This window comes from Lemur catta, chromosome 7, assembly GCF_020740605.2.
Source record: "Lemur catta isolate mLemCat1 chromosome 7, mLemCat1.pri, whole genome shotgun sequence".
Taxonomy (NCBI): domain Eukaryota; kingdom Metazoa; phylum Chordata; class Mammalia; order Primates; family Lemuridae; genus Lemur; species Lemur catta.
Window position 1 is genome coordinate 105,972,146 of NC_059134.1, and position 274,123 is coordinate 106,246,268.

Genomic DNA, 274,123 nt, shown 5'->3' on the forward strand with positions numbered 1-274,123 from the left:
CAAGGGCGTTGCTGACCCCAACACGGTGCAGGTGTGGAGTGAGAAACTTGGCAGAGAACAGCCGCTCAGAGGCCAAAATTACAGGTAGGGACTTCAGCAGCCCCACAGCGCTGGGGAGAAGCAATCGAGTGGGGCCTGCGGCAGGGAGGGCCCCAACCGCAGCTGGGATGGGGATGAGGACAGACACAGGGGACCAGCCCTGGCCGAGTCACGGTGACCCGATGTACTTTTCCTGCTGCCAGAGGAACACGCTGCTGGCTCTGGAGGGAGATTACATCAGCCACGCGCCTCGCTCATGCGCGTTCCGTGTCCAGCACAGCCAGGGCCACGCAGGGCGCCAGGAGGCGGCGCGAGCCACCGGGGGGAGTTCTCACTTCTCTGGGCCTCAGTGTCTCCAACGCGAACCAGCGCACAGCGGCCGTGAGGTGCGCAGGGCACACACGGGCAGCGGCGGCTCCTTCCGCCTGCCCTGGCCGCTCTCCCTCCTGTCTTCCCACGTTAGCAGCCTGAAGGCCGAGCGAGAGTGTCCCCAGGCCGAGTGTGTCCAAGAGGGGCTCCACAGAGATGGTGCAAATTAGCGTCACCCCAGTGCAGGGTGCTGGACACCAAGTCACAGAAGGACAGGAGCCCAAAGGAGGAGGCTGAGGCCGAAGCCGTGGTCCCCGCACCCCCAGGCCCGTGGCTGCCATCCCACAAGGCCCCTGTTGGGTTTGCAGTTCGTGTTTAGCTTAGAGCAATGGAACAATGTCTTATCAGTAAGAGCAGCCAGGCCATCTGTCTTCTCAGAAATTGCTGTTTCGTCATCAAACTATAAAACTGTTATTTTAGAATCTCAATGCTGGCGACCCCTGGGAAATAACTCTCTCACGGCAGCACCGAGATTGCTGCGCCGTGCGTGGGCGCCTCAAATCCCTCCTGCGCCTCTCACGTCCTTCTGTCCCCGGGACAAACAAGTTAATCGCTTCCTGCGATAGAGTCTGAATCCGTTTTTATGATGTTTATGATGTTTGGCTGACGGCTTCAAGCCTCACCCCTGCCCCTTCCCGTTGTGCCCACCGCAGTGCAGATTCCCAGACATTCCTCCCCCGGTGCCGTGGGAGACTCAAAGCCCCCCAGCTCCTGCCCATGTGAGGGGCTCCTCATCCTGTGAGTGGCAACTCTCACCCCATCCCCTGTGTGTGTGTGGGGGGGCATCGTTCGTCCTGACGTCCAACCAGACATGGGTGGGGGTCCCCCCTTGTTCTCCAGAGCGGCCACACACTCCCCCGTTTCTGGTCAAACTGCATTTTCACGTGAAAGCCATGCCTTGGTGCTGTCTACAAGCTCTAGCGTGTGTGGACCGATGCGTCTGCAGCTACAGCTGCTGCAACATCATTGCAGCAAACCTCGCAATACTTCTCAAAGAAAAGGAGGCAGACACAGGACCCAGGCCCGTTGGCTCAATCATCTCATTTACAAGATGAGACCCAACACTCAGAGAGGCCAAGAAGCTTGTTCAAGGTCGTCCCTCTAGCAGGTGTGGAGCTAGGGTCCCACCTTGGTGACCAGCACCTCACACCTGTCAGCATGGCAACATGCGATGGCCACTCTGGTCTCAGTGTGGATTGATCAGGGCACCCTTGAAGCAATCTTGTTCACCTTGGTGTCCCCAGATATTAGCTCATTGTAAGGTCATGTTCTGGGATATGTAATTTCTGGAACCAAAAGGGTCTTGAAATTGTGTCAAGCACCTTGGATGTCACCCAGACGCTCCACGGGCCTGTGGGCTCCATTTAAAAGACTGATGGCAGCTTTGCAGAGACCAAGACCCAAGACTCGCACCGATTCCATTCCGGGCCAGAGAATATTTCTGTGTGAGGACCTGGGTCAGGGTCAGGGAACTGATTTTGCAAAGGGCCGAGTAACAGATGTTTCGCCTCGGTGGCTCCCTCCCTGCGGAAACAACCCGACGGTGCCGCGGTGGTGAGAAGGCGCCGCAGACGGCCCGCGGACGGACGGGTTTCTCCAGCTCCAGTGAAGCGTCATTGTGGGCTCTGAAGTTTGAATTTTATATAATTCTTTTGTGCCACACAGTATGATTCTTCTTTCTATTTGTATCCAACCGCTGAAAGTACGAAGGGGACTCGAAGCTTATGAGCTGCACAGAAGCAGGGGACAAGCAGGTGGCAGCTCCCACCCCAGCCGGCGAGCTCCAGGTGCTGCGGGCAGGAGTGACATTTGCCACAATCAAGTCTCTACAAGAAGGGACGGACACAGGGCACAGAAACATTGCAGAGGGTCCACCGCGTCACCTGGGAGACGGGGAGACACGCCTGACATGGAGCGAACCCCAAGACCCACCCACACCCGCCTCAGGCCGCGGGCCAGGCCCCGAGGGCAGCCGGGAAGCAGGGTCTCCAGACCAGGCGTGGGCCCGGTGGGGAGCCTGCGGCCTTCCCGTCTCAAGACTGTTGTTTCTTTTAGCACCAAAGGAGGCAAGAAAACTTCATCTTTCTCTGCTGCACACTATTATTAAAAGGATTTGTTGGCCGAGTGCGGTGGCTCACGCCTGTAATCCTTGCACTCTGGGAGGCCGAGGTGGGTGGATTGTTTGAGCTCAGGAGTTCGAGACCAGCCTGAGCAAGAGCGAGACCCTGTCTCTACTAAAAAATAGAAATAAATTATCTGGCCAACTAAAAAATATATATACAAAAAATTAGCCGGGCATGGTGGCGCATGCCTGTAGTCCCAGCTACTCGGGAGGCTGAGGCAGGAGGATTGCTTAAGCCCAGGAGTTTGAGGTTGCTGTGAGCTAGGCTGACGCCACGGCACTCACTCTAGCCCGGGCAACAGAGTGAAACTCTGTCTCAAAAAAAAAAAAAAAAAGGATTTGTTCTGTAAAATTTGGATTTGGTCAAGAGGCCACACTTAAGGACCCAGAAGGCCACACGAGGCTGCAGGTTCCCCACCCCTGGTGGATCTCAAGGGCATTGTGCTGAGTGAAGCCAACCTCACATGGGTGCTCACACATTCCATGTAAAAACATTTTTAAGATGACAAAATTATATAATAGCAATAGCAGACAGCTCAGAGGTTGTTAGGAGTTGGGGACGGCAGGGGTAAGGAGTGTCTGTAAGTGAGGTGGCCTGAGAGAGGTGGTGTTGGGGACGGAAGGCAGGAATTGACACACACTATAAAATGGCACAGACGCTCAGGCACCCAGGGCAATGGAGTGTCACCAGGGGAGACACACAGGTCAGTGGATGCAGCTCACCCACAGACCCCCACGAACGTGGCCACGCATGTTTTACAAGGACGCAAAAGCAGCTCAGTGAAGAAAGAGTAGTTTTTCCAACTAATTGTCGTGGAGCAAATGGCTATTCATAGGTTTCCTTAAAAAAACAGCCCTAGAACAAAACCTTATGCCTGACATAAAAATTAATTAAAATTAGATCAAAAACTAAAAATTAGATCTGAAACTTTTAGAAGAAAACAGGAGAAAACGCCAGGACCTGGATCTTGGCAAAGAATTCTTAGCTATAACATCAAAAGCATGATTCCTAACATTTGAAGAAATCCATGCATTAGACCTCATTGCAATTAAAAACTTTCAGTCTGCGGAAGACCCTTTGCAGAGGAGGGAAAAGATAAGCTGTGGGCTGGGAGGAAATATTTACAAAACACATGTCGGACAAGGGACTCATATCTAGAGTATGAAAAGAACTGTCCCAACTGGACAGTAAACAGGCAAACAGGCCAATTAAGTGGGGCACGAGGACACGGAGACGTGACCCACAGGACGTGGGAAAGGCGGGTGGCACAGGAAGGGTACTGGCCGTGCACGGCCGTTAGGGAGACGCAAGCAGGCACAGCACACGGTCTCTGCTGCCTCTCAGGGCAGTTAAAACAAAAAATAATGACAATACCAAAAGCTGGCAAGGACACGGGAAAACTGCATATGACATAAGCAGCTTGTGGGAATGTAAAATCGTCCATCACTCTGCAAAATGCTGTGACAGTTTCTTAAAACAGCCCACCACACACGCAGGGTCTGACGCAGCCGTAGCCCCCGCGCTCCCCAGACAAAGGCAGACACGTGCGTGACTGTCCCCAGAAGCTTTATCTGCAACAGTCAAAAGCTGGAAATGACTAAAATACCCTTCGGTAGGTGAGTGACAAACTGTGGTCCACCCAGACCACGGACAAGGAACAAGCTCAAAGGGCCACACACATTGTCCAAAGTCTAAAACATCTCCAAAATGACAAAAGTCTGGCAACAGCAGGCAGGTCAGAGGTTGCCAGGAGTGGGGGACGGCAGGGGTGAGGGGTGTCTGTAAGTGGGGTGCATGAGAGAGATGGTTTTGGGGCGGAATGCACGAGCTCACACACGCTGTGAAACGTTGCAGACCCAGAGGCAGCCACGGCAGCGGGACAGCCTGGTGGCTCAGAGGCCACACTGTGCTCCGTGAGCTGAAGCCACCGGGGAAAACTGGTTGAAGTGTGTGTGGGAAATCTCTGGACCACTTTTCAAACTTGCCGTGAATCCGTGAGGGTTTCAAAATGGAACCTGTAAAGTGTCATGAGCTTGGAAGAGCCCGTGTGGCCCGTGCCGCCTTGCGTGCCAGAGGGGAAGGAAACGGCGCGTGCGTGTAGCCAAGTTGTCTCTGCAGACAGAAGCCCAGACAGGAGACACCAGAACTAATGAGACTGGGAGGCGAGAACGGGAGGTTTTGACTTCTGGAGCCATTGAAAGTTTTACATTTTCAAGAGAAGTAAATAAAATGAGCAAGTATGAAGAACAACTGAAATGGAATCCAAACAGAAAGACGTGGCCCTCTGTGCGTTCACAGTGAGCAAGTGCGAGTGGGTGGACACTGCCCCAGTGGGACCGGGCCCTCAGGGCCCCGAGGACGGAGGACCGGGCTGGGGGCCCGGCCGGTGCCAGGGAACCGCTCGCTGGCATTTGCTGCCGGGGTGACTGACGCCCTGCCGCCCCCGCAGCCCCCAGGCCCGGTGCCAGCCCCCCAGGCCAGCTCTGCCCCTGCGGCAGCCCCCAGGCCCGCGACCAGGCCGGGCCCATCTGCCCCCACAGGAAGCTGCCGGCACCTCCCGCTGTCCCCGGCAGGCTCCTCTGGGGAGAGATAAGCCCCGGCTCAGCCAAGGTGGGTGGGAATCAGAATTACTCCCTTAATTGGTATTTTCCAGTTGAGAGAACATTCTATACCTTTTTCGCTTGTGCCATTTAATTACCAAATGTTTTCATTTTGGGGAAGACCTAAAATTGCAGAGATCTTTGGGATTTAGTGAAGGAATGCGAGGACCAATTTTGCCTAATTACGAAACGTCTCGGTGGTCACTGTGACGGGTCCCAGAGTAGGCGCTGGGGACCCCTGGGCCTCCCGGGTGGTGGGGGGCCGGGGGCTGTGACGCAGATGTTTACCTGATGTCTTGGCCGGAATCTGGTTTACGTTGGGAAATCAGACTGTTTACAGGATCCCACAGCTGTCTCTTCCTCCCACCCTTTCATGTGGCTGTAACGCTCCGCAGGTCCCTCCCAGGTCCCCGTGGGGGCATCTGCGACACCAGGCCGGCCACGCCACCGGGACGCCCCGCGAGGGGGACGCGTGCACTCGGGGCTCGGCCAGCAGGGTGGGCGGCCGGGGTCTGGGTGGGCAGTGGAGACGGGGAGGGCTGGGGACCCCAGGCGGGGAGGTGGGCCGGCGGCCGGGCCCGGGCCCCCGTGCAGGGCCCTCCTCCATGTCAGAACCAGAGCAGGGCCAGGGGACCCGTCCTCTGGCAAGTTCAGGGAGCAGAGGCTGACAGTGGACACTGGGACCTGTGATTGTCCCCAGGTGCTGAGAGGCCCGTGGCCACAGGGGACCACGTGCCCCGAGAGACAGCAGCTGCAGAGGAGAGGCCGAGGGGCGCTTCAGGGAGAGCCCCTGGGGCCCCCCCGCCGCTGCTGCGGCCTTGCCTGAGCCTGGGCAGGCTCCACCCCCGGGGTCTCCTCGGGGGCAGCATCAGGACTCACCTGATGTCCAGCCCAGGGGCCCGGGGGTCACGTGGCACCGTCCCCTCTCTCCACCCCCACGTGGAGCAGCACCCAGGCAGGCCCCGTGTGGGGGACGTCCCTATGTTTCTGTGGTGACACCCCCTCCCCTGAGTCCCTCCCTCAAGCAGGCACCTGCCTGCCTCTCGCTGCCTCTGCGGGACCCGGGCCTGAGCCTCCCGGGGCTGCCGCTGTCCTTCCCCCGCCTGCACAGCGGGACCACGGCGCCTGCCCCGCACAGTGTGTTTCCCGGCCGCGGTTGCAGGTAGCCTCAGCCACAGGCCGAGTTCTGGGGACAGGACAGGACTGGGAACACTTTGTCAAACGTCCTGGTGGGCTGGCTCTTCCTGCCTCCTTCCTTCCTTCCTTCCTTCCTCACTTCTTTCCTTCCTTCGTTTTTGTGGTAAGATATGAATAAGATGAAATTCACCATCTCGGCCTCTGTTGTGTGCACGGCTCGTTGGCATTAAGTGCACTCATGTTGCTGCACAGCCATCACCACCCCCCAGCTCTAGAACCTTCCATCGTCCCAAACTCAAACTCTGTCCCCAGTAACCACCACCTGCTGGGGTCGCTGTCCCCAGCCCGGGGCACCCACCATTCCACTTTCGTGTCTGTGGATCTGACGGCTCTAGAGGCATCACACGAGTGGAGTCGCAGTGTTTGTTCTTTCGTGTCCGGCTCATCTCACTGGACACAGTGTCCCCAGGGTCCCCACACGTGGCAGCCTGTGTCGGGGTTTCTCTCTGGTTTGAGGCTGAACAACTTTCCACTGTGCGTATGGGCCACGGACCCTCACTCTCTCACCTGCTGACGGGCACTGGGGTCAGTGCCACCTTCTGGCTACTGTGACAGTGCCACCATGGACACGGGGGCTCACCTGCCACTGTTCGTGTCACTACGTGTTTTTGAATCAAGGATTTCAATGGCTGAACGACATGCCCTCCCCGGGCTGTGCCTTTTGGGTTGTGCTTTGGGGAATCTTAACCAGCATCCCGGACACGGGTGACACTGCGTCCGTGGAACTGCCCCCGCAGGGCACAGGCGTGGCCGAGGGCTCCTGGTGGGCCTGGCCAGGCTGTTTCCAGCAACGTCCCCGCCGTCCCTCAGGCCAGCCCTGCTCAGCATTCTGAGCCAGAGAGCAGGGACCGAGGTAGCTCTCCCGGATCACCGCCACCTCGCGAGACAAAGCGGCTGTCATCTGAGTTTCCCTCGTGTGTCCTCAACTATGTAGTGGGACACTTTTCACAGGGTGTCATCATTTTATTGTGCCCATGTTTGACTTAGGTCTACTGAGGTTTTAGCTTGTGCTTCGTTTTTAAGCATTGTAGTTGTTAATGGTGTGAACTCTGTCACTGTATTTAACAGGTGTTTTGCCCCAGCTTGGATTGTTGACTGTAAGTTTATTTTCTGTTATTGTAAAAGGCTTTGTTTGTTTTTCTTAAGTACAGAAGGACTCATGCTCAGGGTGGAAACACAAACAGTGCTTCAGTGTATAAAGTAGAAGGGGAAGGTCCCGTGTCTCTTCTCGCCGGGGGTGTGGGCAGGGCAAGGACAGCACGCGTGTGCGCCGCGGGGTGCTGGAGCCGACAGCCACGAGCATTCCCAGAGTGGCCCCGTGGGACCCCCCAGGTCCTCATGGCTGGAGAGGAGACGTCTTCGTTGCCACAGAGAGTGACGCTGCCCGTGGGGCCCTCCGTTCCCAGTGGGCGTGGAAGGGCTTGTAGGACTCGGCTGACCAGGACGTGCGTGCCCGGGACCGCGGCTACTGGGGAACGAGTCTTGGTTCTAGGACACCAGCGTCTGTACAGCAGATGACGGTCGTGAGGATGAGGATTAGCTGCAGAGTGGCGAGGGCGGCTGGGCCCTGGTTCTGCAGGAGGCGGCACAGCGGGTGGCAGTCCCTGAGCTTTCCCTTCCCCTGGGAGCCGCTCCCAGCCGCGCACTGGCAGAGCGGGGCCTTCAGACCCCAGCCCACCATGCCACCCGCAGGGCTGCAGTGTCCTGGCCAGCCTTGGGAGTAGGGGACGCCTGAGACCGGGACGTTGGCAGGACACCCGAGTTTCCTACTCAGCCCACGTTAGGTTGTGGGTGGCAGACTTGCTGGTGTCGGGACGGGCAGGCAGCCACGGGCCCAGCGCCTTGCGCCCCCGAGCTGTGGGTGCCAGACACCAGTCCCGGCCCTCTCAGATGCTGGCTGTTTGCGTAGCTGGTCACAGACAAGCGAGTGGTGGGGGCGACCACAGCATAGCTCCCTGCAGCTGCCGTCCCTGGGGCAGGGGAGATGTTTTGCTCTTCGCGGCAATGTTTGTTTTCTACAGTGTTTGCCACTTGCTACAGTGTTTGCTACTTGCTACCGGCGTTCGCTGCCTGCTACTGTGTTCGCCAAGTGCTACAGTGTGTGCTGTTTGCGTGTTTGCTCCTGGCTCCTGGATTGCTGGCCATGCAAGCGTCATCTGGGCCCAAGGTCATTGTGCGTCCCCACCCCTGCCAGGGGACTTGAGGGCAAAGGGAATGCCCTCAAAGGCTGTGCCCGTGCTGAGGTTCCAGCTGCGTCACAGTAGGCTGAGCACCTGCTCTGGGTCCCAGAAAGCGGAGCCCACGGGAGGAAAACTTTAAGGATCCGTCATTTTATTTTTAAATTTTATTTTCTCCTTTTGTAAAAAGCATCAGAATCACGACTGGACAGGATGTACAAGGCTCTTTGGGGTTCCAGATGGTTTCATCTGGACATCCTGGGAGCTGAGAGACGTGACTTCTTTGGAGCCTCCAGGGGTTTCAGTGGACCCCCAGGCACCTGGCCAGCTGGGGACCCCGCCTGGTGAGAGCCCGTGGACTTCTGCAGACTCCAGACCCGGAGGTCAGCTGGCCTCCCCTTGCCAGCCCGTCCTCCGCCATGTGCTTATCCTGCCACCAGGTGGCGCCGTCATACCCCAGCTATCTCCTGCCAGCCACTGGCGCAGGTAGGAGCCAGCCAGGTGCATAGGTCTGGTCCATGCCAGCCAGGTGCGCAGGTTCCTGTGGCTGCTCCCTACCGCGGAGGGCCTGCTATTACCATTGCAAGTTTACAGTTGAGAAAAGGAGGCTCAGAGGGCAGAAGTGATGGGGCAAAGGTGATGAGGACTGGAGTCCACCCAGGACACAGACACACAGAGGGGTGAGCAGAGGGAGTCTGGCGCGGAGACCTGGAGGAACAGACGTGCCCGTGGGGAGACAAAGACTAGAGAGGCAGCAGCCACCTCCCCGGGCCCAGGAGGGAGCCCTCACCGCCCAGGGGCCGGGGCCGTGGGGGCGCAGTCTAGGGATGGGGCGGAGACCCAGAGGAGGCGCAGGTCCCCAGACAGGTCGAGGAGTCAGCTCCCTGCTCCCGAGGCCCTGGTCCATCCCTGCCGGGTCCCTTTCTGGGGAGGCTCGATGCGCAGAGCATGTCACTAGCCCAGGGCCCTGCTACGGCCAGGAAAGGGTCATGGCACGGTGGGGGCTGCTCTGAGCCCCTGGGGAGGTGACCCAGTTCCAGGTTGTCCCCTGTCAGAACCCTGAGGTCCCTGCCCTTGGCCCCTGCAAAGCCACTTCCTCCCCAACCCTTGTCCACGGACTCCAAACTTGCTGCCACCAGGGGGCGGCCAAGGACTTCTCAGCGGCATTTCTGTGGCTCTCCGGGTCCTTCCCTAGCCCTGGTGGGGTCCCAATGACCTCCCTGCAGCCCTGGGGCCCACCAGCCCACAAGGAGGGTGCCTTGCTCCTGGGAGCGAAGAGGAAGCGACGGGAGAGGCCACACTGAGAGCTCCAGGCCCAGGGAGCCCAGAGCAGCAGAGAAAATGAACGGTGCTTTAGCGGAGAGCCTGTGACATCACAGTGCAACTTCATTTTCACAGCCTGTGATCTGCAAAGCAGCTCTTTGAAGTAGTCACTACCGGCCCATCTTGCAAAGGAAAAGGCTGAGTGAGGGTCAGAGAGCATTGCCTGGCGTCACATGACCGGGGCGCTGGCACTGCCGCCCACGTTGCCGGCCTGGAGCCTGGACTTCGCGCTGTAGCTGTCCCGCAGCCCCCGGCGTCCTCAGGGCAGGTAGATGGGACCTCGCTGCAGCTCTGCATCCTGGCGGGATGCAGCGACTCCGCAGCCCAGGGAGGGGTGTTCAGGCTGAGGGAAAGCAGCGACAGGTGGAACAAGGCCCGTGCACACTCCCACCTGCAGAATTAAAAACACCTCAAAGGCCGGGCGCGGTGGCTCACGCCTGTAATCCTAGCCCTCTGGGAGGCCGAGGCGGGTGGATCGCTCAAGGTCAAGAGTTCGAGACCAGCCTGAGCGAGACCTCATCTCTACTAAAAATAGAAATAAAAATTATTTGGACAACTAAAAATATATATAGAAAAAAAATTAGCCGGGCATGGTGGCGCATGCCTGTAGTCCCAGCTACTCAGGAGGCTGAGGCAGGAGGATCGGTTAAGCCCAGGAGTTGGAGGTTGCTGTGAGCTAGGCTGATGCCACGGCACTCACTCTAGCCTGGGCAACAAAGTGAGACTCTGTCTCAAAAAAAAAAAAAAAAAAAAACACCTCAAAATAAAATATCCTCCACGAGAATGTGTGTGTGCCCACGGGCACCCGGGCACGCAGGATGGTGATGGGGTTACAGGTGCGGGGATCATCCAACCCAGGGTTACCTGGTTTATGCCCTGCTGGCCCACCCCGAATCACCGTTGCAGGTGTTCTGCGTGGCCCCAGGTCTGTGCTCTGCCCTCCCCGCCGGGACTGGCCTTCCGGACACATCACGTGGTCTCCTTGCTTCCAGCCTTCACATGGGATTCCACACGTGTCCCCTCAGCTCTCATCCCGCAGTCACCTGGGCTGACTGGAGGTTGCTGTGCAGCTCTGCGTGTGGGTGGGGGTGGGCCGTGCCCACAGCTGTGACCCACTCAGTTTCCCCTGCTGTGCCCGGCCTGTGGGCCAAGCCCAGGGTAGTGGTGGCTCCCTCTGGCTGCTGTGAGCTGTGATGTGTTTCCATGTTTCTCTAGCTCTGCCAGCCCAGCTGGGGTGCACTGCGTGTGCCCTGCAGTGTGCTAAAAAACAGGCCCTCTCTACATCCTGACAAGCAAGCTCTGACTCAGCCAGCCCTGAGAAATGACCCTGGTCCCTGTCCTGATTCTGGTCCCTGTCCTGATCCTGGGTCCTGTCCTAATCCTGGGTCCTGTCCTGATCCTGGTCCCTGTACTGATCCTGGGTCCTGCCCTGATCCTGGGTCCTGCCCTGTTCCTGGTCCCTGTCCTGATCCTGGGTCCTGCCCTGATCTTGGTCCCTGTCCTGATCCTGGGTCCTGTCCTGATCCTGGGTCCTGCCCTGATCTTGGTCCCTGTCCTGATCCTGGGTCCTGTCCTGATCCTGGGTCTGTGCCCTGATCCTGGTCCCTGTCCTGATCCTGGGTCCTGTCCTGATCCTGGGTCCTGCCCTGATCTTGATCCCGGTCCTGATCCTGGACCTGGTCCTGATTCTGGTCCCTGCCCTGATCCTGGGTCCTGCCCTGTTCCTGGTCCCTGTCCTGATCCTGGTCCCTGTACTGATCCTGGCTCCTGCCCTGATCCTGGGTCTCTGTCCTGATCCTGGTCTCTGCCCTGATCCTGGGTTCTATCCCAGTGCTGGGTCCCCTCCTTACCTTGAGTCTTATTCTGCCCACAGGTGCTGGCCCAGGGTGGGCTGCTTGTTCTCGAGTGTCTCTGTGGACTGTCTCTGTGTGCCTTCTGTGAGCATTTGCTGGGACTTCCAGAGCCAGGGCACGTCGGGGTGATGTCAGGATCAAGACGAGGCACGTGAGTGGTGCCCCCAACTCACGGCCACCTGCAGCCTCAGAACAGGACCTTATTTGGAAACAGGGTCTTTGTGGACGCGATCAAGCTAAGACGGGCTTGTGCTGACCCAGCACTGGCGTGGTTATAAGAGAAAGGAGGAGAGGTCTGAGACAGACACGCAGTGGGGACAGCCACTGAGGACAGGACAGAAACGGGGGTGATGCAGCCATGCGTAGGGGTCCCGGCACCCCCAGAAGCAGGAGGAGGCGCCGGAGGATCCTCCCACTGAGCGAGCGTGTTCTGCTGAGAACCTGATCTGGGACTTCTGTCTTCCAGAACTGGGACAGTACATTTCTGTTGTTCTAAGCTCCCCACTTTCTGGTCATTTGTCACAGTTTTCCTAGGAGATGAAAGCAGGGAGCAAAGATGAACGTGGCGGCAGAGCTGAGACCGCTGTTCCCATCACCTTCGCTGACACAGAAAGGGCGGGGGCTTCGTTGTTCCCAAGAGAGCATGCGAGGAAAGTCATGAACTAAAGAAAGAGTGCAAAACTGGGACACCACTGAGGTTATTTTAAGATTAAACAAACAAATAAGGCTTCCCTGGGAGAATGGCACAAACAGGAACCAGGAAGTGACCCTGTGCCAGCCTCATGCCTGACGCTGGGCCGGGGTATAAAGGGCCCAGGCTCAGGAGGCTCCACACCTGCACCTGCCTCTCACCTGCTCCTCCCACCTGCTCCTCCTCCACCCACCAGAACCATGGGCTGCTCTGGCTGTTCCGGGGGCTGCGGCTCCAGCTGTGGGGGCTGCGGCTCCAGCTGTGGGGGCTGTGGCTCCAGCTGCTGTGTCCCTGTCTGCTGCTGCAAGCCCGTGTGCTGCTGTGTGCCAGCCTGTTCCTGCTCCAGCTCTGGCAAAGGGGGCTGTGGGTCCTGTGGGGGCTCCAAGGGGGGCTGTGGGTCCTGTGGGGGCTCCAAGGGGAGCTGTGGGTCCTGTGGTGGCTCAAAGGGGGGCTGTGGGTCATCCTGCTGCCAGTCCAGCTGCTGCAAACCCTGCTGCTGCCAGTCTAGCTGCTGCAAACCCTGCTGCTCCCAGTCCAGCTGCTGCCAGTCCAGCTGTTGCAAACCCTGCTGCTCCCAGTCCAGCTGCTGTCAGTCCAGCTGCTGTAAACCCTGCTGCCTATCCAGCTGCTGTCAGTCCAGCTGCTGCAAACCCTGCTGCCAGTCTAGCTGCTGTCAGTCCAGCTGCTGCAAACCCTGCTGCTGCCAGTCTAGCTGCTGCCAACCCTGCTGCCCATCCAGCTGCTGTCAGTCCAGCTGCTGCAAACCCTGCTGTCAGTCCAGCTGCTGCAAACCCTGCTGCTCCCAGTCCAGCTGCTGTGTACCCATCTGCTGCCAGTGCAAGATCTGAGGCTCTGACCTCAGGTCTCAGGTGAGCACAGCATGTCCACATTCCCAGGAAGCCACCAGAGCTCCATGTCAGTTCTGGCTGTCCCACAGACCCAGGAGTAGTGTCCCCGAGTCCTGAGGAAGGTAATGGCCCCATCCAGTCCATGGCCCATCCCGTGGCTCTCTGTCCAGTCACCTCCCACAGGGACTGTCCTTCTCCCTCCTGGCACCCAACACTTTCCCAGCTCCCAGAGCCTTGAAGGCTCTGACAAGCCCCTTGCTGGGACCAGCTGGGCAGGGCTGTCCCTGTCCATGGCTTCCCCCTAGCCCCCATAGCTGGGACCAGACCTAAAGCAGCCCCAGGGGACAGCTGGGACTCCCTTGGATCTGCCCCCAACCCCATGAGTCTCTAAACCCCTCTCCTCCTCCTGGGGGGAGGTTGCCCTTGGGCCCTTGTGGGGCTTCTTCCCCTTAAGGTCCCACAGGACCTGAGACCCTTTAATAAACATGTCCCCACCCACAAGCCTCACTCGCACTGTGGTTCTTTTCCTATGGCTTTCATCTGATTAGGGAAATCTGTCCTTAGAGTCACTCATTCACGGTCTCCATCCACTGAGGTCATGTCCATTGAGCACCTGCTGCATCTCACGCATGCTGCTAAGCCCGCGGGGAAACAGAAGCCCTCGCCCTGGGGCTCGGGTCCCAGTAGAATATGACCACCCATAAAGGGAGAGAAAGAGTGGAAGAGACAATGACCTCATGGCATTGGGGTCCAGGGAAATGACAATCAGAAAGCTCAGCTTTTACTGTGAGCTCCCTAGCAGTCAGGGCAAAAAGGGAAAGAGAGGACACATAGGCTTTGTCGCCTGGAAGAGGGAGCAGAGCAGTTCACAGAAGAAATACGGTCTGTCGCATTTCAGAGTGAAGGGTCGCGTGGGGTCATGGGCTATAGCATAGAGCACATCCCCAGGCTGAGGGTCCCCACTCAGGCCTCGGAGGGCTCCAAGGACCAGTTCTCAGGCGTGATTTGGAAGTACTGCATGGCAAGTCCAAAAGCCTGATGAGTTTGTGCATCGACAATGGATTTCAAGTCCAGGTTCAACGTGGGGCAGGTGCACGACTCGCTGGCCACGATGGTGGGTTCTGGGCGTTGCCGTGCCTGGGCTGCAGTGCAGGACGCTGGTCAGAGGTGGGCTTCCATGAGGGTGCCGTCGGGGGGACTGGCATTGCGCCCAGTGGTCCTGGAATAAAGCAGGTTGTCCACCCTGGGGGCCTCGTCCCGTAGCCGCAGGTCCCAACAGGGCAAGGGCCGCCCTCCCCCACAAGGGGTTCTCCAGCGGTGGCCTCAGACTGTGTCTGGGACGGCAGCTCTTCCTGCTCCCACGGAACACCGGGAGCTGCAGCTGTTGCCCGCGTCTGCCTGCTGCTGTCCCCGTCGGATGCTGCCCCCCAGCCTCCACGCTCAGGGCAGCCGACGCCTACAGCTCCGTCCCTTCCTCTGTGTGTCTGACAGTCTGGGTGACTCAGGGGCCCATGGCCGCGCGGGCTCAGACCACAGCCACGGTCCCATCCGCAGCCGGGGCTCTGGGCCCTCCGCCGCCCGTCAGCGCAATGTCGGGTAAGACAGCCAAGGCCACAATTCAGCGAAGACCTCAATTAACCGGTCCTGGGAAAGAAACCGCCCCCCTTGGAGAGGCTCCCACAGGCATTAATTCTGAACAAGTCTGCACACAGCCCGGGACCGACGCCGGGGTTTCTGAGCCGAGCGTGGCAGGTGGCTGGGCCTGCGGGGGAGGTAATTGGTGCCCTTAAACACGGAGAGCCCACACCCAAGGCAGGGGACCTTCACATCAAAGGTGCAGGACAGCACAGGTGGGGCGTGGGAGAGGATGGCGCCGTTCTAGTCCCTGAGAGTCTGGCTTCCCCTGCACCCCCGGCCCTGCCCCTCGGCCTGGGAGGTTTGAGGGAGAGCCCCCTGCCCTGGCCTCACCAGACACCACGTGGGGCATTGCTAAAGCTGAATTCATCTGCCAACGACCTTCGGTTCCAGGAACACAAGAAGATACACAACCCGGACAGATGTAATCGTTGGGCAAAACAAGAAACATTCTAAATGCTTAGCTGACCGTTGTGGAACAAACCAAGCGGGAGCTGCACGTCGGGTGTGGAGCCCCGTGTGGCCGAGGTCACCCGGCCCCTGCTCCCCGGTGCAGCCGCCCTGGGTCCCAGAGCCCGTTTCTCGCACTGCTGTTGCCGCATCGTGTCGAAACAAAACACAGAGGCGCAGAGTGTGCGCGTGAACCTCAGCGCATTTCCCCAAGCTGAGCATCCTCCCAGAACCAGCCCTCAGATCACGAAATAGAACATTCCAGAACCCCAAAAACACCCACTTCTGGGCACCACTTCCCAAGAGTAACCACTATCTTGAATTCTCTAATCAGATGTTAGCACTTTTGCCTGTTATTGACGGTTCTATAAATGTATCGTTCGTGGCTGGCTCCTTTTGCTTGACGTTGTGCAGCTGGGATCCAGCCATGTCGTCACACGTCACTGTGATTCAGTCATTGCCTTTGCTGTGTAGCATCGTCTTGTGGGAACAGACCCCTGTACTCGCGCATTCTGAGACCCGGTCCCAAGGGCTCAGGGGAGGAGCAGTGCAGAAGGCACGTCTTGGGCAAGGGGGCAGTCGGAGCTGCGGGCTGCACAGCCTGAGCGCCCTGGAGGGCTCGGAGACAACCGCCCACTGCAGACAGCGGAAGCAAGGACACGTGCTTTCCTGAGGCCGAGACGGGTGACAAAACACCTCCTGCAAGAAGTGACAACAGCAGACCCACCTTTGCATGGGGCAAGGGCTCAAATTCACATTGCATTCGTGGTCCAGAAAACCACAGCTGAGGAAGTTGCATAAAGTGGTTGTGAACCCACAGGGCCGGAGCAGCCTGGCAGGAGTGTGGGACAACCTTGCAGGCAGGACGTGCCCTCGCCCCGAGCCTGCGGTTTCCACCTAGGAAGCCCCGGGTGGGAGCCAGCAGCAGAAACTCAGACACCAAGGAGCAGGTAAAAGCACCAGTTAGATGTTTTGAACAGCGGGGTGGTCAACCGTGCTGGGCCCACAGAGCCTGTTATCGGGAGGAAGCTGCCTTCCTCACAGTTTTAAGTGAACATACGGATAAATATGGCAGGCTATTGTCTTTGAGATGTGTTGACATTATAAAACAAATATAACATTCTCAGGCGGGTTCTCAGTGTGTGTCCTTGTAATTTATGAACCAGTGGCAACAGAAGGGGGTATGGAGGGGCCGGCACTGTGGCAGTCCCCCCGTTCCGCCGGGGTGGCCAAGTATTGATTCTGATCAGACGGTGGGGAGGTGAGCAGGCTTCGGTCCCCAGGAACCCACTGAAACGTATGTATTGATGCAAAGACAGAGGCAAGCTGATTCTTTGAAAAGATCAAAATGTTTGATAAAATTCTAGCAAGGGCGGCAAGATGACAAAGAAAGAGGACACAATGCCCAAGGCCAGGAAGGAGAGACGGGTGTCACTTCAGCCCCTGCAGACATTAGGAGGATGGTGCGGTGATTCTACAAGCACCTCTGCACACACATGAATTGGGAAACTAAGGCCAATTCCTTGAAAGACATAAACCACCGAACTCAAGAAGGGACAGAACGTCTGGATAGTCTTTTTTTTTTTTTTTATCAAAGAAATGAGATTTATAGTTAAAAGCCACAAAGAAAACTCCAGGTCCACGTGGTTTCATGGACCTTCCAGGAACACATAATAGAAAGCAAGCAGGAAAAAATGTGCAAATACATGTAGATGATGTATCTACATGTGTAAAATCAGAAAGCAATGCAATAAAAATAGAGAAACAATGGATAAAGTCGATAAAACCCAAACCTGGGTCCTTGAAAAGATCCGCATGGCGGTCAGTGAGCCCCGGGCTTGGCTGATGCGGGACAGCGGGACCAGGGACCGGCGTCAGGGCGGAAGAGAGACCGTGTCAGAGCCCGCCACGCCACAGGGCAGTGAGCTCCGGGCCCTCTCTGCACACGCCAGCTGGGCAGCAAAGACGCAGCGGCCGTGAGCCACCCGACTCCCTCAGGAGCACGTGGACAGACAACCTGAATCTCTACGTCTATTAAAGAAACTGAAATCGTGGTAAAACGAACTTCACAAAAACAAAAAACAAACAAAAAACTCCAAGTCTAGATGGTTTCCCTGGTGAATTACTCAAAACTTTTAAGAACTATCACAAGTTTGACACAATCTTTTTCCAAAAGCAGAAGAGGGGGCGTTTCCCATTGCTTTTCTCGTGGCGGTGAGAGCGTCGCCCGACACCAAACAGACGAGGCGAGGCCACGGGAAACTACAGACCGATGTCCCTGTGAACATGGGCACAGAAACCCCAACAGCGTGTGCGAACGTCTGCCCAGCTGTTGTAGCTATGGTAACACACCACGGCCCAGGGGCGGTTATCTCAGGAAGCAAGGCTGGGTAACATTTGAAAACTAAAATAATTCACTGTGTTAACAGGTAAAGCGGAAAAACTATAGGACGGTATCAACCAATACAGGGGGAAACTTGACAAAACTCAACACCTGTTCACACCAATTAGTGGGAACAGATCAGAAAGAAATTTCTTTAACCTGAATAAAGGAATCTACAAACACCCTACAGCAATGTCGTATTTAGAGGTGAAATAATGAATGCTTCCCCGAGTCAGGTGAAGACAGGAACATCCACTCTCGCCGCCCTCAGCTGGGCACGGAACAAACTAATCCGCTTGGCGGGGGTTTGGGGGGAGGCAAAAAGGAAACACAAAACCCTCCTGGCTCACAGCTAGTACCGTTATCTACATGGACACCTCAAAGCATCCTACAAAACCTCCCAAACTACTAAGTGAAATTATCAAGGTCATAGGATGTAAGGTTACCTTACAAAAATCACTCGTACTCTTATAAGATTCAATATAGCAGCAATGAATGAATGGAAACCAAATTTAAACAAAATACCATTTAAAATATCTCCAAAACAAATAAGCATGTGAAAACACTCTCATCACATGTCCTTAGGGAATTGCAATTAAGACAACAGTGAGACACCACTGCACACCCACGGAACGGTCCAGATCGGAAACGCCAATGCCACATGCTGGAGCGAGCCTGGAGCAGCAGCTCTCACCGCTCCTGGAGGGACCGCAGCAGGGTAGCCACTCAGAGGACAGCTTGGTGGCCTCTTGTAAAATCCAACAGACTCTTATCACATAGTCCAGCCATTCTATTCCTTGGCACTTACCCCAATGACTTGAAACTTATATCCACACAAACACCTGCACGCAGATGTTGGTGGCAATTTTATTTGTAATTTACCCAAACCTGAAAGCAACCAGGATGCCCTTCAGGAGGTGAGTGGATAAACTGTGCTCTGTCCGTGCAGTGGAGTACTGTTCATCACTACAAAGAAATGAACTGCAGCTCCTCAAAAATTAAACACAGAACTTCCTTATGATTTAGAATTTTTACTTCTAAGTATAAACCCAAAAGAATCAAAAACAGGATCTCAAAGAGCTACTTGTACACCCATGTTCATAGCAGTGTTATTCACAACAGCTAAAATGCAGAAGCAGACATAAGCAAAATGTGGTGTATGCACACAACGAAATATTATTCAGCCCTCAACAGGAAGGAAATCCCGTCGCGAGCCCCAACAGGGACGGCCCCTGAGGACACTGTGTCACGTGAAATAAGCCAGGCACGAAAGGACAAGTCCTGTTTGATTCCACTCATATAAGATACAGATCCCCGGAGGAATCAAATTCAGGGAGACAGAAAGTACAACGGTGGGACCTGGGTCCGGGGGAAGGGAAACGAGGGTCAGTGCTCCTTGGGGACAGAGCTTCAGTTTGGGGAGATGGAAGGTTCTGGAGGTGGGCGGTGGTGATGGCTGCACAGCAAGGTGAGCGTACCTAATGCCACTGAACTGTGCACCTAAAAACACCCAAGATGGTAAAGTCTCTGTTACATGTATTTTACCACAGTTTACAAAATTGGAAAACAAGAGTGATGGGGCCGTGGCAGGGGGTGCAGGAAGCGTGGACTCCCGTCCCCAAGTGAAAGACGCTGGTCTGAAAGACCGCACAGTGCGGAGTCCCAGCTGCCCTGCGGCTTCACTTGCCCACGGCGACCGCAGTGTGAAGTGGGTGAGCACGTCCGACAAGACACTTTGAGAAGAGACAGAGACCACAGTCGCACAACGTTTATTACAGTCTATTGTTCCAATTGTTCTGTGTTATGGCTGTTAATTTCTTACTGTGTCTGATTCATAGATTAAGCGTTACCATAGGTATGTGCATACAGGAAAAAACACAGTGTACATAGGGTTTGGTAGTATCCAGTTTCTGGCATCCGCAGGGGTCTTGGAACGTGTCCTCTGGGACAAGGGGGACTGCTGTGTGTGACAGCCTGTAAAAGGCAAAATATGGAGACAGTAAAAGGTCAGTGGCTGCCAGGGGCTGAGGGGCAGCGCACAGAGGATGTTTAGGGTGGTGAATCTGTTCTGTGTAAACTGTAGTGGTAGATACAGGACATGACACATCTATCAAAACCCACGGAATGTACAACATGGGGAATAAACTCTAATATAAACTATGGAGTTCAGGTGATGGTCACGCCAGTGTAGGTTCATCAGCCGTAACAGACGCAGCGCTTTGGTGTGGGATTCGACTGTGGGGGCTGCACACGCGTGGAGGCCGGCGGTGTATGTAACTTTCTGCATGTTCTACTCAACTTTTCTGTGATCCCAAAACTGCTCTAAAAAATAAAGTCCTATTTTTAAAAAATAGCTCCACAACATGAAATACTTAGTTATAAATCTAACAAAACGTGCACAGAATCTGTATGCTATAAACTACAAAACACCAATGAAAGAAATCAAAGAATAGCGATTAGGTCATTAAATATGAAATGTCTGATCTCGAATCCAAAGTGCGGTTTATTATCTCTCAAACAAGAAGCAGTACAATTAATCAAAGTATGCGCTAAAACTATCGACACAGTTTTGTCATCTGAACGGCAGCTTGTTTATGCCAGCAGCAAAGCAGCCTGGAGAGCAAGTGGCGGTGAAATCACGAAAGGCGTTTTCCACAGCTTGTTGAGAAGTGAATATTTTTCCTTGCAAGAAGTGGTCCAAAGCCTGGAAGAAGTGGCAGTCAGTTGGTGCAAGGTCTGTGAATACAACGGATGACAGAGAGTTTCCAAGTTCAGCCTCTGTAGTTTCAGCAGCATTTGTACAACATGTGGTCGAGCGTTGTCTTGCAAGAGGATTGGCCTGTCCTTGTTAACCAATCTCAGCTGCTTAATCGCAAACATCCTTGTCATTTCATCCAGTTGGTTGCAGTAGACATCTGCTGTAATAGACTGACCAGGTTTCATGAAGCCGAGGTGAATACCAGGGCTGGACCACCAAACACACACTAGTAGCTTTTTTTGATGAATATTCGGTTTTGGACTGTGTTTTGTCACTTCATCTTCATCCAACCATTGTGCCAAATGCTTGCAATTGTCAAAAAGAATCCATTTTTCATCACGCATAACAATATGGTGTAGAAATGGTTCACCTTTATGTCATGACAGGAAAGAAAGGCAAGCTTAGAGGTGATATCCCTTCTGATGCTCATTTAATTCATGCAGAAGCCATCTATCCAGCTTCTTTACCTTGCACATTTGTTTCAAATGGTCCAATATTTTTGGAATAGTAACATCAAACCTTGCTGCTAATTCACACGTAGGTCGAGATGGACTCGCTTCCACTACAGCTTTCAGCTCATCATTATCCACCTTGGTCTCAGGTCACCCATGTGGCTCATTTTCAAGATTAATATGACCAGAATGGAACTTCTCAAACCACCGATGCAGTGTGCATTCATTAGCCACATCCTTTCGAAACACTTCATAGATATTTCAAGCTGTCTGTGCTGCACTGGTTCCATGATGGAACTCACATTTGAAAACAACAGGAATTTTTGACTTATCCATGATTTCACAAAAATTGCTCTAAAAAATGTGAAAGATAATCACAAGCCAAAATGTGCATTTGGAAGACTGAGGATGTACTTTCACAATAGGGGAAAAAAACCAAGAAGTGTCAAAGTGAAATGTCAGAGATATCGACTGTCAAACTTGGTACTTAAGGAAATCGGACATTTCATTCTTAATGACCCGTAACTGGAGGGGAAGGGATATTGCATTCGTGCATTTGAACACTCAAAACAGAAAAGACGTCAACTCTTCCAAAATGGATTTGCAGATTTCATGGGATTCCAATGAAAATCTTGGCAGGACTTCTTTTGCAGACATAGGCTGTTTATCAAATGTATGTGGAAAGGCAAAACATTAGAGTAGCTGCAAAAATTTTGAAAAAAAATAAAGTTGGAGGAATGACATTACCCGACTTTAAGACTTTTTATGAAGTGGCAGAAATCTAGACAGTGTGGTATCGGTGCAGGGGTTGACCCACAAATTAAGAGAAAAGAATTGATTGTAGCACATTAACTGCCACTTGAGTTATATTTAATTCACACTGGTTTTGAGCCTGGGGCCTCGTGAGGCAAAACCCTGCAGCTGGTTCGTGAAACACTTACTTGTTGATGTTCTTATTGTTACAATTAATATTGACAAATTAATTCTAAAAACATGGATTTAATGACTAGAAGTCAATAAATTTCATTTTTCATTAAATTTTTCATTAAGTTAGGAAGGACCATTTTGTTTTACAAGTTTTTATTCTATTTTCGCAATAAAACACCAAGGCCCCAAGGAAAAAATTCTTTTTCTAGTGTGGCAGTCAACATGCTAGACATCAGCCTGTACAAGTGAGCCCAGCTGTTTCTGACAAATGTGCAAAGACAACTAAATGGAGAAGCATCATAGTCTGTCTGCGCTTCTCTAGCAAAATACCCAGGCCTGGGTAATTTACAGACAATAGCAATTTACATCTCACAGTTCGGGACACCTCGCAGTCCACGATGCAGGCGCTGGGGCATCTGCCAGGGCCTCTTGCCCTGTCCTCATGCAGCAGGAGGGTGCAGGGCGCGGAGGGCCTGCCCCGCTCCTCCGGCCACCTCACAAGGCACTGTGGGCGGAAAAGAACCAAACTCGGTAAAATAATTTAAAGAGGTTTATTCTGAGTCAAATTTGAGGACCATGACCCAGAGCCACACCCAAGAAGCCTTGAACAAGTGGACTGCCCGTGGCTGGGTTACAGTTTGGTCTTAGACATTGCAGGGAGACAGGGGTTACAGCTAAAGTCATAAATCAATACGTGGGAGGCAAACATTGGTTTGGCCCGAAAAGGTGGGCCATCTCGAAGGCGGGGGGCTTACAGGTGATAGGTGGGTTTAAAGACTTTGACTTGTAGTCGGTTAAAGACATGAAGCTTTGCCTAAAGGCTTGAAATGTTTTAAGATAAGGAGTTCTGTTATCAGAGACAAGCTACCGGACATACATATATTTTTTTCTTTTTCTTTCTGCCTGTGTTAGTGTAGATGCAGACACATATTTGCTGTGTAGATTGAGGACCTGCAGGTGTGTCTTGCACAGCCTTAGGCCTGTTAATGGTCACAAAGGATGTCTCCAAGAAGGGAGGGGCATGATGAGGCATGTCTGACCTCCCTCCTTGTGGCAGGTGATTTAGTTTTGGGACACCCCCTTGACCAGGAGGGGCTCCATTCAGTCAGCCGGTGGCGGGAGCCTTAAGATTTTATTTTCAACCCCAGCATGAATCCATTCATGGGCGTGCAGCCCTCACGACCCAACCACCCCCCAAAGACCCCACCTCTTCCTACCACTGCAGTAGGGAGCAAGTTTCGACACGTGGATTTTGGGGAGACATTCAGACCACTCCAAGAAGGGATTGTCTTTTTCGGCAAATGGTATTGGAACAATTGAACAGCCATATACAAAGACAAAAAGCTTTAACCTAAACCTCACACTTTATACCAAATTAACTCTAAATCAATCATAGATCTAAATGTAAAATATAAAACATTCGGAATAAAACATAGGAGAAAGTCTTTGTGATCTTGAACAACAAAAGCAAGTGTGTATAAAAAACACACAATACTCTGGGCGGAGTCTGCTACGGTTTAAATATAAAAGGTAACATAGTAAAGTCTCTTCCTTGCAAAGGAGGAAGGGCAGACGGGCCGTGGCAGTGTTGTTGGCGGTGAGTCTTTGGAAGGGACATTTGTTTCTTTTACACCATTTTCTTCACCAAATGTCTGGTCTTGGAGGCTCACGGTTACCCTGTACTCAAATTTCAGTTAATAATGACGTGGTAGGGGCGTCCCACACAGTAGGACAGCAAGCGGAGCTCAACAGATTCACTTCCACGTGAAAAATGTAAGAAACAAAAACACAAACAACCACTTAAAGCATCTGGAAATGGTCCTACAGCCATTTCAAATGAAGAAACATTTATTCAAGAAAATCCGGAAAAACTTGAGAGGGACTCCACGGGAGTCCGTGGTGTTTGAGCCCACACGTGTGCCCTGTCCCCGCCCAGTGAGACAAAGTCCACACTAGCCTGATGCGGCGGGAACACAAGGCTGTGCTCGCCCACTGCCAACTGGTGGGGCTGTCTGGTGGGCACCAGCATGTCAGCAGTTCCCACCCTGCCCCAGCTACCTGTCTCTGAGTGTGGCCGAGAGGTGGAGGTCCCTTCTCCTCAGCCCCCGCTCATGCAGCGAAGGTCTACCTGGGGCTCAGAGTCCCTGATCACCTGGCTCCAGCTCGTGGGGGGGTTTCACACTGACCGAGGAAGCTGAGGACGCCTGGGGCTGCTTCCCCCCACCCACCCAGTGCTCAGCTTCTAACTGGAGTGTGTCACTTGGCCAGCCGAAGCCCCTGCCCCCAGCGCGCCATCGCTGTGGCTCAGGGATCTTGTGCTTGCAGAGAAGCAGGTCATAGAGCAGAGACTCCAAATTCCTCCCCAAAGGAACTGCCTTTCTGTGCAGCAGAGTGTGGCCTGGAGGCCTAAGGGTGCTCTCAGAATCGGTGGGGGTTGTGGTGAAAGGTGATTCCAGACAAACTCTAAGACAGAGAGCAGTGGAGACAGAAACAGCTGGGAAGAGCCTTCCTGGGTTCCTAACAAACCTCAACCTCTGACTGTGGGGATTTTCCTTCCAAAGGAATCGGAATTTGATTGGATTAGTCTGTGAAGCAATTTATACCCTAAGGCAATATTTAAAAAATAGAGCAATTAACTGGCAATGCATGGAGTTTAACAGCTGGGTTCGGTCAGGGAGAGAGGCAGTCAAAGAGAGCCCTGCCCACGCCACTGTCACCCCAGGATGGACCTTCCCACCGCTCCTCGAGGGGAAATGGACTTCACTAAAATGTTCCAGGCAATCACTAAGCAAGTAAACAAATAGGTCGTAATAATACGCTTTGGGAGCAGGGCGAAGGGGCAGCACTTGGAGTTGTTACAATATATTGTCTAAAATGTCCAGTTTCCAAGAAAACCTTACAAGACATGTGAATAAACAGGAAAATACAACTCATATATCAGAAAAAAGCAAGTGACAGAAATTGCCTGTGACAGTGACCAGATATCAGATTTAACACACTACAAAGCAGCCACTACAAATACGCTCAGAGCAGTGAAGGAAACCATGACTGAGGAAGTAGGGGGAGGTCTGGGGACAATGACACACCTAACAGAGACTATTGATGAAGAAACAAAAACTATGAAATAGAACCACATGGAAATTCTAGAGTTGGAAAGTATAATAACAGAAATGAAAAATTCACTGGAGGGTCTCAAAAGTAGATTTGAGCTGGTGAGGAAAAAAGCAAATTTGAAGGTAGGTTATTGGACATTGTGCAGCCTGGAGAACAAAGAGAAGGAAGAATGAAGAAGAATGAAGAATGTTGGAGAATGGCGGCTGCCGCTAGGTGCAGAGACATGTGCATAACAGGGGTGCAAGGAGGGAAGAGAAAGGAGGGAAATGTTCAAAGAAACGATGGCTGAAAACTTCCCCAATTTATTAAATCACATGGACCTAAACACCCAGGAAGCTCAGTGAGCACCAAGTAGGGCGAGTGCAAAGGTGTCAGGAGCAGACGCGCGCAGTGGGGATGCTGACAGGCGAAGGCAGCACCAGCCGTGCGGCCACCACCACCTGGGGACTGCACCCCTGGGCACCCATCCCAGAGAAAGGAAGATCTATGTTCACACAGGAGCCTGTGCACAAACGCTAACAGCAGCTTTCATCTAATAGCGTTTATACGACTGCGTTGGGCTAGTCACGAAGGCCCAAACTGGAAACAACCCAGATGCCCTTCAGTGGGTGACTGGTTCAATAAACTGGTACATCCATCTGTCCCCATGGAAAACTACTTACCAACAAAATGGAATGCACTATTGATGCATGCAACAACCCAGATGACCTCAAAAGAATTATGCTGAAGGAAAAAAAAAATCCCCCAAAGTTACATACTATCTTATTTCAGTTATATAGCATTCTTGAAACGACAAAATTATAGGTATGGGCTGGGGCGGTGGCTCACGCCTGTAATCCTAGCACTTTGGGAGGCTGAGGTGGGAGGATCGCTTGAAGCCAGGAGTTCGAGACCAGCCTGAGTAAGAGCGAGACTTCATCTCTACAAAAAATAGAAAAATTAGTCAGGTGTGGTGGCCAGCACCTGTAGTCCCAGCTACTCAGGAGGCTGGAGCAGGAGGATCACTGGAGCCCAGGAGTTCAAGGCTACAGTGAGCTGTGATCACACCACGGCACTCCAGCCCAGGTGACAGAGTGAGACTCTGTCAAAAAAACCCAAAAAAGAATATAGAAGACTTGAACAACACTATAAACCAACAGGATGTGTCACGTGTATAGAACACTCTACATGACAAGGACAACAAATAAAACAATAACTATTAAAGGAATTGAAACTAAGATTAAAACCTTCCTACAAAGAAAACTCTAGGGTTACCTCGCCTCACCAGCTGCTGCACCAAATATAAAGGACAAAGACAAACACTTTCTAAATAACATGAGAATTCTGGCACCAAAACCCAACAAGAGCGTGTGAGGAAGGAACATTACTAGTCCATCACACTCCTTTGTGTCTGAAAAAAAATCACAACAAAAATAGCAGGGTTTTAAAAATGCAAACACAAAATGAACATTTTATGTTAGCCCAGGCATGCAAGGTTGTTTTAACATCAGAAAAAAATCCAATAATGTAATTTGCTACATTAACTTATTAAAGAAGAAAAATCACATCCTCAAATTAAAAGATGCAGAAACATTGTTCAATAATATTTAATAGTGATTTAGTAAAATTGGGTCATTTCTTCCGGAATGCATGCTCATAAAATGTAAACTAGCTCAAAAACCGTTGGCAAATACAGAAATATCAGTATGACTCCAGAATTATTCTCATTCAGACACATATTAATGACTTAGAGCCACTGAGGTAACCGTTTCCACAGCTAAGACTGGGTCTTGGAAAATATGGAGACCGTAAGGAAAAAGCTGAAAATCCTGTAAAAGGCGCTTCTTTTGACACAAGCAGCGGCTGGCTCAGGGTCTGTGAGGACGGAGCCGCGTCCACCCTGATGACCTCTCTGGAGAGGCTAAAACTACAAAGGAAGAAGTGAGCAGACATTGCCACCTGTGTTAAAAAAATGACGAAACGTCCGCACTCTGGAGCAATGTTTACACTTGGTGAAGTCTGAAGTGGGCGCCTTCCAGGTCCTCCTCGTCGAAATTAGAATCAAGAGCTGGGGCTGGAGACTGAGAAGGGACGGCCGCCAGGGTCCAGGCAGCAGTGACGTGGGGACCGCACCCTGCCATCCTCTCTCACTCCAGGCACGAAAGGCCACAGGCTGTGAATGAAACTGCCCCAGACCTATTTCCCGCCAGCGCTGTCATTTGCCTGTTACAGCTTAGAGAGCTGGAGTCTGTGCTCTTGCAAAATGCAAAGTCTTCCCTGTTTATGGCATGATAGCAAAAATGTCAGTATTAGCATGTTATGAATAATAGGGAAGTCCCTTCAGTTAATAAAGGATATCTACCAATACCCAGAACAAATACCACACAAAACTGTGCAACCTCCGTTTATCTTTGAGATGAGGATTATGAAACAGTCTCTAGTTTACACTGTAATTAACGTCCTAGAAAATGTGGCAAATCAGGAAAAACAAACAAAATGTATATGGATTAGAAAGGAAGAAATAAAACTCTAATCAGTCATAGGATAAAACACTATGATTGTGTATGCAGAAAATCCAGATGAGGTTACAAGAATTGCTAACATAAGAAACACATTCAGTGGGATTCCAGACACTCTTTAGTCGTCAACTATTTCTTCACATCAGTAACAAACACTTAGAAAAGAAAATATTTCAAACTGTGACATTTACAGTAGCATAAAAATCAAATATCTAGAAATACGTCTAACAAACTCTGAGTAAGACTCTACCCTGAAAACTCTACAAGGCGTTTTTGGGAGAAATTGGAGACGGGTTAAATAAATGGAGGGAAAGGATGTGCTTAGAGCTTTGCAAAACTCAATGTTATGAAAATGTAAATTCTCCCCAGAGGTATCTACAGATTTAATCAAAATCCCAATAGGCTTCTTCTTTACCTTGACAAATTGATTCTAAAATTCAGTGAAAATCACAAGTAGAATAGTGGAGAAATTCTTAAAGAAGCGCGCGTGGGTTAGCAGACACCGGACTTAGCGAAGCTGCCATAAGCAAGCGTCTGTGTCACCGGTGCGAGGACAGACGCAAGAGCCAGCAGAGCCTGGAAGCAGCCCGCGCCGTGAGCACTGGCCGTTCCGCCAGGAGCCCACCGGGAAGCAACGAGGAACCGGCGGCTTTTCCACACACGGACAGGTGAGAGCTGCCTCTGCCTCTCCGTACGCGGGCGGGCGCACAGCTACCGTGAAACGCAAGGTAGCAAAGGCCCTGGAAGGCGGTGAAGGACAGCAGCCTCAAGTGCAGGTAAACCGAGAGCTGTTGATGAAGAAATGACACCACTGAAGACGCCTGCTGCCATGAGATGTATTAACAGAACGTCCCCTTAGGCAGCAATGCCACGGCCCCCATAGGAAGTGCAGATCACACACACACACACACACACACACACACACACGTGGCCTTGCAGAGCCTACAGCCAAGGAAGACCAGAGAAGCTCAAATTCCAAAGAGAATAACCTTCCCCAGGGAGTTGATGGAGGTGGCTGATTTCCTTCGGGGGTCCGTCCTGGAGAGGGGCCGGGGCTACGTGGGGCCGGGGCTGCGGGGACGGAGAAACCAGGGGGGTTTTGCGGAGTCTCAGGGCGAGCTGGGGAGTGGAGCGTGGGGACCCCAGTGCGGGGCTGGAGTTGCCGCGTGACGCTATGTCCGGGGGGCTGGGGGGCCCCTTGCAGTCTTGTGGTGCTTGCGGACTTCCACAGGGTCTCCACCTGGACCAGAGAGCCAAGTTCACAGCCTCTGATGGGAAAAACGGAATCTGCCACACTCCTTCAAGGCTTAGGAGAAACAGCTACCAGACTCCCGAGGGAAGCCTTAGGAGGCCCTGCCCCAAACCGGGACAAAGTAAAAGTGGACTGACTCTTACAAAAACTGACACCAAACCCTGAACAAACTCTGATTCCTCAAACAACCTGACTGGGTTGAAATTGTCAACTTCTCCCACACTATCCACCCGACCGGAGAAGGACAACATCCTTTGTAAGAGAAAATAATTATTAATCAATTAATAAATAATGTTTAGCCTCTATAGTTATTTTATGCATAATGTATGGAATGCAAAAAATAAATAAACCCAGAGACATGGAAAGAAGCAGAGAAATACATCCAACATCAAGAAAATAAAGCCAGACTGTGGGAGCCGACCCGCTGATGAGCTGTGTGCTGGGGATAGCAGGCCTATGTCAACAGAAGTATTATAAATGTGCTTTAAAAACAGGGGAAAAGATGAACAGAACAGATGAGAAGGTGAAAAATTTCACCAGAAAATTGGAATCCAAAAAAATCAAATAAATATTATTAAACTAAAAGTTATGATATCTAAAATTTAAGAATGCACCGCATGAACAAAGAAAGAACATAGCTGTGCTATTTGCAAACGTGCTGAGAGCAGGTCCTGAGATATTCACAGAAATTATATTCTAAGGCAGGATTTCTTAAAGTATTTGGAAATGATCAAGGCCTACTTAGATTTTGCTTAAGATGTAGAATGTTTACAAAACGTGTTTAGAAAATGTTGGATTAAGCAACACTTCATAGGTTTCCAGGTCAGGCGCAGTGGCTCACGCCTGTAATCCCAGCACTTTGAGAGGCCAAGGTGGGAGGATCACTTGAGGCCAGGAGTTTGAGACCAGCCTGGGCAACATAGCAAGACCCCGTCTCTACAAAAAATGAAGAAATTAGCTAGGAGTGGTAGCTCATGCCTGTGGTCCCAGCTACTTGGGAGGCCAAGACAGGAGGATTGTGTGAGCCCCAGAATTTGAGGTTAGTGTGAGCTATGATCACACCATTGCACTCCAGCCTGGGTGACAGAGCAAGACCCCATCTCTAAAAAAAATAAATAAAATAAAAATAGTAGGTTTCTAAACAATATGCCTTTTTACATTTCAGATACAGTCACCTGAAATAAAAAGATAAAAAGAAAGAAAAGATAAAAATTTTAAAATAAACCATATGCCTTAAGAATTTTATCAGAAATGTGCATTGTGAATCTTCAGAGAAGCGTTCCGAATATACTCTTTTTTCCCTTGATGTAGCCAGGAGTCCTAATCAAGATTTTCTGCGATAAACTATAATTTCTCTAATTATGTTCAACTATAGGCAGAACACCACAGAAACGGGATTCATAAATTAGTAAATTCAAGGAAAGATGAATAGAAAATATAAAAATTAAAGTGCAGAGGAAAAAAAGCAAATATCAGAAAAGAGCAGAGTACAGAAGTGGAAATAAAAAGATGTTTAACACAAATATAATTAAAGTCCTGGGAAAGGAGTGAGTGAGAGTGTGGCAGAAGCAATATTCAAAGAAAATAACCAAGTATTTTCTAAAACTGATGAAAAATATCAAACTACAGATTCAAAAATTTAAGGGAAACCAATGAGTGTGAATCTAAAACACCAACAACCAAAATCCAGATATGTCAGTGTCAAAGTAGCCAGAAAAAAAGACATTCTTTCAAGCGAACATCAATCAAACTGACCAGTTTTACAAACCAGCGGATTTCTCGTCAGAAAATGGAAGCCACAAAATAATAGAATGACATCTTCAAATTGTTTTAGGAAAAGAGATTGCCAACCGAGAACTCTACAGTCATTGGCAATATCGCTCAAAAATAACAGTGAAATAAAGACAATTTCAGACCAGCAGGCCTGCTGCTGCAAGGGACACTTTAAGAAGTTCTTTGGGCGAAAAGGGTTATCCCAGAGAGAATCAGAAGTTCAAAAAAGGATGCAGAGCATTGGGAAGGGTAATTATGTAGTTAAATACATGTAAAAATAGAGAGAGAGATTGGGTGTTTAAAACATAAGATTGCAGGTGTTTGCAACATATACAGAAGTATAACATACGATAACAGCACACAAAAGGCAGGGGGTAGCTGTGGCTAAATTGCTGCCCGGTGTTTGTGTTGGTTGGGAAGCGGCAAACCTGCTGTTTAATTTAGGCTGTAACGAGTCAGGAATGCGTGTGGTCCTATTACAACTGCTAAAAGATTAAAACAAAAGTGTATAAAAATCTAATAGGGGAGATAAAAATGAAATAAAAGCATCCGATTAATCCAACAAAAGTCAGAAAAGGAATAATAAAGAGAAAAAACAGGTGATTTGAATAAAAAACAAATTGCAAACCAAAGGTAGGTTTAAATCCAACTATAATACATCAGCAACTGTAGTTAAGTGTTAAGACGATTAATCACTGCAGATAAATGTCAAATATAGTCAATACAGATCTTTTTTTTTTTTTTTTTTGAGACAGAGTGTCACTTTGTTGCCCTGGCTAGAGTGAGTGCCATGGCGTCAGCCTAGCTCACAGCAACCTCAAACTCCTGGGCTTAAGCAATCCTTACAGCTTCAGCCTCCCCAGTAGCTGGGACTACAGGCATGCGCCACCATGCCCGCCTAATTTTTTTAATATATATTTTTAGTTGTCCAGATAATTTCTTTCTATTTTTAGTAGAGACGGGGTCTCGCTCTTGCTCAGGCTGGTCTCGAACTCCTGAGCTCAAGCGATCCACCCGCCTCGGTCTCCCAGAGTGCTGGGATTACAGGCGTGAGCCACCGCCCCCGGCCCAGATCTTTTTTTTTTTTTAAAAAAGTTGTTTATAAAAGATATAATTAAAGGATATTGACAGGTTGGATTGGAAAGATGATATAGCTCGCAAACATTAACCAAAAGGAAGCAGGGGTCACTCAATAAATATTGGGAAAAAGTAGACTTAATAAAAGAAATATTGCTAGCTATAAAATGAATCGTTTGATAATATTAAAAGGAACAAATCAAGAAGTCACAACAATCCTAAATTTGTAATCATCTACCAATACAGGTTTAAACTGCAGAAAGCAAAGCTTGACAGCTAAAAGGAGACATCCACGAGTCTGCTGTCAGACTTGGAGGTTTCAATCCACCTCCATCAGTAACTGCTGGAACAACTAGACCAAAACACAGTCAATGAAATGAGAGATTGCAACAATGTAATTAGCCACTGGACATAATTGAAATTTACAGGACACTACAGCCAATAACTGGAAAATATGTTTTTTTCATATGTACATAGAAACAGTTACAAAAACAGAACAAATTCTAGTCCAAAAAGAAGTCTCACAAATTGTTAGAGGATTGAAATCGTATCGGGGGTGTCCCCTGACAATAGTAAAATAAAACCAGATATTAAGAACAGAAAAATAACTAGAAAACATCCCGATGTCTGCAAATTAACCACAAGGTTTCTGTAAAGTCCAAGAGTCAAAGAAGAAATCATGGTAGAAATAAGAAACTATATTGAAACAAATTATCAGAAAACAATCAAAACTTGTAGGATATTTATAGCTTTAAATGCATAATATTAAGAAAGAAGAAAAGTTGAAAATTATTGACCCAAGGGCTGGGGGAAACAGCAATATATACGCAAAGAAACTACAAGGAAACAATGAAGCTAGGAACAGAAATGAACGAAACAGCAAGCGGACACACAGCAGACAGATCCAAGGGACAATTTTTTCTCTTTGAAAAAATTAAGAATATTGATAATTCTCTACAAGACGGACCAAGAATAAAGAGCATGGAAATTTGTCAAGAACACAAATCATGATCAGAAATGAAAAGGTGGGCATTACTTCAGACCCTACAGACGTCCCGAATGTAATAAAAGATGCTGGGAAAATCTTTAGGCCAGTAAGTTTGACACCTTCGACAAAGAGGAAAGATTGCTTGAAAAACATACCAGCTGTGACGACTCACTGCGCACGAAGCCACGGTAACGAGGACAGCAGGATGTCGCTGGACCAATGGCACAGACTGAAGCCCAGGAACAGACCCACCGCGTCTGCTGTCACTCAACTAGTGACAGAGGGGCCCCACGGCAATGGGGCAGGAGGGTCTGCTCAACGAACATGGCCACGTGTGGAGCCTGCGTGGAAGAAACGTTAACTTCGCCCCGCGTGGGCTCAGGCTGTCCGGAAGCGGAAGCTGAAAGGAGAAGGCCCACGTGCGTGTGTTGTCATCGACTGGGGACGAGCTCCCGGGGGGACGCGGGGAGGGGCGGGATCTCCGGGGCAGGGGTTTCAGTGAAGGCCCAGCTTCGGCCTTATCACCGGGAACTGCTGGGCAGAAGCCGACACAGGCCCCGACACAGGTCTGGGGAGGACGCACACGCCAGACGCAGCGGGGTCTTCACCTGGCGGAGCGGCCCGAGGGTCTCCCACGGGACCGTCTCGGCTGCTCTGAGGGACACGTGGAAGCCGGGCACAGGGCGTGACTGAGCGGGGAGGTGGCTGGAGGGGACCTGGGTGAGGACCTGCAGTGTCCCCCGTCGCCCCACCTCACGTCACGACAAAAATGGATTTGAGACGGGCCACAGACCTAAACCTGCAAGGCAGGACCGTAACGCTTTGAGAAGAAAACTAGGAGAAAAACAGTCATGACCTTGAAGTGAGTCAAAAAATGAAATAAAAAATTTGCAGGGCGTGAAAAACATCAATCATACAAGAAAGAATTAAATCGGCCTCCACTGAAAATAACCTGTCTGTCAGAAGGTGACACTGAGGGAGCGAGAAGGCAAACCACGGAGGAGAATATATTGGTATGTGTAATTCTTTAGTCATCCTGCTTTTTAGTCTGGGACAGTCCTGCCATCGTCCCTTGACTTTCACAACCTTGACAGTTCCGGAGGTTGCAGGCCAGATCTAGCTCTGTGAGCCCTCAGTCCGGGTCTGCCTGGTGTTTGGTTACGCATTTTGGCAGCGTATGTGGCAGCTCACGGCCACAGTGCAACACTGCGGACGGCGTGGCCGCGGCAGACCCGGCTCCTCGCGGCTCTGGAGGCTGCAAGTCCAGGACCGAGGTGCTGGCGGACCCGCTCCTGGTGCGGACCCTCTCCCTGGCTGCAGACAGCAGCTGTGTCCTCGCGGGAGGGGAGAGAGCCAGCTGTCTAGTGTCCCTTCCATACGGACCAGCCCCACGCTGCGGCCCCACCCTCACGACCTCATCTAACCCTAATCACCTCCCAGCCCCCACCTCAAACACCGCCTCACTGGTGGTCAGGGCTCCGACATGTAAGTCGGGGGACACAAACATTGTCCTTAACAGGCAGGACTGTCACAGACACGACACTGTTCTCAGTGCACCCGGCAGGTGGCAGGTAACCTTGATTGACCCCATGATTGGTGACGTTCACTCTGACCCTTTGGTCTGGGTGGTGCCAGCCGGGCTTCTCCGCCTGTAAAATTGCTTTGGAAGCTGTAAGGCAGTCAAGTTTCCCTGCGTGATTATAACTATTCTTCAGGATGGAGCTTTGGAACTCAACACGCCTGTTAAACTTCTGCTCATTTATGCATTTATTACCCTCAGTGTGGACTTTGTTCAATGGACTGCAGTCCTTATCAGCACATTTAGCACCACCAACTTGGTCAGGGGAGGCTCATCCTGCGCTAGGCGGCATGACGGGTGGTCCAGGCTGGTCTTGCACCTCCCCTGTCCCGCCTGGGGCAGCCACTTCCCGGGGTGGGTGGGGTTCCCAGCAGTGTCTGTTGCAGGCGGGCTCCTTGCTCCTGGGGTGTGGCTGCTTCCGGGCACCCCCAGTGCAGACCCAGGGGGGCCCCGGCCCTCAGTTCACCAGCACTGCAGGGCAGGTCGCGGTTTGTTATCCGTCTCCATTGCTGTTGCTCTCTGCACCAGCAGCGAGAAACCGGACTCCCGTCCCTGCAGTGTGTTCACCCATGTGACCCATCCTGCGTGTAACCAGCCCCTCCAGTCCTGCTGCCCCTCCCAGGCAGACGGCCCTCACACTGCACGCGGGCCCCCCACCCTCGAGGGCCCCCGCCCCTGCTCAGGCCCATCAGTCCCGGGGGTCCTGCCCGCACAGGGACCCCCTTCGCCGCTGTCCTCTGTGTGCATTTTGGTTCACAATGAAAATTAATAATCTACCGCCCACTGTTTCCCTTACCGGACCCAGTTTTTTCCCCCGGAGATATTCTATTCTACGCCCTGGAATTATTTATGAATAAACATAAGGATAATTTCCCTCACGGAAATTACTCGAACCCCAACAAAGATGTGCACATTTATTCATTTTATCTTCAAATGTAGGTGGAAATATATCAATAGCTGCTTGAGTTATTTCCTGTCCGCGGCGTGTGTAACGCCGCTCTCTATATAAATGCGTGTATATCAGATAGAAAAGGGACGTAAAGCAGAAATGTGCAGCCTGATGACTTTGTGAGGCCGTCACTCATGTGAGCACCACCAGCATCAGGAAATGGAAGCTTCCGGCAGCGCACAGTCCTCCATCTGTGCCTTGATTGCAGCGAGCCGAGGTTTTTCTCTCTGATGACTTCTATTTGTGTCCTGCAGAGAAAAGCAGGAGCCAACGGAAGATGTTAATGTGAGGACATTAAAATTGGAAACTTCAGTTTATAAAAAGAAGCCACTGAGAGAGAAGGAAGAGTAAGTCTCCCAGTGGAGAAGTCGTCCGCGGCGCTCGAGCCGGCGAAGGGCATGCGCTGTCCTCAAGGGACTCCTGGACCAGTGGGCCAGGCCAGCCCCGCAGGAGGGGACGTCAAGGCCCCAGGTGGGCATCACGCAAGGAGGACACCCAAGTGGCCGGTAAACGTAGGACACGGACGTTCGACTTCACTGCCGTCAGGGAAGCGCGAACTGAAACCAGCGTGAGATGCTGCTCCGACGTCGCGAGTGGCTAAAATAAAAAAGGCTGACAACGGGCGCCCTGGGGTGAGGAGGAAGCGCTGGGAACACGCTGGTGGGGTGACGGCACGGCCACCGCAGGAAGCTGGCGTCCCCTGCCAAGGCAGAAGACCTGCGAGCCTCAAGAGCCCACAGCCCCTCTCCGGAGCATGTCCCGGGAGGTGCCCCGGGGGCAGGCACACGAGCGCGCCCAGCAGGGGTGCCCACGATGCCCTGCGGTCTGCTGGCTGTAAAATGGACAAATGGTGGCTTAGCCAGCGGTGGGAATGGGTGAGCCGTGCTCACAGCACCACGGGAGACCACAGCCCGTGGGTACCAGGCACAAAGGATGATAACACGTTTGGTTTCATTTATAAAAATTCCAGAAATAGGAGCTTGTGTAGCAGGTGTGGTGCTAAGCGGTGCACACTTAGGTCCATAAAAACATAGAATCGACTGCCGCGTGCGCCGTCGGCGGGGGTTGCAGGACGCTTTTTCTTGACGTTGGTGGCTGGCGCTGTGGGTGACTGCTACCTGAAAATTCATAGGGCTGCACATTTAAAAAATTTTTATTTTTAATTGAGTTTGTGCACTTTTCTGTGTGTTATATTTCACATTTAAGATGCTTTCATTTAAGCCGGGCGTGGTGGCTCCCGCCTGTAATCCTAGCACTCTGGGAGGCCGGGGAGGGAGGATCGCTGGAGCCCAGGAGTTGGAGGCTGCAGTGAGCTGTGATGACACCACTGTACTCTACCCAGGGCGACAGAGCGAGGCCCTGTCTCAAAAGAAAAAAAAAAAGATGTTTTTGTTTAAAACAATATTTTCTTTCCCACAGGTCATGAATGAATATGCTGTTATTTTTGGTGAAAAGTCATCTGCTGCTTTGAAAATAATCTTTTTTCTCTGGCTGCTCAAAAGTTATTTTCTCTTTGTCTTTGGTGTTTTGTGGTTTGCTGTGCTGTGTCTACCTGGGATTTGTTGCTATTTCTATTGCCTGGGCTCCGCTGGCCTTGCCTCTGTGCACTGATGTCGTCCAGCAACAGTGGGAACTTGCAGACTTTCTACAACTGCTACTTCTGACTCCTCTGTTGTCATAGCCGGTGTCCCAGGGGTGCACCTCTGCTGTCCTGGTCATGAGCCACTCGTTGCCACCCCTCTGGAGTCTCCAGCTCAGTAGGTGGACGTGGAGTGGGGCGGGAGGAGATTCCTGTCCCATCTCTGCCTCAGAATGCCCCTCCCTGCCCCCCAGTACTGGTCACAGAGGCCCTGGGGTCCGGGGCGATCAGAGACCCCCCACCTGCCCAAGCTGGTCATCTCTATTCTGTGGGAGCAGGAGGACCCCGGGGAGTGCACATGCCTGCTCTCAAGCCCCCTGTGCTACGGCTGAGAGCACACAGTTAAGAAAGAACATTCTGTGGATTCCAGCATCTGGAGAAGAGACGTCAGGCTCCGCTCCCTGGCTGGAATGGGCAGTGGGTTTGGCAAATGCGTGGGGGCCTGGGAAACTCCCGGGCCACCATGGTCAAGGTGAGAGGGGCTGGGGGGTAGCTCTACGGTGCCTCCTCCCCAGTACACACATATGCAACATGCTTGCACACACATGCTCACAGCCACACACAGTCCACACATGCACCCATGCACATATGCACACAGTCCATACATGCACACGTACACACATACACAGAGTCCACACATGCACACGGTCACACATAGGCCACACATTATGCATGCACACAATGCCACACAAGCACAGACATGTACACAGTCACACATACACACATGCACACAGTTACACACATGCACACAGTCACACATAGGCCACACATTATGCATGCACATGCACACACATGCACACAATGCTACACAAGCACAGACATGTACACAGTCACACACACACACGCACACGGTCACACACAAGCACACACATGCACACAGTCACACATGCACATACATGCATGCAGCTACATATGAGCACACATGTGCATACACACGAGCACACATGCACATGGACACAGTCACACACATGCACACAGGAGCACACACACAGATGCACAGCCAGGCTCGGCCTTTCAGCCTCCTCCCCATTAGGCCACTTGGTCCTGGTCCTTTTAGACGGGGCTGTGGGCTGGGGGGAAGGGAGTCAGGGAAAGTCACCCGACCCCCCTAAAGGTCACAAAAGACCACAGTGGCAGGGAGGGGTAGGGAGGGGCAGGGAGGGCAGGAAGAGGGTGAGAGGGAGGGAGACCCATTCTTTCACTCATGTGAGTGTTTGATGAATGTCAAACCTGTGCCAGGGGCTGCACAAAATCCAGTAATGGTGGGGTGGGAGCACGGTGGGTGGGGGGCCGGCAGGGCAGGGGTGGGCCCAGGGAGGCAGAGACGTGGACAGCAGCCCCAGGGCCCATGCGGAGCCAGTGCTGCCTGCTGAGGGCGTGGGACGCACCTGCTGCAGAGGTGCTGAGTCTGACCTCTCCGTGGAGCGTCGTGGGAGCGCCGGCCCTCCCTGGCCCTGGGGGTGCAAGCCAGAGCCTCTGTGGCCCCCTGCCCAGGGTGGACACCAGCATCCTGCAACCAGGACACCTCGATGTCCCATTTCTCCAGCAAGGACCCAGAAAGCCTCAGCCGGGCCGGGGCACGTCCCAGGGAAAGCTGTGGGCCTCCCTAGTGCGGGCGCAGTTCCTCCCGGTAGCGGCCCGGGCAGCAAGCCGGCGCTGGCGTCCAAGGCGTAAGGAAAACGGCGAAGAAAACGTTCCCTCTGCTTCCTTCCCTCCCAGGCTTAGCAAACAAGCCGCTTGGATGCTTGGACACATGGCCCAGGACCCCATCTTCCCTGAGTGTCAGAGCCCTGGCAGCTAGGACCTCCTCTGAGGCCCAGCAGCCTCTCCCGGCACATCCCAGGTGACTCCCCAGGAAGGGCAGGGCCACCTGTGCCCAATAGCGGAAGCACTGGATGCGCCCACGCCCGGTCAGACTCCCCCAGCCCTCCACCTCCCATCTGGAGTCAGGGGCCAGCACCTGGAGGGTCCTGCCCAGTCCCCACGTGTGCCCTTTCTGACCCCAGCAACCTCTCCTTGGCACCCAGGCCGCATGCTCCCTCCACCCTTCCTGCAGAGCCCACCACCTGCCCGGGCTGGAACCCCGCAGTGGGCGCTGACCACCCTGCCTCTCCCTTGCAGGTTCCCTGGGTCAGGCCTGTGACACTGCGTCCTGCTGCAGCTGTGTCCCCACCCTGCACCTGTCCCACCTGCTGCAACCTCTGGCCCCCAGCTCAGGGTCCTCCCTTCCGAGCCCTCCATGTGGGTGGCAACAGGCGTGTGACATTCCCACTGGGATCGTGATTGTCCAGACCAGGGTCGATGATCCCCCAGAGCTGCTGCTACCTGGAGGTCCCTGCCCCGCCTGTCCTCCCTGGCACTGTGTCCCCAGACCCTCCGCCTCGGCCTGCGAGGCCTGAGCAGCCAGCAGTGTGTCCTCGTCCTCCGCAGCAGCCACATGCTCACTGGCCTGCACAGCTCTGCTCTGGCCCCACAGCTGCCCTCTGCTTGGCGCGGCACAGCGGGCATCTTCCTCCCCGGTTTGCTCCCGGTACAGGGCCCTGCGCACCCTTGCTGTCCCTCCCACGCCTTACCCCCCCCAGCACCCTCCCGCTCAGACTCAGCCCCCACCGCAGCCTCTGCCCACTCCCATCCTCTGTAAGCCGGTCCTGACACCCCAGAGGGCACGATCCTCATAGATGGCAGAGCGATCCTGCCTCCGCTCTGACAAAGCTCACCTGCCCGCTGTGGGCACCGGGTCCCTCCGGCTGCTCCGCTCCCGGGCTGCACAAACCCCGCGGCTCCCCAGCCCGGCCAGACCCAGGCACCCGCCTCTGCGCAGCCGCTGCTTCCTTCGCCTGACCCCGACTCCTCTGTCAGCCCCGCACTGTCCCATCTCAGCTCCTCAGACTCGGCTTCAGGGACCGACCGGCCCCCACCGTGGGACCAGTGGCCGCCCCTGCTGCAGCACCTTGGCTCTGGCCCGCGTGGCGTGGCCTGCAGTGGCCGGGGGATCTTCACAGCGGCTGTGAGGAGGGAGGGCCGTCCCCCACCTCACAGGCAGGAGCCAGACGCGAGCCAGGCAGAGGGCCCCACCGGGCCCCCAGAGCCGGCCGGGATGGGCAGCAGGCGGCCAGGGCTCTGCCACTGCCCGGTGCTCCGACTCCCAGCCAGCGTGGGCACCGCGTGCTGCTCCCCACGCCCCCCCTGCATGGGGTGCTCCATCCTCTGGGCGACCCATGTTCGGGGCACCCTCCACCAAAAGCCCCGTCGGTCCCCTGCCAGAAGATCGCTTGGCTACAGGCAAATCTCTCCGGCAAAGCCAGCCGAGACGCAACCCGGGGCCTGGAGCGCCAGGTGGTGCCCAAAGGAGGCTCCCAAGGCCCACGTTTCCCTCTGTGTCCTGCCGGGCGTGGGACAGAAGGTGGGCGGGCGCTGCACAGGGCTTTTATTGGAAGTTCACAGACACAGAGCTGAGCAGGGTCACAGCAGCAGGAGGAGGGGGCGGGGGAGAGCACGAGTCCCCGATGCTGGCAGCCCCCCATCCTGGGCGGCCCCCACATAAGCCCTTCTTGCTGGGTGTCAGGTCGGGGGGCCCCGGGGCCTGGGAAGGGGCACAGGAGGGCGGGGACGGCAGCACTGGAAGCCGGGGTGCAGCGGCACAGGGAGAAGCCCACGGGCCCCAGGAACAGGCGGAGGTGGGGGGGACCCAGCTTGCGGCCCCCTCGCCGTGCTCAGCTCCTGACGGCCTCACTGCGGGGGTCCCGGCTCAAGGGGCCCCAGGGCAGAAGCCCTGCTCTGCCGGACCTCGCAGGGGCCCGTGTCTCAGCGACCATGGAAGTGACATGTCTCCGCGTGGGCGCCTGGCGGGCCTCAGTAGTCGGTGAGCGGGTACCGCAGGAAGATGAAGATGAGGATGATGCAGGAGGCTGCCAGGGCGGAGCTGGTGATGTTGAACAGCCGGGCCGTCTTGGCGTCCTCCACCGCCCCGTTCAGGTCGTTGAGCAGCTTCTTGTCCCGGACCTGCGGGCGTCAGAGCACAGTGTGACGGAGCGTGGGCGGTTTTGCGCCCACCCCCTACTTTCGGGCAGTGCTGCTGTGGCTCTGCGGGCAGTGTCACTGCTGCGGCGTCACACGCTGCGGGACGCAGGGCGTGGCCACCGGGCCTGGAGCCTACGCACAAACAGCTGGCAAAGTGAGTGGCGTGCAGCCGGAGGGAGGAGGAAGTGAGAACACGGTAGAAGGTTAACGCTGGGGACATCTGGGTGAAAGTATCAAGGATTCTTTCCCTTTTTTGTAACTTTTTGGTAAGTCTAAAATTATTTAAAATAAAAGAAGTTGGCCTCAGAGAGGGTAATGTGGTCGGAGGATGGGGCCACATGGGTCCTGGTTTGATGGCTCCTGCCCGAGGTACCACGGGCCGGGAGGACGGAGAGTGGCACAGGTGGTGACCCTGGCTCTGGGAATGGACATGGAGTCCCAGGAGACGTGGGACTGGGCCGACCCATTTCTGAGACGCCACCTCACCCAGGCCCAGTCTCGGGATCCCCTTTCTTCCCACAGAGTCCAGATAAGAGCCGCAGCCAAGGCCTGGGGGCTGGAGGGAGGGGGCAGAAGGTCATCCCCCAGGGGGCTGCGCCGGGCTGTGGAAATACCTGGGCAGGTGGATGCTCGGATGCATCGGGCCTGCGTCGCCAGTGAGTGGGTGGGGCAGGCGGGGGACAGGGGGGTGCACGGACAGCAGAGGGATGGAACCAGGTGGGTGTGGATTGTCTTGTGGGTGGGTGGGGGAGGGGATGGTGGGAGGGACAAAGGGAGGGGAGAGAAAAAGGAAGATGAAGAGACCAGTGTGCAGCAGGGGGTGGGGGAGTAAGGAAGGGGCAGAGAGAACAGAGCCGCAGGGGCGGACGGGGCGGAGGGGCAGGGACGGAGAAGAGTCTACGTTCTTGGGAAGTTTCTATCCTAGCTATTCTGGAGGGAGCCAACATCTCACTGAGTTCTGTCTTCCTTCCTAAGCACAGAACACATCACCCACCTATTTGGGTCTAATCTGATGTCTTTGTTAAAATAAAGTTTCATACTTTTCTCCAGAAAGAGCTATTATATCTTTTGTTAGGTTAAGTCTTTGTCTATTTACTTTTTAGCATAAGTTAAAATTACATTTAGAAAGCACGTTTCTAACTGACTTTGGCTGCTGTCTGAACGTGCCCGTCTCTTGTGCAGACTGATGCTGTACATTCCGCGAACTGTGGGACCGTGACAAGGACCAGGTTTTCTCCTCAGTGAACCTCACCTGCAACCAGCCGCTGTTCTCCTCGTCCGCCCGCGGCCTGCGGGTAAGAGCTCAGGCGCTGGGACGCTGGCTGGACGAGCCCTGACTGCCGGTCGCCAACTCTGCCGTGCCAGGCTAGTGCACCGCCTGCCGCCCCCCGGCCTGGCCTCTGCGGCAGGAGGGCAACGGCAGCGCCTGCCTCCCGGGCCGTGCACGGTGGCCGTGGGTCTGGCCCAGAGCGGGCTCGTGCCACGTCCTGAGCCACACTGGGCCGCAGGGGGCACAGCAGCCCGGTCTCGTTCTTGGTCCTAACCTTCACTGCCAAGGACACTGTTCATCATTATTAGAGGTCTGTGGTCCTACAAAATTTCCATAAGACGAACATATTGTTTTCTCCTCCAATTCATTAACCTGTCGGGTTGTATTCATTGATCTTATTAACCTAAAGCAACTCTGAGCTGCGATCTCGTTGCTGGGTCCTTGCAATGAGTGGCTGGTGGGGGTGTCCACCGTGGATGGCCCTGGAGGGCAGCTGGGGTACGGGAGGGACGGGAAAGAGGGGACCGACCCCCCACCTTCATGTCTCACTGGATGCAGCTTCCCCACCTGGACTCCTGTCCTCTCATGCTCCACCGAGCCCCACGGAAAGGCCACCTCCTCCCAGAGTCCCCACCAGAGACCAGCCTCACCCCACGCTGGGAGTGACATATTTCTTCTCTGAAACGTCACGCTGCATAGTCCCTCCTGTCCCACGTCCTCTGTCCATCCCCCCGTTCAGTCAACATTCCTTGACCCCCAAATTGGTCAGCCCTGCCTTGGGAAGTGACAGGACACCAGAGGGTCGGGTCTGGCGGGGTGAGCAGACGTGTCCGGGCAGCAGGGTCTCGGGGGCTTCCCAGGAGAGAGACCTGTGCTCTCAGAAACTCTCTGGGCCGCGGGAAGAGCTCGTGCGAGCCGAGGGTGCACATGGCCCGTGGCGCCTTCATGGGAGGACGGGGCAGGGGTGTGGGGAAGCCAGGAGAAGGGTGGAGAACTGGTCTTCAAGGGTCTTGAACGCCAAGATGGGAAGCTTGGACGTGGTCCAGCCGACAGCGGGAGCCAGCGGCCACGGAGAAGTATGAATGGAGAATTGGCTTTTTGTGTCTCTGCCTCCCCCGACACCAGGCTGCGCGAACACAGACTCGGTCTCTGCAGTCAGTCCAGCCGCGTGGAGCTGAACTGCCTATGGGTGGGGGTGGACAGGTGGCTGGAGGGTGGATGGACACGTGGGGCTGGGCAAGGACACGGCGTCTGTTTTACACCCACCACATGCCAGCCTCCACCCTGCTCCCAGTGCCAGCTCCAGGGCTGTTTGGTTTCCATTTGTTGTGTGAGCAGATGAGGGAGCCGGGCTCAGTGAGGTGCAATGGCTTGTCTGTCCCCACAGCTTGGATTTTAGCCAAGACCTTCTGACCCCAAGTCTGCCTGGTGCCCTTGGAAGTGCCGTGACTGGCTGCCTGTGGTCTGGGGTGCAGCAGGCCAGGAGACCTGCAGCTGGATGGACAGATGGACGCATTCCCAAGCATGGGGCCAGGCTGGCCGGTCTTGTCCTCCCCCCGTCCCAGGACGGAGGCAGCTCACCTTGCACCCCCTCCTGGGAGGCCCCGAAGCCTTTCCACACTCATGGCCTCCAGGGAAAGAGAGGAAAAGCAGTCCCCGTGTGAGGTGGGGTGGGGACTCTCTGCCCCTCAGAAGGACAACCTCACACCACCCCCCACCCCAGCTCCAATCTGGCACCATCCAGAAAGCCTGACCTACCTACAACCTGTGCCAGATGGGCCTGCCCCATGCCAGCCAGCCGGCCACAGCCCGAGCCAAGGGGAGGAGGGGACGGCTTCCGGACAGGAGCCCGGGCAGCCAGGCCGTGTCCGCAGGCTGCTGGCAGGGCACAGCGAGAGGGCACCAGGAGGCAGAGCTCCGCAGCTGCGGCTTCCGCTCCCTGGCAGCCCTGCCCTCTGCTCGGCACGGCCTGGGGAGCAGAGCTGAGGCTGGTCTGGAGGCTGCACCCCTCACCCCAGGGACTCCTCCACTTTTCTGCCCTCAGCACATGCACACACTCACACACATTCATACACGTACACACACGCAATTACACTCACGCTTACATACTCATATGTGTGCACATGCGCTCATGCACAGTTGCACACATGCACATAATATATGAATGCACACTCATGCACACAGAATACATTCCCATGCACACACAATTATGCTGACATCTGCACACACATGCACACTCACACACATTTGGTTATGCTCACACAAAATACGCTCACCTGTATGCAATTACACACACGCATACACGTCTACACATTCATGTGCACTGACATTCACATGCACATGTGCAATTATACTGACACTTGCACACACACATTTGGTTACACTCACCTTTATGCAATTACACACACGCATACACATGGGCACACACATGCACACTCACACATTCACATGCACACAGGCAGTTGTACACTCACACACATGTACACATATGAACACTCACGTGCAACACACTGATACACACTGGTACATGCTCCCTCACACACAGGTCCCACGTGGTTGTGCCCGGGGCCGGGGACAGGCCTCAGGATGAGTGCACCGGTGACGGCAGGTGAGTGGGGCCAGGGCTGAGTCAGGAGCGGGACAGGAGGCCAGGTGGCCGGCGTGTGACGCCAGGGGAGGACTCAGAGCTGGATCGAGGTAGAGCTGTCCAAGTGACCTACCTGCCAGCCCGGCCTCTGCCCCAGCCCCTGCTTGCCTGCAGCCCCCGGCCCCGCCCCTCACTGGGCAGCTGCAGGCACCGTAGTGCCCCTGGCTCGGCCACTCGAGTCTGCACCGGGAAAGTGATGATTTGGCTAAATGTGAGCTGCGCTTCCTTCCGGAGTGTCACCTCCACCTCCTCCTGCCGGTGGGTCTCCAGCCCAGGACAGGATGGGCCCCCACAGCAGGTCCCTCACAGCCTCCTCTGGAAGCCTCCGTCTGAGTTTCTCTGGTTTGCCCTTGGGGCATGAGGGTCCCGTCACCCAGCACCCAGCTCTGCTACCAGCCAGCTCCTCTCACAGTGCCTAGGAGCTTCCAGAAGTTGAGCCCACTCAGGGTGTGGGGTGAGGAGGCGTGCAGGACATGTTTACACCTCTCTTCCCTGGGCTGCCTGGCCACCCAGGACTGGGTCCCCACTAAACGCCTGGCATCGGGCTCCCTGATGAGGGGCTTAGGTAAGGTCTCCAGCCACCCTCTTTCCAACCAGAGAACGAAGCCAAGCCCCCTTCGGCTCCACGCCGGCTCCATCCCTGGATACCGAGGGCTGCTGCGGTCCGGGTCTGGTTCCCACATCCCCAGTCACTGGACAGGACTCTGAACCCACCCCACCCCCACGGCCCCTCCTGCAGGCTCTGCTGAGCCGCTGCACAGACAGTCTGTCCTTGACGGCCAGAGAAGACCCCCAAGAAGCTCTCTCAGCTCAGGCAGGGGAACGGCAGACCCCTGCAGATCAGATTTGGCCAACACCCCCCCGGACCCCATAAACAAGACCCCTCACTCTTCGTACACCTCTTGGACCCGACTTTGCCAGCTCCACCGGGGGGCTCCTCTGAGAGGGAGGGGCAGAGTGGAGGAGGCCGGGGTGTCCTGCCAGCACCGCCGCCCAGGGCCCTGCCCCGCCGCCAGGCTCACCTTGAGGGAGTAGGCCAAGGCGATGAAGCCCAGGCAGCAGAAGTTGAGGTAGACAAAGTTGAAGATGGACCACAGGTAGTAGTCGTTCACCTCGCTGCTGTCGGGGTAGACCTCAACCACCGTCGCGGGGTTCGCCATTGTCTTCTTCTCAGCTAGGTGCTTGCAGGCCTGGGGGGCGCCGGTGGCCCGCACGCTGTCCGTCTTGCTGCTCTTGGACTCCATGGGGAACAGCGTGGGCGCCATGGGGGGAGAGGCGGAGGGCTCCGGCGCAGGGGCCGCGGGAGCTTGCAGGGCGGGGGGCTTGGACACGCAGGCAAAGCAGCCCTTGGGGGACCCTGCCGGGGGCCTCGGGATCCAGAAGGCCCCGTCCAGGGAGACTCGGGCTTCCTGGGTGCCGTCCGTGGTGCTGCCGGGGCTCCCAGCGGGGCTGGGCACTGGCCGGGGCCCTGGGCCTGGAGGGGAGGGAGAAAGGAAGACTGCGATGGACTCTGCCCGCCTGGCGGCACCCACCGTCTTGCCCTGCAGCCCCGTGAACAGCTCCAGCGGAGATGGGAATCCGCACCCCCCCTGCCAGCCAGCTGCCAGCCTGCCACCTGCCTCCCCCGCCCGGCTGTGGCCACTGCGCTGCCAAAGCCCTTTGCAGCAGCCTTGGCGGGGACACGGGGCTTTCACCACTTTGCCATCTGCGCACAAACACGCGCCCACTGACACACAACAGCACCCACAAACGCACACCCACACGGACTGACACGCTGCAACAGACAGCACCCCGGCACCCCAAACCACCTAGTGCCGGCCCAAGGCTCCAGACCCCCACGCTGCCCAAGCCGGTAACGTCAGAAGGAGCAGAGCTGCGGCACCTGCACACAGACGCGCCGACACATGGGACACAGACACCAGCACCGCCCGCGGGCTCTCCAGACCCGGGCGCACCCGCAGGCGCCAGACGCCGCCAGGTAAACAAGTCCCCACGCACGCGACACCGGCTCAGCCGGGGACTGACGCAGGTGCGGGGCCTCCAAACTCGCGCGCATCGCCCCCGACCCCTCCAACCTGAAGACCCCAGGCGCGCACATTCGCACGGAGCCACCCATCCCCGAGGCCGCAGACAGACGCACAAGGACACGCCGCAAAACGAACACTCCAGCCAGGCAGCGAGTCGCCCCGCCGAGCGGCGCGCGCCGGGGGTCTGCGGCAAGGCCCCCGCCCGGCCCCTCTGCCCTGCTCTGCCGCAGCCGCCCGGACGGCGCGTCCTCACCTACTGGCGACTCTTCGGCGGGCGGCCAGACCGGAGCCTCCGAGAGCGCGTCCTTCCGCCGTCCCGCGGGCCGCTGTCTGTCCACCAGCCGCGTCCCAGCGGCCCAACCTTGGGGGCGGGGAGCGCGCGGGGCTCGCGGCGGCGCCGCTGCCTCCCCCGCTGCCCGCGCTCCCTCCGCTGCGCCAGGCGGCCGCGCCGCTGCAGCCAGAGCCTGACTCACGCGGCGGCCGCCGCCTCCCGCGGGAGGGGGGCCGGCCCCCCGCTGGACCGAGCCCGCCCCTGCCCCGCCCCCTCGCAGGCCCCCAGACTCCAGGCCCTCCCCATCTGCCTCCCCGGGAGACAGCACCCGCTCTTCCTCCTTCCCCCTCGCTGGGCCAGCTGAGCCCCTGCCCCGGGCCTGTTGGATCTCACTTCCCCACCGGCTGTGTGCGCAGCACTCAGAGTCCTTGCCCCCTGCCCCAAGAAGCGCCAGTCCCTGGGGGGGTCTGAGCCTCACCAAGCCCCGACCTGAGCACCCATGTCTGCACAATCCTGTCCCTAACCCAGCCCCCACCCCAGACAGCTCTCCGGCCCCTCCCCACTTAGCCCACCACGTCCAGGCCCCCCACTAAGTTTCAGTGATGCCCCCCCACTCTCCCCTCCTCTCTGGGCCCACCCTGGTCAGAGCTCCTGCCCCCCCATCAGACCCCCGTTAGACCCCACCGAGCCTAGGCCCCACCCTTGCCAGTGCAGCTCACTCCCGAAGTCTGGGAGCATGTGGCCCCTCCCCGGACAGCTGTCCCTGAACAAGCACCCTGGAGGGCTCCCCTTTGCCTGCAGAGCCGAGGGTCCTGCTTGCTGAGGTCCTGGCCACTAGTGACACTTGTGTCCTTGGAGCTGGGTCCACCACCTGCCCACAGCCTCTCTCTGAATGCTACCTGTCCCATCTAGGCCTTGGGCCCCCCCACATCGCTTCTCAGAACTGACGTCTGTCCTCCCAGCCTTGGTCCCTCCCAGCCCTCATCTGCCCCACCACACTCTCATTCTCTCTTGGACACTTGTCCCCAACTGATCTCCCAGCTCCACAAAAGTCCCAATGAGGAAGCCCCTTCCCCGTGGAGAAAGCGCCAGCCCCCCCCACCCTCCTGCACCGCCCACCTCGGAGCTGGGTCCTCGTCACCAATCTGCTGGCCCCCACCCAGCCCCGACCCTCCTCCAAAGGGACACTGCGCTGTGGCAGTTCCTCCTCTCCAAGCCCCGTCCTGGCCCTGAGCCCCCTGTCCCCCCATCCTATGGTCCTATGAGCCACGAACCTCCCTCCCACCGCCCTCTGGCTCTACAAGCTGGTCCTTCTCGGGCCGCCCCTGACTCCCAGCGTGCACCTGCCCATGCCCGACACCCTGTTCCTGTCTGAACCCCTTCTCTCCCCAACCTCCGTGCTCTGAGCCCGCAGCCCTGCTCTGAACCCATGTCCCCTGGACAACCCCAGCCCTCTGCAAGCCCTTCCCCTTCCCAACCCCTCCCCGGGCCGACCAGCGCAGCCTCAGCCACGGTTCGGTCAGAACACGTAGTGCAAAGCTGATCTTCAATGATGTTAAAACCTTCCCTGGGCCGGCCAGCGGGAGAAAGTGCAGGAACCTCCCCCTGCCCCGCCCCTTGCTCCGGGGACACCCTGGCCACACCTCTGTGGAGCCCTGTGGGCAGGTGGGGCCTGCCAGGGAGCTAGGGCTGCGTCCCCCTGTGCCCACCTCCACCGCCCGCCCTCCCCCAGGGCCTGGCCAGAGGATCCCAGGCCTCAGTTGCCCTCCCCAGGCTGCGTGTGGCCGGTGTGCCATGCCACCCCCATGCCTGGGTCTGAGCTGAGCGGGAAGCTTTTGGGGGCAGGCAAGGGGCCTGGTCTGCACACAGGTCCAGAGGGCCCTTAGGCAGCAGGGAGGAGGGGGTGCCAGGGCCTGCTCAGGTCACTGGGCAAGGCGAGGGCAGGGCCAGGCCACCTCCCTGCTCCAGACCACCTCTCTCCAAGGCCCCCAGAGCCCCCACCATCCTCCCCTCTGAGTGGGTGATTGGAGGGGCTGGACTCCGGTAGACTCCTGAGAGCTTGCCCTGGGACGGAGCAAGGGCGTGGCCGGGAAACACCCACTGAGGGGCACAGGGGTGGGGGGTGCAAGGCCCAGCCAGCCAGGCAAGGGCCAGTGCTCTGGCCACAGTGACAGGGCGCCCCATGGGCACTGGTTAGTCGCAGCATTCTCTGTGAGCAGGGTCTTGCTGCTGCCCAGTCTGGAGACAGGACTCCAGGCTCAGGGCCAGCCCCCCCAAGCCAGAAAGCCAAGGAGGCTGGATTTGAACCTGGAGTCAGATGCCAGGGCCCTGAGGCTCCCAACCGGCTGAGGGGAGCCCTCCTCGGGGCACCCACCCCGGCCCTGGGCCCCAGGCAGAAGCAGCAGTGCACACGGAACCTACAAGGTGCGGCCCATAGTGGGGGGGAGATGAGGGGGCTGCTCCTGCCCCGCTGCCCTCCCTGGCCTCAGTGCACTCTGCAAAAGTGTCTGGTCACCCCTGCCCCGGAGCCCTGCCGGGCTCTCTGCTCAGGTTTCCGGTGTGTGTGAACTGGGCAGGTTACGAGCCTCCTTGCAACCCTGGGTAAGTGTCCCCAGAGAAGGTGTCCGATGGGGCTCAGCTCCGGGGTGCAATCCCCAGAGCCCCTGGGAGTGGGAGGCCAATGACAGCCACCATCTCACAGAGAAGGCACCAGGACGATGATGAATGTCACGTTTGCCCCATGTCCTATACCTGCTGGTAAGAGGCAGGGGGGAGTTCCAAGAAACACTTCAGAGCTACTGATCCCAAAGGAACCCTGTCCCTACCATCGAGGGCTCACAAACTCCTGCCTATCCCTTAAAACCCCACTGGCTGCTGCCGCTGCCACATCTGGGCACATGCCCCCAGTGGAGGGCCACCCCGGCCATCAGTGGCTGCAGCAGCTGTGGCTGCCACAGCACTGGCTCTGCTCACGGCAGGAGGCTGCATCCAGGGCCAGGCAAGGGGCAGCCCCCACCCACCCACTCGCCCTGTGCAGGTGTGTTCTCTTTTCAGGTCCAAAGAGGGTGCAGAGGGCCATCGGAGGTCCCGCTGGGGCCCTGCTGCTGCCCCGTCTCCTCCAAGAGCAGAAACGCTCTCTGGAAGAGCACAGCCGGCACTCGCCTCGCCTGGACCACTTGAAAACCACACCTGGACGCCGGAACCTCTGGCCAAGGCCACGTCCTGCTGCTCACTGCTCCAGGCCTCAGAACGAGCCAGTCCCTGTCCAGAGACCAGGCAGGACAGCTAGCTATGGCCACAGGGTCCCACATGCAGAGAAGGGCAGGGGCACCGGAGTCTGACACCAGGCACAGGGCACCCAGACACTCGCCCTGAGCCTGGCCCTGCGTCAGCCCTGCCAGTCCCTTCCCCATCCTGACTTAGAACCACCCTCCCTTGGCCAGGCGTGGCAGCTCACGCCTGTAATCCTAGCACTCCGGGAGGCCGAGGCAGGAGGATTGCCTGCGGTCAGGTCAGGAGTTCGACACCAGCCTCAGCAAGAGCGAGACCCCCGTCTCAATAAAAAGAACCACCCTCCCGCCAAGCACAAAGCACGCAGACACGGAGAGGCTGCACGGCTGTATTGTCACGTCAACTCTGTCCTTCAGCCACCTGAAAAGGCAGCAGAAGTCAGCCCGTCGGGCTCCCCACCGGGTCCACGAGTGCCCACGCAGCTGATTCCTCCTTCCAGTCCCCGCCTGCTCACCCTCGGCCTCAGCCCTCCCTCAGTGGGCCCAGTACACACGGACGGGGGTCGGCAGAGCCCAGCTGTGGGTGGCCGGTGGCTGGGGGGGGTCCTTGGACAGGGCCGGTTTCCGAAGAAGGATCCGTGAGGACTTTGTGAGGACGGCCTGGGGCCGGCGGGAGCTGGCCAGCTTGGGGAGGGACTCCCGGGCGGAGGGGCTATGGGGCACACGAACACGCTGCCTACCGAGTGACACGTGTGCTGGGCCGGTGCCCGCCCTCCATCAGACAGGCAGCCTTTCTGAACCCGGGGCGGGGCAACCCCGGGCAAAACGGCAAGCCCAGCCGGCGGGGCCCCCAGAGAGCCGGCGGGGCGGGTGAGTGTGCGAGTGTGTGTGAGAGGGGAGGGGCGGGGAGGGCTGGGGACGCCGGCCTCCCCCTGCAGCCTCCTGCTAGCGGCTACTCTCCTTTCTCTGCCGGCGGCGGGGGCGGGCCGGGGAGCTACAGCTTGGCGGCCTCTGCGAAGCCCACCCTGTTGTTGTCGCGGTCGAACACTGAGTAGTAGCGGCCGATGAAGACGTCGCCCAGAATCCAGAGTGGCCCGCTGGGCGGGGGGATGTCCATGCCCATGAAGCCGCTCAGGCAGATGGTCTTCCCGGCCTGGGACACCTGGGCAGCCATGGGGGTCACCACTGGCCCGTCACCACCCGGGCCGCCCTCTCCCCGGGGCGTCCAGGCCACAGCCCTACCGCGCCCGCTCACCTTGAGTGTGTAGTCCTCCGAGGACAGCACGTAGTCTTTGCCTCCCAGCTTCAGGGTGACCGAGGGCAGGCTGGACACCTTCTCACAGGGGATCATGTACTGCGGGCGAGAGCGGCGTGTGGGGGCACCACCCTTGGGGGCACCACCCTCGGGCCCCCGCCCACCTGCCGGCCAGCCCCGGCGCTCACCTCGCCCTGGATCAGCGGCACGGCCCCGATGGCCTTCTGCAGCGCACGCACCTCGTCCACGGGGCCCACCACAAGGGAGGTGCCCGTGTCCACGATGGCCTCGCAGCCCTCCTTGCACAGGGTCAGCCCGCTGGCCACCTCGACCCTGGGGGGCAGGGAGGGCGTGAGTCCCCCACCTAGGCTGGGGGAGGGCCCTGCCGGGCGCAGTCCTCAGAGCCCCTGCCCGGCCCGCATCTTCTGCAGGATGTGAGCCGGGCGTGGCAGCGGCAGACACTTCCTCCTCCTCCTCCCTCGGGGTGACCGAGAGTGCTCTGGGCAAGGGGTGGGGGAGCGGAGACTTGGGGTGGCAGAGAGTGAGCGGGACACCCACAGGTGGTGGCAGAAGGCATGGGGTCCGGTGGGGCACAGGGTCCAGCACGACTCCCACCACGTCCCCCACCATGTCCCCATGTGCCACACCCACCAGCAGGACCGAGGGGCGACTGCCCGCTACTCACTGATCCAGATGGATCTGCCAGTAGGCCTTGCGGGTGACGTTCAGGTAGGACAGGGAGCCCGTGTAGTACTTGGAGTCTATGCCGCCCAGCATCAGCTCACCTCCGGGCTGCGCGGTTGGGTCCCTGGGAGGAAAGGGAAGGAGTCAGCTGCCTCCCTGTCCCCCAGAGTGAGAGGGCCAGGAGACCACCGAGGACTAGGCCCAGGAGGGCAGATGTAAGGGGCTGGTGGGGTTACCAGGGAGAACTTCCTGGAGGAGGGGCCTTCCTGGACCTGCCAGGACAGAAAGACCCAGAAGGGAGAGGAGGGAGGGGCCTCTGACCCCACACCCGCGTGGGCAGATCTGCACTGGCCCAACCCATCCCAGGCAGAATACATCTTGCTCAACCCTCAGGTTCTCCTGCTCTGCTGGCCGGATGGCCAGGAGCAAGGCTGCAGGGCAGAAGGGAGACAGAGGACCAGATACTTAAGCAGGGGGACCCTGTCTGTCTGGGAGAAAGACCAAAGAAGGCCTCTAGGAGGAGGTGACAGCGTGACCCTGAGAAGCTGAGGCAGCTAGCTCCTGCCCCACGGCCTTTGCACTTGCTGTTCCCAGAAACTCCCTGCGCTCACGCCCTCCTGAGCCTCACTGGCTCTTCCTTCAGATCTCAGCCTGTCCCTCCCTAAGCCAGACTGCCACAGACGACAGCCACCGCTCTGGGCGGGAACAGGGATGTTATCTTTTCTGTTGAGGTTTTTTTTTAAGTGATGCTCAAGTATGAGCTTGAACAGGCAGCGAACCCACCGGTCCCGACAGGGAGGTCGCCCTGGTGGGGGTTCTGCTGTCTTGCCAGGACGTCTCCAGCTGAGCCTGCCAGTGTCCTGCTGGCCCATCCCCCACCCATGTCCCCCCCCACCACCCAGGGGGGCCTCCTCGCGGCACCTGCCAGCCCCTTGGCAGCCCCAGGCACAGACGCTCCGCCCTTCACCCCTGCCCGAGACCCCCTCCCCGGCAGTCGCATCACCGCCTCGGACCCGGCCAACCTCCCGGGTCCCCCTCCTGCACGCTCTTCACCTCACCAAGGGCTCCAGGGGGGTGACTCGGCCGGCCCCTAGCGAGCGGCGCTGCCCAGGAGAATCCACTGCCCCAGCAGAGGACAGAGGACAGGGGCAGGGCCGGGGCAGGGCTGGAATTCTGCCCGAAGGGCCCCGGGGTCAGGGCTGAGGCCTGGAGACCCCACGTGCTGGTGGGCGTGTGAGGCGTGTCAGCTCGGCTGACCAGGTGACCAGGCTCGGCTCAGGGCAGGAGGCCGCCTGCTGACGCCCTGCGCACACCCCACGGCCAAGGGCAGATGGCTGGGAGCCCGGCGGCACCCGGCACCCCTTGCGTCTGACGCTCCCGCAAGGCCGGCCTGAGAGGAGGAAGCTGAGGTCGCCTGACCGTGGTCACCCATGCTGGCGTAGCGACTGCTGGCAGGGCGGGGGGCCCACCTCCCCCACAGGAAGGGCCCTGCATCCATTAGAAGGCAGCCGGCACCTGCCAGGGAGGCCCAAGGGACTGTGCACGCCCCCTCCAGTGTTCCTGCCCCGTATCGGAGCTCAGGGCCCAGCCCCCAGGCCAGGACCACGTGAGCCTCTGACCCCTCCTCCCAGCGGACAGAGGCCGCAGCCACCGAGGTCCTGGTGCCCACGGCACATCCTGAGCCCCTCCCCACTGGGAGCCCCAGGCAAGACACGGCCTCTCTGCCATCTGCAGAAAGGTGGCCACCCCCGCCTCCCGGGATGGCCCAAGGTCAGAGGTCAGGAGCTGTGGCCACACGCCCGGAGGGCAGACACGGGGCGGGGGCAGGGGGGGCAGCCTCTTGAGCACCACAGCCCCGCATTCCAGCAAAGCTGGGCCCCGATCGCCGGGGGGACGAGGAGGGAGAAAGGAACCTGCCCCTCCCATCCCACCTGTTCAGGTAGAAGGAGAAGACGTTCTTGTCCACCAGCTTCTGCTTCATCAGGTTGTCGAAGACGGGCAGCACGTTGTCGACGGAGATGCGGGGGAAGGCCAGGCCCAGGATGCCGTCGAACTTGGCCGCGATGAAGGTGATGCCGGGCTGCTTGGTGGCCTCCCCGAAGACCTGCTTCTCCACTTTGACACCGACGGAGGCCTTCATGGCTGAAGAGCAGGGCACCTGCGGGCCGGGGCAGGGGTCAGCGGGCCACACGCGCCCACCGAGCCCGACATCAGCCCTGGGCGTGGGTGGCTACGGCTGCAAATCCAGCCCCATCAATACCCCTCATCTGCCAGGATGGGGTGCAGAGGGCACAGGAGGGAGGGCTATGAACGGGGCTGGGGACGCAGATGGGGGCTGGGGGTGGGGGCAGCCTGCGCAGGAGCTGTTGGGACCTGGTGGGAACACAGAGGGCAGAGGGCACGCTCCTTGCTCTGCTCCCACCTCCTGCCTGCCCCCTCCCCTCCCTCTGCCAGGCAGGGCTCACTCCTGCCCTCGGGTGTGGGGACGAGGGCCTGGATCCTGGGAGACGGAACTTCAGACCCCACCCCAGCAGCCCTGTTCCAGCCAGGCCGCCCTCCCCGGGCCCTGGGCTGCGCAGAGATGGGTGGCAGGGCAGGATGTGGGAAGCAACGGCTGAGCTGTTGGACAACATCCTGTGCAGGCTGAACACAGCAGAGCAGACAGCGAGACCCCAAGGAGCCCTGCACGTCACTCGGCAGGACGCAAAGGGAGACAGGTGGCCCCGTGGGGTGGCCCCTCGCTGTCCTCATTCTGGCACCATGGGCATGAGGTGCTGCGGCAGAGTCCTCGGAGCCCACCCCACCCCTCTGGACCCCCCAGCAGAGACTGTTAGAACAGGCCTGGCTGGCGGAAGGGGCCTCTCCCGGACCCCTGGCCCTCCCGCCCTAGGGCTGGGGTCTGCATCGGCTCTAGAACCCTGGGCCCCCTGTGGCCTGGAGCCCCCAGCAGCAGGCAGCTGTGTGATGGGAACACACTCGAGGCATACTGGGGGTCGGGGCGGCTCTCTCCCCCCTCAGGCCAGGAAACAGCCACCCTGCTCGGGCCCCTTGGGCTTCTCTGCAGGTGCCTCCCGCCAGCTGCCTGGACAGCGGGCTCCCGGCACAGCCCCGCACCCCTCCCGAGCCTCCAAACCCCTTGGCTGGCTGCAGGGACCCCACCCACCCCCTTGCCTGTCCCTGAACACCTGCTGGCACCTCAAACCCACCCCGTCCAAAGTGAAGCTTAATCCTTAATCCCCCGCCAGCTCGCACCCGGAGCCTGAGAAGAGAGGCTCACTCACCAGGGCTGCCCACGGAGCCACGTGCCTGCTGGGCGCTGAGGTCCCCCCTCTGGCACGTGGGCCTGACTCAAGGGGCTCCTGGCCATCCCCGGCCTGTACCCCAGGCCCCGCCTCCTCGCCCAGGGACTGCCGCCAGCCACCCACACTCGTGCGTAATCCCCGGGAGGGACTCACCGACACCGTGTCTTGGCTCAGGTACCCGGAGAGGCTGCCTGAGCCGTAGTGGATGTCGAAGGAGGTGCCGTTCTTCACGTAGCTGCTAGACTTGCTGCTGTCGTACTTGTGGTGCACCCCTGCCAAGCGGGGTGGTCAGCCGCAGTCCCTCCAAGTGGCCTCGCACCTCCGGCCCTGGGCGGCCCCCTCAGAGCCCCCTTCCCAAGCTGCCTCCCAGGGTGGGTCTGGCTGTGACACGAGGCCCACCGTGCCAGGGGTCCCAGAACCATGGGGCTGTGACACCCAGCCTTGCTCTCTGCCTGGCGGGTGGTCCAGCCCACCGCCTGCTCCATCCTTGGACACCATGGTTCCCAGCCCCGGTGAGAGCAAGGCTGGGGCCGCTATGAACAGGCTGAGCCAGAACGCAGGCATCCCGGGGCAGGGTGGAGGGAGGGCCGGCCTGTCTCCTGGGCCAAGAGGCGGGAGCGGCGCACGGCCTAAGACAGTTCCCGAGGCAGGGCCGCCTGAAGGCCCCAGCCCTGCCCCTGCCTTCCTGGTAGGGCCCCAGTGACATCCCAGGAGGGCCACACTCGGGGGAGACCCAGGACCCCGGAGGGAGGGCGTGTGGACATGCAGGTCAAGTGGACAGATCCCCACTCGGGCCAGCCACTCTCCACCCGTTACCCACCCTCAGGCCCTGATGGTGACCGGCCACCCTGAGGCAAGTGGCATCTTGAAGGGACAGGGCTGGACAGTGGGCGGCGAGTGTGACTCACAGCAGGCGATGTCCAACACCTTGCAGTGGACCGAGGGGACCCACAGGTTGGAGGAGCCGGTGTCGAAGATGACGGTGAAGCACTGTGGAGGGGTCCCGATGCCGATCTCGCCGTAGTACTGGGCCTGGGCGGGTGGGGGTGGCAGTCAGGGCTGTGGTGGGGGTACTCACTTCCCCTGGGCCCGATGAGGCCCCGCTGTCCCTGGAGCCAGGCCTCCAAGGCCCAAGCTGGAGGGAGCGGGGGCCTACTCCCACCTGCCAAGCCTGGGTTTGACCCCTCCCCAGGAAACAGGCTCCCGCAGGGAGGCCGGGGCCAGGCCCCCAGCGCTGGGTCCCCAAGCCCATGGGCACCTGGGGCCTCCAGGTCCCTTGGTCAAGCCACCAGCCCTGCCTGTGTGGGGATGTTGGGGAAGGACCCAAAGAAAGGGGAGGCCAGCGGTGAAGCCAGCGTGGGGACAGGCATGGCCCTAGCCTAAGCACTGGGGATGACACAGGCCTACCTGGAAGAGCCTCTGCCATTGAGGGCTCCAAGGCCTAAGAAGGGGAGCGAACTCCACCCCAGCGTGGGCCACGTCAGGGCCTGGGGTCCGCAGGCACGAGGGTCACGTGCCCCTCTGAGTCTCGGGAGGAAGGCCACCCTTGGCCCTGTCAGAGGGCAGAGGTGTGGAGGTCCTGGAGCTCGGGGTCATCCAGGCCCTGCCTGCCTGAGTACCCCTTCCCTGGGTGGGAGCCAGGGCCACTGCTGGCCACAGGATTTCTGGCTCTGATTCTGCCTGGTGTCTCTCTGGCCACTTGGCCCCAGGGTGCAGCAGCTGCTAACTCATGACCCAGCAGAAGTGTCCCCGCTGGTGGGGGGTGGGGGTGACTCAGCAAATCTCCCTCTGTGTTGGGGGAATCTGGAACTGGCCTGTCGTGCCCCAGGCGGATAGTTCCCTCTACCCCTGAGCAAAGTCACATGCCTGTGAGTCTCCAGAGCTTCCTGCCTTGACCAGGGCTTGGGCCAAGGCGGGCAGAGGGCACAGCCACCCACCCCACCCGTGGGCCAGGGCGAGGCTGGACAGCAGTGAGGGACTCGACTTTGGGGTTCGGGGGCACCAGCTGGGCCCTGGGCAGCTGTGGAGGTGCCAGGCCCTGGCCCAGAACCTGTCCTCACAGGGCTGGGACAAGCCTGACCAAGGCCCAGCCTGTTGTGAGGCTTCCAGAATGTTCTACTCTGAGCTGGTTTCCCCTCCAGGAGCAGTGGGCACAGCAGGGGCTGCCGCCCAAGAGGACAGTGAGGAACTGGGCACAGGGTGACCCCAGGCCTGCCAGCAGGATGGGCACGACAGAGGCTGCTGGGCAGTGGCCACACCCAGGCAGGCAGGCCCAGAGAGCCCCAGGGTCCCCCACCCCGCAGCCTCGGGGCCGGCTCAGGAGCTGGGCCTGGGTTTGACTCTGGGCCAGGGGAGCTCCGAGCTGCCCGTCAGTGCTCAGGACACTGGGGAGATGTCACCAAGGTGCCAAGGCCACCCCCATGCACCCCTGGCCCTGAGAAGACCAGCACCCTGCTCGGGGGTGCAGCAGGGGCACTGAGCCTGGAAGCCCCCCCAGCTCACTGATCAGCCCAATCACGCCAAACCACCGGCTGCTGTGTGAGCGCACGGGAGCAGCACACACGCTCCTGCGGAACTTTCCTGAAGGCCTCCAGCAAGGCCCCCCACCAGGCCCTCATACTCACGTCCATGTAGTTCCTGAGCATCTCGGGGATGGGCCCCTTGGTCCCAGTGGCCATTGAGTATTTCGTGACGGGGCCCTTGGCGATCAGATCTTCCACGGGGCCCCCCACCTCCGACATGGTCCGGCGTATGGACTTGAACTTGTGCAGTGGTATTCTGTCAACGTGGGGTCAGGGCATGTCAGGGTGGGGCAAGGGCAGCCCTCTTGTGTGCCAGCTGATGCCACCCATCTGTGAGCCACCAGGCGCCCCCAACAGCCACGTCCACTGCACGTCCACCCGACGCCCCCAGCATCTCAAACCCAGCAGGGCCCAAAACACGGGAAGCCCACTGGCCCAGCCTCCCCCAAATCAGTGAACAGCAACCTGTCACCACCCCAGGTTGCCAGGCCAAAGTCCTGGCAGGCCTTGGTCACCCACCCGCCGCCCCCCACATCCAAGCTGGGGCCAGCGTGCCACTGCCCTCCTCGGCCGCTCCAAAGACTCCGAAAGCTGGTCTCCTGTCCTCCCTCTGCACATGGCTGTTCTTTCCCGGAAGGTGGCCAGTGGGGATCCCCAGGGTGTTGGTGGCACCTGCCACCTCTGTCCAAAGCACTCGAAGGCTCCTGGCCACTGGCCCCATCTGCCTCCACCTGGACCTTGCACCAAGGTGGTCCCACGGCCAGGCTGGCACTGGTGGCTCTGTCTGCCTGACCTCCTAGCAGCCTCCTGCTGGCCACCAGACGGGCCTTCAACGCCACCCCAAGAAGCCTTCCTTGACTACCTGTCGCCCTTCCTGCCACTGTGTTGGGGCCCAGAGCCCTGGCCCCACATTGCACTTCTGTGCATGGGCCCCATGAGGCTGAGGACTGCACCTCGGGCTCTAGAGGCGTCTGTGCTTCCTCCAAACGTGCTGCTCTGCACCCCCACTTGGGGCATCCCCCAGCACTGCGCCCAGCCTGGGGCCTCGAGGTCTGGCCTGTGCCGGAGGGAGCTGAGACTGCAGCCAGGGGCCTGACTTCTGTTACACACAGAGCCGTGCTGCAGGGGAGGGTCCCGGCACCTCCTCCGGGCTCTGGGGCTGAGCCTGCTCCTGTTCCAAGGAGGGCTTATCCGAGTTTTTAATCACTTGGATGAAACTCTGTCCTGCCCTAGGGATTTGGAAGTCCAAGGTCACAGCCGGTTGTGGCTGGCAAGCCAAGGGCGTGCTCCAGGAAGACGGGATTCTTGTCTAAGAGCTGGTGGGCTGGAAGAGCCCCAGGTTCCGGCCTGGGGGAGGCACATGCCCCCCAGGGGTCCCAGAAGCAGGTACCACCAGTCCCATAGGACCTGGGACTAGGTGAGGGGTTTGGTCAGATGCCCGGCCCCCAGGAAGTCCCAGGCTCCCTTCCTCGCTGCCAGCTGCCTGAGAGGGGAGGCAGGTGGGCGGGGCTGGTCAGGGCAGGCTCAGGCCTGTAGCTGCTCCCCAACAATGGCTCTGTCTGGGGCTAGCACCCCGGGGCCACTGCTCGGGGCCTGTGGAGAGGCTCAGTCCCACCCTGTCCCCAGCCCCCGAAGCCCTATGACCTCCCTCACCTGCCCAGGGCAGCAGGCCCACAGCAGAGCCCCAGAGCAAGGGCGGGGGCAGGTGCACACAGGGTTGGCCCCCTGTGCCCCTCCCTCCTGGGAGAGTAGGCTGCCTTGCAAGGGCAGGGGCGGGGGTCCAGGGAGCAGACCTCAGCCCTGCCCTCTGCCTGGCTGGCACGGCCTGGCCCAGCCGGGGTCCAGGCCAACTGTGGGTGGCTCACCTGGTACAGGACTGAAGGTCCTAGGCCTGAGGAGGGTGTAGGATGGGCAAGCTGGACGCTGCCCTGTGCCTGCTCCCCGAATGACCTCTCTTAGGACTTGCCTGACTCCTAGGGCCTCCAGGGCCTCCCCACCCCCGGCCTGTGTTAGGGCTCCTGGAGCAAACTTTTAATAAACCACACCCCAGTTCACGGCTGGCAAAGGGGTCTCCAGATGGAAAATGTGGGGTCCAGCTCAAGAAGGCTCCAGGGCCTACGCCTAGGTCTGGCGACTTCCCTAGTAGGACTCTGCGCAGTAGCACACCTGTCCCGAATCAGCACTACCTCCTCCCCACCCTGCACCTGGGGAGGCTGGGGTCCTCACGCCTCCTCCTGTCCCCTCGAGGCCGGCCCCCGGTGGCATGGGGGCGAGGTGCTGGCGAGGGCCCGTGGGAACCCCGCACCCCCAGAGCTCCCACGCCCGGGGGCGGTGGGCGCTGCAGCAGCCGCGCAGGACACAGGTGCACAGCGCGGGCGGGGCGCGCAGGGGACACCGCGGGCGCAGGTCCCTCGGCGCGGAGCACCGCCCGGCGGGGCCTCACCTGACGAGCGCGGAGGTGGACGCGATCAGCAGGCCGAGCGCGAACAGCAGCAGGCTGGGGGGCTGCATGGCGGCGGCGGCGGCGCGGTCGGACCCGAGCGTGGAGGTCGCGCGCTTATAGCCGGGATGACTGCGCAGTCGGGCCGGGTCAGCTGACCGGCTTGTTTGCGCCCGGGCCGGTCACGTGGGCGCGGCAGCCGTGCGCGGGAGGCGGGACCGGGGCGGGGCGACCGGGCCCCCGTGCAGACGCGCGCTCCCGCCCGGGCCCGCGCACGGCGCTCCAAGCGCGTCCCCCAGCCCGCGCCCGCCCTGCAGCTCGGGCGTGCCTGGGTGGGGGGCGCGGCTGAGCGAGGCGGGGACCCTGGCCCCCTCCCGGGGCCTCCAGATGAGCCAGCCCACGGCCGCCGCTCCTGTCCCCGCTCGCCGGCCGAAGCGGGGTGCGCCGGGCCCCCCAGTGGTCGCTGAGGCTGAGGCGCGCGGGCACCTTCCCAGGGCCGAGGTCGAAGCTCCGGGCTCCCCTGCGCCCTGGCCCCACCTGCCCGCCTCTGTCTCTAACACCTCCTGTCCACTCCTGTCGCTCCCTCGGGGCCCTCATCTCAAAGGTGAGCGGGAACGGAGTAGCCATGTCTCCTGAGCCTCAGCCCTGCGGAGGCCACGGGAGGCCACCCCCAGGACCTCACCCTTCACGTGTTGGCTCCTGCCTGGGTGGGGACCTGACTTAGGAGCTGTCCCTGGACTCCCTGGACCCTGTGGAGCTCAGGGCCAGGGCGGGGCAGGCCTTAGGTAGGCAGGGGTGTTCGCACAGCTCATTTCAGAGATGGTCCACGTCAAGAAGGAAATATATCAGGGAAGGTGCTAGAAAGTGCGATCTGGAGGGGGTACCTCCGAGGAGCTGATGTTTGAGCAGTGGCCTGGTGACTCTGGGAGCCCGGTGACGGAGGCCGGCCCCCACCCCGCCTTAGAGAGGGGCAGGGGGTTCTGCCCGCTGTAACCAGATAAAACAGGACCCTGGCGGGGGCTGAACCTCCTGCAACCCTGGTCGGCCTGGTGGCCGTAGGCGCGTGGCCGCTGCCTCGGTCACCTCCACTCCCCGCCTCTCCGTAAATAGTTACTGGGGTCATCTGATACGGTTCTAAACACGAGTACAGACGCCCGAGCAAAGCAGAGGACATCTGCCCTGGGACTCTGCCCCAGCTGCCCGGGGCCCGGGGCTGTCCTCAGGGCAGGCCCAGAGCCCAGTGCCTGCTGTTGTCACCTGCCTCTCAGCGAGCTGGGATCTCACAGATGTCGGCTGGCCCTGAGTGGGCTGGACTCAGGAGAAAGGTGGTCCCCACCAGTGTCTCCTGCATCAGCATCAGGGTCCCTGGGCCCAGTGCTGGACAAAGTGTCATCCCAAGTTGCGGAGAGACACACCTGTAAGGGTGGGCACCAGGCGTGCTTCCCAAGGGGGCCCTGACATGGTGACAGGCCTCTGAAGTGAGTGTGCGGTGCAGACGACCAGCGGGAACAGAGGCATAACATGGCGGTCCACTGCAGGGCGTATGTGAGACCGATGCAGGCCCGGCTAGGAGCCTTGGACTGTCCCCTGCAGATGACAGGCAGTACTGAGAAGGGACCCTCTGGGGGCCCCAAGGGTAGAGAGGCCCCACTTCCCTGCAGAGGCCGTCTGCTCTTCCCTTTATCACAGAGTGGAGACATTCTGCCTGTGTTGTGCCTCGGTTTCACCACACCAGGGGTAGAGCCTGGCACGTGGTGGGTGCTGACAGTTCCGTGTGGGATGAATACTGGGTGTTGGGGTCCCACAGGGACCAACCCGAGAGGCAGGGCAGGACCCTGGGAGGCATACTGGGTGGAGGTTGAGGGGAGTGGCTCCTAATCCCCTCACCTCTTACCTGCCCAGGTAAGACCCTCCTGGTCTGGGCCCGGTGCTCCCAGGCCGAGAGCCAAGGGTGGGGCTGACAGCCTTGACTGTCCTCTAGGGGCCGGAGCTGCAGGGCGTGGCCTGGCCTCCTGGCCCAGCTTGGACTCCCAGGACTCCTGCACCTGCCAAGCTGACTCGGGAGCCCCTGTCCCACTAAGCCTGTCTTCGGGCACCTTCGGCCGGCGGACTGCTGAGCATGTCCAGGCCCTGCACTTGGCAGGACACAGGGGACAGGGCCCTCTTTAGGACCTGGGCACAGATCCCACCATGAGTTGACTCTGGTGGAGTTACTGACTTGGAGGGGCCCTTTGGCCCCCAGCACAGCAGAGCCCCCCGAGGTGCCCATCTGGAGCTGAGGGGGTTCTCAGGGGGCCCAGGATCCCAGGCCAGAGCGGCTGCCTGTGACAGGGATGTGGGCTCTGCCTGGTGCACACAGAGTGGGGGCAGGCGGTGGGGACCTGGCCCAGGCTCAATCCCAGCCGCTGGTGTCATGGGCCACTGAGCTGCCCGCCAGGGAGGCCCCTGAGCTCCTTTCTGGGGAGCAGCTGCAGGGCCCAGGACAGTCGGGGAATCGCAGATGCTGGAGTGCCTGAGAGGGGAGGGGCAGAGAAGGGAGCGGGAACTAAGCACCCACTGTGTGCCAACACCCCTAGGAGGGCGGGCAAGGGCCGAGTGGAGGGTCCAGGCCCAGACCGGGAGGGTCCGCCTGGGCGGGTGAGGTGAGGGGCAATCCACTCCCCCGACGTCCCCAGTGTACCTTCCAGGGTCCCACCTCCAGGGTCGGTCACTTTGGGCCCCTGAGCATCTGTGCATTGATCCCACACAGAATCATCACGCACCTGACTCTGCCAGGCCCGGCTCCACGTGCTGGGGAAATCGAGGGAACGGCACAACTTCCGGCCGACGTGGAGTCTACATTCCAGACGGAGAGGCCAGGTGTGTGACAAAGCAGGCACCTGACACCGGACCTTGGGAGGTGGTACGTTTCAGGGAGGAACTGGTGCAGGGCACAGGGGTGACAGGGAGGAGGGTGCTGCTTCAGAGAGGCCTGCTCTGATCAGACTCCAGGGAGGTGGGGACCCAAGCAGGCTGGCCTGGAACAACAGCAGAGGCCCTGTTGGGGGACTCGGGCCTGGGGGAGGGGAGGAGGGAGCGGCCGGGGCAGAGGGCAGAGGGCAGAGGAGCGTCCTTCCAGGGAGCCAGGCGTCCACCCGCTGGGAGGCCCCTGCTGTGTCTCCCACTCAGAACAGAGGTGAGGGGACAGCCTTTAACTGCCTGTGGGGAGGGGAGCCATCGTCCCGGGGAAGGCAGCAGGGCCTGGACCAGGGCGGCGTGACAGAGCCGTTCATACTGACATACCGGGGTCTACCCAGCAGCCGGGAGGAGGGCGCGTTGCTGGCTGGGATGAGAAGGGGTGCGGGACGAGGGCCTTGGGGAGGAAGACCAGGATGTTTCAAGTTGCAATGACGGACGGGAGGGTGATTTTGCTGGGTGGCAGCAGTTGTCTGAGTCGGGGGTGCAGGCGGGGTGGACGTCACACTCAAGAGTGCCGTCGTAGAAGACTGGGTGAGATGTCCGGGGACTGAGTCCTGGGGCCGTGCGACTTTAAGAGGCCAGAGAAGCCAGGGGTCCCAAGGGGGAGACTGGAGCCGCTGGAGACAGCAGAGGCCAAGGGGGGAGGACCAGGAAAGTGCTTTGGGGCGGGGGTGGCCGCTGTGTCAGAGCCTCTGCTGCTGGATGGGGGGAGGGGAGTGGGCACCAGCCCCGGGTCTGGCAGTTTGACCCTGACTGAGCTGTTCCAGTGAGGGGGGCTGGGCAGGAGTGAATGTGACATTCAGTAATCGATGCAACAGGCTGACGGTGGCAGCCAGGGGCTTGAGCCAGGGGAAGGGTGGTGCCAGGCCATGGAGTGGAGGGAGCTGATCCCGCCCTCACACCGTACATAGAAACCGGTTTTAGCTGGATTAGAGATGCCAGTGTGAGTGGCAGTGTGGTGGGGGGTGGGCAGAGGAGACCATCTACATGACCTTGGGTCAGCACAGACTTGTTCAGTGGGACACGCACACGCCAACACCAGACCTTGTCAGAATGAAGGGATTTGTATCCAGAGTACACAAAGAACTCTGAAAGCTCAACAATAAGAAAACAAAGAGCCAAATTTTAAACATAGCAAGTGGTTTGAGCTGACGTTTCAACAGCGCAGAAATGCACAAGTACGTGAAGAGGTGCCCCACGTCACGTGTCATTAGGGAATGCACATCACCACGACGAGACACGCCTGTTAGAATGGCCAAACCCAAAACACCGACGACACTGGTTGCTGGTGAGGACCTGGGGCAGCAGGAAGTCTGTGCCGCTGGTGGGAGGACAGTTCTTACGAAACTCCTCGTCCCTTGCCGTGCGGTCGGGGAGTCTCGCCCAGACCTGAAGACTCAAGTCCACACCGACACCTGCGCTCATGCTGACAACAGCTTTGTTCATAATCACCCAGACCGGAAGCAGCCACGGCGCCCCCAGGAGGTGCGTCCAGACGGGCGGGGGCTCCCTGGCGAAGAGGAGAGAGCCGGAAGACGTGGCGGAGCCTTAGGGCCGCACTGCCGAGTGGAGGAGCCAGCCTGAGAGGGCTGCACCCCACGTGACCCCGACTCTTACCTTCTAGAAAGCAGCACTATGGAGACAATAGAAAGAACGGTGGTTGATGGGGCTGGGGGGGGCGGGGCGTTGATGATGGCACACACATGGTTTTTATGGCAGTGAGATTGTCCTGTGGGACTCTCTACTGGGGCACACAGGACCCCAGGCATTTGTCAAAACCCACAAAATTTACAGCACAACCTCAGAGCGACCTAATGTAAACTCTGGACTTGAGTCAGCAGTCAGCTGTCACTTGTAACACATGTCCCACCCTAAGGCAAGGTGCGAATCGTGGGGACCTGCATGTTGTGGGGGAGGTGGGAGAGTCTGCACTGTCTCCTTGACTTTTCTGGATGTAAAAACTGTTCTAAAAAGTAAAGTCTATTAATAGTGAAAAAAACGGCATTAACTTCTTTTGGGGAAAATGATACATTGGATTGTAAGATTAACAACTTCTATTCCTCAGTGCACCGTGAAGACAGTGAGAAAGCCACCCACAGAGAGGAGACAAGTTGTATTACATTTGAAATAAAATCTTAAGCCCCCAGCTGCCTGAATGGACCCCCTCTTGGCCAAGGGGACCCCAGAAGTACCCTACAGGTGCTGACCACGAGAATGGGGGTCAGACACGCCTCGTCATGCCCCCCTCCCTTCTTGGAGATGTCTTTTGTGACTCATTACCAGGCCAAAGTCTACGCAAGACAGAGCTTAAACCACCTCTGCAGGTCCTCCGTTCACTCAACAGATCCCTTGAGTCGGGTGTCTGTCCAGTGTATGTCCGGTGGCTTGTTTTTACTGCAGTGGTCCCCAGCCTCTTTGGCACCAGGGACAGGTTTCATGGAAGACAATTTTTCCACGGATGGGGGGCAGGGCGGGGGGTGTGGTTTGGGGATGATTCAAGTGCATCACATTTATTGTGCAGTTGAGCTTCTCTGCTAGTGACAATCTGCATGTGCAGCCGCTCCCCAGTGCTGGCACCATCAGCTCCACCCCAGATCACCAGGCACCAGATTCCCATGAGGAACCACCGCCTAGATCCCTCACATGTGCAGTTTACAGTGGAGTTCACGCTCCTGGGACAATCTAATGCCACCGCTGATCTGACAGGAGGCGGAGCTCGGGCGGTGATGCCAGTGACGGGGAGCAGTTGCACATACAGATGAAGGGTCCATGGCCTGGAGGTTGGGGACCGCAGCTCTAAATAACAGAGCTCCTTATCTTAAAACGTTCCAAGCCTGTAGACAAAACTTCATTTCTTTAACCAATTACAAATCAAAGAATCTTCAAACCCACCTGTAACCTGTAATTTCCTGCTTCAGGATGTCTTGCCTTTTCCGGCCAAACCAATGCACGCCTTCCGTGTGTTGATTTGTGACTTTATGTGTAATTCCTGTCTCCCTGAAATGTGTAAAACCAAACTGTGACCCCACCACGGCGGGACCACTTTCTCAAGGCTTCCTGGGTGTGGCTCTGGGCCATGGTCGCGTATATTCAGACTCAGAATAAACCTCTTTAAATTTCTGTGCAGAGTCTGGGTTCTTTGCCTGGACAATTACATCTACCTGACAAAGAACTAGTATCTGAAATACGAGGACTCCTGCAAGTCAATGAAAAGACAGACAACCAGTAGGAAAACAGGGGCAGATGATTTGACAGACATTTTACATCCGAAAAAAGAAATCCAAATGTCTAATAAACATTGACACTTGTTCCCATTAGTCATCAGGAAAGTGCACTTAAAACCCCAGGCCGACATCCCACACGCCCACCAGAACGGCCACGCGGAAACAAGACCATGGAAGCGCTGGGATTTGGCGAGGACGTGAGGCTGGGACTGGGGGTTGCACAGGCCCCCGTGGCCCTGTCCCCCACAGTGGGTCCTGCGCTGTCCTTGGCCAGTGGTGCCACGTCCGGCTCACAACCAACCGACGTGCACGGCTGGCCCCAAGTCAGGTACAAGAAGGCGCACAGAGCGCCGGCACCGCTGGCCATAGGCCCAAATCGGAAAGCTCCCAGAGCCCACGGACTCCACAGACAGATGACTGTGGTGCGGCCTGGGAAGGAACACACGGCAACTCCACGCAAAACAAGGCGAACCCCACGAGCATCATGTTGAGTGGAAGTGATCCGGCATGAACGTGTTCTGCGTAGTTCCGTCTACCCAAGGCCAAACGGACCCCCGTGGGAAGCCGCTGGGTAACTGCCCCGGGGTATGGGGGGGGTTCGTGCCTGGGGCAGGGGCAGGTGGTGCAGGGACACTGCGTTTGCACTTCGTGGAGTGGAGCTGGGCAGGAGGCCGCACTTCTGCATCAGATGTTAGGATCCGTGAGGGGGGTTAAAAGAGAGAGCAGGGGAGGACCTGGGCCAGCAAGGGATCCTTCCAGAAATAGTGCCCAGCGGGGACACAGCCTGTGGGGAGAGTAGGGTCCACCGCACTGTTTGCCTTTTTTTAATTTTTTGAGACAGAGTCTCGCTCTGTTGCCCAGGTAGAGTGAGTGCCGTCGTGTCAGCCTAGCTCACAGCAACCTCAAACTCCTGGGCTCAAGTGATCCTCCTGCCTCAGCCTCCTGAGTAGCTGGGACTACAGGCATGTGCCACCACGCCTGGCTAATTTTTTCTATTTTTAGTAGAGACAGGGTCTCGCTCTTGCTCAGGCTGGTCTTGAACGCCTGACCTCAAGTGATCCTCCTGCCTCGGCCTCCCAGAGTGCTGGGAATCACAGGCGTGAGCCACTGCATGTGGCCTGCTTACTTTTTGAGATGGAGAAAGAACTTAACTTGCAGGCAGACCGAGTGACTGGCAGAGAGGAAGAGATGGAGGGGCCCTGGTCTCAGGGACGGGTCGCTGGGCAGGGATGGCCACAGGGCCTGCTCTCCTCCCCCTCCTTCCCTCAGTTACAGAGCAGGCCTGGTGGGGGGGGTTGGGGGCCCCGAAAGAAGAGGCTGTGGTGCTGGCGAGCAGTCCTCGCACCCCCTTCTCTCCCCACTGGCCCCACACCCTCCCTTGTTGGGGGGCAGGAAAGGCCTTGTCATTCCTGTCCGCAGAGCGGAAGCCAGGGGAGGCACCTGTTGCCCGAGGCCCTGGAGCCAGGCCCAGCGCTAGCCCTGTCCTCCTGCCTGGGACGCAGTGTGTGGGGGACCCCTCACTCGGCCTGGGTTCTGCTCCTCCGTCCCTGAACAGAGCTGTGGGCCCAGGGCGGAGCTCACTGCGCTCTCCGGGGACACCCCTGGGGCCTCAGCCTCCTCCGCGTCCTCCCTGAGAAGGCGCCCCGAGGACAGGGGACGCCGAGGGCTGTGGGAGCCCACACAGATTCTGTGCTCAGACAAACCACGCAGGCTTCCGACCCCGCTGCCCGCCGAGCTGTGCGCGTCCCTGTGAAACCCAGCTTGCCGAGGAGCCCCGCCGTGTCTGATCAGGAACCCTCCTGAACCGTTCCCCACTGACCCCCACCCCACTGCGTGGCTCTAAGTCCCCCTGGCCTGAGCTGTGTGCAGAGTTGAGCCCTGTCCGTGTCCTGCGAGACCCCGTGGGGGGTCCTCACGGCCGTGGTGTTGGATGAATTGCCTGACCCGGAGCTCTAGCAGGGTCACGGCATCATTTCTTCTGCAACAGGGAGAGACCCCAGCCTCCCCCAGAGGACCCCGGGCCCGCCCTGGCCACACCCCAGGCCTTGCCCTCCTCACTGGGAGGCCCTGAGCCCACCCCCTCGGCCCCAGTGCGATGCCCTCCCCACTCCTGTGCTCCTGCTCTGAACCCCTGGACCCACCCACTGGCTTTTCTGGGCGTCCGGAGGGAAATGAGGGGGTCTGGGCCCCCCCACAACCTGGAGCTCAGGGCATGGGCTCAGGGTCAGGCTGGGGGTGCGGCAGGCTGCTTGGTCTGAGCAGGGAAGTGGTTTCTAACCCCCACGAGGTGGGTGGGGAGCAGCTGAAATGCTGAGTCATCCCGCTGGGCCTGCCCTCCCTCCTGTAGGCCTGACTCACCCATTCTGAGAGCCGGCCACCCAGCCTCTGAGGGAGGGGGAGCGGCTCCCTGGGGCCCCCCCACGGGCCCAGCTGCTAGTTCTGCAAGAGCAGCTGCGGAGGCTGGGGAGGGAATTAGCTTTGCATCAGCTGACCTTGGATAGGACTGGAGCTGGTGGGGGAGGGGTGGTGTGAATGGCTGGCACAGTTATGGGAGGGGTAGGGGTGCCAGACACAGGTGGAGGGAGAGGAGGGGTGCCAGGCCCAGGTGGGGACAGGGAGAGGGGTGCCAGACCCAGGTGGGGACAGGGGGAGGGGTGCCAGGCCCAGGTGGGGACAGGGGGAGGGGTGCCAGGCCCAGGTGGGGACAGGGGGAGGGGTGCCGGCACAGGTTGGGGAGGCAGAGGGGTGCCCAGACACTGCTGTTCCAGGTTCCCTCCAGGCCCAGGGCATGGGGTTTCTGGGTGCCCTGCAGGGCAGAGACCTGGCTTGGCTGAAGGTGCACCGTGCCGTTAGCCTCCCCTTAGGTCCTCCACCACGACCACAGGACAGGGCCATCCGGGCCTCCCACCCTGGCCACTGTCCCGTGGACCTTCGCCCAGTTTTCTGCACAAGGGGGAGAAACAGCATCTAGGGCCGGAGCCGGTGGGAGGCCCATCCTGTGTGTCCTTCTGTCTGGGGCCCCAGCATCCCCCAGTTTGGTGCCTAGTATGGGGCGCGGTTCTGGACTGGCTGCCTGGGTGGGTATCTTTGGGTGCACTCCTGGGGCTGGGTGGGCCCAGGTACCGTACAGGAAAGTCACATGCGTCAGTCATCAGCCTGGTGGGCGAACTGGATGATCTCTTAAGCTAACCTTCTCTATATACATATACTGCTTGGGTGCCCTCAGCTCCTGGGAATTCTGAGATGTAGACAAAACTCAGAGTCCTTAGGAGTACAGCAGTCTCTCAGGGCTAAGTGCAGGCACTGTTAAAAAGGAGTTCAGGGTCCCAGTGGCCCACAAGCCCTCTGGAGTAGGTGCTCTAGCCCCAAGGGTTGAGCCCTGAGCTGTAGCCTTCATCCCTCATGGCTGCCCTGGGAGAGCAGAGACCTGGCAGCCACATGAGGGCCTTGGGGGGCCCCAGGAGCCCCCAGGTCTGGGACCTGCCTCAGCAGGCCCTGCAGAGTCCACGGGCCCCAGCTCTTAGAATGACTGAATATGTGACTCGCTGTCCCCAAGCTTGGTCAGGAACTCCTTCATGCTTTGACAAAATGCGCTGCAGCCATGGGGGGCCAGTCGCTGTGCGCACTAGGGGTGAACAAGACAGACAGACCCGCCTTCCTGGGGCTTGGCCGGGCTGCCTCAGAGGAGGTCGGGGTGTCCACGGTGACAACTAAAGACTGTCCTGAGCGACAAACAGGAGGCAGCCCAAGAACGGAGGGATGGGGATGGCAGGGGGTGCCTTCTGGGCTTGGGGGAGCTGCGTGTGCAGACCCTGCGCTTGGACGGGCTGCCACGAGCTCAAGGGTGGTGGGCAAGGCTGTGGGGTGGCAGTCGGAGGGATGCCGGGGGCCCGCGCGGCCAGAGGGTGCACTGGTGTGGGTGTGGCTTGGCCGGGATGTGGGAGGCCCGGGGAGGGCAGAGCTGCCCTCGCTTAGTGGGAGACAAGCCGGCTCCCGTGGAGTGATGCTTCTGTGAAGGCGTTTTCCAGTGAGATTAACATTTAAATCAGTAGCGCAGATGCCCCTCCGCGTGGGTGGGCCTCGTCCAATCAGCTGAAGGCCCTGAGGGAAAAGACTGCAGTCCCCGAGGAAGAAGGGGCTTTGCCAGAGGTGGCCTCGAGCTGCGGCACCCACTCTCCCCGGGCTCCAGGCCGCCCTGCAGGTCTCAGGCCTGCCACCCCCACAGCTGCAGGGCGAATTCTTCAAACAAATCTTCCTCTCCGTGCGTCCGCATCCCACGGGTCTGTCTCTTTGAAGACCCTGGCTACTAGGGTCAGGAAAGTGTCCTTGGGGAGGTGCCCTTGGGCAGGGTGGAAAGCCAGGCAGCCGCACTGGACGGGCCCCCAGTGGTGCCAGGCTGGGCCGGATGTGCGGGGAGGAGGGTCAGGCAGGGGGTTCTGAGAGGGGGCTCCTGGCCCCACGTGCTGTGAGGGAGGTCGGGTGAGGGTCCAGCCGGAGCAGTGGGCAGCTAGCGGGGGAGTGGTCAGGCCTGAGCCTGCAGTGGTCACGGCCCCCAGTGTGACCTGAGGCCCCGGGGGCTCTCCGGGTGGGAGGGAGGTGAACCCAGAGGGTGACGTTGAGAACAGGCAGGGGCAGGCGGGGGGTGCTGGGGAGAGGCGGGTGGCGAGGGAGGAAGAGGGGGAGGCGGCATCGCCTCTGCTTCGAGACATGAGGGTGTCACCTGGCTCCGGCATCGGCCACTCTAGGAACAGAGCCGCCTGCTCTAGTCCTGTCGTGCCGTGACAAATGCCCACAAACTGGGTGGCTTCAAACCACAGTCGTTCTCAGTTCTGGGGGCCAGAAGTGCACAGTCAGCCTCGCTGGGCCGCAGCTGGGCGTTAGCGGGGTGAGCCTGCTCCCCGGCTGGGGCCGCCACTCTGACCCGTGCCCGTTGTGTCGCCACCCTCTCCCCGGCGCTGACCCCCGGCCTCCCCCTCACACAGGGGCCAGCCCCGGTAGTCCAGGGTCATCTCCATCTCAGGGTCTCGTATCTGGTCACGTTGTCAGGGTCCCCATTGCCGGGGAAGGGCACGCTCACAGGTGCCGGGGGTCAGGATGCGGGTGTCTGGGGAGGGCAGGTTCTGCCCCCAACACTGCCGTTTGTTGAAATGGACAATGCCAGGCGAGGAAGAGGAGTTCAGTCTGGGGCCCAGACAGTGCGTGTGACTGTGGGCTGGGCCTGCCAGCAGCGGTGTCCCGAGTGCCTTGGAGATGCAGAGTGAGGTCAGAGCACGCCTGGGAGACTTCACCGGAACTCTGGAAGTCACCACTGGTCTAGGCATTCGTGGGAGATCTAGGGAAGGGGAGGATAGGAGGAGGGAGGGGCTGAATCCTGAAGCCCCACCAGCCTGACGCTGGGGTGTCCTGCGAGGAAGCTTGGGGCAGGGGGGCACAGTGAGAAAGGCTGAGTGGAGGACCTGGGTTGAGTTGGGGGATGGGGCCATCAGGATGAGTTGGGGGGATGGGGTCATCAGGGTGATTGGGGGATGGGGCCATTGGGGTGACTGGGGGGGGGATGGGGTCATCAGGGTGATTGGGGGATGGGGTCATCAGGGTGATTGGGGGATGGGGCCATTGGGGTGACGGGGGGGATGGGGCCATCAGGGTGATTGGGGGATGGGGCCATTGGGGTGACGGGGGGGGATGGGGCCATCAGGGTGATTGGGGGATGGGGCCATTGGGGTGACAGGGGGATGGGGCCATCAGGGTGATTGGGAGATGGGGCCATTGGGGTGACGGGGGGGGATGGGGCCATCAGGGTGATTGGGAGATGGGGCCATTGGGGTGACAGGGGGGGATGGGGCCATCAGGGTGATTGGGAGATGGGGCCATTGGGGTGACGGGGGATGGGCAGGCGAGTTTAGCCAGGGGCGGTGGTGGTGATTGGATTGTTCTGCCCCGAGTTCAGCGAGGCTGGGCTGGCCTGAGTGGCTTGTTTTCCATGTTGGCTGGTGAGTGTCGGGAAGAATTGGGCAATGCCTGTGGCTTTCCCCTAAGTGCTCTTGGGCCATCCACGTTCTCCATGGAACAAAGGCAGGACTTGTGCCTGGGCACCTGGAGGCTGACGAGGTGGGGGCTCCTCCCTCGCCCCCAGCGGCCTCAGACACCATCCACACACCTGCATTCACAGCCACCTGGCTGGCCTCCCCCACCAGCCTCGCCCTGGGCCAGCTCCTCTCCGGGGACCCTGACTTGCCCCGATAAGGGGACCAGGCCACCTGTCCTCCACGCTGCCTCTGTCCACCACGGCAGTCCTTGCGGCGTGGCCACGGGGCAGGGGCTGCCCACGTCCCTCCCCTTCATCTCGGGTCCAGCCCTAGCCTGAGGCCAGGGCCACGTGGACCCCGTGGTGACCTTGCAGGGGTGGGTGGGCAGGGAGAAGGGAGCCGGGTCCCCACGAGCCCAGGCATGGCTCGCCCGCCGCTCCTGGGAGTACCTGTTCTGCTGTGGCCCCGTCTGGTCCCACTGCAGGGAGAGACCTTATCACCTCCCACGACCCTGGCCCAGCCTCTGCCCACAGCCGGGCCTGTTCCCCAGGGTGGGCCAGTGGTGGCTGTCAGCACCCAGCTGCCCCTGGGGATGCCAGCTCCGCAGTGGCACCCTGTCCCGCCCAGGCAGCTGGATAAACGGGTCTGGGGCTGCAGCACCCCCTTTCTCTGGAGCGGTGACTCAGAAGGGCGGGGAGCCCCGGGTGAGCACAGGCGGCCCCGTGTGCCCTGCACGTTGCCCGAGTCTCCCAGCCTGGACTAGGGGGGCCGTTTGGGGCTACCCTGGTGCACCGAGGGGGGCAGGGCCGAGCTGGGGGGATGGGCCCAGCCCCGCCCGAGACAAATCTGCGGCCTCCACTCTCATCCTGCAGGGACTCCAAGCCAGGGACGCAGATCCGGGGTCACGCACTGTCCTCCCCTCCTCACAGCTAGCAGGAAGCAGGGCTCTGGAGATAGGCGGGCGTCCCCAGCTGTGTGACTTCGGTGGGTTACTCGTCCCCTCTAAGCCTTAGTCTGTCACTGTGGGATGGGATGGTGACCTGGGCTCTCCATGCGGGGAGGAGCCCACAGCGGGGCTCGCGGTGTGGCCGCCCTTCTCTGTCCCCTCTTTTGCTTGGTGGCTGCGGCAGGAAGCTGAGGGGCCTTTGCCTCCTCGGGCCCGAGGGGACACCCAGGTGGTGGGAGAGGCCTGGGGACCAGGCTGGGGCACTCGGGCGGTGCCAGGGAGGACAGCCTCCAGGGGAGGCCACCTGGGGGTCCCGTCAGCCCAGACGGGCGGCAGGAACCCACGAGGGTGATGGTGGACAGAGGGCCAAGGGAGGGCAGGGAGGGGGACAGCTGGAGACGGAGCGTGTGGGGAGAAGAGAGCAGGGGTTCTGGGGCCACACGCTGGGGGGCCACAGGAGAGTGGCCGGCAGTGCCAAGAGCAGCTGTGGGGAGGGGCTGCCGTGGCTGGGAGGGGCACAGAAGAGTGTGAAGCTGCTGGAAGCATCCAGAAGGAGCGCCTGCAGGTGAGAGGGGACAGCTGTGGCACCGGCGGGGTGTGGCAGAAGCAACGTTGCAGGGACCACTGAGCACGTCTGCAGCGTCACCTGACCCCAGGCCCCTGGCATGCGGGAGAGGCCTCTGCTTCCCCGAGTGACTGAGTCCCAGGTCCTGACCTTTGAGCGCATGACAGGAGGCCCTTTCTGCAGTCCCCAGGCCAGCCAGCGACTTCCTTCCCCTTCCCCGGCGGTTCTTGCTGTCCCCACGTGGGCTGTCATGTGAGGCCGGCCTTGGCTCCCAGGCTGCCAGGTTCCACCGCCGGGCCCCCCTCCCCTGTCCCTGCGAGGCAGCCCCTCTTCTCGACAGCCGCCCTCCCTGCGCACACAGGCCTGCGTGTCCCCGCGGGGGGAGCCCCTTCCAGGCCCTTCGTAAGTGGTCCCGGATCCACCGTCCCGCCCTGGCCCCACACACAGGTTCTGCCTGGGCGGGCAGCACCCTGGGCCCTGGGCCGGGCTGAGCGTGTCCTTCCATCTGCTGGGACCACGACAAGGGTGTTCCCCTCAGCCAGGAGCGGTCTCCCCTCCTGGGGTGCAGACAGCATCCGGGAACCCAGACGCAGCGTGCCCCACCCTGGGGCTGGTAACTAACGTGGGGGCTGCGGCTGGGGACTCGTGCAGAGAGTGAGGGAGGTCTGGGGTGGGGACAACGTTCCGGAGCCTAGGGCCAGGCTGGAGACCAAGGTGAGGTCGCAGTGAAGCCCTGGCACCAAGTGGGGGAAAGTGCTGAGGGGGGCGGTGGCCCCAGACAGCTGCCTGCAGGTGGTGGCCACAGCCCCGACCACAGCCGTGGAGTTGGCCGCAGCCCTGCAGCCCTTCCTTACCCGCTGTCTTGTCTCATCCCCCAGGTCCCGGTCGGGGGACAGGGGCTTGTTCCCCTGTCCCCGATGAAGAGACTCAGGCCACCCATGGAGGAAATTGCTCAAGGACACACACAGCACCTCCTGATCTTGCTTTTTGCAAGTTATGCAGAAGTCACATCCCTTTTGGGGTGATGATCCCAGTCCCTGCTGCCTTCCTCCCACCTAAGGGCAAGGCTTCCCCCTCCTCTGTGGCCTGGACAGAGTCCCAGTGGGCAGGGGACCCTCCCTGAGCTTCCAGATCCTGAGCTGGAGAAGCAGCCTTCCGCGGCCTTCCCTGTCCTTCCGGGCCCCGATCCACTCTGTTGTTGCACCGGACAGAGACGTTCACATCCTGATCCCCACAACCTGTGTGGCACACGGCCCCCCAACGTGACTGAGGCAGTGAGCTTGGGGGGAGATTGTTCTGGACTTCCCAGGGGCCGCTGGTCAGAGCAGAGAGTGGACGGTGCTGCCCTGCCGGACTGCAGATGGGAGATAACGCCGGAGAGGACTGCTGGTGGCCTCTTGGCACTGCAGACAAACAAGGACCAAGCAGGCGGATCCACCCGCAGGGCCCCAGCCCTGCCCTGCAGATGCCGTGGTACTCACCCTGTGAAACCGTGTGCAACCTCTGACTCCCAAACCGTAAAATAATAAGTCTGCATCGTTCTAAGCCGCTACATTTGCGGTCACTCATCAGGGCTAAAGCAGTCCTTGTGTGGGGGTGACACACAAGGTGTCTATTTGCTGCTGAAACAAATTGCCACGCACTCAGTGGCTTAAAACAACGCAAAGCTGTAATTTTACAGTTCTGGAGGCCAGAGCTCCAAAACGGGTCTCACTGGGCCAAAACCCAGGCGGGCAGGATTGTGCTCCCTCTGGGGGCTCCGGGGACAGCCCTTCCCTCTGCCCCTCAGCTTCACTGCCACCAGCGTCCTCCCCCGTGGCCGGTCCCCTCGCGGAAGCCGGCCCCAGCGGCTGAGCGCTCCTCACAGCCCCGCACTCTGCTCCTGCTTTCCCTTCTCAGAGCCCCGTGACCACGTTGCTGGCGCAGATAATCCGGGACAATCTCCCGGTGTTAAAGTCAGCTGTTCAGCAGCCATGATTCCTTCTGCCACCTGACACCGTGTGTTCCCGTGTCCGGGGGGCCAGGGCGTGGCCGTCTCCCGGGAGGCTGCCGCCCACAGTCGATGTTCCACTGTTTTTACTGGTGAGTAGTTTTCCTTCGTAGGCACACTGCACAGTTTATTCATCCGTTCAACTGGCGATGGTCCTTTGGGCTGTTACAAGTGAAGCTGCTGGAAACATCTATGTGTAACACAAGTCTCCGTGTTGACTCTCATGGTCAATATATAGGGAATTTTAAAAATTTATTTTATCTAATTAATTAATTTTGTAGAAACAGGGTCTCTCTGTGTTGCCTGGGCTGGACTCGAACTCCTGAGCTCAAGTGATCCTCCTGCCTCAGCCTCCCTAGTAGCTGGGACTACAGGCTTGCGCCACCACACCCAGCTTTACGTGGGCAATTTTAAAAGAAATATTCCATGTTTGCAAAGTGCTGGTAGCATGTTCCATTCCCACAGCCGTGCTCCACGCCCTCACCCACACTTAGTATGCTCAGCGGTTTTAATTTAGCCCTTCGCAGAGATGTGCAGGGGAATCTCACTCCAGTATTAATTTGCATTTCCCTAATGACGTATAAACGTGGCCGTTTTTTCATGTATTTGTCAGTCGTTTGTATATCTTCTTTGTGAGGTAGTCCTTTTTATTCTTTTGACAGTGTCTTTCAAAGAGCAGAATTTTTTTCTTCTAACGAAGTCCAATTTACTGATTTTTTTCTTTAATACTTTTTAATGCTGCATTTAATAAATCTTTGCTAAACTCAAGGTTAGTGAGATTTTCACCTGTGTTTTAGAGGTTTTATAGTTTTATTTCTTACATTAGGTTTATAGTCCATTTTGAATTACTTTTTGTATATGATGTGAGTTAAGGGTTGGAGTTTCATTTGTACGACTATCTAGTTGTTCCGACACTATTTGTTTAAAAGATAATCCTGTCTTGGCAGCTTGGCTGAAGACCGGTTGACCGTGTGTGGGTCTCTTCCAGGCGCCCTGTTCTGACGCATCTGCCTACTCCTGTGTCTACACACCATTGCCGCCGTCGGGACTGTAGCCTTATAAAAAAATCTTAAGTCAAGTAGGGTAAGTCATCCAACGTTGTTCCTTTTCAAAGGTATTTCAGTGACTTGAGGTCCTTTGTATTTTCACATGAATTTTTAAATCAGCTTGTACATTTCTATGAACAATCCTCCTGAGGTTTTGATTCAGATCGGGTTCATCTATAGATTAATTTGGAAGGAACTGACATCTTCACAACATTGGTTTTTTTCTGTCCATGAACGCGGCGCGTCTCTCTCACAGGCTCGGCTTCTTACTCTCTCTTGTGTGTTTTAGAGGTTTCCGAGTACAGGTCTTGGACGTCTTTTGTCAAATTTATCTCCAAATATCTCCTATTTTAAATTCTCTTGTAAATGGTCATTTTAAACTCCAGTTTCAAATGTTCATTACCAGTGTGTGCAAATAGCGTCGATTTTTGTCTATTGACCTTCTATCCTGCAACCCTGCTAAACTCATTTATCAGTTTTAGGAACTTTTTCATGGATTTTGTGGGATTTTCTTCAAAGATGAGCTTGCCTTCCTCAAACAAAGACAGTTGTGCTTCCTTTGCAGTCTGGACACATTTTCTTCCTTCCTTCCCTCATTGCCCCGGCTCAAGCCAGGACCACGCTGGGTCGGGGTGGGAGGACGGGGTCCAAGCCTTGCTGCTCACCGTGTAGAGAAGCATCGGTTTCCGTCGTTACGGACAAGGTGAGCTTCGTTCTCTGCTTGCTGGGAGCTCTTATCTGTGCCCGCGGAGATGTTCACGTGGTTTTTCTTTTTCAGTCTGTTCAGACGGTGAATTAAATTCATCGATTTCTAAATGTTAAAATAACCCGGGATCCCTGGGATGCCCCCTGCTCTGTCATGACTGTTGTCCTTTTATGTATTTTGGGACTGGATTTGCTAAACTTCTGCTAACAATTTCCGGAAGTTTAGCAGATCCTTCCGGTGAGGCATCAGTTCACGCCTTTTTACATTTCTAGGTTGGATTTTCAAATTGTTGAGTTGTTAGTGTTCTTTGCATATTTTAGATTCAAGTCCGTTAGCAGATACGTGTGTGGTGAAAACGTCCCCCGCCCCCAGTCTGTGGCTTCTCCTCATCCTCTGAGCAGCGTCTCGCACGGAGCAGAAGTTTTTAATTGTCGTCAAGTCCAGCGTGTCAATTATTGTCAATTATTTCTTTCCTGGACTGTCTTTGGTGCTGCTTCTAAAAAGCCGTCACCATACCCAAAGTGCACTGAACGTTCTCCTGTGTCATCTTCCAGGAGTTTTGTAGTTTTGCGTTACATTTAGGTCTTTGGTCCATTTTGGGTTAATCTTTGTGAAGGTGTAAAGTCCATGCCTAGATTCTCTGACCTATTTATCTCTGCATATCCAATCGTGCCAGCATCGTTTGTTGGAAGGACTTTCTTTTCTCCATGGAATCGTCTTTGCTTCTTTGTCCAAGTCCGGTTGGTTTTATTTACAAGAGTCTGTTTCTGGGCTTTGATTTCTGCCCACGATCTGTGTATTCTTTTGCCAGCACCACGTGGCTTTGGTTACTGTAGCTCTGAGCACACCTCGAGGGCAGGAGCGTCAGTCCTCGGCTTTGATCTTCTCCTTCAACATTGCCTTGACTACACCGGGTCTTTTGTCGTTCCTTATAAACTTTGAAGTGTGTTTGTCTATAGTCACAAAATAACTTGCTGGGATTGTGGTTGGGATTGCCTCGGATCTGTAGACGGAGAGCTGGTGTGCTGACCGGGGGTGTCCTGTCCACGCACGTGCAATACCTCTGCATTTATTTACGTCTCCTGTGATTTCCTTCATCAGGGTTTTGCAGTTTTTCTCATACAGATTGTGTACGTATTGTGTTAGATTTACACCCAAGTATTTCATTTCTGGGGTGCTAGTGAAAGTGGTCATGTGTTTTTAATTTCAAATTTCACTTGCTCATTGCTGTTCCATCTATGTTTAGTCTATTTGTGTCTTTTTATAGGTAGCATAAAGTTGGGTCATACTTTTCTTTTTTAAAATCCAATTTGACTAGTTCTGCCTTTTAATTGGGATTTTTAGACCGTTAGGCCAGGGCCCCGCCTGTGGTGAGGTGTGTGACTGTGCCTATTTGCATTCCTGCAATTGCCCCCTCACCTCCTCCAGGGCGTTTCCTTCCCCAGTGTTTGTCCTTTCCGCGGACACAGGCATTGGTCCTAGCTGAGGGGACCCTGTGCAAATCTCCACGCCCCTCCCCCACGGCACTTTGCCACGCAGACTCCAGCCACCTTGTCCTCTCTTGCCTCGCTGGGCAGCAGGTGGGGACAGAAAGCCCAGGGGTGTCCCATGCCAGGACGGTGAACCGGTTTGTGATGGAGACATGAAGTAAGTCTACGGACAAAGCAGTGCCCTTCAGTAAACGGTGCGGGAACCACCAGATGCTGTCCGCAAGCAAAGCAGATAAAGAACCTCAAAACATTCCTCACACTGAAGCAAAATTTCATAGACCTAAATGTAAAATGTAGCACAAAAAACTCTTTACAAAAGCATAGAAGAACAGTCCGCATGCACTTGGGCGAGGCAGAGATCTTGGACCATAGGACATCGAAGGACAACTTGTCAGGGGGAAGACTGAGGAGTCGGGCGTCATCAAAACTGAAAACTTTTGCTCTTCCAAAGATGCTGCTCAGGAAACGAAAGGACGAGCTGTGAGCCTGGAGGAGATATTTGCAGATGGCCTACCCATGGCGAGTTTGCACGCAGCTGCATGACGCACTCTCAAAACTTAACAAAAGAAAACAGGGGACCCAACGAGACAGTGGACAGAAGACGTGAGAGGCTGCACCAGAGCTGCACAGACGGCTGACGAGCGCCGGAAAACGTGCTCAACACCACGGTGTCACGGACATCCGAGTCAAACCCGCAGCGGGTGACCACTGCACACCCAGTGACATGGCTGCAATAGAACAACCGCTAAACAGGCCGAGTGTGGGTGCGGACGGGCGCAGCTGGGACCTCACCCACTGCCGCGGGAGCGTCCACGGGCTGTATCTTAGGAAGTTTAACACGCACTCACAGACGGTCCAGCCTTCGCAGTCCACGGTACTTAGAGGGAAGTGAGAGTTCGTGTTCACACAAGCACCCGTGCGTAAATGTTTAAAATAGCAGTATTGTCATCACGAAAGCCTGCGAACGGCCCCCGTGTCCTTCACCCTGTGACTGGGTAAACCTCGCGGAACCCCCCAAAGCAATGAAAGGAAGAGCTGCGGGTGGCCCTCAGGTCACTGCGCTGTGAGAGAAGCCAGGCGAGGAGGCTGCACACTGTGCAATCTCACTCCTGTGACATTCTGGAAGTGACACAAACAATAGGGAACAGAAGTGGATCAGTGGCTGCCCAGGGTCAAGGGTGGGAGGGTTGACCGCAGAAAGGAAGCTCGAGGGACAGTTTTGTGGTGGCAGTATTGTACTATATCCTGATACTGGTGGCAATTATGTAACTTTATGTATTCTTCAAAGCTCACAGAACTGAATGTACGAAAACAGTGAACTTCCCTATGTGAAATAAAAACACATTTAAAATACAATCTGCATCTTGATGAAGGCTGTCGTCTGTCACTCTCCTCCTCCTCCTCAGCCGCCTGGCTCCAGCCTGTCTCTTCCGCTTATGTCTCAGGCACTATCAGCAGGTACTTTATCTCTACTTGTGTTTTATTAACCTCTATAAATTAGTTATTTTATCATCTTTAAGTTAACATATTTTTAGTTGTACTTACGTATTTACCAGTTAACTAACTCCCCATTTCTTGCTGAGTTTTACCTTCTTTCTGGCTATAATGTTTTTCTTCCCGAAATTTCTTTTCTTTCTTTTTTTTGAGACAGGGTCTCGCTATGTCGCCTGGGCTATAATGCAGTGGTGTCATCATAGCTCACAGCAGCCTCGAACTCCTGGGCTCACACAATCCTGCCGTTTCAGCCTCCTGAGTAGCTGGCACTACAGGTGCACACCAGCCCGGCTAATTTTGGTATTTTTGTAGAGATGGGGTCTCACAGTTGCTCAGGCTGGGCTCGAACTCCTGGGTTCAAGTGATCCTCCTGCCTCAGCCTCCCAGAGTGCTGGGATTACAGGCCTGAGTCCCGGGCCCGGCACCTTTCTCATCGTTGCTCCTTGTGAGGGTGTCCCTACACCGTCCCATTCCATGCTCCTGTTTTTCAGCTGTGTAAAGGGCAGCGTGTCGGGTGCGTTGCTTTCCCTCGGCCTCCTCAGCTGTCTGCAGTGGCCGTGGGCTCTCCAGTGCCGGGTCCTCTGTGGCTGGCCCGTACCTGTGTGGTCTGTGTCCTGCTGTGGGTCACCTCACGTGGGCGCTGGCCTCATCCCCAGTCAGGGGCGGCCAGAAACACCCCGGCAAAGGGCCCTCAGGGACATGCTCGTTACGTGGCTCCTCCAGGCTGTTGCACCCGGGAGTGACATTACAAGGGAGGCACAAGAAACAGGTATCTTTCAGATTTCCCAGGCAGTACCAAACTGTTCTGAAGGTGTCGTGCCAGCTTCCACTGCACCTGCACGGAATGAGACATCTCGACATCCTACATCCCTGCCAACGCCTGGGTCTGCCAGGCGTTTCAGTGTCTGCCTATCCTAAATCAGTGTGATTCTTTAAAAGCAGCTTTATTGAGACATAATGCACATATCATGCAATGTACAATGGCTTTTAGTGTATGCCCAAAGTTGTGCAACTATCACAACTATGTAATTCCAGAACATTCTCTGCATCCCATAAAGAAACCCTGTACCCAGTAGCCATTATCCACCAATATCCCCACCCCCCTGCCTCCTGGTAACCACGAATCTACTTTCTGTTCCTCTATCTGCTCATTGGGACACTTCATACACACGGAATCACAGAATATGAGGTCTCTTGTGACTGGCATCTTTCACGTGGCATGTTTTCCGGACTCACCCGTGTTGTGGCACATATTAGTAACTGATTACGTTTTGTTGCCAAATAGTATTCCATTGCATGGGTAGACCGCATTTTGTTTATCCGTTCCTCCATTGCTGGACATTTGGAATGTTTCTTCTTTGTGTCGATTTTGAGTGATGTTGCTGTACACATCCGTGCACAGATTTCTGAGTGGTGCACAGTTTCCTGGCTGTACATCTGAGAGTGGAGCTGCTGGGTCATATGGTAACACATGCTGAACCTTTGCAGGAACCGCCAGATTGTTTTCCAGAGTGGCTGCGCCATCTCACATTCCCGATGGCAGTGTACGAGGTTCCAGTCTCGCCCCATCCTCAACAATACTTGTTATTTTGTCTTTTTCATTGTAGCCATCCCAGTGGTTATGAAGTGCTATGTCCTTGTGGTTTGGATCTGAGTTTCCCGATAGCTAGTGATGTCGAGCATCTTTTCGTGAGCTTGTTGGACACTTGTGCATCTTTGGAGAGCTGTCTGTCAATTAGTGCAGTTTAAATCTGCATGCCCTGATTATAGACGAGCTGAAATATCTTTTTAAGTGTTTCTTGGTTGTTTGAGTTTCCATGCCTGTGAAATGACTATTTAAATGTTTTGTCCATTTCTCTGTTGCATTTCCTGTTTTATTTTCTTAATGATTTGCAGAGGTGATCACTTGTTCTGTATACTACCCCTTCGTTTTTTACGTGTGTTCGAAACGTAGCCTCCCACCTTGCGACTTTTCCTGTAACTGTGTTTCTGGCGTCTTTCCATGAACAGGACTTGCAGAGTTAAATCTAGTCAAACATGTCAATGCCATTTTCTTTCAAATGTGGTTCAGCTAATATTTTCCTACCTCAGATCATGAAAATACTCTCTTTTAGTCTCTTCTGAATGTTTTAGGATGTGAATCTACAGAGCTCATTTTGTGTATTCCTTTTTGTATCGACATGGGTATCTTATTGTTCTGAAATGACTGTGCTTTGGTGCCAGCTGTGCCCTGTGCCCATTGTCCAAACACGCGCAGGTCGCTCTCCGGGGTTGGCTTCCATTCTGTTCGCAGGAGCTATCAATTACCACTTAGGAAAACAGCGTACACCTTGCCTGCAGTGGCTGTACAGTGTCTTGGTATCTGACTGGGAAAGTCCTCTGGACTTGCCGTGCAGAAGCGCCTTGCTCCCTTCGTCCCGCGCATTTGCATAAATGTTTAGAGTCAGTTTGCCAATGTCCACAAAACACCAGTGAGAATTTTGATCGAGATCTCATATAATCTATACATCATTTTGGGAATAATGGACATCTTCAGAATATTGAGGGTGTGAAACTGTACCTTTATTCAACCACTTATTGATTTATTTATTTTGAAATGTACCAAGGAATGCATAAAGCATATATGCATTAATTACTGTAAAGCAAACATCCATGTAACCCCCACTCAGGTAAAAATAGTATTGACACTCCAGAGAGTGTCAAAAGAATAGTATTGACACTCCAGAGATCTCTCATATGTCCCTGCTCACCTGGTAACCACTAGCCATTGCTGGGCACTGGTTTTGATATCACGTCAACACTGTATGTGCCAAAATCTTAGTAAACAATCCAGATATCCATCATGGTAGCATAGATAAATAAATGTGGATATTACTTCAACAGAATATTATATGGCAGTGCAAATCAATGAATTGCAGAAACACACAACATTATGAAGGATGCAAACAAACATGCATATATCCAGGATGTGTGGTGTGTATGCATGTATGTATATGCATGTATAAGATATGCATGTGTGTGCACATATATTCATGTACATGAAACTATTGGTATTTGACCACGTTTGAGCTGCACACATGGCAATTTCGTCAAGCCACGGTATTTTCCACGGCGGTTGCACAAGCAAACACACGCCCAGCCATGTGTGAGGGTCTAGGCTCACCTCCTTCTCAACCTTGGAATTATTTTCAGACCTTAAAATTATTGCCATAAAATTATCATTGTTGTTGTAATTTGCATTTCTCCAGCTACACATGAGCACCTGATCAAATGTTACTTGGAAATTTGGATATGCTATTTTGTGAAGTGCTCGTCTGGGTCATTTTTCCATTTCTGGTCAAATTGTCTGCCGTTTCCTCACTGGTTTTCAGAGCCCTGGAGTGAACACAGAACTCGCTGCACGAGCGTCTCCTCTTGGGGACCACAGTCGGCTGATGCCACTGTCTGACGCCTGAAGACAGTTGTCTTCTCTTGACAAATTCTGTCTGTTGTTTGTCAAAAATGTCTATATTTTTCTTTTAGATTTGAAGAGTATTTTCAGCGAGCATAGAATTCTAGGTCGGTAGATGGCGTTTCAGTCTTTGATGCCTCGTTCCATTTCTTCCGACCACGATTTGCCTCACAGCTCATCTGCCACTTCCGTTCGGGTCACTTGTCTGTCTTCTCGGCTCCTACGAAGATTTCCTCATTGTCATTGGTCACTGTGATTTGTCCAGCCATCAGTTTTTTAAACTTCATGCTGTTTGGAGTTTGTAATGGTGCTTTAATCCATGGCTTCGTGCTTTAGTTGGTTTTGCAAAACTCTCAGCTCGATAGACTGTCCAGGCTCCGCGCTCTCCCCTCTGGGACTCCGGTCACAGTCTGGACGTTTCCCTGTGCCGCACATGTCACCTACGCTCCTTCCTGCATTTCTCATCCTTCTGTCTTTCTTCCAGGTCACGAATTCTCTTTCACGTGGTGCCTAATTTGCTATCAGGTTCATCTTAACCAGAATTGAGGTTTTTGTATTTTTTTAATTCTGGAATTTCTGTTCGATTCTTTTTCATAATCTCTAGTTTTGTGTCAGATTTCTCTGTCTGTTATCTAATTTCTTGAACGTAACAATCAGAGTTATATTCAAGAGGAGATGAATCTTTTCTTGGTCTCTCCCTGTGTTTGTTACGTTCTCGTGTTTTGATGAGCGCGCTCACTCCTCAAGGGCCGGAGCCGACGCAGGTGCTCGGCTGAGGCTCTGCTGACCCAGTCGCCCTGCAGAGAGGCTTGGGCGTGAGCTGCTACAGAGCTGTCAGGGACTGGGGGGACGCAGGGCTGGCGTCAGTCCCGCTAAGGACACGTCCCCTCGGCTCTCCCCTCCTCCTGAGGGCAGCGTTGCGGGTCCCAACCAAACCTGGGGCCCCGTCAGGACCTCTCCCACACGTCCCCCATGCGAGCACCATGTCTTGTCCCTGCAGCCAGGAGGGACGGCAGAAAGTTCTGCCCAGGGTCTCCCACTTTCAGCAAGTGACAAGGAAGGCGTGGTCTGCCCAGGTTCCGGGCTCCCCTGTCTTGCTTCCCCTCCTCTGCTGTGTCTCCGACAGACGCAGTCTCCGCCCTGCTAAGCCCTCCAGTGTCTTCAAAAGGTTTTCCTTTCTGTCTTTCTTTTTTAAAAAATTTCCCCTGGTTTTTCTGGTTGTTCTCGGGAGGAGAGTTGAGTCAGCAGAGTTTCCGCCTCCCTTTTTGAGCCTCCCGGGGCTGCTATTGTTTTCTGGAATCTCAGCCACAATTTCTAAAAGGACCGCTGTTATCGGGAGGATGGTTAAGATTTCTCCGTAAATAGATGTCTCTGCTTAATTTCACGGCTGCTTCCCAGAGTGCAGGAAAGACATCTGTAAGTGCCGGTCCTCTAGGGGAGCAGCAATCAAGGCGGGGCTGTCGGGGGCCCGAACCCCTCTTGGTAAGGGGAGCACCGAGGCCTGGTGCTCCCAGGCACTAACAGAATAGGCCGCTTGACTGACCGGCCGACAGCCGCCCTCTCTGCTGGGCTCTGGGGGAAACACGTTCCACACCCAGGAGTTCTGCTCTGGCCCATCAGGTGACGCCGAAGGCTGCCAGCTCTGAGCGGGGTGGGCGTGTGGAGGGTGCAGGTGCGGTGTCCCCGGCGGGGAAGAAGCCGTGCGCAGTTCACGGCAGCCTCAGCGGTGAATCGCGGTGCAATTTCCTGGGGTCCTGGAGCAAGGCCTTGCACCCCGCAGCAGAGAATTTCATGCCTATTGAGAGACAGCTCCTCTTCAGCCGGGTGCGGTGGCTCACGCCTGTAATCCCAGCACTCTGGGAGGCTGAGGCAGGAGGATCGCTCGAGGTCAGGAGTTCCAGACCAGCCTGAGCAAGAGCAAGACCCCGTCTCTACTAAAAATAGAAAGAAATTAGCTGGACAACTAAAAATATATAGAAAAAATTAGCCAGGCATGGTGGTGCACGCCTGTAGTCCCAGCTACTTGGGAGGCTGAGGCAGGAGGATCACTTGAGCCCAGGAGTTTGAGGTTGCTGTGAGCGAGGCTGATGCCACGGCACTCACTCTAGCCCAGGCAACAGAGTGAGACTCTGTCTCAAAAAAAAAAAAAAAAAAAAAAAAAGAGAGACAGCTCCTGGCATGTCACCAAGCCCTGAGAGAGATAGAACTACCCATGGGGGTTCTGTTGGACTCATCAAATCACAAAGCTGGACAAGCCCAGCAGCAGCCGGTAGCAACCTGGGTCGGGCCCAGGCGGGACCAGAGGGCACAGGTGGCTGCAGCAACAACTACCTGCCTGGAACTGCCAAGCAACCGCCTAGACCTTGTGTCACTGGCCCTGGGCCCCTCCCCCAGCTGCGCCTGTGGCCGTAGGGTGTCCCTTGTGAGCGGATGAAAGAGGGGCGACAAGCCAAGCTTAGCCTCCTGGCGGATTGGCTCCATCCTTGGGAGTGTGTTGAAGGAGGGTGGCAGCCGCATGGCCTCCGCAGCCAGGTGGCCTCGCGGGGCATCGGGGGACCTCGACCATCCCCCTGGGAGCTGAGAGCCGACTCTCACTTTGGAAGGAGACGTGGCCAAGGTGAGGATATATACGGATTCCTGGGCAAGGCCCCGTGAGCTGCTTATCTCGGCCGGGGCCTGGAGGAAGGTCAGAGGCCTGTGGAGGGGCCAGCATGAGTGGCACGACGTGTTGAAGACCTCTCTCTGTGTCACACATTAATGCCCGCCAGAGACCCACAAGCCGCCACACGGACCAAGTGGCTTGGCCGGTGTCTGCCCTGCCATTGGCTGCCCAGGCCCCGCCAGGTGCGCAGGCCACAGCGGCCCGGACGGAGCTGCGTGTGGCCCCAGCGCACGGCCCCCACTTAGCAGGGCCACGCTGGCCGCTGCTGCCTCCGAAGGCCGAACTCCCAGCAAGGAAGGGCTGAAGCCCCCAGGAGGGTTCTGTTCCCTGGGGTGGTTGGGGGGGGGGCAGCTGCTTGGTGGCCGGACTGAGTCTGGGTCGGGGGCCGTCAGCCAGTGCACTGGGCTTTGGGATTCCTCCTCCCTCCCTCCTGCTGACGCTTGGGGCGGGAACCGGCACCTCCAGAGAGACCCTCTACCAATGTCGTCAAGCTGCTGTGGTGCCGCCTCCTTCCTGCCTAACCCTAAACCACGACTGCATCCTGGGGGCAGCCGGCTCGGTGCCTGCCAATGGCCCTGCAGCTGGAAGCAAGGAAGCCCCGTGTCCCCGCACGGTGGCTCCCCCCACTGGGCATCAGCCTGGTGGCCGGGGTCCCCAGGGGGCCTGAAGCCACCAGGAGAGCCCCGACCCCAGCAAACGCTGTGTTACGTCCTGTGTGTACTCACCTGTGATAAAGTTTAGTTTATGAATTAGGCACATTCATAGAGATTAACAGCAATAACTAACAACAAAATAGAACAATTATAAAAATATATTGTTGTTAATGGGGAAAAACCCAAACTCTGTGCAATAATTTAAAGAGGTTTATTCGCGAGGTCCTGAGGAAGGTGCCGCGGTGCAGTTGGGTTTCCGACACCTGTGGTTCTGACACGGATGACGTGTGGTGTCCCAGGTCGGCGCGTGGGCAGCGTGTGTCGCTGTGGCCCGAGGAAGCAGGACGTCTTGAAGGGAGGCCTGCGGTCACAGGTGGCTTTAAAGATTCTTTGGTTTGATTTGGTTGGAGACCTGAAGCTTTGCCTACAGGGTTGGAATGTTTTAGATGAGGGTAAGGATGTCTGTTGATCGGAGAAGAGGCCCGGGACGTTCAAAACAGTCACCAACGCGCGGGAGACCTGCTCAGGGCACCGCCTGCAGGTGTGGCCCCTGCTGCGCCCCGCACGGCCTGGGGCCTGGGGATGATTTAGTGTCTTGTTGTTGCAAGAGGCAGGGGCACAGGACTGAACTCTCCCCTTTTCCTTTTGCCCAGATTCCTTCCTGAGGTCCCTGGTGATTCACCTGCAAATGATAACAACTCACTAAACAGGTCTTGTTAACCCGACATGACGCCGTTCACTTCCCGACCGCATTCCCGGACAGCGTCACAGGAGAGGCGGAAGACCCTTATCTCAGCTCATGCATTCCTGCCCGCCGACTGCTGGGCCTTCAGACCCAGCCGCGCTCTTTCAGCCAGTTGTCAACTAAAGGGTCCCTGACCCCACCTGTGACTTGCAAGCCCCCGCTTCGAGATGGCCAAACCAATGTACTGTACTGGTTTATGGCTTTACCTGTAACCCCTGTCTCCCTGCAGTGTGTGAAACCAAACCGTTCCCGGCCACAGCGAGTCCACCCAAGGCTTCCTGGGTGTAGCTCGGGCTGGGGTCCTCAAAGCTGGCTCAGAATAAATCTCTTTAAAATTATTTTACAGAGTGTGGCTTCTTTTCCGTTGACAGTCATGACTGGGGCGTCTGACCTTCCTTCTCCTCCTGGCCAGCAACTTTAAGGTCTTTCTGGGGTCCCCCTGGCCCAGTGGGGTCCGGTCAGTGGGTGGGGGGCTTAGGATTGTTTTAGTTCACACTGTAACAAATGGTGCGCGATGTGGTCTCTCTCTCAAAACATCTCGTTGTCCTCACCCTTCTCGTGGTGAGAGTATGACGGTGTGAGGTTTCATCATGATATTCAGAACAGTGCGCAACTGAAAAACTTAGGAACTGTTTATTTCTGGAATTTTCTATCTGATATTTTCGGACCACGGTTGGCCGTGGGCAGTGGGAGCGGGAAGCGTGGACAGTGAGCCTTTGTGTGAGCAGTGACCACTGCACCACACATGGGGGCTCACAGGCCTTTGTTGTCCCTCGGTCTGGCAGCCGGAGTCTGCGATCGGGGTGGCGCACGGCGTGTTCCTCCCAGGCCTCCCCGAGGCTTGCACACACACGGCGCCTTCTCCTCGTGTCCTCGCGTCCCTGTGTGGCGTCTGTGTCCTGATCTCTTGCTAGAAGGACATAGCTCTGTTGAATTAGGGCCTACCCTGCTGACCTCGTTTTGACTTGACTGCCTCTCTAAAGATGCTACCTTTAACTGCAATTGCATTCGCAGGTGCTGAGAGTTCAGACTTCAGCATGTGACTCTGGATGGGTCAGCCCCTACCATGGCTGCGGATGGGAGGGACTCCTGTACCCCCGATTGGGGCCTGCAGGGGGGGAGAGCTGAGGTCAGGAAGCTAAAGCTCACCCCAAGACGGCCCAGACCTCCTGGGGTCCCGGCCACCCGGCCTCGTCTCCGAGGGCGGCAGCAGGGCTGGTCAGACGGGCCCCAGTTCAGGCTTCTGCACAGACCAGGCTGCCAGGACGCAGACTTTTATCCAGAAAGAGGGTCCCCGTCGGTGGTGGGGGCCCAGGAGGAAAGCTCTGGACAGTCAGGGGTCCCAGGACACCCCGGGAGGACGAGGCTGAGCTGCTGCCTGGATGAGGGGCCAGCGAGAGGCCTGCACACGGGAGGGGGTGCCTGAGCACCTGCCAGGGCCGTTGGGCTGGGCACACGTGGGCGGAGCCAGGTCTGGGTGGGAGCAGGGGTCTGCAGAGCCCAGGTCAGGCCACCTCTGGAGCTGTGGCCTGGAGCCCGGCTGATCTGACCTCTGCCCAGCCTGCTCCCGACCCCGGGCAGAGCTCCCTGACCACTGGCCAGCCCTTGCCGGGCCGGTGGTGCCCTTGGGGAGGACCCGGGAGGCTGTGGCAGGCCCTGTGGGCGGTGGCAGGGACCCCAGCTGCCCTGCACTCCCTCTGGGGAGCCGGGCTCAGCCACCTGAGGCCCCCTGGGCAGGGCCGGAGGGCCACCCGCAGACCACCAGGTCTGAGCGAGGGACGGGGCGGGGGCAGCCCTCGGGGCCCAGACGCTCAGGCCTGGGGCGGGGCCCTCTGGAGCTGGAGCCGCGGGGGACCCTCTGTGGCGTGGGCCCTCGCGCCCTCCTCGTTCTCTGAGCCCAGCCGCCACTCGACTGGGCTGCTGTAAGTCATCACGGCCTTTGCCCGGGGTCCCTGAACAAGGGGTCCCCGCAGAGCGGGGCTTTGCACAGCGGAGGCAGCGCCCACAGTGCTCGGTCCAGCCTGTCCGACTGGTGTGGGGAGCCTCAGCTGTCCCCAAAGCCCCCAACCTGTTTTAAGGGGCTCCTTGTGGGTCTCACCGCAAGCCCAGGTGCGCTCGGCAGGCCAAATCGCTCGGGACTGCCCCGATCTGGGGGCCTAGGGGGCCTGACAGCGTGGGTGGCACTGCGGTCCCCAGTGGGCCAAGGCTCTCCAACCTTGGGGTGACCTGGAGTTCCACGTCTGAAGAGGGGGGTCCCGCAGGGTGGGGCCCAGTGCCCTGCCCCCCAGAGACACCCAGAGACATGCGACACACAGAGGCCGAGCCAGTCCTCCGCACCTCGCAGGGGGCCGGCACAGCCCCTCTCGCCCGACCGCCTGGGCCTGGGGTGTGGGGCCGGCTCCTCACTCACACAGGTGTTTCTGGAAAGCTAGGGGCCCCCGCGTGACCCCCCCCAGGGAGCACGTGGCCAGGCGAGAGCCGGAGTGGGCAGGGGTGCAGGCGCCAGAGGCCTGTCTCCCCGAGGGCTCTCACAGCGCCACAGGCCTGGCCAGGCCGGGCAGAGGCCTGTGGCACCCCGAGGGGGCGCCCGCAGCTCTGGCCTGGACCCTGCCCCGAGCTGATGCTGAGTCTGACAGCCGGGGGCCCACCCTCCCCAGCCGGGGGCCAGCGGGTGGGTGGCTGGGAAGCCTGGGCAGGAAATGGCAGTGCTGGAGGGGTCTGGAACATTCCTCCCACCCTGCACCCGCAGTCGGTCCTGCTGGCAGCCCGTCCAGGACACACCTCTGTCGGGCGCTGGGTCCCGCACCCCCACATCCCCCACTCCAGGACACTGTGTGCACAGGGAAGGCTTTGATCGCACACCCTGAAACGGAGGGTCCCCCCCTCCCCTCCACACTGCCTCGCCTCGGTCAGCCCCTGGGTCTGCCCACCTTGGCGCTAGCACCAGCAACGCGAGGGTTTGCCTTGGCTGCGGGCCAAACCCCGGAATGCGCTGCTGGCTGCACAGCAGCCGTTGCTGGCTCAGGGCGACAATGCGCGGCCTGTCTCCGCGACGTGGGCGGATGGGTGCAGGCTGCCCAGAGCCACACGTGACTGGGCACGGAGGCCCCGACAAGGGGGAAGGGGCTCGGGCGCCCAGACGCGGTGGAACTTGGAGCTGGCCACCCGGGGGCCCCCGACCCGGGACGCGGGCCTATGTGAGGCGTGGGGTGCAGGCAGCTAGGGGCACACCCTGTAAGGGACCCTGATGAGTGGGGAGCAGGACACCCCGACACTCAGACTCAGGGGGACCTGTGGTTCCGCACAGAGGAGAGAGCACAAGCTGGGGGCCCTGACTTCAGACGAACGTCTGGGCGTTCAGGCAGAGCACACGTTGCCCGGGTACCTGGCCACGTGGGGTCAGGGCGCTCGGCCGTGTGCAGTCATGCAGACACAGGGACCCCGGTTCTCGGCCAGTGGGGTTCACACTGCAAGGCGGGAGATGGACCCTGAGATGCGTGGGAGGTGGGCGGCATCCCTCCTGGCACCACACGAGTGGGCCACACGTTTGGAGTGAGGACGTGTGTCCAGAAACCCAGGTGAACAAGGGTCCGACTGTCCACCCGCAGGACCAGGGTGCACCTCTGCAGGCACACGCAGCGTTGCCCAGGCCCCCTGAGGAGTCGGGACAGGCATCACCCAGAAACCTGTGTGGTGGCCCAGCCGCCCCCATGCTGAGAGCACTGGAGACCAGGCAGCCGGCCCTCCGGAAGCAGGACAGGAGCCACCGAGTCCCGCAGGGCCAGGGATTCCGATCCTGGGTGCCCGGGTCCGTGTCACCCCGGTACTCATACGGGGGGGGCACCACGTGCCCAGTTTCTCCACCATCCGGGCATTCCCGTGAGTTGAGTTCGGGCTACAGCAATGCCAAGCTAGGATAGAAGCCACCCGGATCCTCCGAGCAATGGGGTGCAGGACCCAGAGCCCCAAAAACAGTCTGCAAGCGCTCAGAGGATGGAGGGTACCCAGGCTGGAGACCCTAAGGTGACGGTGGGTACAGGACCGGAGACTCAGGCTAGTGGGGTGCAGTCACCCAGATGCTCAGACTAGTCGGGTTCAGGGACTCACACACTTGGACAAACGGGGTGAGGGATCCAGACATTGGATGAGCGGGGTGGGGGCCCAGCGCAGAGCCCCGGTTGCCTGGGCAGCGCAGGGTGGGTGACAGGAACGAAAGACACAGGGTGAGACGCCTGGAGATGCCGCAGGGACAGGGAACGCGGCCTGCGTGCGACATGTCGGGGGGCTCAGAGGGTCCAACAAGTGGGGTGTGGGTGTCCAGGCACCCTGGTGACGACAGAACGGAGCCCCAGGATGCAGACTAAGGGGAGCGGACTCCCAGGCTTGGCGTGTGGGGAGGAGGCTGCTCAGGTGCTCTGGGCGTGGGGCAAGGACGCTGCCACCGGGCGGGTGCAGCGGCCAGGTCAGCGGGGGCGGGGAGAGCACATGGTGACCCCGCACGTCTCCCGTGTGTGCCAGCAGCTCACGGCTCCCCGAGCCGGCGTTTGCCGCGCGGTCCAACCTCAAACATGCCCCGGGCGGCCTCAGAGGAAGCTTCCCCGTCCAGGGGCCCCACCAGGGTCTCTGTGGGGGTGGCGGCTGCCAAGCCGCCGTCTTGGGGCCCAAGCGGCTGGCCTCGGGCTGCCAGCTCTGTTTGGTTTTCTCCTTCCTGCCCGGGAACCTCAGACACCGTCTCGCCATGGAGACGCCCACGTCCCGGGGAGGCACAAAGCCCCACACAGCCGCGGGGAGAGCGCACGGGGCACAGAGCCCCCACCACGTGTTCCTGCTCGCCTACACGCCCTGGCAGCCCCCCGCCACCCTCCCTCTGTTGCCCCCAGACTGTGCCAGGGCAGGTCCTGCCCATGGAACACACCGGAAGGAGCCCTTGGTGACCAGCACGGCACACACATGCACATGCATGCCCACTTGTCCCCTGCTGGGCACGAAGACATCCTGGTGCCTGGGCTGTGTCTCCCGGCAGTCCTGCCTGGCCAGCCCTGTGGCCGGGCCCTGGTGGGACAGGTTCTCCTGTTAAGCATTAACCAGCCCACGTCTGACCAACCGGTGCAGATAAGGGGTTAGGGGACACCCTGGCACGGAAAGGCTGCTCGGAATCAGGCCCAGAGGAGGGACTTGACCAGGGCGATTGGACCAGAGTGACTGGCCAGAGCAGCGCGAGGGAGCTACGATTACAGGCCCTGCTCCGGGTCCAGTTAAAGCAAGAGACGCTGAAGTGAGACTGCAGTGAGGACTTCCGGGCCGCCGGATGAGCACTGAGGGACGGGTCAGCCCAGCAGGAGGCCAAGGCCCAGGTGTGAGGGCCTGAGGAGGTTCTCTGTGCCCTGCGAGCAGAGGTGGGCCCCGCGAGAGCCCCCAGCGCCTCTGGGGCAGGTCGGGCCAGCAGCTGCCTGCAGCGGCCACTCGGTCCCTCCTGCTCGTGCTGGGTTGCGCTGGAGCCAGCAGCCCCGGAAGCTGCTGTCCTCCAAACCCTCCCAGGGGTGCCCGACCCACTCAAACCCTGGCCAGTCTGGCCGCCCACACAACAAAGGCCGGCCCGAAAGGGCCCACCCTCTCCTTACAGAGCTCAGTAGGGCGAAGACACCCCCACCCGAGAGAACCCTGGAGGTGGGCCGAGCCGGACACCAGCCCTGGCCCTCGGGGGAACTTCTTTGCCAGGGGAGTGCCCTGCCCTCGAGGGCCTGCGGTTCCGCCCGAGGTGGGGCTCCCCGAAGCCCCGCCCCCACACCCCGGCCCCACGGAGAACGTCCCAGTCCCCAGAGGCAGAGCTGTCCTCTGGGCTCCAGGGTCTGAGAGGAGGGCCTGGTGGTGGCCACACCCAGTGTGGGCATCAGGTGAGCGTGCTGCACCCCAAATCCTTGGGGGAGCCTTGCTTTTCCAGAGGGAGGGGCCACGGAAACTCGCTCCCATTGAAGCACGGAGAATCCCGGGGAGACGGACGAGGAGGGAGCGAGCCCCCAGCCCGCGAGACGTGCCAGGCGTGGGCTCCAGGAAGCCCGAGGGGGGGAGCTGGGCTCGGACTGGGGGGTTAACCAGGCTGGAATTCGGCACACGTGTCACAGCAGGCATGGGGCTTGGATGAGGGGGGCCCCTGGAGAAGGTGGGGCTCACACAGGTCTTGAAGGGCGAGCAGGCTGGGGACACAGAGGGACATTCTAGGTGGGAGGAACGGCTGGAGCAAAGCTTGCCTGTGGCCCGGCCGCCCTGCCGGGAGGGGAGAGGTAACTGGATTTGAGAAGCCGCAGGGTGGCTGGCCGGGGGCATGAGTCAGCAAGGACGCTGTCTCCTTTCCCTGGGAGACAACAGTGCTAACCCCTCAAGCGGGTTTCCCAGCACGGCCACGGGAGACACAACCAAAGCTAGACAGCAGGAGGGACTGCCTGCTTCCCCAGGGGTGGCAGCTGCCGAGGCTGTCCGGGCAGGAGGGCTGAGCGCCCCTGGGGTGGGCAGGAATCCAGAGCCTCTCCGGGCCTGAGTGCTGTGTCTCGGTGTCTGCTCTGCCCGGGTCACCAGGGCACCCTCCCGGCACCCTCCCGGCACCCTCCCCGAACCGCAGGCTGGAGGCGGGACTCACCTGCTGGTAAGTCCCGCGGAGCAGATGGCGCCACCTGGTGGCCGCATGCCTGCCGAGCTTTACCTGGAAGTCCTGAGGCACCGGCACCTCCCCAGGCCTGGCATTCCCAGGGCCAGCGTCCAGCGTCCCCAAGGTCCTGGGACCCTCCAGGACCAGCTTCCAAGGCCCCCGTGGTCCCCTGGGGACTGCCCACCAGGCTGGCTCAGGAGTCCCACTGACCGGCAGTGCCGCGCAGCGGTCCCCTCTCCTCCCTGCCCTGTTAGCCTGCAGGAGCGGAGGGCACAGCACGCTTGCTTGCACACGCACAGGCACGCTTGCACACACACAGACGGAGCTTCTGCATGGAAAACTGACCCCGAGTTCTCGACCATAAAAATCTCGAATGAAGCTACTTAGTCCCAGGACACAGGCAGGCTCTGGCATTTCAGAAAGGAAAAGCTGACTTTAAATCCCATGGGGGGAGCCGTGGCCTGTTTGAATCTGGCCCCAGGGACCCTGCGGGACCTTCAGAGGTCCCACCGGCCTGTTCTGTCACCCGCCACGAGGGGCGCTCTGCCAGCCACGGTGGGGTGCCAGCCCCCTGGGAGCGTCCCCAGTGGGCAGGGGCTGCCTGGGGCATCCAGCTTTGCTGACACCCACCCTCCCTCTGCAGGGGTCTCACCCAAGGGGGCCCCTGACCAGGAGCAGCTACGTGATTTGCGGGGCCCCGTGCAGAATGACAGTGCGCAGCCTCTGAGCGGGGGCCCTGCACACAGGCTGCAGCCTGGGTAGCCGGCTCTGCCCTCCGCATCCCTTTTGTACCTGTGGCACCGCCAGGCCTGGCCCGTCTGCCCCGGGGACAGGCTGGGCTCCTGGCCATGCGGCCTCAGGAGCCCCATCACGGGGCTGCCAGGCTCGGTCTGCTTACCACGAACAGGGACTGCCGTGCTACCTCGGCACAACGTGCACGGTGCCCCTCGCGGGGTGGGCGGGCTGGTCTGCAGGTTTGCTGGGACCTGGGCACCCCCTCCCCCCTGCGCTGCAGCCCCCTCCCCCCCTGCGCTGCAGCCCCCCTCCGCTGAGCCCTGGGGATGGGTTGGCTCTGGGGCTGCAGCTGCCTCCCCCGCCCACGGGGGTGAGGGGCAGTGATGCTGTGTGGGGGAGGGGTCCCTTTCTCTCTCTCCGTGCTCTGCCCCACACTGGGGGCTCGGGGGTGAGGGGATGTGGCCCTGGTCTGGGCTCCCAAGACCCCAGACGTGGCAAGAAGGATCGCAGGTTCTCGGGGGCAGAGCGGGGAGACCCCCAGTTGGAGGAATGGGGACTCCTGGCCGCTACTCCTGGAGTAGGAGGCAGAGAAGAGGGTCCGTGCGCCCCGTGTGGCACCAGCCCCGGTAGGCACCTGGCCTCCAGCCTGCGGGTGGGAGGAGCCAGCCCGGCCAGGTGAGCTCCTGTCCCAGGACCCAGGAAGGAAGGGTGTGAGTCTCCCGCCCTCTCCCCGCCTGTATGTCAAAGGGTGGCCCAGCAGGCAGGTAGCAAGTCTGGGCGGCCCTGAGTCAGTCTGGAGGAATGTTCTGGGTGCTCCTGGCTCTACCCTGCCCTGCCTGCCCCCACCTGGCCCTGGTACCCAGGTGCTGCTGACCTTGCGCCCCGGCCAGGAACGTATCTTCAGCTGGGCCTGGGCTTGCTTAGAGGCGCTGCCACCCGGCCCCGTAGCCGTAGCCGCCCCACCTGCGCACCCCCCACCCCCACAGAGCCCAGCCTCACGCTCCCACGCGGTGCCTGGGCTGGGCCCTCCGCGAACACGCTGCACCTGTGCGGCTAACGGTGGTGGGCCTGGGGTGTGGCGGGGATGTGATGTGATGGAACCCCAATGAGAGGAGACCCCCAGCGATGAGGTGGGACCCCCAGGTCCCTGCCCCAGGAGAGAGGGGCAGGGAGGGAGGGGCTTCCTGAAGAAGGGGGCTTCCCGCAACGAGGGAGGGGTGCTCCGCGTGCAGCGAGGGCCTGGCTGCTGGGCTGCTGCTTCGGCCCAGGCCTGGTGCCTCCTCCCGCCGGCTTCCTGCCACTCTGAATGTGCACCCCGGCCACCCCTGGCCACCCCAGGCTGCCTCCTGCCCGGCAGATGGGGCAGCGGGCAGGACCCTGGGGTCGTCCCCTCAGGTGACCCAGCCTCCCTGGCCATCTCCTCCAAGCCAGCAGGGGAAGATGGGGCGCCCACCAGACGCCCACAGCACCCTGGCCCCAGCTGGCACCACGGGGGTGCCTGGGCTCATTCCGGACCTAGTTGCCAGGACACCCTGTGAGTTTCGGGACCCCTGGGGAGCCAGGGGGGCACGGCCAAGCAGGGGCTCCATCCACAGATGCATCTCAGCCCCTGTCCCCAGGGCCCCACTGGGCACTGGCTATCGTCACTCTTGCTGCTGCCGTCCTCATTGCCTCCTGCCTCCTCTGTGCCATCTGCCGCCCCCGCCGCAGGAAGGAGCCCAGAGACAAGGAGGCCGTGGGCCTGGGCCCCACCCGGTGAGGAGCAGGCACAGGCGCCTCCAGGGCCGAGCTTGCGGGCAGCTCAAGGCCCAGACTCGGGAGCTCAGGGCAGCTTAGGGTGGTCGGGGCGAGCTCAGCCCAGGGGCAGCCAGACCTCCCCAGAGGCAGGCACAGGAGGGGCCTTCCTGGCAGGGGAAGCAGGCAGGGGGAGGGGAGGCAGCAAAGACACAGAGGTTTGTCCGTGGGGAGCCACAGCAGGTTCTTGAGAAGTAGTGGTATAAGAGACACCATGCTTGGGGCAGATCTGGCCGGTCTCACAGAGCTAAGCTGAGGCTGTGAGCCCTTTGGTGGCCTGGCACTTCATGGAGCTGCCAACCCAGGCTCTGAAGGGGACATGGAGCCAGCAGCACCTGTCACCCATGTCCCCACCCACCCCAGGTGCAGCCGGATGTGGATGACCTGGGGTCCAGTCCCGGGGAGCCCCAGCAGTGGGGGCACCTACAGCTGTCTCTGGAGTACGACTGTGGAGGCCAGGAGGTGAGGGGCCCACCGCGCAGGCCCAGCGGTTCCTCGGGTTTCCGGAGGGGTGACCGGTGAAGGGCAAGTGCTGTGCCCTGGGTGTCGGGGGGCTGCCGGGGAAGAGCCCCTGGTCTGAGCCCACCCACTGGCTCCCAGATCAGGGTGTGCCTGAAGCAGGCGGCTGACCTGAAGGCGGCGGGCACGGCAGACCCCTATGCCCGTGCAGCATCTCCACCCAGGCTGGGCGCTGGCACGAGACGAAAGTGCACCGAGGCGTCCTCTGCCCCATGTTCAATGAAACCTGCTGCTTCCACGTGAGTCTGGGCTGGGCTGCTGGCAGGGCCGGGGCCGAGGCGTGCGCCCGGCTCACACGCTGCCCTCAGGTAGAGCTGCCCGGGGCCACCCTGCAGGTGCAGCTGCTGGACTTCAAGCGCTTCTCTGGGCACCAGCCCCTGGGCGCGCTCAGCCTGCCCCTAGGCGCCGTGGACCTGCAGCACGTCCTGGAGCGCTGGTACCAGCTGGGCCCGCCCGGCACCACCGAGGTGAGCTGCTGACTGCCAGGCCCAGCCCAGCCTGCAGCCCTGAGGTGGGGCCCGCAGGGACCCTGCCCCACGTGCCACCGGGGAGGCCGAGGCCTGACGTCCCGCTTGGCAGACACGGCCCCTGCTGGGCTGAGCCCCCCCTGCCGCCCGCAGCCCGAGCCTCTGGGGGAGCTGTGCCTGCCTCTGCAGTACGTGCCCGGCGCCGGCCGGCTGTCCGTGGTGGTGCTGGAGGCCCGGGGCCTGCGTCCGGGGCTGACAGGTGAGACCCGCCCCTGCCCAGCCGGGGGACAGAGGGCCAGGGCCCCTGCTCGGCCCTCGGGCCTGGAACATCCTCCGTCCCGCCTCACCTGCCCAGAGCCCTATGTGAAGGTCCAGCTCATGTTGGAGCAGAGGAAGTGGAAGAAGAGGAGGACGTCTGCCAGGAAGGGCTCTGCCAGCCCCTACTTCAACGAGGCCTTCACCTTCCTCCTGCCCGTCAGCCAGGTCCAGGTGGGCACTGGGAGCAGGGCAGCGGGGGGGGCCCTGTCGGCCCGAACTGACCACAGCCTTCCTCTCCCGCCCGGCCTGCCCGCCTGCCCCTGCCCAGAGCATGCACCTGGTGCTGACCATCTGGGCCCTCGGCCCGCAGCTCTGGGCCGAGCCCGTGGGCAAGGTGCTGCTCGGTGCCCGCGCCTCGGGCCAGCCCCTGCAGCACTGGGCAGACATGCTGGCCCACGCCCGGCGGCCCGTGGCCCAATGGCACCGCCTGCAGCCCGCCAGGGAGGTGGACTGTGCTGGCCCCGCAGCCCCGCCCGCGCCTGCCCTTGCTTCACTCCTGAAAGCACCCTGTGCCTCAGTCTCCCCAGGCTGAGCCGTGGGCGCTGTCCATGCTGCCCTGGGGAACCCGCTGCAATAAACGCCTTCTCCTGCCGTGCGTGTCCCGCTCCAGCCCCGTGGGGACATGGTGGCAGGGCCGGGGCTCCGTCCTCCGCATGACAGCCCCTGTCCAGACCCAGGTTACCCGGTGTCTGACCGGTGCTGGCCCCTGGGTGGAGGGGGACCCCGCAGGAGTCCTAACCCCTCCGGCCCCCACGGGAGAGGCGGGAGGTGGGCTGCAGCAGGGCACAGTGTGGGGGAGGGACCCTAGCAGCTTCGGATGCCACTGCGGGGCCTCCCCTGTGTGGACAGCAGGGGGCACTGCACACCTTCGGAAGCGGCTCAGGGCCTTGGGGGGTGCAGCCCTGGCCGGATGTGCCTCCCCGTCCCCACACATCTGGGCTCCCGCACCGCGTGTCTCCTCTGATCTGCCCCATGGCCTCGGAGCAGGCAGGGCTGGGGCCAAGAGCCCCGGGAGAAGGCGCCAAGTCACAGCCCGATGCCTCTCCAGGGTGGGCACCCGTGGGGGTGGGCCCGCCCTGGCAGCCAGGCGCCCGAGCCCCAGCGGGTCAGAGCGAGGTTCCCGGGCCGGCGGTGCCGCTGTCCCTGGGTGCGAGGACGTGTGTCCGAGCTGCCCAGGTGAGGGGTCTCGGGGCAGGCCGGCCCCACCCCCGATCCTGCTCCCAGGGGTGGGGGAAGACAGGTTCACGCTGTGCAGGCCGGGGAGGCCGTGTTTGGGGGGTCTGGGCCTGACCCGAGAGGGGCTTGCTGACAGGAGGACAGTCGATAGCAGGGCCCAGCAGGGAGAGCCTGCTGCCGTGCCCAGGGACAGCGAGGCTCGGTAGCCAAGGCAGGAGACAGGCTGGACACCAACTTGGACGGGCCTCGAGGAGTGACCTCTGAGCCCCGAGCCGTGAGCCTCCTTGGGGCCAGGACCGGAGCCTCACAGCTGTCCTCGGGCTCCTTGCAAGGACCAGGGAGGCATCTCGGACGCGTCACCGGTCTCTAAATAGAGCAACCCAACCGCGCCCCCCCCAAGACTTCTTGGCCTGGACGGCGGCACGCGGCCGGGCAGGTGGGGAGGCCTCTCGGCTGTCTGTGCCCCCATTGGTCTGAGGAGGGCTCCATGCCCTTTCTGAGCAGGGGCCCAGCCTGGGGGAGGCCATTTATACCCCTCCCTGGGCCCACCCGGCCATCTCGCCTCTGCCGACCGACCCTGCGCCCAGCACTGCCGCCCGGGCTCTAGGTGAGGCCAGCCCGGCCGCCGAGGCCGGGGACGGGCTGTGCTCCACTCGCTCGCAGGGGGCTTCCCACAGCAAGGGGTCTGGGGGCCTGGGGGCTGCTGCCAGAGCCCTCTCTGGGGGCCTCTTTGGGCTGGAGAGAAAAGTGGGCGCAGGGGCGGCTGGGGGCACAGGGTCCTGGCGAGCACCTTACGGCCAGGCCTCACCTTTGGGGACCCTGGAAGGAGTTTTCGGGCCGAGCAACCCTAGGACCTGAGCCCCCAGGCCAAACTGGGGAGTGATGTTCTTACTGGACTTAGGCCCGAAGCCAAAGGAGCAGAGATAAAAATAACAGCGTCGCTGCGGCCACCTGCCCTGGCCGGTCCCTCCCTCCCCTGGGGACAGCTGCAGCTCCTCAGGCCCCGCCTGGGACATTTTGGGAACACTTTCTCCTCTTACTTCTCACCCCGGGGAATTCCAAGACATCGAGTGCCCTTGAGGAGGTCGGAGGTGGGGGCAGGGCAGGGCTGGTTGCCCTCTCGCCACCCGGGGTGGCATCCACGCCCAGCGCCCGACGCCTCTGCCTTTCTCCCCGCAGGCTCTCAGCTCAGGACCTCAGGATGGGAGAGTAAGTGGTCCCTGGCGGGGTCCCCGCGGCCCCTCCCCCAGCAGCCCCCCACACAGCCCATCTGTCCCTCGGCCATGGCGCTTACCTCTCTCTTCTCTCTCCCCCCTGCCCTGTCCTCCCTCCCGGGACAGTGATGAGGTGAGTACCTGCTTGGGGGGCAGGAGACAGAGTGGGGATGCGTAGGTCAGAGGTCAGAGCCTCAAAGCCCTGAGGCCCAGAAAAGATGGCCCAGCCCCCACCATGAAAGTGTCCCACCCGTCTGCCAAGACAGGCTGAAAGAGGAAGTGGCCGTCTGGGGCCTGGTCACAGCGAGTGGCTTCTTCTTTCTGATTTCTGCGTCCCCAGCCCTCACCCCACAGTCCCCACCCACTGCCCCTGTGGCCCCAGACTCAGTCCTTTCACCTCACTGCGTCACCTGGGCAAAGTGCCACCCACCAGGAAGCACCGTGTCTGCAGCGAGGCCTGGCGGGCAGGGGCCCGGCCTGTGGGGGCATGGAGGGTGCGGGGCGGGCGGCGTCCAGGCCGGGCCCTGACTCTGCCCTCTCCCCGCCCTGCAGAAGCGCAACAGGGCCATCACGGCCCGGAGACAGCACCTGAAGGTAGGCGTGGGCTCCGGGGGCTGCGGGCGGGTCTGCAGGGGCGGCGCGGCCCCTCACCACCCTCGCCCCGCAGAGCGTGATGCTGCAGATTGCAGCCACGGAGCTGGAGAAGGAGGAGGGCCGCCGCGAGGCAGAGAAGCAGAACTACCTGTCGGAGCACTGCCCCCCGCTGCACATCCCCGGCTCCATGGCCGAGGTGCAGGTACACCCACCCCGCCACTCCGCAGCCCGGCCTGCTGCTGCTGTCTCCCCACTTGGCGAGAGGCATGCCGGGGTCAGGGCAGGGTGGGCGACCGTGGCTGTCCGGTGTGGGGACAGCCGCCCACCCACTGTGCCCGCCCCCAGGAGCTCTGCAAACAGCTGCACGCCAAGATCGATGCAGCCGAGGAGGAGAAGTACGACATGGAGGTGAAAGTGCAGAAGAGCGGCAAGGAGGTGAGGGCGTGGGGAGGAGGAGGTGAGGGCGTGGGGAGGAGGAGGTGAGGGCGTGGGGAGGAGGAGGTGAGGGCGTGGGGAGGAGGTGAGGGCGTGGGGAGGAGGAGGTGAGGGTGTGGGGAGGAGGTGAGGGTGTGGGGAGGAGGAGGTGAGGGGCGTGGGGAGGAGGAGGTGAGGGGCGTGGGGAGGAGGAGGTGGGGGGCGTGGGGAGGAGGAGGTGAGGGTGTGGGGAGGAGGTGAGGGTGTGGGGAGGAGGAGGTGAGGGGCGTGGGGAGGAGGAGGTGAGGGCGTGGGGAGGAGGAGGTGAGGGTGTGAGGAGGAGGTGAGGGTGTGGGGAGGAGGTGAGGGGCGTGGGGAGGAGGAGGTGAGGGGCGTGGGGAGGAGGAGGTGAGGGGCGTGGGGAGGAGGAGGTGGGGGGCATGGGGAGGAGGTGAGGGCGTGAGGAGGAGGTGAGGGGCGTGGGGAGGAGGTGAGGGGCGTGGGGAGGAGGTGAGGGGCGTGGGGAGGAGGAGGTGAGGGGCGTGGGGAGGAGGTGAGGGGCGTGGGGAGGAGGAGGTGAGGGGCGTGGGGAGGAGGAGGTGAGGGGCGTGGGGAGGAGGAGGTGAGGGGCGTGGGGAGGAGGTGAGGGCCCAGAGCCGGGTGCCCACGGCTTCCCCCCTGCAGCTGGAGGACATGAACCAGAAGCTGTTCGACCTGCGGGGCAAGTTCAAGCGGCCGCCGCTGCGGAGGGTGCGCATGTCCGCGGACGCCATGCTCAAGGCCCTGCTGGGCTCCAAGCACAAGGTGTGCATGGACCTACGGGCCAACCTGAAGCAGGTCAAGAAGGAGGACACGGAGAAGGTGCGCCCGCGGCAGGACCCCGTGCCCCCATGGCCCGGCGGGTTGGTGGGGGGACTCCGTGGCCCGTGTCTGGGGGACACTGAGGCTGCGGGGGGCCGGCCCCGGGGTGTGGCGTGGGTGGGCTGAGCCCTCTGCGGCCCCCAGGAGCGGGACCTGCGCGACGTGGGTGACTGGAGGAAGAACATCGAGGAGAAGTCCGGCATGGAGGGCAGGAAGAAGATGTTCGAGACCGAGTCCTAGGCCATCCGCCCCGCGCCCCGCGCCCCGTGCCCCCCGCAGAACAGGCGGGGAGGGGGAGGCCCGGCCCCCCCACTGTCAATAAAGATTCGAACCCCTGTGACTGGTCTGGTTCTGCCAGTGCCTCCCAGGCCACCTCCCCGCTGCCACGCTCTGGGCTCGCAGCCGGCGGCGTGGTCAGCAGCTGGGGAGCCGGGGGGGGGGCCTGGGGCTGGGGACTGAGGGGAGCCCAGGAAGCCCCACAGTGGCTGCTATGTCAGGGGTCAGGCCCAGCTGCCCCAGCTGCCCCAGCTGCCCCAGGGTCACCTGGGCCCACGCACCCAGCACCGCAGGCCCGGGAGGCAGACGGCGCTGGGCTGGTCAGGCCTGAGGGACGGCCCCCCGAGACGAGCTCCTTGCTCCCCCTGCACAGGGGTCCAGAGAGACCCGCGCCGTGGGACACAAGTCCAGCCCCTGCTCCTGCCAGGCTGCCCCTCCACAGAAACCCAGCCTGAGGCTGGAAGTCGGAGCCCAGCTGGCTGCACAGTCCCAGGCTGCGGTGCCATGTGCCACTCCCGGGCTCCCCTGCACCCTGGGTCACCTGGCATTTCCACATCTGCCCCTGCCCTGGGCACTGAGGCCCAAGTCGGGGAAGGGCCTGGCTGGCAGTGCCAGGCTGGGGGCCAGCATGGAGCTTGGGGCTGGCACGCCTCCAGTCCTCACTGCCACCACAGTGGGGACGCAGAGCACTGGGCAGGCTCAGGCCCTTGGCCTCAGAGCCAGACTCCAGACCTCCCAGCGGCCTCAGACCCCAGACCCCCCATGGGGCCCACAGGGGTCCTCCCAGGGGCATCTGTGCCCACCGGGCAGTGGCTGGGGTTCATGTTCCCAGGCAGGACTGGTGCCAGGCCCAACCTGGCCCCAAACTGGGCCCTGTGGGGTCTATGAGTTTCATTTCTGGTCGGCCCAAGACCCCAGCCTCACTGCACCATCAAAGACCTGTCCCAGCAGGCCCGGATGAAGCCTGTCACAGCAAGGCCGGGCTATCGGCCCCTCCGTGAAGGATGACGCAGGGGCCGCCAAGGCTGCGTGGCTCAGATCTGTGGCGGGGAAGCCGCCAGCACTGTCCTTGCTCTCCGGAGGTCCCAGCGATTGATCTTCGGGGCCAGAGGCAGGAAGAGCAGCTGCAGTTCAGCCTTGGGCTGCCTGCAGGGACTGATGGCCTCCGGTGCTCAGCACGGCCTTCACCGTGTGCCGAGGCCCCCCCGCTCTGGATCCAGCCTGCTCCTTCCCACAGCTCGGGGGTCTGCAGCTGGAGCCCCCCGACTGGCCTTTCTGCCATGTGCCCGGCTGCCTGCTCCGGCTGCCGCAGGGAAGGCCTGGCCGCGTGCGCGGGGCAGGGCTGGGGAGACACGGGGAAGTGGGGCCCACGACTGGCCTGGGTCGGGTACTGAGGGTCCAGGGAGCTGGAGTGCGAGGGACGGGCATGCTCCAGGCCTGGCTGCGTCCCGTGCAGAGCTGAGCCGGCGGCATGGATGGTGCCATCAAGGAGCAGCCCGTGGTTTGGCCTGAGTGCCAGCCAGCAGCAGGGGACCTCGCTGTGGGCCCAGCGAGGAGAACCGGCGGCTCTCCAGGGACCGTGCCCACCAGGACAGGGACCGGACTCTAACCCGGGGGCACGAGGGCAGCAGAGGTGGGCGGGCAGGGACGCCAGGCCTGGCTCCGCTCTGCCAGGGTTAGCCAGACCCAGGCCGGGGGAAAGCTGCCTTTTGTTTTTTTCAAGCAAAGAAATGTCACCGCAGAATCCAGACTGTGGTTCTGGGGTGGCAGGGACGGAATGGGCAGAGGCAGGTGTGGGGGAGGGTCACAGCTCTCAGGCTCGGGAGTGGAGGTCTGGGGCTTTGTCGCCTCTTCCGGTGAATGAATGAATGAAGCAAAAGAGGCAGTGAGGGCTGGACAGCCACTTCCTGATGGGGCAGCCAGTGCCCAGCACGGGGCGCCCTGGCCAGCTCTGCATTCTAGAAAGGCCCAGCAGGGTGGAGCCAGGCAGGCGGCTGGAGAGGGGATGGCTGGAGAGGGGATGGGGTGGAAGCGTGGTCACAGTGGGGGGAGATACTGGACGGCAGGTCCCAGGCCTTGGTGGCTGAGGGGACAGGGAGCCTGAGCAGGCCCTGCAAGGGGCAGGTGCCCGCAGGGGTGTGGGTACCCTGTGGACCTTGCAGAGCTGGCCGGGGAGCAACCAAGCCCCAGGTCACCTGTCCCGGCTGTGGCAGAGGGGGCTGGGGAAGGGCAGACGTGGTGGCTGAGGAGGGAGGACATGGAAGAAACTCTTGGGGGCTCTTTTGTGGCTGCTGGAGACCCGGGTTGGGGCTGGGGCGAGGCGGGGGCTGGGCGCAGCAGTGCTGCCCGCTCTGAGAAGCGGAGACCCCAGCAGGGAGGGGCTCACCGGCGCCCACCTGCGCCCACCGGCCCGTCTCCTCTGGGGGGGAGCAGGGCTCCTGGGACAGCACGGATGGCGGGCGGGGGTGGGGGCACTAGGAGAGCCCTTGACACGTCTTGTTATGCCGGAAAGTGCATGAGTGGTCAGAACAAAAATAAAGTAATAAATAAAGTAATGGGAGCAGCCTCAAGGACAGGGACTGGTAGATTAGATAAAAGCGTTTGGAGGCTGACGTGCTGAAGTTGACGTGTGGCCTTGGGCAGGAGGGCAGCTGCGTCTTTAGGAAACAGACCATGAAGGCTGCGAGGGAAGGAGGGAGGAGGGGAGAGGGAAGAGACAGAGAGACAGAGACAAAGAGAGACAGAGAGACAGGGCGAGCCTTGAGGTGGCTGCCCGCGGGGCGAGGCGCGTGCCGCGGACGCCATACTATTCCTATTCTTGAAACTTTTCTGTAAGCTTGAAATCATTTCCCCCAAAGTTAAACTTTTCTCCCAATGTTAAAACAATAAAATTCTTAAGCAAAAATAGATGACGTGAAAAAACAACAGAAGCTGCCGGGGAGGATGTCAGGGGCTGACAGGGCAGAAAGGCGCCAGGAGCGTGGGGGAGACCAGGGTGGGCGGCGGGCGCCCCTGCAGCGTCGGGGGGGCTGGCCCCGGGGCAGCTCCAGAGGTCGCAGAGACGCCACTCTGCCGCCCGGATCCTGGCGGGCGGGTGCGGGGCAGGCCTGCCCACCTCCACCCAGCCGCGGGAGTGGGGCCCCAGGGGACCGAGCCTCACTCGGTGCCTGTCCAGCTCTGGTCCTCTTGGATCCCCAAGCGCCCGCTCTGTCTGCACCCAGACCCGCCTTGGCCGGTCGCTGTCTGCCCCTCAGCAGCCCCCGCTCACCCTTCCTCCCGCCTCCCCTTCTCGCCAGCAGCCCCGGAGCCCCAGCTCCGCTCCAGCCCGGTGGCCGTGGGAGGGCCAGGGCGTGGGCTGCTCCCCCACCGGACCACCAGAGCAGGGCCCACTGGCCCCCGGACCACCCAGCCACCGGAAGTCAGCCCCAGGCCGCCAAAGTCCTCCAGGCTGCCCACGCGGCGGCCCCCTGCTCACCCTTCAGGGGCCAAGGCAGTCCCCTCCCCTGGGAGGCCTTGCGAGAGCCCCTCGTCCCTCACGAGCCACCGTCTCGGTGGCTCTCCCGTTATGTCCTGGCATTGCCACTGGCTGGTCTGTTCGTTGGTTTGCTGCCCACCCCCACCCGCCACGGGTAGGGAAGCACCGCGGAGTCCGGCCTGGTGTGCAGGGCGAGGACAGGGCCTGCGTGCTCTGCCACCACTCACCGCGTGCGCCCTTCTCACTCCCAGGGCCGTGTCCTGCCCTCCCACAAGCACCTTGGCCCCTGCATGACCACAGGTGGCCGCGGGGGCTGAGCCGTCCTGGTCTCTGTCACGGCCCTCGTCTCTCAGCGCCGACGCCCCTGCCCTGACTCTGTGTGAGCCGGTCCCACCAGGGCCCCGGGAGAGCCCGCCCTCGGAAGGGCAGCTGCTCCCTGACCTGTCACCCACCTGGGACCTTATGCCCCTCTGGGGCCCTGCCTGTACCCCTGGGCTTCTGCCATCAGCCTGGCCCCACCCCGCCCGGCTCCGTGGGACTGTCTGGGCCCTCGGGCTGGGCTCACGAGCGGCCCCAGCCGGCTGCTGAGCGCCGGGAAAGAGCCAGGCTGGGCAGACAGGCATCAGCCCGGTCCTGCCACCCGGTGCCCCCTCCACCAGGCCCCCAAATCTCTCCCCTCACACCCCAAACAACACGGGCTCCCCCACCTCAAACCAGAGGTCATCGGGTGAACCCAACAACAGGACCCCTCCTCCCAGAGTGGCCCACACCCCTGGCCCGCGTCCTCCTGGCCTCCACGCAGGTCACTCTGACCCCACCAAGAAGCCGGAACGATATACCCAGGCTCTCTGACCCCACCGCTGTACCCTTGGCCTGTCCTCTCCTCGGGGAAACTTCCAGACTGAGCGTCTTCCCACACGGCCCCTTTGTCCCCCAAGTGCCCTCACTTGTCCCAGAATCTGTGGCTCCCTCTGCCCTCCACTTGCCAACCTCTCACCCTGCGTGGGAGGCGCCCGAACGTCGAACATCGAGCTCGGCCCTCCCCTGGCATCTGTCCGACCCGCGTCTCTGTCCCGGCCCCATTGGTGTTCTTCTCTTCCTCATGCTCTCTGCTCTCGTGGCAGGGCCCAGGCCGGATCCCCAGCTTGCCGGCAGCCCGTGGCCCGTGGGGGGCAGGCTGAGCAGCACCGGGTCGCGTGCAGGGAGCGTGCACCACCCCAGGGCCTTGCCCCCCGTGGCAAACCCACCAAGCCTCTGTGCGCCCACGGGAGTGATTCCAGCAGGAGCAGCCCCTGTGCGGGGCCCGTGCAGCCCCATGTGCCGCTGCCAGCGCCTCCTGCCCGGGACTCTGTTTGCAACAGCACCCGGCTTTGCTCCCCCGCACTGCGGGTCTCCTAGGCCGCTCTCACGCTGCTTCCTTTGGCACTGGGGCACACACCTGGCAGACAGGTGCACAGACGTGTGCATCTGTGCACTCAGGCCTGGCCCCGCAACCCCCCTGCCGTCCTCGTGGTCTGCCTCTCCCCCTGCCAGCTGGACACAGAGGACCAGCTGGGACTCAGGTGCTCAGGGAGGAGGAGCCTGGGGTCCCAGGATGTCCCCGTACCCAGCCCCCCAGCCTCAGAATTGGACTGCAGTGAGAACAAGGCCACTTCAACAACAGGTTGGTTCTCTCCATCCTGGGGCTGGAAGGCAGAGGTCAAGGGTCGCAGGGCGGGCTCCTCCTGTGGCCTCTCTCCCTGGCTGCCAGGTGGTCACCTTTCTCCCCTTGTCCCAGGTCCTGTGTGTGCCCGTGTCCTGATCGCTCCCTGGTGACTTCGTTTTAACCTAATTACTTCTTTGAAGGCTGTATCCCCAGATACAGTCACATGCCCAGGGCTCCAGCGTGTGCGTGTTTAAACTACAGACTCAGCACACCGCGGTCCCAAGGCCGTCCGTCTCTCTCCAGCGCCGGGGACCCTCAGTTCACCCTTCCCTCGGTCCTCCCACCACGCCCGCCCTCCCCCTGCAGGCCTGGGCTGCGCCCACCCTTCCTGGGGCCACCCCCGCCCAGCGCCGGGCCCATCACGCTCCCCTGGAAGAGCCACACCACTGACGCCCGATGGCCTGGCCAGTGGTGACCCTGCCTCTGTGCCACGGCTGGGGCCCTGCTCAGACCTCTGCAGGCTGGCTTTGGCCCCGGGGCTGCTCCAGCCGAGGTTCCGGAGGATGCCGTGGCGACATCGGACATACTGCGTCCGTTCCAGGAGCCCCTGTGCAGCCTGCAGGCCGTCCCCTTCCGAAGCCCAGCCTCACCCTGCTCCTGCCCAGCCACGCCGGCCCCACACCGCCTTCCCTGGGGGCCCATCCTGACTTTGAGGCCACCAAGGTGCACCCCTCGACCTCAGGGGTGTCCTCTCCAGGCGCTGGGCCCTCACTGGCCTGTGGACAGCCCCGTGTCCCTCGGGTGGGGTGGAGCCACCGCATCCAGAAGAGGCCTGGTTTCCACCGCGACGAAACACCCGAGACTGGGAATTTATAAAGAACAAATTTATTTCCCGCAGTTCTAGAGGCTGGAAGTCCACGGTCAATGTGTGCAGCCTCGGTGTCTGGCGAGGGCCTCTGTCCCCCCAGGGTCCCGGCTGCTGTGTCCGCACAGAGGTGGGAGCCCGGGGAGGCCCAGCAGGTCCCTCGAGCCTGTTGAGGAGGTCACGTCCCCAGTCCCCGGGGGTGAGGCGGAGCCCTCCAATGTGGTCACCTCCCAGCGCCCTGCTTGTTTGCACCATCACGCCGGGCTGAAGTGCCAACAGCTGGATTTTGGGGAACAGATGTTCAAACCACAGCACGGCAGCCTGCTTCCGCTCTGCTCTGCTTCCGCGGGGGTGGCCCCGCCTGGCTCCCTGGTGGGACCTGGACCCCTGGCCTGTGGGGGCCGCTCTGTCTCCCCCTGGGCTCCCAGAGCTCCCCACCTCCCCAGCCCACTCCCGGCCCTCACCTCTGCACCTGGCACAGCCCACCCTCCGCTCAGCGCCGGGAGTCGGAGACCCCAGAGATGGCAGCACCCGGGGAGACCCCCTGCGGCCCCTCGGCCCCACCCACCTGGCACAGGCCCCTCGGCTCGGTCCTCCGGCAGAACCCGGGGCCTCTGCACCCAGCTAACTCACTGCGTGACTCGGTGGGTCACTTGTCCCTGCACTGCTTGCTGGACCCTGTGCCAGATTTGGAGACAGATGACGGGCAGGACACGGCCCGTGTTCCATGCACTTCCCTTAGCGTGTCAGGAGCAAACGACACCAGGCGAGCAAAGGGTCACGCGCCTGACTGTTGGTGACTCTCAGCTCCCCAGACAAACGGCCTGTTCCCAGCCAACCTGCTGCCCGGCGGGGGCCACACGCTCTCAGATGCGTGGAGGCTGCCCATGGTCCCCTCAGAACGCTGCCACTGCCCACGCCGGCCGGGCCAGGCAGGAGCGGAGCTCGGCCCAGGTGGGGGGTGAGGCGGGGGGTGAGGCGGGGCAGCGCCAGGAGTCTGAGCACTGCACGGCAGGATGGACGCGTGGCGGGAGGAGGCAGTGCCCAGGGAGGGCGCTCAGGCAGAGCCCGGCGCGTGCCTCGCCCTGGCTCCACTTCCCTAGGTGGCGCCGGAGGGAGGGCACTGCTCTGCCATCTGCCGGGGACGTGGAGGGGCCCGGGGAGGGGCAGCTGCGTCCTGGCCCCCAGCACCCCCTCCGTAGGGCCCCCAGAGCCCTCAGAGCCTTGAGTGTGGGCTGCTCCATAACACCTGGCTCTCCTGGAGGCCGGGAGGGGCTCTCCCCACTCGGGGGCCCCGGAAGGAGCTGGGGCCCGTTTGCCGTGTTGCTGTCCTGTGGGGCCGTAGCAAGGAGCCACGCCCTGGGCGGATGAACAGCACACGTTCACCCCACACCTCTGGGGGCCACGTGTGGGCAGGGCTGGCTCCTTCCGAGGCCCTAAGGAAGAGCCTGTCCCAGGCCTCCCCAGCACCGGGCCTCGCTGGCCATCTCTGGGGTCCCCCAACCTCTGCCTTCATCGTCATGTGTGTCCTTCCTGTGTGCACGTATCCACATTTCCTCTTTTTGTAAGGACACCAGCTGTGCCCCGCCCCCACCCCGGCACCATGACCTCACCCCTAACCAATGCCGTCTGAAACAGCCCTGTTTCCAAATACGGTCACATTCTGAGGTCCTGGGGGTTAGGGCTTCAAGACGGGAAATTTGGGGCAGCAACCCGGCCACAACAGGGGCCCAGGCCCTGCCCCGGCCGTGGAGGATGGGGACAGGCAGAGGGCAGGGACACACCCTCCGAGGGCCCTGGGGTAGGTCACACCTTGACCCCAGGCCTGTGGATTGGATTTTATCTCCGGGCAGACCCAGTGCCGTGGGCCTGGAGGGCCCGAGTTTGGTTTCATGCCCCATCTTTCCCTCCTGAAATTCTTATATTTTGAACCAGAGAGTCTTGCATTTTCATTTTGCTTTGTCCCCTGAAAACGAGGCAGCTGGTCCAGCCTTTGGGCAGTGACTTTTGGGACTTTCAGGACAGGGTAGGACGCCAGGGTAGGACCCCATGCCTCCCTCTTCCTGGCGTGGCCCTGAGCTTCCCAGCCAGGAGGGCGGGACCTTCTTCCTGCTGGAGGAAGGACCCGAGGGTGGTCGCCCGGGCATGACAATCGCCGAGGAGGCCTCTGGAGCTGGAGGGTGCAGGGGCGTGGCTCTCCCCGGTGCGGATGCTCCTGGCCCGGTGGTGAGACCCCAGGGTGGTCTCAGACGCAAGCTGAGGGCCACCAGACTTGCCCGTGCCTCTGCTCTGCCCGCCAGGCCCCGAGGGGCTCCTGGGGAGGGGACACAGGAGGAGGCAGGAGGCCCAGGCCAGGATGCCCCACACTTGCTGGGGTGGGACCCTCCTCCCTCCGTCTTTGCTCACTGCTCTCAGCGAGTGAGGGCAGGGTGGGCTTTGCTGCCTCCCAGGTGGCAGGGTCCTGATGGAAGACACCCCTGGGACCTGCAGCCTTCCCTGCCCCTGGGCTCTCTCCCCTGCTCTTTGCCTGGGGACCCCTACAAGTCCTTCCCAGTTGCATTCCCCAGGTCTACCCACTGGCCAGGGCATGGCAAGATGGCGCCGGGGCCTGCTGCTTCCCGCCCCCCGGGCAGAGGGACTCGGCCAGAGCAGCCTCTATCACCTCCGGGGCTGCCCCTGTGACACCATAGCCCCAGCTCCCCGGCTTTGGGGTCTGGGCCCATAGCCGCCATCTCTCCTTATGATGCCAGCGCACCTGTCTGGCCACCCCTATAGCGAGGGGACAGCAAAGGGTCCCAATCCAGCCCTGCATCTGCCAACGCCGGCTGGGAGAGCCCCCCAGAGACGAGGCAGCTGCCCAGCCGCGTGGAATGGGAAAAGGGCGCCGGACAGCGCAGGGAAGACACCAGATGTGTAGGACGCGGGAGCATTTCATGGAGTGCCCAAGGCCGTGGCCCCCAGGCTCTGAGTGGAGGTCCCGCCAGGTTCTGGGAGCGCGTGCAGAAGACGGGCCTCGGGGGACTCCCTCCGAAGAGGCCCGAACACTCCACGCGGATGCTGCCGGGAGAGCCCCCCGTGCACAAGTGAGCCTGGCCACCAGCGCTGCCCGCAGGGGCCCAGGAGGAGCGTCGTGGGGTCCCCCCAGAGCCGAGCGGAGCTGCCTGACCCCTCCTCTGCCCTGGCCCCTGCCCTGTCACCCCAGGCCCTGAGACTTGCTTAACGCTTCCTGATGGGTGGTTTGGTGTTTCGGTTCTTTCCTCTCCTCTTGCAGCAACAGATTCAAAAACAACACCCAGCCCGAGTCCCGTAGGTTCCAAACCTCAACCTGCAGCCGGAAGGGGAAGTGAAACCCGGCGGGAGGTGGGGGCCCGGCCGGCCACCCCAGGAAGCACCGACAGCCGCGCAGCCACACCGGAACCGGCCCAGCACCCTGTGGGGCCCAGACGCACGCAGGCTGATGGCGGAGGCTCCGAACGACCCCGGCTCTGAGGAGCAGGAGGAGTTGCTGGGGTAAGGGTCCGCGGCGACACCTGGCACCTGCGCCTCTTCCGGAGTGCGCGCGAGGGCAGTTCTTACCACGGAGACTGGCTACCCAGTGGGACAGGTGGCTGGGGGTCTTCCTGGGCCCCGCTCCCCACGGTGGGGTCCTAAGCCCAGGACACGGCCGGACAGCTGCGGGGAAAAGTGGGGGCCACACGCTAAGGGGGCCAAGGGAAGAGGTGAGGTGGACTGGGGAGGTGGCCCCTGGCCACCCCACAAGCCTGGCTCACAGGGGCTGCTGGGCCTTAGACCCCACAGCCTGCGGTGATGGAGACCACCGGGATCCCAGCAGACGCCGTGCTGGGTGCCAGGCCCTGCGCTGCCAGTCGAGGGGGCGTGAGGAGGGTGGGGGCAGAGGCCGTGTGGGGCTGTCTGCAAAGGGGCCACAGACTGCCCGGCCAGAGCCTGGCTGGAGGCCTTCTCAGGAGGCAGCTGTGCGCCATGGAGCCACGGGCACCCACGCCTGGGCTAGGGTCGTGGCAGAGGGTCCCCCACGGGGAGAGCCCTCCCGGGCAGGCACTCAGGCTGAGCCACGCCACGAGGGCGAGCTGCCCCAGGAGAGATGGGCGTGGTCGGAGCTTGGGGCCAGGCAGGGCTCTGAGGGGCGAGGGGGATGTGTTGGCGGTTGGGGTGGAGGAGCCTGGGGTGGGGACGGAGACCCAGGACAGGACAGGGGGCTGCTGCCGGGTGTAGGGGAGGGAAGGCGCCCAGAGCCACGCTGGCCGCGCGAGCAGAGAGGCTCAGAGCAAAGGCTCGGCCGCCTGGGGGAAGGTGACCTCCAGGCTCTGCGCTGGGGCTCAGGCTCGGTGCGGGCCCTGCCTGAGCAGCCACTGGGCTGTCTTGCACAGGCGGTTCTGGCGGTGGCTCTCGTGCTGGCAGCTGGTGGCCACGATGCCCCACGGAGCCCATGATGAAGTCCTCGGGGCTAGCACAGATGGCAGAGGCGTCGGGACTCGCGTGTGGGGCGGAGGGGAAGGCCGGCTGCACCTCGGCCTTCCCGGGGCCAAGTCCCCTTTGGGTGCTCGTGCCAGGGGTGCTGCTGTGGGGACCCGCATGTGGGTGGAGCACAGGCTAAGCAGGGGCCACTGCGGCAGGGCCGGGTCAGCGTGCGTGTGCCTGGCTGGGCCGTGGGGCCACATTGCCCCTCGGAGAGGCTCCCTGGGGCCTGTCCCCTGGGAGGGGTCGGAGGATGCCCCACTCCGGGTGTGCGCCCCATCCTTCACGGGGAGATGGGCCACGGGGTGGACCAGCAGGTGATCGGGCAACAGCTGCGCCCGGCTCAGAATCGGCCCCTCCCGCCGTGCTGCCTCCAGCCCCGGACTCCGTGCGCCTCCCGGCCACCTCATGCCCATAGAAGGGCACGGCGTGGGCAGCCTGGCGGGCACCCGCCTTCCTCCTCGGCCCCATCCTTAGCCACCCTGCCCAGCTGTCCACACGGGCGGCAGGAGGGGCACAGCCAAGGCTGCCTGTGGCAGACACAGCTGACCCTGCTGACCCTGCGGCGTCTTCGTGCAGATCTGGGGTCTGCGGCTGCTCCTGCCCCGGGTCTTGGGGGGGCTCCAGCCGGAGAGCTGGGGGCTGCTCCTCGGCCCTCGGACAGCCCCACCCCCGCTGCGTGCAGAGGAAGAGGCGGCTGACCTTTCAGAGTGAAACCGAGACCCGGAGGGCGGGCAGGCTCTCATTTCACAGGGTGACTCAGGGAACGGGGTCTTCCATCTGCGGGGAGAGAAGTCCCCAGCGCCAGGCAGGGGACGTGTGCCTGGGAAGCCCCTGCCCGGGGATCCCCAGGAAGGCTGTGCAAGGTCAACCGGGGCTGCAGGGGGCAGATGAGACCCCCACGCTGCCCACAAGGGCCAGGACACGAGCCTGTAGGGGGCTCAGGACAGCGTCTCACTCCAGGCTGAGGGTGGGCTGCCACCCCCCCGCATAGGACCGGCCCCTCCCACTGGGCAGGTCTCTGCTGCCCTCCTGGGCCCAACAGGTGGCCGCGGCTCCTTCCCTGGGGCGCTGGCTCCCTGCCCCGGCTGCCCAGCCTATGGGTCACTAGTGTGTCCTGGACCCTGGGGGCCGCGGCACGGCATTTCCACAGGGCTGCCTGTGGCTTTGCAGGGACTCTCTGGAGTTGCTAAGGGAACCCCGGGAGCAGGACTCACCCCACACTGCGGGGTGAGGACGGAGCTGTAACCCAGTTCACCGTGGGGTTGACTCGGGACGCCCCCATGGGCCTGTCAGCCAGCAAGTCCAACCCGGTACCCCCGGCTCTGCCCAGGCCCCTCCCTGGGGCCAGCCCCCGCTGCCTCAGCCCCTGCCCCATGCCCACACCCAGAAAGTAGGAGCCCTGCCCCCCAGACAAGCTGGCTGCCCGCTCAGGCTGTCCCCGTCTACCTGGACAACCTGGAACCTGCACCTGCAGTCTGTTCCCCCCACACAAGGAACCATTCACATGTAGGCAAAGTCGGCACCCCGTGGGGGCCCAGGCCCTTCTGCCTCCTGGAACTCCCTTCCTTCCCTGCCTGGCATTCCCACCCCTGGCCCGTTCTGGAAGGTGCCAGAACCAAGGCAGACGTGGGTCTTCTGCATGTGCCCTGCCATCTCCCCCTCGAGCTGAGCCCCTGCCCCCCCACACCTCCCACGGCACCATATGCTGGGCTGAGTCTGGAAGGGCAGGGATGGCCTAGGGGGTGCCTGGCAGGGCCCTTTCTGGGCCACCTGTCCCTGGAGGCCCTCTGAGCTCCAGGTGCTGCAGGAGGGCGGGGCTGAGTCCGTGGGGAGAGCGGGCAGCCCCTGGGGAGCCTTCCTCTGGGGCTGGGAGCCCACGGGATGGAAGCCGCAGCCCCAGGCCCGCGGGCAGCCCTCCCACACACCTGTCCTCCGCGCAGGCAGCTCTCCCAGGAGGAGGTGCAGTGCTCCAAGCCGGGACCACTCAGGAGGGAGGTTGGAGCTGGGAGAGTCCGGGGGAGCCCCCCAGGCCCAGCCCCGGCCCTGGCAGGGGGCTGGGAGGCAGAGTTGGGGGCAAGCCTTGTGGCCCCTCCCCAGGCCTGCCTGGGCTCCAGATCTGAAGGGCAGCAGCCGGAGCTAGCTCAGGCCTGGGGTCCGGGGTGGGCCTCCTTCCTCCTTACCCCGGGCCAGGGGTCTTCAGTGCCCAGAAATTTTCCAGGGCATGGGGAGGCGGGGGGCGAGCCTGGCCCGGATGATGGATGTCTTCCTCCTGCGCCAGGGCTGGTGGGGGCTGCTGTCTCTCCCTCCCATCTGGACCCCTCCATGTCCCCTCCTTGGGTGGGGCAGGGGAACGGGCACCTCATACACACGGGGGCCCCGTCCCTGCTGATCCTGGAACCAGAAATCCTTCCCGCCGTCTCTGCCCCATCCTGGTCCCTCAAGTCTCCTTATAGCACAGTCCTGGAGCCACACAGGGCAGTCCTGGGGGCCTCGGGGACAGACGGTCCAGAATGGGGCGGGCCCTGGCTAGGTGGCACCTTAGGTCAGCACAGAGGCTGCCCTCCCCTGCACTACCCCACCGGCCAGCCTGCCTCTGCCTCGGTTTCCCTGAGAGTGTGCCAGAGGGATGGCTGGGTCTCCATAGCAGAAAGGGCCTGGGTGGTGGTGCCTGTGGCCTTCCCCGAGTGCTGCCGCTGGCGAGGGTGGGGCTGTCACTCTGCTTTGCTCTCTCAGCCCCCGAGATCCCACCGCTGCTGCGGTATGTGCGCAGCAGCCCCCAGGCACAGCCCGCCCGGCCACTGCAGCCCTGCCTGCGACATCCTGGGCGGGAGGCCTCAGTTGGCGTGTGTGGTGCGCTGGCTGGGCACCCCCCGTGGGTGCTGGGTAAGCCCACATGCCCGCTCGCTGCCCTGCACTCAGGGGCTGCTGGCACCAGGGTGGGGGTCTCAGGGCATGGCTCAGCCAGCACCCCAGGGAGTTCCTGCTGAGCAGAAATGGCCCCGGTGCTGCCAGGATCAGCAGGGCCCTGGGCTTCCCTCCTAGCCCAGCCCCGCCCAAATCCCAGCCCCAGCCTCTTTTCAGGGGCTTCTGAAGACCTTCCTGGAGGGGGCGGCCTGGGACCACCAGGCAGCCAGCAAGAGGGGTCCCAGTGCCCCTGAGGCCGATGGAGTCAGGCCCCCTCTTGGCAGCAATGCCTGAGACCAAGACGGGAGGCAGGCTGCGGGCTGGCCGCCCCGCCAGGCTCTCTCCAGCCAGCCCAGCCCCCACCCCAGTACCGTGAGCCTGGAGAAAGGGGCTGAGGGGCTGCGTGGGCTGTGGGGTTTACAGGAGAATAGGGAATTGAGACAATCAGTCCTCCCCACCCTGCCCAGCCCAGGACGGCCCTGCTGGTGCCAGACACAGGCAGATAAGAGGGGGCGGCAGCGCTGAGGGTGGGTGGAGGAGGAAAACCCCTGGCCGTCTTGGGCCCGGGCCAGTCCTGTCCAAACTCCGTCTGCTAACTGCCTCCAAGTTGGAAATGTGTCAGCTGGTGGGGGAGGGGGTTGTCTGATCCCGCTGGTGGCGGGGAGGGGCTGTCTGGGAACCCGGGAACTGCCTTTGCCCCCCTTGGAGCCACCCACCTCCCCGAGCAGGAGTGGGAAGGCACTTGGAACCTGTGCCTGAGCCTGGAGCCTGGAGCAGGGCAGCTCTGGGGCGGCCTGCGAGGGTCAACGCCCCACACGCACAGCACGACACCACAGCCCTTCGGGGCCCAGGCTCCTGGTTGCAGGGAGCACCTACCCACATGGGAGTGTCAGTGTCTGGGAGACCCTGTCTGCCTGGGGGAGGGGTGGCGCGGGTGCTACCCCCAGTGCCCCTCCCAGAGTCGCCCCTTCCCCAGCTGCCACATGGGCTGCGCAGAGAGGGTCACTACCCTGCTCCGTCCAGATATGGCTCCTTCCTGCTACCAGGGCAGGGCATAGCCCCTCATCCCAAAGGTGTCTGTGCCCCTCTTTCCTGGATGTAACCTACACTGTTGACGGTTTGGCTTCTGCAGTAAGCCAAGGTTGCCTCCTCCTCCTCCTCCTCCTCTTCCTCCTCTCCCAGGTACCCCCCTCAAGAGAGCAATGGGCTTGGGACAGATGAATCTAGCCAGTTCATCCAGAGGAATCTAAGAAGCTTTAGCCTTTCTCCTAGCCCCAGCTCCAACCAAAGTCCAAGCTTCACCACCACCACCCATCACCCAACACCCTGGCCCCTGCCCATGGCTCTGGTCCACTCTCCCATTGGCAGAGGTGCTTGTTTGGACAGAGGGACACATCAAATAGATGAGTGTGGAGGCATTTGGAGGCTGCCCCCTCAGCAAATCAGAGATGTTTCTCTAGCAGGGATTAGCCAGGAGCCATGGAGGCCACCGCCCGACCTCCCCCACCTCCATGGACTCTCTCATTGCACACCGCACCTTTCACTGGGATACCGCTCTGTGAACATGTATTTGGTGGGGTCTGTGTGTCAGGGATGATGAGAATGTGTGAACAAGAGGACAGATCCCTACCCTCCAGCCCCTGCTTAGGTTCCATTCTGGCACTCAGCCTCCCGGACCATGACCATCTTGCTGTATCCTTGGGCTGCGAGCTTATGAACCATGCTTAGTCACAGAAGAAAGGAAAAACGAAAATAAAGGAAGAATCAATTATGAAGAAAAGTATGAATAAATGGAAAGATGGCTGAAGAAAAGCAGGATGTAGTAACAACTGGGTGGATGAATGGATGGATGAGTGAGTGGATGGAAGGATGGACTGATGTATGGACAGACATGTGATAGAAGGACAGGAAGAAAGAATATGTGAACTGATACATGGGCAACATATGGATATCTAAACAAAGGCCATATGGAGGGAGGGAGGGGTAGGTGGGTGGGTGGATAGAAGGGTAGATGGGTGGGCTGATAGATGAATAGATGGGTGGGTGGAGAGATGGGTGGATGGGTAGATGGATGTGTGGGTAGATGGATGGATGGGTGGATGGATGGATGGACAGATAGGTAGATGGATGGGTGGGTGGGTGGATGGACTAATGTATAAATAGAAAGACAAGTGAATGAATAATTTGGTAATTGATGGATGAATGGATGAATAAAGACTAGATGCATGGACAGAAGAACAAATGTAAGTCTATATGTATGTATGTATGTTTAGATGGACATATGGATAGTTGGATGGATAAATTCAAATGTGATATTTAGAATATTTAACAACGAATATGGTACAAATATCAATCTACCAGAATGAGTGCTGACTTCAGTTGAATATATGAATATATATATATTCATATACTGAATTCATATCATTCAGATACTGTGCTGTATCTGTGTATATCAGCTAATGATCAGCTTAATCGATGAATGAGTAGGTGTACCAAAAGGTGGATGGAAGGATGGATGGTTGGGTTGGTGGATGGACACATGGGATGAAGGTATGGATGGGTGGATGAGTAGATGGGTGGAATGTGGACAGATACTGACTGGACAGATTCACAGAAGGATATCAGGAGACATAGACATGGATGGATGTGGATGACGGATAGATGAAGAGATGGACAGAGGTGAATTTAGCAAGAGATGAATATAAAGGTAAATGGATAATGAGTCAGTAGGCAGATGACTCAGTGATGGATGAACTGTTGAAAAGGCAGATGGGTAAACAGACACCCCCTAAGTCAGGAATTTTGCGCTCTGTTCCTGCAACATTTCTCCCCACTGGATTACAGCTCTCAAGTCTCTTTTCACACAAGAAAAGACTGACTTCTTCCCCTGAGTCTTTCCTTGACTGTCACATATAAAATATGAATCTCCTCCAAAATTCCACATTTCCTTACCCTAACTTATGTTTTCTGCAGCATTTGCCATTATCTGGTACATTACAGTATACATATACACTGTGGGGATATACATATATTCTCACTAAAATGTCATCCTCATGAGAGAAGAGGCTTTGTTAATGCTGAATGCCCACCTTAAAAGTGCCTGAATTCAATACAAATCTGTTGAATAAATATATAGATAGATGGACAAATATATGAATAGATAAATGGAGGGATCAATGCATGGATGGTTGGTTGGAGGAAAGAACAGATGCATGGAACATAAGTGGCATTGACTGAGGTTTGTCTATGTCCCAGCGGCTGTCGTAAGCATGAACTCATCTGGATGACCTAATAGACAAGCTTCCGGGCGAGCGTGCGTGTGGAGGCAGCTACACTGTAAGTGTGTACACAATTGCATGTGTGGCTGCTAGGTGGAAAGATGCATGGCATGGGTGTGGACAGATGCATGAGTGAATGTGCCAGTCGTGTGGATAAATAGAATACTCAGACAGGTAACTGAACATGAGAACAGACGAACACTTGGAGATAGAAAGATGTATTAAAGAAAGGACGGGTCACTCACTGGTTGGCTAGCTGGGCAAATGGACATACAAATTGGTGGGTGAACATCCCAGTAATAGTAATTAGCATGTAATGAGGGATTATTATGTTCTAAATGGATGAATGTTTGCTGAATGCTTCTTCTAAGTGTTTTCCATGTATTAAGCCATTTAGATGGATGGATGGATACTTGCTCAATGGAGAAATGTGAAGAGAGATGGATGTACAAGGGTATATATGTATTGATAGGGGCTTGAATGAATTAAATAGAAGGAAATATTATATTTATACAGATAAGTGAATGGATAGATATGTGGAGAAAGTGATGGATTGATAGATGACAGGCATTTGTATATAAAGGATGGGTGGGTGGATGGATGTGTGGATGGATAGATGGAGGGATGGACAGATGGATAGGTGAGTAGATGGATGGATGAATGGATGGATGGGTGGATAGGTAGATGGATGGATGGATGAATGGGTGGATAGGTAGATGGATGGATGGATGGATGGATGGGTGGATAGGTAGATGGATGGATGGATGGATGGGTGGCTGGGTGGATGGAAGATGTGTGGACAAATAATGGTAGAGCTGACATCAAATACTCTGTAGTTTTGTCTGTATTAGGACATGCTCTAGTTGTAAAACTAAGATTCTTGGCCACCGCATTCTAAGATCTGGTCCTGCCGCCTCCCACCCGCCAACATTTCTGACAGATGACCCTTCTCTGGTGACGGGAAACTTCTGCCATTCCAAGGCAGCCCTTTCCCCTGTGGGAACATTTTTCCTTCTTTTGAACCAACATATGCCTTGGCCACATTTCACACCCGGCTGTCTGTGGCTGGGACTCCAGAGCCGAGGATGGGAGGCAACGAGAAGCGGGCAGGTTGAGAGGCCAGCAAAGCGCCAGCCTGCTCTCCTGGGTGCCCTCATCCCCGGGAGACCTGCTAAGCGTTTGCCCAACCTGAGGTCCAGCCTCCTCCTTCCTCCCTCCTCCCTCCTCCCTCTTCCTCCTCATTCTGGCAGAGAACCCTGGGGTCTCTGCCACTGTGTGGATGCTGGGGAGAGGCAGTGGGCACAGGGGTCTCTGTTGTCCACGCGACATCCTCTGGCATCCTGGGTTGTGCTGGGGAGGGGAGATGGTGCAGGCTCCCCTCCAGAACCGGGCCTGGCACCCAGCCTGGTGTGTGCCTGGGGGTGGGGGGTCCAGCCTTCCTGACCCCGCGGTCCCCCACCAGCCCACCACCTGAGTCCCTGCTGACCTGAGCTGTGGCCCCATGCGGGGTTTTCTGGCTGCTGCTGCCACCCCGGCACCCACTGCCCTCACGCGGGGTTCACCTCAGACCACTTGGCACCCCGGGTGTCGCGGCCTGGCTGCCTGCCAGCCTGGGTTCCCACTAGCTGGGGAGGCGAGAGGGGACAGGGCGGCAGGGCAGGCGGGCTGCACACGCAGAGAGGATGGCCTGGGGCGGTACCGGGTGGCTGGCCATTGGCAAACCCGGCTCTGTGACTCTGGTTCCGGCTGTGCCAGGCCCTGGCTCTGTGACCTTGGACACCAGTGCTGCTGGCTGGGCCTTGGTTTCCCCATCTGGGACGTGGGTGCAGAGGCGCCTGCCCCTCCGGGTGGCTGCGACGTTGGTGAGCTGGGCAAGCTGGCGGGTGTGAGCCTGCGCCACAGCGCTGGCCATGGCGACACCCACCAGGGCGAGTGCAGCCCTCCCTCGCCCGGCCACTAGCCGCCGGCTCCAGTGAGTCACAGCGCCTGAGCCCAACCAGAGAAACGGCGGGCTGGGCTGCGGCTCCCTGGGCCTGGGCCAGGGACTGGTAGGGCCCAGCTGGCGAGGGCACCGGGCCCACCTTGTGCCCACCGGGCACCCTCGGGACCACGGTTTCCCGTGGAGATGCCACGTTAGTGGACGCCCTGCCTCCCCGGGTATCGCCACAGCGGGTCGGGGTGCTGGGAAGGGAGCAGCCTCCTCTCCTGGGGACCAGAGAGGGTTCCGGGGGTGCCCCGGCCTCCCCCAGGTGATAACAAGAGCTCGGGGCTGGGAATAAACAGGGGAAATGGAGAACCAGGAAGAAGGGGAGAGGAGGGAGGGGAGGAGGGTGGGGAGGAGGGAGGGGAGAGGAAGGCAGTGGGGGAGGGAAGGAGGGAGGGAGGCAGAGATAGGGTCAGAGACACCAGAGGGAACACAGAGGAGAGGGGCTGAGTGCGGAAGGAGGGGACAGAGCAGAGGAGCTTGCAGGGCCCAGGCCTGGGGCGGGGCATGCTGGAGGAAACGCTGGACCAAGAGGAGGATGAGGGGGAAAGAGGGGGCTGGGGGGAGGGAGGGGCTGGCGCCAGGGGAGAGGGCACGAGGCCCAGGGCTGGGCGGCAGCAGTGGGCAGGCCAGGTCCCCGGGCCGGGGGTGCAGGGCCAGGGGGCAGCTGTCCAGGTGGCCGAAGGGGCAGGCAGGGGAGGAAGGGGAAGAGGAGGACAGGAGAAGGGAGGGAGAGGGAGGGAGAGGGAGGGAGAGGGAGGGAGGGAGGCAGCACCTCTGCCCATCAGCAGGCGGCAGAGGGGCGGCTGAGCCCCCGGGCTGCTGGGCTGGGAGGGTTTCTCTCTGACATTTTTACTAGTCTCAGAAGGAGGAGGAGGTGGAGGTGGAGGAGCGAGGGGCGGGGAAGGGGCTGGGGGGACAAAAAGGAAGCAGCTGCTGACGTCCTGGGGAGGAGAGGGCAGTGGGGCCCACGAGTCAGTGGGACCCGCAGGCGGGGCACGGGACAGGGCTGCCTGAAGGGAGCCAGCCCGAGACCCCCACCGGGCCAGAGGGTCACAGGGACAGACAGACGACCAGGCAGAGAGGGGACAGGGCAGGGGGTGCCAGAGCCAGCCTGAGGCCGGACTGCCAGGCACAGAGGTGGAGTGTGCGGGCAGGAGAGCCCAGGGCCTGGGGACAGACAGAGGGGCCCAGGGGACAGGGCAGCCGCAGGGGAGGCAGCAGCACAGGAGCCCTTGGAGAAGCTGCTGTGGCATCCCCGGGCCAGGGTCGGGCCAGGTCACAGCGCAGGTGGACGCTGCAGCCTGCGCGGCTCCGTGCTCCCGAGGAGGAATTCTAGCAAACAGGGCCCGGAGACCCTCTTGAGGTAGGTCCCTCCCGGCCCAGGCTGGGGCACGGAGGGCGGGACAGGGTGCCCGTGCCAGTGCCAGCCTCGTGCGCTGGGCACCTGCTGTGCCCGGTGCACGGCCGGCCGGGGGCGTGGGGCTCCCTGTGCCTTCTGCCAGCCCGCGGGCTCTGCCACCCAAGCGCCGGGCAGGGTGAGGGTGTGCCCGCTGGCTGCGCGTGCACGTGGAGCCTGGGGAGGCCAGCTCGAGGCCGCGCCCCTCCCCTGAGCCCTGGCAGCCGCCAGCGCATCCTCCTCCTCCCCTCCCACCTGCACCGCCGTCTCCCGGGCTCCAGGCCAGGCAGGGATGAGAAGCGCGTCTTCAGCCTGGCTCCTCAGGCCTCCCCTGGGGTCCTGCTGGCCCCTGGGACCATCCAGCCACTCCGTGCCCTCCAGGTGATGAAATCGGACATTCGCCGGGCCTGGCCCTGGCACGCCGACCCTGCGTGGGAGGCACGTGGGGCCAGGGAGAGAGCTTGGGCCATCTGCCGGGGCTTGGGCCAGCGTGGCAGCCTCCCTCAGCCTCAGTTTCCTCCTCTGTAAAGTAGCGGTGTGGTGCCTATGGGTCCTGGTGAGAGGGCAAAGTGCATAGGGCCCTCCTCACGGCTCAGCCACAGTGCGCCAGAGCCACCACCCTGTGCCACTGGCTGCTCACTGCCTCCCTCTGAGCCACCTGCAGTGGCCTTCCTCCTCCTCAACTCTTCCAGGCTTTCAGGGCCCAGCTGAGATGCCACCTCCTCCATGAAGCCTGCCTTGGCTTCTCCCGAGGTGGGAGGCCTGCCCTCCCTGACACCCTCCCATGGCATGGTCACTCTGGCCAGACCTTGAGCTCCTGAGAGGCAGGGCTGGCATCACTCAGTGCCCTCCACGCCCCACCCCCTGGCACGCAGTGCTGAGGCTCTGGGAGGGAGGGGGGTGGGCTCAGCAGTGTCTGCAGAGCTCAGGGCAGCCCCAGGCCCCGTCTGCTCCTTGTGCGGCTCCCTCCTGGCCCTCACCCCGCCCCCAGGCTGCAGGGAGGCACCTCCTCCTGGGCTTCACACCTGCCCTGGTGCTGCCAGCCTGGCCCTCCCCTGCCGGGGCCACGTTCTCAGGCCAGATGTCCCTTCCCGGCCTGGCTGGGATGTGTCCTCCCAGGGGTCTGTGCCTGGGGATGGAGAGCCTGGGGGCCACGGCCCAGGCTCTGCAGCAACACTTAAATGGGGAAACTGAGGCCCAGGAGGAGGGAGCACAGCACCCTGGGGAGTGACAAAGAGCCCAGGCCCGGTTATGCCTGCGCACACCCCCTTGTCACAGGGCGCCTGGCCACAGCATCCGTCCAGCTGTGGCCCAGGGCCAGGCTGGGTGAGCGAGGGGCATCCAGAGGGCACGGACGCACAGCTGGGGAGGGGGCCGGGCTGGCGCAAGCCCCCAGGACCTGGGCAGGAGGCAGGTGGGAGGGGCCCGAGGCCAGGGCCAGGGGGTGACTGGCCAGTGGGGCGGGGGCAAAGGCAGGGTCCCTTTGAACCCGTGGGAACTGCCCCTGTGGGCAGGGCGGGCCCTTGCGAAGAGCAACAGACGAGTTTGCGCAGCCACTGCGAGCAGGTCCGGGTGAGGCTCACGGCTGCGCACGAGCCTGCACACCTCGAGGACCCGACCCCCGCGGCGGGCCAGGGGCCCCCCCCACGCAGGCTCCCCCACGTGTGCACACACACAGGCACACACACGCTACCACCTGGGACAGTGACACCCCCGCTGCTGTTACCACAGCTGGCATCTCTACAGAAACCAACAGTTTTTACTGCCCCGACCCCCAGTCCTCACCGGCAGATAGCTCCCCTACCTGTCCCTGTTGGATAGATGAGAAAACCAGGCTCAGAGAGGTTAATTGACTTGCCCCAGGGCACCCAGCAGGGCAGGGTGAGCCCATCTCCCTCTTCTACCCGCTTCACAGCAGTCTTTCTCTGCGGACCCGCTGGGCTCTCCCGCCAGGCCTGGGCACAGGGCCGGGAAGGGGCCACCATGTCTTCTGTGTGACAAGCTTTGCAGGGCCCTGCTGGGCGCCCACGGCAGCCGGGTGCAACTGGAACCCAGTTCAAACTCATCAAAAACGATGCCACAGGGCGTTGGAAATGGCTCTCTTGGCCAAACCTAGGTGTCAGTCCAGGGGCCCGGCAAGTGGCCACCCGGACACCTTCCCTCCAGGCCTGACTGTCCCAGCCCGTGCCAGCACCAGGCTTCAGGCTGGCAGAGTCAGACTCGGGGTGACACCCGCCAATGCTTCTATGCCAGGCTCTGGCCCTTCTGGTGTCTGGGAGTCGCCCGCACCCTCCTGCCTGCCTCCAAATGACGCGAGTGTCTCCTCAGGCCAGACCAGTGACAGGGACGGTCAGGGACCTCAGAAGGAAGTGCCAGCTCCCTGCCAGAGGTCACCCAGACTCTCAGCCGCCTGCCTGGTGCCACGGCCCCAGGGCACCTGGCTTCGTGAGGCACAGGCTGCCCGGGAGTGCCTTGCAGCCTGGCACGGAGTAAAGAGGCCGGGCGGAGGGTCACCGTGGCTGATGTCCTTATTGGGCGCTCAGGCCCCCTGGCTGGTCCGACCTGAGGCTTCGTGGGGGGGGTAGAGTCCCTGCCCCATCACTCTCAGGCACACAGCTGCCCATGGCCCACCCAGAGCTTGACTCTCCTGGGGCTGTGAGGCCCTCGGGTGGGCACCACCCTGAGCCGTCTGGCCCGAGGCCTCTGGGGACCCCAGTGTGGCCAGCAGGACAAGGGATGGGGCAGTTGGCCTGCTGGGCTGGCCCCGAGGGAGGCCGGGGTAGCCGGGCCTCGAAACCACAGTGTCCAAAGGGGTGTGGCTGCCTTGGGCCCATTCAAGGCCCGGCTCCTGAGGGTGGGGCGGCCCCCGCCCTGGCAGGGCCGGGAGTCTGCTGGGCGGCACTGCCACAGGCCCGGGTGGTCTGTGGGCCAGAACCCGTCCTGCCCCGGAAGCCCGGCTGAGCCAGCAGCCGGGGTACAGGGACCAAGTGGCCCAGCCCCCTGGGCAGGGTGTCAGGGCTGGAGCCCAGAGGACGGAGGTTCAGGCTCCAGTCCCAGCCGGCGCACAAGAGCTGGGCAGAGCAGCCAGTGAGCAGCAGCCAGGGTGCCCCAGGCACCTGGGGACTTGCCCGCCCGGTGCCCCTGCCTGAGCCATGGGGGCACCCAGAGGCTCCTGCACCCCTCGGGATGGCCGGAGGATGCACAGCCCCCAGGGACGCTGCGCCAGGCCCAGAGCAGCTCAGCAAAGGTGGGTGGCCGGGGGCTGACCACGGAGGTCTCTGGTGAGCCATTGTAGGGGTGAGTTTGTGGCACTGGTGGCCCTGGGTGGGGTGGGGGCAGTCAGGGGGAGGGTGGGGTGCTCCAGCTCCACCTGGGCTCAGAGTGGGATCGGACCCCAGCCCACTGCTGGGCGGGGCCAGGTGTGCAGGCTCTGAGGGCGAGCGTGGCTGCCAGGGTGGCTGCTGCCCATGGTGGGCAGGGGTGGTCCTGAGGCGTGAGGTGCCTCGTGCAGAAGTGAGACTGGGGCCGGGACCCGGTGGGGGACATTGCCGGGGGCTGCCCCACGGGAGGAAGGACAGGGGTGGTGAGAGAGCAGGGGGAGGGCGTGCGGACGATGGCGGGGAGAGGGGCCAGAGAGGAGGTGGGCACGGAGACGCAGGATGCCTGGGGCTCGGCGCTGCCCTGCGCCACGTCCCAGGTGTGGCAGGAGGGGTCCCTCCCACGGGACCCATGTGGCAGGCCCGGGGCTGCCCGGTGCTGCCCAGAGAAGGGAGAGGGAGGGAAGGTAGGAGGAGGGAAGGGAAGGGGCGGGGGAAGGGGAGCTAGAGGCAGGACAGGTTGGGGGGAGGGTGGGATCCTGTACCTGAGCTGGGGCCTGTCGGGACTCTGCCCTCGACTCTCTCAGGGGGCAAAGGCTTTCCCACTTCTGTGCTGCCAGGTCCCCCGCAGCCAGCGCACAGGGCTGGGGGCGGGACCCCGGCTGTGCCGTTGGTGGGGCGCTGCCCAGGCCCGTCCGTGTGGGGTGACGGGATAGCCCCCGGGAGCAGCGTGTGGCCAGGGGCCGGCCGTGCAGGTGTTCGCCTCGCCCCTGTCAGTGCGGCCGTCCCAGCTGAGCCCCTGGGCCCTGGCCAGGGCCACAGCACAGAGGACCAGGGCAGGTCCCCTTGGCCTCAGCTGTGGTGACATCCAGAGTGCCTGGGAGTCTCCCACGCCCACAAGGCTGGCCCTGCGTCCCCACTGGCACAGATAGGCACCCCGAGACTGAGGGAGGCCCAGCGACCAGCCCGGTGCCTGGGGGGCATCAGAGGACACCTGGCCCAGAGGCCTCGCGCTGGGGAAAAGGGCAGGGCCGGCCTGGGGCGAAGCCCCACTCTGCTCCCCAGGCCTCCCCACACCCCAGGAACGTCCTCTCCACAGGGGACTGGGCGTCCCTGAGAGCTTCCGAGGAGGGGCCAGTGCCAGGCAGGGCACCCGCCACTCCAAAGGGCAGAAGTGGTGTGGAGGCTTCAGGCAAGGGGCCGGCTGCTAAGAGCTGGAGGCAGGAGCATCACAGTGCGTGGGGGGCCCTGGGGCTCCCCGGAGGGCAGAGCGGGACAGGCAGCCATGTGCCAGGTTGATGTGGCCGTACTATCTTGGCTCTGGCTGCAGCTCCTGCCCAGGTGGGCAGCTGGGTCGGAACAGCACCTGTGCCCTCTGGGCAGTGTCTGTGGGCAGAGCCGAGAGCTGGGCCTTCAGGGATGCGAAGGACATTGAGCACGGCCGGCCAGGAAGGAAGGAGGAGCGGGATGGCAGGGCCTCGAGCCGGTGCCAGCGCCCAGGCGCGTGTCCCGGAACGTGCCAAAATGTTGCCTCGTGGGCACAGCAAGAGCGCTGCCAGGGCAGTCCCAGCCGGCATGGGCGCCACGGCTCCCCTGGAAGGCCACCCAGCACCAGGAGGGACAGCAGTAGCCAGGGCGGCCACCGGTGGGGCCCATGGGCAACCTGACCCCTGGTCCCACCCCGGGAGACCGGGCGCCGAGCGGCTTGCGTGCAGATGCACAGGGCCACTGGGAAGGGTGCTGACCTTGGAGCTCGGGTGTGGGTGCCGGAAAGTTCTCCTGGGCCGCCTTGCGCTTGGCCCAGGCCCCAGCACGCAGGCTGGCCTGAGCAGAGAGGGGCAGAAGTAGAAGAGCCACCAGGCCAGGGTAGGGTGCTGCCGGCACGAGGCTGACCACAAGCACATCACAAGAGGTAGGGCACCCGGCCCGAGGGAGGTGATGGGCTAGTCAGCGGGGCATCAGGCTCAGTTCTGGGCCCCACTCTGAGGGCAGAGGTGGAGGGTCCCCGGTCCAGTGTCTGAGGACCCATGGGAAGCCAGGGGGAGAGGGGCTCAGGGAGGCCGCGGCTCAGGGCCCTGTGGCTTTCTAGGGTCACAGCCATGCTGAGGTCCACGCTGTCTGCTGGCACATGGTGGGAGTGGGGGTCTGCCCGGCAGCCTGGGCACCTTTGGGGCCAGGTGGTGTGGTGAGCAGGCCTGGCTGCGGCAGCCTGACCGGCACTCACAGTCTGGTCACCCTGTCCCCTGTCTGGGTGAGGTCGTGCAGCAGCTCGAGGGCCTGGTGCGGCGCGGGGTGTGTCACGGGGGCTCAAGGGGCATCAGCTTTCTAGGGACTGTGCCCCCTCCCAGGGGGAGCAGACCCCAGGGAGGGCCTGGGGCTGGCCGGAGAGCAGCCCCAGGTGGGGGTGGGAGCTGGTTTGCACAGGTTTGGTGGGTGGGGCCGAAGGAAGGCAGAGCAGGGGGATAGACCGCCTCCCATACACCTCTCCCAGAGGTGGGGACAAGCCAGCGTGGCGTGTGCTGTGAGCATGTGCCACGGCACAGGAGGGCGGTGGGGCTGCTCTGCCTGCTGGGCCCCTGCCCTCCATCCCCCCTCACGCTGCACAGCCTGCCGCCCACCCTCTCCGCAGTGGCCTCACCCACCCTCCGTGCCCTCCCCTGAGGCACTGCCTGCCGGGCCCCTCCCCCAGAGAAAGGTGAGAATAGTGGCCTCCTCGGGGGTCCTTGGTCCCTGCCATGGGGGGTCCTGGTTTCTTAGCAACCTCTAAGATTCACAAAGGCAGGAGGAGACCTCACTGGGCTGATTTGGGTCCCTGGCACCTGGCAAAATACAGTGCCGGTGCAGGAGGGAGGGGAGGGAGGGGAGGAGGAAGAAGAAAGGGAGAAGGGAGGGAGGAGGGAGGGGAGGAGGGACGAGGGGCACTGGACCCAGGCTGTGGCCGTGGAACCGTGCGTGGCCACGGCAGCAGGCTGAGCAGGGCAGCCGGACCACACCTGGCTGGCATGGCGGTCGTGGGGTGGGTGGTAGAGATCAGGTGTCGCCGAGGGGCAGAGGAAGGCGGTTGCTGTGGTGATGGGGGCTCTGGTTTCCCGACTCCCCTTCCCAGTGGCGCGACCGCAGGCCCGGCCTGGCCTCCCCGGCCTCCACCCTCAGCTGGGAGACAGGTGAGGAGTGAGGAGCAGCCCCGGCAGGGCCACCGGGGCCGAGCTCGGATGCGGGTCAATGGCCAAAGGCCAAGGAGCAGGTGGGGGCTGGGACCCATGGGTCCTGGTGACCAGAGCACGTGTCCTGGGCCAGCGTGGGACGGCAGTGGGCCTGGCAGCGGCAGCCCTGCATCTGTCGTGCCCTTGGCCGTGGAGCCCCAGGCAGGACGGAGGAGTGGCAGTTCCGTGGCTGCGGGGTTCTGGGTGGAAGCCCAGCGGGGCCCCCAGCAGGAGGCAGCTCGGGGAGCAGAGGCCTGCAGGGAGCCTGCAGGTCACAAAGGCTATGGCTGGGAGACGGGGGGGGGGGGGGGGGGGGGGGGATGCCCGGGGACACAGGCAGCCCGGCCCCGTTGGCGCTCTGTGCACGTGGACAGCCCCCGTGGCGGCTGTCTGGCCTTCTCCCACACGAATGGCCCAGAGGGGTGCAGCTGCCTGCCCCGGTGGCCCAGCACCTCCTCCCTGTGTGAGGGGGCCGGAGTCCTAATTTCGGCAGGGTTCTCCCACAGCCCCCTCTCTGGGGGCCGTCCTGGGATGTCCTGGTCACCCCCAGCTTGGCGACGGGGTCCTCAGCATGCAGAGCACATTGCAGGGCTGGGCCCTGCGGCTTTGGGCTCCCTGGGCCGTGGCTGTGTCCTTTCGTGTGGCGCCCAGCATGGGCCTGGGTGCTCTGGCGCTGCAGCCCCGCGGGCCTCCCTCCCCTCTGCCACGAGGAGCCCCAGTCTGCACCCTTCGTAGCTTCAGCCCCTGTGGTTGCAAGGGAAGCCAGCTCTGCAGGCAGACGTCCAAACCCAGTGCTCCTCCTCCAGGGAGGCCTCCCAGATGTGCTCTGCCCCACCAGAGGCCAAGACAGACGTGGGTGTAGGGACCCTCGGCAGCCTCCCTGGGCCCTGCCCCTGCCTGTGGCTCAGCCTCCGTCTCAGCACAGCTAGGGCTTCAGGGGAGAATCTCCCAGCAGCGCCAGCCTTGGGGAGCAGGTGCCCACTCAGAGGGGCCCTCGGTGCACACCCTGCTGTGTGGGGCCTTGGCTCCTTTTCCCAGCTAAGCAGTCGAGGCTGGGGAGGCCAAGGCTGGGCCTGAGGTCTTGCCACCGGGAAGGGGATTCAGGGGACTAAGGCCACACAATGCCACCACCCCAGCCCCCCTCCTCCAGCAGGGCCCCTCCAGGCACTGGCCCACAGGTTCCCTGGGCCACCCTGCTGCCTCCTCCCGCCTTGGTCCCTCCCTTCCCCTGGGTGCGTGTCCAACCCTGCACGGGTCCCCGGTCGCTGTCCTGGGCACCCAGCTCATCGGCCCCCTGCAGGGCAGCTGGAGGCTCTGGGCCCCTCTGAGCCTTCCCTCCCTGCTTAAAGCCACCTGCGGTGCCGTGGCCCCAGCGTAGCCGCTCGCGCACTGGTGGTCTCCCAAAGATCCTCAGGCCGGGGTGTGCGGCCCTCCGACGCCATCCCGTCTAGAATAACGGCAACAAGGGTCGCAAGCAAGGACGGCCAGCCCTTGTGCGTCGTGTGGCGCCGCCTGCACACTGAGGCAGAGCTGAGCTGGGGGGAGCACTCAGCACTGAGCCCCGTGGCCCCGGCCTGCTGGCTGTCCCAGCCGCGCCTCCCACCTGGACGCGCTGGGACCAGCCCCAGGAGGCCGAGTGGGGCCGCACTGGCCCAGGGCAGACCAGAAGGGGCCTCGCACTGGGGCGGGGCTGGGTGGGGCTCGGGCTCTTCCTGCACCCGCAGGCTTAGCTGCCCCAGGCCGTGGCCACGCCCTGCTCCTGGGCACCTCTGACCTGCCCTCGGGGCCCACCCTACTGTCTCTGGGTGGTCTGGGCCCCTCCTCAACAGCACACCCCCTGCTGGCCGTCACCTGGGGGGTTCCCGTGCACCCCACATTGCACGCTCATGCTCAGCTGTGTCCCCCAAACCAAACCCCACCAGCGCTGTCCACCTCATGCAGAAGGGACACCCTGGCAAGTCCCAAGCTGCCTGTCCTGCCCTTCCCCCCAGACCCCTGCATCTGCACCTCCTCCCTGTCCCACGCCCAGCCCGGCCCAGGCAGTGCTGTCCTCCTGCCATCACTGCCACCCTGTCGGCTTCCCCTGCCCTGGCCTCCCCAATACACCGGGGCTCCCGATAGGAGGCCGCACCCAGTACTGCCGCTCCTGCTGGGGGCCACACCTGTGGGCCTCGGGGACCCCGTCCCTGGGCTCCAACCACACTGTACTGTCCCTCCAGGTCTCTGGCTCTTAGACCTCAGCCCTGCCTGGCTCGAGAGATCAAGGTCACCTTCCCCAGGAAGCTCATGGCTGACTTTTCTGGGCAGGGGGGGCCAGAGGCTTGCGGGGGGCAGGGGGGGCTGTCTACCTTGCCCACTGGCCTGTGACTACAGGAAAGGGGTCACCTCCACTCCCCTGCCCAGCAGGGTGAGACATTCCCTGAAAGGGGCAGGATGGGGGGCCCAGCCAGGGCCAGGCATGAGGGGCAGGTTCCCGTGCCCCCACCCAGCCCTGGGCGGCAGCGTGTGCCCCTCCCACCTACCCCGGCCCCCACCCACTCGCTGTCTGGGGGCTGTCCTCCTGCTCCCAGCTCCTGCACGGCCACGCCCCCAGCTGCCTCTCCGGGCTTGAGTGACAGCGGCAGCATCACACCCCTGGACCCCTCCCTGGGCAACTCCGCCCTGGGGCAGGAACCCCGTGTTGCACAACCAAGGGGACATGTGGGAGGGGCCCTGTGGCCTGGGGGAAGGGTCCCCGCGACATCCTCCCTTTGGACCCGACCTTCTGCTGAGCCCCCGGGCCCTTCCTCAGGACCAGGGGGGCAAACCCTCTGCCCGACCTCTGGGCTGGGACAGCTGGGGGCGGCCACACGAGCTGCCTGCAGGGGGCAGAGTTGGGACGGGGACGGGGCCTGACAGCCCTTCTGGAACCGTCCATGAGGCACGAGGGGTGTGGGCATCGCTGGACCCTCGGTGGGGACCGGGGGGCAGGGCCGGGGGGCCGTGGAGGAAGGAGGGGCCTGGCGTCCTGATCGGGGCCGTGAGCAGTGGCCGGGGTGGCCCTGAGCGCGGGGCCCACTCAGGATGGGGACGGGGAGGCCACGAGCACCTGGGCGGAGACCAGGCCCGTGGTGGAGCCTGGGGCCGTGAGGGTGGGGGCAGAGCCCCGCTCCGGGCCCCTTGGGCTGAACCGTGGGCCTCGCGGAGCCAGAACAGACACAGGAAATGGCCTAATTGCATTTGTGCAGGAACACCAAATCCCTTGCAGCTGCGCTCGCTGAGCCGGGGCCACGGGCGGGGTCGCCATCGCCAGAGTCCTGACAGCTCCGCCGAGCGTGCCAAGGGTCTGGGCTGCGGGCCGGGGGCGCCTTTCCCAGGCCAGAGGCCCCCACCCCAGCCCGGGAGAGCCGCCCCCTCTCAGTTCCCAGAACGGGGCCCAGCTGCGGGGTGGGGGGAGGCCACGGGAGGGCCGCATTACTCACATCCTGGGGCCGCGGGCGGGATGGGGAAGGGGCCCGGGCCCCCTCGTGTGCAGGCTACTCGAGGGGTGCACTGGGGACTCAGGCTGCAGCCCACACCGTCCCCCAGCCCCGGCCAGGGCCCGGCTCCACAGGGCTGGTGTCCCCAGAACCCGCGCCCTGGTGTCCCGCCATACCGTGCCGTTGGGGACAGTGCAAGAGCAGTACATGTGTGCAGTGAGGTGGGGGCACCCCCGAGGGACCCCTGGAGCAGGAGCGGGACCTGCCATGTGGTGGTCCCCTGGTTCCCAAGTCTAAGTGCACATGGATGTCCTTGGGTTCACACGTGTCAGCACACGTGTGCAGAGCATGGGCGTGTGTGCCCGTGTGGGCCTGGGTATGGGGCTCACGGAGAATTCGTGTGAGCCGGGTGTACATCCGCATGTGCCCGAGCGCGCAGGCAGCCCATTGCCCACGGTGGCTTTGTGTGTCAGGCGTGACCATGCAGGGACCTGGAAACACTGCGCGTGGGGGTGGGCCCAGGGGGTTTGCACACACTAGTGTCATGTGGGCTTCCCAAGGCCCCCCAGGGCTTGGTGGAGGGGCCTGGAGAGAGCCCCACAGACAGGCCCTGGAACAAGGCCCAAGGAGCTGGGCTCTACCCCAGGCCGGGTGCACACAGCCCACCTGGGCACACGCACACATGCACACACGCAGACGCGGATGGGGAACAAGGCAGCAATGTGGCCAGGCTCCCCCTCCCTGGGGCTGCCCAGGAGTGGGCCGGGGGCACCTTCTCTGCGCACGGCCCTGCCCTGCGCCACCCTCCTCTGGGGGGCCTGCACCTAGCCTGCCTCCCCAGCTAGAACATGGGCCCGGCAGCCCCCACCCGCCGAAGGCCGGGGGCAGGAAGTGCTTCATCTGCGGCGTGATGGGAGCCAGGTGTGGGGAATTAAGTGGCTTCCTCGGGCCGGGGTTGAAGGCACTTCTGAGAACTCGCGGGCGGACGGGCTGGGGGTGCGGAGGTTGGGTTTGCGTGGCTGGGGTCCCATGTGGCTGTGGTGGGGGAGCAGGCCTTGAACCCGGGCCTGTGGAAGTGCCTGGCTTTCGTCTGAGAGGCTTAGGGGAGACCTGGGGGAGATTAGCTCATGTGCTGGCCGCGCTGCCTGGCAGGGGCTGCGGCCCAGCGGCGAGTGGACTGCGGGGTCAGGCAGCGGACACCGTCCGGGAAGAACGGAGACCCCGGCCCTGCACCCAGCTCTGGGGCCTGGGGTAGTCAGCTACAGAGACACACAGAGACCCTGGACCCCCGTCGGGCTCCACATCCCTGGGCCGGCCAACACGTGTCCCCTGCTCTGGCTGCACCTGGCCCTGGAGTGAGGGGCTCCGAGAAGCTGTGGTATCAGGGTGCTCTGAGGGCAGAAGCCGTCCCTTGCCTCAGTTCCCCATCTTTGGAACGGCGCAGAGAGACTGGCCAGAGGGCTCTGACAGAACGGTGGATGGGTGCTGAGTGAGCTGACCCCGCAGGGCCCCCAGCCGTGGAGTCGGGCCCAGGCCTGAGACCACAGGGCTTCTCCTCCGGACAGGGCTGGTGGCGGGACGGGGGCATTGGGCCTGGCTAGCCAGGGCAGGCTCCTTCCTCAGCCTAGGACCCTGTGCAGGGCACCTTCTCCCAACACAATTGCCCTTGGGGTGCAGAGGGGTGGCTGCCTAGCTGGGTCACCTACCGGGCCCTGCAGTGCTTCGTGGACTCAGGTGCCGTGGCCGGTCTCTCTCTGCACCCGCCATCCCCTTCCGGATCCTCCCGGGGCAGAGCCCACACTGCTCTCGGTCCTCGCCCTGATCAGGGCCAGGCAGGCGGTCGGTGGAAGCGGGTGGAGGGTCTTATGTCCTGTCCTTGGGTTCCTGCCGGCCTGTCAGGAAGTTGGAGGAGCCGCCACCCCTGTGGTGCCCTGGGACCTCCAGCTGGGCAAGAGGCTCTTGGGTGACTGCTCGCCGGCCTCTGTGTTAAGGACGGGTGAACTGAGGCCTGGAGCTGGGCTGGGGGCTGGCCCTAGTCGACCGGGCTTGCCCACCCAGCAAGGGCCCAGCAAGGCCTGCCTGGACGGGAGGAGCAGAGTGGCACTCTGTCTTGGTGGCAGTGTGACTGTCCCTGTGTCCCCCACCCCAGGCTCACCACCCAGTTGAGTGTGGAGGATGCGGACGAGGCCGCCTGTGAGCAACGCCGGCATGAGCAAGACAGGCAGCTGCGGGCCCAGGACGAGGACGGAGGTGGCCAGTCCCTGGAGCGGCCAGAGCAGGAGACGCTGTGAGCTACCCTCGCCGGCATGTCTGGGCCCCGACCCTGTTTCCTGCAGCCCCAGGCCTGGGCAGGGGGTGCTAGTGGCCAGGCCCTGCGCCTGGGGGTCCCAGTGCAGGATGGGGCCGGGGCGGTCTCCATCCCGGGAACACGAGCAGGGTGGCCAGCCTGCCCCACGCCTGACCGGCTGAGGGGAGTGGGGACCAGCGAGGCCACCCCTTCCCGGCCGGACCCCTGGGGCTCTGCCTCGGGCCCTTGCTTGGACCGACTCTGACCCCAGCTGTGCAGCCCTGGCCCTTGAGCCCCCCACCCAAGCTCCCTGCTGCCGGTGACTCACAGAGGCCACGTCCAACTTGGCGGGCCACAGGCCGGCTCGTTTCCTCCCTGGGCCCAGGAGGCCTCCGCGGCTGGGCTGGGCTGTTTTCCCAATAACGCTCCCCTTCCTCCTGGCGCTGTTGTGTTCCATTTTCTCCGAGTCAGCAGCTTTGGGTGGAGTGGGGTGCTGCAGCGGTCACGGCCCCTCGGCCAGGTCCTCGGTCACCCCTGGGCCTGAGAGCCCTGTCCAGCCCCCAGCCCCAGCACCCCGGTTAGATCACCCTGCGATGCCTCACCCTGTGAGGACGGGTGGGCAGGGGCCTGGGGGCCAGAGCCTGTGAGAGAGCCCCGGGCTGATGGGGGAGGCATAGCCCTGCCCTTGGGGAGCCCTGGGCTGATGGGGGAGCCCCAGGCTGATGGGGGAGACATAGCCCTGCACTCAGGGAGTCCCAGGCTGATGGGGGAGCCCTGGGCTGATGGGGGAGACACAGCCCTGCCTTCGGGGAGCCCTGGGCTGATGGGGGAGGCACAGCCCTGCCATTGGGGAGCCCCAGGCTGATGGGGGAGACATAGCCCTGCACTCAGGGAGTCCCAGGCTGATGGGGGAGCCCCAGGCTGATGGGGGAGACACAGCCCTGTACTCAGGTAGTCCCAGGCTGATGGGTGAGCCCTGGGTTGATGGGGGAGACACAGCCCTGCTTTCTGGGAGCTCCGGGCTGATGGGGGAGACACAGCCCTGCCTTCGGGGAGCTCCGGACTGATGGGGGAGGCACAGCCCTGCCCTGGGAACTTCTCTGTCCAAAGGGGAGACAGCCTAGTCTGGAGTTGCCACCTCTGGCAGTGGGGGTCTCCCACACGTGGGGCCCAGGGTCTGAGGGGCTGTGGGCTGGGGCGTGGGCCAGGCTAAGGACCGTAGCTGCAGGCCCAGCCCGACTCCCCTTCTGCTCCACAGCCTCGGCCTGGAGCCCTCAGAGGTCCCTGAACTGGACGAGGACGAGGGTTTTGGTGACTGGTCCCAGAAGCCAGAGCAGCGGCCTGGCTGCGGGGCCGGGGGGAACCCGGGCAGTGGAGAGCCCCCTCGGTGTGAGAGTCCGGAGGGCAAGCCGGAAGCACAAAGGCAAGTGAGGGGCGCTGGGCTCACGGGCTGCCTCCAGCCCCCCAACTTGCACCTGAGCAATGGCCTTTGCCCGCTTCCCAACCAGCCCCCCAAGTGCCCCCCGCCTGGGAAGGGGAGGGAGGGAGGAAGGGCGCGAGACAGCGTGGCGGCTGGCGGGGGGCTGTGGGGAGGGGGCCGAGGAAACTTCATCCCTGGGCTCCCCAGGGCCCCTGGGCCCCTCCAGCCCAGCTGCGAGGCCGGGGTGTTGCCGCGTCAGCAGCAGCTGCAGCCCGCTGACGCAATGGAGGCCCCGCGCCCGCCGCCCCTTCCTCCCCGGGGGCTGGCGGATCTCCATTCCCACGGAGGGGAGCAGGTATTTCCAGATGTGCACGCCTGAGCATCAGCCAGATGTGTGGACGTGTGTGCCTGTCTGAACGGAGGCGGGGAGGGGGCCCGGGGAGGGGGCTGCCCCCAGAGCCTCACCTCACCTCCCCCCGCCCTGCGGCCGCGGCCGAGGCCTAGGCCATGCGGGTGCCCAGCCCTGCCCGGGGGCTCCAAGCTTGGGGGTCAGGCCCCCGTTGCCTTGAACGGGTCGGAGCCTGTGGCCGGGATGCCTGACCGGGTCCCTCCCTGCCCCCAGCCCTGCCCCAGCCTGGAGCTCCAGCTAGGACGGCTCCGTTCCTCCTACGACAGGGCTCCCACACCCCGAGAGCCACCGCCACCTGGGGCCCCGGTCCTGGCCTGGCCCGCTGCCCACTATTCCTCTCCCCCGGCCTCAGTTTCCCCGTCTGCCCCCGGGAGTCAGGGCACTCTGCAGTTCTGAGCTGGGGCGGCTCGGCCTGCGTGAGGCTCCGCCGCCGCGTCCCGACAGCAGGGGGCACTTTGACTCTTCTGCTGCAGGCTGCGCGGCCTGCGCCCCACCCCCGCACCTGCCCGCGCGGCAGCTCCTGAATGGCCCCTCTGTGTGGCTGCTGGCTCCGCCGCCCACCTTAGGCGGGTGGGTCTGGGTCTCGGCTGGCACGTACACCAAGGGCCTGAAATCATGGAAAATGCTAGATTTCCCATCTCCTCCAGGTTCCATCCCGCTCAAACGCAGAGCCGCGCCAGGGCCAGCTGGCCGGCCCCCACCCCCCGCGCCCCCTCCTCAGGGAGGCAGCCGGCCCTTGTGGCACCACGGACCCTTCTCCCCGACCCGCTCACCCTCACGCGCAGCAGGGCAGCGGCAGGCGGCCGGGCAGGGGGGACCCAGGGGCACAGCCAGACCCACAGGGTGGTCCCGGGCAAGGAGGCCAGCAGCCCGGGCCTGTCCAGGAAGCCTGGGGGCCGGGCCCAGGGGAGAGGCCCGCCTGGCGGGGGCTGGGCAGTCACCGAGGGGCCTCAGGCCTCAACACAGAGGCCCGAGGCTGGCTCTGGGGGCTCTGGGCCTCCTTTCCCCAAGAGGCCCAGGTCTCAGGATTGCTCAGCACTCACAGGTGGGGAAACTGAGGCTGGAACTGGGATGGGACCGGAACCAAGCAGTCACATGGCCGTGGGTCAGCTGCCTCCCTCCCACCCCAGGCCCTGCCCGCACACCTGTGGGAGTGAGGATGGGGACCTGTGCCCGGATGAGGTCCCCTTGGAGGAGCCGGGTCTGAGCCAGGAGAGGCCCGGCCCACGCGAGGCTGTCCAGGACACGCTGGGTGCGGCGGAGGCTGAGGAGGCAGAGGAGGAGGTGACAGTCCCCCACGGGGCACCTCGGCACACCCAAGCCCTGGCTGGGCCGTCTTTGCTGCCTTCCGGGGGCCTTGCGGGCCGGGCCTGGGAGCCAGCACCCCACCCTGGGGCCCACATTCCCAGAAGGGGTGAGGCTGGGGACCCTCTGGACAAGTTCTTCCTACATGACGAGGGGACAGGTCCCTGGACCCATCGGTCCCAGAGCTGGAGCCTGTTGCCTGTTGGGGCCAGAGAGTGCTGTGGGCCCTGGGAGGGACAGTGTCTGCCCCACAAGGTGCTGGGCGGGGCAGGAGGGTGCGAGCAGGGGGTCACCAGGGGCATCTGGCTTCTCTCTTCCCAGCACCAGACAGGCCGGCCGCACAGGACACCCAGCCCCCTGGGCTCCCCTCCCCTGAGCCCCACGACCAAAGTAGGTCAAGCTCCAGAGCTGTCCTCTTTGTCCCCCTCCGAGCCTTGTGGCCCAAAGGAGGGCTGCACATCAGCCCGGGAAGACAGGGTGCAGACCCAGCCAGTGCGGGTGGCCCCCGCGCCAGCGCTCGGAGAGTCCTGGCGCACAGACGGGGTGGGACGGGCAGGGGGAGACTCGGGGGCCTGGAGCTCGAGCATGGCCGCCGCTGCCCCAGGCCCACGCGTCTGCCCACCCCGCAGCTCGCCGACAGGACGGAGTCCCTGAACCGCTCCATAGGGAAGAGGTGTGTGTCGGGCCCTGTCCCGGGGCCCAGGTGTCTCCAGAGGAGGCTGGAGATGGTGGCTGAGGGGTAGAGACCTGGAGGCCTGGGGGGCGCTGGGAGGGGCTGGGCTGGCAGAAGCCGGGTGGGGGACAAAGGGCCTGACCCCACTCCCTTCCATCCTCCAGCAACAGCGTGAAGAAATCCCAGCCTGCCCTGCCCATCGCCAAGATCGACGAGCGGCTGGAGCAGTACACGCAGGCCATCGAGGTACGCCCGCCCGCCTGTGCCGCGGGCCCCGCCTCTACCCAGGCACCACCCTGCCATCCAGCCAGTGCCCCTGTGCCCAGTCAGTGCCCTTCCATCCAGTCCACGCCGCTCCACCCCACCCGTACGCCTCCTTCCAGCCAACACTCCTCCATCCAACCAGCAGCCTTCTGTTTAACCAACGCCCGCACGCCCCCCACGCCCCGCCCACGCGCAGGCAGGTGCGCCTCTCTGTGCCACCACACCGTGCGCTCTCCAGAGCAAGGGGCGTCTCACACGTGCACCACACCTTTGCAGAGAGCCTCTCTCCGGCCTGCACCGGGGAGCACGCCCAGGGAAGATGCAGAGACAGAGGGGGGGCTCCCGGTGGGACCTCCGACGTGGCCCATCGTGGCTGTCCACTGTAGAGTGTGGGGCTCTCTCTCCTCCGCAGAGTGCCGGCCGGACCCCCAGGCTGGCCCGCCAGGCCTCTGTGGAGCTTCCCAGCATGGCCGTCGCCAGTACCAAGAGTCGGTGGGAGATGGGAGAGGTGCAGGCTCAGTCCGCGGCCAAGACCCCTTCCTGCAAGGTAGGACCCCCTGGCCAGGCTGTGCTGGGCCGTCAGAGCCTGGGAGGTCAGCCGCGGGCTGGGTTCCCCCGGGTAGGCAAGTGTGGGTGGGACCGTCCAGCACGAAGTGAATTGCGCATAGACAGGGCACCGGCGCCCGGAGGGCGAGGCGGATCCTTCCCCGCCTCCAGGCCGTGTTGGCGGGGCGAAGCGGGTGTTCTTCCTCACCTTGCGCTGCCTCTGCTGGGGTCTCACACGCAGGTGAGGTGGGCGGATCCCGGGCTCCTGGTAGGTAAGACCAGGCAGGAGAGCAGGGCCAGGGGTCTGTACCTGGGACCTGTCCTTTTACCCTCAGGACATTGTAGCTGGAGACATGAGCAAGAAGAGCCTCTGGGAGCAAAAGGGAGGCTCCAAGACCTCGTCCACAGTGAAGGTAGAGTCCGGGTGCAGCTGGCGTGAGGCGGGCAGTATGGCAGGGAAGGGTGGAGAGGGGCTATCTGCTGTGCATCCGAGAGGGCTTCCTGGAGGCAGCTATCACTCTTCTGCCAGTCTCACCTTTATTCTTGATGTACTTCCCCAACAGAGCACCCCGTCTGGGAAGAGGTATAAGTTTGTGGCCACTGGACACGGGAAGTACGAGAAGGTGCTGGTGGACGGGGGCTCGGCGCCCTAGGCCTGCCGGTGAGTCTGGGGCAGCCACCAGAGCGTACCATTCTGGGGAGGTGACGGCATGAGCAGGGCCTGTTTGTCCCTGCTACTGGCTCCGAGCCAGCCAGACCCCAGGGTCTGCTCAGTGTCCCAGCCCCATGCAGACTTGACCACCCTCTCTTACGCGGGATTCAAACTCTGCTCCTCCCACCAGGATCAGCACGGCTCAGCCTCCACCCGCCAGGGCAGGGTGGTGCTCCCTATGGGGCTCCCGACAAGTCCCAAGGGGGCTCACTGGGGAAATGAGGGCAGCCCAGCCACCGTGGGGCTGGCACTGAGAGAGGCAGGTGGGACTCAGCTCCCGGGACCTGGGCTCCCCACCCGGCAGTCTCACTTCCTGTCCCAGCCGAGGGCCACTCGGGGGTTCTGCTACCTCCCCTACCCCTTGACAAAGACAGAGAGGTGACACCCATGCCGTGGTTGACACACGTTTATTAGTAGCCTGGCCCCAGCTCCGTGGACAGCACCTGTGACATCCCAGGTGGGGCAGCAGCTCTACCGCCCGCTTCCTTCCCCTCCTGAATCCCGAACAGGCCTCTCTTGGTACCTGTGTCCCTGTCCCCGTGGCTGACTGCAGCCTGAGGGGTGTTCTGTGGCCCCTGCCCAGGCTCAGCCGGGCTGATTTCCCAGCCCCAGGGCTGAGCACACCCTGCCCGCCCAGCGTGGAGGCCTGGGTGGTGGCTGGGTAAGGCCTGGGCCTGGCTGAGACCCTGGCCCTCTCCCTCCCGTGAGCAAGCCCCCCGGGCCCTGCCCTCAGGCTGCCAGCCCAGGTGGGGGAAGCAGAGGTGGCCGTGAAGGGGTCACAGCCTGGCCTCCTAACCAGCACCCACACCTGTGCCAGCTGGCCCCGGCCTGGGGTCTGGCTCCGTCCCCGGGAAGCGCAGGGGCCAGACTGCTGCCACAGCCCCCGTGCCCACAACCACCCCGAGTGCCCCCACTGCCCACAGCAGCAGCCCCCAGGCCCCCGGTCCTGGAGGGCAGACGGGGAGGCCTGCAGCGCTGGCCTGGGGGGAGGCTTGGGCCGCCTGCCTGGCGAGACCTGGGGGTCCCGCCCTCTGCTTCGTCATAGACTTGTGTGTCCTCTGTCTGACCAGGTTTCACCCCACGAGCCCCGACACTGCACCCCAGCACAGACCCCTCCACACGCCTTGTCCACACTCCAGCCCGTCCCTCCTGCTCCATCCCCGGCCTCCTCTCCCGACCTCCCTCAGCACCCGCTCACCCTTCCCCACCTGCACCTCGTGCCCCTCCACCTCTGTGCCCCTCCACCTCTATACTCCCTCCACCTCTGCGCCCCTCCACCTCGCGCCCCTCCACCTCTATACTCCCTCCACTTCTGTGCCCCTCCACCTCGCGCCCCTCCACCTTGCGCCCCTCTCACGGTGGCGTGGCCCCAGCTAAAGCCTCAGCCCTCTCCATCCACCCCACAGTCCTGGGCCTGGGGCCGCTCTGCTCCTTCACTGGAGCCTCCAGCCGGCCGCTGTCCGGTTGAAGTTCCTGGGTTGGGGACTCAGCTCCGGGAGGGAGTAAACCATGGGAGGGGGCCGGGCAGCCTCTTGCAGCTTCCGGGCGTTGAAGCGAGGCCGGCACAGAAAGGGCAGGCGGGTGAGGCCAGCCAGGGTGTGCTCCCCATCCCTGGGCCCCGCTGGGCGGCCGCGGGACTCTGCCACCGACATGCGGTACAGCACTGCGTCCCACATCCTGGAGGCCCGGGAGGCAGGGGGCCGGGGGTTGGCGGTGGGCCGGGGGTTGGCGGGGGCGGGCGCCTCCTGCTTCTCGGGCTCCGGGCTCTGCCTCTGCTCTGGGAGCTGGGGCTCCTGTGCCTCTTCCATCAGCTGCTTCTTGAGACGCGTCCAGCCGCTGAGCCGGGGCTTCGGTGCAACTCTGGGGACAGGGCACGGGTGGGGGCCTGACGGTAGGACAGGGGACGGGGCCCCTGCGGGGCTGGAGGTCTGCTCCACCTCAGCGGCAGGGCCAGCCGTGGCAGCCTTCTCCAGGTGCTCAGCTTCTGGGGCCACAGGGGCTGGGCTGTGGGGCGAGGGGCCCAGCGAGCGGCGGGTAGGGGCCACGGGCACCACCACCCTGATGCTGGCCTCTCTGGGCACCGAAGCCTGGAAGCCAGGCGGTGGCCTTGGTGCAGGGGGCTCCCTGGGAGAGGGACTGGCAGCCTGGGCCCCGGCAGGCAGTGGGTGGATGTGAGCCACCAGGGCCAGGGGCTGGGCCCGGCTGGGGCCCGGGGCTGCATCTTGGTCCTGGCTGCTGGGTCCCCCTTCTGGGGCTGCTCTGGGGGGCTCAGGGGTCCCAGCAAGTGGGGACGGTGCCATACGGATGTGCACCTGGGTGACGTGAGTGCCTCCTGCCGCTGGGGCCGAGACAGGGACGAAACCACCGGGAGGCTGAGCAGGTTCCAGGGCTGGGGCTGTGGGCTGGGACCCAGTGGCCTTGACGTGAGTGGCCACAATCCTGCGCTGGGCCAAGCCGAGGGAGAGCGTGGACTTCTGCAGGGGTGACGCCACGTGGTGGATGACAGGGGTGTGCAGGGAACAGGGTAGGGTGGTCACCGTGTGGGGGACCTCCGCGGGGTGTGGGGCCATGGTGTCCTGGTCGTGGCTGGCCTCACTCACGGGGGACAGGGAGGTGCGGAAGGCCCCGGGTAGGGCGGGGGGCCCAGTCCGCTTCGTCTTCTTCCAGGCTGCCTTCCTCAGAAGCTTCTGCAGACGCAGGTTGTCCTTCCCGGGCTTGGGCAGCAGGGGTGGGGGGGGCCCAGCTGGTCCCTGGAGTCTTAGGCCAGCTGCCTCAGGGGGCGCCGACACGGCTGAGACGAGCATCCCTGTGTCCTGGGGAGGGAGGCAGGACGGTCAGGCCGGCCCTCGCCCTCCCTGTGAACGCGGGCTGCTGTCTCCCGTGGTGTGGGAGGACCGTGGGCCCGGGGCGTGGGGCCCTGGCCGCCCAGAGCCTGCCCAGGGCATTCTAAGCTTGTGTGTATGTTGGCGACTCTATGGGGCGGCTACTCTGTCACCTGAGTGTAGAAATGAGACCACGGAGGCCCAGGGTCACTCGGCGGGTGACAAGGGCTGGGGCCTGCCTCCAGGGCTGCGTCCCCGATGCTGCCCTGGCACAGAGCAGGGTGCGGCATGGCACAGGAGACCCCGAGGAGCTCCAAGTGGGAGGCGTGCGCCTGGTCGGCTGCCGGCCACGGCGGGGCAGGAAGAGCGGGCTGCCCGCAGACACGTGAGGGGCGCCGCGCCGTCGCCGGCTGACCACAGGCGCGTCCGCTGCAAGCCAGCGGTGAGGAGTGGCGGCCAGCAGGCTCAGGAAAGCTGAGGCTGCATCATCAGAGGTAGATTGGCCGGAAGGTGGGAGCAATTTTCGCTGAGCTACGCTGAATGGGATATTCCCGCAGACCTCCTGGCTGGGGTGGTCCCAGCCAAGCCGCCCGCCCTGGTTTCTGGGCGCCACGTGTTTGCAAGGACATTGACAAATGGCGTCTGGGCTGAGCCAGAGGCTGTCTGGTTTCGGGGGAGGAGGCCAGGGGGCTGCCGCTGTGGGGGCTGGTCTGCCAAGGCAGGAGCGGATCTGCCTGGGGAGCGGCCAGGAGGAGTCTGCCCAGGGCTCCCTCCCAGCTGTGGGCCTTCTCTGGGGGGCAGGGGCCGCAGGAGCCGCAGGAACCCCAGATCTAGCTCCAGGGGCTGCCCGGCTGGGGGTGGGCAGGCAGCATTCCCTGCACCCGGAGACCCAGGCATGAGCACATGCTGGGAAGCAGGTATCCGAGGCGGAGGCTGGAGCAGGAGCCTTCTGCAGTGCAAAGCAGGTGTGGGCAGGGCCCTGGCGGCCACCAGAGAGAGTCCCCTGGCCTGGGGGAGCGGGGGGGCTCTGAGCTTGCAAGAGGCAGGCTGTGGCCCCTCCTGGACCCCAGCCTCACACTCCCTGCACCCCACACTGTGTTTCAGCACCCTCCATGTTCCCAGGGGAGACTCCGGCCAGACACCTGCCCCTAGCCCTCGCTAAGAAGTTGCTTCCTGTCACCAGCCTGGCCCACTCTCCTTTGACACCCCCACACCCGCCTTGGCCCACCCGCCTTTGTCACCCCCCACTACCTCCTTTTGCTCCTGGACCCTCCAAGCCTCTCTCCCCTCCCACTCTCTGACCCCAGCTCTGCCTCTGACTGCTTGGGGGAGGAGAGAGACTCCTGATCATAGACCAAAGGGACTGCCCCCCAGAGAGGCCAAGAGCTCTCGGGAAAGGCAGAAGAACAAGGTGCCACCTGTGCAGAGAGGGGGCCGGTCACCCCACCAGATCTGAGGGGTACCTGCAGGGTGATCTCCAGGCCAAGAGCCACTGACACCTGCACTGGATGCTCAGGACTCTGTGCCCCTCCTGCCCCCTGCTTGCACCGCTGCCCTCCCCACATCATGCAATAAAGCTCCTTGTGTCCCCATGCGCTGACTCGCCATGCTCACTGAGGGGGGCGAGGGAGTGGGGCTGGCTGGGAGACACAGCCTCACACCATGCAATGTCCTTCTGCCCTGTCCTCTGGCCTTCCACAGTGGTAGGCACCAGGACATGAAGTCTGTGGTGGTCTAAGTCAGTGCCCATGCAACGAGTGGGGTCCAGCCTTCCTTTTCCAGAATGTCATGACATCTCTCTCTTGACTGGCCCACTATAAGCGTGTACTCTGACTGTGTGCCTGCTGAGGGCAAGACCCACCTCAGGGTCATTGTCCATCCCAGCACCTAAGCAGTGCTCAGTGAAGGTTTGCTGGATGGACAGATGGATGGGTGGATGAGTGGGTGGATAGTGGATGGATGGCAAATAGATGGGTGGATGGTGGATGAATGGATGGGTGGTGGATGGATGAATGGTGGATGGATGAATGGGTAGATGCATGAATGAATGGATGGATGGTGGATGGATGAATGGATGGTGGTTGGGTGGTGGATGGATGGATGGGTGGATGCTGGCTGGATGCTGGCTGGATGGGTGCTGGATGGATGAATGGATGGATGGTGGATGGATGGGTGGTGAATGGATGGATGGTAGATAGATGCATGGTGGTGGATGGCTGGATGGATGGTAGATGGATGGTGGATAGATGGTGGATGGATGGATAGATGGTGGATGGATGGTAGATGGATGGTGGTGGATGGATGGTGATTGATGGATGGATGGGTGGATGGTGGGTGGTGCATGGTGGTGGATTGGTGGATGGTGGTGGATGGATGGTGGATGGGTGGATGAATGACGGTGGAAGGAGAGAAGGGAGGAAGGAAAAAAGGGATGGAGAATGAAAAGAGGAAAGAGTGTAGGACATATGAGATGGCTACATGAGAATGACTCAACCAGTGGGTGAAGGAACAAGTGTGTAACATGGGAACGGGGGAATGTCCTCCCCAGCTCTCCCTCCTCCCCTGGGCCCACACTTGGGCTCATGCTCAGCCCTGCTGCCCTGGGGAGCCCCTTTGAACAGCAGGTCCCCCTGGACCTCTGACGCTCTAGGCTGGACCTTGCCATCCCCTGGTCCCTGGGAGCCTCCATATTCTGAAGAACCCACGGTCACATTCTGCCTGCCTCATGCGCATGGAATGGCTGAAACTGCACAGGGCACAGCCACCACAGCCCTGGCTAAGAACCCGCCTCCCATCACCAGCCTGGCCTCCCTCATGCCTTTGACACCCCCCCTCGCCTTTTGCTCCTGGAGCCTCTGGCCTCTCCCCTCCCACTCTCTGCCCAGCTCTGCCCCTGACTGCCTGGGTGAGGAAAGAGGCTCCTGACCGCTGGCCAAAGTGACTGCCCCTCAGAGAGGCCAAGACTCCCCATCCTCTCTGCCCATGGCCTGGCCTAAGAGAGAGCGTGAGGGCCATGCCCTGTCCAGCCAGAGACCCTCTCCCAGGTGACAGGGGCTCCCTCCCTTCCCATCTAGTCTGGAAGGGACGGTAACCAGGGGCAGCTGGCAGAGGCAGCCCCAGGGACACAGTGGCAGTGAGCTGGGCCCAGCCCTGGGGTCCAGAGTGGACGGCACCAAGGGCCAAGAGCAGCCAGCACTCCCCAACCCCTATCCCGGGCCCTGTTGGATTCTCCGGCCCTTGACTTGGCCTTGGGGATGAGGACCCAGGGTCTGTCTCTCTGAGAAGCTCAGCCTCAGCCTTGCAGTGTTTCTGACACAGCCTCCATCATGGCCACGGTGGCCCCAGTCCCGCTGCCTGGAACCTGGGGGTCAGACCCTGCCTGCTGCAGAGTCACGGATGCTGCCCCTCCACCATCCATCCTGCTTGCCAGGGGGCCCATTTGTCCCCCAGCTGCCACCCCTGCAGGCCCCCGACATCAGCCCCACACAGGGACATCCCTTAGTATCTGCAGAACACATTGACAAATCTGCAAAGTCCGGAGAAGTACCCGGGCGTGCAGGGCGGCAGCCACCTGGGGCTGGAGCAGCTCAGGCCCAAAGTGCTGTGTCAGCTGCTCCTGTCCCCGGCCTGGCAGTTCCCGAGCCCGTGGCTGGGCCGACTTGCCACAGGCTGGGACTGGCTTGGGCGCCTGGGTCAGCTCAGGGCACTCTGGAGAGGCTCAGCGTCCCTTGGGCTCTGCTACCCCCAACCATGCACACTGGGGGCTGGGAGCTGGGTGGAGGGGCGATGCCACCCCCTGCCATCCTGGGGTCCCCCATGCAGGCCGCTGGTGCCAAGACACTCTGGAGGTTGGGCCTGTCTCCCGCGGCCTCCTCCTTGCCCCGGGTTCGTCTTGGCACCTGCTGAGTTCGGAAGCCCCTCCCGCCGCCCTGGCAAAGGCCCTGCAGTGAGTTTGCAGACCTCCCGGGCTGGAGATCGGCTCCCACCGACCCTTCGTCCCTCACCTCCGCCCCGGTCTACGGCCCCCACCTGCCCCTGCCCTGCCCCCTCTCCTCCCACCCAACCCCGGCCAGGCCAGGCGGCACCACGGTGTGGGTTACCTGCCGCCGACGCTCGGTGGGCAGCGGATGATGCCTGCTCTGAGCCATCTGCGGCAGCTTGGGCCGGGTGTCCTGAGGGGAGGTCGCTGACACCCGAAATAAAACCTGCTTCTCCCTCTGACCTCAGCCGGCTCTCAGGAGAGCGCCTGGCATGGCCAAGTCCCGCTGAGCGGGCAGCCACCCTCCCCTGCTGGCCAGGCAGGGCCACTGCAGGGCCCACGGCGTGCCCACCTGCAGGGAGCCCCTGACGATCCCGGCCCAGCACACAGGCCCCTGTGCCCGCAACTGTCAGCAGAGCCGGAGGAGCCGGCCCCACCACGGGAGAGGACAGGGCTCCGTGTGGCGGCCCCCAGGAGCCGGCACAGGTGCCTCTGCAGAGGTGGCTCTGCAGGTGACCCCAAGAGGCAGGAAGACAGTCAGGCTTGTCCAGCACTCGAGGCTGTGTGTGGCCACCAAACCCTCGCCCGTCTGAGGGTGTGGGCAGAGGAAGGGAAGGCGTGCAGGGCTGGAGGACTCCAGGTTCTGACCAGAAGGGCAGGGACGTCCCCAGCCACCCAGCTGGAGGGTCTTCCCGTGTCAGGAGCTTGTGGGCTGAGGAGCTGTGTGGCCTCAACATGCCTGGCCTCTGTGGCCTCTTCTCCACCACAGCCTTCCGGAAGGCATGTGAAGACCCAGTCCCGGCACAGAGCTGGGGTGGGCCTGGGCCAGGTCACCCTGACGTCCCTGACTCCCCCTGGCCTGGGCACTGGCCGCTGTAGGCACCGGCTTTTGCCCTGACTTGGGCAGTGCCACGGGCTCCACTGTCAGTGCTCAGCCCGTGGGGCCCAGAGGGAGTGAGGGGCAGGGGCAGGTGCCTCCATTTCCCCAATCCAAGGGGCAGGGCCATCTGGGCTCGAGGCCTCACTGGCCAGCATGTCCAGTGGCGGCCAGGGCGTGGTGACTCTTGGTGGTTGGTGCCACCTGGAGTCCTGAGGACAGGAAGGCCAGGCTCCACGGCCCGCTTGGAGATGGAGACACAGATGTGACACCAGACCCCCCGGGGAGAGAGGGTCTGGGGGGGGCGGATCTCGACCCCCAGACAGCGAGGTCCCAGGCACAGCCGCTGGCCTTGGGAGGCACCAGTTCAGCACAGGAGATGCCACAGACACGGAGCGGCAGCCTGGCCTGGGGACTTCTCGTGCCCATTTATTCTGCGTGCCCCAACCGTGACCACTCAGGGGACAGGCCTGGCCTCTCGGGGGCTCAGAGGTGACAAGCCTGTCTGAGGACTCAGCCTCCTCAGTCTGAGGTGCCCGGCAGGACCTCAGGCAGCTCCCCATGGTAGGGGCAGGGTGGGCCTGGGGCACTGTGCCAGGTGGGTGAGGGGACCCTGGCTGTGCAGACCCCTTTCCTGGGTGAAAGGTCGGCTCCCATGGGACACCTCAGAGGGAAGGGGAGGGCACTGGGGAGCCTGGGCCCAGCTCTGGGGACCCCACGTCAACCTGGCCCAAGGAGAACGGGGACGCCTCCCCCAGGACACCCTCCCTCAGGGCCACCCGTCTTGCTCCCCTCCTCGGCGCGTCAGGAATGTGCCCACTGCCGGCGTAAAAATAGAAGCTGACACCTCCTGGGGAGGAGGGAGGACCTGCCCCCTTCTCCAGGCACGTCCCTCCGTCCTGGCTCCTTCGGCCTCCTCCGCGGGCCATTCCTATACTTGGTAAGGGGCCTGCGTGCCACAGCCCCCGACGCCCGGGCCACCCAGCCGCTGGCCAATGGGCTGCTGGGAAAGATCGAGTGTCACTATAACACGAGGGTGCGCGGAGGGTGGGCAGCGCTGCCCCGGTGCTGTCCACAGGGAGCTCCAGCCCTTCTCGGTCTTCGCCCGCAGGTTGGTACAGACAAGAGCAGCTGCTGGGGCGGACAGGCTCCGGCCTCGCTGGCCAGCCCTGCATCCCCGGCCCACGCGGGTCCTGGGCACGAGGTCCTGGCTCAGCGCAAGTGCTCGGGTACCCAGGCGGCCTCCCCAGAGCCCGGGAGTCAGGGATGCGACACCGTGCCATGACGTTCTCTGAGCATCCACAGGGCGCGGAAGAGATGGCTCCAAACCAGGATGCAGGCGTGGGAGGCCAGGGAGGGAGGAAGCTGGGGTCCCTGCGGAAGCCCTAGGGATGAGGGCTCACCCCGCCCCAAGGCAGGAGCCAGCAGGGGTGAGGAGGGTGAGAGAGAAGACCACCCAGAGCGCTGAGGGCCACCCGCCATGACATGGCACCATGAGGGTCCTTGGCCCGCCTGGCCTTTCCGCAGCTCCTGCGGTTTGGGACCTGGGCCTGGGAGGCTGACGGTGCCTCCAATACTGGCCTTCTGTGGAGGCAAGAACTGAGGCGGAGGGGCGGGGGCTGGTCTAAGGTCACCCCTGGAGTGAATCTGTCGGGGGCTGTCTGTAGCCCAGGCAGCCTTGGGGTCCCTCGTCCAGAGCTCCCGGACAGGAGTGCACAGGGGGGCTGGGGGTGCAGCCGGCACAGTCCTCCTGGCCCCGCCTGGACACCATCCCCCTGCCGGGTGCCGTCTGGCTGCGGCTCAGCGCCCTCCTGCAGCCACGGGACCCATGGAGGACGTGAGGCAAGGCAGAGCAGGGCCCCCATGGGTGGGCGCAGGGCCCCCCACTGCACCCCCGGGCCTCACCCCTTCGTGAGAGGGCAGGAGGGCGTGTGCCCAGGAAGCTGACTTCACGGGGTATTTGCATGCCCCTCTGCGGGCAGAACATTAAACTGGACACCTGTTTCCTTCTCAGCTGTTGCAGTGCCCACCCCGGGCCCTGGCACACCCTACCACCAGCCCTGCCCCAGCTACAGGGACCTAACCCAGACCCCACTGTGAGGGGAACAGAGCAGCCCTGTGCTGCCTTCAGGCACTCAGCAGAGGAGCTGGTGCCTCAGTTTCCCCACTTAGAAGTGAACTTTTGCTGCTTCAAGTGGGGGGCCTCGAGGGTCACCCTGCCTGGCATGGTGCCCATTTGGACTCTGGCCCAGGGGCGGGAGGGAAGATGGAAGAGCCGGGGCGGGCCTGGGTGCCTGAGGAGAGGCAAGGGGCCCGGGAGGGCCTGCTGCCCCCACAGCCCCCACACCTGCCGTCTTGAGTTTCTGGGCAGAGGTGTCTTGCTAATTTTGGTGCCTATTTCTGGACGTCTCAGCTGCCACTGGCTCCTTATAAATAACCCACCCTGGGTGCGTGCCATGCTACCCCGTCCTGCACAGCTAACAGGTGTTGGCCCTGCCGAGGTCGGGGTGGGCGGAGCGGGGCAGGCGGGGTGCCCACCGGACAGAGGGCGGCCCTGAAGGAGGCCACGGGGTTCGGGGGGCGGCCCCCACGGGCAGAGAAGGACCCGCAGAGCTGGGGGCCCGGGCGCAGGCGCAGCCGGGCTTGGGCAGCGGCGGACTGTGCACTGAGCCCCCCACGCTGCCGGGCTGAGTAGAGGCTGCGACTTGAGGGGGCGGTAGAGCCCCGGGGAGAGGCTCTGGGATGCGAGAGCCGCACGTCCCTGGAAGAGGATTCGCAGATATCTGCTGGTTAATTTTGCATGGCGCTTAAGTTGCTCTGGGAAAATTAACATTTTTGACAGAGGGTTTGGAAAACAGTTCCCACCTTAGCAATGGGATGCAAACGCATTTTTAGCTGATGAACGTTTGTTTTTCTTATACGAAGCTCCCTGGGGAGACCGTAACTATTGTCTTCAAGTGAGCTGCAGTGTGTTGTAATGGTCTTTGTTTTTTGAAACCCTGGGCCAACATGCTGATGCAGCTGTGAGCATTCCCAGGCCCCGCGGCCCCCAGCATGTGCAGCAGCCAGCTCACGGAGACGGTCCCCAAGCACACTGGCCCAATGCCGCCGCACCTGGACGTGGGCAGCCAGCCCCAGGCACAGAACGGACAGTGACAAATTCAAGCACATCCACGGGGCCTGGGAAAGCAGGAGGAACACGGGGCTGTCCCCGGGGCTCACACAGCACACGTGCAAGCCACGCAGGCACGGGGCGGGGGGCGCACAGAGAAACAGCCGCCCTCGGCCCCAGCGAGCTCAGGGGAAGGGAGATACAATGGCCCCTGCTCCGGGGTTTGGAAGAGGGCTCCTCAGAGGGCCGTGGGGGACACACAGGAGATGCTGGGGCACCCACAAAAACAGGCGGCCCTCGAAGGAAGCCAGGAGGTGCAGGAGGACTTAGAGGGGCTCCCACAGGGCCTGGTGGGGCAGGCAGGGAGAGACGGTCCGGTCACCCATCTGTGGAAGCCCGGCTCGGTCAGCGAGGGGCTCCCAGGGAGCGCCCCAGCCTAGGCCCACTGAGCAGAGACCACCAAGAGGCTGGTTCTAGCTCAGATCAGCAGGACTTTGCCAGAGTCGGGCGTCAGGGCCTGGACAGGCACTCTGCACTCGGGGTCCCTCCTCATATGCCACAGAGGGGACGTCTGCCCCGGTGGGGGTGGACACCGTGGCTGTCCGGCATTCTGTGCAGCTCCCTCTGGAGCCAGGCAGGGGGGCCAGAGTGTGGGGCGAAGAGGGCTGGGTGGGGGCCGTGAGGAGGCCTCGAGTGCGTGAGGTAGACACGCCCGAGGCGGAAGAGCTGGCCCCGACCCCGTGCGTGGATGTCCCCTTACAGCCCACCCCCCACCCGTCCCAGCACTTCTAAACCCAGGCAACTCCAGCGTCCTCTCGGCCCTTTCTCTCCGCAGAGACAACCCAGCCCCACCATGTCTGACGAGGAAGTGTGAGTACCAGTCTGAGTGCCGCCTCCTCGCCCAGCCCAGGGACCCGACCCCTGGCTTGTGTGCAGAGTCTGGGGGACACGCTGACGTTTGCTGCACAGCTGCCCCTGCAAAGCCACCTCACTCTTCTCTCTCTCCCCCTCCCCGCCCCCCCACCCCTCGGCGCACAGTGAGCAGGTCGAGGGTGAGTGTCCCACCTGTTCTCTTCTGACTTGCACCACTAGGCGGGAAGGCCACACTGGCGCAGGGGTGTGGGTGTGGGTGGCCGGCCCTGCCCTGGGCCCCTGGCCTGGGAGCCCTAGATGTGCGACATTCCATGGGTGAGCTCTGGGGCGACCCCCCTGGAAATGGCCCGGCGCCTGAGATGGGGCCACACCTCAGGCCCGCCCTGTGCACCCCCGGCTCACAGCGCAAAGCTGTCAGCGAGGGCTGGTGGCCCCGAGGGGCCTCCCCGTCCTGTCCCTCTCTGCATCCTTTGTGCCTGAGGTAGGATGAGGGCACCCAGCGCGCACAACCCCTTCCCCAAAGCCACCACTATCGCCAGAGGCTTGGTCCCCTCCAGTGCCAGCAGCCCCTTTGGGTCCGAGGACCCCCGGTGCCCCCCTGGCTGGGGGAAGCCGCTGGCCGGTGCAAGCGTGGGCACCCTGGCTCCCCCACCGCCCCCTGACGCGGCCCCTCTCTCTGTTCTATCTGACACAGAGCCCTACGAGGAGGAAGGTAATCTTGGCGCCCCGAGGTCCCCAGACCTCCCGCCTCTGAACCCTACCCCTCCCCTGCTTGGTGCCTGCAGCCCCACCCAGGCCTTCTCCGCCCCCCGGTTTGGCCTTAACTCCCCTCTTCCTCACCATTACTTCATCCTAACAGCCAGCACCAACCAGCGATCTGATTAACAATTAGTGACACACTTGTTTTGTTGGTGATTAATGACTAACCTCTCATCTCTGTAATCAATTCGTGTGCACTCGTTGACTGTTCTCTAACACTTCACCAGCCGGCGTCCACGGCTAGCCCTCACTCGGGCTAACGTCTAGTGCCTCGTGTGCACGGCCTTCCGTCTCCTCAACGCCCGTCTCTGCCTGTCTGCGTGTCTCTCAGTGTCTCTGTCCCTGTCTCTCTGCGTGTCTCTCAGTATCTCTGTGTGTCTCTCAGTATCTCTGCACGTCTCTGCCCCTGTCTCTCTGCATGTCTCTCAGTGTCTCAGCCTCTCTCTGTCTCTGTCTCCTGGTCTCTCCATGTCTGTGTCTCTCAGCCTCTCTCCACGCCACCCAAGCCCAAGCGGCAAGCGCGGGTGGAGTCCGGAGAGCCCCTTGCGCAGGCCGGGTGTGGTCTGCGGGCACCGGGGCGTGCCGGGCAGGCACGGGTGGGCGGGAACGCCGGGCACAGGTGCACCTGGGAACGGTGCGGAGCTGCGGTTCTCGGGCCCCACGGGCACCACTGCGGAGCCCCTGGCACTCGCTCCACTTGGGCGTGCGGAGTTCTGGGTGCTGTTTTGAAAATATTTTGAAAACACATGGGTACCTAACAATGGGAGCAAAACCTTTCTTTTTTCTGCCGAAAAGGTGGAAAGACGCATTCCTGAGTGGCCCTGGGGCGGCCGTGGCGAGAGCCTTTGCTCCCAGGCTGGCTGTGGTGGGCCAGCCCCCTGTCCTCGCCACCCCAGTGCACCCCTCTAACGACTGTCCTTCTTCCCTCTCTGTGCACCCGCCGCCTCCTGCTTCTGGCTTCTCCCACCCACAGAGGAGGCCCAGGAGGAAGGTAAGTGGGGTCCAGGACCCCGGCCCCCACGGCCCCCAGGCCTCCTGGCCCCGCTGACCTCCACCCCACCGCGACACTCCACCGGGTCGTTGCCCCAGCCCCCGCCCCGCCTCTAAGGACGTGCCGTGTGCTCCTGTCTAACCCTCTCTCTCTCCTCTCTGCGGCCCTCAAACCCTGGCTCCTTCGCTGCAGAAGTCCATGAGGAAGGTACGAGGACACAGGACTTCTGGTCCCCATGTGGGGCCCGGGGCCTGGCTGGAGCCCGTGTGGGGTGGGGGAGGGGCAGGGAAGCCACGAGGCACCAGTCAGCCAAGGGGCCCCCACATGTGGCCCCCGAGTAACCCACTAACCATGGCAATGCTTGACCAGGGAGGGCCCGGGCCCCCGAGGGTGGGACCCTTTCCCACACGTCCACGGAGCACAGCCAGGGCCCCTACCAGGAACATGCACTTCCCGGGCTGGAGGGGGCTGGGCTCCAGGTTGGGAGGGTGCCCCGAGCACAGGGGCAGTGGGGAGACTGCAGGACCAGACAGAGGCCAGCCTGGCCCCTGCCCCAGGTGGGGAACCGAGAGCCCGGGGTGGCGTCTGACCCTGGGCTGGGCCAGATCTCGGGGAGAGGAGGCAGACGGAGCCCCGCACCTGGCCGTGGGGCCAGCACACCAGCCCAGCCAGCCAGCCTCCCTCGAGCATCCCCCTGTACCCCCAGCAGGGCCTGCCACAGCCCTCTGTCGTGGGACTCCTCAGGGCACGGCCAGGCGAGGGGCGGGGCACAGGCTGGGGTCCCGTGCTCAGGACAGTGGATGAGCCGCCACCCGTGCCCCGGGCTGCCAGCACCTCTGGAGGCTGGAAACCACCCCATGATGGAAGGGAAGGGAATGGGTGCTCCTCTCTTGGGGCGCAGGAAATGGGGCTGTCCTGGGCGTGCCACCCCAGCCCTCTGTGGCTCTGCTTCCCTGGGCCACAGGCCCTGCCCTCCCGTCCTGGCGCCAGTCCCCCAGGCTGCAGCTGGACGCGTGGGCCTCGCAGCCCCAGCGGAGGCAAGCCGGTCCTTCTGGGGCCCCAGGACGGACAGGAGGTCGGGGGAGCAAGGACCAGGTCCCCATAACCAGAGCGGTCATGAGGCATCACCACAGTGGCAAAAGCCAGCATCCCAGACTAGCCCCTGGGCCTCAGTTTCCCCATCTGTGGGACAGAACATGCTGGGGGTGGACTCAGGTCTCTGAGCCCCTCCTGCCCCGAGATTCCGAGAGCAGGTGGCGGGACGTGGAGACGTGGGGACGTGGGGACGTGGGCCCGGGCGGGGGCGGCACCTGGGCTAACTCTGTCCCGCTTGCTTCCCGCATGCCCCCTCCTTGGCCTCGAGTGGCGATGGGCTGTTTTTCCATTAACCTCGGATTCCTTTCTCCTTTGACCTCTGACCCTCGGTTTTGCCTCTTGTTCCATGGCCCTCCTTAGTCCATGAAGTTCATGAACCAGGTATGTGACATGACTTCAATGCCACATGGGCACATGTGGTCAGTGTGGGTGTGCCAGGAGCCGAGAAGGAACAAGAGGGCCGCGTAACCCACTCACCCTGGTTCTGCTCAGACCCCGCTACCCCAGCCCGACCTCCTCTGCCCCTCAACTCACGCTGGTTCTCCTGGTTCTCTCTCCCTCCCGCCCCTCTCCCCCCACGGTGCTGCCCTGCAGAGGAAGTCCAAGAAGGTACGCCAGCGCCCCTGTCCTCCAGGCCGGAGCCCCCCTTCCCCCCTTCTGTCCTTCCTTCCTCTCTCTCTCCCACCTTCCCTTCATGACTGACGTTCACCACCACTGACTAACCCTGTTCTTGCCCCTGGGTGGGGACAGAGTGGGGACCCTGGCTCAGATGGGACTGGCTGGCGGGGGGCAGGCCTGCTCCTGGTCTCCCTGGCAGAGAGCAGTCAGGGGCTTGTGGTCAATGAGGTCGCTTTGGGGCCACCAGAAGGAGGGTGAAGCACGGGGTGTGGCCAGCCTGGAGGTTGTGTGCAGAGCAGGCTTTGGGAAGGTGATGCTGGGTCCACTGGGACCCTCCGGATCCACTAGGGTGGAGTGGCAGAGGCAGGGAGGCAGGCCCTGCCCCAGTTATCCAGCCAGAGCAGGGAAGTGGAGGGAGGGGTGAGGCTGCAGGGAGGGGGAGGGGCGAGTGGGTGAAGCTGAGGCCCAAGGCAGGGACGTGGGGACGGGAACAGCCGGGGGCCATGCGTGCAAAGGAGCAGTCAGTCAGGGCCCAGCATCCCACCGGCGCCCGAGCCAGAGCCAGACACGCCCGGGAGCGGGTCGGCCCTGGGTGGGCCCTGGGTGGGCCTGCCCTCCCCGTGCCCCTGGGTGGGGGTGCGGGAGCTGCACACTGAGGTCAGGGGTCCGGGTCGGGGAGCTCTTCCAGCCCCTCACTCACAGCCCTGGTGGGCTGCGGGGCTCCCCCCGCCGGGCCTGGCCCCTGCAAGTCCTCCTTCCCCGGCCCGTGCGGAAGAGGAGAGCCAGCCGAGGGTGGGGTGACTCCCGGGCCCCGCAGGTGGGAGGTGTCCAGGAGACAGCCCGTGGGCTCACGGGGCACCAGGCCTCCCTGGAGCCAGCACCGAGGCCAGACAGTGGGGGACAGACCCAACGGACAGACGGATGGATGGGGTGCTGGGGGCCGGAGCAGGGAGGCAGGCCCCGGGGCCGCTGTGTCGCTTGGCTGCATGGCTGTCTTCCCCACCCCCTCCGTCGCCCTGGCCCCACCCCACGGGGCCTCGGTCAGGGGCTGCTTTCAGCAAAGTCCGCGGCAGGGAGGGGTCTGGGCTCCCGAGGACCCCCCGGGGCAAGGGCACAGTCGCTGCAGGTCAGGAGTGCCTGTGGGTGGTCGGGCCTGGGCTCCCGCCCGCTGAGGGGGCCACAGTGGACGTTCTCGACTCCAGTGGGGGCTCCGTGGGCTGGGGCTGGCAGGGGCTGGGCGTGAGGCCATGGACAGAGGCTGTCACAGGCTGAGGGGCCGAGAGGCTCGATGAACATAACCGTCTGGGACTCACGGGGTTCAGCTGGACCCTGAAGCCCCGAGCCAGGAACTGCCCAAGGGCAGAGGCTGCACCCACCGCAGCCAGAAAGCTCCAGGTCAGGGAGGGTCTCGGATTCCAAAGTCAGCCCTGCCAGACCCATGGGACAGACCAGAGGCGCAGATGCAGGGGACAGCCAAGGGACAGCACCCCTGGCCCTTCTGGGTGAGGTCCTGTGTCCCTCCCACGCTTCACTACGCCTTCCTGGCAGGGGTCCCCTGGGTGCCACTGGCCACCCGTCCACAGACAGCAATTCTCTGGCCCCAGCTGGGGGCGCTCCTGGGGTCCAGGCAGAGGTGCCCGCAGGCAAGAAAGGGTCCAGGAGACAGGGCCCCTGCCCACTGGCCTGCCCCCCTGCAGCTGCGCGGCTTTTCTCTTGCACGTGCGCTTGTGCCGCAGAGGAGCCATAGAAGGACCTGGAAGGTTGGGCCCCGGCTCTGCCCGCAAGGGTCAGAGAGGACCTGCTGGGCCTCTCTCCGCCTGGCACGGGCTTGGGTGCCTCGCCGCTGCACAAGGAGGGCAGACGGGGGGCCCTGGCACCTGTCGGGGTGACTTCTCCTAAGCCCCTTCTTTCCCCGTTGCCCTGACCCCCTGTCCCCGGAGTCTCCTCCTCCCTCCCTCCCCCCTTCCCGCCTTCTGAAGTGCTGCACCCTCATTTCTCTTCTTCCTCCCCTCCCTTCCTCCTGGCCCCACGTCCTGAGCCCTCCTGGGGAACACCAGGGGCTGTCACAGGCCTGGATGCAGACAAGACCCTCTTGTTTTGGGGGGTGTGGGGGGAGGGGGACAGTGAGTTCAGCCGGAGACGCAGGCGGCCCCAGACAGGGCCCAGGGAGCCCCCAGCAAGGTGGTCCCGGGCCCCGGTTGAGGTGCTGTCTGGCGGCTGCAGTGCCCGGTCCACTCTCACCGTCTCTCTCTCCTCCCCATGCTGTGCGGTGGTGACCAGAAGAGAAGCCGAGACCCAAGTGAGTGTGGCGCCCGGGCAGAGCTGGACGCTGAGTGTGTGCGGGGCGGGTGACTGGGGCAGGCCGGGCGCAGGCCCGGAGCCAAGCTTGGAGGAGAAGCCCAAGCGTGTGGCCCGACAGGCCCAGGGTCGCCCAAGAAATGGACTCCAGGAGTGCAGGAGGGTGTCTGCCGGGGTCCTCCAGCGTAGGCAAGGAGGGCTTCCTGCAGGAGGAGGCCACCGACCAAGGAAGGAGGGGGTGCTGCAGGGTGGGGAAGAGTCAGGCAGGGAAGGGGAGGCGGGGGTTGGGGGGGACGGGCTCCTCATGACCCCGCCGAGCCCAGCCACACTGTGGGGTCTCCCAGGACCACAGATGTGAAAATAGACAGGAAGTGGGTGGTGGGAGGGAGAGGGGGTCTCGCCCAGAGCCCCCTTCGGAACGGCGCCTTCGCAGTGCCCCACGTAGTCGGCCGCGCAGGGGCTGCTGGGCCCCTTTGGGCAGCGGTTCTCCCGATGACAGCCTTGCCCGGCTTGCGAGGGTTTCGGGGACACTCGTTCAGTGTGGCTCTGCCACGTTCCTGCTCCCACGTGGGAGCCGCAGCCCCTCGAGGGAGGAGCGGGACTGTGCCCGGGGCCGGCGCGTCTCTGTGCTCTGCACTTGGCTCTCTGCAACTCTGAGCAAAGCAGCGCACGGTCACGAGATACTCTCTCGTTTTAGAAAAATTGTTTGTATTTTCATTATGAAAATAAAACACCCCATTAAAGGAAATTTGGAAAATACGTAAAAGTCAAACGAAGAAAAAAAAATAATCTCTAACTCCCCCGCCCGGCCGGCCAGACCGGGAAGGAGCAGGAAGAGGCGGAAGGCCCTATTTCTTCCTACTCTTTTTCCACGCAGAGGGCTCGGAAAAAAAGATTTAAACTCTGTGCTGTTTTTCAAACATCATACTGTCTATACGACCTTGAATTCTGCCTTTTTAAGATTTAGCACTATTCATAAGTATTTTTCCATGTTTTTACATCGTCTTTTCAAATATTTTGAATGGCCACATAATATTCCATCAATTGGACAAACCATAATTTTCCTACCCGCTCCCCCGTCGCCGGCTTCCCCGGTGTTTGACCGTCATAAATAACGCTGGGTGGGAGCGCCGTCCGTCTCCAGGGTTATTTCCCTGGGCAGGCGCCCAGCGCTGGAATTACTGGGTCAGAGAGGACGAATGTTCTTACGACTCCGGCACCGCTGCCAAATTGCTTTCCACAAGGGCCTGGCCAAGGCCGGCTCCTACGTGGGCCGTGCGGGGCCTGCGCCCCACACCCCTCAGCGAGGACAGAAGCCTGCTTTGACGTCGGCCCCTGATGGATGAGCAACGGCCTCGCACGGTCGCTGCACCCCACATTCCGCCGCGGCCGCGCTCACTGCCGCCTTTCTTCCCCAGAACGGGCGGCTTGTGCGCCGCGCTCATTTATCTCTGGCGGAGGCGTCTCTGTGTTTTCTTAATCATCAGTTTGCATAAGGATATAAGTCTCCTCTGTATTTGCTGAAAATATTTTTTTAGACTGCTTTTTTTGGGTGAGTTTTTTTTTTTTTTTTTTTTTTTGCCTCTCAATTTTTGGTTTTCTCACAGGCATGAGTTTTTCATTTGCACGGAGTCATCTGGCTGTCTTTCCCGCACAGGGACCTGGTGCTTGGAGCTTAGAAAATCCTTTCCCACTCCAGTTTTTGATCAATATTCCGTTCCACGTTCTTCTATGGCTTGTTTTAAAAAATTGCTGTTGTTTTAACTATTTGCTCCGTCTGGAATGTATTGGTGGGAGGAGGGGTCGTACCCCAGCCGGATGGGGGCCCCACTTCCTCTTCCAAGAGCTTTCTTCCCAGCCCCCTCCCCCTTCCTCCGGCCCCCCAGAAAGAAAGATTAAAGAGCGGCCAGAGAAACTCGAAGGGTCGTGCAGCCCACCCTGGCCACGGGGCCTCCAATCTGGCTGGGCCAGCTGTGTCTGTCCCTGTGTGTGGGAGAGAAACCGAGTGCCCCTGGGCAGGTGCGGGGAAGCAGCACTGGAGCGTCCAGGGGCTGCAGAGTGGGTGGCAGTGAAAGGTGGACCCTTCTCGAAGGGGCCAAGCACTGCCGGGAGGGCAGGTTGTAAATCTGACAAGAAGTTCAGGCCAGGTGCCCTCAGCTGGTGCGGGGCCTGCAGCTGCAGCCCGGGGGGCCAGACCACCCCTCCAGGAACGTCTCCAGTGGTCCCTGCTCACCAGCCTCTCTCTCTCCCCCTCAGACTCCCGACTGCTCCTAAGATCCCAGAAGGGGAGAAAGTAGACTTCGATGTAAGTTTGTGAAACTCAGATTGACACAGCTACCACCCCCACACCCCAGCCCTCTGGCTCCAGGTTGGGGCTCAGAAGTTCATCTCTTCCGAGTAGACAGAGTGGGGCTTCCTGGTTCCAGGCAATGCTACCATAATTCACCCCTGGACCAGAGGATTCTCCCCTAAGAATAGACATCTGTCTTCCCTTCTCTCCCATCTATTCTTCTATCCATTCACCCACCCACTCATCCATCCACCCACCCGCCCAGTCACTCATCCATCCACCCACCCACCCATCCACTCATTCATCCACCCACCCATCCACTCACCTACTCACCCACTCATCTATCCATCCACCTATCTACCCATCTACCCACTTATCCACTCACCCAGCCACTCATCCATCCACCCATCTACCCATCTACCCACTCATCCACCTACCCAGCCACTCATCCATCCACCCACCCACCCATCCACTCACCTACTCACCCACTCATCTATCCATCCACCTATCTACCCATCTACCCACTTATCCACTCACCCAGCCACTCATCCATCCACCCATCGACCCATCTACCCACTCATCCACCTACCCAGCCACTCATCCATCTACCCACCCACCCATCCACTCACCCAGTCACTCATCCATCCACCTATCCACCCATCCACTCACCTACTCACCCACTCATCCATCCATCCATCCACTCACCCATCCATCCATCTACCCATCCATCCACCAACTCATCCATCCATCCATCCATCCATCCACCCATCCAACCACCTACCCATCCATCCACACACCCACTCTTTCATCCTCCCACCCCTCCATCCACTCATCCACACTCTCACCCATCCATTCATCCACCTACCCATTTCTCCAACCCACCCCTACATCCACCCTCCCATGCATCCACCCACACATCCATCTCTTCCTCCATCCATCTGTTCACACACCCACCCATCTCTTCATCTAAAACACCTGTCTCACTGCAGTCTTCCCTCTGCCAGGCCACGCAGGGCCCCTGGGAAGATGGGCAGAGCTGAGGCAAAGCCAGCCCGTGCCAGGGGTGGCAACAGCCTCTTGTCTGGGCAGAGCCTGGGCTTCCCCACAGGAAGGGCACCGTCCCTGCCTGTGCCAGGCCCCTGGGAGGACAGCAGCCATGAGGGTGTGGGGAGGATGGAAGGCCCCTTGCCACTCTCAGCTTGCATGGTGGGCACAGATCCTCTCCCACCCACAGGATATCCAGAAGAAACGCCAGAACAAGGACCTCATGGAGCTCCAGGCTCTCATTGACAGCCACTTCGAGGCCCGGAAGAAGGAGGAGGAGGAGCTGATAGCTCTCAAGGAGAGAATCGTGCGTGTGGGAGGCTCCGCTGCAGGGGGTGCTGGGCACCTCAGGGACCGGGGTGGGCCCGGCTGGGCTGACCACGCCTCTGGCCACAGGAGAAGCGTCGTGCGGAGAGAGCTGAGCAGCAGAGGATTCGCGCGGAGAAGGAGCGGGAGCGCCAGAACCGGCTGGCGGTGAGGACGGTGCCCGCCCCTGACGCTGAGCCCCGGGCCCTGAGGAATGCAGGGTCTCGGCCCCTCCTCTCCTGGGGAGTCCCACCACCAGTGGCCAGTGATCAGAGCTGCTGGCCAAAGCCCTGCCCCACGGACCCCTTGCAAGACCCTGGCCAGGACGCAGAGCTCCCTTCCGGTGCATTCTAGGCCAGGGTGGGTCCTTGACCCCTGCCCAGAGCGCCTGCCCTCGCCCCACCCTGAGGGCTCGGGGACGGGTCTCCGCAGGAGGAAAAGGCCAGGCGGGAGGAGGAGGACGCCAAGAGGAGAGCCGAGGACGACCTGAAGAAGAAGAAGGCTCTGTCCTCCATGGGAGCCAACTATAGCAGCTACCTGGCCAAGGTGCGCGCGGGCACAGGGCGGGAGCTGGGGGCCGCCGCCGTCCGCCGCCCCTCCTGAGGCCAGGCTGCCCCGACCTGTCCCGGCCAGGCCGACCAGAAGAGAGGCAAGAAGCAGACGGCCCGAGAGATGAAGAAGAAGATTCTTGCTGAGAGACGGAAGCCGCTGAACATCGACCACCTCAGCGACGACAAACTGAGGTGAGGGAGGCTGCCCCGGCGACGCGGCATGGCGGCCGGGTGGTCCGGGGCTGTGTGGCCATTCCCGTGGCCGCAGGAGGACAGCAGGGGCCTGGACGTGGCCTGTGTGGCTTCTGCAGCCAGGCCTCACCTCGTCCACCTCCCCAGGGACAAGGCCAAGGAGCTCTGGGACACCCTGTACAAACTTGAGACCGACAAGTTCGAATACGGGGAGAAGCTGAAACGCCAGAGATATGACGTGAGTGCAGGCACCGCCGCCAGGGGGCACCTCCCTGTGTCCGCGTCGTCACCCCTGCCCGCCTGGCGCCCTGGGGCTGAGAAGCCTGTGCGGCCATCACCACTGTCCCCACAGTCCCCACTGTCCTCACTGTTCCCAGTGTCCCCACTGTCCCCAGTGGTCCCATTGTCCCCACTGTCCCCATTGTCCCGTGGCCCCACTGTCCCCACTGTCCTTACTGTTCCCAGTGTCCCCACTGTCCCCAGTGGTCCCATTGTCCCCACTGTCCCCATTGTCCCCCGTGGCCCCACTGTCCCCACTGTCCTTACTGTTCCCGGTGTCCCCACTGTCCCCAGTGGTCCCATTGTCCCCACTGTCCCCATTGTCCCCCGTGGCCCCACTGTCCCCACTGTCCTTACTGTTCCCGGTGTCCCCACTGTCCCCAGTGGTCTCAGTGTCCCCACTGTCCCCATTGTCCCCTGTGGCCCCACTGTCCCCACTGTCCTTACTGTTCCCAGTGGCTCCACTGTCCTTACTGTTCCCAGTGGCCCCACTGTCCCCACTGTCCCCAGTGGCCCTACTGTCCCCACTGTCCCCGCTGGCCCCAGCCGTGGCCCCTGTCCTGCTGGGGCCTGTCCTCCACCCTGCAGTGGGGCCGCCAGGAGGGAGCGAGCTGCAGAGTGGCATCAGGGCCCGTTTCCAGAAGCCCCGGCTCTCAGGAAGCCCCAGGTGGCCGAGCTCACCTCTGGGGCACCAAGTCCCTCTGCTGCAGGGGCGTCCCTCCCTTGCAGCCTCTGCCACCAAGACGTCTACTTCCCCAGCGCAGGCGAGAGGGCGACACCCTCCTCTACCCTCGCTGGGAAGGGGGCTGCCCCCCTGGGGCGGCCTGGGGGGCTTAGGAAGGGGAGAAACCTTCCCGGTGGGCTCTGCGGGGGGCAGAGTTGGGGCCAGGGAGGCCTGCGGGGCACTCTGTGCAGCCGGGGGCCATCAGGGCATCTCCCACTCTCTGAAGCCCCACGTGGGCCCGCGGTGGGGTGCCAGTCTCGAGTGACAGTGCGCTTGGTGCAGACACAGACACCTCCAGCTTCGCCATCAAAGCCGCGTTGCCCACCCCTCACGCCCGCAGGGTCGCTGGGGAGGCAGTTCATGCTCACGGGCCTCCTAAACTCCCACAGGCACATCCCAGTGCCTCAGGTGCTCAGGGCAGACCATCATCCATCTGTGCCTCGGTTTTCTCACCTCTAGCAGAGGCAGGGCGTGCCCCTCCCAGAACTATCCCAGGAGGAGATGCGCCCCTGCAGGCCGGCATGGCCCAGGCACTGGGGACAAGTCCTGAAGGGGCTGGCCCTGGGATGGGCCTCACCACACCGTCCCAGAGTGAGCCAGGGACCCTCCACCTCCGGGTGCACTCAGTCCACGTTGGTCCCAGGGGCTCAGAGAGCCTGGAGGGCCATGGCCAGGCTAGGCCAGTGCCCAGCGGGGCCTAGAGGCCATGCTGCCCATCCAGCCACATAACCGTCTTGGTCTCTCTAGATCATGAATGTCCGGGCCAGGGTGCAGATGCTGGCCAAGTTGTAAGTAGCGGAGCCCCGTGGCCAGGCTCATGTGTGCAGTGCACGGCCAGCCTCTCGCATGGCAAGACCTGGGTGGCCCAGGATGCTGGCGGCAGGGGGCCCAGCGCCTCCTTCCTGCCCCTCCTCCCTCGGCCTGTGGCCTGGTGGCTTCTGAGCCACCCTTGTTGGCAGGTGAGGAAGGGCTCCACCCCTAGCCAGGCGCAGCAGGAGGGCTGCCACCACGAGGCCTGGAGCTCCGTGGCCAGGAGGGAGCTGGGGGCTGGGAAGGAGGGGCCTGCGGGCCTCCCCCACCGGCCACGCCACGCCCCTGCCCCGCATCCCGCGCGGGCTGGAAGGTAAGTGGCCGGCTCCAGAGCTGCGTGTGTGGGAGCCCAGGCCAGGCCAGTGCAGGCGGCCAGAGTGAGTCCGAGCCACGCGCCCGAGGGCCACGGAACCAGGACACAGTAAGGGAGTCGAGCGCCCTGCGGCGGCACAGGAGGCCTGGGGCAGCAGGTCCAGCTCGCACCACGGCGAAGCAGGGCGCCCGCCCGCCGGCCCCGGGCGCCGCAGTGAGTGGCTGTGTCCTTGCAGATCACCAACCTCAGGAGCCGCATCGACCAGGCCCAGAAGCAGTGAGTAGCCTCGGCCGGTGCCCGCTCGGCCGTTCCAGCCGACCCCCGAACCGGGCTGGCGGCGGCCTCGGGCCAGCATGTGCAGGGCCCACGGCCCCTTCTCACCCGCACCGGCCGCCAGGAGGAGGGAGCCGGGTGGGGCCTCCGGGACACCCTCCCCGGGTCCGCACTGGCTGCAGGGAGCGGCCTGGCCCAGCCAGCCTGGCCGTCCCACAGCCACTCAACCTCGAGGGTGACCAGGCAGGGAGTCGAGAGGCTGGGCCCTGTCAGCAGCCCTCTGTGACACTTAGCCAAACCACCAATTCCTCAGGGTGGTGACCCCTCTGCCCATGACACTGTGTCCCCATGGGCAGTGGATCCTCTAGGACAGCTGCCCACCACGTGGGCCTGTACCCAGTGTCCAAGGTGACCTAGTGCTGGTGCCCACCGTGTAGCCAGTTCACGTGCCCCCAGGACCCCACGTTCTGGGGGCTCCTTGGAGGTTCAGTGTTTCCTGGGATTCCCTCCCTCCTCCCGCGAGCCGGCTGGCTTGCGCACCAGGGTGGGCTCCTTGTCCACGAAGTGTGGCTGGGGGGGCAGGCACACCGCCCTGTCCCTGTAGTGAGGTCCCGGCTCATCGCAGCCCCTTCGAAAGCCAGCGGTGCAGTGCTGTGTGTGTGCGCGTGTGCATGTGCATGTGCATGCGTGTGAGGTGCTCAGGAACGCATGTAAGGGCACAGCCCTCACCAGCCAGGGCTCTGCGCGGGGCGGCCCCCAGGGCTCAGGTGCTCTCGTCCCCCCACCTGCCGTGCACCTGACCAGCACACAGCTCCCTCCTGGCCCGTGCAAAGGGCCGCAGACAGGCGGGTCGGCCCCTGGGGACCACTGCCCCCAGGCTGCTGTCCAGAGGGGCACAGACTCTTCTCGGGTGAAGCAGCTGGGAAGGTGACAGTCACCTGCTGTGACAGCCTTCCCCCCGGGGGCCTGTCTGCAGGGAGGATGAGGGGCTGGGCAGGTGTAGAGGGTCCTGGCTCGCCGTGGCAGCCCCTCCTAACACGCTAACCGCCCAGGCTGTGGCGAGGCCCGGCACAGGTGAGTGGGCACTGCTGCACTGAAGCTGGGTGTGTGTGCCAGGGAAGTCGGGGACGGGCCGTCCCCCCAGCAGTCAGGTGGGCAGAGTGGTCGGGCTGGGGTCTGCCCTGGCCAGCCCAAGGCTGTGGGCCAGAGGGGGCCTGGCCTCGCAGGGCTGCCCTCCACGGCTCGGCCGGACACTCACCAGCAATCTGCTTCCCGTTTGCAGCAGCAAGAAGGCCGGAACCCCGGCCAAAGGCAAGGTCGGTGGGCGCTGGAAGTAAGGGGGCGGAAGAAGCCCCCCGAGGCAGAGACCCTGGGCCCTCACTCCCTCCCAGGCCCACGCGCGGCACTCCTCATCCTCCAGCCCCTGCGCCGAGGCCCCCTCTGTGGCTCTGTGAGAATCCTGGGGACGCAGGGGCCATCCCGGAGTGCCCCCTGCATCTCTGTCCTCGCTGTCCCTGTCCCCTGGGGTCTGTGAATAAAGCCAGCAGACTCCCCTCCTCCGGCGTGTGCTTGCTCACAAATGGGGCCCTCGGGGAGACTGCTGAGTGGGGAGGGGCTGCCTGTGGGCAGAAGCGTCCCGGTGGGTGCCCCCCTCAGGGGCCAGCTCAGGAGAGGACTGGTCACATACGTCACCTGCCACCATGGCCATGCCGGACGGTGCCACAAGCATGGGGCCCAGACGCCCCACCTGCACTCTGCCCGCGGCTTTCACTCCAGAATGCCCCCCGTGTCCCCTGCCCCAGCCCACATGCCCCTCCACTCTCCAATTCAGGGGGCTCTTTGCTTGGCCCGAGAAGCCCCCGCCCACTGGCAGCAGTGGGGGCAGCGCGGGCAGCGCCATGGGACACCGCAGGCTCCCCCAGCAAGGGGGCAGACGCTGCGCGAGCCCCTCACACAGGTTGCGCCCCGCGCTCGCGGAGCCCGCCGCATGGCAGGGTGAGGAATGCAGACAGCACATTTCCCACCAGACAGCGAGCACGGCAGACACAGATGGCTTTTTCTATAGCACAGAGAGCACAGTGCACAACTGTGTAATAAATGCGCAAATCCTGACCAAACAGAATTATGGAAAATATAAATCACAGAAATTGGATCAAGACGCAGGGCCTCGCACAGCAGAGCATTCATGGAGGAGCGTTGTGAGCCCAGAGCCGCCTCCCCAGCCAGGCTCCGGCCAGGTGGTCACGTCTGGGAGGCTGCTGTGGGGGTCGGGAGGGGCGGGGGAGGGGGCCGGGGCGGACGGGGCTGGCTGGGGCCCTGCGGACACAGTGGAAGCCCCGGATAGCACACGCACACGGACGTGCATGCCACACACCCGCCCACGACCCTCTCACAAACACGACTTGTACCTGCGTGGCCACCCTTGAGCACACATGCGTGACCACCGGCAAGCACACGCAGGCCGTCTCTCCTGCAGAGGCGACACACACCCCACATGCCCGCAAGCGCTCGCTCCTCCACACGCACGGCAACACCCCCAACCAACACACGCACACCTCCTTGCACCCCAAGGCAGGTGTATACAGCAGGTTTAAGTGCGCTGCGCGTGCCCATGCTCTGCTCCAGCAATGCAAAGGTGGACACTGCAGTGTGCTGAGCCACGGGGCCCAGCCACCCGGCGTCACCAGCCTGGCTGCACAGCCTTGCTCTGAAAGGCACCCGCGTGCCACAGGGGCAACACTCATGCTGGTGACAGTGACAGGGCTTGGGTCTCCGGCAGCCGGTGATGCACAGCACTCATGAGGTCACAGCAGATGTGTTATCTCAGGGCAGCGAGCGAATCCGCGAGTGGAGCACACGTCCCAGGTAACCGGTAGACCGGGGAGGCCCAGCACGGGGTGGAAGGATGTCCACGATTTGGACGGACGCTGCCGGGGTGCCAGGCCTCCAGCCTCAAGGACACGTGGGAAGGCTGATAGAGGCTGGCCACAGGCGAGGACGTAAGCACGCTTGGCTGGGATGTCTGGCCGCTGTCAGCCCTCTGTGGCCCAGTCAGAGCCACCTGGAAGGTGCCTCTTGTCACAGGTGTTCAGAGACATGCAAACACTCCCACGGCTCAGGGGCCAAACAGGACGTCACGATGGCAGGAGGCAGGTGGGGCTGGGCGAGAGGGGACAAGCCACAGGTTGACCCTCTGGGATGCCGAGGGGACAGGGCCAGGCCCCAAGTGCTTGTGTTAGAAAAGGAGGAAAATCTGAATCTGAATAAACTATATATCTGATTTAAGAAGTTAGAAAATGAACAAAAAACTAAAATTAAGAAAAAGAGAGGTGTGCAAATAACAGTAAACAAAGAAGTTAACCAAAGCCCAAAATTAAGGGAGAAGAGAACTCCCCGGGAAAGGCAGACGCCGTGGCCCGTGCCGGGCGTGGGGACGAGGTGGAGGGGAAGGCACAAACAGCGTTAGCAGGAAGAGAATACTGCAAACAACTTTATGAAAATATACTTGAAAACTGGAAAAAATGGCCAATTCCCAGGAGAACTGTAACTTACGGAGTTGACTCGAGGTGAAGCACAAACCTTGAATGGACTGATTCATGCTAAAGACGTCGAACCCGTCGTTAAACATCTCCCACCAAAAGGCACTGCGAATTTTTTTAAATTACACTTTGACCAAGGTGGTCTTTTTTAATGTGAAGATCGTTTTACACCAGCAAGCTGAGTGATGTAGTGACACGCGCCCACAGCACACACAGGCTCGCGGACCACACAAGGCACTGGAGAAAGCACCGCTCACGGCAGCTCGGGGCCAGCGCGGAGTGGGGGCTCGTCCGCAGCCGGCACAGACGGCCCCCTTCCTGCTCAGGGCCGAGGGACGAACGTCGGCCTCCGGCCGCCGCTGCAGACCGCGCCTGTGCTCAGCCAGAGCCGTAGGACCAGAGACCTGCGGGCCGGGAGACAGCTATCAGCTCCCACCATGGGACCGTCTTGAAGGGGGCCCGCGGGAAGCTGCAATCCTAGTTGTCGGACTCGAGCAGATACAAAACTCGACGCCTCCCATACACTTGCGACACAGAGTGAGGAAAGGCCACGTTTAAAGACACCGTTTACGACGGAAATTTTAAAAACATACGCTAACATATCTAACAAAAGATGTGCAAGACAATTACAGAGAAAGTAAACAAAGTAAAACGTTATTGAGAGACTTTACAGAAAACCCTGATAACTGCAGGTTGTCACTGTGTTCCGGGAGTGCGTGAAAGAAAGAATCGTCCAGTGACGCCGGCCAGCGCCAAGTGAGGCAGACGCCACCCAGGGCCCTCAAAGCAGGCGCAGGAGCCGCTGCGACGGGGTGTCGCAGAGGGGGACAGGGACGGGGCTCAGTTCTGCACACGCACTCATGGCTAACGGGCACGCAGGGCCCAGGGGTGCGGTGGGCAACCCCGGGGTCGGGGGTTCTTGCCGAATGAACTTGAATGGTCAGGCCAGGGTGACCAGATGTCCCCCTCGGGCCGTGGAGGATGCCGAGGTTTCGGGGCGGGGGGGGCTCTTGCCACGCTGAGTGACGGGGGTTGCTGAAACTGACGTGGCTGGGAAGGGCATGGTGGGCCTGGGGGAAGTCTCAGGAGACGGACCAAATTCTAGTTGAGCAGAGAATTTGTCAAGAGAAAGATGCACTATCTTATGAATGTTAATTCTTCCTAAATTAATCTATGAACTCAGGGCAATTCAGCCACATGTCCACAGGGCTCCCTACAGAAATAGACAAACTGGCTCTGGAAGTAACATGGGAGGGAGGGGGCGGGGTGTGTGAAGTGCGGATGGTTTGAAGAGCGATCGAGGTTGGGGTCCTTCAGCACATCGAGGTGGGGGTGCCGGCTCCCAGACGGCACAGGGGCCTCGGTGGGGGGGCCACGGGGACCTGCGGAGAGACGGTGCCCAGACAGCTACATGTTCGGAGAGAATGCGTCAAATGAAGGTGCCGCCCTGCCTCACACCATCCCCTCAAAGATCCATTCCTGGTCACTTAAAGGCCACGTATGACAAAGGAAACATTCCAACTTAAAAAACAAAATAAAACAAAACACAATGGGAGAGTCAGAAAGCTCTTCTACCCGAGAGAATTTCTTAAACAAGACATAACCACAAAGCATAAAGTCGGGGACTGACACAGCCAATAAGGAAAAGTCAGGTTTTGGTGAGTGAACGTCCACCAGCTGTGTGGAAAGACAAGCCCCCTCTTGTAGCACGTTTCACAACGAAGCCTCAGTGGTCCCCACTGTACAGGACTTGAGGCCCCGTGAGGAGAAAGGCAAGTGGCTGGCAGAAAACGGGGCAAAGGCAGCGCTTGGAGACGAGAACCTGAGTGGTCGGCCCCTGTGAGAAAGGTATTCAGTAGGAGTCAGATGAAAAGCACACACCAGGTGGCCGAAATACAAGCATCAGTCGGAGGAGGAGAAGCTCCCTTCTGCAAAAGCACGGACACAGAGCAGTGGAATTCGGAAAGCGCCATCTGCAACCACCGATGTGGTGGCGCAGCGAGGCAAGGTCGTCCTCGGACGCCAAGGTCGCCGGGGGAGGAGCCACGGCGGTTAGAACATCCCGCCTCAAAGCACCTCTCAGAGAACCAGCGGGCACCACCTCAGCTGGATTTAGCATCACCCACGGGCAACACGTTGGCTGCTCGGCCTCCCTGAGACGCGCCGGGAATGCAATGTCCCCTGAGCGACACTCTCGTCAACAGCTGAGTCTAACCACGAAGAAACAACAAATCCAGACGGCGGGACCCTCTTCGAGATCCCTGGCCAAGGTGCTTCAAAACTGTCCGTGCCCTAAAAGTATAGAAAGTGCTGGGTGGTTCTGGATGAAAGGAGACATGACAATGAAATAAAATGCGTGAGCTTGACTGGACGCGACATCAAAACACAAGCTGTCAGCAGCATTTTGAGACACTTGTATCCGTGGTGCGGTGACAGCAGCGGGTTATCGAGGAGGTTCTTGTTCCTCGAAGGCTCGTGCCTGTGACTTAGTTTCCAACAGCTCAGGAACGCCCGAGGCGGACAGCAGAGTAAGAAACTGAGTCTAACGGTGGCGAGTGCTGGAGCCCGCTGCTCCAGCGCTGATGGCGAGGAGATGCCAGGGCTGCTGGCCACGCCCGCCCGGCTTGAAGCGAGCATCCCTCAGTCCGGCAGTTCCTGGGCTGGGCACAGATTACTGTTGGTAATTGCAAAAAGCTAGAAAACCCCCAAACACTCACCAAGAGGAGCATGCAAGGTGAGCGGTGGGCACCCATAGATAGATCCTGCACGGCAACAGCAGCTGTGGACGGCCATGGCGACCACCGGCCGTGTCTGGGGGACAACGTGTTGTGTGGCAGTAAGCTGCAAAACGAAAATTACTTACATAGAATTTTAAAAATATTTTTATATTAAAAGATAAATCATATGTGCTTGGCTATGTGGTTCGGACGCACAGTCCCCAGGCAGCAGGGGCGGGGGGGGGGCCTCTGTTGTGAAGGGTCGGCACAGAGCACGGGGACAGGCTCGTCACGTCTCATCTCTTGCGCTGAGAGCTGGGTGGTGGACCAAGGGTCTTCCTATTTTTACTTCTGCCTTCTGGGATGTCTTAAATAGTCCATCGTTGTTAACCACAGGGGGAAGGGCATTTGCTAAAAGTCAACCCTTATTTCTGAAAACAAAACAAAACAAAACAAAAGCTCAAGAAACTATAGAAAGCTATAATAAGCACTTCCTCTATCTGTGCTTGCTGGGGACGCGAGGGGCGCGGGCCGAGGCGGGAACCAGCAAGGACGCCTGCTTTTGCCATTACTGCGCGGCCGCTCTGGGAACCCTGCACAATACAAAGATGTTGAACGGAAACAAGATGTATAACTTCTGGAAAGGAGGAGACCAAAATACCACATTCCTGGGAGCCCCGAGAGAGTCAACGGAAGAGCTTTCAGAATGAATGAGGGAATTCAGGAAAGGGGCCAGATGCGAAATACATATTTTAAATCAATAGTTTTTTTTTTTTTTGAAACTTTCCACCAACAACTAGCTACAAAATATAACAGAATAAAAAAAAAATTCTAAAAAGAAAAACCCCAAAACCAAAAAAGCCCAGCAACCACAATGAGGAGCATTAAAAGACTTAGCAATAACCCTCTTAAGAAAGGTTCAGGGTCTGCAGGAAGAAAATGACAAAATGGAATGAGAAATCTAAGAACAAAATTGGGGGGAAAAAAGAAAAACACATCATGTTCTTAGGAAGTTTGACTCTTAGAAAGATCATTTCTTCTCAAATTGATGTGTGGTTTACCAGACTTTTCAACCAGAATTCTAATTTTGGGGGAGAATGTATTTGGGGGTGATGGGTGGGCCGGAGTGGGGGATATTCAGCAGGATGAATCTAAAATTCATACACAACAAGAAAGAGGCAGGAATAGCAGAGAAACCTTTGAGAGTCACGAGCACTTCTGAAAGTGAAGGGATACAGCTAATTCAATCTGAGTGTTCCCAGCGGATCAGCCCTCCGACAAGGCGCCTTTGGCCGTCCCCGGTAACCCTCATGGCAGCCAAGGAGGTAGATACTTTCCTCCTCCGGGTTTCCAGAAGAGCACAATGAAGCTCAGAGAGGGTTAAGCAAAGTCCCAAAATCACACAGCTACTAAGTGGTGGGCTCAATTGAGGGGCAGGACTCATAAGCCCCACACCCTCTAGTTTGTGGGCAGTAAACGTTACTCCATAGGGTTTCCCAACGTGACCCTCTGTCTGCACAAGCCCAGGGGCGCCACAGTCAAGGAAGCAGGGCAGGGACACTTAACAAAGCAGTTCGAGGGGACCAGGCAAGCATTTGGGAGGAAAGAAAGGCCGTGAGATTTTCACTCCACACCAAATACCAGAATACATTCCAGGAGAATTACAGAGTCCCACGTGAAAAAAACATAGTTAAAAATAAAAATAGATATTTAGATGCATAGGTATTTGCTTTCGTGCTGGGAAACAATTTTCTAAGCTTAAAAACAATGAAAATGCCGTGAAGCAAAAGGAAGCAGTAAATTCCTCTTCTTAAAACATTCACATTTCTGTATCTTGAAAAACGTCCATCAAACTTTAAAAGGCAGATTTCCACTTCTGGCCCAGATGAAGTAACAGAGACAAGATTTATTTTCCTGTCTGAAACCACCAAAACCCCAAAACAGAACAGACACAAATACTTGAAACAATGGCTTTCAGGACACTGGACGCAGCAGCGCGGCGAGGATCCCCAAGCGCCGGGAAACAATCGAGAGCCCTCTGGCTGCCCGCGCACTTCCTGGAGAGGTTTCCAGGCTGAGGCGCAGGAAGGGGGTGAGGGGGGGCCCACAGAGCCCCTGAGCTGATGAGACCGGGCTGGGGGTCGAGGAGACCAAGGCCACTGAAGTTCACCAGGCAGAGGCTCTGCGAGGAGAGCACGGCTCCGAGACAGCCCCCTACCTGTGAGGGCCCCTCAGGTATTCAGCACACACCCCGCTGGGCACCCTCTGAAGGGAGTGGAGGGCACAATGCCTGACGCTCAGGCAGGGCCAGGGCCAGGTCTGTTCCCACCAGCCAGAGTGGGAAACCCAGTAACTCACAGGCACTGGATGCTCACAGATGTTTCGCCTCAGGGGTGGGAAGCGCTTAGCCCTGGACCGCATGTGCTTCCCAACCTGCCGTAAAACCGTAACAGTAACACCCAAACCGTTTGCAGGTAAATAACTACATCCCAGAACAAACTCTGAATATTTACAGAATATAAAAAATATAAAAATATCTGGCGCCCACTAAGGTAAAACTCACAATGTCTGGCATCCAGGGAGAAGTTAGGACAAAGGCAGAGCACCAGGGAAGGTGGCCCGTAAGTGTGTGTGGGGGGTCAGTCAATCAAAACCAACTGTGACAAGTGCCAGCTATAAACCTCAGAGATGTTCAGGGGCATTCGTATCTGCTTTCATGCGGGGGAATGATTTTTTTAAGCTTAAAAACCATGAAAATATCATGAAGAAAAAGGAAAAGTTCAGCAAATTTCACTACCTAAACTTTTAAAGTTTCTGTATATCAAAAAATGTCCATCAAACTTAAAAGGCAGATTTTAAAATAACCCTAAAGCAACCATTCAAATAACAAAACAAAGCGTTGTAGCTGAAAAGCCAACAAAGAAGATAAACGAAATGAATAAAACTCCTGGTAAGAGCAAAAGGAGGCAGAGAAAGAGGAGAGGGCAGAAGACCAGCTTACACACAGAAAGCAGCTAGCGAGGCGGAAGGAAGACTCACACCGACCAAACCAGCAAGCACCTTGAATGTAAATCAAGACGCAGACGTTGTCAGATTGGATTAAAAAAAGCAAGGTCCGACTATGTGCTGCTTACAAGAAACACGCTTTAAATAGAAAGACACAAACAGGTTAAACAAAAACCCCAACAGACCTTCGAAATATACACAAAGCAAAAACTGGCAGCACTGAAAGGAGAAATAGGTAAATCCACAATCACAATCAGAAATTTCAAATCTTCTCTCAATAATTAATAGGCCAGGCAGGCAGAAAATCGGCAAGGATATAGTAAACTTGATCAATACTTTCAGCTGACTTGACCTGAGTGACATTTTAGCACATTCCACTCAAATACGCATTCTTTCCAAACACACATGGAACATTTACCAACACAGACCATATTCTGGGCCTTCAAACAAGCCTTAATACGCTGAGAAGGATTCAAGTCATATAAATTATATTCTTTGGCCATAATGGAATTAAATTATAAATCAATAACAGAAAGATCATTGGAAAATCTCCAAGCAGTTGGAAACTAAATAACACACTTTAAAATAACCCATGAGCCAAGGGAAAATTGGAAAGGAAATGAGGCAGTATTCTCAACAGAGTGGACATGAACATGCACGTGAGAGAGTCCAGGGAAGGCACCACGGCAGCACCAGGGGGACGTTTGTGTCACCAAATGCCTCTACTGGGAAATCAGGAAAAAGACTCCAATCAATGACCTCAGCTTTCACCCGAAGGAAAAGAGAAAAAGAAAAGTAAATTCAACCCGAAGTAAGCAGAAGAAAGGAAATAGCAATAGTAAAAATCAAGCGGAAGTTGATAAAATAGAAAGCAGAAAAACAACAGGAATAAAACAAGAAAACCAAAACCTGGTTCTTCGAGAATATCAATAGTATTGATAAACCTTTAACCAATCTGATTGGGAAGGGGGAGAGAGAGATAGAAATTGCCAATATCAGGAATGAGGGAGATGGTATCACTACAGAATATAAGAAAATATTATAGACAATGTATGCCAATAAATTTGAAAAGTTAGATGAAATGGACTAATTTATTGAAAAGCTCAAAATACTGAGGCTCACTCAGGAAGAAACAGCTAATCTGAGTGATCCTGTATCTATTAAAGAATTGAAGAGTAGTTAAAAACCTTCCACACAGAAAATTCTAGCCCCACATGGCTTCACGGGTAGATGCTACTAAACACATAAAGAAAAAATAATAGCAATTATATACAAATTCTTCACAAAAATGAACAGGAAAGAATACTTTCCATCTCATTCTGTGAAGCCAGAATTACTCTAGTACCAAAACCAAAGACTTTACGAGGAGGACAAGCCAATATCCACCATAAACACAAAACAAAAGATTCCGTTGCCTCTGGATTAGGCAAAGATTTGTCAATATTAGATAACGATACCAAAAACACAATCCCTAAAAGAACAAATTGACGGATTGGAATTTATCAAAAATGTTTAAAATTTGCTCTTCAAACGAGGACTGCAAACAGAATGGGAAGGCAGGTTGCCGACGGGGAGAGAAGCTTTGCAAAGCACACGTTTCATCAAGGGCTGATCCAGGACGTAGGAAGGAAGAACTTTCAAAACTCAACAGCAAGAAAACAAACCGCCCAATTTAAAACCAGTGGGCAAGAGATCCGAACAGACCGGTCACCACAAGAGACGAGCGACCGGCAGACAGGCCGCCCAGCGCCTCCAGGAGAGCGGCCGAGGATGAGACCCGCCACCAGGTGGTGGCCAGCGTGGGAGGAAGCCCACCCCGGTGGGAGCGCCAAGCGACTGTCTGGCAGTTTCTGGAAAAGTTGCGAAGGTTCGTCGCCTCCCGTGGGATCTGGTCATCTCCTTTCTAGGTCCCGCCCCAAGAGAAAAAAGGAAACGTATATCCTTTCAAAGACTTGGACGTAAATTTAAGTAGCAGCGTTATTTTTAATCAACAGAAACTGGAAACAGCCCCAGTGTCCATCAGCAGACGAGGGATAAACAGATCGTGGCGTGTCCCTGCTGCGGCCCCAGATGCGTGTCCCACTGACACACGCCGCGGCGTGGCCGAACTGCAGGGCAGTTACGCTAAGTGCGAGAACCCGCGTAGACAGAGCGCGTACCGGACGGTCTCACGCACCCAACGCTCTGACCAAACACAAACTGACCGGGCCACTGGCGACTTGGGATGGGGCACCCGGGGGCGGGTGCGAGGGTGCCGTGGGGCGACAGGCGTTTGTGCCCAATGGGGATGGCTTCGTGGTGTCCACGTAGGTCGAGATGATCAAATCGTACACTTTAAATATGTGCAACTGTGTGTGTCAACTATACCTCGATAAAGCTGCTTTTAAAGATTAGAAGGCAATGACACCTGGGAAAATGTGTCGAGTCGAATAGGAAGACAAGGGACGTGCAGTTAACACACCCACGGCACTTGGATGAGCACAAGGAAACAGCCCCAGTGAGTTTGCCTGGGCTGCTGGGCCGCCACGACCAAGCACGGCGGCGCGGCTTAAACAGCAGACGCTATTCTCTCTCGGGGAGGCGTCTCTGACCGCCTGTTTTAGATTGCTGCCACACCCCACCTCCTGACACCCTTCCTCAGATTATTTTTCCATCTTTTCTAAGCATGTGTCTCCACGAACATGCAAGATATCCCACATTTACTGGGGTACCGTCTGTGTCCCTCACAGAGACAAGGGATCCGTCGCCTCAGTTCTTCATGCTCGCCCACCAAGCCCCAGAAGGCAGCCACCACACACAGAGCCGGTCCCCACTCAATACTGGCAGGATGAATGAATGGTGCATGAATGAATGAATGAGTGCACGCGTGAACTCCCCCTGCCCCCAACCTTCTCACCTGCTCCTCACCCGCAGCACAAAGGCACTTCCCCAGATGAAATTGTCCCTCTCCTTAAAACGCTTCGGGCCCCCCACTCTTAAAAAGCTCACCAGCCCGACTGGCAGGGCTCCGCCCGTGAGCTGCCCGTGCTGGAGGCTCCTGCGACAGACCCAGCGATCAAACACGTGTGTAGAAATGGAAAAGTGTGTCCCCACACGCTGGTTCCTGACACCGCCAAATGCCGGCGAGGACGCGGAGGGCAGGAATCTCAGCACTGCTGGCAGGAACGCAGTGGCGCAGCCAGTTTGGAAGTCAGTGTGGCCGTTTCTTACCTGCAGTCTAGCGACGCGCCCCCAGGTCTTTTCCCAGACGAGGGGAAAACGTGTCCATACCAAAACCTGCGCATAGATGTTCACTGTAGTTTTATTCATGATTACTAAACTTGGAAGCCACCAAGATGTCCTTCAGCAGGTGAGGGGATACACTGAGGTACACCCAGCCCGGGGAATGTCACCCAGCCCCAGATGGAAGTGCACTATGAAACCACGAGTGGACAAAGGGGACCGCTACGCACATGTTACTAATTGCAAGAAACCCGTCTGCGAAGGCTGCACACTGGGATTCCAACAACGTGACATTCTGGATGCGGCAAAACAGTGGAGACAGTCAGAAGTTCAGGTGCCAGGGCGGGGCAGGGAGGAGGAGGTGGTCCAGGGGGCTTTTGGGGCAGCGTGCTCTTCCGCACGGTTCGGCAGTGGTGGGCACCGGGCAGGAGCGAACCCTCGAGCGCTCTGGACTTGAGCTCATGGCAACGCACCACGGTCACCAGCCATCACAGATGCACCTCACAGTGCTAGCAGGGGACGCTGGGGGGACAGTTCTGTGGGAACTCTACGCTTCTGCACAGTTTTTCTGTAAACCTAAAATCTCTCTAAGAAATAGTCTATTAAAAAAAAAGAAAAAGCCAAAAATTATTATTTGTTTAGCTGAACTTCAAATTGGACTGGGCATCCTGTCTTTGCTCCGGCAACCGCAGCCTGGTGCAGCCATGCTGTTGCTCTCAGAAAGGGGGCGAGCAGAGAGGGGACGTGATTTGTGTCTGATGACATCGGGGAAGGAGGGAGAGAGGACCCCAGTGGTCCCCCAGGCATCTCAGAGCCCCTCACATGTTGGGGGAAGTCTTGGCTTCTGGGCTCAGAAATTCCAAGCCTCCCCCCAGAGGATGCAGGTGGCGGATAATGCGAGAAGCCGGGGCTAAGCACTAGGGGTCTGCCCCTGAGACCCCACGCCTGCCACACCCTCACCAACGCCCAGGCCCAGCACCCACTGATTGGAGCAGTGCCCACCAACCCAAACACAGTCCGGCACCCGGCCACCCGCCTCTCCCATGAGCCACGCACAACTTTGAGCCCAACTTCTGGCCACATAGCGGAGCAGAAATCACAGTTTTGTTAGGGTGTGGCCACCAACAGAGTCAGCACTTTATAAGAAAAGGGAAGCCTCTGGCCCCCTTGGCCCGCTCCATCCTTGCACCCTCTCCCCTGCAGCTCATCTCCTTGGGTGCGGCCAAGGCCACCATGGCTGGGCAAGGGCCTGTCTATTCACCTGCCACTGGGTCCCTGGCATGGTGGCCATGTGCAGCTCAGGCCCCCACTGGCACGGACCCTGCACACGGAGCCTGAACTTCCTCTGACCCACCCAGGCCTGGACACTAGCAGAGGGCAGCTGCCACGCCTTCCCCCACTGAGTGCCCGGCCTTAGGTACCTCTGTCCTAGATAAACCCAGCTAAGTCACTTCCATCATCAAACACACCAGTCAGGAGGGAGCTCCAGCCTCCGCCCCACGCCTACCCTCCGAGGAGAGTCCCCTGTTCTTCTGAATGCCTGCTCTCTGCTCCCAGCTCCCAGCCTGGCAGCCACCAGCGCCAGCCTCCACACCTGCCTGGTGGGCCCCAGTGCCACTCGCCCCACCTGGAGGCCCAGTGTCCCTGCGCCCTGCTTCCCTGGGCCCTGCCGGTTGCTTCTTGCTGGGCGCCCCCCCAGCCCTCCCTGCTCTGAAGAACACGTAAGGCCCAGGGTGCAGAGAGGAACCAGCGGTCTGGGGACAGGGGTGGCCCAGGCCAGTGGCAGAGACAGGAAGCTGAGAGAGGGGCTGGGGCGGGGAGGGAGGGAGGCCGCTGCCCTGTCCTCTCTGAGGGGCAGCGGGAGCTCGGGGTCAGCACAGCAGCCAGCCAGAGCGGGGAGAGTGGCCCCAGCCGGCCCTGAGGCCCCTGCCGCCCGCAGCGAGGGCGGTGCCAGAGGCTGGAGGGGCCCAGCGGGGGCGGGGGTGGACCTCTGGGCCTGGGGAGCCCGGTGGCCTCGGAGGTGTGGCTGGGGAGGGGAGCAGCCAGGTGGAGACAGGGGCCTCAGACCCGGGACAGCCGCCGTCCTTGCCCAGCTCCAGTCCCCGCCCAGGGCCGCCCGCAGCTGCAAGGCTGGGGATGCGGGCCAGGCTGTGACCGCGTTGTCACGGGCTCGAGGACCTGGGCGGGACCCAGACACAAAGTGCGGGTGGGGCGGAGGTGGGCTGCTGCTGCGGGAGGCGTTTGGGACTTGGGGGAGGGGCCGCGGGGTGGGCGGTGGCGTGAGCGGGAGTGCGGAGCGGGCCCTTGCGACCGGGTTGCAGCGTTTCGGGGGCGGGGCGTGAGCGGCGGGAGCAGGGTGCGGGAACGAGGGGAGGGCGGGTGCCCTGCTTGGGGGCTGGGAGTGCAGAGTGTGGGGCTTCGCAGGGCGGGGCGGGAGGCGGGGTGTGGAGTGGGGCGGGGCTGCGGGTGCGGGGCGCCAGGTGTGCAGGTGCGGGCTGCGGGTGCGGGGCGCCAGGTGTGCAGGTGCGGGCGGCGGGGCGGGGCGCCAGGTGTGCAGGTGCGGGCTGCGGGTGCGGGGCGCCAGGTGTGCAGGTGCGGGCGGCGGGTGCGGGGCGCCAGGTGTGCAGGTGCGGGCGGCGGTGCGGGGCGCCAGGTGTGCAGGTGCGGGCGGCGGGTGCGGGGCGCCAGGTGTGCAGGTGCGGGCGGCGGGGCGGGGCCCCAGGTGTGCAGGTGCGGGCGGTGGTGCGGGGCGCCAGGTGTGCAGGTGCGGGCGGCTGTGCGGGGCGCCAGGTGTGCAGGTGCGGGCGGCGGGTGCGGGACGCCAGGTGTGCAGGTGCGGGCGGCTGTGCGGGGCGCCAGGTGTGCAGGTGCGGGCGGCGGGTGCGGGGCGCCAGGTGTGCAGGTGCGGGCGGCTGTGCGGGGCGCCAGGTGTGCAGGTGCGGGCGGCGGGTGCGGGACGCCAGGTGTGCAGGTGCGGCGGCGGGGCGGGGTCGGGGTGGGGGTGCGGGCGGCGGTGCGGGGCGCCAGGTGTGCGGTGCGGGCGGCGGTGCGGGCGCGGCCTCCGGAAGCGAGGGGGCGCTGTGCCAGCCGGCGGCCGTGCGGGACGCGCGCGCTGCTCCTTCCGCCGTGCGCGCTCCGGAAGGGCGTCGCCGCTATGGCGCGGAACGTGTTGTGAGTAGGGGTCGCCGCCCCGCCGCCGGGTGCCCCGAGTATCACAAGCAGACGGCCCCACACGGGGGGTGGGCCGGGTTCACGCTCAGCGCTCGGGCAGCCCTGGGGGTGGGGCCCTGGGCGGGCTCGCTGGGCGAGGGTCCCCGTCGGGTCCTCGGGCGACGTGCGGACCCGGCTTTGGTTGTCACCGTGGGACGCTGCCGGCGTCCGGTTCCCCCGGGGCCCGGTCCTGCCCGACTTCTCGCCCAGAGTTTAAGCAGGAAACTGCGTGTTTCTGGGTGAAGGAATGGTTCGGCCAATGAGTGGAGGGATGTTGCTTCCTCGTGGGTTTGGGGGACAGTAATACGTGTTCGCACGTGACGGTGGAGACTGTGGCCCGAGGGGCCGGTGTGGCCTGGGCCCCTGCCCACGGCTGGACAGAGGAGAGAGGGCCGGGGGTGTCCCTGGTGGCCGTGGCTCCCTCAGTAGACAGACGCCTGGGTGGGTGCGGGAGCCGGGGCCAGGTGCAGGCCGGGCAGGGCCAGGCCCACTCACGTGCTCCCCCGATTGCCAAGGCGGCTTTGGAGGGAGAGCTGATGGGACTTGCCGTGGATGGGATGCGGCAGGGGTGGGGGCGCAGCAGAGGGTGGGATCCCGGGTGAGTCACCCGCAGGGCTGTGGGGAGACAGGCAGTGGCAGCCAGCCAGGTTTCTGTGTTTGAGGAGGAAGGAGAAATTACGAGTCCACTTGAGAGATGTCAGGTTTGAGGTGCTTATGAGATGCCGGGGGCAGCGGTCAGGGAGGCTCACTGGGGAGCTGGGCCTGGCGGGCGTGCACCACTCCAGGGGCACGGGGGTCTCAGGCGGCTGGAGAGGCCGGGAGTGTGCGTCCTGGGGCTCAGGGAGAAGCTGTCAGCCTTCTGGGTTGTTCCAGATCTGCAGGCCTTGGGCCACAGATGGCCTGGGGATGGGGCCTGGTGTCAGCGTGGGGCGAACCCGGCATGGACTGGGAGCCTGGCACCCTCCCACCGCAGGCTGCTCACTGGGCCTTCCTCAGGCAGCCTCTGCCCCAGGCCCCCAGCCACGTGCGCCCCTCAGGCCCAAACCTGGAGGTTTGAAGATTGAGGGGTCTGCGATCCGCTGCTCCCCCTTTTTCACTGTTATGGAATGTGTCCCCAAACCTTGTCTCCCCATCCGCAGTGCTACAGTTGTTCACCAGGGGGAATGTGTGAACCCCTGGGTGGCCGCGGGTTGGCCTGAACGTGTGGGTGAAACGAGGCAGGCCCCTGTTCCCATGGGGCCTCTGGGCAGGCAGGCCTCCCACTCTTGGGGGCCCCCATTTCCTTCTCCACCTCCCTGCAGCCTGCTCCCTGAGGTATGGAGAGGTCAAGGCCAGACCCAGAAGGTTCTGTGGGCTGGTGGCTCCTCCACGATGGAGAGGCTCTTAGCAGTCCAGCGAGCACGGGCTGCACTGTGGGCACCCGGCCTCCCGGAGCCCCACAGCTTCCGGCCCTGGGGCTCGGCCCTGTCGCCCACCCTTGTCCCTTCAGAAGCAGTCACCCGGTCCTCCAGCCCTTGCACTCCCCTCACCTTCCTTGGACTGAGGTCAGGGCTAGCGTGGAGCGCACCTTGAGCCCCTCTCCCACGGTGCTGGGCACACCCCAAAACCAAGGGCATGTGCAGCGCCTTCGATTGGCACCAGAGACCCCCACACACAGCCCCTGTGTCTGTGCCCACCTCCACCGAGACCTGCCCGCGGGCTCCCACGTACGGCTCCCCATCCCTGAGGCCAGCGGGGCTCTGCTGGACCAGAGGGGGACGCTCGAGACCCCTAGGTGGAGACTCTGCTTGACTGTCACCCTGCTGCCAGCTCAACGTAGTGCTAGTCCAGACGGTCGTGTCCCCACACCTCCAAAGCTGATTTCTGGCTTTGAGGGTTTGGGGTGGGGATGTGGTATGATAGCTGTAGTTGGTAAACCGAGTCACAGATAATCTAAAGCACCAACTTTGGAAGCCCAAGCCACGGTAGCCTGTATTCTCCATCCTTGGGGACCTCCCACCCGCAGGGAGGGTGTAGAACTGGCCTTTCTGTCCCTGTGCTGTGGCAGTCCTTTCTGGCCCCGCCTCACCTGAGCCTCAGGGGAGTGGGCAGGCCTGTGCCATGTGGGGTCCGCTCCCCTGGGAGGGATTGGTGGCCTCAACATGTGTCTTTGAGCCTTGCTGCCAGTCTGTCTGGGGGGAACGCTCCCCGACGGCCTATTTCTTGACTTGTTCGTTGGCCCTTCCAGAGCCTGGCCCTGGGGGTCAACAGCCCACGCTCCCCTGCGTTGACACTAGGGACCAGGGCACTGGCTGCCCACCCTGGGCAGACCCACGCCGTCTGTGGGGACCTCTGTGTCCTTGGGGTGGTGACCTGCAGGGTCAGCCTCTCTGGGACTGCCGTGTCCTGAGTGTGTGACGTGGACCCGAATCTCTCCTGGGCAGGTACCCTCTGTACCAGCTGGGCGGCCCACAGCTGCGGGTGTTCCGAACCAACTTCTTCATTCAGCTGGTGCGGCCTGGCACGGCCCAGCCCGAAGACACCGTGCAGTTCCGGATCCCCATGGAGTAAGTCCAGAAGGAGTTCCGGCTGGGGGGCGCCACGGGGCTCTGGGTCCTGGTGTGTTACCTGACTCAGCTTACAAGTTGGGGTTCTTCCCGCTGTGAGGTCACCTCAGGCAGCTCTGCCCAGGGAGCACTGATGGCTCCTGGCGTGTGCAGAGCCCTGGCGAGGGCAGGTGTGCGCGTGGCGGGCGGCCTGCACTTGCTCACCTGGGAGAGTGGAATCAAGAGCCCGAGGCTGGGCCTTGCTCCCCTGCTCGGTCGTTTGCCGAATCCTTGCCCAGCCCTCTTCCCGGAGAGGGTCCCAGAAGGCTGGTTGGAGTGTGCTGTGGTTCCCAGAGCTGCTCACAGTGGCTTCGGGGGTGTTAGTCCTCGAGGTCCTTGCCTTGGACTGCCAGGTGCAGTGTGCCTGTCACCTTCAGGGAGACGCACAGTGCCATGACCAAAATTGGGGTGCTGCTCTGAAGTCGGGATCACAGGTCCCCAGCTCAGGATTAAGGTGGGACGGTCCTGGACCAAGGTGGCGGCAGCATTTGCCGTTGTGGAAACTGAGGCTTGGCTCTGTACAGCCTTTGCAGATGGGGCAGGGCACACCTAGAACCCGAGTCTACCATGACCCTGAAGTGTCTGCAGAAAAGGAACGTGGCCTTGACCCAGCGAGTCCTCGGTGATCCTCCGCCAACGGTGCTGGCCTTTCTGGGGTCCACCTGGCCCCACCCAGTGCATCGGACAGGGGTGCACCTCCCCACCCTGTGCTGCAGCCTCTGTCCGGGGCCTCCCTTCCGGCAGCGGTGCGCCTGGCGAGGTGCTCTTCATTGTAGCCTGGTTCAGGCCCCTCTTCTTTCTCCTTTGCCTCCAGGATGACCAGGGTGGACCTCAAGAACTATCTCGAGAGCATTTACAACGTGCCTGTGGCTGCCGTGCGGACGCGTGTGCAGCACGGTGAGTGGCCACAGGGGCTGCTGCCCGTGCCCCGTGCGTGGGCCCCTGCCCGGACTCACACCCACGCGGCCACGCCGCACAGCCACTCGATGGGGGTCTCGCTCTGACTCTGCACGTGGGGAAAGTGAGGCACAGGGACATGGGTGACTTGCTAGGGTCACACAGTGCTTACATTGTAGAACTGGCAGCAGAACTCGGGTTGGCTGGCCCCAGGTGGGCTCTGGGCACTGCCCCCACAGCCTGTCACATGTCCACTTCCCCGTCAGCCGTCCGCGTGGGGTCCCGCTGCAGGGCTGGGCAGCAGGGTGCTCTGTCTGTCCCTAAACCTCTTTCTCGCTCCCCTGCTGGTGCCCGAGTTCCACACTGTGAGCCTGCCGTGCCAGGCCGCTTGAGTGCAGCGCCCACTTCCCCCCACAAACGGCCTCTGTGAGTTTTTTAAGACGCATTTGTGTTTCTAACAGAGCAAAGAGGTTCCTCTCGGAGGCTGTAACTGGTTAATTTGAAAGAGTCACGGTCAGTGTTTGCCGTGCCCTAATCTGTGGAGTACTAACTACTCCCGCGTTTTGCCTGTTTCTAGAAAGTGGTTCCTGGACTAATTGGACTGAATGTTTTATGCTGAGAGCTGGCAGTGAAGGTTTTTCTTTTTTTACCCCCTTCCAACAGGCTGTAGCAGGAAAAGGGATCACAGAAATGTCAGGATAAAGAAGCCAGATTACAAGGTCGCCTACGTGCAGCTGGTGAGTGAGCGCGGCCAGAACAGGCTGGGGCCTCTGAGGGGCCCCGCACAGCCGTGTCCTTGAAGGGGGTGTTTGTGCCGCTGCGCTGGGGCCCGGGGAGGCTCGGGAGGCAGGATCCCAGAGCTCACAGCGCGGGGGCAGGCCCCTCACAAGGTCAGGCCCGGCCATGGGCCTCGGGGGTGTCAGCAGAGCAGAGGCAGCCATTTCATGATTCTGAAGTTAGAATGCGCTCTGGACGAAGGCAGTCCCACCCCGGGCCTGGTGGGTTTTGACTCCGACACAAACTGGAATGTTGGACCCTTGAAGGCCACCTGCCTCTGGAGAGCCTGTCCTTGGACGGGTGCCAGGCTTGGAGGGGCAGAAGCTGTGCAAGGGGGGCCTGGGTCCCAGAGCCCAGGCAGGTTTGGGGTGTCCGGGGGTCCAGCCTGAGTTCTGTCCCCCTGCTCTGCGGGCCGGCACACCCCAGGCTCCCCAGGGTTCACCTCTGCCAGGCTGGTGTGTGAGCCTGTGCTTCCCAGAGATTCTGGCCAGGGACTCTGGGGAGGAAGGGTCCCCTGCACCCCACGCCGCCTGGCCTGTGCAACCTGGGCTGGTCTGAGCGAGACCCCCACATTCAGAGCCTCCCTTGGGCTCTTCACCGTGCGTCCGGGGTGAACGGGATGTGCTTTCTTTCTGGACAGAGAAGTCTAGTAGGTAGCGCCCTGCGGACTGCGTCCCCATGCTCCTTCTCCAGGCAGAATCCCTCTGACCTTGGGCAGCGGCCCGGAATGGCATCACCTTTGTGGGACTCTTCCCGGGAGAGCTCCCTCGGCAGGGTCCGTTAACTGGCCCCAAGTTTGAAAGCCAGGCCGGGGTGAGGGGTCCTGCAGTTCCTTCAGTTTGGCGTAAACAGCCCCTGGAGGCGGGAGCCCGCGGCGACACCGCTAGATGGCAGTGGTGCTATTGGGAAAACACCTCCCAGGCCCCTGCCTGTGTGGGGAGTTAGGAGGCAGTTGGTTAGGAGACCAAGTTAGCATGTCAGCTTTTCTGAAAAACAGTCACATTTGTTGTTCTAAACAGGGGCCCCCGTAATTATTTGGCCTAATATTTGCTGTGCATAAAATCAGCCAATCCAGGTGGAGCGAGCAGCCGTTGGCCTTAGCCTCTGTGTGCCGGGTGTTAAATCGGCCCATCTGTCTTTGTCGTGGCATGCAGGTCCACGTCCCATGTGCAGGCATTCGCCGCGACTCACTTCAGAGGCGAGCTACGGTTACAAGTGGCTTTTGAGTCATCTGAGCCCTCACATTTTTGCCCGGGCCCCTCCTCACTCGTGAAAACTGAACTCAGCAGCTCTTAGGTCTGGCGTCTGCAGCTGCCACCCGGCTCGTCTGTCTTCCTCTGGGAAGTCCCGGCGGCCAGAGAGCGGCAGGGCAGCTGGGAGCCCAGGGCCCCTTGGGCATGCTTCCTCCACTCTAAAATTGAAATTTGTAACGGGTGCCCCCCTTCTGAGCCCTCGCGATCTTTGCACTGCCTGGAAACCGGCTGTGGCGCTCGGTCCCTGTCCCCCACAAGGGACCCCGGGGACTAACAGCAGCTCCCGCTCTGCCTCATATCCGCTGAGACCCCCTCTGCAGAGCGTGTCCCTTTGGGGCCTGCTCTGGGGTGTCTAACCGCAGCCAGCGTGGAGGGTCGACCAGAAAGATTAAATTATTGACTTTATTTCGAGGTAGCTGCTGTGGAAAGGCCTGGGCCCTCGTGGTGGGACTCGCACACTTTTCCTCTGACAACCTGGTAAACATGTCCTTGGCCTCAGTTCCCCACACAACAAAAAGGGCATTGACTGCCTGCCCCGGGCGTCTGTTCTCACGGGGCGCGTTTGAGTGAAGGGCGCACATGGCTGCGAGGGCCGCTCGCGGCTGGCGGGGCACGTTCCTCCCCAGTCAGGCTCCTGGGCTTCCTGGAGTCGGCGCTTTTTCATTTTTCTCATGACGTCCCCTTCCTGCTCTGCCCGTCAGCTGCTGCTTCCTCTCTGGAAGGAGCGAGGGCTTCACTTTTTAAAGTACGAGGTGAATTCTCTGGAAAAGCGGAGTCCCTGGGAAACCATGCACGGCACCCACAAGCGGCTTCTGCCTCCTGGGAGAGACGACAGTTCCTCTCAAACCGTTGTAAACCGCTGTCTTTGGGTTTGTGTTTTAAAATGTCGTTTTGGGTTCCTCCTGTCTCAGAAAGCTAGCAGAATCACCTTGACATGTTAAACATAAATCCGCTATTCTGGGCAATCAGCCCTGCATATAAACTGTTGCCCTTTGGTATTTTTACAAAGGGAAAAAAAAGCGTGGAGCCCTGTAAGCTAATTCTCCTGTGGGCCGGCCCCCCACGCAGGCACTGCCCTCCTCGCCCGCCCGCTCGCCCTGTGACGGGTCCGTAAACCTCCCCTCCCCGGTGTGGTCTGCAGACCGTTTCGGGCCACGCTTGGCTGCCTGCCCACGTCCAGATTCCTTACAGAGTGAGGGTCTGTGAGGGCCGGGAGCAGCTCCCGATCTGGCTTATCAGGGTTTTCCAGACTCGGACGCCGTCCCGAGTCCCCCTTCACCTGTCTGGAGACAGAAGGGTGCGGCTCGGGGGACGGGCCACCCTCCCGGCCCTCCTCCCACCACCTCGTTAGCAGATTAAACTGGCACCTCACGTTGGCCTCCGTCCCCAAAGCACAGGATTCCCTCCTCCCCGACAGGGTCAGTCTGGTGCCCAGACCCGCGCCGATACTGACACATTTTGAACTTTCAGTGAAAGACGTAAAACCAGTTAATTTGCAAAGCCGGACTTGATTTATAGACTGCTACATATGTACATTTCTTTGTACGTTATATACATTTTATTTGCCAAGCTCTGAGCTGGGAGGAGGGGGGTAGCCTTTAATGTGGGCAAAGGCCTTTAGGTATTTGGGATGGAAAAGCTTTCGTGCGGCAGCAGACGCCGTTTGTGTCGTTTTCTCTGCGCCTTGTTCCTGCCCCCCAGTCTGACCGGGCCGCCCCGCTCTGGTGAATGGGCGCTTTGCTGGGCTGCTTTTAATGAGCCCAGGGCTGGTGCAGACTCCACACCGCAGAGAGACAATGCCTCTGAAAAGGGGCATTGTCCCAGGGCGGTGGCCTCCCGCTGCGAGATAAAAGCTGGAGGCTGGTGGTGGCCAGGACGTGTTTATCTTCCAGGCAGGGACACTGCTCTGGGGATGCTGCCTCAAGGACGGAGGGTCGAGGATGGAGGGTCAGGAGCTGATCTCTGAGCTGCTGACCCGGGCGCAGAGTGGGAGGTGCCGTCCCAGAGTGCGTGAGCCTCCGGCAGCCGGGGGTGCCCACGCTGTCCGCTGGAGCCTGTCCTCTCTCCCCCAGGCCCACGGACAGACCTTCACGTTCCCAGACCTGTTTCCTGAGAAAGAGCAGAGCCCTGAGGCTGGCTCCCTTGACGAAGCCCAGAGCAAGTTCATGGCGGACGAGCGGCAGAGGCAGAGCAGCGACCCCCGGCGTGGTGGCGTCCCCGACTGGTTCGGCCTGTGACGGGGCAGCAAGCAGGGACACGCGCCCCAGGCAGGGCGGCTCGAGCGGCCTGACAGCCCGAATAAAAGTCCTGCTGTGGGAGAAGAACCAGAGCTTTGTTTCCTGCTGTTCTCGGCCTCCCTGACGGCCCCCGGCTCAGCTCTCCCCGGAGCTGCGGCCGCCCGGCCCTGGGGGGGCTGGGTCTCACGGTGCAGGCAGCAGGGCTTGGTGGCCTTGGGCTGAGGTGGCCCTTGCTGGGGGTGCAGGCTTCGCGCGAGCCGGGAGCTCCGTTCTGGTTGAGGAGAGACGCACCAGGGAGAAGCTCGGGAGGCGATTCTGAGCTTCCACACTTGGCGCTGGCGCTCAGAGGCGCTGGCGGGCGCGGGAAGGTTAGCGTGGGTGCGGAGGGGCGGCGGGCCGAGGGGGCACGGCCCGGCTGAGGGGCTGGGGAGGGATCCAGGGAAGTGGTGTCTCAGGAGGGCCCCAGCGTGGAGGGCGGGAAGCCCGCATGGCTCGGTGTGTGTCCCGTGCGCAGTGTCCTCGGCGCCTGCAGCCCCGCGTCTCCCGAGGACTGCGCAGAAGCCACCGCCATCCTGTGGGGGCGGCTGGGCCGCGTCTTACCACGAGGCTGGGGCAGCCCCCACGCCTGAGCTGCAAATGTAGTTTCATTTTTGGTTTTATGATATTTTTACATCGAATCCAGAGGGCTTCTGGCCCTTCCTCCCAGAACCTCTCCATGAAGGTGGGGTCCAGAGAGCCCCCACCCCAGCCTGACCTCCACGCGGTCCGGCGGGCTCCATGTGTGCTCAACCCCCCCTCGGTTTGGGTGCTTTCTACAGACAACAGAGGGGCCCCTCGGCGCTGGGTGCCGGCAGCTCTGACTTCGGAAGTTTGGCAGTAGAGCCAGGGCCAGGGTGTGGTGTGGGATCCTCACTGTCCCGCCGGGCCACACCGAGCAGGACCGGGGGTCTGGTGGGGAGCCCCCAGCACAGTCCTGGTGCACACAGGCGGCTTTGGTAGCCGTGGAAACCTGAGCACAAGCCCCGAGTGTGGGTGTGTCTGACCAGTTTTCTGTCCCCAGCCAGGGCTGGGAAGTGGGGACCGTGGATCACACCCCCATGTGCTGCCCCCCAGTTCACAGGAGCCCGGGGGCTGCCGTCCCAGTGGCATCTCGTCCTCAGGGTGGACGCCAGGCTGAGCCCGGCCCCGGCCTCCGGACAGGAGCTCCCCGGGCCCCTGTGGCTGTGGGAGGACACGGGGGCCGAGGTGGGACTGGGCGGGGCTGGGCGGGCTGCTCGGAGCAGAGAGGCCCCAGTCCGTGTCTCGGTGAAGGCCCTGCGGGGCCAAGCGTGTCCGGCTGAGCCCGGAAGGGCGGGAGGTGTCTGTGTGGCGGAGCCCCCGTGCCGTCTGCCCTGGGGACACCGAGGGGCCCATGAAGCAGAGGGGAGCGGGGCTGGGCTGCGAGGAGGAGGAGGAGGCCTGGATGCCGGCGCAGGCGTGGGGCTGGGGGCTGCCCTGAGGTGCTGTGCCCAGGCTGCCCCAGGAGCACGTGGAGGCGGAGCTCGGCCACTGGCGGTTCCACAGGCGGAACCGGGGCAGGGGCTCCCACCGTGTGTGTCCGCAGGTTTCCTGCTGAGCAGTGGGGTGGCCCAGGGATTCGGGAAGCAGAGAGGATGGGGACATGCGCCTCGGGAGCCTCCGGCCACCCCGTTCTGCAGCGTCGACCTGCCGTGGCCTGAGCAAGAGTCCTGGGTTGTCCCCCTGCCGGGGTGGCCTCCGAGGGCCTTTTGGGAGAAGGAAAGGAGCCGGCTCTGCCGCCCGCCCCCACGCGGAGCAGGCAGGAGGGGACACCTCTCGAGAGGTGAAGGCCCGGGCAAGCCCCACCCTTCAGTGTTGATTTAGAGGGATGGGAGGTCAGGAAGCAGGGCCGGAGAGACGGAGTCGGCCTGTTTTCCGGAGAGAAGTGATTCATGGGGCCCGGAGCCCCGAGGACCCTAACTCATGCAGGGGAGGAGGGATCCACCCTTCATCTGGGACCCCTGACCGGAGGAGGCACATCCATCACAGCCGCCACCCCCACTCCAGCCGCCCGGCCTCCAGACCCGCTTCCCGCCCAGCCCCCGCCTGCGCAGACCCTGTGGGCGGCGCCTGCAGCAAGCTGGGCTTGGCCGGGGTGTCGAGGGCCCGTTGCCCTCGGCAGGTGTGTGTGGACATGGTCTCCCCCCCCAGACTTTGCGGGCTCCCCTTTGCATCCTCTGTCCTGTGGGCGACCCGCTGACCCCAGAAAGGGGCTGGCGGAGGGCAGAGCCCCTAGTGGTGCAGGGCCCGGGCCGGCCGTGCGGAGACAAGCACAGAGTGGACCCAGCAGGACGCAGAGCTGCTGCTTCCTGGCAGGGGGGGCGGGCAGGGGGGGCTTGAGAGAGGAGTTCTCAGCTCCCCAAAGGTGCAAATTCACAGGCGACCCTCAGTCTGAGGCGGAATGGGCACCAGACTGAAGCCTGCGGGGTCTGTAGGAGCCTTGTGTGCGTCGCTTACCCTGGTCACGCCGGGGTTCCCCGCAACCCCCACCCACCCCCACACCCCCACACCCCCCCACCGGGAGGAACACAGGACAGCCCAGGGTAGGCAGCCCTGCTCTGGGTGGGAGGGGTGGACAGGAGGGGCCCACAGGAAGGGCCGCGGGGTGGGTGGGGTTCAGGGGTTTAGGAAGGCTGCCCCACCCCCGCCTAGGCGGCTCAGAGCCCTGAGAAGGGGCAGCTGGGTGGCCTGTCCCTCCCATGGTCATTGCTGCCCCAAGGCTCAGGGCAGGAGAGGCCCCCAGCCTTGGCAGGTGTGGGCCCCACTGTAGCACCCTGTGTCCCTGACACATGGGGCCAGAGAGGGGCTCCTGGGATCCCCCAAGTGCCTGGCAAGATACACAGCCTTTGCTGCAGAGGGAACTGTGCCTGGACAGCCTGGCGCCGGGCTGGGACCCGAGACAGCCCAGGTAGAGGGGCTTCGCCCGTCAGCTCCCTGAACACCCCATTGCTCGCAGACGTCTCCTGCTGGAGTGGGGAGCACCCTGTGGACAGCACTGCCCTGACCCCATCCTGTGTGTTCACTTGTTGCCACGCAGGGGTCTGCTGGCTTTGCAGGAGGGGACGCGAGGTCCAGGCAGCACCACATTGCGCTGTGGGAAGAGGCAGGGCCGCAGGGCTCTGCTTGGAGCCGCATGCCCCGTTTCTGTCTGGGTTACGGCGTCAGCAAGCCCGGCCGGTGGCCTACGGGGTTGCACCCCAGACCCCTGGCAGCTCCTGGTGACAGCTGAGCTGCCTGAATGGTGTGGGGCCTCCTCTGGCCGCCGTCCTTCTGTGGGCATCTGGCTTTTCCCTTTCAGCACCGGCAGCCCTGTCCCTGGGTGGCTATGCCTGCAGTGCACGGTGGTCCCACCGCCAAAGGCGTCACTGCTAAGGCGATGGCCACAGGTGACCAGCCCGGGAGCTGGTGCCGAGAGAGGCCCTGCTGGGCCTGGCCCCGTGGGTACCTCCTGAAGCCCCCATCCCACCCCACCCGGGTGAGTCCTGGGCCCTCTGCAGCCTGAGCCCAAAGCCACATGGAGGTCGTCCACTGTGCTGGGGCTCCCTGTCTGTGGCGTGTGTCCTCCGCAGGGGACTCCAGGCCAGGACACAGTGGTTCCTCCCGAACTGGTCCTCTCAGAGGGGAGGCTGAGAAATTAGGCTCCCTGGTGGGGCCTTCTGGAGTAACTGAGATCTCGGGGCTCCTCTCCCCCGACTCACGTCCACGTGATTCCAAACTGCATCAGCTGCGCGAGCCAGGGGTGCGCAGACGGCCTGTGGACGCCACAGCGGGAGAGCCGGGCTGCCGGGCTATTCCGGAGAGCTGGACAGTGGCGCCAGGCTTTTTCTGGGCGGTCCCGGCACCCTGCGCGTGGCTGCTCGCTGGCACTGCCAGGGTGACCGAGCCCCTACCTCGCGAGCGTCGGGCAGGGCAGCGCGGGCCATGGGGTGTTCTCGTCTGACATTTAAACAGCTTTATTGAGTTGTTGTCCACACACCGCACCATCCGCCTGTTTCAAGTGTGCGGTTCCGCGGCTCACGGAGTGTTCCCAGAGCCGGGTGTCTGAAATAAGGGATTGGGGCACACTGTCCTCAACCCAGGAAGCAGCCCTGCACCCCCGAGCTGTGCTTCCCCAGTCCCGGCAGCCGGCTGCGTTCTGTCGCCACGGACCCGCGGCTTCTGGACATCTTGTGGAGGTGGAACCGCACGGTTTGTTGCGTTGTGGCCGGCCTGTCCCTGCGCAGTCCTCCCGGCCCAGCCACGTCAGCCTGGGCCCATCTCGTCCCTTCTCGCGGCCGCATGCTGTGGCGCTGTGTGGACAGGCCCGGGTGTCAGCCGCCAGTGGGCACTGGGGTGGCGTCTGGGCTGCTGTGACATGGGGTGCACGTTCCCTGGGGTTGGGGTGCTCTCTGCCTGCGGCACCAGCGTGCCGCTACTCTGGCCACCCCACCAGGGAAGGCGTTTCAGTCCCTCAAGTCCCTGAAGGTGGCAGAGGGACGGGCCACCTCCTGGGAGAGATGGTCTGTGTGAGGCACGGGGGGCTGGAGGAAGGTGCCGTGCCGAGCAGCCGGAGTGCCGAGCAGCTGGAAGCTGGGGAGAGGAGCGGACGGGGCCCAGGCTGCTCTGCACACCCTGGGGCTCGGCTGGGCCGGGCCTCGGGTTGGGGTCGGGGAGCCTCTGCTTCAGTGAGGTGGCGTGGGGGGCCCTATGGACGGAGGTGCCCGGCCCCAGGGCCTCAGCGCGGCTCCTCCTTCCCCCAGTGTCCCCTCCCTGCCTCAGCCACCACTCCCTGCTCCCCACCCTCGGCCGCCAGCACAGCACACTGGGGGCTTTGTTCCCCTGTTCCCCGCGCAGCCACAGGGCCTGGCCCCATCCCCCGCCACAGTGCCATGACTATAAGTTCCTTCAGGGCAAAGAATTATTCTCTTTTAGCACGTTCCCACCGCTCCGGCTTCAGGACGCTCTCCCCAGTGGGTAGTGTGCTTTGTCGCAGCCTGCGAGGGCCCTGCGTCCTGGCCGCCTCCCTCCCCCAGGGACACCCTGGCTGAGTGAAAGAGAGCAGGTGTCCCAGGGGAACCGGCAGCCCCTGACCCGCTCTCCAGGGTCCAGCCAGTCGGCCGCAGGGCCGGCAGCCCACGAGGCCTCAGCCACACGGTGCCCGGTGGGGACCGATGGCCCAGGCCCAAGCGCAGCCAGCAGAGGACCTGGCTTCTGCGTCTGTCTACCCTGCCCCCGTCCGAGGTCATGGCCGGCACCCATCCCCCCAAGTCGCCTCATTATTTCTTGGTAAATAGGGCTTTTCCTAGTCAAAATAATCAGCTTTTTCTGTTGCTCCCACATCTGGCTTTGATTGGCCGCGGCCTCCGCGGGTGCTGGGGCCCTGACGTCGTGGCACACGGGGCGGCCGGCAGGGCTGCTTCTGTCCTGCAGGGCCGGCTCCTGCCCGTCCTGCCTGTCCCTGCCCTGGTGGGGCCCGTGGCTCGTCTGTGGCTGTGCCCAGGCCGGAGGCCGGCTTGGGTGACTGTCCTGGTGGGCATGTATGTCCTTGGGGCCTGCAGCAGACATTCTCTGCAGGACAGAGGTCCACAGGTGGAGCCCATGTCACCTGTGGGAGGCTTGGGGTGGGCAGGTGGTGGGCAGTGGGTTCCCCCGGGAGTCCCCGTCCCACATGCCCACTCTTTCCTGTCCCGAGTCTACACCACAAGCCACCACCATGCAGGGCCAGGAACTCCAAGGTCACCTTGGCACAGCCCTCAAACTCCCCTGAGAGCATCCTGAGGCGGAGGCCTGGTTTGGGGACCCCGGCGGGGAGCCCAGCCCCTCCTCTGACTGGAGGCCGAGCAACAGCTGCCTTCTCCTTCCAGTGGGGGGGCCTGCGCCCCTGCTCCCCACATCCCTTCAGCCCTGCCAGCCTCCCTCCCCAGGGTGCTGCGCCGCTCCTCCCGCCTGGCTCACGGGGAAGGCGCCCTATCTCTGTGTCACCAAGTCCCTTAACCGCAGAGGGTCTGCCTGGCTCTCTGTGGTAACTGGCGGCGTCACAGAGAAAGGGGTGTCCGTGTCTGACGTTGCCAGGAGACACTGCTAGCTGGCCAGTTACGGACGTGCTCACGTGTTCTGGAATCGGAAACCTCGGCATCCACTGACCGGCAGGGCCTCGAGCTGCAGGACCCTCACCAGGAGCACCAGGCCCCGGACAGCCCACGCTGCCGTCCCCACCACGCTGCCGTCCCCCCACCATGGAACGTCCGGCATGGTGCAGGGGAGCGGCCCCACACGCCGGGAGGGACCGCCGGGCCAGTGAGCTCTCGGCTGGGTTGGCTGATGGTCGTGCACTGAGCAGGCCTGGCGCCTTTGCCCACGGAGCCGGGGGCGCGAGCGGGACGGGAAACCCGGAAAGACTCAGGGTGTAGCACGGAGGCCTCGGACGGGGCTGGGCCTCCGTGTCCAGGCAGCAGAGCACGAGTCCCTGGGGGTGCTTCGGGGTGGGGGGCAGAGGCCAGTGGGGTGAACCCCGAAGCTCACTCCTGGCCGGGGGGCGCTCACAGCTGCTGCGGCCCTCCCAGCCCGGCGGGGGAAGGGGCTCCCGGCAGGCCCCGCGCCCGGGGCAGGGGTGAAGCGTCCTCTTAAACAGAACAAGGTGCTTGCCTTTCATACCTTCAGTTTACGAAGTGTTTGGAATTCCGACAGCCCAAACAGCTGGATGCGCCCTGCCCCAGTTCTCCCTGGGACTTTACCGGCGGCCGGGGCCTTAAATAATTCTTATAAAAACCATGTCAGCCCCAAACTGTGATATCTGATTTGTAGCACTCATAAAACCCCATGCCTGCTGCCAGAGGGGGAGGGACGAGCCGGCTCCACGGAGCTCTCGCTTCCCGCTGGTTTGGTGCGCGTGTGCGTGGGTGAGGGTCACCCCGGGAGGATGGGTGACCCCACAGTGCTGGGGCTCCCACTTTGCTCTGTGGCCCTGTCCGTGCCGTCAGCAGGGACAGTGTGTGGCCTCTGCCCACGTCCCCACCCCCCACGCACCCCAGTGCTCATGAAGCTACTCCCTGACACATCCTGCCACAGCCATAGCTCCAGGAGGAATGAGGCCTCAGTGGCCAGAATGTCCCCAGTGGATGGGGGAGAGGCAAGTCCCCTCTGGGGGCCCGCGGGGGCACAGCCCCTGCCCGCTGCCCACTCCTGTCTGAGCCACCACGCTGCTGAGCGTCAGCACCCGGGGACCTGGGGGAGAAGGCACCGGCCTGCGGGGGAGGGGGCTGCCTCCAGCCCCCAGCCACCTCCGCGGGAGGCTCCGGCCCCTGGGCAGCATGTGTGGCCAGTGTGTGGCCTTTGGGGCCCCAGAGTGGAGGCCACAGCCTGTGTCCTTCAGTGTTCTGAGCAGGCCCCAAGTGACCGGTGGCAGGGATGGGCCACACACGGCTCCCGTCCTCCAGTGTCGGGCCTGGGGGCACCCAGGTGACCCTGGGGAGCCTGGCCGGGCTGTGGGGAGCAGGCCTGTCCCCCGGAACTGCACTGAGAGCCCCCAACACCCATGTCAGCAGCTGGTCCGTGGCTGTGGATAGCTAATGAGCCCCTGTGCGGGGTGTGGGGGCACGGGGGTCCTCAGCAGGGGTGGTCACCAGAGCCCGGATCAAAGTGTCCCGGAAACACATGCTCGTTAGGAAGGGCCTGCGGTGCATACCCAGCCCCCGCTGGGAGCCTCACGCCGGGGCCACGGGTCACTGTGGGGCCTGGGCTGTGGTGGGCAAGGTGGGGGGGTGGCCCCCCGGCTCCGCCATTCTGGCCTCAGTTGTCCTGCAGCTTCTGCGAGGATGGCCAGCCCCAGACCCGAGGGGCTGCCCAAGGCCACTTTCCCCACCAGGCTCCTTGTGGCTGGCAGGGGAGTGCTCCCCGCTCCACAGCACACGCGTGAACTGCCGGGCCCAGGAGCTAGCTCAGTGGAAGCTTCCAGAAGGAGGCATGGCTGTGGGGTGTAGCCTGGGCCGAGAGGGCCGGGAGTCCTGTTTTCCGCACGCAGTGCCACCTGGCAACCCCGAGGCCCTTGCCGTGGCTGTTTTTGATGCTGGCCAGGGAGACACAGCCAGGCTGGCGCAGGAGCCCTGGCGTCTCCAAGGGAGCTGACATCGGGATGCCTGGCCCCTCCTCCCCCCAGGTGTCCCATGTCACTGTCCCTCACACAGCTGCAGTGTGGCAGAGCGTGGCCAGGCAAGGGCACCCGGAGGTCGGCTGCTCGCGGGCAGGCTGTTCTCAGAGGTGGCGTTGCTGTGCCGGCCGACCCTGGAGCTGGCTGTGACACTGGAGGAGGCATGGCCGACCCCTGTCACTGAGCCAGCCATCAGCGCACCCACTCCAGTGATCCTCAGCTCCCCGAGGGCCCCCCAGAGTCAGAACCCTGGGCACCTCCCTCCACTCAGCATGTCCCAGGGCCTGAGGCGGTTCACAGCGCGTGCCCCCAGCCCCCCGCGACACCTCCGCTGCCAGGCGGCTCCTTGGCCAGGAGGTGCTGGAAGCCAGCGTGGCCCCGGTCTCCAGGTCCCATGTCACCCTGTGTCCATGGTGCCTGCCCCCGCTCCCAGGCCCCTGCCTGGCTTCAGGAGGTCAGCTTCTCTCAGGGCCTCCCGCCGCCGCCGCTGCTTTTCTTTCTAGTTAAGAAACGAAGCACCCCCCCCCCCGCCCCCGGCACCCGATTCCTCCCTAAAGTGCACCCTGCCACAAGCTCCGGAGCCCACTGGTGGGGGCTTGGATTTCCCTCCCCGAAAGCTGCTCTGGACACCCCCGCGGGGCGCTCCCGGCCCCGTGGTTGGTTTGTGCATCTCTCCTTGGAGGAGGGGCAGCTCAGCCTGGGCTCTGGGGGGCCAGGGGCATCGGCCCCCGAGAAGGGCCACTGCTTCCTGCAGGGTGCGGGTGTGGCCAAGTGTGCGGGGACAACATGGCCAGCACGTCAGCACCCCCGTCACCCATCCCCCAGCCCCAGAACCGGGTGCCCCACTGAAGTCTCCCCTCGATTGCGGGGTGACCTGGTGCGTGACCACCGTCAGTTTGTCCCTGTGCCTCCTAAAAATAAAAATCAGGCTCGAGGCCCTGAGGGAGGCCCTCCGGCTCAAGACCAGCTGCTGTTCCCATCTCTGCCTGTCCTCACCTCCCAGAACATCCCCTGCGCGCCGGCCCGGGCCTCGCCCCGGCCAAATCCGCCTGGGCCCCTCAGCTGGTGCATGACGGGGAAACTATGTGTTCCGCGCCTCCTCGGGGGCTCGGGGGGGACATGCCCACTTGCGCAGGGCGAGGGCCCAGCAGCTGCGAGGAGGGTGATGCGGGCGCCCAGGAATGCCCTTTATCTGGGAATATCTCCCCGCTCGCCTGGATGCCGAGAAGCCCGCGCTCCAGCCCTCCCGTGACTCCTGCTAGAATAGAAATCTCTCCGGGAGACAGGACCAGTTGTCCACATCAGTCAAGATGACCCCGTCCAGAAAGGCCGTTTCTGAACTCTCCTGACCTCCGGCTGTTCCAGGGGCGGCTGCCCGGTGGCCCCCAGACCCCCCGACCAGGGGAGCTGCAAGGGCCCCTGAGAACCCCTGAGGAAAGGACTGAGAAGGGGTCACGCTGGTCCTTCAGAGACCACCCCCAGCTTCCCTGAGGCCTGAGTGTGTCACCCAGCACGGGTGGGGGATGCACATGATGGCACTTTCCTCGGGGGTCAGTCCCCTCCCTGTGGTTGCCAACGTTTGCCTGTCCTCCCCGGGGTCCCCGCTGCAGGCCCGGGTGCTTGGCAGGGGACCGGGGCGTCAGAGGGACCCCAGGGTGTGGATAGTGTGGGAGGACCCAGGTAGTTTTAGGGACGAGGCAGAAACCCAGGAAGCTTCTGCGGGGCGGCCTGGACCTGGGGGAGCTGAGGGGACAGAGGCCCCTAGGAGGGCCAGGGCTGGGTGGGGGCTGTGGGGGCACCAGGAGCGGCCACCAGCCTGGCGGGCCACGTGCTTGCCCTCGGGACTCACAGAACATTTTGACAGGGCCTGGGGGCTGGGCCTGAGCTGGGACAGTCCTGGGGGGCGTTAGGTCCACAGGGCACACACACACTCAGTCCCCTCTGAGGGGTCCCCTCCCTCCCAGCCGTGCCCCCGTGTTGTTGCCACGGCAATTCGGGAGGGCAGGCAAACAGATGACAACTGAGTGGCCCCAACTCCTGGCTGTTCCCTCGAGGGGCTGGGACAGGGTGGGAGAAGGCGTTCGCAGAGGGCCTCGCGCCCCCCAGTGGGACCACGCAGGGCCCAGGCCTGGGAGGAGGTGGGCTGGGCAGGACAGCCAGGTCCCAGGGTGGGCTCAGGGGCCCCCTGGATCTGGGGGTTTGTGAAGAGGGTGGCTCAGGCCTCTCCCACACCCAAGTTCTGGGGGCTCCCAGGGCAAAGTGGCCCCTTCAGCAGGTCCCCTCCCTTCCATTGCAAAGGGCCCCCACCTCTCAGGACGGGGGTCTCAGGGTCTCCAGGAGCACCTGGCGCCTCCGGCCGCCTGGTGGGGGCAGTAGAGTGACACGGTTGGATGGTCGGCCCTGGGTGCTCCAGCTGGAGGGGGCTCCAGCCCTGGGGCCAGCAACCCCCATAGGGTGCCGTCCCACCCCACCCTCCCCAGCACGAGGTCCCAGCGCTCGGGGTCTGGCACACACGCCTCCCATGGCCACGCTGAGGGTCCGGCCCTGACCTGGGGGGCGGGGGGGGGGCCTCGGGCATTTCCTAATGCTCTGGGCGGGGGCTGCTGGGAACAGCCTGGAGAAGTGGTTCCACTTCACCAGGGGAAACTGAGGCTCGGGCTGGAGCTGTCCTCTGTTTACCTCTCCCTGAGGCCAGCGCCTGGGCCCCCCGGGCAGTCTGGGATCCCCCGCCACATACAGGCTCAGCCCCAGGGGACAGTGTGTGCCTGAGGTCCCAAGTCCCACCCAAGGGCGGCGCTGCTGCCCAGGAGGGAGCCGGACTCTGGACAGAAGGGTCGTGCGCGGTGATGGCCACGCTGTCCTTCCCCGGCTTAGCTGTCCGCAACCTGAGCCCTCCATGAGGCCAAAATTAGGGTCTGAAGGAGGGGCCGGGGCCAGGGCATCCCAGGGAAACCTGAGCCTCCGTGGCTCACAGCAGTGCCCGGTCCAAATGCCAGTCAGTGGCGAGCGTTCCCAGGAAGTTCAAGTGCGCCTGGGGGGGCCCAGCCCCCAGCCCCCAGCTCCTCCGTTCAGCCCTTCCAGGGCCTGGCGCAGCCCCTCCTCCCGCCCGAACTCAGGAGGGAAGGGGTGAGCCCCCCAGCGAGGCCCGGCCCTGCCTCCCGGCTGGCGTCTGCTTTCTGTGTTAGAGGGTCGAGTTCACCCCCTCCTCGAGGGGCTGCGTCTTATCTCTGGGAAAGAGATTACAGAGTTTCTGACATTAAATTTTCATGCTGAAGTTTTCAGCATGTAGTTTGGAAAGTATTTTTTTCCAATAGCACCTGGAGAGGAGGGACAAGAGAGGAAGTCAAGTCTGCTCGCCATAAAACTTTGAACTTGGGGGTGGAAGGACAGCCGTCCGGCCCCCCTTCCCCCACCATGAGTTATTGATTCCGGCCATGCGAGCCTCCCTGGGTGCCCCCCACCCTGCGCTGGGCCTGGTGGTGGGCGCCATGCCTCCTGGCACAGGCTCCTGCGCTCCCCGTTTTGTCCTTTGTTTGGGTGCGGGACAGCCAGTTGCCGCAGCCCCCCGGAGGTGCGCCGCCCCTGCCGGGACCCCCGCTGTGCCAAGGTGGTCCTGAGGCCTGGGCTGCGTGACTGTCCCGGGGCTCGGTAATGGAAAGAGGCTGCTGTTTGTGTCTTTTGGTAATTGGAGGGGCCGCTTGGAAAATCCAGTCTCGAGCTTGTCTGTTGGGTCATTTTGATTTGGGGATTGCCAAACATTGGGGCCACGAGAGGTCACCCTGCTGACCCCGGCTGCCTCATTATGTCACAGCCAGATTGCCTCGGCCCCTGATGGAATCCAGAAGGCCCAGGCGCGGGCGGCGGGCAGGAGGCCTTGGAGGTGGGGGCAGGGCCGTGGGGGCCGTGCAATGCGATCAGCCCACCCCGGGCCCGCCCTGGGCATGGCGGCCCCCGCTGCCCCAGAGCAGGCCGGCCCCGCCCGCAGCACAGAGCCGGCACAGGGCCCTGCTGACCTTGCTTCTAAACACCCCAGCCACCTCTACTCCTCCTCATCCTCGAGGGCGGCCGTGCCCTGGGCTGCCTTCCCTCCCAAACACAGGGACCCCTCCACCCGCTCACCTCCCACTGCCTGGGGCCCAGCAGCCGCCCCACACCCCTCCCACACGGCACCCCGGCGCCTCTCTCTGCAGCCTCCGCACAGCCCAGGCTCCCCTGCCCTCCACGTCCTGCTCGGCACCTCACGTTGCACTTTCCTGGGGGGATAACTGGGCTGTGCAAGCCCCCGGGGCCCCTGCACACGGGCTGGCAGCCTGCAGGGCATGCTGAGCCCGGGCCGAATGCACCTGGGTGGGCCTGGCTCTGCCCCACACCCGCAGGCCTGCTGCCCGGCCCCAGCTTCCCTTCCAATTCCTTCCTCCTTTTCTCTCTTGGGGTTCCCGGCAGACCCCTGTGCCTAGCCTGGCCGTCCCTACCCCTGTGGCTCCTGGGCAGTCAGTGCCAAATTACTCCTTTGCCTGTGACCCCTAGCGGGGGACACGCCAGGGCCGGAGAGGCCAGCTGCAGGTGCAGCCACCGTGCTCCCTGCCGCCGCCAACCCTCCTCTGTCTCGGAAGACCCTTGGGGACCCCTGGGCTGCTTTCCCACCTCCTCCAAGCCCCGAACCTGCTGTCTCAGGCCAGCAGGCGGATGTGACTGCCTCGTGTGACCCTGTGGTCCAGGCAGGAGCAGGAGTTGGCGGCGGCTAGTCGCCCCTGAAGCCAAGCCTGCCCTCCTCAGCAGGGACTGGGCGCAGAGGGAAGCGGGAGTGGGTGGGTGCTCTCTGGGGCCGGTCGGGGCTGGCAGAGTCGGGGTGGTCTGCGCCCTCTCTTTCTCCCCCGGCTCCCGGGGAGAGATGTTCCATCCACAGTCTTGCAGGAGGTGGTGGGAAGGTCACTGAAGCAACCAAGCTGGGTGGGGGCATCCGGCAAGGGGTGGACGTTTAATTCTCCCCCAGGTGAGGGCCTGTGGCCCGCTGTGTGTGTCTGGGCTGTGCTCGTCGCTGGGTGTCCTGCAAATGGGAGAAGTGTCCGCAGAGCCACAGCTGGGCAGTGGAGAAGGGACCACGCTCTGTTCTGTCCCCCCAGCCTGCCTTGGCTTGTGGGCTTAGTGGATCAGCACTTTCTGCAAACTCCACACACAGCAAACGGAGCGCGAGGTAGAGGTGGCCAGGCTGGCAGGGCCCCCCTGAGCCTACCTTGTGTGGGCACCGCCATGTTCCCTGCTGCGCACCCCTGCCACGCCACGGGGCCAGCCCTGCCTGCCCGCAGCCCTCCCAGACACCCACCAGGCACACAGTGCCCGGAGCGTCCTTGTTCCTGGAGCGGCTCCTTGTGTTCCTCTTCCCGCGGCTCGGCGCGGGGTGGGCGAGCCAGGGAGCCGGAGTCCTGGGGGTGGCCCCAGGGGGGAGGACGGCCAGCGGGAGCTCTCCTGATGGGACTGTCCTGTTCAAGTAAGGTCTTGGCGGTCTTGGTGTGGCCGTTGGGTCGCGGTTGGGTCCCATATCTTCCTACCGCACGAAAGAGTTTCCGTGGCCTGGCTGCAGCCCCAAGCCCAGTCCCATTGGGGGTCTGCAGGGCACAGGAGGGTCCCCACAGCCACACCGTAGAGAGAGCAGCAATGCATGTTCCCGCAGCACTGCAACACGGCAGACTCAGGCGTGGTGGGGCATCGTCTGCCTGCAGCACCCAGGGCGGGCACCGCAGGGAGCTCGGGCACCAAGGGAGAGCCACTTGCTTGCCCCGGCCACGCGGCGGCTCCACCTGGCTCCAAAGCAGGACCTCCCCCAGGTCCTGGCTGTCCCCGGACACGGATTTTCCTTCAGCCTTTCCTGTGGCAAGATACCCTGACCCCCGGCCCCCGGCCCCGGCCAGCCCCAGCCCTCCTGCCCCCAACACGTCTACCCACCACCCCCGGCAAGTCCCCAGGCCACGATGTCCCTGGCCAGAGTTCCCGCAGGCCTGGGCTCCCCCTTCCGACCCTCTTGTGGAGGCGTGAGATGGGACCAGGGCGGACAGGGAAGGTTCCTGGAGGAAGAGGAGGCTACTGGGTGGCTGGGTGAGGGCTGGCCGCAGGGAGGACAGTACTGGAAGGATCCAAGGGTTGAGTGGGGATGGAGTGGACATTTAGAGAAATAGAGTATTGGGAGAGGGCAGGGACAAGGGGACGGTGCAGGTCTTGGGGAAGGCGCCAGACTCAAGGTGGAGGAGGGAGGGCTTGGGAGAATCAGAGCCTGCCCCATGGACCTGCCGTGGACCCGCCGTGGCCGGGCAGCCGGGAGTGCCGGGCCCAGGAAGGGCGTCCCCACAGAGAGCGGCATTCTGGGAGGAGGAGAGCAGAGTGGACCTGCAGGACCAAGAGGGCCTGAGAGCCGGGGGGAGGCTGGAGGGGCCTTGCCGCCCACCTGGGCGGACAGCACCCTTTCTGAGCATAGAAGGGAACCAAGGTGGGCACTGTTTTATAATGCCCTTGAGTCCCGGAGGGCCCAGGGCAGGAGAGAAGCCTGGGCACCCTCCACCCCTGTGGCCGGGGCGCGGCAGGGCCAGGCCACAGGCAGCAGGACTCTGGCAGCTTGAGGAGAGAAAAGACATCTCTCCACTGCCGGGGTGGTGGGTGGGGAGCCATGTGCCAGGCTCGTGGAGAGGGCCGGCTGGGGTGGGGGCTCTGAGCCGCGGGTCCTGGGTGGTGCTGGGCAGGGACGGTGGTCTCCAGACCTGGCTGTGCATCCCCCGCCCGAGCAGAGGCAGGGTCCGGGGACGGGGGTTCCGGGGAGAGTTTGCTCTGCCCACGGCTGGAGGTGGGTGCCCAGGTGCCGGTCCTGGGTGGTGTGAGGGCCCAGGGACCAGAGCGAGCCTGGCCAGGCCGAGTGGCGCCACCAGAAGAGGCCTGGAGCGACTGCGGCCTGCGCCCTCATCCTGCCACGTCCCCAGCACTCCCCTGGGCTGAGGAAGGCTGGGCCCACCGAGTCTGCCGGGTCCCCAGCTGGCCGGGCCCGTGGCTCCCTGTGGCCTCTCACGTGATGGGGTAACAGTCACCCCATCTCTGGTTCAGGGCCGGAGGGCACCTGGAGAGAGGGCCTGGGAAACGTGGGGCGTCGTTGTTGATCTCGAGACCACGGCGGGGAGGGCAGGAGAAGTGTGGGAACAGGGACCAGATTCCTGGTAGTGACGTGCTGAGCCTTCACTTCCCTGGATTAATTATTTGCGTCAGTCAAAGCTGTCGGCCGATAGAGCGGGGCCGGGGATTAGGGAGAGGAGCGCAGTGCTCCTTGCTGACGATCTGGTTAGCCTCCGAGCCACGTTAGGGCTTACTTGTCCTGGGAGCGGGGGCAGCTTATCTGCTCAGAGGGGCAGCTCGGCACGGTGGCTCTGCTGTCTGTCTCCTGGAAGCCAGGAAGAGGCAGGCTGGGATTAGATGGGATTGGAGACACTTCCTGGTCTGGGAAAGGGCTCGCTCCTCCCTGGGGCCACGGCAGGACACGCGCAGCGCCGGGCCTGGCCGGGAGCTGGGCGCAGCCATGCCCAGGTGAGGCTCTGGGTGCCCTGCAGCCCGCAGAGCTGGGCCATCGCAGCGGAAGCTTCACCCCCTCCAGAGCCCTCGGCCACGCCGGCCCCTCCTGGAGTCCTCAGAGTCTCGCGGCGGCCCTCGCCCGGCCCTCCGCGGGCTGGCTGTCTTCAACCCCAGAGCTCTAGCCCGGGCGTCTGGGAACTGACCTGTCCCGAGCTGGGTGGCCAAGATGCGATGGTGGCCATGCTGGGCTCCGGCGCATGGTGGCCTCCGGGTTGGTGCTGGGGGCCCGGGGGAGATGGCTGCTTTTCGTGGCTTGGCCAAGGGGACAGCAAAGATGTCCTCCATCGGCCTGCAGCCTCCTCCGCCCATGACATGGCTGCGCGCCGGTCTCCATCACGGGTCCACCCTTGACCGTCTCGCCAAGACTCAGGGACCCACAGTGGCTGCTCCCCCACCGGCAGGCTGGGAAAAGGCCCCCGGTGCAGGGCACGCACCAGGGCGGCTGGGGATTGGTCACTGCCTGAATGTCCCCGGACGGATGCCCGTGTGCCCTTGGGCAGCCTTCCCCTCGGACAGGCTGTCCAGGCTGGGAAACCCTGAGCCAAAGGGATTAAGAAGAAAGAGCGAATTGACTGTTCCCTTGGCCGCGCCACTTTGCGCTGTGCTCAGTGTGTATCTGCTCAGTGGGTCCAAACACGGAGGTGATGACACCAGGGGTCCGGACGTGTCCCATGGCTCGGGGCAGCCTCCCATAGTCACCCGGCCCCACCCAGCCCCGCCCGCCACGCCCAGGGCCCGCCTGTGCCCTGACAGTCATCCTGCACATTCCTGTGGCAAGGCGGGAGGGGACAGTGATCCCGGATCCTCCCATGGGTGCAGGGACCCTTGGCATGGGTGCCCAAGCAGGTCTTCAGGGACCGGCTTGGGTCAGGGCCCCAGCATCCTGCTCTGAGGGTTGCCCCTTGCTGGCCCCTATGTCAGGTGGGAGCCACAAGCCCGTGCTCTGGGCCGGGCACACGGTGGGGACACCAGCCGGAGGCCTGAGCACATCCTTCCCACACTGGGACTGTGGCCAGGATGTGCCATGAGGGAACCCCGGTGGCCTTGGAGCTCGGCCTCCCTGAAGCCTGGGGATGTGGCTGGAAGAGCAGGGGGCTTAGGTACCGTGGGACGCCGGCCCCAAAGTCCACTGAGCGCCGGCCCGGCTTGGCACCAGCCAGAGGCGTCCTGGGGGCCTGTGCCGGGTGCGTGCGGAGCAGGAGCGAGGCAGAGCCCTTCGCAAGGTGGGGCCGTGGACGCCTCCCACCGTCAGGAATGGGGCGCTGATGGTGGCCGGGACTAGAAGCATCCCAGGCCACCTCCTAGAAGGACAGAGGGACCCCAGGCGACACGGAGGGACCCGGGTCTGACCTCCTGGCCCTGCAGAGCCCCAGACTCCCCTCAGCTTTCGCAAGGCCCCGTCCTTCCAGCCTGCCCTGCTGCCAGGGCCGAGCCGCGGACGCCCCTTCTGGGCCCTGGGCGGCCGCTTCAGCTCTGCCTCGTGGCTGAAGCCCCCAGCGTGCTGGCTCGGAGGGGAGGCCCCCCCGGCCCGGCCGGGCAGTTCCTTCTCTGAGTCCCAGAACTCTCAGACTGCGCCACTTAAGATAATGAGGTCCAGGTGGCCACACGTGAGCCTGGAGCCTCACAGGCCAGGCGCGAGCCTCCCTGCCCACCGCCTCCTGCGGGGGCAGCTAATGACGACCAGAGGCTGGGAGGTGAAGCCCTCGCGGCTGTCAGGCCATGGGGACCCTCCACCCTGTGGCCCGGTCACTCCTCCAGGCCCCTCTGGGCCCTCCGTCCCACCAGGCCCTGCTGCCAGGTGCTCCTGGGGGACCGTGGGGGGAACGGGCAGCATCTCTCAGCCGCAGCCACCTCCTTGGTCCAGCGGAGCCGCCCCCATCCCGCTGCCCGCGGGGAGTGGCAGGTTCGAGGGAAAGAGGAAGGTGCTCTGGAGATGGACTATGGCTGTGCAGCAGCGTGGACGCACGTGGTGCCCCTCGGCAGGACACGTGGTCGTGGCCGAGGCGGCAAACTGTGTCTTGCCACAGTAGAACAAAAACACTCTGGGATGCAAAGAAAGGGACCGAGGAGCCCCTGCGGTCACTCTGCTGCCTCCCGCTTCCCTGCGCCCCCGCCTGCCTCCGGGGACTTGTCCCCTCCCTGCACTGGGTCTGTGTGCAGGGGGCGGCCCAGCCTCGGCCAGGCCAGCGGTAAGACGTGGGTGCAGTGTGGGGCCACCACGTGTCCTCCAGCAGGGCCCCCGGGCAGGCTGGCAGGGTCTGGGCAGGGGGGACGGAAACAGGTCTCTTAGAGACCGGCAAGTTCAAAGGGCGAGAGGGGGTTGCGGGCGGGAGCGTGGAGAGAGGACGGTGGCGTGCGAGACGGGATCCACCTCGTCAGGTGGCCAGGCCTGGTGGCCACAGCTCGGTGGGCCCTCGGGGCACGTTGCTTTGGGGTCCTGTCCCATCAGGCGGGGAGAGAATTCTGGTTTTTATTGTAAAAAGGAGAGAAAATGGATGCAGAGGGAGGAGGGGCGGATTGGCGGTGGGAGAGGGGCCGGGGCAGGTGGGGCCGGGCGGTGAAGACCTGACCGGCAGTCACGCCACCCGCCAGCACAGCAGGGCGGCTCTGGCCCCGGCGGCCGCCCCGAGCATGTCCACATCTGGCGGTAAACAGCTGGTTGCGCAACCGTGGCCTGATCCAGGGAAGTCTGGGCCCACGATGTTGTCTGGCCGCACCGTTCCCCAGCGGGGGGACAGTGCCGTCATCCACAGTGAAGCTGCCCTCTCTGCAGGGCGGGTCCCCGCATGGCCCCGCTGGCTACTGTGGGTCTCCCACTGGGCCTGGGGGACGTCCCTGCCCTGGGCCTCCAGACACACAGAGTGGGCGTGGGCATCACAGCCTCTCCTGGGCACACCTGGCTGGGGCTGCCCATCAGCCCTCTCCTGCCCCAGGGCCGCGGCCTAACAGCCCGCCACCCTGCCGCCCCTTCCAGCAGGGCGCGGTGCCCTTGCACAGCCCCCCCCAGTGGGCATCTCTGTGGAATGTGCTGGATGTGTCCGGGCTGCCCAGAGGCTCCGAGGGGTTGGCTGGGCCCTGTGCCGTGCCCTCACACATGGGACTCTGGGCTGGGCAAGTTGGTACCCACGCTCAGAGCCAGGTGACTCCGGCACAGGCAGATGGACATTCTTGGCAGAGCCTGTGGCCAGCAGGACACAAGTGGCTGTGGCTGGAGTCCCATCTGGTTCCCTCCAGGGCCAGAAGTGCAGGGAGGGAGCGGTGTGGGCTGTGGCGGGGCCTCTGGGGGACCATCCCTCGCAGCTTTCCCATGACGCCCCTGTAATCTGGGCTCTTCTCCTCCGCTCCCTGGGACCCCACAGCTGCCCGGGCACAGCCAGCTGCTTCTCCACCCGCCCGGTGCTGGCGCAGCCCCGCCCGCAGATGGAGCCTGTTGGCGGCAGCGGCCTTTTCCCATGGCTGGGGTGGGGCAGAGGCGGGCAAGGGATTTGCGGAGGAAACAGCAGCGGCCTGAGAATTTGGAGAATGTGTCCAACTGCCTGGGCTCTTGGGAAGGAGCTGGCAGGAGGATCAGGAGTGGAGCGGATCCATGTCCTGGGTGGGCCGTGACCGATGGGCAGCGTGAGAAGGGGAGCCTTGTCCCTGCTGGCCAGCAGCTGTCCCCATCCCTCAGCCTGTCCTCTGCTCCTCCCGGCATCTGGTTGAAACCTTCGACCCTGGCTGGGGCCTGGAAGCGGGTTCCGGCCCCAGGTCCCCCCACACCTTGCACGGAGACCCATGACGAGGGCCCCTGCCAGGCTTCTCACCCACCCACACACTGGGGTTCAGGAGGGTGTGCGGAGCTCACGGTGGAGCAGGGGCCCCTGGAGCCACAGGCTGCTCCGGGGAGCTGCTCCTGGAGCCATCGGCCACCTCCTGTGCCAACCCCGTGCCCTATGCCTGCCCCACCTCTGCGGTGCTGGCCCAACTCTCCCAATGAGAGGGTTGAGAGCAAGGGGGTGGGCGGGCAGGGGGGCTTCCCGCGGGGCAGCCAGGCTGCTGCCTGGTGGGTCTGGGCCCTGGGACCCTCTGGGGCAGCAGCTGTCCCTGCCTCTTGGAGTGGCTGACAGGTTGCCCTGGCCCTCCTGGGCTGAGCTCTCGGTGATGGTCACAGGGGGCTCACACGAGGGACATGAGCCCAGACGGACCGAGCAGCTGCTCGCGGGGCAGGGGCTCTGTGCCCACACCACCCTCCTCCCCACCTGGTTGCACCAGCCCCGTTTGGCCCCACTCCCATCCCCCATCTGCCCTGTCCCAGGGTCTCTGGGCCTTCCCCAGAGAGGCAGCGCCCCCGCCCTGTGGATGTGGCAGGGTCCCCAGGGCCCCACTGCTGTTAGGCAGACAGAGCTGTCCCCCAGCAGCCTTGTCCCCCCTGAAGGGATCCTCGGGGCTGAGACTACAGCTGCCCCACTGGGTCCGAGACCGTCTGCAGCACCCCAGACGCAGAAAACCCTCCCTCCCCGGGAAGGCGCTGGGTGAAGGGGCAGAGGCGAGGCCCCCCCGGCCCCCTGGAAGCAGGACGCTGCAAGTGGAGCTGCCCCAGCGCAGCCTCGGGGGCAGGACCTGGGCCTGGGCAGGGCTGCTGGCCCGCAGGGGCCAAGGACAAGCTGGAGTTGGAGCGGAAAAGCGGGGCTGGGTGACAGGCAGGGGCAGCACCCGGCCCGGGCTCACGTTTGCTCAGCTAACTTTGCAGACGAGACGCTGTGTGCAGAGGCCCGGCGATAAGGATCGCGGGGTCGTTGACTTCTGGCGTGCCCCCCACGGCCCTCTCTGGCCTCATCTCTGCCCACCCCACCCCGGCCCCCTCCCTTCATGCTGTTGTTTCCCCTTCTGGAACTTTCTAAGGGGCACCTGGGAAATGTGGCTGTACCCTTGCTTTCCCACCACGTAGGAGGTTTTGGCACACTGGGCTGGGGAGGGGCCGGGCAGGGGACTGTGGGGCCCCAGGGCCTCTGCCTGGTCTGTTTGGTGGCCCCGGGGCCCCCACAGCTGCTTTCACCCCTCTGTCCCCTCCACGCCCCGGGCGGATCCACCATCTCCAGGCATGGGGGGGCACGCAGATGCCAGCCGGGATGACCAAGGGCTCCAGCCTGGCCGGCATGTGGTGCTGCCTCTCTGCCAGGTCTTGTCCCCCTCACGGCAAAGTGAGGCCCCCGAGGGGCTTCTCGCTCCTTCAGCCTGGCCTTCTCGGGGTCCCTCCACCCACCCCACACAGGGTAATTGTGGGGAATGCAAGCCACATGCCTCGACCCCTTTGCACTTAATTCAATGCAAGGAGCTTCCTGGGCCTTTGATGTCGGGACCTGGGCCTCTGCTCTCTGGGCCAGGCAGGAAGCGGCCACTCCCCCTCTGCAGCCACCCTGCCAGCTGGGGCCAGGGAAGGGAGCTGAGGGACACCAGGAGAGGGACTGGTGGGCCCTGCACCTCCTGATGTGGTGCCACCGCAGCCCAGCCCCAGAGTGGGGAGCAAGGGCCTCTTCCAGGAGGCCCCAGGGCACCCGGGTCAGGGCCGGGGCCGAGTGGTCTGGCGAAAGCATGAGGCAAGATTTGGAAATGGGCTTGGGTCAGGGCCCGGGTCAGGTGTGCCCCCCGCCCTGCCCGGATGCCGTTCGATGTTCTGCCGCCCGGTCAGTCTCCCACGCAGCCCCAGTGGTGGGTGGGGGTCAGGCAGAGGACCCCTGGCGGCCAGGCGGGGGCAAGGGCCACCAGGCGCATGAAATCATCTAGGGCAGGGGCCGTGGAGCCAGCCCCCGCTTGGTGCAGCCTCTGCCTGCAGGGCCTGTGGGCGCCACCCTCCAGCGGGTGGTGGGGACGGTGCAGGCAGGTGGGAGCATCTCTGGGTGGCCCGAGTCCCCTCTAACCCCTCAGCCCTAGAGGGCTTCCTGGAGGTGGCGGCTCAGAGGGCGGTGGGGCAGGCCAGGCAGCCGGGAGCCGGAGCCAGGCAGGGAGCCCCGCGGGAGCAGAGGCGCCAAGGCCGGCCTGGGGCGCGGCGCGTGCACTTGGGAGCCGGTGTCCACCGGAGCCGCACGCGCAAGGCGCCGGAGCCGGCCGGCCAAGACAAGCTGACCCTGCGTGTGCGGCCGGGCAGCGCGGCTGGGGAGTGTCTGCACCCCGCTGGGGACACAGTGGGCCGGGAACAGAGCCCAGCGCCTGGTTCCCGTGCGCTGACCGCCGGCCACGGCGGCGCGTGTCCCCCCAGCCGGCAGCCCAGGCCCGACCCACCCCGGGGCTGTGCACGGCTGGGGAGGGGCACAGCTGTTTGCCCCCCACATTCCAGAGCCCGGGTCAAGCACTGGGGGAGGCTGTTTTTCTTAAAAAGTGTCATTTGAAAATAAACACTGCTGCCGGCACTGCTCCGGTTGCCCTGGACCCCTGGGAGAGTGGCCGGCGGGGACCAGGACCTGGCTGCGACTGTCCGAGTGGCCGGGGGGTTTCCGGGCCAGGTGGCCTCTGATCTTCCAAGCAGACCGCACCATGCCTGCCAGGCCAGCGTCCTCACTGGCCAGGTGGCTCTGGCCCCCCGCCCCGGGTTGCCGCCAGAGCTGGGGAAAGGCGGTGAGGCAGCCCTCCTTCTGCGGGGCATGGCGGCAGCGCCCTGTGCCAGGGCCAGGTCAGCCCAGCGGGCCTCATGCGGAGGGAGGGGCTGCCTGGCATCTCCCTCCCCGACTTCCCCTCCACGCCTGGGCTCTGGGGTGAGGCCCCCCACCCCTGGGCAGCTCGTTTTCCAGAGAGTTTGCGCCGGGGCTGCATGCCCCAGGCCTTGGCCCTGGAACCTGAAGGCCCCAGGGCTCTCTGGGGTGCTGTGGCCTGGTGCCGTGGGTCCCCCTGCCCCCTACTGCCCTCTGCTAAGGCGACGTGGCACTTCCTCCTCTTGGGGCAAGGAACAGCCCCAACCTTCCCGGGCCCACCGGAGCCCAGGCTCGAAGCCGACCCCTCAGGTCTCGGGGACAAGTCAGACGTGCACGTGCCTTCTCTTCAGGCCCAGGCGGGCAGAGCAGGGCCGCGGGCCTGCGGCAGGTGTGTAAGGGCGGCCTTGGAAGCAGGGCCAAGGGAGCCTGGAGCCACACACATGGGGGTGTGTGTCTGGGCGTGTTCCTGGGTGACAGCCCCGGGCAGTGGCAGGCGATGTCATCTGGGGCCCGTCCCAACTCACGCGCGTCCCCTTGGCCATGCCCTCCTTGCTAGACTCTTTCTAAGGCTGCCTGGGCTTGTTGCCAGAGATGCCACACTGGGCCCACTGGGTAGGCAGGGGTGTCCCCCCAGCTCAGTGACCTTTGAACAGGAGGTCTGGGTGGGTTTTCTAACGGCCTTTGATGCCCAGGGGCCCAGGGTGGGCAGAGCTAGTGGTTCCTTTCCAGGCCTGAGACTTCCTGCTGCTCAAAGAGGTCCTGAGGCCGAGCCGAGCGGGCAGGGACAAGCATCTGGCTGGCAGTCTCCTTGGAATCCCGTCCCCATGACCCTCCCACAGCCGTGCCCTACGTGTGCGTGACAGGCGAGTGCTGCGGACCCTTGAGCCGTGGCCCAGCTCGTCCACCGGCTCCGGCCCGTCCACCACCCGCGTCTGTCCCCACTTCTTAGGTCGGCAGCCCCTTTGCTCAGGGCTGTGCCTGCCCAAGTCCCAGGATGCACCAGTTCAGCCTTGGTTAGGTTGTCAGATGAGGGGATCCCACATGTGGGAGCCTAACACCGGGGACCCTCTTGGGCTGCCACCCAGGGAGGGTCCTGGGAGGGCTGCCGGTGCAAAGGCCTGGGGGGCCCAAGGCAGCAGAGAAGCCCACGGCCCGGCCTTGACTCTGTCCGCCCTGCAGGCCCCTGCTGGCTCCGCGCCCACAGGGAAAACAACCTCTTTATCTCGCCTGCTTCCTGAGAACTGCAAACAGCCATGTGTCCCTTGGGGGCCTCTTGGCGAACATGCCCTCTGCCCCTCGACCCAGGCTGAGGCCATTCAACCCCCGAGCAGGGGGCAGTGGGGACGGGAGGGTCCTTGGATGCAGACTGGGCTGCGGCTCTGGCTGCTGGGACCACCGGCAGCGAGCAGAGCCGGCCTCGAGTGGTGGCAGCTGGCGGGGTCCTGCTGGCGCCCTAAGGCCCCCCCCACATCCCTTCTGCCCCCTCTCTGGCCTGGCGCTTCCTCCACATCCTTCTCATTCCGCCTCCCACATTTCCCCCTCACCTGCTCTAACATGTGACCCTTCTAGGTTGCCGGGGGGGGGGGAGCTAAGGGGGCCGGGCGGGGGCAGCAGAGCCCTGCGCTACTCCCTCCCCACCGGCCCCGCAGGCTGGGGCCTCTCTGGTCACCCCTGGGCCAGCACACAAGGACCCACTGCTTCTCAAGGCACCCCCAGGAGATGGTCCCAGGCCCCAGGTGGGCTGCATCCTTCTGCCAAGGGTGACTCGTCCCTTCTGGGCCCCAGAAACCTCTCGGGAAAGGGGTAGTGACTCAGGTGGCCGCCACTCCAAAGCGGACCCCCCAACAGGCCGGTTTGGTGGCACAGCAGGGGCGTGAGACAGAGAGTTGGGGCCACCCGGACTGGCTCCGTGGGAAGGTCCTGCCTGTCCCCAGCACCCGGCCTGAGGACCCTCTGGGGTCTCTGTGACCTGGCAGAGATCGGGCGGCTGCTGTGCAGAGGAGAGGCCACCTCCCGGTCACCGTCACACACGGGGCGCTGGGAAGCACAGCAGGGCTGGGTGGGCAGGACCGGTCACCAACAGCCCACAGCGCCGTCCAGGCACAGTCTGTGACACCTGGGACCGGGGAGGGGGCCCTGCTGGTGTCTCAGGGCTCTGCGAGGGGCTGCCCCATGTGCGAGGGACGTGGCACTCTCCCAGAGCTCTCAGCTGGCCTGGGTCCCTTTCAGAGGGAGTTCTGTGCCCCATAAAGCCACAAGCCTATGCCACAGGGCCCCAAGACCCTCTGGCCACAGGGCTTCCGGGCCCCTTTCCAAAGGGGAGGAGGGGGAGGCCAGGCCTGTGGCCCCCCACGCTCTGTGGTCAGGGGGGCAGCCACGGTGCCGGGAACTTGCGGTGGGCAGGAGAGCAGGCAGCGCCAGGACACGGTGGTGCTGTCTCCGCCCAGACCCCCGAACAGTGGGCCAGTGTGTGGGGCGGGCGCGGTGAGGCCTGGCAGGGCTGGTCCCGCTCCATAAACCCTGCAGGCGTCACAGTGTTGACACAGGGGTGATGTCACCGCCAGCCAATGGGGAGCCCGGCGGGGCTGTGCGTGTGCCTCTGCGTCCGTGGGCCCCGCCGCGCACGTGGCATGGGACCTGAATGCCACCAGAGTAAACCGTCTTTGTCAGTGTCCCATGGGGCCCTGCTTCCCCCCTGGCCCTGTCCTTGCACGTCTGGGCCACCCCAAGGCCAGCACGTGGGCTGCAGGGACAGCGTGTGGGGAGGGGCTCTGCCCAGACACGGGGCCCCCAGAGCCCTGCCCTCAAGCCCCTTGGCCCCACCGGCCACTGCTCCTCCTTCTGTGGCCCCGGCTGTCATCATGGCTTCCCAGCGTCACCCCTGGGCCATCTCCTCCCCCCGTTGGTGTCTCTCCTGGGAGCGTCCGAGGCCCCCTCTGCTCCGGGCTCCCGGCCCTGACCTGCAGCCCGCCCGGGTCTGTGGTCGGACGCCCGTGGCAGGGAGGCTGGCCGGGTCCCAGAGCCCTGCGCCTTCCTGGCTCCGTCTTTTGTCCCTCACTGCAGAAACCGGGACTCCAGCTTGGTCTTCACGCGCTTCCTCCCTCCCCGGGCCGCACCCCAGGGGCTTCAGGGCTCTTTCTGGGGCCCCTCCTCTCTTCCCACCTGCCCAGCTCCCCCCACCCCAGGCTCCGATCCCTGGAATCTCCCCCTGGACCTTGTGTCCAGGCAGGAGGTTTCTGCAAAGCGTGGGACCCACGGCCCGCCCCTCCTCGTGGGGTCTGCGTGGTGCCCCCTCCTCTGGGAGTGCGCTCTGCGCCCGCGGCCGGGCTCCCCACGCCGGGCTGGCGCGTGCTCCCCGCGGCACTGTGCCTCCGGGGCCTGGCGCCGTGTGTGTTTGCTGGTCCAGGCCCAGCCCCGAGCTGCTCCCACAGACCGGCTGCCTGCCGTGTCCGGCAGGGCCTGGTGATGGAGCAGCCTCTCTCAGGACACGGAGCACAGTGTCTGCTTTATGTGCAGGCGCGGCGCTGACAAGGGCCAGAGTCCCCTCCGAGCCTGCGTCCAGGAAACGGCTGCGGGGCGGGGGACGCGCCGGCCCCTTCCCAGCAGGCGGCCTGTAGGTGGGCTTCCAGGAAGGGGCCCCCTGGTCCCCTCAGCCCTGGAGAAGGGCCAGCAGTGTCACCAGGAGCGGGCTGGGGACCAGCACAGAGAGGCGAGAGGAAGGAGGGATGGAAGACAGGCCTGGGCTGTGTCCTGTGTGGCTGCTGCTGCTTAGGGGAGAGCAGGGCTGACCACAGTCCCTTCTAGAACCTTCCATTTCCCCTTTGCAGGGAGTTACACAGTCTGCGTTATGGCTCTGGGCTCTCCTGGGCTTGTTGGGCATCTCACGCACACACACGTACACACACACTCACACGCACACACACATGCACACGCACACACACACGCACACACACGCACACGCACACACGCACACACACACATGCACACGCACACTCGCAGGCTGGAGGAGACCGTTCCCGCAGCCCCGGCCGTGGTCCGGGTCTCCGTGCGGACCAGGTCCCCCCAGTTGAGAGGGCCTTGGGCCCCAGATGGGGTCCACCACCCCCCAGCCCAGAGCACTCAGATGTCACCCCCAGCGTGGCAGCGAAGGGGACGAGGGAGATGCTGTTTGTCTTCCCAGGGAGAGGAGGCCGCCCTCAGCCTGCAGGGCCCAGCCCTGTTTCTGTGACTTCCCAGGGTGTGCTGTGGTCGGACCCTAAAGGCCACATCAGCCCTGGGGACGGGATTTCATCTCCTTTGTCATGCTTGCATTTTTTTGTCCTCATTCAGTGGTGTGACAAGTGTCCTGACTCCCCCCACCCCCAGCTGTCCCAGTCCCTGCCGACAGTGTGCTCCTGGGTCATTAAATTCAGGCTGAGACGGGAAAACACACAGAGCCGGGTGCAGGGGGCCCCTCCAGGGGACACCGGCCCCTGCTTGGGGCCACGACCACACCTGCCCCGCAGAGCATCTCCTGACCCCGTGGGACCCACACCCCTGCCTGGGCTCCAGCGGGCATGGTCCGCTGGGCAGCAACCAAGACCCGCCGGCACCAACACAGCTGCCCCCCGTGACCCGTCCTCTCTTCCCCAGCTGGGCACTTTGCCTTTGCTCAACCTGAACTCGTGGAGAAACACGGGTGGGGGGGCCGTGTGAAGGCTCCGGCGGTTTTGCGCCGGGTGCCTCACGGGGTGGGGTCGTGGCTGGGGGCTGGGCACCAAGCCTAATCTTTCCCCAGGTTTCCAGCACTTTCGCAGACAGCCCCTCTCCCCCTGCGCAGCCCCCTGCCCCCCGGGTTGCGGTTTGGGAGTGAAATTCAAGCCCCTGCTGGCTCCTGGCAGTCACTCCCTACAGGACTGTCCTGCAGGGTCTCTGGGTGGCAGGATGCCGCCTGGAGCCTGCCCACCGCCCTCCCTGAGCTCCTTTTCTAGAAAGCAGGGCTGGGCTGGGCCAAAGGTAAACACATTCCAACCTCGTGGGTCACCCAGATCCAGGGGCTTAGCGGGGTGGGACAGCCACCTCTGTGTTCCCAGCCCCAGCCGGGGTGAGGCACCTGTCTGCTGCTGAGGGTCCCCCACTCCCTATCTCAGGGCCTGGCCCGGACCCCTCCCGCACTCAGGGGCTCCCGGCTCCCCTGCTCCGGAAGCGCCCTGGGACTCTGTCCACTGCAGACAGCAGGGATGACCCTGGCCCTGCTCCCCGCTGTGTCCACAGGGGACCACCAGCAGAGCTGGCCGGACAGCGGGGCGCCAGCGGGTCCAGAAAGCCCCGCCCTCACCACGCTCCAAGCTGGCAGCACTCACTGTCCCCAGCGCGTCCCAGGGCTCCCCAGGTGGAAACCCCAGAGCCAGAGTATGCTGGTCACAAGCACCTGAGGGCCCCCACTGTGGCTGTGACGTGAGTCCCAACACGCCTGGCTCTCCAGATGACCAGGAGGAGACAGCCGCTAGGTGCTGGCCACATGGCGCCCACCGAGGATGCGTGGCCTCTCCTGGGGCCAGCTCCGGGGCTGGACACCAGCAAGGTCTACTGTGGCCCCGAGAGGGGCTTTCTGGGTGGCCCTCTCCCACCTGCCTGGCCCCTCTGGCCCTGCCGCCCTCAGCACCCCTCGGGCCACCTGTGGCACCTGTGAGGGCCACCCCAGGAAGCCTGTTTTCACCCTCTGAGCCCCGCCTTGTACACCTCCAGCACAGCTGATGTTTGTAATAAAGGCTGTTGACGGCCCTAACTCTCCGCGGGCATGGCGGTTACTGCATCCTGCCGCAAAGCCCGCTGGGTAGGTCAACCCCGCGTGGGGGCTCGGGGAAGGGGACACAGCCTTGTCCCAGCCTGGCCCTGGCCGCCTTCGAACCCTCCACGAGATGGCGGGAGGGCCCAGGGAGGCCCTGCAGGCCGCCATCCCTGAGGGCTTCTAGAAACGCCAGCACCCAGCTGTGCGTCCCACGGGGAGACCGACCACCCTGGCGTTAACCCCACAAGTCCCTGGAAGCCCCGGGGTCCCCAGGCAGACCCGAGGGCCCACTGCTGGGTGGAAAGCAGCTGGGAGAGGGTCCCGTGTGGGCCCCGAAGGCAGGTGGGGCCTGGTGGGGCCTGGTGTGTTTCCTTGACGGTCGGTCCTGCTTTTGCCGGGGGGGGGGGGCCGAGGCGCCTTCCTCGTGGCTCTGGGAACTGGGGAAGGGTGGGCAGCGGGAACGGAGGCCCCGGACCCCAGCTCCATTTCCAAGAGATTCCTTCTGTTCACCCCAGCTTCTGCCCAGCCTCGGGGCCCTGGCCGGCCAGCTGCAGTCTTCTGTGGGGACACTGACCGCAAAGCCCGGGGCTGGCCTTGCTTCTCGGCAGCGACCCCCGTGAGCCGTGGTCCCCTGGCCCCACCCCCAGCCCCCACCCCTCACTGGCGGCACCCTCGACCCCATTCCCCTCCCTCCCCTGCCGGGCTCTCTGCCTACTGGAAAGCCCACCCCACCTGCCTGGGGCCGCTGCTCTGACTCCCGGTGCTGCCCCCTCCCCTACTGTGACCACCCCCCCACAGCTGTGACCCGCCCCCCCCACCCCCGCACAGCAGAGAGCGGTGGGAGGCGACCGCCTGGTGTCTGCTTGGGCCCCAGCCCCAGGGCGGAGCGGGTGCAGCCCAGGGTGGGGCGGGCACCGTAGACCTCCCGGTGTGTGTGTGGCTGTGGCCAGCCCTGTCCCCAGTGCAGTGCCTGCCCCCTGTGGCCCCCCAGCATCCGCATTTCAAATGAACTCCTGTCTTGCTGAGGAGTCTCGGGCCCCTGGCCAGGGGCCCAGGGAGAACTTGGGGCAGTAATGTGGAGCTCAGGGGCACTTTGGGGGCTTGACTGCTGTCTCAGCGCCAAGGACTCTCCTGGCCACCCCAGACCCCACCTCTCCCTGCAGGGAGCGTCTGGTCCCACAGCCCTGCCTGCCCGCACCCCTGCTCCCCAGCCCGGGGGGCCGCCCTACCTGAGGACCCTCTGTGCCAAAACCCACTGCGGGTCCCCTGTGCCCTCCCCAGCCCCGGGAGCCTCGCTGTGTGCTCCCCCATCCCTGCCCTCCCCCACCCCCCTGCACCCTGCTCATGTGCCGCATGACAGAGTCCCTGAGACAAGTGACTGTAACTGTGTTTATTGATGAGGCCGGGGCTTCTGCTGAGGCCCCGGTGGGGAGGGGCACGGGCGAGGGGGGTGTGTGGAAGCTTCGAGTGCTCCGTTGTTGGGGAGCTTCCAGACCAGGCGAGGGGGGGCGAGGCCTCGGTCACACGGCCGCGCCCGGGCGCCCCCAGACAGAGGTGGACAGGCAGGCAGGCGCCGGCGCGGCGCTGGCCAAGGAGGCCGCGCGCACACACACACTCGCGCGGAGAGACTCGGGCTGCCTCCGGCTCCAAACCAGTGCAAGTGACTTAGTGCAAATTGAACTCAGGAGGGACGGGGGACGGAGCCGCAGGTGCGTCGAATCTCTCAAGCAAAGGAAAGACAGGAAAGACAGAAAGGAAAAGACGAGGAAAGGAGGAAGAAGGACAGAGGAGGGAGGCGGTGGTGGGGCCGTCCCGCCCCAGGATGGCTTGGCGGGCGGTGGTCCCCACGCGCTGCAGGGGGTGGCCGGGAAGATGGAGTCGCCAAGGCGGGGGGTGGTGCGGGTGCTGCTCTTCCGATGGTGTCTGCGGTGTTGGGTCAGCAGGTTCCTGCTCCTTCGGCTTAACCTGCGGACAGCGGCATGGCGTGTGGGTGGCGGCTGGGTGGCGGCAGGGCGGCAGGGCGGCGGGGAGGGGGGCAGGAAGCTTCCAGAAGGGGTGCCCAAGCTCACCTTCCGGAGCCGATTCCTGAGTCGGGTGGTGTAGTGGTTCCAGAGTGCAGCATATCTCGGTTCAGAGCTAGACCGACTTGCAGAAGTCCCGGATTGGAAGTCCCAGGCATGAGCTGGGTAGCACCATTTCTGTGGGTTGGGAGCGAGTGAGGCCCCGCCCTATCACCCTGCTGTCCCCGGGCCCGGCGAGGCGGGGGGCCCTCACCTTGCATCTCGAGGGTTCTGGGGTCCAGAGAGCAGCAGTGTGAAGACTCCTTTGGGAAAGTGAAGGAGCAGAGACCCGCCTGTGTCGCAGCTTCCCCGCGGTGCCAGCCGAGGATGTCCTGTGGGAGACGGTTGGGGGCAGTGAGAGGGTGACTCAGCCAGGGGCCTGGGCGCCCAGCCTCGTCCCTAGGAAGGGGACATGCTCACCGGGAAGGCCGGACGGCATCCTGTCTGTCCTCACCGTCACACCGGACCATGTCACGTCCCTCAGCACGTCTGCCGGGCCTGCCGTCCTGGCCTTCAGCGGCTGGCGAATGTCCACCCCTGCCGGAGACCTGGCTGTGGGGAGAATGGGGGAGGTGCTGGGCGGCCGGCCGGGCGGCGGGGGCGGAGGGCGGTGGCGGGTGGACACTCACCCTTGTCTCCAGCCCAAGCACTGGGGCGCCGATCACTGCTCCGTCGCCGCCCGCGAGGCCCGCCATGGCCACGGGCTCTGGAGGCCAGCGCCCCTCGGCTTGCGCCTGGCTGCCTCTTTGCACCCTGCCTGCGCCCAGCCTCCCTCCTGAAACTCACTCACTCCGCCCCGCCCGCTCGCCTGGTCTGGCCTCGCCCCGTGCCCTTGACTCCCCTGGGTGCTGTACTGTCTGCCGTGCCAGTCCCGGGGGCTGAGCGGTGAGGGCATACAGTGTCGCCAAGTCCACTGTGGGCCCTCTCCGCGCCAGCCCCTGGGCTGCAGTGCCTCTTGGGAACAGTGTGCCTGCAGGCCGGGCCTGTGCAGCCTCCTTGCTGCGGTATCTCTGCAGCCCACCACCCGTGGCCACTGCTCCCTCCTGGTGACGTCCCGCCGTGTACCTGGGCACTGCCCTTCTTTCCCGCTCTCCAGCCCTCGCGCTCCGGCACAGGCCTCAGAAGGCTCTGCCGGAGCCACTCCTATGCCTGCTACTAAATGAATTGCGGTGGGTGGGATGTGGTGGCGGCTGGGGACTCCCCTGCATCTTGTGTCCCCGCCTCGTCCCTGTCTGGCCCAGGGCTGGCGTGCAACCCACGTGCTGGCAGCCTCTGCCTCTCCAAGTGCTCTTTCTACCTGGTGGGCCTGCGCCCCCCAGCCTTCCCCGTCTCGGCTCCCCCCGAGAAGATGTCTCCTTTGCTAACTGTCCTGCCTTCGTCCTGCCACGCTGCCGCCGGGAGGATAGTCGCTCGCCTCCCCGGCCCTTGCTCCCCAAAACCTCCTTCTTCCAGAAGGCCGGGGAGGCGAGGCCCGGGGAGGGGAAGGGGACTCACCTGCCCAGCAGCGCGGGGTCCTCACCTGCCCACTGCTGCCAGCTACACCTCCACTGCCCAGCCCTGAGGCCAAACCCTGCCCAGCAGCTCCCCTGGTCCGACCAGCCGCCACGTCCTGTAACCAAAAGTGACCGGGATGAATGTCTGGCTCCCTCTCCTCTCCAAGCCTGGCTCAGGCCCTCACACCGATGTTGCCCATGACCCTGGGAGTGCGCTCCCAGCAGCCAGCCTGCCTGAGCCGGCCCCTCCGCCCTCACCACTCCTGCCAGACCCCAGACGGCCAAGGTGCTCCTTGGCCCCTCCAACCTCTCCTCCTGCACCCCATCTTCCCCAGTTTCCCCGCTACCCCCACCCCCACCCCCCACCCCCTCCCTCACCCTGCTCTTCGGCCCTAGCCGGGGCTTTTTCTAACTGGGGTGGCCCCGCCCCGAATTCCCGCCCCTGCCTCTCCAGCCAATCGGAATGGGGACCTTGCCTGGGCCCCCGCAGGGCCCACCTCCACCCTGTACCGTTCCAGCGCACGTTCCTCTCACCCCATCCGGGAATTCTCCAAAGACAGACCACCCCCCCTGCGCCCCTCCTCTGGCACCCCTTGGACAGGGCCTGGCATTGTCCCCAAAGTCTTCCTCTGGGTCAGGAACTTCTACTCTCTGAGGCTGTCCGCTCCCGGCAGGGAACACTGAGCGCGCTGCTCCCTGGCCACGGGTGCTGGGCGTGCACTTTGCCCACGGCTGGAGTCCTGGCTGGGGGTCCCTGGGGACTTGGACGGGACACAGAGCCGCTTTCTTCACCCACCATGGCTGAGACCTCGCATTTACTCCAGGGGCCTGGGAGCCCATGGGGAGGCATCGCATGGGGCGCTGTGCGTGGACAGTGGGGGGTTAGGGATGAGTGGTGCCAAGGGAAGCGCCGGGACCTCGGTGGGCTAGGTCCCCGCTGGTGGGCGGGTGCCTGCCGCCAGCCCGAGTTCCATCTAGGTGACCAAGCTTGCTCTAGCCTCAGCGGCTTCCACAAGACGGACTCTCCGTAGCTGGCTGGGGCACCCCAGGTCCCCTTCCCACTACTTTGCTGGCGGTCTGGATACACTGGCCGCTCTGCTCCACGACTCAAGGACGCACTCTGGTGACTAGCTGCAAGCCGCCTCCCAGCCCTGCCCTGCCTCCCCCAACCCGCCTGCGGCACCATATTCTGAAATGGAAAGGAGACCGCAGACATTCAACTCCACTGGCCCTCCTGTTCCCTGGGTGACCACCTTGGCCTCTGTAGAGGGGTTTGGGGGCCCTATGGTCCACAGGGTTTGCACAGCAAATCTGGAGTATCAAAGCGATAGCACGGGTTGGGGGAAGACCACGTGAGCATGGCTGGAACCCCCTGGGGAGGGACCCAGAGCTCATCAGGCCTGGCCACAGGCAGGGCCTCAGGTGTGCAGAGGGGCTGGCTGACCCTTCGGCAAACCCTCTGCTCCCATGGCCTGCACCCTACAGTGCTGGGTGCCTTCCTGCTAAGCTCTGACCTCCCCAGCCTCTCCCGTGGGCGAACCCCAGCTTAACTGTGCGAAAAACCCTCACACTTTGTCATGGGTGAACCTCCAAATTAAGATGCATGTATCCCCCCACGTTATGCCATGAGTGGAACTCAGCCTCAGCAGCCGCCAAACTGTGATGTGTGAGTCTGCGCTGCCGCCCCGCGGCCACGTCTGTGACCACACCCACAACCGACTGCGCTATTCCAGGAGTCAGACAGACTTGCTGGTTTCCGAGCCCCAGACCGAAGGGGAGACTCCAGAAATATTCATATGCCAGGCAAGGTGGCCACCCGGCCCCGTTCCTGCTGGAGATCTTGTGGGAAGGGTCTACCCAAGGATCCTATAGTGCTGTCCTGGGATTGGACTCCCAGCAATGCCCAGGCATAGGGCACACCTGTAGGCAAATACACTTCTACGCACACGCTGGCCAGGTATGGCGGTCCCAGAGCTCAGTGTGCGAAGCCAGGCCAGGCTGTACAGCACACTGACCCCGTCCATGCCCGCCCTTACTGATTCCTCAGACCTGGCTGTCTACTGCGCTCAGGTTGGTTGCAGAACTCAGGAGACAAGAAGACTCTCAGCCCCAGAACCGAGAGGCAGCAGCACTCACAGCTCTTTAGCATCTCAATCTACCGAATTAGCATCTCAAACCTGAGCTGCATGGAAATGTTAATGCCTGGCTGCTTAGGGTTGAAGCTCTAGAGTTCCTCTGGGAGGCACCTGTCAATAGTAAAAAGGCTCAGAATTAGAAGGTCGTCCTTGGTGGAGTCATTGCTCTGGTTGTAGGGGCACATCAGGCGTGTTATCATGTGTGGTAGATGGGGCTTGAGTCCCATGGCATGACACTGAAGGCCTCACAGGAGACCCGTGGCCACGGGGCTGTGGATATGGCCCAGGCTGAAGGCCTGGGGTGGTTCACACAAGAATCCTATCCGCAAATGACCCTCGTGATCCAGTGCGGCGCGTAGCCTGCATGACCCGGGACATTGCCGTGGGCGAACCCCAGCGTGGGCAGCCTCTGAGCTGTGATGTCTGAGTCTGTGCTGCCGCCTCGCGGCCACTTCCTTCTCCACACCCACAACCGGCTCTGCGCCATCGCACGGCGGTCAGACAGACTTGCTGGTTTCAGAGCTCGAGATTAAAGGGGAAGCGTCCAGAAATACACATGCGCTAGGCAAGGGAGCACCCAGGCTCCTGTGTCCACCAAAGACCATCGGGGTGGGTCTCCCTCTGAGCTGATATCCCTATCGTCCAAGGAATGGGGACCCCACATTGTTCCCCAGGTATTTCCTCTCATTGCCCCCCTTCAACAGTGCACTCTGGGGTGAATCAGATGGGGTGGCTCGTATGAGCGTCCTGTGACCCCCGTGAACCACTGTGGCGCGTGGCCTGCGTGATCCGGGACGTTGCCGCGGGCGAACCCCAGCGTGGGCAGCCTCTGAGCCGTGATGTGTGAGTCTGTGCTGCCGCCTCGCGGCCACTTCCTGCTCCACACCCACAACCGTCTCTGTCCCATCCCAGGACTGAGACCCTCTTGCTGGTTTTGGAGCCCAAGATCTAAGGGGAAGATGCCAGAAATATCCATGTGCTAAGGCAAGAGAGGCCTTAGGCTCTTGTGCCCACCAGAGACCCTGTGGGGTGGGTCTCCCTCTAAGCCAAGATCCATATCTTCCAAGGAATGAGGACCCCTCATTGTTGACCAAGTATTTCTTCTCGTCATGTCCCCCCCCTCAACAGTGTACCCTGAGATGAATCAGATGGGGTGGCTCACATCAGCGTCCTATTCCTCGATGACCCTCGTGAACCACTGTGGTGCGTGGCCTGAGTGACCCGGGACGTTGCCGCGGGCGAACCACAGCCTAGGCAGCTTCTGAGCTGTGATGTGTGAGTCTGCGCTGCCGCCTCGCGGCCATGTCCATCCCCACAGCCACAACGGACTGCGCTATTCCAGGAGTCAGACAGACTTGCTGGTTTCCGAGCCCCACACCGAAGGGGAGACTCCAGAAATATTCATATGCCAGGCAAGGTGGCCACCCGGCCCCGTTCCTGCTGGAGGTCTTGTGGGAAGGGTCTACCCACCCCCCGATCCTATAGTGCTGTCCTGGGATTGGACTCCCAGCGATGCCCAGGCATAGGGCACACCTGTAGGCAAATACACCTCTACGTACACGCTGGCCAGGTATGGCGGTCCCAGAGCTCAGTGTGTGAAGCCAGGCCAGGCTGTACAGCACACTGACCCCGTCCATGCCCACCCTTACTGATTCCTCAGACCTGGCTGTCTACTGCGCTCAGGTTGGTTGCAGAACTCAGGAGACAAGAAGACTCTCAGCCCCAGAACCGAGAGGCAGCAGCACTCACAGCTCTTTAGCATCTCAATCTACCGAATTAGCATCTCAAACCTGAGCTGCATGGAAATGTTAATGCCTGGCTGCTTAGGGTTGAAGCTCTAGAGTTCACCTGCGAAGCAGGTGTCAGTGGAATAAAAGGCTCAGAATTAGGGGGCGGTCCTTGGTGGAGTCATTGCTCTGGTTGTAGGGGCACATCAGGCGTGTTATCATGTGTGGTAGATGGGGCTTGAGTCCCATGGCATGACACTGAAGGCCTCACAGGGGACCCGTGGCCACGGGGCTGTGGATATGGCCCAGGCTGAAGGCCTGGGGTGGTTCACACAAGAATCCTATCCGCAAATGACCCTCGTGATCCAGTGCGACGCGTGGCCTGCATGACCCGGGACATTGCCGTGGGCGAACCCCAGCGTGGGCAGCCTCTGAGCCGTGATGTGTGAGTCTGTGCTGCCGCCTCGCGGCCACTTCCTTCTGCACACCCAAAACCGGCTCTGTGCCATCGCACGGCGGTCAGACAGACTTGCTGGTTTCAGAGCTCGAGATTAAAGGGGAAGCGTCCAGAAATACACATGCGCTAGGCAAGGGAGCACCCAGGCTCCTGTGTCCACCAAAGACTGTGTGGCTTGGGTCTCCCTCTGAGCTGATATCCCTATCGTCCAAGGAATGGGGACCCCACATTGTTCCCCAGGTATTTCCTCTCACTTGCCCCCCTTCAACAGTGCACCCTTGGGTGCATCAGATGGGGTGGCTCGTATGAGCGTCCTGTGACCCCCGTGAACCACTGTGGCGCGTGGCCTGCGTGATCCGGGACGTTGCCGCGGGCGAACCCCAGCGTGGGCAGCCTCTGAGCCGTGATGTGTGAGTCTGTGCTGCCACCTCGCAGCCACTTCCTTCTCCACAGTCACAACCGACTCTGCCACATCGCCATGGTCAGACAAACTTGCTAGTTTCAGAGCTCGAGATTAAAGGGGAAGCATCCAGAAATACACATGTTCTAGGCAAGGGAGCACCCAGGCTCCTGTGTCCACCAAAGACCGTGTGGCTTGGGTCTCCCTCTGAGCTGATATCCCTATCGTCGCAGGAATGGGGACCCCCACATTATTCCCCAAGTATTTCCTCTCATTGCCCCGCTTCAACAGTGCACCCTGCGGTGAATCAGATGGGGTGGCTCACGTGAGCGTCCTATGCCCCGATGACCCTCGTGAACCACTCCAGTGCGTGGCCTGCGTGACCCGGGACATTCCCGTGGGCGAACCCTAGCCTAGGCAGCCTCTGAGCTGTGATGTGTGAGTCTGTGCTGCCGCCTCGCGGCCACTTCCTGCTCCACACCCACAACCGTCTCTGTCCCATCCCAGGACTGAGACCCTCTTGCTGGTTTTGGAGCCCAAGATCTAAGGGGAAGATGCCAGAAATATCCATGTGCTAAGGCAAGAGAGGCCTTAGGCTCTTGTGCCCACCAGAGACCCTGTGGGGTGGGTCTCCCTCTAAGCCAAGATCCATATCTTCCAAGGAATGAGGACCCCTCATTGTTGACCAAGTATTTCTTCTCGTCATGTCCCCCCCCTCAACAGTGTACCCTGAGATGAATCAGATGGGGTGGCTCACATCAGCGTCCTATTCCTCGATGACCCTCGTGAACCACTGTGGTGCGTGGCCTGAGTGACCCGGGACGTTGCCGCGGGCGAACCACAGCCTAGGCAGCTTCTGAGCTGTGATGTGTGAGTCTGCGCTGCCGCCTCGCGGCCATGTCCATCCCCACAGCCACAACGGACTGCGCTATTCCAGGAGTCAGACAGACTTGCTGGTTTCCGAGCCCCACACCGAAGGGGAGACTCCAGAAATATTCATATGCCAGGCAAGGTGGCCACCCGGCCCCGTTCCTGCTGGAGGTCTTGTGGGAAGGGTCTACCCACCCCCCGATCCTATAGTGCTGTCCTGGGATTGGAATCCCAGCGATGCCCAGGCATAGGGCACACCTGTAGGCAAATACACCTCTACGCACACGCTGGCCAGGTATGGCGGTCCCAGAGCTCAGTGTGTGAAGCCAGGCCAGGCTGTACAGCACACTGACCCCGTCCATGCCCGCCCTTACTGATTCCTCAGACCTGGCTGTCTACTGCGCTCAGGTTGGTTGCAGAACTCAGGAGACAAGAAGACTCTCAGCCCCAGAACCGAGAGGCAGCAGCACTCACAGCTCTTTAGCATCTCAATCTACCGAATTAGCATCTCAAACCTGAGCTGCATGGAAATGTTAATGCCTGATTGCTTAGGGTTGAAGCTCTAGAGTTCACCTGCGAAGCAGGTGTCAGTGGAATAAAAGGCTCAGAATTAGGGGGCGGTCCTTGGTGGAGTCATTGCTCTGGTTGTAGGGGCACATCAGGCATGTTATCATGTGTGGTAGATGGGGCTTGAGTCCCGTGGCATGACACTGAAGGCCTCACAGGGGACCCGTGGCCACGGGGCTGTGAATATGGCCCAGGCTGAAGGCCTGGGGTGGTTCACACGAGAATCCTATCCATGAATGACCCTCGTGATCCAGTGCGGTGCGTGGCCTGCGTGATCCGGGACATTGCCGTGGGCGAACCCCAGCGTGGGCAGCCTCTGAGCCGTGATGTGTGAGTCTGTGCTGCCGCCTCGCGGCCACTTCCTTCTCCACACCCACAACCGGCTCTGCGCCATCCTGGCGGTCAGACAGACTTGCTGGTTTCAGAGCTCGAGATTAAAGGGGAAGCGTCCAGAAATATACATGCGCTAGGCAAGGGAGCACCCAGGCTCCTGTGTCTGCCAAAGACCATCGGGGTGGGTCTCCCTCTGAGTTGATATCCCTATTGTCTACGGTTGGGTACCCCACATTGTTGTCCAAGTACTTCCTCTCATTGCCCCCCTTCAACAGTGCACCCTTGGGTGCATCAGATGGGGTGGCTCACATGAGAGTCCTATGCCCCGATGACCCTCGTGAACCACTGCGGCGCGTGGCCTGGGTGACTGGGGACATTGCCGCAGGCAAACCTCAGCCTAGGCAGCCGCCAAACTGTGATATAATGAGTTTGTGCTGCCACCTCACGGCCATGTCCGTTGCCACACCGACAACCGACTCTGTCCCATCCCATGAGTGAGACTGTCTTACTGGTTTGGGAGCCCGAGATCTAAGGGGAAGACTCCCGAAATACATATACACATGCACTAAATCAAGGCACGCCAGACTTTTGTGCCCACCAAAGACCATGTGGGGTGGGTCTCCCTCTGAGCTGAGATCCATATCTTCCAAGAAATGGGGACCCCTTATTGTCGCCCAAGTATTTCTTCTGGTCACGCCCCCTTCAATAACGCACCCTGAGTTGAATCTGATGGGGTGGGCTGGGGTGGCTCACATGAATATCCTAGCCCCTGATCACCCTCGTGGACCACTGCAGCGCGTGGCCTGGTGACTCGGGATGTTGCCGCGGGCGAACCCCAACTTTGCCCACCTCTGAGCTGTGGCATGTGTGTCTACACTGCCGCCTCGTGGCCACTTCCATCTCCGCACCCACACCCAATTCTGTAGCATCCTGGGAATGAGATGGACTCACTGAGGTCGGCACCCAAGATTGAAGGAGAAGACCCCAGAAATGCTTGTGCGCTTTGTGTGGCAAGCTCCTGGGATTCTTGTTCCTGCCGGAGGCCCTGTGGGAAAGGTCTTTGTCTAGAGCATGGGCTCAAGTCCCCTGGAGTGCCAGTGTTGACTGCCCCAGGTAACAGAGATTTGTCTTTGCCTCCAAGTGTCCACTTCACCTTTTCCTTGTCCTAGATGACAGGGGACATGTTGTCTGAGGTGCTATTTCTGGGATTGGGCTCCCAGCTGTGCGTGGGCTCCTGGCAGACCCAGCGCTGTCCTGTTGGAGTTGCTGCCACCCCGCAAGTTAGCCCAGTGCCAGGATGTTTGGTCCCTCTCTTGGGATTTCATGGCCATCTCTTCTGTTCACTTGTTCCCTAGGGAGCATTTGGAGGATTTTGCCTGAGAGCAGGCAGAACCCTGGGGCTAGCTGCCTCCGAATGGGGCATCGGCTTCTCTGTAGGGTGGTGCAGAGGGAGCTTGCAGGTGTCCTGCTTCCCAGCTCACCAGCTGAGAGTGTTCTTGGCAATAGAGTCACTGCCATAGGCTCCATACAGTGGGCCTAGCATTGGAGACCCCTGGGGTCACATTCAGTATGTGCTGGTCACAGTACTAGGGAGTGTCTAGGTGCTACGATCCACACACAGGGCAGCACCAACATGAGAGTTGGCATCCCAGCCAAGGTGCCCAGCCTGCAGGGTGACTTGCTAGCCTGGCCATGTCTGTAGGAGATGGATTGTCCTGGACAGACTCTCCCTTTCCTTCCCAGACTTTTCCTACTCTTGCTCCCCTGTGCGTCGTGCATCTCCACTCCTGGGCTGGGCCACCTTCGCTGGTCCCTCTGTCCTCTCCCCACTGCTGGAAGCCAGAAGGGGTGCTCACTGGAGTCTGAGCCAGGGCTGGTGTGGCTACCCCAGACAGCCTCCCACAGGGAGCAAAGCCACCCCAGGGTGCTGCCCGCTGAGGCACATGCAGGAGTGTGGCCAGTTGGCAAGTCCATCCTTTATCCCCCACCTTGGTGCTGAACCTCTGAGGTCTACTTCCTGACACATGTGCCCAAGGAGGATCTAGACCTAACGGGCAGTCCAAAAAAGAATGGCAGGTGTTGTGACAGCATCCTCGAGTGTGTGCCACGGCGGGTGGAGCCAAGTGGGTCAGCAAGACAGGTGTGCACTTAGGGACTTTCCATCCTCCCAGGCAGTGACCCCACGGAAGTGCCATGGAAGTGACCCCACGGAAGAGCTAGAGAGTAGTGCTAGCAGGCGGGGCTCAGGGGCATTCCCCTAGCTACCCCTGCAGGTTTTGGGATGGGCGGTGAAGGTTCCACAACACAGTGGTTGGGCGAGGTGTCGGGAACATGACCACCTCACCCTTGGGATTAGGCACAGCACACAGATGGTACTTTTGAAGCTGCTCCCAATCAGGTATGGAGCTGGTAGGGAACAGGAGTGGCAGTTGGCTGGTCTTCCACACTCTCTGATGAGCTGACAATGGCTTCCTGGAAACCTGGCAGGGACAGCTTGCAGCTCCGTCACAGCTCAGTAAGAAAGAATGCCATGACCACTATGGGTGGCTTTGGTGGGTCAGGAATGTGTACAGTGATGTCACCTGGATGGAACAAGGGCACAGTTCTGTCACATGGACAGGGATATGAACAAAGTGCTTGTCACTTGGACAAAGATATGGGTACAGTTCTGGTCCCCTGGATGGGAACATTGGCACAGTGCTATCACCTAGATGGGATGTGGGCACAGTCCTGAAACCTAGATGGAGACATAAACTCAGTGCTGTCACCTGGATGGGGACATGGACACAGTACTGACACATGCATGAGAATGTGGCCACATGCTGTGACCTGAATGAGGACATGGACACAGTGCTATCACATGGATGGAGACATGGCCATCGCTCTGCCACCTAGATGGGGATGTGAGCATAGTGCTGTCACCTGGATGGAGATATGGGGCACAGTGTTGTCACCTGGACAGGGAAATGGCACAGCATTGTCACTTGGACAGGGTTGTGGGCACAGTACTGTCACCTAGATGGAGACATGGATACAGTGCTGTCACTTGGATGATACATGGGCACAGTGCTGTCATATGGATGGGGACAAAGGCATAGCACTGTTACTTGGAGAGGGAAAAGGGCACAGTGTGGTCACGTGGATGGGGACATGGGGACAGTGCTATCAATTGAACATGGATGTGGCCACAGCTTTGCCACCTGGATGAGGACATAAGAAAAGTGCTGTCAGCTGGATAAGATAGGGCACAGTGCTGTAACCTGAATGGGAAAGTGGGGACAGTGCTATCACCTGGATGGGTTATAGGCACAGTGCTGTCACCTAGATGGAATGTGGGTACAGTGCTGTCACCTGGACATGATGTGGGCACAGTACTGTCACCTAGATGGGATATAGGCACAATGCTGTCACCTGGATGGGATGTGGGCCCAGTGCATGGGATATGGGCACAGTGCCATCACCTAGACATGGTACGGGCACAGTACTGTCACCTTGATGGGATGTGAGCACAGTGCTGTCACCTGGATATGATGTAGGCACAGTTCTGTCACCTAGATGGGATGTGGCACAGTGCTGTCACCTAGATGGGGATAAGAGCACAGTGCTGTCACCTGGATGGAGAGGTGGACACAGTGCTGTCACCTGGATGGAGAGGTGGACACAGTGCTGTCACCTGGATGAGATGTTGACACAGTGATGTCACCTGGATGGGATATGGGCACAGTGCCATCACCTAGACATGATACGAGCACAGCGCTGTCACCTGGATGGGATGTGGGCATGGTGCCGTCATCTGGACAGGATGTGAGCACAGTGCTGTCAACTGGACCTGTTATGGGTACAGCTGTAACTTGGATCAATGTGGCACAGTGCTGTCACCTAGATGGGGATAAGGGCACAGTGCTGTCACCTGGATGGGATACGGGCACAATGCTGTCACCTGGACATGATGTGGGCATAGTATTGTGACCTGGATGGGGAAGTGGGCACGGTGCCATCACCTGGATCCATGTGGGCACGGTGCCATCACCTAGAATGATGTGGGCTTGGTGCTGTCACCTGGATCCATATGGGCACAGTGCTGTCACCAGTACAGAGGTTTCTTGTCTTCCTTCTGCCCTGTGACTGGGATTTGCACAGTGGTAGGAACGGGCTCCCCAGTTTGGGCTTTGACCTGGTTCCCTGGGGCTGCCCTAACTAACTGCCACACACTGGGTCATTAGACAGCCGGAGTCTCTGTCCCTGCTCCTGACGCTAGGAGGCCAAAACTGGGGTGTGGTCAGGGCTGTTGCCTCCTTGAAGCTCCGACGCTTCTGCCCCAGGCCCAGCCCTCAGGCCCCACCAACTCCGGCGCCGGCCAACATTCCAGCCGCTCTGTGGCCCGTAGCCGTGTCACCTCAGCTCTGTGTCCGTCTTCACCCACGCTCTCCTGGACCTCCGCCTGCACAGGGCGCTGCCATCTCTCCTCGCAGGGCGGCCCAGGCCCGCCACAGCCCGCTCCCGCCTCACCGACTGCAGCCACAGCGACGCTGTTCGTACCCGCACGGGCACGGGCTCCCAGCAGCTGGGGCAGGACTTCAACACGTCTTCTCTGGAGACACCTCAGCCCAGAACAGACTGTAAGAGGAAACCTATGCAGGGGTCAAAGTGGCGAGAGAACGAGGCCGGGCCCTGTCCCTGGCGGCTGGTGACATCAACCCCTGTGACTTTCTGCGAGAAAAGCCAACTCTGGTCCTGTTCAGGCCCCTCCTGGGGGTCTCCGCGCCGCAGCTGCTGCGCCCGCCTCCCGCCCGTGCGCCACACCCGAGAGCTGCACGTGGGCACACGGTGGTGGCTGAGACCTGGCTGCAGGGTGACCAAGGGAGAGGCACCTAAAATGAGGTCACGAGGGTGGGCCCTCACTGGGAGAGGAGATTAGGACACAGGCACAGAAGGACGACCACGTGAGGACACAGGGAGGAGACGGCTGTCTGTGAGCCAGGGAGCAAGGCCTTGGGAGGAGCCAGCCCTGCCCATACCCTGACCTCAGACTTCCGGATTGTGAGGACAAAAATTTCTCTTGTGAAGCCATCAGGCTGTCCTCTCTGTCACGGTGGCCCCAGCAGCCTCGTACCCCTGCAGACGCCCACGCGCGATGTCACCCTCCTCCACTCAGCCTGCGGGCACCGGGGCAGGTGCCCATAGCTCCCTGGGGAGGGCACTACTCCTCCCGGCACCCGGCGTCCTCCTTTCTTGGGGCAGCTGGACCCGGTTATCACAAACTGGGTGGTTTGGAAACAGGAATCGATGCCCTCATAGTCCGGAAGTCTGAAACCCAGGCCTGGGCAGAGCCACGCTCCCTCCCGAGCTCCGGGGAAGGCCCTTCCTGGCCCCTCCCAGCTCCTGGGCTGCAGGCATCGCTCCGGCCTCGGCCTCTGGCTTCACGTGGCCTCTCCACAGCACGTCTGTGTGTCTCCTGTGACGAGGACACCGGCCATTGGGTTTGGCTCCCCTCAGCTCCGTGTCACCTCCTCTGTACTCAGTTGCTCCTGCAAAGACCCTTTGTCCAGGTCCTGGGTGGACAAGAACTTCAGGTGCCGCTACTCAGTCCCGTACAGATGGCCTGCCAGGTCCTCGTGCGCCCTGGTGATTCCAGATGGCCCTGCCGCCCCACTTCCTGCCCGTCCTTCCTGACCGCCTGCCCTGCCGGCCGTGGGCCCAGCCCCAGAGCCAGGGCGCGCGGCAGAGGTCTGAACCCTGGAAACAGAGCCCTGCCCCGTGACGCGTGTGCTTCTGCGTCCAGGCCTGAATCGTGACAGGTGCCTGTGTCGTCAGGGATCACAGACGGACACAAGCCACAACGCTCTCGCGTGTTTCACCCGCTGCTCTGCTGCCGTGGCGCTGCCCAGGCTGCCAGGCTGCGGCCGAGATGGCGCCTGCTCCATCCACACACGGGTTAGGGACCCGCAGAGGCCCTGCCCGCCCCCCTGCGCTGTGAGGGGGCTTTGGCCCTGCGTGTTTGAGGAGGGGCCCACTCCCCCGGGATCCGGGGTGCTCTGGCCGGTAAGGCACAGTGGAGTGTTGCTGTGAGGCAGAGTCCCAGCATCACAAGGCTGGCGGGCTTTGTCACCATGAGCAGCCAGTCAGCATGTGCAATGTCCTGCTGTCATGAGAACACCACGCTGGGGGGCCACGCTGGCCGCGTGGAGAGCAGGCTCCAGAGAGGGCACCGCCGCACCAGCCTGGAGGGTCAGGGCTCTCGGGCAGCCCTCTGGGCCAGTGCCCGCACTCTGCAGCCAGGGACGGAGCCCCGCCAGTCAGCAGTGGGCAGAAAGATGCCCCCCAGCCCTGCCCCGACCCCGGCTGGCGGCTTGTGAGGGAGCCCTGGGTGTTGCAGAGGCTGCTCGGGCGGCGGGGGACACCTGACAGGCTGGCCATGGGCCGGCCCTCCCACGGCTCCCGGCCAGAGGGCTCCCTGGGGCCGCCTTCCCCACACTCGTTCCCTGGGGTCCCGGGGAGGGAGGCTGGGGTGGGCCTCACCCCAGGGAGACAGCGGGAGACAGCCCCACAGACTTCTCCTAGGAGACGTGGCTGCGGTGCGTGGGGCTGGAGGGGCCCTTGGGTAGGAGTCAGGGCGCACCTGGGACAGGCTGCCCAGCGCGGCGAAGGGGGGGGTCCACGGCGCTGCCCCCGGGGCCCTGCTCCTGGGAGGATGCCAGCACCACCCAGACGCAGAGGAGAAATCCGCCGCCCCGAGGGTGGTGCAGCCCCGTGGAAGCTCGGCTGCTCGGAGCAGCGACAGCCCCTGGGGGTCCCGGCTGTTGGCAGGGACGGTGCCTGCGCCTGTCCACCCAGCCCAGTTCCCACACGGCGTGGGCCTGGTGGGAGGTCTACGCTGGGAAGGGGCAGGACTGAGCCTCCCGCCGTGGCGGCACCAGGGGCTCCCTGAGTGGCCAGCTGCCACTCGCCAGTCCTCCGCCTGTGCCCGGGAGCCTTCCCAGGCCCGGACCCACACTGAGGCTGATTCTTGCTGTCACCTGCTTTGAGGACGTCTGAACGTGGTGGCTGTGCTTGACCATCTCGGCCTTCACGGCTGGCTCCTGGCTGCTTTGGTGTCTGCCCTGCACCCCCTCCCCGCCTGGCCGAGCCTGCTGCACCCCAGTGCCCGGCCCTCGGCTCTGACCCCAGGACACCCAGGGCTTGCGGCTGCAGCCATCGCTTGCAGGCCGGGGACAGCCACCGTCTGCCACGAGCCCTGCACTCGCACTCAGGGACCAAGTGCCATCCTCACTGGTCTGTGGGTGTCTGCTCCCATGGTTGTCACTTCCTGTCCCCAAGCTGGGAACCCAGGGCCCCTGGGCCTCTCCCCCCAGCCTGGCTGTCAGTATTGTCCTCAAGGTCACTCTCTCTCTCTGTCTGTCTCCATCTGTCTGTCTCTCTCCCCCGACCCTGTCTCTCTCTGTCTCTCCTTCTGTCCCTCTGTCTCTCTGCGCCCTGTTCTCCACAGCCCCCCAGGGCACTCCTGCTCCCAGCTCTGGAGTCTCGTGTCTCCCGACCTTCCTGCTCCGACTTCCCATGACGGCCCCCTGCCCCCGGGCTGCGCTGACCCCTGCACGATCAGGCCAGCACCACCCACCGCATCGCCAGGGCTCCTGCAGCACCCTCAGCAGCCCCCAAATGTGCACCGTCCACCAGAGCCAGACTCTTCCCCTCAAAGCCCAGCCAAGCTGTTCTGGGGGCCTCTCCCACGACCCTGTGGCCTGGCCCCTCCAGGCTGGTCCAGGCCTCTTCCCCTCCATCTGTCCCCACCCCCAGAGCCACCTTGAACCTAGCGTGTTGTCGCCGATGCCAGCCGGCCAGACCAGGGGCCGGGGAACCCTCTGATGCAGGAGCAGCGGCCCTGAGGGGTGATTAGGGAGGGTGGGCTAAAGGTTCAGGCGGCCCCACCTTCGTCCCGGACGGACACTTCCCTGGGAACCACCAGGACACAGGCGGGTGTGCGGCAGAGCAGCTGTGCCAGGCGTGGAGGCCGAGAATGCCAGGGTCTGGCAGGACAGCGCCCGGAGGGGGCAAGACCCCCGCTCCCCACAGGGGGAGGAAGGGGTGCGGGCGCGCTGGGGCTCCAGCCCCCGGCCGCGGGCCTGGCACATAGTAGGAGCTCAAGCAGCGTTTGCTGAGTGAACAAAAGAGTGAAGGAAACAGGAAGGAGCAGGGCCCGGCCTCCCACAGTTGCGAGGGCCTCGTCCTCCGGCCACGCTGCTCGTTCCTGCCCTTGTAGACGCATCTGGACGATAATCCTTTGGAAAACAAACATCTCAGACGTCTCCACAACACAGGGCCTCCAAGGGGGGCCGAGCAGATGGGCTGGGGGCGGAAGCTCTCCCCACCCCCATGCCTGAGCCCCCGCGCTCCGCAGCGGTGTCTGCGGGAGACGCAACTCTCGGCCAGGAAAGTGTCAGGGCCGCCGGCCACCTGCCTGGGCCCCGTGCCTGGGCCCCGTCCGTTCCCCTTGGCAGCTCCCACCATGGACAGGACATTCCTGAGGGCTGAGGCTGCACGTTGGGGGGTTTGGAGTTGGAGAGGCCAGAGGAAGGGCCTCGGTTACCTCGTGGCCCGGCTCTGCCCCCGCCCCCACCCCAGCTCCTCCCCGCGTGGGGCCGCGCAGCTGCCCTCGGGCCGTGGCGAGGTCGTCCCGCTCACCTTCTCCCCCCGGCTCTGGGGGGGCCTGTCCCCACAGGGTCTTACCCCTCGCCCAGACCGAAGCCCCGAGGACAGAGGCTCTGTCTTCCTTTGGCCTCCTCCGTCCCGGCAGCAGACCCGGGCCCCGTCTGGCAACAGGGACCCAGTGGCACCACCGTGGGCTGAGGGCACCTACAAGCCTGAGTGGGGCCAGCGCCCCTGCAAAGACCAGGGAGCCGTCCTCGTGGCGACGGGAGAAGGGACCCAGGGCTTGGAGGCAGCAGGTGGGCGCTGTCGCCAGGCCCGGCAGGGACCGGCCTCTGTGGCCACATCTCCAGCCCTGTGCACAGGGCCTGGCCCAGCAGCTGTGGGCAGAAGCCACGGCGCTGCTTCTGGGCCTGGTCCGTAGAAGTCTCCAGAAGCATTCTCCACACTCTTCTCTGTGTCCCAGCGGGAAGGACAGGATTTCTAGCCACTTCAGGAGAGCAGAGCCACAAGATGGCAGGAGCCTGGATCCCCACACACCTAGCGCCGTGCCCCGTCCAGGCCTGGGCCACCCAGCATGGTGACGGTGCCCCAGTCCGTGGAGAATGCGGAGGCTGCGGCATCGCGTGGGGGCGGGAGGGCAGAGGGGTGAGCCCTGCGTGGGGAGTCTGGGGCCAGGGGGTTGGGGCAAGGCCGCCCTGCCCTGGTGCACATGTGGCCTCGGGGACAAATCATTGCTTCCTCCCAACCCCAGGTCTCTGTCCATAAGTGGGGTGGGGGAAGAGCCATGTGGAAGTGCGTGGGGGTGTCTTCAGACTAAATGTGGGGTGAATCCCCCGTGGCGGAGACAGTGGAGACAGGGCCCGGCTCTGTGGGGCTGGGGGAAGGTGCCAGCTGGGGGTCCCGGGGCCTCAGGCCCTGTTGTCCGAGGGAGCCCGCGGGTGGCACAGGCCCCATCCCCACCTGGCTCGAGCCCCCGGGACCCCCTCCCACCCGCCTGTGCTGCGAGACTTGGGCAGCCGGGGGAGGAGATGAGGAGAGGGGGGCGAGGGGGCCTGGGGGCCCGGGGTGCATGGGGTGTGGGGCCCACGGTCCCTGTCCTGGGGAGCACCGGGCCCTGCCCTTCACCTCACCCCCAGACGGCGCATTTCCAGGAAGAAATCATCTCCAATTCCAAAGGGCTCCATGGAGGCAAATTTTTCCATCTGGGCTTTTCTGATGAGCTTTTTTGGAGGAAACTTGGGTTAACTCACTTCCCTCCTCCGTGCCTCACGCGGGGACGGCTGGGGCAGCAGAGACACAGCCACGCCAGGGACCTGGCTGCTCGCACACACTCCGCACCCTCGGTGGCAGCCCCTGGTGCCTATTCCTCCCCGGGCGGGGCCCCACGGGCCATGGCGTGGCTTTGAGTCAGGGTCCGGCTCCCCGGGGGGGCCAGAGGGGTCTGGGAAGACGGGCTGCGACTCTGCACGTGCAGCCCCAGCTTGGAGGCCCTGCCAGGCCCCTCTCCAACGTCCCCTGTCACATCCGGCTCTGGCCAGGCCGTTCTCCACACTGTGGCTCCCAACGGTCGGCCCTGCTCCACCCCTGGTGAACAGCCCGGGAACGGGCCAGGCCGCTGCCCACACCTGTCCCCACTGTCCCCAGACTTCGCCCGCGCCTGGCCTCCCCTCCTCGGGGCCCCACGCCCGGGCCCTGGGCTTGTCTTTCCAGGCCGGCGGGACGGGTGGCCCCGGGACTGTCCTGCAGTCAGTGACCTGCACAGGCCCCCACCATCAACGGCTCCTCTCCGTCCGGGTGACACTTCTTAGCACAGGGACGATTGTAGCCGAATCATGTCTCCCTGGCCCCTGCTACCTCGGAATGTGATTGTTTGGAGAAAGGGTCTTTAAAGAGGTGACCAGTTAAGATGGCGTCGCCAGGGTGGGCCCTAACCCACAGCACCGGGCTCTCACCGGAAGAGGAGGTCAGGACGCAGACAGGTGCAGAGGGACGGCCGCATGAGGACACGGGGAGGAGACGCGTCCTCAGCCAAGGACAGGCCTCGGACAGAACCGGCCCCGCGATGCCCTGGTCAGGGCTCGGCCTGGGGGGCTGACAGCGAATCTCTGCTGCGTCAGCGGCTCACGCCCGGGATTTTGTCATGGACCCAAGATGACTAGAATAGTAACTTTCCTGCTCTGCCTCAGTTTCCCCACCATCTCTTGCCCTGCCTTTTCTATTTTCAGCACGGCTCCTCTCCTTCCCCGCACACTCACAATGCCCCTCCTCCCAGGACCCCCCACGGGCACATGACCCACAAGGACTGGCGCTGAGCTTGCTTTGGGGCAGCCAAGGGTGTCCCTCGGTGCCCAGGCGGCCCCGGGCCTGCCCTCTGCAGTCTCCACGCTCCGGGGCGTGGGCTGCTCGAGGACACTGCTTCGGCCCTGGCTGGGCACGGACGGATGTGGCCTTTGGAGCCCGAGCCTGTGGAGGGGTCGGGCCCGCTGTGTGCAGGTGGAGCCCCCGAGCCTGGGGCGGGTGGGGGCTCACGACCACAGTCTAGCAGCAAGTGGGGGACACGGCTGGGACTCGCATGGGAATAGGGGACGTGAGCGCCTCTCGGCTCTCCCCGGACCCCACAGGCAGGACCGCAGGCCCAGGGCTTTCCTCGAGGGGACCCGAGCCCACGCTGTCTGTGAAGCCTCCTGTGGGTGCTCTGGGCGGCCGGGGCCCTGGGAGCTCCTCGGAGGGAGGGGTGGCCTGGCAGGTGGCAGCGCACCACGGAGTCCGGGCCCACAGGAAGGAAGCCACCTCCTCTTTAGAGGGACCCCTCCCTACCCAGCTGTCGGGCCCCACGGCCCGTGTCACACCGAGGAAGGAGGCCCCGGCCACAGAACCTCTCGACCAACACAGCCAGTGCCTGGCACCCCCGGGGATGTCCCTGAGCCACAGAGCCCCACTTCGGGGCCCAGCGCTGGGCTGGCTGCGTCTGGCCCAGAAGACCCCAGGCTGCTCGCCCAGCCCAGCCCCCACCCCACCGCCACGCTGGAGGCCCCCACGGCCTGTCTCCACGTGCCCCGGGGCATGGCGACTCCCTCCCAACACGGGAACTGGGTCCCCAAAGGCCACCCTGGCCTCTGCGTCCTGCCCCGCTGCCCACCCACCCCTAGCCCTCTCTCCCTTTCCTGCAGGAGGGGACTTCCTCCGCTTTATTGTTTTAAGTTGGTGGTTGGGCCAACAGCCAGCTCCGATTACACCCCTGGCCTCCTCCCCTCCTCTTCCTCCTCCCCTCCCCCTCCTCCCCTCCTCTTCCTCCTCCTCCTCCTCCCCCTCCTTGTCCCCTTCCTCTCCCCTCCTGCAGCCTCCTCTGTCCCGGAGGACCAGAGTGGGTGTTGGGCTAGAGCTGGGACAGGGACCATGGTGCGCAGAAAAAAGAGCCTTAAAAAATGAGAAGAGAAAATAATACAAATTCTCTCTCCCAGCTCCCCCTCCTTCCCCTCCGGCCATAAAAGAAGGAATCTGTGCTCCCGTCCCCATGCTCAGGCCGCAAACAACCAACCACTCGGGCTTCCCGCTGCGCTAGGCTGTCCCTGCTGCGCTAGGCTGTCCCCGCTGCGCTAGGCTGTCCCCGCAGAGCTCGGGCTTGTTTTGGGGGTGGGGGGCAGGCAGCATGTTCCCTGCCTCTTCGAGCACAGGCCGAGGACCGTCCCTCTCCCCTCCTCGAGGGCCAGAGGGAAGATCAGAGGGGCCTCTTCCCCTTCGGCTCCTCTTCCCTTTTAGGGGCTGAGGTTAAACAGAGGGCAGCGGGCCCGCGACCTTTACCCTCTGACATCTTTGAACTCAAGAGGCTTTGATGTGTTAGTGCCGGGCACCCTCTCCCACAGGGACGGGCAGCTGCGTGCAGCAGGGCCTGGCGGACGCCCCCACAGGACGGGGGTCTCGGGGCCCAGGCGGGCGTGGGGCCCTCTGGGGTTGCCCCTTGGGGACCCACAGCCCAGCCGGGGACCATCACCCCCAGCTGGCCTGGAGCTCAAACGGCCCAGCCCTCCCTGCCAGCTGCCACCGACCTGCCCCCACTTCAGTCCTGAGAGCCCCGTCTGAGCACCCGCCTCCTCCCGGGCCCCTCGGAACACCCTGCCCTTCTCTCCCACAGCCCCCCCAGCTCCCCGCCACCAGCACAGCTGCCCTCCAAAGCCAGGACGCCCTGCTGGCCCTCTGTCACCCACCGGCCTTGCCAGCCAGGGGCCACCTTCAGCCCCACAGCGGCAGAGGACACCCTCCGGCCTCCACCCGAGGACACCGGGTCAGGGTCCCACTCGGCCTCCTCGGGCTCCTACTGGGGCTGGGTCCACGTGCGGGCAGAGTCTGCCCACGTACGATGACCAGGGAGGCCCGTCACCCTCTGCTTCCCTGTCTCTGCCCCGGCCCTGGGCCTCAGGGGGCCCCCACCTACCTGCTGGGCTGCACCCCAGAAGCAGAGCGGGGCCCCCACTCGCGGTGGGGCCAGCAGCCTCGCGTGGCTCTGGGCGGGTCCCTGGACCACCTGCGAATGCAACAGAGCAGGCAACACCCGCACACGGGCACACTCGGCGGTCAGGGGGTCTCTCCTGGCTCCTCCCGGGGTAGCCAGTTTGGGGGCTGGGACTGGGGGAGAGGGGTCCTAGAGCAATAATGGGCCGAACCTGTGCACAGCCCCATGCCTGCCTGCGCCCTGCCACCCTCTGCACACTCCTTTCTCTCTTCCCCAGGTGGCAGCCCCGCCCCTCGGCCCACGCTCTCCGCGTGCCCACCTTGGCCGGGGTCTCTCCTGGGTCCACTGGGCTGCCCCTGTCCCCCGAGCATGGGTACTGGCCTTGGGGGACCTCGGTCAGGGCCCCCCAGGCTGCCCTGAGCAGCAGGACAGAGCCCGCTGGGGCCCTGGGCGGTGGGGCCCTGGTGGGTGGGCAGAGGTAGGGGGCAGGGCCCGCCAGGCCTGGGGTGCGGGGTGGGGGGACAGGGGGATGCTAGCTTGGCCCCCTGCCCCCGCCCTGTCCCCACCCATGACTCCGGCCTCTGCCAGGTTTCTGAGGGGCATTGTTATTAATATTATTATTACAGCCGCTGCACAAACACAGCCCTAAGCCCTCGCGTGATTTATTAGCGTGCAGCCTTATTGATTAGGCCGACTTTCCACGGCGCTGGGGAGCAGCACTCGGCTGCCAGCAGCCTCTGGTCTGGGGGGCGGCCGCCCGCCGGCGCCTCTGGGCAGACACGGAGACTCAGCTGCTGCCCTCACCAGGGACCCCCCCCAAGGAGAGGCCCGGGTCTGGGGGGAGGCAGCCCCCGGGAGAGGCCGGAGCCGGCCACTGAGCCTCTGGTGTGGGGCCGGGTGTGCCCGTGGTGGGGGGCTGGAGGGGCAGGGAGGATGCGGGGCTGCGAGGGCCTAGACCCGCTCCTGGACCCGCGCTCCATACCCCACACCCGCAGGGCAGGATGTGGCCCATGGAGGCCCCGAGGATGGCCCCGGAGGCCTGGGGGTTGGGGTGGCACGGCCCAAACCGCAGTGACCCCTGTGCGGGCTCTGCCCCTCACTCTCCGAGCCAGGGGGGACTGGGCACCTGCCCCAAGTTGCACTCGGGGGGCTCACTGCCCTGACTGGGCCAGCCTGTCTCCTGCACGGGGCAAAGGGGTGGGGAGAAAGGGGCTGGCGGGGGCATCGCTGCAGCTGGCGCACCCCTGGCCTGGCTCCCTCAGGGCCGCTTGCCCTCCAGCAGCTTTAGAAACCTCCCTTTTGTCCCTGAAGAGGGCAGGCGGCTGCTTGGAGGCAGCACTAGTTCCTCAGGGTGTCTTGACCACGGACCCCCAGAAGCATGCTGGCTTGGCCTCCCTAGGCCACCAAAGTCCCCACCAGGGGCCATCAGCCACCACTGGGAAGTAAAGACCTCAGCCAGGGCCCAGACGAAGCCCCCTCCCTCCCACCCAGGACAAGCTGCCTGCATCCCCCACAACCTCCAACTCATAGAGGCCACCAGGGCCTCCGTAGTCTCATCCTGTATGCTTACAAGGGAGCTCAGAAGAGGGGTCCCCCGGGTGCAGCCCAGACTCATCAGCCCCTGCTCCTCCACACCTTTCCCTCTGCTCCCGAAATCTCAAGCATTGGGCTCTAGGGACCCCATCCTCCTTGCCCCTGGCCCCCAGACGCCCCCACAGCCCCCCGACACGCCTCACTGTCCGTCCTGCCCTGGCCCCTGCCCCGGAGCAGGGCCAGGTGGCATTGCAGGGGCGCACACCATGCCACTCCAGAGCCTGGTCTCTCCTGCCGGGAGGCGGCTGGGTCCAGCTCCAACATGTTGGAGTCTTTCTCCTTCCTTTTTATGACTAATAAAAGAGATTGTAAACCCTGCGTGTGTACAAAGTGCACCCTATAAATGGCTCCTGGTAATAATGACATCTGCGGTGGTGCCCCCAGCCAGGCGTGCTCGGGGAGGGGAGCCAGCCCGGACACTCGCCACCTCTGGCCCACCCAGGGACACAGGGGCAGGCACAGTGCACCCCGCCATGCAGGCACGGCCTTCTCGGGGACCGGCAGGGGCTGGACCAGGAGGGCCCCGGCAGAGGCGAGAACAGCAGCCTCCTGTGCAGAGCCCCCCCCCCCACATCCTCACCCCTGTAGACAGACACCCTTCCAGCACATGACACTTGGCTTGGGATGTCAACAACTCCTTGTGGCCAACCTCCTGAGCATGGCGGAGGCTGGACTGTGGTTTTTTCACCGTTTCCCTGCACGTGGCATGCCCTTGAGCCCCCGGGACTCAGTTTCCCCATCTGGCTCGGCGTCATGCTGAGTCTCTCAGAGCTACGATGCTGGGGGTTGTCAGGCCTGGGGGGGCCCTTCCTCCCAGGCCCCGATGGTGTAGGCAGCACGGCCAGGGTCCTCCCCACAAACCACCACACCAGTGCGGGGTGGGGGGAGGGTGTCAGGCTCTGCCTGGCATGGGGGCGGAGGCCCAGGCTGGGTCACAAGCGTGACCGTGTCCTCGGCAAAGCCTACAGGAAAGCTCTGGGGATTAGCCATGTCTTCCCTCCTCCCCGACGTGCTCCGTCTCGGCCCCCGGAGGACGCAGATCACCTTCTAAGGTGAATTTCCCGTTGAGATTCTCCTGTTGAGAGAACGCAGGATGGAATGTGCTGCTCCCCGATCCCACCCATGGGGCCAGCAGGCACCGGGCGGTGACGGTGGCAGGTGGAAGGACCTGCCTGGGCTGGAGTGCGTGCAGGACTTCCATGGAAGGTTCCAGCCCAATCCCACAGTGATGCTGGCAGAAGACCTCCAACGTGCAGGTATCCGTCCCTTGTTTAAACAGAATTGAATGTTTTCCTCTTAATAAAACTCCTAGGAAGAGCTGCCAGGTTCTGTTTTGCAGGAGCATCACCTTTCACAGGCAGGCTGTCCCCGGATGCCGTGTGAAACCAGAGTGTCCCGCGATGAAACGCAGCCGGGCGGAGGAGGCAAAGGTGCCCGAACCCAGCGTCTGCCAACAACCGTGGTGTAAATGTTCCCAGCACAGCGGATTTTCCAGCTGCTCTGAGTCACCGGACTCAGGGGAGAGAACTGGCCATTTCGAGTCCCCTTGGTGCCCCACAGCGAGAAACTCGCGAGTGGAGAGAGTGTTCCCAGTGCGGCCCCCGCCCTCCCGCCTTCCGCCAAGGGGCCACATCGGTCCAGTCCCCCTGCCCTCCTGGCGCCTCCCCGCCCCTAGAGCCTGTCCTGGGTGGGCTCCCCCAGGGCCCCCGCCCTGCCCGCCCTCCGAGGCAGGGGCAGCAGCCTAGGGAAGGGGTCCCCGTGAACAACAGGACGCACTGTGGGAATCCCATCTTTAAACCATCTGGGCTCCACTGGACCCCAGTGGAAAGGACCCCAGACCCATGGCACAGGGCCTCTCCGGGGTCGGCCCACCCCCAGCCTGTCTGTCTGCCCCTCAGCCCCAGGCGGCTCCACCGCCAGGAAACCCGGAGGGAGTCCGAGTCTGGGTGCACTTGGGGAGCCCAGCCTGCTGTGCCTCACGGGCCCCTGGCTCCGGGGCAGGGTCTGGGGCCGGTCTGTCCCTGCTCAGCGCCCAGCACGGGCCCACATGGGAACGGTCACTCCGGCGTTCCAGTGGGACAGAGGACGTGGGGCTGCAGCTGTGGGGGGCAGCGGCTCTGAGCCGGGGGTGCTTGGAGGAAGACGCAAGGCCCACCCACCCCTGAGCTGGCAGTGAGCCCAGCTCACCCGCCGCCCCCTTCCCTCCTTCCTGCCGCCACCCACGCCCGGCTTTCATCACCCCACACCTGGGCTATTGCGGCAGCCTTGCCTCCCGCCCCCAGCGCCGGCTGTGCACACAGTAGGCACCCTCGGCACACGCCAGCGCTGGAGGTGGCAGCGGACGGCAGCCCACCCGTGCTGTCCCTCGCTGGCCATCCCCTGCAGAAGATGCTGACGGCGCCCCGGCAACCGCGATAGCTTCTGCTCGCGCACGGGACGCCTTTCCTCTTCCACCCCCATGTCGGGGGAGCGTCTGAGGGGACAGTGCCAGGCAGGGTGGGGACCCAGGGGGCAGTGGCCGGCCAGCCTGGGACATCTCTGCAGACCACCCCTTCGCAGCAGGCTGCCCCGAGGCGGTGCGGGAGGGGTCCCGGGAAGCGGGCGGGGAGTGGGGAGACGAGGGCTCTGGAGGCCGCAGGACGTCGTTCTAAACAAGGGCCAGGACACGGCCAGTGTCCGGGCTCCAGGGGCGGAGGGGCTCCTGGCGCGTGTGCCGTGGAGAGAGACACCTGTCTGCGAGGCCCGTGTGCCGTAGCCCTGGGTGCGGGGATCAGCCGTGGGCACAGGAGCTGCTGGTCAAGGGGCCGGACTTGTGAGGAATCACACCTGCTGCTCATCTTGGCCCAAACGCGTGTCAGGTGGAAGCTTCTCTGCAAACCGGCGCTGCCCGGCAGCACTTCCCGCGGGCTCTCGCTCTGCTCTCTCGGCCGGACGACACGCAGGTAGGTGCCCTGCAGCATGTGGGACGCCGCTGGGGACAGACTTGCACCAATCAATCATGTTCTTCGCCTAAATCCTAGTTTCATGAGACGCCTTGAACTTTATTGGCTCATGGGGACGCCCTGCAGGTTCCAGGTGTCACCAAGCAGGGCAGCCCACCTCCAGACCCCTCATGAGGTGGGCGGTCCCAGCGACTGACGGGAGGCCACCGCTGGGCTTCTCTGCTGGTCCTGAGGACACAAGGGGCCTGGGCCACCCTCTGTGCAGCCACCGCAGGCCCTGCCCTCCCCGCACGCCCCGTCCCTCCCCTGCCTCCATCCCCTCCGCCCCCGGCCGCGTCTGGGCAACCAGCCTGGAGCAGGCGCGGCCCTCAGCACTGGGGGCCTGGGGGTCCGAGTGTCGTTGCTTCTCCCTGGGTGGGCTGGCAGGCAGAGGGGACCCTGGCGCCCCAGCTCCGCAGGTGCCTAAGCAGGAGGCAATTTCTGGTCTGGCTCCGTCGCCCGCACTGGCCCTCAGGCCCCGTCCAGGGAGGGGCATGGCAGTGCCGAGGGCTCTCGTCTGAGGCCCCCCCGCCCCAGCTGACTGCAGCTCTGGGAGAGTGCGGGGATGCAGGGAGAGGGGTCCAGGGAGGCAGCAAACCTCAACTGTTCACTCCTCCCGACCCCTCGCCGGGCTGCGTGTCAGGACAGAGCAGCAAGGCCCGTGTGTCTGCATGTCGTGTGTGTGGGCCGCGGTGTGCGCACGTGTGTGCTTTCGAGACCAGAGCCGGGCTCTCCGCAGCTGGGGCAGGTTGGGGGCCCCACGTCTCTCCCCTCCCCGCCACCATCCCCAGCTGGGTGAGAGGCCACCAGGGCCTGGGCTCCTCAGCGCCCAGGGACAGGGCTGGCCTTGGTCCCCTCTGTGAGGTGCTAGCTTGTCCCCTCCTCTGCAGAGCTGCACTCTGCAGGCACCTGGGTGGCGGGACAGTGGACCCACCTTGCAAAACCAAACAGCGCTGTGGGGGGCACGCCTGGGCCAGGGCCAGGGCTTCCCGACCTTCCCCGCCCCAGCTCCCGGCTCTCCCGAGCAGTGGGCCGCACCCCGAGCATTCTGGGAGCCTCGGCCCGCAGACCCTGCAGCAGCTCCGGCTGCCATCCTCCCCTGGGCTCCGGCGGGGCCTCCCCTGGCGCTGGTGGGCGGTCCTGGCCACCAGCCTCTGCTGCACTCCTGTCTCAGACACCTCCTGACACGTGGGCCCTGGAGGCGCCCGCCCCCCGCCCCCACCTGGCCCGGCCCTGCCCGCTCTGGCTGGAGGGCAGGCGAGTCTCTCGCGCCCGGCCAGGGGGTCCTGAGCTTCGCCCCTGAATGTCCCGTGTGACTGCAGACGTAGGTCGAGTTTGGTTACATTTAATAGAGGAGAAGAGACTTTCTCCCGCAGCCGCCTTGTTGGCGCCAAACCCAGTGCGGGAGAGCAGGGACACCCATCGCTCCCCTTGTAAACAAGTTTTCCTCCTGCAAAGGGAACAGTCCCAAGCTCCGTCTCCCTTACGTGCCTCCCAGACACCGGAGAGGCCCAGAGTGGGAGGCAGGGTTGTCTGAGACCGCGGCGCCTGGCAACCGCGCACTTTCTTTGAGATGAGGGTCTTCAGGCAGGGGCAGGTGCCGGGGACTGAGCCTCTGTCCCCGTGGGCGCCAACGTGGGGGTGGGAGTGAGGTCGGCTGGAACAGGAGCCCGGTGGCTCCCGGGGCAGAGCCGGCCTGGTGCTCTGGGAAGAAGCCTCGGCGCCCAGACTGGCTCCCTGGCCACTTGTCCCGACTGAGGACAGCAAGCGGGAAGCAGGAAGCAGCTGAAAGTGAGAAACACGTGCAAGGCCCGGGGCCTCCCGGACAGGAGCGTCACACGTGTGGCACTGGCCCCGCCCTGCTGGAATCTGCCCGCCGCGTCGTCCTTTCAGCGGCGGCCGCTGCCCTCACTGCAGGGCTCGTGCCCCAGCCCACCTGCCTCACTCCCTCCTCAACCCCCGCCCACCAGCCTGGGCTGCCGGCCTGGAAACTGAGGCCCGCGGACCCTGGCAGAAGGAGAAGTGGGGACGGCAGCAGGGCTGTAGGGTGGGCAGGTAGCGGAGACCACAGGGGATTGTGCTGGGGCGTCCCCGCCTCCTGGGGGCAGTGGCCCCTGACTGCCCAGTGTCCCCGAGGGCCTCTCAGGGCAGGGCTATTTCCAGCCTCCGAGCTCACCCTCCTTCTCCCAAAGAGGCAGGGAATGCAGCACAGGGACAGCTGGGCCGTCACGCGAGACCCCAGGAAGGGTGACAAGTAAAAATGGAAGGGCAGCTGGTCTGTGCGGGTGTCCTCGCCTGCCCCCCGGCCCCGCCAGGCTTGCTGGCTTCACCCTCTCCCCCACCCAGTGTCCGGGTTCTTGTGCCACCAGGCTCTGCCCCCTGAGCCGGGGGACAGGCTCACAGGGGACCACTAGCTCATCGGATAGCTCGGGCCCGAGGGGCTGGCGGGAGAGAGGGCCTCTGTCAGCGGGGACCTGGTGGCCTCTCGGCACTGGCACCTCTTCCCCACCCTGAGTCATGCCCTGGCCAGGGGACGTCCTTGCCACCCCTCCCTTCCCCCAGCTGCTGTCCCCGGCTCCCAGGCACCTGCCACGCGGGGCACAGGCGCACGCAGGGAGGCTGTGGCCTTTTTTGGGCCTGTCCGCAGCAGGGCCACCAGTGCCCGCCCAGGGCAGCCAATCAGCGCTGCGCAGGCTGCGGGCCACAGGACAGCGGCTATTTCAGGCCCGGTGTAGGTTTCCCTGTCCCTGTCCCAAAGAGGAAGGGAATGTAGACGGCCTGCCGGACAGGCGCCAGCCAGGCACTCGGAGACCCCGAAAAGGGCAGCAAGGAAGGGAGCGGGGAGGGGAGTTCAGGCCGCTCCCCTCCCTGCTCCTGGGCTCACGGATTTCACCCCGGCAGTTCCCGGGCAGCACCGCCCCACACCCGTGCACGCGAGCGGGCGGGGTGGCCACAGGTGGGCCTGGTGTTTCCGTCTTCCTCTGCAGCCTCTCCTTGGTCCCCAGACCCTCTGGCAGCCACTGCTGTGCCTCAGCCCCGCTGGCCTTGGCACCTTCCTCCTGAAGGCCTGGCTTTGGGGCTGGGTCGCCAGGTCTTGGAGGACAAATGAGATCCCTCCTCATTTGCCAGCCAGTGGGGCAGGAGGGCTGGCATAGGACAAGCGTGAGCTACAGAATGTTTTAGAGAGAGGCTGGGCCCCTCCCCAGGCTGGCCCAGGACGGTGTGGGGGGGCGGGTTCAGTCACGAGTGAGGAGCAGCGGCCCCCACGCAGCGTGCTCCGAGCTCCCGTGGGCTAAACAGCAACTAACGGCGTCCTCTGCCTCGCGTGCCCGCGCCCTCCATGCACCCAGGACGGCCGTCGCTGGGCAGAGCTCCTGACAAGCCCCACCGCTGTCCTAGCCCTGGTCCCTCACCCCACCCTGGCCATGCCCACCTGCCCACCAGTGAGGTGGGGACAAGAGGCCAGCGGACCTCCCCAAGCTAGGGGGAGAGGGGTGGCTGCAGCCTGGCTGACCCTGTGACCTCAGGCCTTAAACCAGGGACGACCACGGGCTTCCCCACCAACCGGAAGCTCCAGGGGAGCGTCCGCCTTGGCGTGGGAAGGTGGGGGCGCTCAGAGGGCGCTGCAGGTGCCGGGCTGGTGGCAGGAGGGAGCGCTGGCCCCTGGAGCCGCTGGTCTGGGAGACAGTAGGCAGGAGCGTGCACTTCCGGGGGAACAGGCCCCATTTGGGGTCCAGGGCTGCGCCTAGCGCGAGGCATTGGGTGCCGGCCATACACTGCTCTCCACAAAGCGCGGCAGGACAGGGCCCAGGCAGGCAGCACGGGGGCCAACACTGCCACTGCCACTGCCCTGGGCCCGGCACGAGGACAGGCCTGGGCCACGGAGCTGGTTGTGCTGGCCCAGCCCCAGGGGGTACGCGTGCCGCTGGCAGTCATCCTGGGAGCCATCGGGTCCCCCAGCCCCACCCTCCTCTTCAAGGCAACGTAGAAGTTTAGGATTTCACCCCTGGATTTTCCAAATCCTGCCAGGGCTCCTCCAGCCCTTCCCTCCTTTCCATCATGCCAGGCCCAGGGTGGGGATGTCCTCACCCCCCAAGGGGGCCCTTGGTGCGGGGCTCTGAGGGGCACAAGGCCACAGTGTGGCCTGCCCCGGCCAGGTGGGGCCTGGGCGGGGTGGGGCAGGCAGGACAGGAGGTCGGGCATCAGGGCAGGGTCCAGCCCCGCACCCCACCCGGCGGCCGCAGTCTCGGGGCAGAGATCCCTGGGCCGCACAGTGCCCTTCCGCCGGGAGCCCAGGAGCGCGTGTGCCCGGACACGTCCCCGCCAGGAAGAGGCGGCCTTGCCAGAGGTGCCCGGGCCCGCGCTCTCCCCTGGCGGCGGCTGAAACGGCCTCTGTGTCAGCCACTGAGCCCCAGAGAGGGGCACACTGGGCCGGTGTCTGCCGGGCTCGCTCCTGGAAAGCCGTGTCAATAAAGCCTCATTCAAAATGTGCCAGGAAGCCTCGGGCCTCCTGTGACCTGACTCACCTCCTGCGGGCGTCCGCCCCGCGCCCTGGGAGTCACCCGCTGGGAGCTGTGAGAGTGGACCCCTTCCTTTGGCAGCTGGTCCTCGGGGTGCAGTGTGCACCTGGGGGAGGGCTGCGGGGGCTTTGGGGCCTCGGTGTGGGTAGAAAGTGCCGGTGGCAGATGGGCAGCGGGGCCACTGGCCACAGCAGCACGGCGGGCAGAGCCTGGGGTGACGGGCAGCCCTGCCAGGGGCTCCTCAGTCTTGTGGGCCCAGAGGCCCAGCAGGGCCCCTCAACAGGGCCGCTCTGCGGAGGGCTGGCTCTGGGGACCCCGGGGCTGTCCGGGAGGCCCTGCCAGGCCAGGGTGGGGGTGGGAGGCAGCCTGGGGACCGCGGGGTCGGCTCTGGGGTCAGAGCTGGGAGGGTGCAGCAGGCTCAGACCCCCATTGTGAAGTTCACTTCCAAACTGGAAGCTTCTAGCTCAGTTCTCACTGCTGCGCACTCAGCAGGCAGCGAGGGCTCCCGGGTGCCCACACGTGAGGTTCAGCAGGTGGCCTGGCCCCCCCGGGCTGTGACCCCACTGTGCCTCGGGGCACCCAGCCCACCCTGCCCCTCTCCCAGTCCCAGCCCAAGGGAACCCCACACTGAGGTCCTCGCCCCCGTCTAGCCCAGCCCCTGCCCCTGCCTGGCTGGCCCAGCCGCTGTGCGTGGACAACCTTCCCAGCACGCTGGAGAGAGGCTGTGGCGGCATATCTTGGGGTGGAGGTGCTGTCCTTGTCCCACCTCCTCCAGGAAGCCCTCCTGGCCCCCTGGCCCTGGATATGTCTGTCGTAGCCTCTGCCTGTTGTCTTGGCTCCAATGGCCTGTCCCAAGGAGGACCTGTGTCCTGACCACAGCAAGGTGGCCGGGGCCCAGAGCCTCCCGGGCACGAGGGGCCCTGGAAGCGTGGGGTGGGCTGCCGTGGCATGGACCAGCCACGAGGCCATTTCGTCTAGGCTTGCTGGTCCACCAGGGCTTTGGGCCCTCGTCCTCCCGCCCAGGTCCCACCCACAGTGGCCTCGCCGGCTGGAGAGGGCGGAGGCTGCGGCTCTGGGCTAGGGTGTGGCAGGCTTGCTGCCCACGTCTTGGCTCCCTGGGACCCTTTGGCGCTGCGGGCCGGGAGGAAGCGGGCTGGGCCTGCCGTGGGCCTCTGGCCATCACGGGCCCTGTGCTCTCTCTACTGCTCTTTCTAAGAAACCCCTCCCCACACTGCAGGGAGACGGGCCTGGGAGGAGCGGGCCGGGGCCTCCCCCAGCCCGGACGATGGCGTGGACAGGTTGGACCCGGGAGGGCAGCGGTTCCTTCAGCTCCACGCCAAACTCAGCCGCTGCTGGCCTCAGGAATGAGTTTCGTGGGACCTCAAGTTCTGGCTCTGGGTGGGGGGGACCCCAAACCATGGCTAAATGTGGCACCCCAAGCTCTGCCTCTGCGGGGGCTCTGCCTCCTCCCCTTCCTGCTGGACCTGCCCAGTCCGCGTGGCCACAGCCCGGGGTTCAGGGAAGGGGAAAGCGCAGGTGGGGGGGGCAGGAGGCAGAGGTGCGGACGCGGGTGCACGACGCCCACATGCCTGTTTACCCACCAGAGCCACAGCCGGCCTGCAGGCCGGTCTGAGCAGCGCCGCCCCCACCCCAGCCCGGCTCGGCCCTCCCCGGAGCCCACCAGCCAGGCCTGGAGCAAAGCTGTGCGGTGGCCCAGAGGCAGCCCCGCCCCCGCCCCCGTGCCACCCATCCACTCTGCATCGTGCAGCCCTGTCTGACCCGCTCGGCTTGCGGGGTGTGCAGGGCACAAGGCCCCCTGTGGGGCTCTCCCCGACCCCCTCCCTCCCTGCTTCTCCCTTCTCTGCAAACAGCATGTTGTTCCGGGCGCTCTCCCCGCAGGGACGGCGGCACACTTGGCCTCCCACTCCCCGGCCCCACCGCCGTGCACAGGGCTCCCGAGGCAGCGAGAGAGGGGCTGGCCGGTGGGCGATGCCCAGGGACAGTGCAGGGTGCAGCGGCCAAGGCTGCAGCAGGTGGCCAGGATGGGGGATGGGCCGGGTCCCCAGGGCCCCCAGGCCCCTGAGACTCAGGCTAGGGGTGCCCACCCCCAGGTGGCAGGCGAGGCCTGGCCCACACCTCCAGGACACCTGTGGCCCTGAGCCCCAGAGCCCCCAGGAGCTGCAGGGAGGTGGGAGTAGAGTGGACCCAGCCCTGGGCCAGGCCTGCTGAGGGTCACATGGACCCCGGGAGGGGAAAGGAGTCAGCCGCCCTGGGCCGGGACACAGCAGCCTGTCCCCACATGGGCGGAGGCGGCCGGGCACACTCAGCTGGACTCAGGCCGCGGTCCGTGGGAGCAGGTGGCGCGGGGCTGGCCTGGCCACAGGAAGCCTGTGGCCCTGTGTGCTGGTCCCTGTGGGTCCCACAGCACAGGACAAGGGAGAGGCCTCTGCTGTCCTCAGGGACAGCCCCTGCTGCAGGGCACGTCCCCTCTAGGCCTTGTTGGCCTCCTGCCCTTGGCCGCACCCCCTCTTGTGGGGCGGGGGCCTATCCTCTCCCTCTGCCTCCTGTGGGCACACGTGTGTCCAGGTCCCCACGCCCACCCTGCTCTGCGGTGGCCTGCGGGCCTGTGTCCTGTCTCCCCAGCCAGGGCACCCTGAGTCCTGGCACACTGGGGCCGTGGCAGGCTTTGCTCCCCAGCCTTGAGTGTGCACCCCACCCTCTCACACACAGGCCCAGCCCGGGGCTTGCGGGTCCGGGGGTGCAGGCTGCTGCTTTCTCAGGGACAGGCACTCTGGCCCTGCCCTGGAGAGGCCCTAGGTGGGCCCGCTGTGCCCCCCTCACTGGTCCTGTTTCCTGTGGAAGCCACCCCTGGGGCTGTGGGGGCGGTCCTGCAGGACCGTGGGGCGGGGCGTGGAGCAGGCCCAGTCCTCAGGGCTAGCGGGGGCACCTGCTCCCCGTCCTGCCCCAACTTCCAGGGCAGGCACGGGAGCAAGCGAGGCTGGCCCAGGGCACCGAGGGTCGCTGTGCACGTGGCCTGAGCTGGGCCCTTCCCGGCAGCAAGCCACAGTGATCTGGAGCTGACCCCCGGGGCAATGCCTGTGCCAGGCAGGCATCTGAGGAGGGGACAGCCCTGCCCCGAGGCTGGCCGGACACAGCAAGGCAGAGCCACCACCCAGACCTGGGAAAGGAGCTGGGAGCCTCTGGTGGAACAGGCCTCAGGGATGGTGGGGGTGGGGGGCTGCCCCTGGGAGGCCGCAGGGGCTGGAGGGGCCACAGCCTCTGCCTGTTGGAGGCTGGTTCTGTGGACTCGGACACGGCTGCTGTCTGGACAGCGTTGTGACCCAGGTGGACACAGGAAGGTGTGTGTGACCCCCAGGGCACCACCATCACCCTCCCTGGCTGCAGTGGGTAGGCCTGTGCCAGGGAGACCTGGTCCATCCACTGGGGCCCCTGCACCCAAGAGGGACATCCCAGGTCAGCAGGGGAGGCTCGAGAAGGACCCAGAAGGTTCAGGAAGGAAGTAGCTACTGCCCACGACGAGCAGACCCGGTGGCCTCTGACGTGTCCGGTTCACCCAAAGGGCCACATTTGGGGAGATCTATACCCCTGAGGCTGGGAGAGCAGCTGGGGCCTTGGGCAGCCATTGTCCCAAAGTGTCCCCAAGCTCCTGAGGTCAGTGGGACAGGATTCCCACACCCCGTGGCCCGTGGGGGAACTGAGGCCCACCAGGCTTGAGGATGGACCTTGCTCCAGGCCCAGGCCCATGGGGGTGGGATTCCTTGTGGGCATGAGGACATGGGGTGCCCTGGGAGGGGCTGCACCAGCAGAAAAGGCTTGGGGTCCCCTTCGCACCCCCAGGGGCCCGGTGGGGTGGAAGGTGGAGCCACGCGTGGACACTGGTGCACCCTACAGCACCGCCACCCTGCTCGTGGGGGGCGGGCCTGAGGTGGGATGCAGCAGAGGCGCTGCCTGCCCTGCGTGGGGACCTGCGGGAGAAAGAACCTTCCAGAGCACACCCCGGGGAGGCCGGCCCACAGCAGGGGACCGGGTGCTGCAGTGGGGCGCAGGGGGCCGGGGCAGGGCACAGGGCTGGAGCCCGCTGGGGACCAGAGTGGACTGGGTCGTGCGGTGTGTGTGAGGTGCGCTTCCGACTCGCCAGGCTCCGGCTTCGGGCCAAGGGGGCTGCCTGGGGGTGCCCAGCTCCCCAGGACATACGTCGGCCCAGATGGCGTCCCAGATCCACCCAGCTCAGGCATGTGTGACTTGCTGCCTCGCTCCTCTGTGGCCGGCTCAGCAAGCCCTCCTCTGGCTGGGTCCCCTTCACACCCACCCAGCTGTCCAGGCCCCGTCACATGCTGCCTTGCCCCAGGAAGCCGGGTCACCTGAGCCAGCAACATCTTCCCTGCCCAAGGCCGGGGTGCTGACCTGTGACCCTCACTGCTGAGGCTGAGAACACTCCTCTAACTTTGTGGGTGACAGGTCTGGTCTGCTGAGCTGGGCTTTGAGCTCCCCATGGACAGGGACCCGGGCAGGGGGTCTCCTGAGGGGTCAGGAGGCGGCCCGGCTCACACAGCCTCCACCGAAGGGCCCCTGGCACCGGGGCAGCTCTGGGGGCAGAGGCCAGCCGTGTCGTGGAGAGACAGGCAGCCCAGCGTGGGACTCTGCAACCAGGCCCCGGGGACCCTCTGCCCGCTGGGCCGCTGCAGGGGGCTAGTTTAGGGTCCTGTTCTGAGTGGCAGCCCTGGAGTTGAGCCCGGCCGGTCACCACCCTGCACTGAGGGTGGAGCAGGACTCACGAGCTCCCCAGGCCTCCCTTCCTTCCTGCTGGAAGCCTCTGGAAGCTCCCTGGCTCTGGCCCTGCCCTTCCCCACTGCCGCCCCTGCCCAGGTCTGCGCCTTCCTCCCCAGGCTGGGCACCGGCTCCTGCGCCCCTCGCCCGCCCTCCGCCGTGGGGGGCGGGGTCTGCACTGCCTGGCACCCCTGCTCACGCCCCACGGCCTCGGCCCTGGCTGCTCGGAAGGGCCGCAGCCTTTGCCAGGTTCTCAGACGCCCTCAGGCCTCGGTGAAGCCACAGCGCTGCAGCCAGCTCGGAGGCGTCCCAGCATCCTCTCTGTCCCGCCCCCACTCCCTCGGCCCTGTCCTGCCGCAAGCTGCTCACAGCGGGACAGGCAAACCTCGGCCTAACCCCAGATTCCAGGCTCGGGGCTGTGTGCCGGCTGCAGAGATGAATGGAGGAAGTCTCCCCCGGCCCTGGCCCCGGCCAGCCCCCCGCGGCGGCAGGCAAGGGAAAGCGGAGACCCCAGAGGCCTGTGTGCTGTCCCAGCTGGGCTCGAGGCCTGCCCTTCCTGTGCCCCGGCTCCAGCCCCCTCAGATCTGAGGACAAGGTCCTCTCCGCTCACTGTGTTCCCTGGGAGCCGTCCATCTGACACTCAGCCTGGGGGGCGCTTCCGGGCGGGGCTTGCGGCCTCCAGCGCCCGGCTTCTCAGGGTGGGCCCCCGGGGGACAGCTGGGGAGGGTTGGTGGTGACCCCCCACCCTCTCCCTGAAGCAGCCCCCACACTCTGGCCCAGATTCCCAGCCCCGGCCTGCCTGGGGCTCCCTCCGACCTGAACCCACCATGGGCTTCACTAGAAGCGGCCTCGGGAGAGGGCGACAGAACCCCCCCACCCTTCCGGGAGCAACTGGAGACCCCAAGAGGAAAAGTAGCTTGTACAGCTCCAGTAGGACATGGGGAAGCCCCGGTGCCATCTCCCCACAGCAGCGGCAGGGATGGGGCTGGGGGTGGGCTGTGTGACCGTGACAGGACCAGAGGCCCACGGGGCCCAGCCCTGTCCTTTGTCCTGCCCCGACCGCGAGCTGCTGCCTGGCCAGGCCCACTTCTGCCTCGGGCCTCAGCAAGCATCCCTGACCCACTGGGCCGGCCGGTGCCATCCCTGAGCCCTCGGGGTGCACGTGAGCTCCTTGGAGCTGGGGCGCGTGTCCTCCCCTGCCCCAAGGGCCCTGCCAGCAGCTGCAGGGTGCCAGGCTGGGCAAGACCTCCCAGGGCGTCGCTGCCATGCAGGCCGGGGTGCGGGCAGCGGGGCGGCCGAGCAGGACTCCTCTTCCGGGGAGCTCTTGTCAGTGACAGCCCTGAAGCTGCGTCGGGCCGCGGGCACCTCCGAGGGCCCAGCCTCCTGGGAGCCCCAGTCCTGGCTCTGGGGCCCAGCACGGAGGAGGGATGTGGACCCTGGGCTCTGTCCCCAGCTGGGCCAGGGGTAGCAGCATGTGTCCCCTAAAACCTGCGGCCATTGTGAGCACCGAGGGCAGGGCCGGCGGGGCTGGGGTTAGGATTCTCGTGGCCAGGCTGGGAGCTCAGCCTGAGGCCGGATTTGGGGCTCCGTTTGGGCCAGGAAGGCTACCCGTCCTGGGACAGCCAGAGGCCTCTCTCTGCTGAGGGACCGGGGCCCTGCGTGTACTGGAATGAGGGTCCCTGTGTCGTACGGGGGAAGGGAGGTGGGGGGAGGGTGTCAGTAGCCCCTCGCCGCCGCCTGGGAGGCTGAGCCAGATCTGGAAAGCTCTGCCCCCTTCTCAGATCCTTGGAGAGCATGGGGGAGAGGCCCAGAGGGAGAGGTCCGAGTTTTGGGGTGGTAGTGGGGGAGCTGGGGTCACCTCCCACCTGTACCCCCTAGAAGACCCACCTCTGTGGCCACATGGGTGTCATGTTGCCCACTGACCTCACGGGGGCGCAGGAGACAACAAAATTTCAGCCCATTCCCAGGAAAGTCCACTTGTGGCCAGAGCCTCCCCCAAGGTGGGCCGCCTGCCCGGCCTGCCCCGCGCTGCTCCGGCCCAGTGGCTTCCTGTTAAGGGTGCCTGACCCTGCGGCCCCTCTTGCCCCTGGCCGCTGGCCTGCCCCTTCTCCTCCCCACCGGCCCCCTCCCCTCCTGGCACAGGAGGGAACGAGCCTTGGCCCCGCTAGCCTGTGCACTTGGTGGCGGGAGGAGCCCCGGGGGCACCCCAGGGTGGAGGGGCAGGAAGGAGGGCACCGCAGCTGGCGCCCAGGGGCCGTAGTCCCAGGCAGCTGAGGGGCGCGGGCGGCTCTGGGAAGGGCCTGCGGGGAGGTGTGGTCAGTTCCCGGGAGCCGGGAGAGGCTGGGGGAGGCCGGCCAGGCTGAGGACCCCAGAGCTGGGCAGAGGCCCTGGATGGGAGGGGGTATAAGGCACCAGAACCAGGGCGAAGGGGCCAGGGACAGCCAGGGCAGCAGCCAGGGGGCTTGGGCGAGGGGATTCCCAGGACATTTAGGAGGTGGAACCGGGGAGTGCGGGAGGCTGGCAGGGGAGCTGTCCAGGGGTAGCTGGGGAAGACACCCAGGGCGCGGAGTCGCTCGGGAGACATTGCCTTGAGTGTGCGCTGGTGGTGGAGGGGCAGAGACAGGTGTGGACCCTTCTCTTCCGGGAACTGGGCAGCCATGGGAGGTTGCGGAGCAAGGCAGCCGGGCCAGAGCTGGATGAGAAGTTTGAGGGTCCCTCCCCGGCCTCCCCACCCCCAGCTCCACCAAGGAGGGGTCCCAGGGGCGCACCCCCGGGCGCCGGCCGGCTCCCCGAGTCCTGGCCTGTGCGTGTGGAGCCTGTCCGCCCGGCACTGTGGGGCTCGTCAGACACGCCTGACCTTGCTGCATCCTGCAGGACGCTTCCCAAGGCCCTAAGAAAATGTCCCTTCCTCCCAGCACTGGCCTGGCGCTGGGCCCAGAGAACATTCCTCAGGGGCCTTCCCAGGAGGCTGCCACACACACCCTGGGATGGGGGGAGGCTGCCCTCGCTGGGGGAGGGTTGCGGCGCGGGGCGGGGGCAGGCGCCTCCCTTCCAGCCTGGACACTGGATTCTGGTTCCCGCGTAAAGAAACTCTGGGGGGATGGTGGGGGCAGCGGGTGGGAGGTGGGCCCAGCAGCTGCAGTACCAAACATGCTGGGGGAACACTTGAGCAGAAAGCCCCTCCACATTTGAGATGGATGAGGCACAGACGGGTCCTTCTGCTCCAGGTACTGGGGAACCATGGAAGGTTGCAGAGCAAGGGCAGGAGCAAGACCAGAGGCAGGGAGTGCAGCTGGGGGGACCTCAAGGGCCTAGGTCAGACAGGGTCCGCCTGAGGGCTTGGCCCCCCCACGCCACCCCAGGCCTCAGCTACCCGTACCAGCCCACCTTGCTGTCCGAAAGGAGACGTGGGGTGAACTCCAGCTGGGCGGAACTGGCCTGGACACGCACGCCGGCCCTCCCACCCTCCGCCAGCCCCGCGTGCCTCCCCCTGGCGGAGGGCACTGCAGCGGGAAACGGAGACTCCACACTCAAGTCTCGGGGTCACTGGCTGGGGCCTCAAACTGCCTCTGGGTGTGCCCCCAAGGAGCACTGGCCACTCCCCTCACGCCCTTCCACTCCCAGGCCTCAGTTTCCCCTTTAGCTCCTGGCCAGGAGGAGGAGCCATCCCACGGTCTCAGCACTGCACAGGACTGAGAGACCCCACGGGGAGCATGGCTGTGGCGGAGGGGACAGGGGAGGTTGCCCCCCACATGTGGGGTCCCTTGGGCTCCCCAGCCTGCCGGTGTGGCCCTGCTTGGAGAGGTGGTGGCTCGAGCCTGGTCCCAGCGCAGCCCAGACAGGCAAAGCGGTGGGCTGCGTCCAGGCCTCTGGGCCCCTTCCAGGAGGAGAGTGCTGCCGGGGGTCCTGGGGGCTGGGTGGGGAGGGGCGGCAGAGCTGGGAAGATGCACCAGGGGTTTGGGGCAGGTGGGGGCAGGGGGCAAGCAGGCTTGGCGGGCTTCCCTGCTGGACAGGCGGCCAGGAGACCAGGAGGGGGGCCTGTTCCTGGAACAGGGATCAAAGCCGCCTTCCTGCCTTTGCCTTTCCCTAACCTTTGCTTCCCGGCTTGTGCAACCGCCCTCCCGCGGCCTTCACCTTCGCCTGCCAGCGGGCCCACAGGTGGCCCCTGGCACCAGCGCCGCCTCTGGCCAGCTCAAGGGGCTGCGGCGGGAGGCCATGGCGTGCACCTGGCCTGTCAGTCAGCCGTGGGCAGGGCGGGCGGCGGGGCCTCGTGGATTTCTTCACCACCCAGGCCTGGGGCTGGGGGGGCTCATGCCTGTGGTCGGAGCTGGGTGGGGACATGCAGATCTGTGTGGTTGGGGTGGTTTTACGAGGGGCTGGTGAGGGTCTGTCCTCCATTTGTTTGCTGACGTGGGTCCCCCCTGCGTGGCCTCAAACAGGCAAACTGGCTTGTGGCAACTGCCAGAGGCCTCGGGAGACCCACGCGGGAGACTGAGGCCGGGCAGAGGCCCAGGTGGGGAGAGGTTGGGCAGCAAAGGTGGTTCTGGGTCAGGAGCAGAGTGGCCAGGAGAAGTGCCACCGTACCCCAGGGCTGACGTGTCGTCCTAGCGGAGCTCTTGGAGAGGCCATCGTGGGACAAGGACTGGGACTCCGAGTCGGCTGGAAGGTCCACGTGGGAGTCCACCCCAGGGTGGCACATTGTGCCCCCGGTCGCCTGGGGAGCCCTGCAGAGGGAAGGGCGGCCCAGGAGCCCCTGACAGCCCTGCGTTTCCCGCCGAGCGCCGGGGTGGGACGCACAGGCTCTGAGCCCTGTGATGGCCTCGGGGGTCCCTGGTGCCCCAGCCCCCAGGAGCAGTGTAAAGTAGGACAGCAGTGAAGTCTGCTGCTTTGATGGGCCCTTCCTTTCATGGGAGATTTCCCTGCAGCATGCAGTGTTGTTGGACAGCATGTTACCCCTGGCAGAACTTCTTTCAAAATTGGCGTGAATTCTTTCAAACCCTGCTGCTGTTTTATTAACCAAGTTTATGGAATATTCTAATTTCAATGTGGTTCACAGCATCTTCACCAGGAGTGGAGTCTAAACGTAGAAACCAATGTCCTTGCTCATCCATAAGAAGCAAATTCGCATTCACTCAAGTTTTATTGTGAGATTGCGGAAATTCGGCCACATCTTCAGGCTCTACTTCTAATTCTGGTTCTCCTGCAGTTTCCACCCCGTTTGCTGTGATTTGCCTCCACTGAAGTCTTGAGCCCCGCAAAATCATCCATGAGGGTTGGAATCGACTTCTTCCACGCTGCAGCTAATGTTGACATTTTGACCTCCTCCCACGAATCATGAATATCCTTCATGGCATCTAGAAGGGTGAGTCCCTTCCAGAAGGTTTTCAGTTTACTTTGTCCAGATCCATCAGAGGCATCGCTGTCTGTGGCAGCTGTAGCCTGAAGAGTTTCTTAAATCATAAGACCTGAAAGTCCTGATCCACGGGCTGCAGCGTGGACGCTGTGTCAGCAGCATGGGAACAACATGCATGTCCTCGGGCATCTCCTTCGCAGCGCTGAGGTGACCCGGTGCATCGTCAGAGAGCAGTAATCTTTTGAAAGGAGTCTTGTGTTTTTTTCTGAGCAGCAGTTCTCAAAAGCGGGTTTCAGGTGGTCAGTGAACCATGCTGTGAACAGACGTGCCGTCACCGGGCTCTGTTCTTGCGTGTGCGGAGCCCAGGCAGAGATCCGGCACCATTATTAAGGGCCCTGGGATTTCTGGAGCGGTGAATGAGCAGTGGCTTCAACTGAAAGTCACCAGCTACACTGGCCCCTGGCAACGGAGCCAGCCTGTGCTTTGAAGCTCTGAAGCCAGGCACTGACTTCTCCTCTCCAGCTGTGACAGGCCTAGGTGGCACCTTCCTCCACTAGAAGCTGTTTCGTCTGCGTTGAAAACCTGTCGTTAGTGTCGTCACCTTCACCAGTGATCTCCGCGAGATCTGGGACGACCTGCTGCTGCCCCTCGCGCTCTGTGTCCCAGAGACGCTCCTCCCCTTGGAGCTCATGGACCAGCCTCTGCCGGCTTCAGCCTTCTCTTCTGCGGCTTCCTCGGCTCCCTCAGCCGTCACAGGACTGAAGAGGGTTCGGGCCTTGCTCTGGCTTGAGGGAGTGTTGTGGCTGGTCTGACCTTCTGTCCAGACCACTCACGCTGTCTCCGTGTCAGCAAAAAGATTATTTCACATTATCATTCTTCTGTTCACTAGAGTAGGACTTTAATTTCCTTCAAGAAGTTTTTTTTTTTTTACATTCACAACTTGGCCAGCTGGTGTAGGAGGCCTAATTTTCAACCTATTTCAGCTTTTGACGTGCCTTCCTCACTAAACCTAACCACTTCTGGCTTTTGATTTAAAGTGAGAGGCGTGCGACTCTCCCTTACACGTGAACACTTAGCGGCCACTGTGGGGTTATTAATTGGCCTAATTTCAACACTGTTGCGTCTCAGGGAACAGGGAGGCCGGAGGAGAGGGACAGACACGGGGAGGCAGCTCCAGTCGGCAGAGCGGTCGGAACACACACATTTATCGATTAAGTTCACTGTCTGATGTGGGCGTGATTGCTGGCACCTCCCCCAAATTACAATAGAACATCAAAGATCATCGATCACAGATTATCATAACAGATGTAATAATAATGAAAAAATTTGGAATATTTTGAGAATTGCCAAAATATGGCACATGCTGCTGGAAAATGGTGCCGATAGACTTGCTCGATGCAGGGTCGCCGCAAACCCCTGATTTGTAGAAGAGGTATTATCTGCGAAGCACAATAAAGTGAGGTGTGCGGGTGCATTGCCGGCACTGCACTGTCACCATCCACGCTGCGTGCTCTACAATCCACGCTCCGTGGTCTCGACTGCATGCTCCATGCTCTATGCTCCGCGCACCAAACTCCACTCTTTGTTTCCCACACGTCACGCTCCACCCTGCATTGTCAGTTCTCCATTCTCCATCCTCTGTCCTCTATCTTCCGTCCTCTGTCCTCCCTCCTCCATCTTCCATCCTCTATCCTCCCTCCTCCATCCTTCGTCCTCCATCCTCCTTCCTTCATCCTCCATCCTCCACACTCCATCCTCCATCCTCCACACTCCATCCTCCATCCTCCATATTCCATCATGTACATTCCATCCTCCAACCTCCATCTTCCATATTCCATCCTCCATCCTCCACACTCCATCCTCCATCCTCTATCCTCCATCCTCCACACTCCATCCTCCTTCCTCCATACTCTATCCTCCATATTCCCTCCTCCATCCTCCATATTCCATTCTCCATCCTTCATCCTCCATATTTCATCATCCATCCTCCATATTCCATCCTCCATCTTCTATACTCTGTTCTCCATTCTCCATTGTGCATACTCCACTTTCATTCTCTGTATCCTGCACTCCATACTCTTCTCAATTCTCCATCTTCCACTCTTAATGTTCTATGGTCCATTCCCCATTCTGCATTCTCCATACTCTGTATTCTATTCTCCATATGTTATACCATTCTCTGTATTTCATATTCCAAACTCCACACTCCACCATGTGCACCCACACCCCTCTCTCCTGGAGGCTCTTCTGTCTTTCTTCTCTTCTCTGACTTCCAGCAGTTCTTCTGTCCTCCTGTCCCACTAATGACCTGGCCCCCAGTTTTCCTGGCGCGCCCCCCAACTCTGCCAGCACATGCTGTCCTCACCAAGCTCTGTGCCTGTTCCATGAAACCTCTTCTTTCCCTCAATGTCGGGCACAAACTCTCCATTCCATCAACGCTGCCCATCCACTGGAGAGAGTGTCCACACCCCAGCCCAGGACAGCACCACGGGAGTGACATTTCCTCAGGCGCCACCCCCCATTGACCTATGCCTGCCTTCTCCATCTCAGCATGCCCTTCTCTGACAACCCAACTTGCAAAAGCTCAAATTTTGGCTTTTTAAACCCTCCTCCCAATGGGGAAATTATAAGAGCTCTTAATGAGACTGGAGTCTTCACTCAGTCACCAAATCCTCAGTGGACACAAAAGAGGTGACGGGGGTGAACACTGGCGTCATTTCCGGGTGTTGCTGTTGCGAGTGAGGGTGCTATGAACATTCACGTGCAAGTGTTTGTGTGGATATAGTTTTCTCTCTTGGGTAAACACCTAGCAGTGGGATGGCTGGGTCATACGGTAGGTGGATGCTTAACTTTCTGAGAAATTGCCAAATTGTTTTCTCAAGTGGTTGTGCCACACACCGGGCCAGTGCGTGTGAGCATCCTGGTCCTCCATGTCCTCACCAGCCGTGCAGTGTGTTCTGTTTCTCTGGTGACGAGCCCTGTCGAGAATCTCTCCGCCTGCTGTTTCCTGTCTGAGCATCTTCTCTGATAAAGTGTCTGTCCAAATCTTTTACCATTTTTAAAGTTTTATTTGAATTGTTTTGGGTCTTGAGAACCCTTTGTGGCCAGCGTCACATTTACGATGTGCAAAGATGTTCTCCCGGTCTGTGGCTTAGCGATTTATTCTCTCAACAGTGTCTTCTGTGAAGCACAAGGTTTTAATTTTGATAACGGCCGAGTGACCCATTAGTTCTTTTATGGGTCGTAGTTTTGGTGTCATGGCTAAGAAATCTGTGCCTAACCCAATGGCACAAAATTTTTCTTTATGTTTTCTCCTAGAAATTTTGTATTTTTAGGTTTTACATTTGGGTCTATGATCCATTTTGAGATAGTTTTTGTATATACTGTGAAGTGTGTGGCGGGTGTGCGTGTGTGGTACCCAATTGTTTCAGCATGATTTATTGAAAAGGCTATTATGTTTTTAACAGCATTGCCTTTGTATCTTTGTCAAAAATAACTTGTGTGTATATATGTTGATTTAGTTTTGGACTCACTGCCTGTTCCGTTGATCTATTTATCTTGATGCTAATTCCTCACTGCAGTAACCCTTGATATCACGTGGTGTTTTCTTTCTCCAACTTTTTTATTCTTTCTCAGAGGTTTTGGCTTTGGTGGGACCGTGGATGTCGTCGTGGACTGAGAATCAGCTCGCGGGTTCTGCAAGGAAGACTCGTGCAGTTGGCTCGGAGTTGCATTTAATCTGTAGAGCGATTTGAAGAGAATTGACATCTTAACATCACTGACTCTTTGAACACATAAAAAGGTATATCTCTCCATTCATTTAAATCTTCTTTAATTCCTCTCGGTAATATTTAGTAGTTTTTGGCGAACAGGATTTTCACATCTCCTGTCACATTTATCCCTAAATTTTTCATACTTTTAATGCCATTGTAAATATTACTTTTTACTTCAATTTCTGATTGTTCATTGCTAATATTTATCCATTTCATCTAAGTTGTCGAACCGATTGGCGTAAAGTTGTTTGTATAATATCCCCGTATCACCCTCTCAACACCTGCAGCGTCTGTGGTTCCGTCCTGCCAGCTCCCATGTCACGTGGGCATCTCCTTGTGGCCTCCTGCCCATTGGCCAGAGCTCAGCGACTTACTGACCCTGTCACAGAAGCGGCTGCACTTCTCCGGATTTTCCCTCTTTTTCTATCTGGCTGATTTCTGCTTCCATCTTATTGTTTCTCTTTCGTGTATACTTGGCTTTAATCTGCTCATTTTCCCCCTCTCTTACGGTGAAAGTTTAGGCTGTGGGTCTGAGACCTGTCTTCTTTTAGGACATCCACGGTGGGTGCCGTGAGCGTCCCTCTGAGGCCCGTCTCACCAGGACCCCGCAAATCTGGATTCGTGGTGTTTTTATTTTTATGAAGTTCAAAACACTCTCTAATCGACCTTTTGATTTCTTTTTGGATCCACAGGTTACGTAGCAGTCTATTATTTAGTTTCTAATATTTGGGAATTTTTCAGAGATCCTTCCGCTACTGACTGCTAATGCTATCTCATCGTGGCCAGTGAGTATATTTTTGTATGACTTGGATTTTTCTCAATTTGTTAAGCCTTGTTTTATGACGCAGAGTTTGATCTCTTGGTAAATGCATCACATGCGCTTGAAGAGAAGGTATATTCTGCCACCGTTGGGTGCAATGGTCTATGAATGTCGACTGGGTCTAGTTGTCTAGTTTCTCAATTGTGCTGTTCAAGCCTCCTCTGTCCTTGCTGAGTTTTGCCTACTTGTTCTAATCGTTACTGAGAGAGCAGTGTCGGAAGCTCCAACCGTAACTGTGGTTTTGCCTACTTCTTGCAGTTCTATCATGTGTTTTGCAGCTATGGTATAAAGTCCATAAATGTTGGGATCACCGTGTCCCTAGTAGTATTCCGTGCTCTGAAACCCACTTGTCTGCCAGTGAGATAGTCTCTCCGGCTTTCTTTTGACTGTGTTAGCACAGTATAGCTTTCCCATTCTTTTTCTTTTAACCTATTTGTGTCTTTATATTTAATACACTTTTTTTGAGCGGGCAGCACATAGTCAGGTCTTGCTTTTTAAACTCAGTGAGACAATCTCTGCCTATAATTAGGGCACCTGGACTGTTAATGTTTCAAGCGATTATTGAGATCGTCAGGTTTGAATCTTCTATCATCTTGACTTTTTAAATGTTTTTTTTTTTTGAAGCAGAGTCTCACTCTGTTGCCCGGGTTAGAGTGCTGTGGCGTCAGCCTAGCTCACAGCAACCTCAAACTCCTGGGCTCAAGCGATCCTCCTGCCTCAGCCTCCCTAGTAGCTGGGACTACAGGCATGCGCCACCATGCCCAGCTAATTTTTTTCTATATATATTTTTAGTTGTCCATATAATTTCTTTCTATTTTTAGTAGAGACGGGGTCTTGCTCGTGCTCAGGCTGGTCTCGAACTCCTGAGCTCAAACGATGCACCCACCTCGGCCTCCCAGAGTGCTGGGACTACAAGCGTGAGCCACCGCACCCGGCCACTGCTGACTTTGTTTGTCACTCTTGCTCCTTTTCTCTGTTTTTTTGGATAGATTGAATATTTGTTATGATTTCATTTCATCTTTTTTGTTAGCTTTTTAGCCATAACTTTTTGTTTATTTTGGTAGTCACTTCAGCGTATGTTTTAAACTTACCACTCTCTATAATCAAGTGGTGTTTCACCACTTCACTCACAGGAAAGAATCCCGCAGTAGCGACCGTTCTTGTTCCCCTCTCAGGCATTAGGCCGTTTTTGTCCCGCACTTTACTTTCACATGTGTTATAAACCTCACGCTACTGTCATTATTTTTGCCTAAACAGTCTTTGAAAGAGATTTCATTTTTTCCTTTCTTTCTTTTTTTGCTTTATGCATATTTTCTATTTTGTCATACAAAATATTTAGAAACCATGTACTCAAGGGTCAATACTTATAATATTAATAATTTTCATCGCTCCATTTTTTTTCTGTTTCTCTGGAGACAGACAGGGCCTCGCCTTGTTGTCTGGGCTGGGCTGGGACTCCTGGCCCCAACTGCTCCTCCTGCGTGAGCCTCCCGGAGTGCTGGGATTACAGCCCTAAGCCACTGCCGGCCTTAAGAGATTTCAGTGATAAGAAAAAGCTCTTATATATTTGCTCACATAGTCACCGTTTTCAGCGTCTCCACCCCGTGCGGAGACGCGTCCTTCCGTCTGGCGTCATTTCTCGTCGGCCGAGGGAATTCCTTCGGCCTCTCTCACAGGCGGATCTGCTGGCGAGGAATCTTCGGCTTTCATGTGCCTGGCAGTGTTTTTATCTAGATTTCGTTCGTGAGAGATGTTTTTCCGGGCAGCGCATTCTGATGCGGGGGCGCTTTTTCCGTTAAGTGATTTAGAGAAGCTGCTTCGCTGTCCTCGTGCTTGTGGCGCGTCTGGTGGGAAACCTGCCCCGTCCTCGTCCCGGTCCCTCTGTGCGGAGCACATCTGTCTTTCCTCTGGCTGCTCTTGACATTTTCATTCCATCCCCGGTTTGCACAATTCGATTACCGTGTGCCTCGGTGTGGTTTTATACACGTTTCCTGTCCAGAAGATCCATGGAGTTTCTTGGATTTATGGGTTTATATTTGGAGAGTTTGGAGAGTTTTCAGCCATTACTTCAGACATTTTTCCTTCCCCCTCCTGTCGCAATCACACGCACACGCTCCTTCGGGAATGCCAGTTTCCTGCATGTTGGGCCGCGTGGGGTTGGACCACAGCTCACTGATGCACTTTTCACTTAAAAAGTTCTTTGTCTCTCTCTATTTTATTTGCACGGTTTCTATTTCTCTGCCCTCAAGCTCACCACTCTTTTCTTTTGCTGTTAATTCCGCCCAGTGTCTTTTTTCATCTCAGACATTGTAGTTTTTATCTCTAGACGTTTGATTTGAGTCGTTTTTCTTTTACATTTTCCACGTCTCTAACTTTTTCCAGGTATAGAACACAGTTATAAAGCTATTTCAATGTCTTTTTCTGGTAATTTGGACAAAGATGTCAGTCCGGGTCAGGTGCAGCCTTTCCTCGTGTGGGTCGTATTTTCCTGCCTCTCTGTGTGCTCAGGAATATTTGATTAGTAGCCAGACATCGTAAATTGTACCTTTGGGGTGTTGGGCGTGTTGTATTCCCATAATCTGTTTGGAACTTTGTTCTGAGATGCAGGTCAGTTACTTGGAAGCAGTTCGATCCTTTCCGGTTTTCCTTCACGATTTGTTTGACAGGCCCAGGCGGGCACACTCGGGGAGGGCGAGGGCAGAGTGGCCGCTGAGCACACTCTACCTGCCAGCCTGTCGCACCTTCCTGGAAGGACGTCCCGCCAGCATCAGTTGCCCCTGTTATATGCCAGGCTGGGGACTGGGGCGGCCACTGTTGCAGGGTCGCAGACGTGAGCGCGCTGCAGGGGGCTCCGAGTGCATGCGCAGGTGAGCCTGCAGCTCAGGAGAGGCTGGACTGACGAGTGAGGCCGGGGAGGCAGACACCCCCAGGAGAGCATGAAGCTGGGGCAGGAACCCCATCCGCAGTGCCCCGAAGGTGCAGACGTCAGTGGCAGAAGGATGCCCACAGCACCGAGCAGAAGCTGGGCGCTGACACTGAATAAACCTGTGCCCCACCACCCAGCACGCACCACCCAGCACATGCCACCCAGCACACGCCACACGCTCACACTTGCTCATTCAGGGTCACACTCAGACTGCCGCGGTCTCACGTCCTCACACACTGACATCCGCACACGCACACTCACACGCTCCCCCACCTGGGCTCACCAGGGCCTGCCTTGTTGGCTCCTGCTGGACGCTCAGCAGGAGTCAGGTGGTGGCACTGTCCCCACTGACAAAGAAGGAAACTGAGGCTGAGGGGGAGACCTTCCTAAGAGCTCGGGGGAATTAGATCCAGTCTGAGAGTTGGACATCAGGCCCTGGACCCCACCCCTGGCTGACGACTGCCTGGACCCCAGCAAGGCCTGGACAGGCAGCACCTGGCTGTGCCACAGCAACGGCTGCTGTCCCCGAGTGGCCGGAGTCTGGGAGGAGGAGCAGGGCCAGGCCTGGGGTGGAGCTCTCAGAAGCCACAGCCCACTCTTCCTCCAGGTCCTAAACGTTCCCAGATCCTGCTCAGTGTGGCCTTATCTGTCCCCTTGATCCACCCCAATTCATCCTCAGCCGTAGACTGTCTCCTCCTTCCTCTCCGGGTCTGTCCTGGGGAGGTCCAAGCCTGTTGCTGGGGTCCCCAGATGTCACTGTCCCTTCCCTCCCAGACACGACAGAGTTTGCAGGGCTGGGGGCCTGTCTCCCTACCCTCGTCCCTTCGTCCAGGTCAGGGCAGCTGGCAGGAGAGGCATGGGAGGCCCGTTGGAGGCAGCTTGCAGTGGGCACCAGAGCCAAGCCTCAGGCCTGCGTCTGAGCTGCAGTCACTCACTGTCTGGCCCCGGGAGAGGCTCACCTGCGACCAACTGGGGCTGGTGCCTGGCCCACTGCCCACAGGCTGCCTTCCCCCAGTGCAGACTCTCCGGCAGGGGCCGTCCTGCTCAGCCCCTCGGAGGCAGTGGGGTTTGGCGGCCAGTACAGGGCAGGAGCAGAGTCACGGGGGCAGAGTCACAGAGGCAGGGAGGGGGGCGAGATGCAGGGCTGGGAGGGGCCGGGAGCGGGTGTGTAGCGGGCAGAGCCTCAGTTTGGGAAGATGAGACATTCTGGGGACAGACGGTGGTGACGGCTGCACAGTGCGGATGTACTTGATGCCCCTGAACTATACGCTTAAAAATGGTTAAAATGGCAAATTTTCTTTTCTGCTCGTAGTTAGTCTGCCAAAGGCATGTCAATTTCATTTATCTTTTCAAAGAACCACCTTTTTGTTTTATTAATCTCCCGTATAGTTTTCCTGTTGTCCACTTCATTTAGTTCTGATTTGATCTTATTAATTTCACTCCTTTGGGGTTGGTCTGTTCTTCTTTCTCCAGCTCTTTGAGTCTATTCGTTAGGTTGTCTATTTGTAAATTTTCTGTCTTTTGGATATAGGCATTTATGGAAATAAACTTTCCTCTCAGGACTGCTTTAGCTGTGTCCCATAGATTTTGATGACTTGTGTCTCTTTTATCACGTAGTTCAAAGAATCTTTTGATTTCCATCTTGATTTCCTCATTTATAAAATAATCGTTCAGGAGAAGGTTGTTTAGCTTCCACGACTTTGAGTAGAAATGAAAATTTGTTAGGGTTGACTTCTACTTTTATTCCACTGTGGTCTGAGAAGATGCATGGTATAATTTCTATTTTTTTTAATTTTTTAAGACATGCTTTGTGTCCTAGGATATGGTCAGTCTTAGAGAATGTCCTATGAGCTGATGAGAAGAATGTATATTCAGTGGATTTTGGATAGAACGTCCTGTAAGTGTCAGTCAGGCCCATTTGTCCTAGTGTTCTGTTTAAGTACATTATTTCTTTGTTTATTTCCTGTTTGGAGGATCTGTCTTGTGCTGTCAGCGTGGTGTTGAAGTCTCCAGCTATTATGGTGTTGCTGTTTATCATTTGGTTTAGATCAAGTAGGGTTTGCTTTATGAATCTGCGTGCACCTAAGTTGGGTGCCTACATATTAAGTATAGCTATGTCTTCCTGTTGAACTGTACCCTCCACCATTATATAGTGACCATCTTTGCCTTTCATTACTTTTGTTGATTTAAAAACTAAGTTATCTGAAATCAAAACTGCCCTGCCTGCCTTCTTTTGGCTTCCATTTGCTTGAAATATCAATTTCCACCCCTTTATTTTCCGTCTAAATGCATCTTTGCAGGTTAGATGAGTTCCTGGAGACAGCAGATACTTGGCTTGTATTTTTTTGTCCATTGGGCCAGCCTATGTCTGTTGAGTGGGGAGTTCAAGCCATTCACAGTTATTGAGAGAACTGATAGGTGGGGCAGATTTCTGTTCATCTATCAGGACCATGAAAGGAGAAATTACAGCTGATGCCATGGAGATATAAGATATCATCTATGAATTCTACAAAAACCTTTATGCACACAAACTGGAAAATATGGAGGAAATGGACAAATTTTTAGAAACACACAGCCTTCCTAGGCTCAACCAGGAAGAAATAGGATTCCTGAACAGACCAATATCAAGAACTGAAATCGAAACAGCAATAAAAAATGTTCCCAAAAAGAAAAGCTGGCGACTGGGTGGAAAAGCCGGGGGTCCCTGCGTGCGGGCTGCTGGCTGGCTCAGGAGCCCAGGTTGGGGGCTGGGGGCTGGGGGCCAGTAGTGGGGTGAGCAGCGTGAGGAGGGGCACGGAGGCGGGAGAGGGCCGCGAGGGAGGGCAGGGTGGCTGAGACACCAGCGCTTGTCTGTGCCACTGACTGGATCCCGTGGCACCCTTTGGACAGGGGTACAGGATCCCCATGTCCCCAGCGGCCAGCTCCGGCCCCCAGATCTGGGACTCACCTCTGAGCGGGTGTCCTGACCCCAGAATCCCGGGAAACGCTATCGCCGGGTGATGGAGGCCATGGGGCCTGCAGGGCCCTGGGACCCCCTCCACTGCCTGACCTCTGGGCCTGCCCCCTGGGCCATGCCCCCTGGCTCCCGCAGACACTGCTGTGCGGGCCCCCCGGAAACAGCCCCATCCTGCTCATAAAGCCAGCGCCAAGGCCCCAAGGCCACCAGGCAAGCCAGGAATCACTCGGTCGGGGAGAGGCGTGAGGGGCTGCGAAGGTACAGACAGGAAGCACCACCCTCACAGCCCTCCACCCTGCCAGGGACCCTGTTGTAAGGGTCCTCGGTCCCTCGGGCCCTGCTTCTGCACGGCAGGGCTGCAGTCGGCAGCAGCCTGTGTTTCAAGGGGGCTCCAGGCCTCGTAAACGCCGTGGGGAGTGGCGGGCACGTGGGTCTGCTTGGCGGGTCCCTGTCCTGCCTGTCGCCCGGGCAGCCTCCTGACCCCACGGCCCCCTCCACTCACCCAGGAGCCACCAGGACCTGCCTGCTGGATTAACTGGGCTTTGCACATCATTTCCAAAAGGTGTTCGGCCCCACAGTTCCCATCCAGCCTTGTGGGGTCACCGGCTCCCTGTCCCCCGCCTGGCTGCCTGGCCCCGCTCAGGCCTGCAGTCCAGCTGTGTAGCCTGCGGCATCAGGGCTGACAGGAACCCGTCCCCACACGCGTGTGAACACAAGAGCCACGCCTGATGGGGCTTTCCGACAGCCAGCATCTCTGTCTCTCCCTGCAGCACCCCCGGCAGCCAGCTCAGGCCCGCCACATAGTAGGTGCTCAAGAAAGTGCCGTAGAGCGTGAAACAGCCAAGGGAGGACAGGCCATGGGCAGCACCGTGGGGCCCCCTGCCAGACAATGTCCTTTCCAAAGGGCAAACAGTGGCGTGGTGGAAGTGTACCCTCAGATTGGAAACTGAGGCACAGAGAGGAGGCACTTTCCCGGCCCTGTGGAGCATCAGAACCAGGGCAATTGGCCTCACCGCGGGCCTGCCCACGGACGCTCTAGGGCCTGGGCCCGGGAATTGGCATTTGCCAAGCACTGGGCCGTGTGAGTAATCACTGCTGGTAATGACTGCACCGCACGCACCCTGCCAGGCGCCCCGCCAGGTGCCCCGCCAGGTGCCCCGCCAAGGTGAGCACAGAGCCCCTTCACCCTCCTAGCAACTCCACGATGCTCCTAATCTAGGTGGGGAAACCGAGGCACTTGGTCACACGCTGGAGTGTTCAGGGACACCTAGCAGCAGTGTGCGGTGGCAGGGCTGGCTCTGGCGGAGGGGAAGGGGCGCTCCTGGTAGGGAGTGGACAGCGAGAGCCCAGAGTCGGCCACGCTGAGCCCTGGTGGTCCTCGAAGACCAGCCCAAAGGTGGGGCCCAGGCTGCCCTGGGAGGGGGATTGGCTTCTGCCCCCTGTCTCCCTCCCACAGCCCAGGCCAGGCCTCTCCCCTCCACCCACCCCTGCTGACCACCCGCCGAGCCCTCGCCTGCTGCACAGGGAGCCCCTAGAGGGCGGGTCTCAGTCTGTCCTGCCCCAGGCACTAAGCAAGTGCTCCTGCCACGGTGGACAGAGTTGTGAATGAAGGAACGAATGAAGGAAGCTTCCAGAGAGTCCTGCAAGGCTCCTGTCCAAGCAGGGCCTGGCGGGAGGCAGGGCTGCCAGGCTGTGGGTCTTCCAGGAGAGCCGGCAGGTGGTGCTCCCAGCGGGGTCCTGGGAGGAAGCCGCCCTGGGAGGCTGGACCAGAGCCGGGGCAGGCGTGTGCCGGGAGCAGCCCCACTCAGCCCAGCAGCGACTTGGGGCCCCGCCAGGTGGCGGCTGCCAGCTCCTGTGAGAGCCGCCGGCTGTGATTGGAGACTGGCTCAGCTTCCGGGCTGCTCCCTGCTACGTGGGGGGTGGGGGTGTGCGACTGCAGCAGGGGTCCTGGCTCCCGGCTCCTGCCTTCCCCACGGGGCGGGCCTGGCTCCAGCTGGCAGGGGCCTGGCCAGGGCGGCTGAATCAGGGGCCCCAAGGTGGGCTGCGACCATCGAGAAGGAGCAAACAAGTCCCTGGAAGGCCCAACAGGTGGCAGAGGAGCTGCCATTTGAGCTGGGTATGGAAGTGCCGTCGGGAAAGCGGAGGCGGGGGCTCCGCACAGAGGCGTCGGCCGAGCAAGGCGTAGCCCGGGCTTCCCACCGTGGCAGGAGTCTGGGCTGTGTGGGGTCAGAGGGGAGGGCCAGGGACACTGGGCGGGCAGGCAGGGGCCCCAGGTCACGGAGCTTGGGCTGGAACCTAGCACTCACTGTGCGCACACCGACGCTGGCCACGGCGGGGGGATGGGCCTCCGAAAGCTGACAGAGCCCCAGGGGCTCCCTGTGGTCCTCCTGGGAGAGATCGGGCGGAGAGAGGTCGCAGCGTCGAGGGGAGGGTGTGGAGTGGGCAAGGGGCAGAGACAGGAATGTGCAGGACGTGTGGCCGGGACAGGGAGGAGCCCCAGACAAGGAGCCAGACCTGGCCGCGCCCTGCGTTGCTGGCCGCAGGCCCGTGGGGTCCCCAAGGCTCCCGGCCCAGACAGCTCCCCAGGCACAAGGTCTGGGGGCTCTCCTTGGATTGTGGGAGGCAGCCCGGGGCCGCTGAAGCCCAGTCCCCGAGCTGCTGGCACGGCAGAGGGTGGTAGAGGTGCAGGAAGCCCACCTGGATGCGGGGCAGCCACGGCCCACGCCGGTGGCATGGAAGGCGAAGGGCAGCCCCGCTGGGGGCATCAGCAGCCACCTGCTCCATCCCACACAGCGCTCGTGGTCCTGGGGGAAGCGGTGCCTTCACAAGCTAAAAACATGCAGTCCACACAGCCAGGCGCTTGAGGCCCACCTGCTCCCGGGTCCCTGGTGTGGACAGATGTCCCCAAAGGGACGTGGTCCCCACCCCTGCCTGGTCAGCTCACCCTAAGGGTGCCCCTGGCCGATGGAGGCTGGCCCTTGGCGTTCCTCCAGCCGTCCAGCCCCAGCCCCGACCCCAGGGCCTCTGTGGCCTAAAGACAGACCGGAATATTTATTGGTCTCTCGAGTGTTGTCCAGGGTGGGACACTGAGACCCAGAGGGGAGTCTCCACGGCTCCACACCCAGCCCCTCCTGGGGCCCTGGCCTACAGGGACCCTCCATGCAGCCAAGGGCGGGTTTCCAGGGCCCACGTGAGAAGACAGGCCTCCCGTGAGGCCATCCGCCCAGGCCGCCCCGGCATGTGTCAGGGACCCCTCCCTTGCTGGCCCCCAGCATTTCAGAGGCGCAGCTAAGACAGGCGGGACCAGGCCTGGACCCCATGGGGCCTGTGTGGGTGCCGCGTCACCCGGTGGGAGGCCAGGCCCGCCGCCTCTTCTCTCTCCACCCCACCCCTCTGGAGCCCAAGCTTCCCACCCCATGGAAGACCCTTCACCCAGACCCCCCAATCCCTGTGCCCCAGCCCTGCCCCCTGACCACCCTGGACCCATAGCCAGCCGTGCCCATGGAACCACTCCCGACACCTCCTCTCCCCTCCCAGGTCAACAAAGACCTTCCAGAGCCTTCTCTGGCCAGCCCAGCCCAGACACCGAGGACATGGCAGCTGACAGTCACCCCTGGACGTGCCCTCACGTAGCCGCACCCTCCAGCTGCCCTTTTCTCTCCTGACACCGGTCTCCTCTCAGCGCTGTGAGGATACCCACAGCCAGGCCCCGCCCTGGCCGCCCCGCTGCCCGCCCCTGCCAGCCTCGGAAGGAATCGGTCCCCCACCCCTCGTCCGCCAGCCGGAACCCAAAGACGCCATGACGCTGCCCTGCAACCTGACATTTTGGACGCCTGCCACAGGGAAGGCGGGGTCTCGGAGCAGACAGCCCAGCAGCTCCATGGCTTGCATGCCTCTCCTGGCCGTGAGCTCACCCCCGCACAGCGCACCTCCTTCCAAGGTGCTGCTGTCGAGCTGCACCGCCCCCACCTCCCACAGGGGCATCTCCCAGGCCCCGCAGGTCTGCTTACTGGGGGAAGCAGCAGCACCGATTTTGAAATCCTTTTGAAAATGTTTTTCCTTTGTTTTGTTTTATTTAGAAATTTCCCAAATTTTTACCAAGTTAAAGAGACAACCACAAGAATGTGTAGCTGGGGTGGACGATTGGCATAAACAACCCCTTCCCCACTGCCCAGCCTCCCCCCAAACCACGGCCCCCTAACTCAGCAGCAAAAAATGCCAAACATGTATAAGAAAACAGCACTGAGCACTGAGTGGGTGCGGGGCAGATGCCACGCTTTGGCCATGGCATGCACACACACACCATGTGTACACACGCATGCCCACAGGACCTGCACACATGCACACGTGTGACAAATGCATGCACATGCATGTGCACACAACGCCATACATGTACATGCATACACATGTGCGATATGCATATACACATGTACACACGCATGCATACATGCG

The 274,123-nt window shown here is 62.0% G+C and overlaps 9 protein-coding genes, 1 long non-coding RNA gene and 2 pseudogenes across 25 annotated transcripts; 7 read left to right on the forward strand and 5 right to left on the reverse strand.

Annotated features, from left to right (window-relative positions):
- Positions 1-12,373: 12,373 nt before the first annotated feature.
- On the reverse strand, positions 12,374-13,851 carry LOC123642178 (annotated as a pseudogene).
- A 26,256-nt stretch (positions 13,852-40,107) lies between these two features.
- Positions 40,108-47,090, reverse strand: IFITM10 (interferon induced transmembrane protein 10). 2 transcript variants are annotated; one of them, XM_045558430.1, is made up of 3 exons: positions 46,912-47,090; positions 45,654-46,105; positions 40,108-40,696 (listed from the first exon to the last, which is right to left on the reverse strand). In XM_045558430.1, exons 2-3 carry the CDS (start codon positions 45,894-45,896, stop codon positions 40,547-40,549), a joined length of 393 nt encoding a protein of 130 aa, XP_045414386.1. In that variant the 5' UTR covers positions 45,897-46,105; positions 46,912-47,090; the 3' UTR covers positions 40,108-40,546. The 2 variants fall into 2 exon arrangements, with proteins under 2 accessions (XP_045414386.1, XP_045414387.1); XM_045558431.1 differs by having other exon boundaries at positions 46,916-47,054.
- A 3,444-nt stretch (positions 47,091-50,534) lies between these two features.
- CTSD (cathepsin D) lies at positions 50,535-60,520 on the reverse strand. Its single transcript, XM_045558432.1, has 9 exons — positions 60,366-60,520; positions 58,025-58,178; positions 56,309-56,432; positions 55,554-55,672; positions 54,030-54,256; positions 52,100-52,222; positions 51,603-51,747; positions 51,415-51,513; positions 50,535-51,321 (listed from the first exon to the last, which is right to left on the reverse strand). The coding sequence occupies exons 1-9, from the start codon at positions 60,431-60,433 to the stop codon at positions 51,154-51,156; spliced, it is 1,227 nt and encodes a 408-aa protein (XP_045414388.1). The 5' UTR covers positions 60,434-60,520; the 3' UTR covers positions 50,535-51,153.
- A 135-nt stretch (positions 60,521-60,655) lies between these two features.
- Positions 60,656-88,656, forward strand: LOC123642906. 6 transcript variants are annotated; one of them, XR_006736555.1, is made up of 6 exons: positions 60,656-60,966; positions 63,112-63,264; positions 73,443-74,483; positions 74,960-76,163; positions 77,019-77,154; positions 88,227-88,656. It is a non-coding gene; the product is annotated as an uncharacterized LOC123642906 (long non-coding RNA). The 6 variants fall into 6 exon arrangements; XR_006736558.1 differs by having other exon boundaries at positions 63,112-63,221; XR_006736557.1 differs by having other exon boundaries at positions 60,657-60,966; positions 73,443-73,554.
- Positions 88,657-97,043: 8,387 nt separating this feature from the next.
- Positions 97,044-98,183, forward strand: LOC123642909 (synaptotagmin-8-like). Its single transcript, XM_045558439.1, has 4 exons — positions 97,044-97,230; positions 97,316-97,451; positions 97,854-97,952; positions 98,091-98,183. Exons 1-4 carry the CDS (start codon positions 97,137-97,139, stop codon positions 98,104-98,106), a joined length of 345 nt encoding a protein of 114 aa, XP_045414395.1. The 5' UTR covers positions 97,044-97,136; the 3' UTR covers positions 98,107-98,183.
- LOC123642907 lies at positions 98,167-100,184 on the forward strand. Of its 2 annotated transcripts, XM_045558434.1 has the most exons (5): positions 98,167-98,248; positions 98,345-98,476; positions 98,630-98,735; positions 98,832-98,965; positions 99,313-100,184. In XM_045558434.1, exons 1-5 carry the CDS (start codon positions 98,222-98,224, stop codon positions 100,174-100,176), a joined length of 1,263 nt encoding a protein of 420 aa, XP_045414390.1. In that variant the 5' UTR covers positions 98,167-98,221; the 3' UTR covers positions 100,177-100,184. The 2 variants fall into 2 exon arrangements, with proteins under 2 accessions (XP_045414390.1, XP_045414391.1); XM_045558435.1 differs by lacking the exon at positions 98,630-98,735 and having other exon boundaries at positions 98,846-98,965.
- Positions 100,185-100,351: 167 nt separating this feature from the next.
- Positions 100,352-103,393, forward strand: TNNI2 (troponin I2, fast skeletal type). 3 transcript variants are annotated; one of them, XM_045558437.1, is made up of 8 exons: positions 100,352-100,406; positions 101,150-101,179; positions 101,311-101,317; positions 101,737-101,778; positions 101,852-101,980; positions 102,124-102,213; positions 102,877-103,053; positions 103,198-103,393. In XM_045558437.1, the coding sequence occupies exons 2-8, from the start codon at positions 101,172-101,174 to the stop codon at positions 103,291-103,293; spliced, it is 549 nt and encodes a 182-aa protein (XP_045414393.1). In that variant the 5' UTR covers positions 100,352-100,406; positions 101,150-101,171; the 3' UTR covers positions 103,294-103,393. The 3 variants fall into 3 exon arrangements, with proteins under 3 accessions (XP_045414393.1, XP_045414392.1, XP_045414394.1); XM_045558436.1 differs by lacking the exon at positions 100,352-100,406 and adding an exon at positions 100,533-100,577; XM_045558438.1 differs by lacking the exon at positions 100,352-100,406 and adding an exon at positions 101,046-101,061.
- A 9,220-nt stretch (positions 103,394-112,613) lies between these two features.
- Positions 112,614-145,366, forward strand: LSP1 (lymphocyte specific protein 1). Of its 2 annotated transcripts, XM_045558441.1 has the most exons (11): positions 112,614-112,824; positions 135,486-135,623; positions 136,882-137,046; positions 138,583-138,736; positions 139,079-139,147; positions 139,387-139,430; positions 139,595-139,676; positions 140,107-140,241; positions 140,576-140,653; positions 140,804-140,901; positions 144,879-145,366. In XM_045558441.1, exons 1-10 carry the CDS (start codon positions 112,772-112,774, stop codon positions 140,891-140,893), a joined length of 1,008 nt encoding a protein of 335 aa, XP_045414397.1. In that variant the 5' UTR covers positions 112,614-112,771; the 3' UTR covers positions 140,894-140,901; positions 144,879-145,366. The 2 variants fall into 2 exon arrangements, with proteins under 2 accessions (XP_045414397.1, XP_045414398.1); XM_045558442.1 differs by lacking the exon at positions 139,079-139,147 and having other exon boundaries at positions 112,615-112,824.
- Positions 142,386-143,756, reverse strand: PRR33 (proline rich 33). Its single transcript, XM_045558440.1, has one exon. The coding sequence runs from the start codon at positions 143,754-143,756 to the stop codon at positions 142,386-142,388; it is 1,371 nt and encodes a 456-aa protein (XP_045414396.1).
- Positions 145,367-153,076: 7,710 nt separating the features above from the next.
- On the forward strand, positions 153,077-166,685 carry TNNT3 (troponin T3, fast skeletal type). 5 transcript variants are annotated; one of them, XM_045556842.1, is made up of 11 exons: positions 153,077-153,096; positions 154,348-154,365; positions 154,558-154,572; positions 160,674-160,681; positions 161,901-162,017; positions 162,107-162,184; positions 162,449-162,562; positions 162,650-162,759; positions 162,907-162,997; positions 165,121-165,161; positions 166,441-166,685. In XM_045556842.1, exons 5-11 carry the CDS (start codon positions 161,934-161,936, stop codon positions 166,493-166,495), a joined length of 573 nt encoding a protein of 190 aa, XP_045412798.1. In that variant the 5' UTR covers positions 153,077-153,096; positions 154,348-154,365; positions 154,558-154,572; positions 160,674-160,681; positions 161,901-161,933; the 3' UTR covers positions 166,496-166,685. The 5 variants fall into 5 exon arrangements, with proteins under 5 accessions (XP_045412798.1, XP_045412796.1, XP_045412797.1 ...); XM_045556840.1 differs by lacking the exons at positions 153,077-153,096; positions 154,558-154,572 and adding an exon at positions 158,359-158,377 and having other exon boundaries at positions 160,633-160,681; XM_045556841.1 differs by lacking the exons at positions 153,077-153,096; positions 154,348-154,365; positions 154,558-154,572 and adding exons at positions 155,630-155,841; positions 158,359-158,377 and having other exon boundaries at positions 160,633-160,681.
- A 14,034-nt stretch (positions 166,686-180,719) lies between these two features.
- Positions 180,720-188,688, forward strand: MRPL23 (mitochondrial ribosomal protein L23). The gene is made up of 5 exons (XM_045558443.1): positions 180,720-180,813; positions 183,276-183,398; positions 184,252-184,334; positions 184,998-185,071; positions 188,437-188,688. The coding sequence occupies exons 1-5, from the start codon at positions 180,797-180,799 to the stop codon at positions 188,599-188,601; spliced, it is 462 nt and encodes a 153-aa protein (XP_045414399.1). The 5' UTR covers positions 180,720-180,796; the 3' UTR covers positions 188,602-188,688.
- Positions 188,689-218,198: 29,510 nt separating this feature from the next.
- On the reverse strand, positions 218,199-220,720 carry LOC123641914 (annotated as a pseudogene). Its single transcript, XR_006736370.1, has 5 exons — positions 219,513-220,720; positions 219,304-219,435; positions 219,098-219,215; positions 218,893-219,021; positions 218,199-218,788 (listed from the first exon to the last, which is right to left on the reverse strand). The product of XR_006736370.1 is annotated as an uncharacterized LOC123641914 (transcript).
- Between the last annotated feature and the right edge of the window lie 53,403 nt (positions 220,721-274,123).

Coding starts and splice junctions, on each gene's coding strand:
- TNNT3 (XM_045556842.1), top strand. CDS start 161,934: ATGGAGCTCCAGGCTCTCATTGACAGCCACTTCGAGGCCCGGAAGAAG. Junction 162,018..162,106: donor TAGCTCTCAAGGAGAGAATC/GTGCGTGTGGGA, acceptor CTCTGGCCACAG/GAGAAGCGTCGTGCGGAGAG. Junction 162,998..165,120: donor TGAAACGCCAGAGATATGAC/GTGAGTGCAGGC, acceptor GTGTCCTTGCAG/ATCACCAACCTCAGGAGCCG.
- LOC123642909 (XM_045558439.1), top strand. CDS start 97,137: ATGGGGCGCCCACCAGACGCCCACAGCACCCTGGCCCCAGCTGGCACC. Junction 97,231..97,315: donor CCTAGTTGCCAGGACACCCT/GTGAGTTTCGGG, acceptor CCCTGTCCCCAG/GGCCCCACTGGGCACTGGCT. Junction 97,452..97,853: donor GTGGGCCTGGGCCCCACCCG/GTGAGGAGCAGG, acceptor CACCCACCCCAG/GTGCAGCCGGATGTGGATGA.
- CTSD (XM_045558432.1), bottom strand. CDS start 60,433: ATGCAGCCCCCCAGCCTGCTGCTGTTCGCGCTCGGCCTGCTGATCGCG. Junction 51,748..52,099: donor TGGCAGATCCATCTGGATCA/GTGAGTAGCGGG, acceptor CCTGCCCCCCAG/GGTCGAGGTGGCCAGCGGGC. Junction 51,514..51,602: donor TGCCGCTGATCCAGGGCGAG/GTGAGCGCCGGG, acceptor TCTCGCCCGCAG/TACATGATCCCCTGTGAGAA.
- LOC123642907 (XM_045558434.1), top strand. CDS start 98,222: ATGTTCAATGAAACCTGCTGCTTCCAC. Junction 98,249..98,344: donor ATGAAACCTGCTGCTTCCAC/GTGAGTCTGGGC, acceptor GCCACCCTGCAG/GTGCAGCTGCTGGACTTCAA. Junction 98,736..98,831: donor CCTGCGTCCGGGGCTGACAG/GTGAGACCCGCC, acceptor TCACCTGCCCAG/AGCCCTATGTGAAGGTCCAG.
- MRPL23 (XM_045558443.1), top strand. Junction 184,335..184,997: donor GCGGACGCGTGTGCAGCACG/GTGAGTGGCCAC, acceptor CCCTTCCAACAG/GCTGTAGCAGGAAAAGGGAT. Junction 185,072..188,436: donor AGGTCGCCTACGTGCAGCTG/GTGAGTGAGCGC, acceptor TCTCTCCCCCAG/GCCCACGGACAGACCTTCAC.
- LSP1 (XM_045558441.1), top strand. CDS start 112,772: ATGGCGGAGGCTCCGAACGACCCCGGCTCTGAGGAGCAGGAGGAGTTG. Junction 137,047..138,582: donor GGCAAGCCGGAAGCACAAAG/GCAAGTGAGGGG, acceptor CTCCCACCCCAG/GCCCTGCCCGCACACCTGTG. Junction 140,242..140,575: donor CCAAGACCCCTTCCTGCAAG/GTAGGACCCCCT, acceptor TTTTACCCTCAG/GACATTGTAGCTGGAGACAT.
- PRR33 (XM_045558440.1), bottom strand. CDS start 143,756: ATGCTCGTCTCAGCCGTGTCGGCGCCCCCTGAGGCAGCTGGCCTAAGA.
- IFITM10 (XM_045558430.1), bottom strand. CDS start 45,896: ATGGCGCCCACGCTGTTCCCCATGGAGTCCAAGAGCAGCAAGACGGAC. Junction 40,697..45,653: donor CCTTGGCCTACTCCCTCAAG/GTGAGCCTGGCG, acceptor TGACGCCCGCAG/GTCCGGGACAAGAAGCTGCT.
- TNNI2 (XM_045558437.1), top strand. Junction 101,779..101,851: donor CCCGGAGACAGCACCTGAAG/GTAGGCGTGGGC, acceptor CTCGCCCCGCAG/AGCGTGATGCTGCAGATTGC. Junction 102,214..102,876: donor TGCAGAAGAGCGGCAAGGAG/GTGAGGGCGTGG, acceptor TCCCCCCTGCAG/CTGGAGGACATGAACCAGAA.